General features: G+C 44.5%; 1 protein-coding gene and 1 pseudogene across 2 annotated transcripts; one reads left to right on the forward strand and one right to left on the reverse strand.

Moving 5' to 3' along the window:
* The first annotated feature begins 37,910 nt into the window (after nucleotides 1–37,910).
* CCR6 (C-C motif chemokine receptor 6) lies at nucleotides 37,911–183,636 on the forward strand. Of its 2 annotated transcripts, XM_078646881.1 has the most exons (3): nucleotides 37,911–38,015; nucleotides 132,521–132,649; nucleotides 179,473–183,636. In XM_078646881.1, exon 3 carries the CDS (start codon nucleotides 179,482–179,484, stop codon nucleotides 180,619–180,621), a length of 1,140 nt encoding a protein of 379 aa, XP_078503007.1. In that variant the 5' UTR covers nucleotides 37,911–38,015; nucleotides 132,521–132,649; nucleotides 179,473–179,481; the 3' UTR covers nucleotides 180,622–183,636. The 2 variants fall into 2 exon arrangements, with proteins under 2 accessions (XP_078503007.1, XP_078503008.1); XM_078646882.1 differs by lacking the exon at nucleotides 37,911–38,015 and having other exon boundaries at nucleotides 132,520–132,649.
* Nucleotides 71,529–72,787, reverse strand: LOC144761590 (large ribosomal subunit protein mL41-like; annotated as a pseudogene).
* Nucleotides 183,637–288,358: the final 104,722 nt, after the last annotated feature.

Raw genomic sequence — 288,358 nt, forward strand, 5'->3', positions numbered from 1 at the left:
ATTTGAACTGTTATAAATCTCACATATAGCGTGGATTAAAAACGACAGAAAACCCCCCTGAAATTATCTCCTAGGCACTGTCCTGGAGCTCAGCCTTCCCCTCCCACTCTTGGGCTTGGGGGGGGGGGGGCTCAGAGCAAGAAAGTTTGAAGACCTTGGCATTGAAGAGACTTTCTGACTTTAAAGATGATGCATTGCAGGGTTCTGCAAGTTATGGTTATTAATATGCAATAAAGATGACATGTTCGCTGTATAACCAGTTATGAACAGAATATGTTACATTGAAATGCAAGATAAGCAAGAGCTGAGCATGCTAATGATTGATGCTATTGTGATATCTTATGTACCAGCTTATAATGTGAATAAACTGCAGCCATTCTACACCACAATGGTCTTGGCGTCCATAATTGATGAGAAAGGAAGGAACAACTGGGGGTGGTTTCTTCATTTGCTTTCCCTAAAGAAGTAGTGTGCTTCTGACTTGAGATGGGCGTGTCAGGACTCCCGTATGAACACCTCATGATTTTTGTAAGTTGGTGCAGTCCTGATGATGCTGGGATCAATATAAAAGGCCTTCTAAACTAAGGCTCAAATGTATGAACACCTTTTGCATTTCCTAATGATGCGATTCACTATTTCGGACCATTAGGAAATGCAAAATAGCCTTTTGGTATGTATGAAAGTCATATCCAGCTTTGCTAACTGCAATTTCTACCATGTTGAAATTGCATTTTGAAATAGCAAATTTGGAAATCGCAAATGGCGATTTCCCAAATGCGAATCACAAACCGCATCAATATATAACTGATTTCCTACCTGCAACTAGTCACAAAATGGCCATTTAGGAAATGCAATTACCATTGAGACGGATCAGGTGATAACCAGGTGCAAACTATAAAAAGGCACCCAAAATGCATCAGGCTCTTCCACAATGGCAGCCCTGTATGTTTTGGCAATGAGGATGAGGATGAGGATTTTAGCGGTGAGGCAGAGTAGGAGGAGGAGACAAGAGGGAATGTTTAGGGTGTGGGTCACCCTGTTTGAATCAATCAATCAATCTGCCTTTCTAAAGCGCAACATTGTCACTCCTGGGGTATCTGAGCACTGTGTCTCTGTCAAAGAGCCAGTTCTTGAGTGTCTTTCTGAAGTCAGACAGTGAGGGCGCTGTATGGAGATGGAGGGGGATGTCGTTCCAGGTTTTGGCAGCGATGTAGGAGAAGGAGCGGCCACCGCTGCTGCTGTGATGGATGCGGGGGGTGCGAGGGCGAGTGGAGAGGAGCGCAGGTGACTAGCGAGATGGTGGATGTTCAGTCAATGGTTGAGGTAGGCAGGTCTTAGGTTGTGAAGGGTTTTGTAGGTGTGCGTGAGGATCTTGAACTGGCATATCTTCTGGATGGGGAGCCAGTGGAGGTCTCTCAGGTTTGGGCCAATCTGGGTTGATTTGGAGAGGTCTGGGATAAGTCTGACTGCTGTGTTCTGTATGGTTTGGAGTCTTCTGAGGAGCTGGGTGGAGATGCATATGTAGAGGACTTTGCCATAGTTGAGACGGCTGAAAGCGAGAGCCTGGGTGATGGTCTTTCTGGTGTTGGATGGTATCCATCTAAATATCTAAATATTCTGCAGAGCATGAGAAGTGTATGGAAGCATGAGGAGGCGACAGTATTGATTTGTTGCTTCATGGTCAGTTGGCTGTCGACGATGGTGCCGAGGTTGTATGCAATGTTGGTATGTGTGGGTCCAAGTTCTGCAGCCACCAGCTTTGATCCCATGCAGAGGTGTTCTTCCCGAAGAACAGTACTTCAGTTTTGTCAGAGTTGAGTTGGAGACAGTTGTTCTGCATGCCACGAGCTTTGGTCCCAAGCAGAGGTGTTCTTTCCGAAGATCAATATTTCAGTTTTGTCAGAGTTGAGTTGGAGGCAGTTGTCTCTCATCCATTTGGCTATGTTTTTCACCGCGTTGCAGAAGCTTGTTTTGGCATTGGAGGGGTCCTAGGTGAGCGAGAGGGATCAGTTGAGTGTAGTGTCTTCTGCATAGATTATGTTAAGTCCGTAGGGTTCTGACGACGTCAGCGCGGGAAGCAATGTAGATGTTGAACAGGGTGGGACTGACGGATGACCCTTGTGGTATTCCACATATGATGTCTTTGGGTAGAGAGGTGAAGGGAGGCAGCCAAATGCTCTGTGTGTGTCCTGTAAGGAAAGTGGCAATCCATTTGAGGGCATCTTGCTGTATGCCTATGTTGTAGAGTCTGTAAATGAGGGTGTTGATGGAGACTGTGTCAAACACCACAAAGAGGTCAAGGAGGATCTGAGCCACAGTTCATCCATGGTTGAGGAGTGTTCTGATGTCATCTGTGGCGGCAATCAGCTGGGTCTCAGTGTTGTGGTTGCCACAGAATCCTGATTGAGAGGCATTAAGTAGGTGGTTCACTTCCAGGACTTTAGAGAGCTGCTGGTTGATGGTTTTCTCGAGTACTTTGGCCAAGTAGGGTATCAGGGAGATTGGACAATAGATTTTGAGATTTAGGAGGGCCTCGCATCTGTGCGCTTCCACTTATCCGTGAAGTTTACTGCAGAGATGGAGGTGTTGAGGATGCTGGTAAGTTGTGTGCTGATAGGGTTTGTTATGAGAATAGACAGAGAAAGAGATCATTGATAGGTACAGATTGAGTAGTCAGTTAATTCTTGATTTAATAGCTGAGTTACAACTCAGTTACAGACCCCAACCCTCTGACGCAATGCAATACCACCACATGTGCAGGAATTGTGTTGCCTACACCTCTTAGCATCAGGCAGTTACAAGGAGTTCATAGTAGTGCTGGGGGGTTATCACGAAGTGTCTTTTCCAGGCTCTTTCACAGGTTCCTTGGCATCATGGTGATCAAGGTCAGCCAATATATCTCAATCCCCAATAGCCCTAATCATTGCAGAAAACCAAATTGATGTACTGCAGGGTAGCACAGTTCCCAAAAGTCATTGGCTGTGTAGACGGAACACATATTGCCATATGTCCCCCCATAGCAACTGAATACATATACAGGAACAACTCACACTCACTCAATGTACAGATAGTGCATGACGCCTCCTGTATCATAACAGACCTTGTGGCCACATTCACAGGCAGCACCCACAAATCTTTCATGTTCTGCCAGTGGAATACAAAACCAACTGGCACAGAGTGAATTTGGGAATAGTTTCTGAAAGGAATGGGTCTCTAGTTGGCAGTGGTTTGCACCCTCACTTTAGTCAGTGTAAGGGGATTATGCATCTAAGAAAACCCCTGCTCATTCCCACTCAAGTCAGCTGACTCTATGGCACAGAAAGGGGTTTGTCTAGGATCAAGCGGACACAAGCGAGGTTCCAGCACAGACAGTGGTAACCAGTTGTTCTGTCTGCAAAACTCAAGAAAGCACCCTGGTTAGAGAAACCAAACCACAATTGCTGGTTCTCCTCATATTCTACTAGAACTATTGCTGACCACTCCAAATTTAATAGCTCAGAACCACTAAGGGCTGATAAAAAAGAAAACAAAACAAAATGTACACTGATTAAGAAGGATAAATGCAGCGTGCCAGGCCGCGCCAAGGAGCAGAAGCTGCACACCGTTCTGCACTGACTTATAGTTTCACTGAATATCTGCAGGTGCCGTGCGGCCTTTGAAAGCTCTCCACTGCTTTGTAGCTGAGCCTGCTGTGGAAAGAGGCCAAGGACCTCCCAAGGATTCGCCAATGCCACCTGAACACCTGGTTACCCCTGGCCAGAGAGGTGGGCAGTCCTACTAGTGCCCCGTTCCTTCAGGGTGCTGCTGCTCTACTGCAGGCCCATGCTGCCCATAACCAGAGAGAAGAGCGCTGGGGAATCGTGGAGGGAAACATCAGGCCAGCAGCACTGCCAGGAGTCCAGTTCCTACTACAAACCGTCACAAACACCTACTTACTTCAGAGCTGGATGCTGGGCACTGAAAATAGTGAAATCAAAACAAGCCCGGTCTGAGTACACCATGTGGAGAAGCGTTTGGGTCATCAAAGATGAGAAACAAAAGTAAACAAGTATGCATTTCCGCCTTCTTTTGTTCTGTACCACATCTGTCCGCGCGGTGGCCATGGAGAGCAAGTTGCCATGGGTGGGAACAACACACCAAAAGGTGGGTCCAATGGAAACAATGAATCACAGCATTGAAAGGAATTTAGAAAGCCACACACAGAAACAAATGGAAAGGGATGGGTGTGGTGAAAGCCCACAGAGTAGATACAGCATGTCTTGTGTGAGAAAGCACATGCCTTGCCTAGGAGAGACCTAAAGAAAGAGATGCAGTTAAAATAAGGAAAGGACAAAAGCAAGGCGCAGCATACAAAAAGAGAAAGGACCTTGTTTCCAACAGGAGGAGAGAGTCGACACTGAAAGGGAAGATGGACTACAAAAAAATTAGGCGGGCCCTAGTGAGGCGAGAGAGGAAGAAGGAATCAGGAATCGAGGAGAAGAGCGCTGAATGCTAAGGAGCCCCGTCAGAAGGAGACCCAACCCAAAGACGACCACTATAATCAAAGTTCAGGAGACCTACCCTAATACCAGAGGGTCTCCTGAGGACGGATCCCTCTGGAGTGGGCCTCGGTCCCGCCATGCTCCCGGAGCAGTGTGGCTAGCCCAGGTGAGTGCACAGGTACGAGGGTGGTGGGCGAGGGCGAAGGCTGGGGGAACCAGGAGCACAGTCAGCATCAAATAATAAAGAAAGGGGGGGAGAACCCCACTCTAAAAAGCAAATTAACTAAAAAGAAAGAGAAAGGTCTGTAATGGACAAGAGCCTGAAGAAGGGAGTAAGGGTGTATAAAAAAGAAAGCCCTAAATGCAGCTAATTAAGCTTCTCATGCTCAATAATTTGTGTTTATTTTTTCAGTTTGTTTTGGTTCAATTTTTTTTCCTTTTCTTTACTCACCATATGTAGAATACGGCATTCAAAGAGAGAGGACAGAAAAAAGGATACATATAAACACCACTCGGAGAGGACAGAGAGGTATGGTGAACTCAGAAAGGCAGAGAAATGCAAGAATGAAGGAATACAGATAGTGATTAAAAGAAAAGACATTAACAACTTATCAGACATAGGAGAAGAGTAGAGAGTACAACTATAGATAGATTTTGATACAAAGCACTTAGCTGTGCTTCTTTTCTGAAAACAAAAATGCTCTGGGCTCCGCTATTGACCAGTATTTTTAATGTGGCAGCTAAGATCAGCCCTCCTAGCTCTTGGAAGCAGTCGGTTTCTGTCCCCATCTACAAAAAAGGAGATAGGGTAAACCAAAACACTACAGACATATCTCCTTAATTGATAGTACAGCTAAACAAATGGAAAGTATGCTCTTAAACAGGATAGAGTACCGGGCCCAAGAGAAAAATATATTAGCAGTATCCCAGTATTTTTTTAGGAAAGGAACGGGCACTGTTGATTAGTGCCTAAACCTAACCATTATTATTTCCAAATATACTCTAGCAAAGGATGGCCCATTATTCATGGCTTTTATGGATTTATCATCCACTTTTGATTGTGTATCTCACAATAAACTATGGGAAATAGTGGTAGATATGGGAGTGGACCCCCCATCCTTGCTTTTATTAGAGAGCTGTACACAGGAGCGACAGCATCTGTCTGGTATAGTAGCAGTGGAGAGCGAACAAAGGCCTTTAATATCGAGAGGGGGGGTAAGACAGGGTTGTGTGCTGACCCCACTCCTATTCTCTCTGTACACTAATGTGCTAGAGGCAACTTTTGGGTCGGTCCACGAAGGACATTCCTAATATAGAGTCATAGCCCTTACCCATCCTTTTATATGTGGATGATCCAGTGCTCCTGGGTAGAACCTCAATTGCACTACAGAAACTCATTCAGGACTACTCACGTTATATGGCTAGCCTAGACCTAAGTTTTAATGTCACGAAATCCTATATTTTAATTGCAGATCCCAGCGCTAAGAAACCTTTTAACTTTCACAAACAGGTTTGGAAACTGGAGGTGGTTGATTCATTTGCCTACCTGGGTGTAACATTTGAAAGCAAGTTATCCTAGAAAAAGATGTTACTAACCCCTTCCCCGCGGGGCTAATTCCCTCGCTGTGCTGGGGTGGAGGGGGGGCTTCACAGCGCGCGGTGCTCGTGACGAGCTCAGCTCGTCACGCAGCACGGTAGCGCTGTGCTCATGATGAGCTGAGCTTCTCATGACTACGCCCATTTCTATAGAACGCTCAGCACTGCAGTGGAATTAGCCTCGCGTGTGAGCGCCACGCGTGTCATGACGAGCTCAGCTCGTCATGAGCATAGTGCGACCGTTCCTCATGACGAACTGAGCTCGTCATGAGCACCGAAGAGGCTAAACAGAAAGGCCCTTTTGGAAAATGGGATTAGGTCTTTTGCTTACCTTTCAAAAAAACTTGGTTCTAAGCCCTTGTCAGAAATGTTACACATTTATTCACAGAAAATGCTGGCAAGTGCCACTTATGGGGCAGCGATCTGGGGAACGGTAGACCAAGCTCTGCTCCAAATTGGAGAGAATGTCTTTTGTAAAAACCTGCTCTCACTTCCCCGGTCTTGTGCAAATTACCTACCGCACTTAGAACTGGCTTTACCTTATCTCGAGGATGTGATTAGATTGGCTCCCCTGTTGTTATGGCTTTCTGTTTGGTCAAGATAATGCTTACAACTGAACCAGGCGATCCTAAGGGACTGCTTTAAACTGAATTATGCCCATAGGATCCCGTGGTTAAACTGTGTTAAGAACACCTTGACTGAGTTAGATCTCCAACATCTATACGAGTTCCCCCTGCAGTGTAACTCTTTTTCAAAGGTAAACCTAAAAAAGATCTTCTTGAAAAAAATGGCAAATGACAGATGGGAGAGAAACAAAGACAAGTTCACAATAATTGCATATAGCCTTCTTCCCACAGCTAACGCACGATTACATTCCTATCTCTCATTTGTACGGAACCCGCAGCATAGCTGCATCCTAAATAGATTTAGAATGAACTACATTCCGTTAATGTTTGGTTTCCCAGCTAACACCTACACAGTGGATGATCTGCCCCCATGCCTGTGCAACAGGAGAGCATCCCAATCAACGCTACATATCCTCTTTTTTGCACCCTCTATGTTCCCCAAAGGAAAGCTTTGTTAGTTCAACTTTACTCAATATAAACCTGCACTTCACTTTACATATCAGCTTTCAAGATGTGTCTACCTTTATAACTGTTTCCTTTTAATGGATTGTTTTGTCTAATATTGATGAAGTTATGAAATTATGGCTTTATCTTATATAGTGTAATGTCTTTTAGAGATTTTATTGATGCAATGTTATTTAAATTGTTTTTATATTTGTACTTTTCTTGCGTTGAAATAATGCAAAATAAAGTATGATTGACTGACATTAACAACTTATCAGACATAGGAGAAGAGTAGAGAGTACAACTATAGATAGATTTTGGTACAAAGTCCTTACCTGTGCTTCACATTTTTTCCTGAGGGACTCAGGGGAGTACTCTTCAACCTATAAAGGCAAAGCAGAGAAGGACAAAGAAGAAAAGTGGACACTAGCTTCAGCACATAATTTAAGACTGTTCTCAGATATCCTCAGGAAATAGGAGACTTAGATCCCTCCCGCTGTTACACCTGAGAGGAAAAGGAAATAATACTTAATAAACCACCACATAAATAATCACTTTAACTGGCTTTTCATGTATTTGACGACCCATGTAACCCTGTCGACACGTGGTTTCAGAAGTGTGTTTTGTATTGTCAATAAAAGATGGAGAAAAGTATTCATCAATTGGCAGAGGGCAGAAGAAATTAGAGTGGGCCCCAGAACACTACATTAAAACTGCAGAAACTGAGTGTAGCATCTTTCGAGATTCCCCGAAAAACCAGCTTGAAGAATTACATAAGGAGCCTGACGGGCAACTTCATTTGGCCACAGACATTGCACAAAGTAATGGGCTGGTACCCATAGGACCCACAGATTTCTTGTAAAAATGTACCCAAGGTGAAGATCCAGAGGCCTTCCTCCTCAATTTCAAAAGAGCAGCGCAAGTGAGTTTGTGGCCCACTGAGAGATGGTCACACCACTTGGCGCCATTATTAGTAGGAGCAGCTCAGGCCACTTATCAAGCTGCCAGTGCCAGCGGAAACATACCCTATGTGGACATTAAGAAAGTTATTCTCGATAGGCTCTGGATTGATGAAGAAACTCATTGAATATGACTTTGGAAGGAATGAGGTGTACCAAGGGATCTCCTTAGAGTCATATTCTTTAAAACGAAGGATGCTGCTGACCATTGGCTTTAACCCCAGAAAGCAACCAAAGAGGAGAGAATGTCTAATATTTACATAGAACAATACCCAGAAGCCATGCCAATATCAATTCAAAGGTGGTTAAGACAGCCTCCAGGTATGAGCCTGGAACAAGCCTTTGAAATTGCTACCACCTTTGCTCAGGGTCAACCACCGAACAGCTTTCCAGAGTACGTAAAAGAGACAAAACTTCTGCTTAGTACCCTTGGAACTATCCCAAAGATACATCTGAACTCTTGTCCAAAATTGGCTTATGTGCGACCAGTCAAAATAGAAACTCCACATCCTACCAGTTCACCATGCTATGAATCTGAAGAATGGCATCACATCATCCGGTTCTGTAGAAGTAAAACGTTGGAATAAGAACCTATGAAAATAAATTACTTACCTTTATATTCCCAGGAGATGGGACCAAGCTATTATGTAAGTTTACCGATTAATCAGAAATGGGTTACCGCCTTATTAGACTCCGGGTGCAGACAGTCCGTAATCAAATGTGATTTGGTTCTCCCTCACCAGAATATTCCTATCAAACAAGTATGCATCAGATGCGGTCATGGAGACCAAAAAATTTACCCAATAGTCAAGATCAGTGTGAGATCTTGAAGTCGGGTTCTCAGTAACCTCCCAGAATAAGTGATTTTAGGCACTGATAGCCCCCAATTCCTTACCCTCCTCAGTGAGACAATACGAGAAGAGCTGCTTGGTTGAAAACAAGCCTCTAACTCACACAAGAATATAAATAGCCCACAACCCTCCAAAGGTCCAAAATCAAAGAAACAGAGATGAGAATAAAAGAGAAGAGGGCCTTCCCAAAACGCCTTAGTAATACAAGAGTCCGAGAACTGGATCGAAACTTCCAGGCGGCCAAACTAAACAATCCTACCCTTCAGTATGCCAGGCAGAGAACTAGAGAAGACAAAAGAAAGCTTCCTCAGGTATATCCATTGTTCCAAAAAAGAACCGGACAGTTGTACTGCAGTATTAAAAAAGATTAGTTTCCCCAATTGCTAGTCCCAAATAGTTTTCGGGATCAGATATTATTCTTCTCTCAATCCCATCTCATGGCAGGGCATTTAGTGACAAAAAAGACATTACAGGCAATAGTATCTCAATTTTATTGGCCCGGAGTTTTAGCCCGTCCAGCAGTACTGTCAAGAATGTGCGATTTGTCAAAGAAAAAATCCATACCAATCCCTAAGGTTCCCTCACAGAAAATGTCTACCATTGGAAACATCCTTTGAAAGAGCTGGTTTAAACCTAGTGGGATCCCTGATTCATTCTGGCAAAAAAAAATATATATATTAGTCCTACTTGTATACGCCACCTGTTAACAGGAAGCTGTTCATCTTAGAGGAACTTCTACCAAGATTATAGCACAGGCCATAATTAATTTCTTCACTAGAATGGGTATCCTGAAGGAAATCTTGACAGACCAAGGCACTCCATTTGTATCTAAATTATATAGCCAAATCTGTAAACAATTGAACATTTAACACCTAAGGGTGTCAGTATACCCTAAAATTAACTTTAAAAAAAGCTTACAGGAGAGGGCAAAAAGTGGGACTAATTTCTTCTCTTATCTCTCTTCGTGGTACGAAATCAAACCCAGAGGAGCCTATGGTGTTCACCCTTCAAACTACTTTTTGAGTGCAAGCTTCGAACATTACTTGAAATCACTAGAGAGGCCTGAGAGAAACACTCAGAAGAAGAAAGGAATTTGTTGGTCTATACAATCCAAATGAAGGTTTGACTAGGGAAACTCAGAAAATCCACCTCACATAATCAAGAAAAAGTCAAAAAGAGACTAAATCATTTCTATAATAAGGACAAAAAGTGGAGAGAATTACAAGCTGGTGAGTGGGTATTAGTACTACTCCCCACCACCGAAAACAAAATGCAATCTGAGTGGCAAGGCCCATATCAATTTGTAGAGAAGATTGGCCTAGTTACCTAAAAGCTACAGCTTTCAGGATTATGTAGGGAAATGTAGTATATAAACTTGCTTAAAACATGGTTTGGACCCATTCCAAAATCAATTCAAATGGCAGCTCAGATTAACGGCAGTACCCTTGAAGATATTGCTGTGGGCGACGTTTTAACTATCATACAAAAGGAGTAGCTATACAAGTGTTTGTCGCCCTTTTCCCAAGTGTTCTCAGATCTCCCACGGAAAACCCATCTTACCACTCATGCCATTCATACTAATGAAGGGGCAGTTGTAAAACAGTGACCCAAATAAATATTAGAGGCACGATGGAAAGCCATCCAAGAAGAGGTAGAGCAGATGTTAGGACTTGCAGTAATTGAACCGTCTACCAGTGAATGGTGTTCCCCTATTGCTTTAGTTCCCAACCTGATGGAACCATCCAGTTCTGTATTGGCTTCCGTGCAGTAAATAAGATTTCTAAATTTGATATCTACCCCTTACCAAGAATAGAAGAATTAATTGAAAGATTGGGAAAGGCTCAGTACACATCTACTGTCGATCTCACTAAGCGATATTGGCAGATGCCCCTTCACTCAGCGACAAGGAGTAGGTAGTCTTTTCTACATATGCATTGTCCCAATGTACAGTTCTCCCCTCGTCTTTGGGTGGCATGGGACTCAGCACATCCGCTCATAATAAGCTCACATATTTAGGATATGTGCTTGGGAATGGACTGATTGAACCCCAGGAGGAGACAGTAAAAGCCATTACTGATATCCCTGTTTCCCCTGAACAAACTAATTAGGAGAGCTTTCCTGGGTCTCCTAGGTTACAATAGAAAATGCATTCCTCATTATTTGAAAATATCCTCTCTGTTAACTGATCGCCTTAAAAAAAAAACTAATAGAACCTTTGTACGTCCTTCTACCATAGCTCTAGTGCCCTTTGGCTAGTCAAAAAGAGTAATGTCCTCTAAGCCTGCCCTGCAGCCTCCAGACTTCACCAAACCATTTTAACCTCAAACAGATGCCTCTGAAATCGGTATTGGAGTTAAATGAAATTAGAGATGAAAAGCTCATTCTGTTTATCAATCGTAAACTGTAATCCATTCTCCTGTTATTGAAAAGGAATATTTGACCATCAAATGGACAGTGGGGAAACTGCAATATTATTTGGGGATACATCCTCGCATCCTCTACACTGACCATGTCCCTGTAAATTGGTTAAGCCAGAATAAGGGGTCTAATGCTTTGGTTCTCTGCTGGTTCCTATCCCTTCAACCCTTCCAATTTGAGGTTCGACATCATCATAACAAAAACCAGAGTAATGTAGATTTCCTCTCTAGGAATCCTCCTTTTCCCAATCTGGAACATCTAAGGGATGAGGTGTGGAGGGAGTAGGAGTGACAGAGCAGGCAGAGGGGTCAGAGGGAGACTTACCAGACTTACCAGAGACATTCCCTGGAAAGCAACACCGTCACCAACACCTAAGAACAAAAGAGATGCAGCTAATATAGGCAAAGGGCAAAAGCAAGGTGCAACAAACATAAAAACAAAGAAAGTACTTGGTTTCCAACAGGAGGAGAGGGTCAATATCGAAAGGGAAGAAGGACTACATCTAGAGGTGGGGAACCGAGTGAGGTGAGAGAGGAAGAAGGAACAATGAATCAAGGAGAGGAGCACTGTACAACAAGGAACACCGTCGGAAGGAGACACATCTCAGGGCAACCACCATAATCAAAGAACAGGAGACCTCTGTGAACACTGAAGGGCCCATCCCATCCAGAGTGACCCACTTCCCCCCTGTCCCGCCAAGCATCTGGTCGTGCGTGGTTAGCCCAGGTGAGTGCAAGGGTATGAGGGTGGTGGTTGAGGGCTGGGGAAACCAGCAGCACAGCCAGCATCAAATAAGAAGGACAGGGTAGAGGAAAGGAGAACTCCCCACTAAAAAGTAAACTAGTTAAACAGAAAGGGAAAGGTCTTTAATAGACAGGAGCCCGAAGAAGAGAGAAAGGGTGTATGATAAATATAGCACTAACACGGCTTACTAAGCTTCTCTGGCTCAATAATTTTGGTTTGTGTTTTTCAGATTCTTTTTGTTCTATTTATTTTCATTTTCTTTACTCACCATATATAGAATTAGGCAAAGAGCTAGGACATAAAGAAAGAAAGGATACATATAAACACTGCTAGTAGAGGACAGAGAGGTGTGGTGAACTCAGAAAGGGAACGAAATGCAAGACAGCAAGTAAAAGAAAATACACTAACAACTTATCAGACATAGGAGAAAAGTAGAGAGTACAATTATAGATAGCTTTGGTACAAAGTACTCATCTGTGCATCACATTATTTTTTCTGAGGGACTTCAGATGGATACCATCCAACCTATAAAGGAAAAGAAGAGAAGGAAAGTGAAGAAAAGTGGGCACTACCTTAAGCATGTGATTTAGACTATTCTCAGATTTCCTCAGGAAATAAGGAGATAAGAGACTTAGTTCCCCTCCTGTTGTTGCACCTGAGAGGAAAACTAAAATCACTTATTAAACCACCACGGAGAGCATCACTACAACTGGCTTTTCATGTTTTTTATTTGATGCCCCAGATAACCCTTCTGACAACATTATTAAACTTAAAATTATTAAACCTTTTTGAAAAAATATGTAATTAACATATTAATCAGTTAACAATAATTATTATGCACCTAACGTAACACTGCCCACCCAATCCCGAAAACACAACACATAACCATTTTTTTATTAATATATATATTTTTTTAAATGACCTGAAAATAAAAAAAGAAATCAAACCATTAAGCAATAAATGAAAACAATACAATACAAAATGACATTATCGAAATAATTTTTTGAACTTTGATATCATAGTAACAAACTACAAAAACATTAGTGAGAAGGACAGAGGGGTCAGCTTTAATATTCAAACTCCAGTCTAACAAACACTGGGGAGAGTGCGGACATTTGGGGGGGGTCTAGTATTAATATTCTTTCTCTGGTTCAGCAAACATTGGTGAAAGTGCTCTTATCTGGGGTGGGGCAGGCCTTTGTTACTATTCTAACACCTGTCCGACAATTTTTTGGGGGAAGGGGTTATATTTAATGCTCTAACTCTAGCCCATCAAACATTAGGAACATTACATTTATTTGAGTGAAGGATCAGGGATCAGAGTTACTATATTATCTCCAGTGCAACAAACTGGTCTACCATTTTAATTTCAGTCCAATAAAGATTGCGGAAAAATCATATATTTCAGGGGTGGGGCAGATGTATCATTCTAACTCCAATCAAACAAATATTGGGGAAAAGCACATGCATTTTGAGAGGGGGGTCCGACGTAATTTTGTGGTTCCTGTTCAACAAACATTTGGGAAAGTACATACCTTTGGGAGGTCAACTTTACGTTTCTAAAACCAATCCATCAAATATTTGGGGCAGTGCATATTTTGGGGGAGGGCATATCTAATATTCTAACTCCAGTTTTAGAAACATTGAGGAAAGTGCATATATATTTGGGGGGGGCAGATTTAACATGTTAACTTTAGTCCAACAAACATTCTAGAAAGTGCATGTATTTGGAAGGCAGGAGCCGGTTTACTATTGTAACTGCAGGCAACAAGCACTAGGGAAAATCCATATATTTAGGTGTCATAGTCAATAACTATAAACGTATGTATCATATAATTGTATTACAATGTTATTAAATCATTGAATAATATATTATAATTGTAAAAATAATTAGAAACTAATAAATACATCATTAGAAAAAAATACCCCATGCCCCCATAAAACAAACATGCAAACCTAATTAAACAGATCATATTAAAAAATATTTACACAATCCAAAAAATGACACTTTTAAAAAGGTATTTTTCTATTATCATTTATCAACTATCCTAAAATAATAAAAAAATTAGAACATAATATAATACATCAAAACAGTATAATGCAAAATGATAATATAGAAAACGTTTTTAACATCAACTTTAACACTAAAACTAAAAAACAATATACTTACCTTCAGTATTTATCTATGCAATATTTTTGCAGCAACAATATTTTGAAATTAAAATATATATATTTAACCGTTGCTTATGTATGTATGTAAATGTAGTGCGACTTATATAGCGCACGTATCACCCGAAGGCATCAAGGCGCTTGCCTTGGGAACCCGTCCTGGTTTTTCCCTGTGAGATAACCCCTACTGGGTATCCCCAGGGTGAAAGCCAGGCATCCCGCAGCAGGTGGGCCGCCGTAGTGGAGATTAAGCAACTATTGCCCAGCGTTGCAGCATGGGACCCCATGATTAGAATAGGCACCGAGGCGAGAATTATCGAGTCCGTGGACATTTTTTTTTTTGGGCTCAGGACCCTGCCGCGTCGGGAATTGAACCCTGGTCCCCGGCCAGACCTCTGCATCAGGGTCTGCCGCTCTAATCAGTGAGCCACACTCCTCCACTTATATGTTAGAGGGGACCTCTAGACAAATCCTGTGCTATTTATCACTAGGCCAATAACAGAGTCATAATTACATATTTCAGTTTAGTTTTGTGAGCTCTACAACATACCACAATATTGCAATTAGGGGATCTCTTTCTAAGACTCTTCCCACCACCAGGTATGGAGTACTAATCAACATATCGCAGACTGGATCAATCAGATGGCACAACCATGCCTAGTGGAAGAAGTCAGTCCAATGTTGCACACGATGAAAACAGCTTGCACCCAAAGATGAGTAAAAATAACCTCTTTAAATGAGCTAAGATGTAAAATATTATTATTCAGTTAAACAGGTATATTTTCCTGACAGCAGATGTGCCATTGCTGCTCAATGATCAAGTATCCCAGATCATGACCCCACCTTTCTCTAGTCAAGGGATGGATTGCATAACTTTGACTTTATGGCCTCAGCATATATGAATTAAACAACATGTTAATATAACCGTAGTGCAGTGGAAAGTGTGCCTCCTTTACCTTTAAAGTGATTTTTTAATAAGAACTGGCCAGGAAAAATAACTCTCTTAATGTCAGCATTTGTAGATTGAATAGCTGCTATCTGTGTCTTCCCACTGTTGAGTATCAGTAAAGGGTTGTTGCCCAAACGCAGGAGGCCAACCCGGTGCCCACACAAGAGGAGGTTGCTGCTAATTCAAACCAGACAAAGCAAGTATTTTTCTTTGTGTCTGTAGATGCCACTTGTGAAACCTTTTTTTAACATTTTATTTGCACTGCACCACAAATTGTGGGGAAATTGTGGGATATAGTGCATGTACGTGCGTGCTGATGGTGTAGGGGGCGGAAAACCAGTTTTAGATAAAGTGACCCAACAAACCCAATATTATAACCCAAATTCGGGGACTGAAATACATCCCTTCTTTGTGGGCAGCATAGCGTCCTATATTTTTATTAGGTTCATTAAGGATGCAATTTATATAAAATTGCATACCTTATTTAAAACAATATTCTCAATGCACATTATACATCAATCCCTTTGTCCTTTATTCAAAGTAATTTTAGTCCGAAAAAGTCCAAGAGTACAAATGAGTTAATATTCTTCTTCTTTATACATAGCAAAATTAAACACATTCACTCATATTGTTCATTGATAAATTGTGAAAATGATAGCAATTTTCCCATTCTCAGTTTTATTCTAGTTTATCTCCCCATTGATTGAATGTTGGTTAGTTTCTTAATTTCCAATATGCAGTGACTAATGACCGAGGAGGAAACATGCTTATAAGCACACATTTTGAGACAGCATATTCTAGGCATTCTTGGATATTTCTATCAATCCCCAGAACTGCTAGGTTAGATGAGGGGGGCAAAACCTTTGTGTAAGATATTAATTGTTAAAAGATGTAAATATCACTCCGATTTATAGCAAGTTGATTGTTCAAAACATGGGAAGCCATGTGCCCCAAAAAATATTTTTGCATCTCGAACAAAGATTAGAAGTGCGTCTTTTTCTTTTATTTAAATATTCAGGAGAATAATATATCTGTCTCATACTAAATAATTGCATTCTTCTCAAATTCTCCCTTTTATTACCGAAAAGATATAGGTAAAAAACGTTTGCCCTCCACTTGTGTGATTTCTATACCATTCTCTAGTTTCCGTTTTTGAAATATGCATTCTTTTGATTTTACACTACGTCTTTACTGTCAAGTATACCATCGATCCATTTTCTGTTTATCTATATTCAGGGCATATAAAGCTTGGGCCATTTCTTCTATAGCTTCTATTTCAGTGGTGAGTAATGTGCAAAAGGTTTTTTGATTTGTAAAGGGCCAATACAGCCCGGTCACTCTTAGTTGCTCTTGTGACAGAATCTTTTGAAAATCTTAACTTTTTTTCAACAACACAAAATTACATGCTCTGCTAAGAAATTGAGGGGCATATTATCAAGGACAGACGATACATTATCGCCGCTTTTATCGGCAGGAAACTGCCGATAAAGCGGCGATAATGGCCTTGATAATATGCTTTATGAATTCCAATCGAAGTCCATGTTAGATGTGTTCACATCTAACATGGACTTCGATTGGAATTCATAGAGCATATTATCAAGGCCATTATCGCCGCTTCATCGGCCGTTTCCTGCCGATAAAAGCGGCAATAATGTATCGCCTGTCCTTGATAATATGCCCCTGAGTGTCACAATAATGAACTGTTACATTATCATTTTACAATCCTAATTGCTTACAGTCATATGTAGTAGTTTGACACAGATGTTTGGGCTTTTTAGCAAGCAGATTAGTGCTGCTCGTTGCTTAGTTACATTAATCTAAGTTCTAAACTGGGCAAATTTAGGAGTTCTAGTAAACGTAATATATCAGGGAAGATTAGGGATTGACAGCTGCTGCAACATTGTTCCATGAGAGAGTTATCCATCCGATGAGACAATCTGCGATTCATGAACCTAAGAAAAGAGGCATATTAATATAAGCAAATCCCTGCAAAAGATAATGAGGCGGTTAGTTTTAAACAAGGTGCAGGATTAAATAGACGAGCAGGGCATCTTATTCCTACTGCAGGCTGGCTTTCGGGCATGTACCAGTACTATTGACCGGGTATTTTGATTCAACTTGCTATACTGGGAGACGTTGGTCCTGGACAAGGGCAGCTTGTATGCTGCCTTTGTGGACCTCAAGTCAGCTTTTGACCTCACCTCCCGTAGCAAATTATGAGTAGTACTGCAAGAGATGAGGATGTCCCCATAACTGTTATCCCTCATTGCTAGACTTCATGAGAGCAACTGTGCCCAAATTTGTTGGGGCTTGCAGGGTAATGTTACAAATCCCTTTCCCATAGAGAAATGTGTGAGCCAAGGTTGCGTAATGGGACCCACACTATTTTCTCTGTTTATCAACGGGATTGCAAAATTCTTGGAGTCTACTCCAACTGACGCCCCAGTTCTAGCTGTTGTTAAAATACCTATTTTAATGTTTGCGGATGACACATTAATTATCTCAAAAACGCCGAGCGGTCTTCAGCGAGCTCTGCTACTTTCTGAGGTGTTTTATCACATACGGAGCCTGGAAATTAATGTGTCTAAAACTAAACTTATGTCTTTTAACCTCATAGAGCATTTAGAGGAGGCATAGTGTTGAACAAGCAGCCCTTAGAACAAGTCACCAACTTTATATATTTGGGGATCATCATGCAGAGGGACATGAGGTGGACATGAGGTGGAACCAGCAGCTTGATATGGCTTCACTGAAGCACCGGCAGCTGGCTGGAACTTTGCAAACTGAGTTTAACACCTCTCTTACAAAACCAGTTAGTCCATGCTTCAAGTATATAACATGAAAATGGTCAACTTCGCCTTATACGGGGCCAAGCTTTGAGGGTATGAGAATCTCTCTAAGTTAACTGCAGCAGAAAATAGGTTCATGCTTAAGATCACTAACGTCCGGCAAAGCACCCCAGTGTGCCCACTGCTTTATGAACCAGGTAGAAAGGCAATGGCTGACATAGCAACACTGCGTCCTTTACTTTATTGGCGGAGAATCTGGTGCACACCAGAACTGGTAACCTACACTGCATGTCTTAAGAATCTAATGAGAGCAGACCGCTTTAACAAAATAAAATGGCTGCAGGAGGTTAGAGCCTCCCTAATAAGTATTGGTATGGCAGTACTATGGGAGAATCCAGCAAGTACCCCATTACCCCAAAGGCGACTCTAAAAGAAATGTACTGGGATTGGGTGACCCAAAATGCTTATAGGAATAGTGACACTTCTTCACTTACGGGAAGATTCCTAAAAGCAAAACCAATTCCAAGGTTGGATCAGTACTGGGATACCATAACTAATCCGCATGATTGGAAGTTATAATTCCAATTCAGGGTAGGCATATTACCAGTAAGATTGTTTACAGCAAGATGGGGTAATCTAGGTGACGAATCCTGTCCCATATGTCATGCCCAATTGGAGTCACTGGCCCCTCTACTGTTTGTCTGTCAAGCCTATGCTGCCCCCCGCCGAGGATGGCTGACACCAATTTGCAGATCATTAGGCACCAGAAGGAATGACGTTGCGCTAAGATTATTGCGCTCGGAAACCTTAAACCCCATCGTCATTGCATTTGCAAAGTTTCTGGGATGGACATGGGCCATTAGATCACAAGCACTTCCCGTTGGCTGATGGCCTGTATCTGTACTATTCTAGTGTACATGAATTTATGGAGCTTGCCACTCGCATGCTAGATGCAGTGGTACTGTTCTAGTATAATCAGGCATGTTAGTGATGTAATTATTTGTGACCCTGCATTATACAATACGATGAATTGTAAAGCGTCTAAGTGGTTTCATAGTATTAACATATTCCGTTGTTTTCAAACTGTTTTAATGTATTTTAAGCACTTTAGAGGACAGATTTTTTATTATTTTGTAAACAAAGGGGGTTTCAACTGTGTTTATATGTGCCTTAATAATTTTTTTCTGTATTATGCTTTGATGATACATCTGTTGAATAAAGCTTATTTGGATTGAATTGGATATAAGCAAATCTTCGGGGATGTCCATGCCTCCTTCTGCTACAGGTCTTTTTAGTGTCTGAATACCGAAAATAGGAACTCGGTTTGACCGGAGGAAGCTGCTCAGTTTACTTTTTGCATTAAAAAAAGGTGAAAGACAAAAAACAAGGAAAAGGAAAAAAAATACGAACCATGATAATACTCGGAATTTAACAAATGAAATCCTACCAATAATTAATAAGGGGGTATGGTTCCATTTGATGGGTTAAATATCTAGTCTGCGTTATCAATGGCATATCATTACATTTATATTTCTAAATATTATACGATAAATGAATTCCTTAATATCTTTTTGGAAGAGATTTACCTCTAAATCTGGGGAAAGAAATTCCCTTCAGATATTAAATAAAAATATTTCTTTTTTTTGCAGTTCACTTGATAGTCTCCAAATTGTTTATATGCTGTACTTTCATGTGTAAGTGTACAATTTGTGTTTCACGTTTCAAATCAAGAGCAACATCGTCAGCATATAATTTAATTTGAGACATATCTGGAATCAGTGGAGAAACCTTACTGGAATGTTGCCTTTATGCAGGATCGCCCCCACTTGTAGCCCACACTTTTTCCTAGATGTAGTGCTATTTTACGGACTGAACACTGGGGCATTGACACCCAGCACACAGTATATGTGCTCTGATCCCTAAAGTATATGTGCAATTTGCTAATATCTGATTGGCATGTTTAACTTTCCCAAAAGTCCCTACTAAATGGTACTCAGTGTACCCATACGATAAAAGGTGCTAGTGGACTGCAGCACTGATTGTGCCACCCCTATAGTGACATTGTGAAAACATAATTCTAGGCCTGCCAATGCAGCCTAGCATGAACGTTTTACAACTGCAAATTCAACCTGGCCAAACAAACCTTTTGTTAGGCCTAAACCTGCAATTTTAATACCTATACGTCACTCCTAATGTAGGCCCTAAATTCCTATATGGCTGGATGCATGGTATTTAAAAAGTAGGACATCTGTATTTAGGTTTTATATATTCTGGCAGTGAAAAATCGCCGAAGTCGTTATTCACTGTGGGAAGGCTGGTTCTTCCATAGATGATTACTGTTACATTATAACACTTTATAATGAATAACTTCCATTTTGGGATATATAAAACCATGGTTTAACCACTCAAATTAATAGTAATTTAAACACCACCATGAATGAGCTACATACTTTCTTTGACATTCCTCATCATACAACCAAGAATAGTGAGCTGCAGCAGTATTTCTGGATGCTGAATAACTTAACCAAATTAGTATGCAGTTCCTGAGTGAGGGGAAGTGGAGGTAAAGGGGAGGGAGAACACCAAGTCAGAGAAGGAACACGGATGGGGAAGGGGAGACCTCCAAGGAGTGGGACCTACCCACGTCCGGACTTGGGTAGGTCCCACTCCTTGGAGCACCTAATTGGAGGCTACAGCCTTCTGTCAATGCTGCGGTTGGTTTTGACGCACAGATTGAAGCCCTTCTTCCAGAGCTTAGAGGTTTGCGAGAAGGACGTTGTCTCACACCTCAGCATATTGTCCCCACTTTTGGATTATCTTGGAATCCATACCATAGGAATGGTACACCTCAGGAAAACACGTTGACTGTTTCCTCAATCATAGAGTAGATTCCCCTGGAACAAGTGGTTGCCAATGGCCATACATCGCGTACAATCACACTGGGGCGCGGAATAAGGCAGGGATGCCCCTTATCCCCGCTTCTGTTTGCACTCATATTGGAGCCACTAGCGGTGAAAATTCGCTTGGATCCTCTAATCCGGGGGATCACGTGGGGGACGGGATGGGAGGATCGCATCTCTCTCTACGCAGATGACGTATTGATCTATTTAATGTCCCCTACCTCGTCCCTGACAGTTTTGATGGCCATACTCAAGATCTACGGGGAGGTGTCGGGATATACCATTAACTGGGACAAATCGCTTCTATATGTCCTAAGAGGTCAAACGCCCATGCTGCCCCCTGACTGCACCCTACAAACGGTTGCCTGGGGGTTTCAAATGCCTGGGAATATACATCAAGCCACAGGAATCAACTTTTGTGGAAGAAAATCTGAAGAAACCTCTACAGAGGCTAAAATCAAATGTAACCCATTGGCGCTCTTTACCGCTCACACTGCTGGGGAGGGCTGCGCTATTTAAGATGCTATCACTCCCGAGGTTCCTCTATGCATTGCAAAACACACCCTTTCCGGTCCCTCTCACCTATTTTAACTCAATAGACGCAGAAATCTCCGCACTCTTATGGGACGGAAAACCGGCCCGCATTGCGCACTCCAAATTGATCCGCTCCTGGTATGACGGGGGGGATCGCCCTGCCCAGTTTAAAATGTACTACTGGGCTGCACAACTAACGGTAGTCAATCAATGGATCCATGCTCCACAACAGGATCCAGCCTTCCGCCTTGACAGGACTGTCCTACCCCTTGACCAGCTTATGAGGGCGCTATACACCAATAAATGACGCCACACATTCACAGGCCCAACAGCCCACACGGTTAAGATCTGGCACGCGGCGCAGAGGGCCCTGGGGTGGGAGGGAGTGCTCACACTAGCCACACCACTCTGGGACACACGTCGTTTGGGTACCCTGGAGAATACTAAGGGTTTCAGGCAGTGGGACCTTATTGGTATCTCCAAAATAGGTGACCTGTGGATGAGGGGTGAAGTCATCACATTCCCAGCCCTGCAAGAAAAATACGGTATGACAGACACTGAGCAATATCGCTATGCACAAATCAAACATGCTTTGCAAGGGGCCATTCCAACAGGTACAACACTGGAAGAATCCTCCCCCCTGGAGGACAGACTCCTCACTGACTGCCTAGATAAGAAAGCGATCTCACTCACATACCGCAAACTTATCAACAATCTCCCAGACCCCACGGTAGTTCTCCGCAGCAAGTGGGAGGTGGAGCTAGGAGACATAGAGGACGAAGATTGGTTATATGCACTAGCATCAGCTAGAGAGGCCTCCATACCATCATGCCTTAAACTAGTACAATTAAAAATATTGCACAGAATATACTTTTCCCGCACGCTCCTACACAAGCTAGGCCGCATCCATGAGCCTGATTGACTGCGAGGGTGTGGATCCCCGGGTACATTCTTTCACATAATATGGGAATGTCCCAGGATACAGTTATACTGGGACCAAGTTCTGTCCGAAATCTCAGAGGCGAGTGGGGTGGAACTGCAGAGAGAACCTAGATGTTGTTTGTTAAATATTTGGTCGCCTACAGATATGAATCGAGGGTTACAGACATGGACGACGCTGGGTCTGGCCCTTGCAAAGCGGAACATTGCCAGGAGGTGGGGTTCCGGAATGGTGCCCTCATGCACACAATGGGGGAACGACATGGACACAGCTATAGTGGCAGAAAAGGCGGTATATGTACATAGGGGCTGCCCCAAAAAAATGGTCCAGGATCTGGGGGAAATGGAACGAATACCGAGGACACTTATGCGACCCTCCACAGGAACTGTCTGACCCTGAAGATAGTCCGTGAGGGGGGAACATGGAATACTGATGTTACAATGACTGTATGGTTTTCTGGCTAGAGGGAAGAGGAAGACCCTTTATTATTATTGATATCGGTGATTATGGGGGGGAATGAGTGATGAACCGTAAGAAGCTGGGAGCATACTCAGAGGGGTAGAAACTTCCTGAGCACCCACTGCTCAACACTAGGAAAAACAAACTGTTGTACAGAAGATATGGCAGGCATTGCTCGATATATGATTTGAGATAATGTGTATTACATCGGAATAATTGTATGTATCCACGAATTGAAACCTAAATGACAATTGTGTTGTATAACCTGATGAAAAGCCCAATAAAATGTTATAATAAAAAAAAAAGTAAAAATAAATAAATCATAGAGTAGATTAGGTACCCACTTTAACCCGGTCCTGAAGAAACGCCACTCATCCGTTAGGAGAATATAGGCGTGAAAAATGTCGACCTTTTAACCACTGTCACTTCACACCACACATGCAGAGCTGTAGCAGGTTTAATTTTTCTTGCCAGCCTTTACTCTTTTAGTCCTTTTTTAGCCATAGCATCAGTGTCCAGCCATAAAAGTTACTCCCGGACACTCATAGTTATTTTTAATGCACCACCTACACGACTCTGCTCACTATACGACTGCCCCACTGCCTGATAACACAGGGCCTACCAGTTTACCAACCTAGAAGATCTCCAGCAAAGAGCCCCCCTGTGGGGCCCATTGGGCACTGCAGCACCGGCCCAACGAATAGCTGCCCTATGATGAAGCATGACACCCCTCGGGTGTGTGAGGGCCCTTGCTCCTTTTGGAGTTCTCCCCTTCCTCACCCGCGTTTCTTCTCCGACTTGGGGGCTTATTACGATGACAGAAAAATAGCCAACGCCGGGCCGGCAGTGGCGATCATTTCGCCATCGTCATGAGATTTACCCCCTGCCACATTATGATGGCGATGGGTATCTCGGCGGACGGAAAGTCCGTCTGCAGCTTTTACGCTGTCAGCAGCCACCGCCGCAATGTTAAAGGTGCGGAATCAGGCGGTGGCGGATCCATCATAATTGTATATGCGGGACCGCCGCACGCATGGCGGTTGGACCCAATCACCACTACGGTGGCAGGCGGACAAGTCCACTCACCATCGTAATGAGCCCCATGGTGTTCTCCCTCCCCTTTACCTCCCTTCCCCCCACTCAGGAACTGCATACTAATTTGGTTCAGCTGTACGTTGCAGGGCATGTATGCTGGACCTAGATTATAAAAGCCCTTGTCCCTTATTGGTTTATACTGGATGCTGAATAGGCCAGTAACGGAAACCTTTAATAGTTGCGCTAGTTTCTTCTAATAAGATTTGTTTAGACAATGTCAATATAAAGCAGTCATCAATCCAAGCCCAAAATGCCCAAGGATTTGATACATCTGGGCATTTCATATCACCAATTCGATTAACACAGATCAGAATAATAGTTCACAAAGGTTACTGAAATGACGGCATCCTCCACCAGAGGCCACTGGACAGGTACTACTTACATGTACAATGCTTGACAAGCCATGCTAATGCATTAACAGGCCTTTCCTTATCTGTGCAGCTTTTTGGCCCTTCCATCTGTTCTGAGAAACTTGACCTCTGTTTAAGCAAAATCCTTCAAAGGAAATGTAGTCTGTATTTTAGCCATTATCTTGTTGTCCCTGGGGAAATTTGTAGTTAGCTTCTAGTTGCATCAATGTGACTTGCCAATGGTTTAAACACTGCCTAATTTATTTCAGGTTTCGTGCATCTTTGGACATGCATACTCCTCCAATATATACCTGGACGTTTTCCCAGTCAGTGCTGAACTTGGAGATTGAGCTAGTGATGTTATTTAAAAAAAGATTCTGTCATGGTCTCTCTAATCGCTGAGATGTAAATTAATTCTTGCAGCAATCAGAGCAGGACTTTCATGTAGGGCTTCGTGGTCTATGCGCTGGAACTCTCAATGTTAATGCCATTGGTCAGTGAACTGGTAACATCCTTGGAAGTATGTATGAAGTCTGTCTGAAGTAAGAATTAGCCTAGAAATTCACTAGAAAATAAGTCAGAGGTCAATTGATAAGAAATCATCATGAATCATTGAGAGGAATGTGAACTGTAAGTTCACACTGATGATGGTGACACCAGATATCAATCAGGTCCAACATTTCTAGATTTTGCTAAATGACCTTGGCTGAAGAAGAGCGGGCTGGGTAGGAATGACTGGATCTATCTAACGCAAGGTCTAATATAGTGGACACATAAGAGCTTGCCAATAACGTATTGCAAATATGTAAAACAAAAGAGAGTAAAACAAAACAGGGTCCTAACTGTTAAGAAGCACTAGAATATTTTGAACATTCCCCACCAGAATTAGAAATCGGTTCCCCGAGTCATCCTCAGTGTCAAGGAGTCTGTAGCTACAGTTTCTGCGAATTAATGTGATTACCACTCTGGAATGGGAATCATGGTATTCAAAATACGTCTTACACCTGGCTGCAAAGGAACAATAAACAATCCATGAGAAATCAGGCTCCTGAAAAATTTCAATATCTCCTTTGTGCTGCTCCTAATTCTGCAAAACCCTTATTGAAAATTCAATACACATACATTTTAACGGAGCAGTCTCAGTCCAGCAATCATTTTCTTATCTCCTATTATTATAGACAAGAGAACATCATGTACTTTGACTTTACATTCATACAACCATTCATTGCCTAATGGAAAATGCCTATTGCCCCCAATGCAACAGCACTGTAACAATAAATCCCAAAATACGAGTTTTTTCTTACTTTATGGTGTAGCCAGATCCATCCTAGATATTTCATACAGCGAAGTCAGCCATCCTGCATGTGTTGGAGCGGCAGAGTCTACCCAGAACTTACAGACTTGTCTTCTGGCTATTTGTCCACAGTCATGTGGGGAGAGTCATTTCTTATTGTGTGCACTGCAGCCTGAATGGCCTCCAGCATTTGACCTTTGCATTGGCCCCGACTATATAACCTTTGTTCTTTTGTATTATGTCATTTATGATCTTATACTCCTAAGCTTAGGTTCTATTATTAGTCTGTATTTTTAGAATAGCGTGTCTATGTTATCATGTATGTACTATATACAGAGTGTTGTTATTTATAATGATATATAATACTGCCTTTCTTATTGCAAGTACTGCAAAACAAATGGGATAGGTTAGTAAGCCCTATAAATGAGCACGCTTTCACCTAAAAAAGCTACTGTTCTCACACATTTCAAGAGGATGACAATACCTTCTTTTGCACTTTTTAGGTCTCGGCCTGCCTAGGCTGCGCTTGTGCAGTCTCGCCGGAGAGATCTTATGTTTTAGAGTATGGGGCTTGAACCCTCCCCTCTTCTCCATTGGCTGGCTTCCTAAACGAAGGCCAGCCATTGGAGAAGAGGGGCGTCTGTCCGTTTAAGCCCCGTCTTTTTGGGATTCGGGGGCGTGTTTTTTCATATTCTTTCTCTCCTCTTCCCATTGGCTGGAATTTTACATTCCAGCTAATGGGAGGAGGAGAGAAAGAAAACATGCCCCCGAATCCGAAAATGACGCTGCGTTTCTCTGAGGCATTTCTGTTTCACCTCGGAGAAACATGGTGGTGTTCGACTGCCCTCCTGACGGCTTGTTTACTTTTCTCTATCACGCTCCGCTGGTTGCCTTGCTTGCTCTGCCCTTTTTCCCCTCTCATCGTGCCAACCATTCGTCTCCCTCGTTTACAGCACAGAGCCACTTATTTAGCTCTTAGCTGCTCCCTGAGGCCAGCACTTTCTTCTATTCAAAATATACACTTTCCTGCACGCAGCCTGGGCCATCATCGCCGGCGATAAGAGTACCGTCCCGTCTGGTGTTGATGATGTTTTAACAGCGCGCGATGCATCCTGCAGTCGCGTGCGGCGTCGTTCTCTGCAGTATTTTGTCAATCTCCGGCCCTCGTTCTTTCTGTGTGACAGCCACTGCCGGTTGAGAACAGACAACGGCCGATGCCAGGGACATGGGAACGGTGGATTACGAGAGCTTGCCGCTGCCAGTGACTCAGACGATCTTCCAGGCCCACTCCCACTGACGCGCCCAGACTCTCTAGCTACAGGCGCCCATGGATTCCCTCCTGATGAGAGACTGCCGCAAGCCGCCCGTCCTTCAGCTCCCTCGGGTACTTGCCAGGGAAGCTGCTAATGGTAAGGAGCAAAATGGTGTGGGAAGATATGACCTTGTCTGCCCATCATGTGTACCCACCCACGCAGGCCCTCAGTAGTTAGACGTGGAAGGAAGCTTACATATATCGGATCCTTGGAGGAAAATGCTAAATGGCGAGATAGAAGTAAAGAGTACACCAATGTGGCGGTTTGCGAGGCACAAGGAACAGGGCCAAGGGCAGGAGCAAAGAGCACGTTTAAAGACATAAAGTCAGAGGTTAAGGTGAACTATTCGAAAGGGTTACAATGACACGGGTAAATGTAAATACGAAGGGGACAGAGGACAGATATGGTGCCTCCCATTAAGGCTAAGAGTAAGCAATATATCTCAAGCCTGTGATTGCTGTGACAAGGAGGATGCACCTGGGCAGAGAGCAACGGCCTGGAGAAGTGTGATAAAAGTTGTGCGAATACAGTGTGACCTGCTTTCATTATTTAGCTAACATTCCGGGAGCGTGGGAAGGTATATACGCCACGGGCTTTCTTGCTGAGTGCTAGCATGAACATGACACTTTGCCCTGGGTGCGATTGACCTGGAGGTACCTTCCTGCTTTTCACACCCCCTGTCATCTCAACTAATCCAGTGATCTAATACTCAGGCGATGAGCCAGGTGAAGCCGCCATTCAGCCATCCATTTCTGTTCTCCACTTACAAACCTGGCCCCGTGGAGCTGCCCCTTTACAGCAGGATCAGGGAATGTCGGGATCTCGATGATGGTTGAGCACACTTAGAGTTTATCTCAAAGGTTCCTTGTTCCATAATTCGAAATTTGGCTATATTTCAGTTTTGTGCGTAAACACCTTTACAATAATCTTTGTCCATTAGGTAGTAAAGACGATGAAGTTGATCTCGTTAGCCTATTTATTGCTCATATATCTGTTACCATAGTACAGTAACACCAGTCAAAGGGGCTCCTGGGGCTGGATAAAAATAATTTTTGTAGTGGAGTTTGACAGTGCCATAACCTAGTTAAAAATAAGTGACGTTTTGATTGTTTTTCTGCCCTCTGTTCCCTCATTGTAATTGTTTTTCTGCCCTCTGTTTCCTCGTTGTGATCGTTTTTTCTGCCCTCTGTTCCCTCGTTGTGGTAGTTTTTTCTGCCCTCTGTTTCCTCGTTGTGATTGTTTTTTCAGCCCTCTGTTCCCTTTGAGTGGCTCTCTCTGTGTGTGGCTCTCTCTGTGTGTGTTTGTGTGTGTGGCTCTCTGTGTGTGTGTGTGTCTATGTGGGTGTGTATGGCACTCTGTGTGTGTGTGTCTGTGTGTGTGTGTGTGTGAGTGGCTCTGTGTGTGTGTGGCTCTCTGTGTGTGTGTGGCTCTCTCTGTGTGGGTGTGCGTGTGTGTGGCTGTGTGTGTGTGTGTGTGTGTGGCTCTGTGTGTGTGTGGGGGGGGCTTTCTGTGTGTGTGGGGGGCTCTGTGTGTGTGGGGGGCTCTGTGTGTGTGTGGGGCTCTGCGTGTGGGGCTCTGAGTGTGTGTGTGGGGCTCTGTGTGTGTGTGGCTGCGTGTGGCTGTAAGTGGCTGTGTGTGGCTCTGTCTGTGTGTGTGTGGCTCTGTGTGTGTGTCTCTGTCTGTGTGTGTGGCTCTGTGTGTGTGTGTGTGTGTGTGTGTGTGGCTCTGTCTGTTTGTGTGTGTCTCTGTCTGTGTATGTGTGTGGCTCTGTCTGTGTGTGGCTATGTCTGTGTGTGTGTGTGTGTGTGTGTGTGTGTGTGTGTGGCTCTGTGTGTGTGCGTGTGTGTGTGTGTGACTCTGTCTGTGTGTGTGTGGCTCTGTCTGTGTGTGTGTGTGTTGGGCTCTGTGTGTGTATTGGGCTCTGTGTGGGTAGCTTTTTTTGTAGGTGGGTCTGTGTGAGGGTGGCTCTGTGTGTGTGTGTGTGTGTGTGTGTGTAGGTGGGTCTGTGTGAGGGTGGTTCTGTGTGTGTGTAGGTGGCTCTGTGTGTGTGTGTGGGTGGCTCTATGTGATGACTCTGTGTGGGTGGCTCTGTGTGGGTGGCTCTGTGTGTGTGGGGGTGGCTCTATGTGAATGACTCTGTGTGGGTGGCTCTGTGTGGGTGGCTCTGTATGTGTGTGTGGGTGGCTTTGTGTGTGTGGCTCTGTGTGTGGGTGCAAATGCAATAGGTCTCGCATTTGCGAGAGATTAAGCTATTGGCATTGTAAATGACAATGCCATTTATTTATATGTTTTAAAAACAAAAACATAAATAAAAATAATGTCATGAGCAATGCCAATAGCTCTAACTTTAACAATGCCGAGACCATTGCATTGTAAATGCTTGTTTTTCATTCAGTGAAAATTGAAGCAAAAGGGAACAAAGATCTGTCTACTAGCAGAGAGAATCGAACCATTCAGGGAGCTGCGTCCCCTGTGATATCTGGCTTTGTCTCCAGACATAGCCTAGGACAATCTGTTGGCTGTGCAAATACAGGCTGTAATCTACCATGGCTCAGCTATGGAGCTTTGATTAGGATATGTAGGAAATGTATACAAACAAATATAACATTTAGGGCCTTATTCTGATGTGGTTTGGAGAGCTTCTCTACCGAATGGGATTGGGAATGGTTTCCAACGGAATCGGATCAAGAGAGTCCAACTGACCGAGTATGATGCATCGGATGCTTCCAGATACAATTTGGTTGGACTCCCATTGACTTAAATGGGAGCCTTTGTTCAGACCGCATGCATAGGTTTCCATTAAAGAAATAGGTGACTGAGGAACATTTGGCACCCTATGGCGGGCACCCCCTGGTGCCTGCCACACTGTGCATGGCTGGTAAGAGAAGACCCATGGGTAACCCCAGGGGCACGATTGGGAAGGCTCCAGGTGCAGGGGGGCCCACTATAGCCCCCAAAGGCTAATTACGACTGCGGATTCGAGTCAGACGGCACAATTTGGAAAGGTTGTCAAAATCCAGCATTGTACTCCGTCGTTTGGAAACGCAGCCCGTAGAGAAGTACAAATCTGCTCCGTACGGCTCGGTCATTCCAAATGCCGTTAGGTTTGGATTGGGATATTACTAATGCCTAACTCGCATCATACTCGGTCAGTTGGAAACCTTTTCGAGTCGGTTGGAAAGACACATTCCCGATCAGATTTGGACAGAGCAAATGCCTTTAGGAGGCCTTCCTAACCACATCAGAATAAGGCCCTTAGTCTTTTGTACTACTTGCTTTCTTTATGTTCACTCTTGGCAATAGTCTCATGTTTTTGTCATGTCATTGCTAAGCTGACTCCTGGAGGGAGAAGAGAATGGGTGCCACAGATGGTTGCAAACACAAAATGATAAGCAGAATATAGCATCAGCAGTGAGGTTACGATGACATGTTTTGCTGTTGATGGGAGTGTCTGGACTTCATCTAGCGAAGTATGCCAGTAACTCATCAGAATCAGCAATGAACTGTAAATACTGCTACCAATTCAAAGCAAGTGTAAGACCAGGAAAGGCAATGTAAATAAATGCTGCTAACTAAGCAACATCTCACTTCATGGTTCACGAGTGGGCCCATTATTACTTTATTTACACAACATTCCTACTCCATACGTGTTCATTCTCCACTTCTCCAGTTTAATATTTTGTTTTTTTATTTCCATCTCTCTCTATGGTCTCGGCTATGCAGGTTGTTTTTTTTTTTTATTTCAAAATTTTTTATTGAATTGAATAAATTTCACATGTACATTGTATACAGTTGTCTTTCTTGGGCTGCTTTACATGTATGTTGCTCAGTGGTAGCAAAGAGAAGGAGAAAGAAGGAAGAAAAGAGAGGGGGGGGGTGTTATTGCGACAGATACTCGTCTAGGGCTGCCCACATGTCTTCTTTGGCTGTGTGGTTCGCCGCCTTGTGTCTGGCGGTGATGTTGTCTGCCCCTCGAAGGAATGTTACCCAGTTAAACCAGCGCTTGAAAGTGGCTTTGCTGGAGTTCTTCCAGTACCCCAGAATATTTTTAACAGCTGCCGCCAGGAGCATGTCTACTAAGTCTCGTATTTCTTTGGATTGGAGTTGTGGCTCTAGGAATCCGGTGATTATCCCTGCTAGCCCTCGTTGTATCTGGCAGCCCGTTATCGAGTCTATTAGGTTGTATACTTTGCTCCAGAACGCTTTGACTTTGGGGCAGTCGTATAACATGTGGGCTAGGTCTCCAATTGCTTTGTGGCAGTTCCAGCACTCGCTGTTGTCGGTAGCCCCAACTCTCTCTAGTTTCGCCGGTGTCCAGTGTAGTCTGTGTAGTATCCAGTATTTTGTTTGTGCTAACTGTGGTGTGATCTTGTTTTTGGACGCTGATGTCCATAGTCTGGCCTTCTCTTCTTCACTTAGTGGTCTGTGGATGGTCTCTTCCCAGAAGGCTATTGTTTTGTCATTAAGTGTGGTGGTGCGTGGTATGATTATTTTGTAGATCTGCGCTGTTTGGTGACCTGTCGTGTTTAGGTTCTGTGCGTACTGTATGATGGTTGGTTTGTGTTTGGAGAGGTTCGCTTTGGTGATGGCTGCTTTGATTCTTAGGAACTCGTAGAATTCCTTGTCTGGTAGGCCAGTTGTTTGTTGGATCATCTTGTAGGTGAGTGGGTTGTTCCCTACCTCTAGTTGTGCCGGTGTAGTTATACCTCTGCTGAGCCATTCTTTGCTGTCTAGCGTTTTCCCTTTGTATGTGATTTTGGAGTTGTACCATAATGACTCCCATTTGGTGCCTCTGATGCTTACTTCTAGCTCTTTATCTAATTTCATTAGTGCTGTTTTTGTGTTCCGTATTATTGAGTTTTTGGCTTCTGGGTGTCTGTTTGCCGTGAGGGCCATGATTGGATCTGCTCCTCCTAAAATGCTCCTTTCTAGCTCCAGCCATACTGGCATATATTCTGGTGTTGGTGCTAACCAGTGTAGCCCTTGTTTGGCAAGGCATGCCGTCTGGAAGGCCTTATAGTTTGTGAGGTTCAGTCCCCCTTGCTCTTTTTTCAGCCTGAGCTTTGCTAGACTTATTCTAGGTTTTTTACCTCCCCATAGGAACACGTTAATGGCTTTGTCGATTTGTTTGTGGAAGTCTGTCGTTAGTGATAGCGGTAGCATGGACAGCAAGTAGTTGAGCATTGGGGTGATCATCATCTTAACTGTCTCTACTCTGCCCCACCAGCTGACGAATTTGGGTCCCCATGTGTCTAGCTTAGTTTTGATCTTTTTCAGCATTGCTTCCTCGTTGTGCTCTAGTGTTGATCTGAGGTCCTTCCCAAAGAGGAGTCCCAGATATTTTAGGGGTTTCGTTTGCCACGCCAGGCCTGACTTGCCTAGTACTGCTCTGGTAGTGTGGCAGTTCATTGGTTTGCATTCTGATTTGTCCCTGTTGAGTTTATACCCTGAGACGTGTGCATATTCCTCTATTGTTTGTACCAGTGCCTCGATTGACTCCCGTGGGTTGCTTGTGGTGATCAGGATGTCATCCGCATAGGCCGCGAGTTTGAAGGCTTGACCCTCCACTTTCACACCTGCGATCTGCGTGTTTGTTCTGATCATGTGGAGAAGGGGTTCTATTGCCAGCAGGAATAATCCTGGCGACAGGGGGCAGCCTTGCCTTGTCCCTCTACTTAGGGTGAAGGTTTCTGATGTTGCTGCGTTCACTACCACTCGAGCTCGGGGGGTTTTGTATAGGGACATTATCATTCCTCTGTATTTATCTCCAAATCCGAATTTGCGCATGCATTCGTTTAGGAATGGCCATGAGACTCTGTCGAAGGCTTTTTCTGCGTCTAGTGCAATCATTACTGCCTTCTCTGTGCTGTTTGCCGTGCGGTTTATTAGGTGGCAGAGCAGTCTTGTGTTATCCTGTGAGAGCCTGTTTCTCAGGTATCCCACTTGTGTTTTGTGTATGAGGGTGGGTAGGTATGTGTTTATTCTAGCTGCCATTACTTTAGCGTAGATTTTACAGTCTACGTTTATTAAGGATATCGGCCTATAGTTTTGTGGGAATTGTGGGTCCTTCCCTTCTTTGGGGATGACAATAATGTTTGCCTCTGCCATTGAGTCTGTCATGCTTCCTTTCTCTGCACACGTCTGGAATACTCTCACTAATATGTCCTTAAGCTGCGTTTGGAACTTTTTGTAAAAGGTCACTGTAAATCCGTCCGGCCCCGGGGCTTTGTTGGGTTTGAGTGTGTCTATGGCCCTCCCTACCTCTGCTTTTGTTATGTTTTGGTCTAGCGCCTCACTTTGTTCGCGGCTTAGTTTGGGTAGGTCAAGTTTCTCGAGAAGGTTCGCCCCTCCATCCGCCTTTAGTGCTGTGTCTGCGGTGTATAGGTCTTTGTAAAACCTCCTGAAAGTTTCGAGGATTTGTTTGTTCCCTGTGTGCGTTTTGTTGTCTGTGTCGGTGATCGCTGCGACTGAGTGTTGTCTCTCTTTGGCTTTTAGGTACCCTGCAAGTGCCCTACCTGCTTTGTTGGCTGAGCATAAGTTTATGGATTTGTATTTGTTTATTCATGTCGTTGCTCTCTCGCTTAATAGTCTGTTGAGTTCATACTTTTTCTTTGTTAGTGCCGTGAGTGTGTTCCTGTCTAGTATGTTTGCGATGTGGTTGTTCTCTAGTTCCTTTATCTGTTCTTCCAATTCTTTAATGTGTTTGTTCCTTTTTTTGTTCATTCTTGCCTTAATACTTATAAGTTTCCCCCTTATTGTGGCTTTGAGCGCGTCCCACAGTGTCTCCTCCTCTGTATCTTTTGTGTCGTTAAATAAGAGATATTCTTTGATCGCCTCCTCAATCTCCCCGGTGTTGGCTGGATCCTCAAGTATATCGCTATTGAGACGCCACCCCCTGCTCGGTAGCTCATTGTGTTTCCCACTAATGGAGAGGGAGATGTGGGCATGGTCTGAGACTGTTATCGGTCCTATTTCCGTTCTGTCCGTCAAGTGTGTGTGTGAGCTTGACATGAGGATATAGTCTATTCTGCTATATGAGTTGTGTGGTGCTGAATAGAATGAGTACTCCCTGGCACTGGGGTGTTGTAGTCTCCATGGGTCCGCTAGTGCGAGCTTGGTGCAGAGGTTTTTGAGTGTGTTCTGTTCTTGTGTGTCATGGCTTGGCCTGTGTGGGTGCCTGTCTGTGGCATTATCCATCGCCTCGTTCATGTCCCCTGCCATTATCACTAGTTCTCCCAGTGGGATCCTACTGAGCTCGCTCTCTACCTCCTCCCAGAACTTTTTTTTTGAGGCATTCGGCCCATAGATGTTAGCTATGTGCATTACTTCCTCTCCTCTTTTGATGCTTGTGACTAGTCTCCTGCCTTCCATGTCCGCTGTACTGCCCAGAGTCTTGAATTTCCCTTTCTTGCTTATAATGGTTATCACCCCTCCTTTTTTGTTGATTGCTGGTGAGCAAGCTATGTCGCTTATCCAGTTTGCCTTAAGTTTGTTAGCATCCTCTATGGTTACTCTAGTCTCTTGAGCACGTACACGTCGGCTTTGAGCCTATTCAGGTAGTCTAGTGTTTTCCGTCGCTTGACGGGGTGGTTGAGGCCTTTGACGTTTAGTGACACAATCTTGATGTCAGATGTAATCTGTGCTAGGCCTTGAGTGTTGTGAGTAGTCATGGTATACCTATAGGATAGCTGCTCTCTGGGTTGTGACCTTTGTATGATCTCTGCCTCCGGTGTGGACTCACCTCTCTCCACCCGTCTTTGGGCCCCCCCCGGGGTCTGGGTTGGGATAGGGAAGTATGTATAAGTAGGTGAAAGGGAAGTAAGAAAGAAGAAAAGAGTTGATAGCCCCACCAATCAAGGATTGTCCGCGCTGCATGCCCCACCCCCTGCCTCCACCCTCTCTCCCTCCCCCCCTCCCCCCTCCCCCCTGTCAAAGTACTGTAAACGAGGCTATGCAGGTTCTCATCTTTGAAGCTGCTGCTATAACACTTAAAGACACAAAAAGAAAAACACTGTATTTGAATGTAATATGGTCCTACATTTCCATATTAAATGTGTCCCATTTTTCTTCCAAGACACAACATTAACATTAGCTGCATGTTTTCCACAACTATCGGTTTTATTCATTGAACTTAACTATTGACTTGGGATCTATTCAAAGCAGGTTGTCATGTAGGTTTACAAAGGCTTTTGCCCACATTTTACAGAAATGTGTGTTTTCTTTGCACACATATTAAGACCACTTTAATTGAAGAAGGTGTCAATCAGAAATGCTATTATCCTATTTGTTGCAACATCACCCATGTCCTTTACTACAGTCTACTCAGAATGAAGATTAATTAAGACTGCTACATACATGTCCTAATTTCCCACAGCAAATACAGGACCAGTAAAATGTAAGGCCAACTTTCCCCCAAGATTTCATTGGTAACTGCATTGGAAGACAGAGGTGGCTGGCATACACCTTTAAACGTATCACAATCAGTATAAGCACACGTATTTTACTCTTTCTACTCTCTCCCTGTCTAGACCACGCCACCAGAATGACTGTCTTGTCTCGTTCTTCTTTTCATCATATTTCACACATCAGTTTTATCATCTCATCCCTTATTTCTGTCAGTGGTACGATTTAGTGTCTTCTCAACACTTCTCTTTCCTTTATGTTCAATTCACAGTTTATGTAGGTAAAGTAGTTTTCTTCTGAACCCTGATCTCCTCTACAATTTCATTCCTTCATCAGTTGTTCTTTCACCAGATGTATCCTGCTGTGTGGCTTCATCCTATTCTTCAGTCTTCAAAACAAGCTCATCTCCCTCCACCATCTCAACCTCAAACTCCTTTTTATTACCACTAATCCACATCTGCTACTACATGCGTTGACCCATTCACATACAGCACTTCAGAATCATATTTCATTAAGCCTAACAAGCATCATGAGATACCTCACATAAAATTGCAGCCAGTGCCCCTACTGCATTTGAAGACATAAATGAGGTGTTATGATCTGCCTCCATTTTTACTGAAATCCCCCACACGAAGACCAGAAATGTTTGACAGCCCAATAGCAGGCTTACGCCTCTTGGTCTCAAACAGAATGCTGCAACTCAGCGCCCCTCAATCTTCTTGACACAATGGCAGCTCTCCCAACCCTCTCTTGGATTCGACTTGGAGCATTGGAACACCACCTTGATGAGTTAGCGTTGCCCATGTTCTTTGCAACAAGTCACTGGCTGCCCCTTCCGTCCAAATGGAACTCAAGAGAGCTTTGGGAGAGGTGATGGAAGGTGGAGTTAGTGGGGGTGGAGCATCGACCCTTCCATGGTAAGTACTCTTTATAAAATGTACTTGTTGCAGAAAGCATACCCCTATACTTTCCCCTCTCCGGGCCCACTTCACAAAGGTAAAGTTAGATGAAAGTCTAACTTTACGACTTTCGGTATTCAAAAAGGGCATTTACGAGTAGTAAATGCCCTTTGTGAATAATCGAAGGTCGTAAAGATAGTCTTTCATCTAACTACTTTGTGAATCAGTCCCTCCCTCCATGTTCATCCTCGTCCTTTTTTTTTTTTTGATACTTTTTTTTGTTTGACATTTTTTATTGAGCGTAAAAAAAAACCATAGCAGACATGTTTATCGAGGTACATAAAGCAGACAAGTTTGCACACTTTCCAATCTCATATTATAAATAGACAATAAGTAGAACAAATGTCATAATCCATTTGTACATGATAAATATGATACACAAGATATACAGAAAAAGAAAGATAAAACCTATAGAATATTGAGTCTCATATTTAAAACGTACACTAATAAAAAGAGCAAATTAATATCCTATTTTACATAGTATGCGATACCAGCATTCTAAATAGCACCTCAGTGATAACATGTGACCCCCTCCCTTAATGACCTATATGATTACAGTCTTTCCTTTGAGAAGTGGTACTTCATAATTAGTTTGATTCTGGATCCTGAGCTCCCTCCTGGGGTCTACACTCCTTTTAACTGTTACAGTACCATAAAGAGGTTGATAATCGCTGATGTTAAATTTATACAAAAAAACATAACTAAATTACATAGTACCATTTGTATACGTGGTTACAGTATAGCCCTCCCAGATCATCCCAAATCTCTGCACCGCCCCATCCTCCTCCTCGCGTAGGCCTCAAATGTGTAGGTCCTTTCCAGCCTACCCCTATATATCCCCTCTCCGGGCTCGATTCACAAAGGTAAAGTTAAACGAATGTCTAACTTAACGACTTTGGGTATTCACAAAGAGCATTTACGCGTAGTAAATGCCCTGATTGAATACCGAAGGTCGTAAAGATAGACTTTCTTCTAACTTTACTTTGTGAATCGGGCCCTCCATGTTCATCCTTGTCCTTGAGCATGACTCAGTGGCTTAACCCGTCCTACTGTGTGAGCCTGCAGACAGGCGAGACCATGTGGCAAAGCTCGGCTATTGCATTCCATCCCTGTATTTTATTATTTAAAAGTGTGTATTAAATAAAATAAGATGCGATATTGGAAACCAAATGTAAAGCAGATTTGCAAGCAGATGCCTGTTAAAAAACAGGAGTCGATCCCGTCACAGCTCTAAACTATAAGTTAGGGGGATTTCAAACATCAGTTCACTTTTATAGCAAGTCGCCCTAAACTCCATATTTAACTTCTCACAATTTTCCGTTGGCAATCGTTGGGCGTTTGGTTTCTTTTTGAGCCGATTTGACAATTAGCTGAAAGTGACCTTTTTGAGAAAAACAAAGAAACGATCATTTTCCACCTCAGAACCCGAGGCGCACGTGACGGCAGCAGGATGGCGGACTTGTGGTGAGGAGCCGCAAAACCTGAGTGCAAATAACATAGATTTAAACGTGAAGATAACATCTTTTTCGGGGAACTACTGTAAGGCATTGTGCAGTAAAGGTGTAGAAACTGGCTGATTGTGCATAATCTTTTGCATGAAATCTTTTTTTTAAAGGCTGCGCGCGCGCTCACACTTGCAGGAGTTTTACGCATTTGGAGGGCAAACCGCTAGCTAACACAGCCTTCTTGTAGGAACATTTGAGTATTGTAGGAGTGTGAAACGCGTGCTGATTTTCGGTCAGGTAAGCCAGTTAATATTTCATTATGTTAATTATGCATATCAGCCTTTTAAATGATGTAGGCAGAGGGAACATGCGCAATGCGTGCTGTATTTTTTTCCGGGTTTGTGACTGGCGTGGGTAAATGGAGATAAGAAAAAAAATAGCTAAACAAATACATTTTAAAAAACGGACTTTAGCTTGGATAAACTAGCTTAATTAACAAAAAATGTCAATACAGCTTATATCATTTGTGTGAATTGTAGCTGACCAATTTTCAAACGGTTTAAACTAGATCCAGTTTTAGCACACTGGGTTTTGGACAGTTGCCTGTATGGCCATTGACCAGCAGAACACACTCGTTTTAAAATTAAAATGTAGGCACAAACTGGAAATTTAGATTATTTTGATAGAACAAAGCATATATATCTGTAATCTCCGTTAGCAATCATATTTTGAACGAGCCTAATAGGATTTTTTTCCCTTTTCTGTTCTGACAGTTAATGCAATTTTTGGATAGGCCTTTTCTCTTTTTGCAGCTGTATGAACATATTTCCGTATTTCTTATTTATTTTTTATTTTGCCATTTTTTGTTGGTATGTAATAGTGATTTTTTTTTACAGTGCTCTGCTTTCGACTACATTTGATGGGGCACATTTCCATGCAATAATGTGTACGATTGTTCCTTTTACGTGGAAAACAAATGCGCTGAGTAAAATAACTCCCTTTCAAAACATAAATAATTCGTTCTTGTAAGAGTAACATTTTTCTAAAGATCATGTAAACTGCTAGCTAAAATCATTAAAAAAAAACTTTTGATCTACTTTGCGCTGGCCCTTACTGATACTTTTGTGAAATCATGCCTTTTTACAACTAAGTGAGTTATGTTTAACCATGTACACAATTTCATTGTGCTCCTTTGCCCTATGATGAGAGCACAGCACGTTTTTAACATCATTTAACAAAATTTGTTTATTTGTTATCAATGTATTGCATTTTAGCACTTTAGGAAGAGCAAATATCTTCCCTGCCTCTAAGAAAAATACCTAAAGTTAATTAATTCATGAAAACTTCTACTCTTATGCAATTCCCCACGATTCTCTTATGTGAAGTGGACGTAATGCAGCATAACTGCAAATCTTCCACAGTGCTATGGTGACTGTTGCTTCTAACGGTTTTTTTCTGTTGTTCAGGTGATTTGTGGCTGACGGACACAGGAATTATGTTACATATTTAGAGGTATACTTTAGCAACAATAAGGTGTGTTTGCAGCATAAAGCCTGGGTCCATGGTGTTCCAGAGAGGTGTGTGTGGACAGAACCTGCTGTCTTGGTCCATATCCAGAAAGATGTCACTGTGCAGAGCACCTGGTGCTGAAGTCCGCCTGGTTTTTTTGGTCTGGCAGTAGATCTACTTGATAGGCTCCTCCAGGGGCAGTGTTTTTGTTGCCCCATGGGATCCTGACTATGAGAGGTGCTCCCATTTGCAGACCAGTAAAACCAGGCGGACTTCAGCACCAGGTGCTCTGCACAGTGAAACCTTTCTGGATATGGACCAAGACAATAGGTTCTGTCAACACACACCTCTCTGGAACACCATGGACCCAGGCTTTATGCTGCAAACACACCATATTGTTGCTAAAGTATACCTCGAAATATGTAGGACATATACACATAATTCCTGTGTCCGTCAGCCACAAATCACCTAAAGAACAGAAAAAAAGTCTTAAGAAGCAACAGTCACCATAGCACTGTGGACGTTTTGCAGTTATGCTGCATTACGTCCACCTCACAGAAGAGGATCGTGGGGAATTGAAAACGTATTCTGCCTATAGACTTGACAGACACTGGATAGCTCGCAAATTATTTATTTACGAGCAGCTTCTGTCTACCACAAAAAAATCTGCCTCGGGCAGTTTGACATTGGCTCCCACAAGAGCCAATATCTCACGAGGCCCCGCCTCTTTCTGTGAACTTCGTGTGAACAGTGGGGGGAAAAGGGAAATGTCCTTCGGCAGAGTAAATATATCTGGCAACATTGAAACCCAAGGGGAGAAAGTGGAGCCCAGCGCGCCAGCTTAGGGTGATTGTTCTCACTTTAAAGCACTTTATTTTCACTTTTAGAGCTGGAGACCTGGTAACGCGGCACACTATGCATGCAAACACAGATGCCAGCTATTGGGTGAGAACCTTTTCTCTGGCGGAAACATTTCTCCCTTTGTTAAGCAACATGAGTTAATCTTTTTAGCAAATGTTTTCCACCTCCCGCTCTCTAAGCGCCAGCGTCGGTGAGAATTGGGCCCGAAGTGCGGATTCCATTTGGGCACAAGGCGATGAGAGATGGGGACAGAAACTGCATTCAATGGGGCTCGGATATTTTGTGCGACTTTCTGCTACAAACCCCTGTCAGCTGAATGAATACTGGAGGCATGTGTTCAATGGAAACAGCCTGGTTGGTTGCGACAAGGTGCTAAATGTATGTAGAAACCTCAATGGAAAAAAAAACTATTTTATGAAAAACAGCTTCAAATCTGCTGGTGTGTTTTTATAGGTACAATTTCCACCCAGCCCATGTCACATGAAGCACCCTAAGTTGGCAACTCCTGCATCAACAATAACAAGTAACAAGCGGGGCAGTGCGGCAACTGTGAACGCGCTAATTGGTAACTGATGCGCACTGCAAACAATTTAAGGAATGCAGCGGGCTGCTGCTCGCTCCCAAGAAGGCTAGGCCAGGGCACAGAGAAGGTGGGTCATGCACCCGCCTTGGACCAATTGCGTGCTGTCTTTCTTAGAAAGATGCATGCAAAGGCCAATTCCGGGTGCTAAAAAAAAGCACACGCACGAGAGTGTGTTTAGCGTAGAAAAGCCCTTAATAAAAGCCTCACAGAGCAACGCATGCGCGCTGGCTCAGTTGAGACCTAAAAAGTGCCCCCCCCCCATTAGAGAACCAGATAGCCTAAAAGGTGCCCCACATTTGCAAATCCGAGCAGTGTTGAACGTTGTAAAGGCATACTGTATGGATACTTTACAAGGTATGGGCGAGGACTTGCATTTGTTTTTGATGCAGGCAATGCTTGTGTTAGTATTAGTGAAATCAACAGGAAAAAAATAACACACCAGGGCCATAAACAAGGCCACAAATGAATAAAATACTGTTCTTATGAATCATCCTCCAGGAGCAGGAAAGAGTTCCCTGACAAATAACACAGGAATGGAGAGGATGTGGTGCAGTGGCCAGAGCTGCTGACTCGAGAGCTGGGGATCTCGGTTCGAATCTACTTGGCAGCAACATCCTGTGATTCTATGCAAATCAATTAATCTCCCGGGAGACATTGCTAAATACATATGCTGCAAGAGTAAAAAGCAAAAAGAGGCAAAACTGTATGAAAAAAAAAGTTCCACCAAAGCGGATGTTAACAGTATTTCAGCAACGGGAAACTGATAAGAGAAGTAGACAAGAAACAAGCATTGGTTAATGCAGGAAAATATGCTATAACCCATAGAAATGGAGGAAAAGTAAGTAGCAAGCACAGGAACCAATGAGAAGTCAAGAAAGAGAGGAGGCGGGATCGAAGTCCCTTTTAAGTTTTTATTAAAAACAATAGATTTCTCAAGCACAGCGCTAGCGCTGTGAAGGCGAAACTATAAAAATGGCCCACTCTGATATTTGAGACCAGCCCATTGGGCACTGCCTCTTTTTTCTGTAGGCCTGTCCAACCCTGCCCTTCCTTCCTAAATCTCTGTGGATCTTGTGGCCTGATGCCAAACTTAAGAACTTCAACCAACCAGGAACACAATTGCTTTGTGTTCTGAGAATCTTCTGGCACCGGCCAGTCAAAAATATTGGAAATACGGCCACTCCCTAAGCAGGTCCAAATCCCAGTGCAATTTACAAGGTATCTGCGCTTCTACTATGAACAGACTGTCAATTCCCAGATGAAATTCAAATTACCTTATAAATAGGTACTACGCATCATGCTAATGATCTTGTGTATTGGGCATTGTGGGCATGGGGATACATAGTGCTGTACCCTGTGGACGTCCATTTTAGGTGGTTAAACATGTCACACTGTAATTATTGTAATTTTCCTTATTTAGGAGCCTGCGTTGATATAAGAACAAAGCAAATTGCTCTGCATCTTTTGTGTTTTTGTTAAATCCATTGTTGTTTCAAAAATGGGCGGAATTTGCGTAATCGTGCTCCGCAAAGCTTCGGGAATGGTAAAAAATCCCTGCGAGCATGCAAAAGTTCTGTTGGTTCCGCCCGTTCGCAATGCTTTTTTCCTATTCGCGAACGTTGTATGCGTGCTCTGGGAGAAATATCTCGCAAACACGCATTTTGAAAGCGCAAACATGCAAAAAATTCTGCGAAGCCGCGGATCATGGAAATTTTGGCAATTCTGCATTTTCCGTGGAACGCGAAAGTACTCAAATTCCGCGAGAGGAACGGAATTTACCGCCCAGGCCTAGTCTTAAGGAATGCAAAAAGAGTCCTTATGTTGTTAGACTTGTCATTAAATGAATCATGATTTATATGTGATTTTCATTTTTTGATTTTAGGTACGAAGTATACAAATATATAAAGTAAATTTTTTAAAATCTTATGGACATGGATAAACTGCAGAATGAAACAGTGTAATAAACAAGCATTGGCTAAGGCAATAGTTCTGTGTATGTGCTGCTGACCCATGCAGAATTAGCATATTAGAGTAAAACATGAAAGAGAGAGCCAGCCTAGAGTTAGTAGAGAGAGAGACAGTGTTGTAAAGTAGTCCTTTATGCCCTTCAGTGCAAGCTCTCAGGTGGAGACTGAAGAAAACAGAGAGAAGTGCTAGATGAGAGATGAATATTCCTTTGGATTGAACGAAGACATGACTGACAAAGTATTGAGCCAATGGCACAAAGAGGCTGGTCCACGACAGCCAGCGGTTGAAAGGGGTTGAACCAAAGCACAAACTATTTATATTGTTAGCAGTAGTGCGGTCAAAATCCTGGCCTAACAAATCCCAGCTAGTACTGGAGAGGGAACTGGACTAATTTGAAGAATCATGAGACCTTTAAGGGGAGTACGCTAAAGATTAAATTATTGTAGCAAACAGGCAGAGCTCAAATGGAGAGTATGAGACTCAAAAAGTTAGGTGGGTAGCAAGGATTCCGGACATGATGAGCTGGAGGGAACTTCCGGTAGACAGTGAAGAATACGAGGTGGGATCCTTTTCACCCATTTGCCTGCTCTGGACGCTGCTGTACCATGATTCCCTTCTTAGATATCCCCGAGTCTGCCCCGGAAGAAGAAGGAAAGTGTAAATCTTCCGAGGCAGAGGCCAGGCACTTAGAGATTTTCAGGTTTTGAGCTTGGAATTTCTCATACAAGGTTGCATCAGAAGGGAAGCAGAGGAGGAAGACCGGCAGGTAGGTATTTTCTAATTTTACATTTCAAGAACTCTGGAGCAGCACCATACATACATTCTAGTATGAAATAAAGCATTGTGAAGGAAATTCTTCTCTGGACTGGAAGCCCGTGTAACTAAGTAGAGAAAGCACTGGAAGAAGAGAAAACGGATACAACCGGTAGCTAGTAAGGCTTCCTGGTTTTGTATGATTTGGAGTTTTTGCACTATGTATTTTTACATACCCTAATACAAAGAATTACAGTTTTCCAGTCTGACCCAGATCAATGCAGAAATAACAATTTCCCTAATATCCATGGTGAGCAAAGGCATGATGGGACATAGTTTCCGTAACTAATAGGTACAACACGAGTACAGATGCATCCTCCTTAGGCATAGTCAGGGCCTCTGGAATCATGTGATTGTGCAGCCCTTGTGTTTTCGCACAAATATATATTTTGTGCATTTATTACATTATCCATCATTTGCTGCATAATTTGCACCCAAAAAAATGGTTTCTTTTTCAAACGGTTCAAAAGTTGCTAAAAACGCAGTGACACGTGTTGCAGAAAGGTATAAAGCTCTTTGCAAAGCCTGACTGGTCACCTTTCTGTTGCTTATTGCTATATAAGGGTGTAAAACTGCTACTAATGAGGCGCAACCAATGCCCAGGCAGTGTTAACAGGTGTAAACATGACAAAATAATAAAGTAGTACTGTAATAAAACACGCCGCATAATTTGCCTTTTCTTGCTGCATAATGTACTCAACCCTTGCACATAATTTGGCCCTCCCCGCTGCATAATTACAAAGGCACTGGGCATAGTCACTTTTGAGTCTTGGATCATCCTCAGACTTTTTACATCTAATTTTATTGCAGGAAAGGTACCGAATGTATCAGGCCATGGGGTGGGGGACCACAGCCAAGGATTATTGCATGTTTTATTAATATTAATCATGAGCCAATTATAATTCGTCCACTGTTTAATGCCACATTAAAAGTGAAAAACCGTGGCAGAAGTAGCTTAATCACCTGTAAACTGAAAAGTCTTTTCTTAGAAACTGCTTAAGTGTATAGCCCACATCCATCAGATCTATAAACTTCAGCTTTACACAATTAGGGGCAGATGTATCAAGATACCATTTTGCGAATCTCAAATAGCGATTCATAAGGAATCGCTATTTGAGAAGTGCAAAATGGTATGTATGTAGAAATTTGCTATTATTTAGAGATTTCTTAACATTCCTTAATTGCGATTAACAAATTGCTAATCGCAATTAAGGAATAATTTCCCATTCCTTTCTATGGGCCAGGAGGCCCATAGGAATGAATGTGAAATTATTCTCAATTTGCGATTAGCAATTTGCTAATTGCAATTTGAGAATAATTTCAAGGGTGCAAGGGTGTCTTAAGGACACCCTGCTGCACCCCTGAATTTGACATGTGTGCGCATATGGCACACATACATGCCCTAAGGGCATGTATGAGCGTCATATGGCACCTTTAGAATTTTAAAAAAGTGCATTTTGAAAAGAATTCGCCAATTACCACCAGCTACAAGTTGGTGGTAATTTGCGAATTCTTAGTCAAATATCGCAACACTGAAATGCTTAATACATTTCAAATAAGAAATCGCTATTTGCCATTTCTTAAAAGCCTCGCAATATTAAGGATTAGCAAAATTTGCGATTCCTTAATATTGCGAGGCTTTTTGCATGATACATTCCAAATCCCATTTTTTTTGTCGCAAACGATGCTATTTTGCGAATCGCAGCGTTTGCGACAAAAAAAACGGATGATACATCTGGCCCTTAGTATCGTAGGGGGTGACAATTTTTATATAAGTCAAGGTGCTGTGAATAATGAATTAAACACGGACATACAGGACAACCTCTGTTGGTACTGACTCTATCGGGCCGTTTGAGGGGTGTAACTATTGCAGACATTGATTAGTCTCCGCCATTGTTACACCAAAGGTCCACCCACATTTACGTCGGCAGGAGTGGGCAGACCATTATGTTGGTGGAAAAGGTTCTCCGTCACCATTGCAATGTAGTACTTTTTCCACCAACATAGAAATTGGGCCCTTATTTCCTCTACGTACTTCTTTCTACAGCTGAACCACAAACATAACTAGAATCAAAGATTTGTAATGATTTTATCAATTGCATTAGTGTAAACATAACTAGAATGTACAATTTTGAATGATTTATCAATTACATTAGTGCCTACACCTTTATTTAACATCCCATATTATGTAGACGTATTTAATTTGTAATTTAATTTCATGTTCTGCAACTTTTTCTCTGAATTGTGCAATTTTACTAACGACGAAAGCCACATTTATCTCCCACTTTTTGTCAGAACCATTTATCTTTCTAACATAACCTTACAAATCTTTGCTGTTAGGTAATTTGGTGGGAATAGGAAATGTCTCTGATTCAGTGTTTCCTGTGCTAGGTTGGCGGCAGACTCGCCACACTCAGTTTAGTTAGAGTCTGTCATCTTCTGTTTCCACTTTGTGGTCATTCTGTCTGTCGGTTTGTCTATGTCTCATATTTTTTTATGGTTTCTTTTGAGTGTTTATGTACTATTTGTCCTAGTTATGAATGGTGTTTTCGATGTACATAGGGGGTCCATGGAGCAAGGGGAGGCTGCTGCCTCTTTCTCCACAATTATTGGAGGGGGTGGGAGACTCACAAATGGCATGCGTTGGGCCTCCAGAAGGCTCTCATTGGCGAAAGGCTTCAATGTGTACATATTGCAGTGATGACAAGGGTGCCCAGCCCAGGGACATTATATTTATCTTACCCTGCTCGTTGCATGGAGAATCATGGATTTCAGATTGACTGGGGAATAGAAAATGGAGTGGGCAGTGGTGCCCCCTTTCATAATTGCATGGCAAAGCTCACATGGAAGTTCAGAGCTGTATTCCCTTTTGGCTACCTTTCAAAACTTTTTCAGAACTGCAATCAACAGTAAGGTGGGGTCTGGCAATGTTCTATCATACCTAGATGGCTTCCTTCCAGTAAACCGGGAGGAGGTGTGGGTGGAAACGAAGATTTTATGCACTACATTAAGCCTTTGCATAGGATTTTGAAGGGAAGGTGGTACAGCTGTAATATGTGGGCATTTTTCTAAAATGATCCGTAGTAGCCTTTGGGTAAAGCTATGATTTTGTAGGCACTGACAGGGGACCAATGGGAGCCTTGGCGTGAAGATGACGGATGTAAAATAATTGTAGTATGCCCAAACTTTGCCTGTAATAACACTGCAGAGATCATTTGCTTGGAACTCTGCACTTTCCAAGATAGTGGCATATCTTAGGGCATGAGAGGGTGACGTGTGTTTTTTACTAGTCTTTAAGGGAGGGGCTGGGGGAGCGTGGCTTCACAGCTTTGGCGATGGCCACTCTCTAGAGGAGCTACATGGCGGCTTTGGAGGAGTGTCGGCCTATCGGTGGATTGAACACCGCACTTCACTTTGCAGTGGAGTCCTTCGGGATGTGAAGGACTCCAGATTTCAGGAATGTGGCATTTGGAGCGCTGGTAAGTACTGCTGTGCAGCTATTTTTCCTTTACTCAGCGGGCGTGTTTTTCCTCATGTGACATGCTTTAAATCTTTTTCTCCTGCTCGTTTGTTTTTATTATATATTTTGGGTTTTGGCTGTCTCTGTGTCACTCATTCTTCATGTTTCTTCTTTTTGTTAGGTGCGGTCTCCGTATCTGATCATCATGATTCCCAATCTGTTTGGGTGGCGTTTCCCTTCCTCCCGAGTCACCTTTGACTGTCTGGTTGTCTTCCTTATGTGGCTTCACCACCCTCGTTCTTTCTATGTCACATTTGGTATGTTAGCTTGTCCTTTCTCTGTATGGTTCTTGTTTTTTCTTTTTGTATACCCTCTTCTTTTCCTTTTTTCTTTCTTCTGTCCTTTTTCTGATAATCTATCTTCTTTAATCTATATGTTCCCCTCGTTTCATACTTTCTATACACTTTGTACATATATCTAGCTTTATATTTGCTTTCCACTTTCTTTTCATACTCTTCATTTATGATTGTATATTTCTTTTTATGTACTAAATTATTAATCTTTCTGGTACATTTATGCTTGTTCCTTGATATCTTCTATTACTTATAGGATTCTGCTATATCTTAACTGCGGTGTCAAAGTTTTACACTATTTATTGCATAATACATTGCGTTAAGAATTGTCTCTTGGAATGTTAACGGTTTAGGTTCTCCTATAAATTGGCAGAGAGTACAAACATATATTTCTAATTTAAACTGTGATATTGCTTCATTGCTAGAAATTCATATTGTGGACAAAGAAATCTCCAAACCTAAATGACAATGGGTTAGCCATGTTTTTGCTTCTCCTGGCACTGGAAACCTAATGGTGTAGCCATTTTATGTAACAAATGTTTATATAGAAGTTCTCACACAAGATACTGATAGGATGGGTAGATGGGTTTCTGTTTCTTTGTTGGTTGATAAAATTCCTATGACTCTTTTTAACCTTTATGCTCACACCTCTCCAGATAATTCCTTTTGGCCGGAATCCTTTCTAAATTGATGACTTACAAAGATGATTATTTATTAGTAGGGGTGATTGTAACATGGTTTTGGGCCACATTATTATTATTTTGCTTTTTTATTATTTTTATTTTATCATAGATAAGAGGCATAGTAATAAAATAGCAGAATTGGATAATTTTACAATCAGTAAGTTGGTCCTATCGGTAGGCAAGGATTTCTTTCACAACATTGCACTATTACTCATGCACTACAACAGTGTGGGTTCATCACAGGACATCGCAATTAACAATTCCTTTAGATTACTTCTTGATCTTGGAGTATTGTTGATAAGGTACATATCCCTCCTCCGTAGGTGTTCCATCCCTTCCAAAGTCGTATCCATTTTCTCATACATCCCCTACGTACGTACAGTCTTTTCTGCCACCATAGCCATGTCCATATCTTTGCACCACTCTTTGAGTGTGAGAGCGACGGCAGCCCCCCAATGCTTAGCGATATTTCTTTTAGCTAACGTCATTCCCAGGGTTGCCCACGGTTGCCTTGTGGAGTTAAGGTCTGTGGCCTCCCATATGTTTAATAAGCAGCGTTTGGGCTCTGGCGGGACTGGGCTTCTGCTCATTCTTGTGATTGTGTCCATTAGTGATGTCCAGTATACTGTTATTGCAGGGCAGGCCCAGATAGTGTGAAAGAAAGTACCAGTTGTCCCACACCCCCTCAGACAAAGTCGGTTGTCAGTTTTTCCTATTTTGTAAAGAGTTGGCCTTGTGTAATAAATTCTATGCAATATTTTGAGCTGTACCAGGCGGAGTCTGGATGGCATCGCCACCTCTCTAGGTGAAGCCAGTGCGTCCTGCCAGTCAGTATCATATAACTCTCCCAGCTCCTCGCTTCATTTGTATCGGAGTTTTTGCATGGGGTCACTCATGTTATTAATAATTTTTCGATACGTCATTGAGATTGCTTTCTTGTCCATATGCTCTGTGAGAAATCTGTCCTCTTAATGGGAGGCTTCAGGAAGGTTAGTGCCGGGGGGCGGGGATTTCTGTCTCTAAGGCGTGTTTTATTTGGTGTTATCTAAATTGTTCTGTCGGTGCCATCTCATATTGCGTTTGGAGTTGCGCAAATGAAAGCGCCTTCCCCATACCAAGAGATCCCCGACCTTGGATATACCTATAGCATCCCAACGCAGAAATCCCTTACTGTTGCCCAGTCTATCTGCGACCCAGAGCGGCATTGCTTGTGTAATTGGTTTGTGCCATCCCAGTTTTCTACGTGCTGTATACCATATCTGGAGCGTGTGATTTGTTGGACCAAGCAGGGTCTGCGGTTTGTTGTATAGTGCACGGTATGGGCCCCCATCTCCTAGTTCCACCCTGTCCAGACTGTAGACCTCTGGATCATGCATGATGTGGATTCCTAAGTACTTAAAATGATCCTTCACTATTGTCACGTTGGACCCATCTGGCAATTGTGGCGGAGGTCCCTGCAGGATATATAGCACAGATTTTGTCCAATTTATCGTGTACCCTGAGTATCTCCCGTAGGACCCACAGATGTTCAAGAGACAAGACAGAGAACGTCTAGGAGAGGCCAGGTATAAGGATATTGTCTGCGCACAGAGATATACGGTCCTCACAATCGGCAGTCCAGCAGAGCTCGCAAATGACCAGGTCTTGTTGCACCCAGGCTGCCAGGGGCTCTAACATTAGCGCAAAGAGCAATGGGGATAACGGGCACCCTTGTTGCGTGCCCCGATGCAGCGGAAATTCCCTGGAGATGTATCCATTTGCCACTACATGCGCCAGGGGATTAGTATAGAGCAATCTTATCCAGGAGCAAAACGTTGGCCCAAAGCCCAGTCTCTTGAGAACAGCAAACAGGAAGGGCCACTCGACCGTATCTAAGGCCATTCTCGCATCTAAGGAGAGCACGATGGCGTCCTCTTGTATATTGTGCTTGCGCCCTAGGACATTATGGAGGTGTCACAAATGTAGGGCTGTATTTCTCCCTGGCATAAATCCTGATTGGTCTGGGTGTATTAATTTGGCTATGTAAGGCGTAAGTCTATTGGCCAGGGTCTTGGCCAGGATTTTGGCTTCCACGTTTATAAGCGAGATGGGCCTATAGGAGGCACACTCCCTTGCTTGCTTACCAGGTTTGTGGATGGCCACTATGGTTGCCGTTCTTTGGTCCCGCAGTAGCTCTCCTGCCTATAAACTGGCCTCAAACATTGCTACAAGATAGGGCGCGAGTGCTGTCGCACTGCGTTTAAACCATTCTATGGGGATCCATTTAGGGGCGAAGGCTTTTCCTGACTGAATTTTATTGATTGCCATTGCTAACTCCTCCGTCGAGAGTTCCGCTTCTAGAAGCCGTGATTCAGTGTCCGGTGTTATCGCGTGTGTGGAGGTTTAAACCTTTTCTTAGTGGTTCGCTAGGAGGTCCACTATATCTTGGGGATTCTGCGTGGTATCACCTATAGGGAGTCGAAGTTCTGCTACCCATCTATCCACTTTTTCCTGTTTATCGAGCCAGACCAACAGTTTACCCGCCTTGTCACCCACTTCATATATCGTGTGTTGTGTTACAGAGAGCCGTGCCTTAGATTCCTCCCAAATGTGATCTTTGTATTCCTGTTTTTTTAAGAACAGTAGATGTGTGGTGGCATTAGAGCAGTCCTGTCCCTGGTTTTTTCTAGGTTATCTATCTCCTGTTCAAGAGTTTCCACCATCCAGACTTTGTCAGTTTTATGATTTGTTATCAGTGAAATTTCCTGCCCACGGAATTCTGTTTTATATGCTTCCCATAAAGTGAGTGGGGAGGAGACCGAAGGTGCGTTTTCACTGAAGTTGTATGTGGTGGTGTCTGATAACCACTTCCATATTTCTTGGATTTTTTAAGTACTGCAGATGAGTGGAGATGTACGCTGCACTGTCTGAGTAGTTATGTAGCCAAATATGGGTTGCTGGCATGAGTCTACAGTGTGCCCTAGAACTTAAAGAGATAAAGAAACAACTTAAACCAAAACTTTCCCAATTCACCCTGGGACCACCCCCCCTCCCTGCTACTCTGCAAGACGGTTTAAGAACTTCCCACCAGCCCAACTTTTCAGAGGGCCTAATTCCCATTACCCGGTACCTTTGTAGGGGAGAGGATAGCTCTCATGGTACCCCTTTTGGCCGCCTCATGGAGATAATGTCCCTCTCAGCCTCTGATAGCGAGCTTGTATTAAGGTGTCCAACGTCCCCAGCTCACCCATATCTAGAAATAGAGGCCCAGCAGTGGCCAGTCCCAAATGTCTTCCATGCTCTGATGCATTGTCGCGAGAGCCTGAAATCCATTCTTTGCGCCCGTTAGGATTGTCGCTGTCTGAGTCCCTTCTCCTAGTCGCAGCCTGGTTGAAGCGTTGGTTGTATAGCAGACACTCCCCTCGGCGAGGGTCATGATCTCAAGTTTAGTTCAATCTTTGTGGTATGGCCACCTGTCTCTGTCGTTCCTCCCGATCGTTCTTGGGAGTGAGTTCCTGCCGCTGTTCGGCTGTTGTTGCATCCGGGTCCATTACCGTTGGGAACCTCGCCAACCCTCAAGTCACTCCTGCGCTTCTTCCGGTGTGATGAAAAGCCAGGTTTTTCCGTCTGTCTCTACTCTTAATTTTGCAGGAAACATCATCGAGTATTTGAGTTCTCGGCGTTGAAGTTATTGCTTTATGGTAACGAAGTTTTGGAGTTACTTGGCCACAGCCGCTGTGTAGTCCGGAAAGAAGGAGAACATGCTTTGCTGATAACGTAGCGGGTGGGGGCCGCCCTCGCCGTCTGAAGGATGAGGTCACTGTCATGAGAGTTGAATATACGTGCAAGTATAGGCCTAGGGGGGGGCACCCGGCCGAGGTCTGCCCCCGAGAACGCGGTGGGCCCGTTCCACAGAGAAGTAGTTAGAAAGACCTTTTGGCTGTAGATGTAAATGTAAATGTAAATGTACAGGAATTTATATAGCGCAAATCACCAAGCGGTTTCTAAGCGCTTGCTTAGGGAACCCGTCCTGGTATTCCCCTGTGAGATAACCCCGGCAGGGTATCCGCAAGGTGAAAGCCAGGCATCCCGCCGCGAGGGGCCGTTGTGGAAATTAAGCAAGCTATTGCCCAGAGTCGCAGAGTGTGAACCCGTGAATCGAGTAGGCACCGGAGCGAGAATTGTCGAGTCCATGGACATTTTAGGACTCAAGACCCCGCCGAGCCGGGAATTGAACCCTGGTCCCGGGCTGCCCTCTGCTTCCAGGTCTGCCTCCTCTAACCAGTGAGCCACACTTCTCCACTGGTTCTTGATTAGGTCCTCCACAAAGAGGTCCACCGCAGGGCCTCCTGTTCCTTCCGGTACGCCTATTTTTCCGATGTTGTTGCGGCGGGAGCGGCCTTCGTAGTCGTCCAGTTTTGCCACCATTTGCTTGTTGTCTGATTCTAATTGTTTCACTTGTTTCTTAAGTACGATCGTGTCTGTGCACAGCTCGGTTGTTGTCGTTTCTATCTCCACCACTCGAGAGCTAAGGTCCCTAAAGTCCACCTGTATGAGGGAGAGTTCCATGGTAACTGTTGATATGGGACTCCAGTGACATGTGGACCTTATTGAGTGTAGCCATTATGTCTTGCAATGTGATTTCTTTGGCTGGTGTGGGCCCCTGGTTGTCACCTCCTCAGCGCCAGCATATTCTGGATTGGGGTCAGGCTTGGAGTATGCATATTTCTCCAGTCTATTCTGCTGGGTACCGCTTTGGCCGCGGCCCCCCATGGTGTCTGGACCAGCCGTAGCGGTCGCCAGCCGCCGATCGCCAGCCAGTGGTACTCACTGCCACCTGCCTGCGCTTCTCCGAGGTGAGCGCAGCCTGTCGGGTTTCCCACCAACTGGGTGGTGTTGTGGCGTCTTCGCTCAGGGGGTATGATGATGTGCTGCACGCTGGCTCTATTGGCTTTATCTTTCTGGGCATCTCAGAACACTTGGCCACTGAGGCCCCCGCCGCAGCCGGGGACCTGGGCGCCCAGCGGGCCGACAGCAGTCTCAGCGGCGCAGCAGGGAGCCCGGGTAAGATGTACAAGGGGCTCCCTTAATGGGTCAAGGACACAGTCATTGCATCGCCGCAGGTTCTGCCAATTAGAACTGCATCGTTCCCCTGCTGGTGATCGTAGGGGTCGTGAGGAGCGGGAGCTAGTCTGTTTTGTGCACTATGGGCCGCGCGGCGGGCCATAACACTCCCTCGCTTCATCTCCACCACTGCTTCAGTGCCCCTCACACAGGATCTGTTGTCGGATGGGCCCCTGCACCTCGGCCCTGTACGCGCACCCTTTCCGGCGCAGGCGTCCATTAGGCCGCCGCCCGACCTTTATTACTTCACGCCGCGAACTTGCCTGAATTTGCCGCATGTGTTGTACTGCTGCCAAGGTGCTTTCTTCCTGCGTTCATTGCGGAGCCTAGCGGGGGGAATCACAGATTTAGGAGGGGGGTCGACGCACAGCGCTCCCCTCTGTCTATTGCCATTGTGCCGCAGCCACCGGGCGCGCCCGCTGGGCAAGCATGCACTCGAGGCCCCGGTCTGTCGTGTGGTTATAGGCCCCGCGTCTTTCTCGCGTCAGAGACATCACGGGTCATCGATCCCCGGCACCGCAGTCCATTCATCAGGCGCCGCTGGGGTTCCGACGTCTCTGCTAGCACTTTTCGCTGAGTTGCGGGCACGGATGATTGCTCGGATGATGATAACAGCATCCGGGGGTCCGGAGCTCACCTAAGTTGCAGCCATCTTGATTGGCTGCTAACCACCCCCTCCCTTTGACCCCATTATTAATCGTAATTCTAACGTTAAATTCCTTCCTTCCCATATGCACTCTCAGTTTACATCTACTGTTCAACAAAGGTCTCTAGTGGACGCTTGGAGATTATGTAATCCCACACTTTTAGAATATACAGTTTTTTTTACTCCTGCACAGTCTTCCAAAACTCACTTAGATTATTTGTTCCTTTCTAAATCACTTGCACAGCATCTTACACATTCTAATATAGGTTCTATATTCATTTCAGACCATGCCCCTGTCACTTTGGATTTGGATCTTTTCCCACCTACTCAAGGCACTAGAAGGTGGAGATTCAATAACTCCCTTCTTCTGGTACCTAGTTTTAATCAAAGTTTTGAATCTTGTACCACTACCTTTTCTTATTGAAAATAAGAGCCCAAACACCTCTCCCCAGATCATACGGTACACATTTAAAGTTGCCACTAGAGATTTCATTATTAACTTTGTATCTCATAAAAAGAAACTTTCATTAAATACATTGAAGGTACTCACAGCTTGTATTAAACAATTAGAACATACTTTTTATCATACAAACGCTAAAACTGGCTTAGAGGATCTAATTAAATCCACATTTGCCTTTAAAAAGCTACCCACAGAGAATGGCACTTAATTTTTACTTACCGCCTCTGCCAAATACTATGGTGGTCAAAATAAAGTTGGGAATTTCTGGCAAATGATCTTAAAGTTAAAAATGAATGCACTAAGAAAGACTCTATCCTCACATCTACCAATCGTATGGTTTATAAAAATGAAATTATATTGTCAGAATTTACACATTTCTTTCAGAATCTCTGTACTTCTGAATCTCCCACCCTTCAATTGTTTATGTATATATTTTTTATTTTTTATATTTCATGTATTAGCCATCAGCAATCGACACAAATGACCCCTTGTTGAATTCCAAATGTCTTCAGAAATATAGAGCTTTCCAGGTTCACCCATGGGTTTCAATTTGGTAGAGTATGTAGCGTAAGGGTGTGTTATGCTACTATTGAGCATTGTGGTGCTGGTGATACTGCATTGTGCTGATTGTGCTCTAGGTGTGAGTCCATAACTGTCTTATGGTAATGACCTTATGTATTGAGGTGTGTACTTAGTGTGAGCAATATGGGGTGATTAACTTGTATTGAACATGGGAGAGCGGTGTAAACTGGGGGTGCGCTGTGTAGGGGTACAGAAGTGATTGGTAAAGATGATGGAGCAGGGCATGGGGTTCAGAATTAGCATATGAGGGTCCGGTTGTAGCTTGTGCATCTGGTGTCTGAGTCATAATAGAGGTTATGCAGGCCAGTTTTCTGGTCGGGCTAGATCTGTGGTTCTGGTGGGAGAAGGTATTGAGCTCAATTGTGGGGAAGGGGAGACATAAGTGCTGGCTGGTTCTTGACATACGTGTGATGATGGCGAGGGAGTTGTGGTGCTCGTGGTAATTTGTTTGAAATCGTGAAGGAGTACCGTCCACTGCATGGAGATGTGTCGCTCGCGTATTCCTCTGGCCTCTTCATATCGGAGTGTGTCTTCTTTGGATGCTTCCCATTTGCTGACCGACTTTGTCCAGGTCGCCAGCAGGGGTCGGGCTGGTGCACGCCAGTGCATCACGATCCCGCATTTTGCCAGAAGTGGGGCTAGTGATGAGAATCTCATCTGGACTTTGTGGTGTTTGCTGCGCTGGGTTATACCCAGGGCACAAGCTTCCCATGTATTTATATTGGTGAGCCCTGCTGTTTCGCGGATTGTGTTGTGGATCGTGCCCCAGTATGATTGTAGCTTGAGGCAACCACAAAACATGTGGTAGATTGTCGCACGGGGGTATGACATTGGGGCAGGCAAACTGTATTTGGGTAGTAACGTTGAAGGCGTTCGGTGTTAGATAAGCGCAATGTAATATATAAAATTGTATGTTTTTAAATCGGGTGTTGCAGGAAACCCTCTTTGGGAACTACAACGCTTGCTTCCATTCCCTGTCATGCAGTGGCCTCTGGTATTCTTCTTCCTATTGGTGGCATAGGGGATTAAGAGATGTAGCTGTCAGCTTGCGTTTGGCTTTATATATCCAAGTGATTATACGTTGTCCGGACCCCATTTGTAATATGGCATGGATGACAGGTGTGTCGCTTGTTCGCTTACGGCTCTTTGCCAAGTGTGGCGACAGTCTGAGATTAATTGCCTGTGCAGGGGGAATTGCCCATGGGGGAGTTCGTACTCCTCTGCGAGGTCAGCAAAGGAGATCAGCTGTCCATCCGCAAAGAGGGATCCCGCCTCAATAAATGAGTGGTCTGTCCAGATCTTGAGAGTGCATGAGGTGTAGTATTTGCAGCCTTTGGGTAGGCACGTGAGGGGTAGCAAGGGGGTGTAGGGTGGGGTTTCTGGGGATAATCGATGGATTTGGGACATACAGGACCATGCCATTCTCACTTGCAGGGGATGGGTCATGGTTGGACGGGTACCCAGTAGCAGCATGTGTCAGATCATTGCCATGGGTAACAGTCCTGTGTCTATAGCTGTTTCCTCTAGCGTGCACCCTGCTGTCCAACGTGACAACCACTGGAGCTGGACTCCCAAGAAAAATGCTTCAAATGACGAGGCTCCTAGTCCGCCCTGATCTTTTGGCAACTGCATTTTGGCCAGGGGAACTCGTTGGTGCCCTTTTCCCCATATGAGTGTGCATAACTGTGCATTTATCTTCCTGAAAGAATGAGTGGGTGATGACTGGGAGGTTTGCAAAATAGTATAAGAGGTGCGGGACTTTGACCATTTTGGCCAATGCGAATTTCCCCAGGGAGTATAGAGGGAGAATGCGCCAGAACCCAAAGGAGGTGCGAATGCCTGCCAGTGCTTTGCGGTGGTTGCCATCGTATATGTCCTGTGCGGTGTGATAAAGTCGTACACCTAGATAGCGGGGGGCTTGCACTTTCCAGGTAAGACTGACATCACCCATACGTGTCGTTTGTGTGGGGAGGTCAGCACTAAGGGTATAGATAGAGGAGTTTGTCCAGTTAACTTTGAAGCCTGCCATTGTGCCAAAATCTGCTAGGGTGGCAAGAATGGGTGTAAGGTCCATTGTGTTGTCTCGTACATAGAGTAGTAGATCGTTGGCATATAGGGACACGCTGTGAGTGTCACCTGATAGCGGAATACCCCAATCCCTGCCCTCCCTTCAAAGACGAATTGCTAACGCTCAGTTGCCAGGGCGAAGAGGAGGGGGGATAGTGGGCAGACCTGTTGAGTTCTCCTGGATACCTTGAAGGAGGGTGGGATGTGACTCCGTAGTCAGACCCTGGATGTTGGGTTTGTATATAATCTTGTGTACGCTTGTATGGTTGGGCCAACACCCATGCACCTGAGTACAGCAAAAAGATATGACCAGGATAGAGTATCAAAAGCCTTTTCTAGGTCCAGGATCAGGCACGCGGCATGAGGAAATTGGCCTTGCACCCGATCCTGAACGTGAAACAGTCGGCAAATGTTTTGGGATGTATTTCTGCCCGGGACAAATCCAGATTAGAGTGTATTAATGCTGGGAGGACTGTGGCATAACGGTTGGCTAATATCTTACAAAAGATTTTGTAGGCTGCTGTAAGCAGTGCGATCGGTCAGTAGGACCCCAGGAGTCGTGGGCCACACTCCGGTTTCAGAAAGGAGACTATTAAGGATTCGCCGAGCGATCCTGGGAGCACCCCACCCTCTAGTGCTGCCTTGTACATGTCTGCCAGTCTAGGTGCCAGGTGCGCAAAAAAGGTATGGTAATACTCTACTGGCAGACCATCAAGGCTCGGGGCCCGGGGCCCGGGGCTTTGTTTCCAACCAGGGCTCAAATTGCCTGTGTCACATCTGTGGCCATGATAGCGGCATCGTGAATGGTTCTGTCAGCTGGGGAGATGCGCGGCAGCGTGAGCGTGGCAAGGAATTGCTGTGCTAACATAAGGTCTACTTGTGTGGGGGCCCTGTATACATCCTTGTAGTAGTTGCAAAACACTTGGGTGATATCTGCTTGGAAACGGAATGTCATTCCTGCTGGGGTAATTATTTCGGTTATCGGGGACGTGTCAGTGTTTGCCCATATGGCCATGCCAGTAGCATTCCTGCTATGTCGCCCTCCATTTGTACTCGGGCTCATGTGCCATGAAGTTGTATCACCCGAGGTCAGCCAGAGCAGCTGTGTACGTGCTCTTGGCCTCTCCTACTTGTGTCAGCAGCTCTCTGCCCATATCTGCTGCCTGAGTTAGGGCTGCTAGCTTGCGCTCTTCCTCTTGTACACGTCTGTCTAATAATCTTCATATCCCTGATATTTGCTGTATGCATGCACCTCTGGTGACTTCTTTGAATGCATCCCATTCGAGCATTCTTGTAGTGGAGGTTTTGGAGTTTTCTGTGAAATAGTCGGTAATAGTTTTTTCCTGTTCGTGCCGGAATACTTGATCTTCTAAACATTCGCGTGGCAACCGCCAGGTGGGGATTGGGGGTGGGGGAAGGGGGCGTTGTATTGCAATGCTCATCCTGTGTGCATCGGAAAGGGTCCATCTTATGAAGCATGTGTCCCGAATCCTGGGATCAGTGGTGGGCGAGCATAGAAATCGGTCTAAGCGTCCCCGGAGGTTGTGAGATACGGAGTGTAAGAAGTAGATATTTTCAGTTTAGTGGCAGCTGTGCCAGGCATCAATGGTGTGTCCATGTGTTAAATCACTTTGTTTTTGCAGTGGCTAAGGAGTTTGGGTGTGGTATGTGATGTGTCTAAGGCAAGGTCCATAATGCAATTATAGTCCTCTCCCAATATCCATGGTGTTGCAGTGAATTGGGCCAGTGCATTAGATAGGGTGTCCCAAAATTTCCCTTGCTTGGTATTTGGGGCATAGATACTACCTAGAAGGACTGGACGGCCATCCAAGAGCCCCTCTAATAAGGCATATTGTCCCTCTGGGTCAGCCACTCTGCACGTTTCCTGAAAAGGGACTCCTGGACAGAGCCATATCAATGGCCCCCATGCGTATGCCAAGTATGTAGTTGCACAAAAGGTACCTCACCAACGTTAGCATAATTTGTCTAATTCCCTTGTGGTTAAGTGCGTTTCTTGCAGCACTGCTATCTGGGCTTGTTGCCATACAATGTGTGTATACATTTATGATTGGCTAGAGTTCAAATATGCGTGTCAGCAGTTTGCAGTTTCACTACAGGTGGAGTCATTGAACCTGCTTGAGAGGTGTTTGAGTCGCTGCCCTGCTCTTCTAAGGTGAATATGTTCAGACCTCTCTCGTTCTCTGTGTCCACTGAGGGTGGATGTTATCCGTCGCTGCCTGCAGGGCCTTTCTGCGTTCTGCGTAATTTGCTTTTCTTACAGGGACAATGCCGGCGTTTGCGTTCTTCTGACAGATATGTACATTTTGGAGTTGATGGTAAGAAGTCACGGTGATGTTGCTCTAGCCAGTTGCTGGCATCTGAAGGATTGGTGAAAAACATTGTAGTTCCATTGTGTATTAAATTGAGACGTGCTGTGAATAGTAGTGAGTATTGGACACCGTGTTGGCAACCTTTGATCTCCAGGAATGATAATCGCTGGCGCTTCACGGCTTCTGAGTTGTCGGGGAAGAGCATAACATGTTTATCTTCAATTCTTATGGGCCCCTATTTTGGCCACGCAGACACTGCATCTCTGTCGCGGAAGTGGAGGAGCTTCATGAATAATGGGCAGGGAGATCCCGATACTGGATATTGGGCTGGCACCCTGTGCACTCGTTCCACTGAGAAGTAGGTGGTGAGCTCCGAGCTGGGTGTGAACGAAAGCAGCCAGGTTTCTAATTAGCTGATAGGGCTGTGCCTCCGATTCCTTGAGACAGACCTAAGACGTAAATGTTACTTCTTTGGGAGTTCCCTTCAAGGTCATCTGTTCGCTTGTTCAGAGTCTTCACCCATTCCTGTAGTTCAGTTAGCATTTCCTGCTGCGATTTGGCCAGGGGCTGCAGGGTGGTGAGTGTCTTTTCCCGGTCTGCAACTTTGTCCGCTAGTTTACGGTGATCATCTCATAGGAGGTTGACATCTGTAGCTAGAGCTCCAAATCTGTCTTCCCTGGTGATTCAGGAGTGTTCAATGGCTGTTAATATTTTGTCCAATGTATTGCACATGGAGAGTGTTGATGAAGGTTCTGATTCCTCTTCTTGGGGTTGAGTGGCTGAGGTGTGACTCTGCATTAGGGCAGATCCTTGCACTCCTGCGTTCAATCGCAATTTTCCCATGATTTCGCTTGGGTGGACTTGTCTGGTTCTGCTATGCCGTTGATGTTGCAGCTGTTCAGTGAGGCATACGATCTGGCGCGTTTCTCCCTGGCGGAATTAAGGATGTCTTTTATACACCGCTGTGGGCTCAGGTGATATTTGTTTCCATATACTCCTGGTCTCTAGTAAGGTGTCTGGGCGCATTCACCACGTCCAGGAGTGCTTCTTCACAACTGGGCTAGAGGCCACATGCACAGATTTTCTCCCCTGGGCGTAGGTTCCCACCCTGTCATCGCTGATCCGCCTCTTTTCTTTGGTGTCCTTTGCTGCCTGCTATAAGTTGTGGCTTGGCTTCGTTATGGCGGTGGTTATCCTGATGCCGCTCTGCTTCAGATTACTGGAAATACTATGAGTTTCTGCTCTATAAATGCTGGCGTTTGTTTTGCTCTGTTCTGCTGGTATGGTGCTCAGTTCAACTTTTGCCGGGCAGCCGGGGGTGAGCTATCTGGTGGTCAGTGCCACCTGTTGATGTCGTCCTGGTGCGGGGGGAGGTTGGGGAGTAGAGTTCCCAGGTAATGGTGGCTTGCTAAGAGCTGGTGATGGCTAGGTGCTAGGTGATCAGCTGGGCGGTGGCGCCATCCGTGCCAGGTCGCCCCTGCCCTATATGGGTGTCGAGATTGTGGTACACTGCTCACCCGGGGCCTTCTACTGTGCTTTGCCCTGGTTCGTGAGTGTGTCCTGTCCTTCGCTCTCTGCTCCGTGGCTTGGAGTGCCTCCCCTGCGATCGGCGGCACTCACTGGTGTTGCCATGGCTGGTGGGTCTTCTCCCTCAGCTGGCACTTGTTCCTGCTGCTGAGGTTGCGGTTCCCACACCAGCAGGCTGGTTGTAAAGTAGCTGGGCTGCTGTTTGTGGTTGCTAGCGCTGTTGGTTGCCTTTCGTCCATGGTCTGTCCTTCCCCAGGTAGCACGCCCTGTAGGGCAACGTTATGTCGACATTATGGTGGCCACCGGTCAGGCGTCCAGTGGCCCTCCTCACCTGCAAAGATCTCCACCGTCTATCAGAGCCCGCACTGGATCGGTTCCTCCAGGGTCCAGCTCTCCACTGCGAGTGTCCGCCGCTTACTCCGGTTCCACTCATCGTGGGACCACCAGGCACTGCTTAGGGCTCCCACCAAAAAGGATTACCGACAATGAGCCGGCCAGGTTGCGAAGCTGTCCGCGAACACGTCCACCATCTTGGCTGACTTGGCCATGCCCCCGTCCCCCACCCTTCAAGTTGACATCCACCAATATTTATCATCCATTACTCCACCTTCTCATCTTAATATATATTTTTCAGTCTTGGAGGATGATATTCGACCTCAGGATATTTCTAATGCTGTACGTACTATTAAACATGGTAAAGCACAAGGTCCTGATGGCTTTACTATTGAATTTTATTCTCATTTCTTTAAACTTCTTATCCCCAAACTGCATCAACTATTTCTCTTTTGCATATCTTCCCAAAAATCTAGTGGTTCTTTTCAGGATGCTTTAATATGTCTTCTTCTCAAGGATAATAAGGATCATACATTTTGAAAAAACTATAGACCCATCTCTTTAATTACTGTTGACTATAAAATATTTGTGAAAAATGTATTTAGCTCTTCGTTTAGAATCCTTCTTACCTTATTTGAGTGGGCAGGAACAATGTGGTTTTATTAAAGGTGGACATATTTCAGATAATACTCGACTGTTCTTTAACTCCTTAACTGCAGCGGGAATTCCACTGCGGTGCGGGAGTTTAATTGAGAGGGCATGGCCGCTTTGGCCAACGGATGTGCACAGCACTACCGAGTAGTGCTCACGACGGCAGTTGGAAGACGCCCCCGCAAGGGCTTAATGTCCTCAGCAAATCCAAATCTTATAAACTCTCTTTAGCATCTATCTCTTTAGACGCTGAAAAGGTGCTTGATCATGTTAGCTGGCCTTTTATCTTCTCTTCTCGTCTCTGTCCTGGTTTGGTTTTAGTTCTACTTTTATTAATTATGTCTATTTGTTGTGTTCCTCTCCTACATCCTTTATTTTAGTTAACAGTCTCCTCTTTTCATCGTTTTCTTGATATCACAGAGTTTCTCCTCTTCTGTTTCTTCTTGCCCTCGAACCCTTTTTGATAAAAATGTGTCTAACCCACCCAGATCACTGGCTTTCAATATGGTGATAATCATTTAAAAGATGTCAGTTTATGCTGATGGCATTTAACTTTTTATCTCACATCCACAAACTTTGTTGCCTGCCTTTCAATTAGAGGTTAATTTGTTTGCCTCTGTGTCAGGGTATAAATCAAATAGTGACAAATGTGAAATTCTTCCGTTAAATAAATTATGTTTTCATGTAGATTTTTCATTTTCTAATTTTAGTTGGAATTTGGATAAAATCAAATATCTTGGCCTATGGTTTAAATATTCTATCAAAGAAACTGTGTTACTTAAGTGTAAAGACTTACAAGCGACACTGAAATCTCTTACATCCAGATGGAATCCTTTATTTTTATTTTGGTGGGGCTGCCTAGATACACAGATGATGCTAGTCCCTATAATACTTTTTATCTATCTAATATTCCTTTAAATATTCCTAACTCTCAATATCAGATCATTTAATCTATTTTATCTAAATTCTTAAGGAATAAAAAAAAATCTTGTATGTCTCATCATAAACTCAAAAGACCTAAACCTTTGGGTGGGGAGTTAACTTTCCGGACTTTAATTCCTCCCTTACAGCATTTTCCCTCAAACAACCTTCTTCGTTATTACAAGAGGGAGATGCATTCAACTGACCCTTATGGACTAAGTTTGAAAAATCCTTTATTCAACCATTTTCTTATAAAGAATTTGTATCTCTATCACATAGACCTTTGTCGTTATCCCTTCTTATTTTTACTAATACATGTAAAATTCTCCAACCCATTTTTATTCTTTATCGAAATGCTAAGAATCAATTTATGCAGTCCTCAATTTGGTAGGACAAATATCTTAAAATGAATAACAAAACAATATTTTAGAAGGAACCGCATGCTAAAGGACTTTGTTGGACTTATCAACTCTTTCATGATGATCTCTCTAAAGCTTTTGTAATTGCTCAAACATGTTTTTCCTTACCCTGCTCTTATGAATCCAAGTATATATATTTAACTTAGTTGATTCAATCAACTTTTAATCAACTTTTACATATTCCTCTTCCTACTTCTTCTCATTCTATTTTACTTTCGGTTTTAGCTACTTCTTCTGCTTTTCACATATATAAACATTTAACATTTCAGACACTCAAAATAAAATAGAGGTGGAGCGGAGCTTTCTTGGGAGTCTGATTTCCAAACTTCCTTTTTTATTCCTGTTTGGAATAAGATTTGTACTAAAACAAGGAAATCTTCTAGTGCAGCTAATACTATTCAAACGTTATTTTTCATTTACAATAGGCCTATGTATATTCCTTACATAAAATGAACCCTACTCTTTCTACTTCTTGTTGATCATCTAATGCAAACTCAGCAGATCTCAACCATATGCTATTTGAATGTCCTCATATTTATAAAGTTTGGATACAAGTTTGACTGCAGATCGATTACATTTTTCGCACACAAATCCCCTTTACTTTTGCTAATATCTTTCTAGGTAGTGTTTCTGAAGATTGTCTTTCTCACTCTAGTAATTTCCACATAATAGATTTACTTCTCTCAGTTGTTTTTCAACAGATACTAGGGCTTGGAAGGATTGCACTAATGTGTCTTACCAAGCCTGGTGGTATGGTATCTGTTATAATCACAGATTGTACAGGGCTTTTGTTTCTCCACTTTCTCTTGTTACCAAGCGAGATTCTCTATGGTTACCCATAACTAATTTTTTAGATAGGTCTGCAAATAAAAAAGGTTTTCATAATCCCTGAATTGAATAAGTACCTTAACCCAGATGAATACTTTTTGTTTTCTATTTATTGTAATGATTAATAATTTTTTATTTTTCCTACTCTCTGCTTTAGAATAATCAGTATACAATGGTTATGTTTATCATAGATTGCTACGATTGTTGTTTTTGATTTTCTTTATCACATTTAAATCCTTCTTATATTGCTTATCTAGTGTGTGAATATTTTTGCACAGATGACTTTTCTCTTGTATTTTATTTTTCAAGTTGTGCTTTTCTATTTCTAAATAAAATCTTTCCTTCAAACTAAAAAAAAAGAATGAAGGGAGGGTCTCTGTGAATGGCAGAGGATCAAATATATTGCAGGTGTAAATAGTTTTGGATGTGTCTGGCACACTTGGCGTCAATTGATTCTAGAAAGGCAAGCAATATGTGGAGATTTGACCACTGAAATGATTGGACAGAGTGCACAACATTGCAGCCCTTAAGCATGTTCCGGCAATGGTGGCAGTGTCTCTACAGGGGAGGATCTCACAAACAGAAGGGTATTGATTCATGTGGACAACTAACCTGTAGCATTCCTTGTCAATAGTCAGACAACAACGAACGTCTGAGTTTTCTGGGGGAGTTGCTGTGAACATCAAGCCCATGGCATAATCAGTGATTCATTTGTAAAAGAATGAGTCCCAGTGACAAAAGCTCTTGCCAGAAGTGAGAGGCTAGTGTTGTTAAATGTCCACGCTCTGAATACCTTGGCTATATAGTCTTGAATCCATCTCTTTATTTCACTACCCAACACTCCTTGCCTCGTTATTTCACTCGTTCAGGTTCTTGGTTTCTTCCTTTGTGAAGTTGTTCTTCCTTTCTCTTCTTTAGTCTTTCCACATTGTGTTTTTTTCCTTACTCTTGATCTTGGCAAATGTCTTATGAGAAAAAATAAATATTGACCCCACTAGCAACCACCTGTTGTTATCTTGTAATCCTTGCCATACCCGTTTAGGGGGGGTTGCAATCATTCTTTTCCTTGTGCTAGTCCCCATTGAAAGGGTACAATTTGTAATGTGTTATTTGGCCTTAATTATTTAATTTAACCAGGTGCATTAAATAGCCAGGCACCATCTCGGGTATTCATCAATCAATCAATCAATCAGAGAATATATAAAGCGCACTACACACCCGCGAGGGTCTCAAGGCGCTGGGGGGGAGGGTGGCTGCAGCTAGTGTTCGAAGAGCCAGGTCTTGAGTAGTCTCCTGAAGGTCTGTGGGTCTTCTGTCTGATGTAGGAGGAGGGGGAGGCAGTTCCATGTCTTGGCAGCGCGGTGGGAGAAGGACCTGCCCCGGGAAGTGGCTCTGTGGATGTGTGGGACGGCGGCCAGTGAGAGGTCGGCGGAACAATAAAGGTTTAGTTAGAAGCTGAAGAGATCCACAGGACAGAGAAGTGGCCTGGTGGCTAGATTTGCCAACTTATTAGGGTCCAATCCCAATTTTGACAAATGACTTAACATTATGTGACTCTGGGCAAATCACTTAATCTCCCTGTGTCTAAACTGTGAAATGCAATGTGTGAATTGTATTTGTGTAATTCCAATTTGATGTACACAATTTTGTAGATCATCTCCCATTCCACAAATTAATGTACTGCACGTTGTTGCTTCCTAGCTAGCTTTTTGCTATATACATACCAATGCATCTATACATGGAGTTGAAGGGAAAGAGGTGGTCTCCCTGAACATTAGTAGGAGGAGGGAGAGGTTTGGGGTGGACATAAAAAAAAAAAAGAATTCTTAAAGGTCTGTATGTTGGCCATATGGCTGTGAAACAGTTACACAGAGTTCTGAGGTCTGAAAAGGTTTTCTCCTTAAGTTAATTTCCTAATACCTCAATGCGACCTTGGGAGAAATGGACTGTTGGTTGATTGGGGTGTCAGCCTGGTCAAGCAACAGCCACAGTCCCTTACAGAGTAAACCACAAAAAGTCGCAAAATTAAAGTATTTATTCAGCTTACAAACAGTTGTAAAGTAAAAACACAACACAAGAAAAATCCCACACTAATTGTGCAAAATAGAGTAAATTGTAATGAATTATTCAACACCAAACCAACAAAAATCCAATCAGCAGAACCGGAGTTATGAATTTTTAAAGATTTTATTGAAAATAACGCCAAAAAGTACACCGGTCAAAGTAAAAGGTTCAGGCTGAACACGATGGAGCGCAGGGCAGCTACAGTCACCAGATTATTTCTGCTGAAAGTTTACCTTCTCAAATCAATGCCAAGAGTTCTGTTCGCGAGGGAGATGGGGGGGGGGGGGTGGAGAGCGTCGCAGGAGGGTACTGGAGTAGCGCAAAGAGCAGGTTAGGCGTCATGGTAGGGCATTGCTGGAGCTTTGCTTTGGTTTGGTGGCCCCGGTAAATGGTCACTGCTGTAGCATGATGAGGCAGCTGTCGGAGCTTCACGTTGAATGGTGACAAGGTCTTCGAGAAGAGCCCAGCAACTATAATAGAGCTCTCTGAGGCCACACAAAGGGCCACACAAATGATCCAGGACCTGAGGGGCACCACTTCAGGGTTAGGAACTCACTTCAGCTGGGTCCAGATGCTGATGCAGGATGTTGGGTAGCCTTTTCGGGTTCAAGTTCAAGTTGCAGGTCCAGTTCTCCTCTCTCATGCAAGAATAAAGCAAGGCAGCAGTCCAGCAGCACAGAAGTACACACAGTTATGTGACCAAAGACATGCTACAGGCACCAAAGGGCTAAGGGTAGAGAAATGCCAACTTTCTAAAACTAAAAACAACAAAGTGATGGGTGGAATGCTTGAATTAATCTCAGCAACTGGCAGTCACTCAGGCTGCATCCCAATTCATTGTTTTTTCCTACCATTCCACCTCAGTTTGTACCCAGTCATATGCAAATCTGTTTTTACCCTACTCCTCATGGAAACAGTCCAGCCTGAACTGCCAAGCCGGATCTGCCCTGTACTGGGAACACAAGTATCCTAGGACCAGTTTTGCCCTAGGTAGGGCTCTTTAGCCAGGTATGGCTTCATTCCAGTGGCACAGTGAGCCCGAGACCCACGTGCGAAAACAACAAGGTTATGGATGGAATGCTTGACTTAATCTCACTCACTGACAATTGCTCTGGCCGCATCCCAATCCATAATTTTTCGCTCACCACGCCACCTCAGTTTGGACCCAGCCATAAGCAAATCAGTGTTGACCCTGTTGCACATGGGAACAGTCCAGCCCGAATTGCCAGACCGGATCATCCCTGAACCGGAACACAAGCAACCTAGAAGTGGTTGTGCCCTAGTCAGGGTTCTTCAGCCAGGTATAGCTTGGTTCCAGTGGTATAGTGAGCCCGGGACCCACGTCTGGGCATACTCGGTGCACCTAGGGCGGCAAATGCAAAAACAACAATGTTTCCAAAAGTGGCATTTTCTAAATTGCAATTAAAAAACCTGACTTTACCATTAAATAGCGTGTTCATTACAAATCCCAGGACACAGAGCATGAAATAGCTAACTTCTGCCAAATGGAAATTACAGCTTATTAAATGTAATAAGGAAACCCAATGTTATCCTATGGGAGGGTTAGGCCTCACAGTAGTGAAAAACTAATTTAGGAGGACAAGTACATGTCCAACCTTTGAATTATACAGAACCCTGACATATGGACTACCTAGGTCCTACCTTAGGAGATAACATATATGTAATAAAAGGGGACTTTAAGGCTTGGCAAGAGGGCTTTAGTGCCAAGTACATGGCAGTTTAAAACTGCATTCAGGCTGCAGTGGGAGACCTGGATCATGTTGCTACTTGAGTGGGTGGCACAATAAGTGCTGCAGGCCCACTGGGAGCATTTAATGTACAGGCAATGGGTGTATGCTATACCACTCTACAATGGCCTTATGGGTAAATTAAACATGCCACTTGGGTATAAGGCAACATAACTGTGTTGTAGGGGAGCACAAGCACTTTAGCACTGGTTAGCAGTGGTAAAGTGCACAGAGTCCTAAGGCCAACAAAAACAAATTCAGAAAAAAGTGAACGATAAAAGGCAAAACATTTGGTGGTGACCTCTTCTTGGCTGGCAAAGCATATAACAGGATTCTAAAGCTGACTATTTTTCATATACATAATCTTCCTTGCTAGATAGGTGAGGGTGTAGATATTAGTTTCTTGATACAATACTAGCATGTACCAAATGGCTTCAGACACTGAGTATTGTGTTCTATAGTCCTTTCCAGCATATAGACTTTATATGTCTCTCACACAGTAGAATTGGAGACATGATGAAATAACAAAATTGGAAATAATTCATTTTTTTAAGCATATTCAAGTATAAAAAATAATATTTTAATACATTATACAATAGCAAAGTAATTAATGTAGAGTTATGCTTGGAGACACAACCAAAGTTCTGTCTTTCAGTTTCTTTTATTAGTGGTGCGAAGCAGTAGAATAGACAAAGCTTGTGCCTCCTACATCGGTGAGTGGATACAGATGAAGAAAAAAGTGACAGAAACCCAACTATGGAAACATCACTCACAACACACTTCACCACATAAGATCCCTCTCTGAGGCTATGTTGCCTACAATGCCAAAATTCCACCCAAGTGGTCCCTGTGGCATGGCTTATGCAGAAATAATGGACTTAAAAGCTTGGGTATGTCCTGTTGTGCATTATTCATATGTAGACATGACAAGAAAGGTATATGTCCTGACAACATTGCCTTTGATTCACATGGGTTTACTGCCACCTCTCAGTGTGCCTGTTGTTAGGCTTTTGTTAGGGGTCAATATTACCAAGCATACTGGGAACTTGGTGTGTTGGAAAGTTGGGCTCACTAAGCTTCTATGACTACATAGACACAAGGGTGAGCAGTCAAGGCCTAACTCAAGGAAGGTGGTATAGAACAGTAGTTCTTAACCTTTTGACTTCTGTGGATCCCGACTTAATCATAATTGGAACTCAGGGACCCATACAGAATCATTATTGGAATCCAAGGACCCACTCTGAGTCATTACTGGAAGCTGGAGACCCCTGCCTAAGCAATTTAGATGATTTTGACGATTTGAACAACAAAAAAATACACAACAAATACAGACACAGGCATTCAACAAATACAGAATGGCATTCAAACAAATACACAAATGAGGGAACATTTTATTTAATTTGCAAACAAATATTAAAAAAACACAATTTGAATGATAATAGAACATTTGGAGCGTTTCTAAATTCAATTTAGGCCACCCATTGTCTATACTATAGTCTGTTTGTAGCACTTGCAGTCCTCCCACGAACCAACTTGAGGCTATAATTTAGGTTTTAGCCTCCAATTTAAAATTTCTTCACATTTACAGAATGCTTTAAAATGTTATATTGTATTTTTTTGCATCTATTTGCTTTATCAATCTGTTAATAGCATTTAATTTTCTAGGCAGTCACGGACCCCTTGAGTAGGCTTGGAGGTTCTTCATGGGTCACCTGACCACAGGCCAAGAACCACTGGTGTAGAAGAGCAATTCCATGGACAGTACAACACACTTATTTCAAAAAACATGTAATTGTTCTAGCAAACTTGAAATTGCACAACACTTTATTTAACAACTAAAGGACATGTAAATAGTTTTACATTAATAATGGGTACGTTAAATCATGGAACATACACAAGACACTACACAATACACAATGAAATTATTATATGAATATATCATTATAGTAGTAGAACCAGGAATCCTGGCTATGGCCAAATAATGTTCACAATCACTACATGATAATGAAAATTGGCACAAAATCTAAGTGTTGATCATTATTCAAAAACAATACAATAATCACATTGAATAGCTGATAAGTACACTGCACAGTAGTGGATTTGGAATCCTTCTGCGAAAATGGAGTTAATTTGTTTCTAGTTCGTAACGACTACTGTTCGCCACCCTAGTGTTCCTATGTGCCCAATACAGTAAAGAACAAAGCAACAAATATGGAAAGAGTTGATAGTTTACCCGTCAACCTACAAAGGAAAGACACACTGTCTTGAAGTTCATATAGTCAGTTTACAGGCTTCAGGAAATAAGACTATCTCCTTGATTTATTGCTAGTGTTGCGGATCTTCCAAAATAAGTTGCACCCACTATGGAGACTCCAGGTCAGTGGCTTCAGACTTAGGTGAGACCCAGCCTCAAAGGTCCGATGTCAGACTACTCTCTGACCCACAGAAATGAATGCCAATTGCAAGGCAGAAAGGCTTTTCAATGGCCATATAGGCCTTTTACAATCTGCTTAGCTGGCAATACCAGCACATGCTGGACTACTTCAACATGAAGTGTCATTGAAGAACAAAGAAAATAAGAAAAGCCTGGAGCAAAGAGGCTATATGCTCACCAGACAGATGTGTCATTCAGCTCACCTCAACTTGTAACAGGTTATTGGGGTATCCCGTCCTGTTCTGTCTCTAGTGCAAGGTCGAGAAAGCTTCAAAGAGTTGTGTGAATGTTTTGGAACTCCTTGCATTTCACATGACTTCCACCTAGGAAAGGCATCAGGGCAGCCCAGAAGAGCTTCAACTGGATCTTTAAACCTACTAAAAGCCTAAAAGAAATTGGCACCATTTAGCTCCACATTCTGGATGTGCCAAAGGCATCTTGGTCTTCTCAGACCAAGGTCCAAATTATGCAGCAAGCTGGGGGAATGTTCCAGCTATGTCAAAGATGAAGCAGCTGGGCAAGTCCCACTGCCAATTAGAATACGGGCCTTGTCCTGATTCAAGGGCTCCAGCCAATATGTCTGTGAGGCAGGTTTTCTCCTTAGACCGGAGTCTGGGAAAGTCCTCTCCACAAAATGCAAAGCAATAGTCAATATCTATGTGCAGATAAACAGGTAAATCTTGCAAGGGGCTGCTCTAGAAGTAAAGCTTGTGTATTCCATCCAGACAGCTCTGGAAACAAAGAACAACAGAAGCGGAAGTATGGAAAATGGGGTAAGGTAACCCGAAGGACAGGTGCAATGGTGAGGTATGCACACATTCTGAAGATCACAATTACCATGGCAAAGGTTATGCTCATAAAGCATGCCAACTCATAACATATTTTTGTGATAGAGGTAACAGGCCTCCACATGTGATGGTAGAAACCAATCAAAAGCAGACCATGTAATATTGTGGTCAAGATCACCAGACTCTCATGTGGAAATGAAAATTCAGTTTTATAATGTCTCAGATGGTGTAATACAACATAGCTGTATTCAAGACTGGTGCCGAAATGATCATTTACTAGGTGAACATCAAAACAGTCATTAAATATTTGAGGACAACAGATGATAAGGGTGAGAATGCATCTTTTATTTTGGAAGTTTTAAAAACAGCATTACCATTCATGGGCTAGAAGTGCTGTTTTTAGATGGTTGTCTCATCTCTTCAACTAACACTGGGAGAGCAGTGCAAATTCCAGATGGAGCCTACCGAGATCTTAATATTAATTAATTGGAAGAAGTCTTGGAAATATTGTATATGTATTTGGTTTATCTTATTGTTACATAAAGTTAAATTGCAATTTGTTTTTTTAAATGGCAACAAGAAACTAGGGCGCACCATCCTTAATTCTCATATGCAATCAATATTTCAAATTAATTTAAAGACATTCACATATATGAAAGATGATGTTTTGGAAATATCTTTACTGTGCATAATTCTTTGGATAGAGCTGAAAGAGTGTGTCTTCTTGCATGGGTTCAAAGCCATACTTCTCCAAGTTTTTCATATCAAATGTTCTATCTTTTCCATCCTTTTCAATCTGTGAAGTGACGGTCTCCATAAAAAGTTAGTTGGTAGTTAGAGGCTCCTCTGTACCACGGGAAGCCTTGTATTAAACATGGGGTTTCAGTTTCAATCCAGTGAGATCAGGAACCACAAATTCTGGGACCATTTCCTTGATTTTCATAAATGTGTTGCTGACAGTGGGAACTCCTGTAATCCTGGCTCCTCTCTCTTTTTTTAAAGTTCTAGGCCCCCGCTTGCTCATCATTTCCGACATTCTGGGGCCGATTCCGATTCGGGAAAAACCACTCCGAATAGCCGTACTGAGCGTTTTTCCCGTATGAATCGTACCCTGCAGCCTCCCCCGTACGTACGATGAAGTACGATTCGTACCAGGAGCAGGACTCCGTACGATTCGTACAAAGACCGTACGACTCTAATCTCCGTACGATTCTCCCTCGGAACCCGCTGTACGCGATATCTGAACGGTTCGAAGCAGGTTTTCCCGACCCAGCAAGTACGATTCGTGTAGGATACGCACCGTACAACGCTTTTTTTACAGGAGCCCAAAACGTCCGGAGAAGCAGAGTATGCCTCGAAACAGGTACGGAACGGTCCCCCGGGTACAGTGCGTACACCCCATGTCTGCAGGGGTACGGTTCGTACCTCTGCAATCATGGGGTGTACGCACTGTACCCCATGATCGCAGGGTGTACGGTGCGTACACCCTGTGATCATGGGGTACAGTGCGTACACCCCATGATCGCAGGGGTACGCACCGTACCCCTGTGATCATGGGGTGTACGCACCATACGGTGTGTATGTGATTGTGTGGTTGTCCGTACGAATCGCCCTTACCTGACGTGGACCGTACGAATCGCGTCCTCATACCCCGGTCCGGATCGTACTCGTCGGGTCGTACTTCATGTTTCCGAATCGTACGGTTCACTGTGAGGGTCCGTGTCGTACGGTTTCAGCCTTGCAATTTGTACGGTTCGCGACGATTCGGACGGATTGACGAGATACGGATCGTACTACGCGATTCGGATGGACCTGTATGATTCGTACGGAGAGGGCTCCGGATACGAATCGGACGGACGATTTTTTTCCCGAATCGGAATCGGCCCCTCTGTTTGCACCACGCACCAAACCTTGCACCAGATTAGTTAGCAACCCCATCGCAAGTACCTCGGCCTTTCTTAGGGCTCCAAAGTGCTTCAAAAACGTGAAGGCTTCTCTATTGCGTGAGTATGACAAGCCAGGCAGCAGTGCCAGAGACAGGGCAATGTGAAAGTGCTCATTCGGTTGGTATCAGAACATCAACTGCTAAATATCGTACTACAAGAATATTGTAGCAAAAATATCATCAACCAGAATTTTGTGGATGTATATATATATTGGTATGCATGGATATACTATTATAAACTCCACATATATGTACCCTGATAGTGTACATATCTTTAAGCTATGTAGATATGGAGATAACAATAATACATTTATACTTACCTATGCATACTTCGCGCTACAATATTCTTCTGGTTGTTAACATGTTGCTATGCATTCCTGAAGCAGATATTTTTATTTTTTTAAAAGGCCTTTATTGTACACTTCAAACTTATCACAGCTGATGGCCTACAACCCCACGGGCCGGTCGCGTTCTTTTCGTCATATGAGCAGTGTCGCCTGAATTAACACAGCCATTTAGCCGACAACCCGGGGGTCCGGCGGAGTGCGCAATTAGAGTGTACATAGTTCAAGCAGACCTCGTGTCGGAGAATCTCAAGGCCCATGAGTTTTCATTTTTGTTGTGTTTTCCATACATTCTTTAAACCCGTAAACCAACATATACGTTAACATATTGCACGACAATGATTCCACAAAATATATAATCACATCATAATCCGAGACCACAACTCACAATTATTGACATTAGTGTGGAGTTTCCCCGTAAGTTAAAAGTTAGGCAGTAGGGCAGCACGTTCAGTCTCCGTCCCCTTTTCAATCTTCTTCAGAGCTGGCATCGTCATCCTCCGGTAATGAATCGCACAGGTCTCCCCTATATTTATTCCAGGGCGACCAAATCTTATTCCATTTACGCGGGCAAGCTCTATTGACATATACTGCCCGTTCTGTAAACATTATCATGTCCATGTTCCTTCCCCATTGCGCCAACGTAGGTAGGTCAGGTGCGCCCCATTTTTGTACTATATCCCGTTTCGCCACCATCATTGCCAATGTACCCCAAAGCTGACCATATCTAGTTAGGTCATTTGAATTCCAAATGTTCAGTAGACATTTACGCGGTTCAGGGGTCAGTGATACTTGCAATGTTTGTGACATTGTGCGCATCACCTGTCGCCAGAAGGGGGCGATCAGGGGGCAGTCCCAGAGGGTGTGGAATAACGTACCCTCCTCCCCACAGCCTCGAAGACAGTAGGGATGCGGAGCTCTCTGTAATTTATGAAGTGTGGTTCTTGTGTAGTATATACGGTGTAGAATTTTCAATTGCACCAGTCTAAGCTTTGCTGAAATGCCCACCTCCCGCTGCGACGCCAGCGCCTCGTTCCAAGCAGTCTCATCCATGTCTCCTATGTCTTCCACCCATTTTTCGCGCAGTTTCAGTTTAGGATCTGGCTGATTGTTCAACAATTTTTTGTAGGTAAGAGAAGTGGCACTACACTGCATGTAGTCCGTGAGTAGCCTATCCTCCAGCGGTGAGGAGTCTGGGACTTCAGTGTCGGGGGGTATCGCTTGCAGCAGTGCATGTCGTATCTGTACATATCTATAGGTTTCGTTGTGTCCTAATTCGTATTGGAGCCGAAGGCTTGAGAACGGCAGTACAGTTCCCTTGTCCCACGGGTCTCCCACCGTAGATATGCCTATGGTGTCCCACTGCATGAATCCCTTACAACTTCTCAGTTGTCCTAGTGCCTTAGTGTCCCATAGCGGGGTAAGCTTGGTGATCACACCCTTCCACCCCAGTTTGGCCTGTGCTGTGTGCCACAACAGTGCCGTGTGTTTCGAGGGACCTAGCAGTCGCGCCGCCTGACCCCTATTGTAGAGTACTGAAAGCATACTGTCCGTGCCTAGTTGTGTCCTGTCTGCTCTATACGCGGGGTCATCTCGGGGCGCGTGTATCCAGTAGTTGATAATTTTAAGTTGGGCAGCCCAGTAGTATAATTGCAGGTTTGGCAACACAATCCCTCCCTCGAACCAACTTTTATTCAGTTTGACATGGGCAATACGCGCTGGATTGTTGTTCCATAATAGGTTGGACACCAGCGTTGTGACCTGTCGAAAATATCTCGGCGGGACCGGATAGGGTGAATTTTCTAAGGCATAAAGGAATCTCGGGAGAGCCATCATTTTATAAAGCGCTGCTCACCCGAGGAGTGTCAACGGCAACAAGGCCCAATGTTTGATGTCCGTACGGAGTCGGGACAGGGGGGGGACAAGGTTTTTAGTAAAAAAGCCCGACTGGTTGTTTGTTACGTGAACACCCAGATATTTAAATGAGGATGTAGTCATCTGCAGCTGACAGTCCACGCCGAGTTGGGGTGGGGGTCCGTTTAGGACATAGAGGACCGACTTTGACCAATTAAGAGTGTACCCCGATGTCGTCCCGTAGTCATCGCACAGTGTTAGCAGGGCTGGTACACTTCTGTCCGGGTCTGTCAAGTATACCAACATGTCGTCAGCATATAGGGACACTCGGTCCTCCCATCCTTCTTTCCAACCAATGCCCTTTAGCAACGGAGGGGTTCGAAGCAATGCCGCCAGAGGTTCCAAGACCATGGCAAACAGTAGGGGTGACAGGGGGCAACCCTGTCGCGTCCCTCTCGTCGGTTGGAATGAACGGCTGCCACATGTGCCACTGGGTTTGTATATAACAGCCGCACCCAAGCAATGAAATTGGGGCCAAAACCCATACGTGTCAGGACTGCAAAGAGGTGACCCAATTCCACCATGTCGAACGCCATTTTGGCGTCTAAGGAAAGGATCACCGCTGGTTCAGTTAAGGACGAGGCCCGTGCTATCACACTATGCACCCGCCTGAGATTGAGTGTCGTACTCCTGTGTGGCATGAGGCCAGACTGATCGGGGTGTATCAGCAATAGGAGGTGAGCCATCAATCTTGTGGCCAATAACTTCGCAAGGATTTTAACTTCGGCATTAAGGAGAGAGATTGGACGATATGATGTGCAGGCTGATGATGGCTTACCAGGTTTCGGGATCGCCACTATTGTGGCCGTTCACTGATCTAGTGGGAGTTCCATCTTCTCCCGACTCTCCGTGTACATGGCCAACAAAGGCCGGCTGAGTGTATCTGACATCAGTTTGTACCATTCTATCGGGATCCCTTTCGGGTCTACCGCTTTCCCTGATTGTATGGCCTGGATCGCGAGCTGAATTTCATCAACGGAGAGGTCGGCCTCTAGGTCTTGGACCGCGTCTTGTGAGAGAGTTTGTAGTTCTATGTGGGTCAGAGAGTCTAAGGCTACATTTTTGGAGATTTTCCGATCTGGGGTATATACCCTTTGGAATTGATCCGCTAGAGTGTTGACAATCTCTTCTGGGTGTGTCTGCAGATGGCCTATATTAGAGTGTAGCTGTGGAATGCCTCTATGACTCCCTCCCTTCTTTTCTAACCATGCCAGCATCTTTCCGGCTTTGTCTCCTACCTCGTAAATTTTATGGGCAGTAGCTGACATGTTGTTTAGTGCCTGTAGTCTGAGATGTTGCTTGTGTCTCTGTTGGCAGAGCTGTAAAGTGTGGGCTGTGTCTATTGTGGGATCTACTGCATGGGCCTCATTGGCGACCTGCACTGACCGCTCCAGCTCCAAGAGTTCCTGTGTCTGTGTTTTCTTGTGTCCCGCAATGGAGGCTATAGCCTGGCCACGGAGGACTGTCTTGTACGCCTCCCATAGGGTCGACGGGGAGCGTACGGATGCTGCGTTTTCGACAAAGTAGAACTTGGTCGCTGTCTTTAGGGCCTTCCTGATGCCCGGAATTTTTAGAAAGTTAGGATATATGGGGTATATCCTCCTACGAGTTTTTGCCCGGCTGTGTAATGTCAAGACTACAGGAGAATGATCTGATATGCCCCTGGGTTGTATGTCTATGGTGTCTATGCCCTGTATACTATCTCCCAGTCCTAAGAGGTAGTCTATGCGAGAAAGGCTGTTGTGTACTGTTGAGTGATAGGTGTATTGCTTCGTGGTTGGGTGCCTGTGTCACCAGATATCTATCAGGCCCATGGCCTCTAGGAAGCCATGGAAGCCAGTGGGGTTGGGTGTATGTGTCCTCACCGGGAATTTATCTAGCGGTGGATCCACCACTGCATTGAAATCACCCCCTTTGAAAGTATCTCCCACCGGGAGGTTCAGTAAAAATTCTCCCAATGCTGGTAGCGCCACTGCTTGGAGCGCCGGCGGAATATAAACTGAGACAATGTTTAGTGGGCGGCCTTCCCATTGACCATGTATTGATGCGAATCTACCCTGATCGTCTACTTTGTGATGTAGTAAAATGAAGGGGGAGGTTTTCTTCAACAGTATACCCGTCCCCCTGGACCCAGAGGAAAACTCTGAATGTGCAACCATCTTATAGCCCCTGCGGTCTAGTGCCCGACTTGCTCCTCCTGTGAGGTGGGTCTCCTGCAGCAAAACCAAGTGTGGGCTCTGGCGCTTAAGCGCCTGTATCACCAGTCCTCTCTTGATTTTGTCTCCCAGACCCTGCACATTCCAGGTCATAATCTTTAGAGGCGGGACCGCTGTGTGCTGCAGTGTGCCGCTATATGTCGTATCTTGTGAGTGTTGTGACATTGTGAGGTAGTGTAGTGGGGAACCTCAGCGAAGTCCCCGAGGCTACTGTGAACCACACGGTCCTGCGCGAGGTATGTGTGGTCTCTTCATCGTGTCGTGTTGTTACGTGCAAAACTTGAACAAAAATTAACAATGTTTCTTTCCCCTCCCCTGTCCCCGCCCCCCTGCTGCACGGACATAGAACCGTCCATCTCCCCAACTTAGCAGCCTCTCCCTTCCCTGCTACACGGACATAAAACCGCCCGCCTCCCCAACTTAGCAGAGTGCATATCCCTGTCCCAACCCATTGTACTTGCTTGTGGGGTAAGTAGTTCCTTGGTGTTAGCGACCCCATCTGCCCTCTTCCGCTGCATCCTGATTGGAGTCCAAGGGCAACACGTCCACCATGTTAGACTTCTGTTGCCAGTGCCATATCAATCATGTCTGTGGAGAGCACACCTACTGTTCATCTTCCCCAAGATCTGTTTCTGAGACATTGTCCTGATAAGGTCCAGTGGATGTTTGCGAGTTCGCCCGGCTCTCCGTCCGTTGGTTTCGTTGACCTCTGCCCGTGCGTCGAGGTGCTTCCACTCGCTGCCATCCATCTAGCCACTCTCGCGCAGCCTCAGGTGTGTCGAAGAACCACGCTTTGTGATTATCCACCACTTGCAGTTTTGCCGGGAAGAGCATAGAGTAGGGCAGCTCCCTTGCCCGCAGTGCCTTTTTGACGTCTAAGACGGTTTTTTGACGCCGGGCCACCTCGGCCGTGTAATCTGGGAAGAAGGCAACTGTGGAGTTCTGTATTTTAATGGGCGGTGAATTCCGTGCAGCCTGTAGTATGAAATCCCTGTCGCGGAAGTTGAAGAGTCTAGCCAGTACTGGCCGCGGCGCCGCCCCCGGCTTCGGTACTCCACCGGGGACCCTGTGAGCCCTTTCGACGGAAAAGAAGTGGGAAAGACCCTTTGGTTGTAGTTTGGTCTTGAGCAGGTCCTCGATATACAGGTCCATTGCTCGCTTACCTTCCGATTCTGGTAGTCCCAGGATTCGTATATTGTTCTGTCTCGAGCGTCCTTCTTGGTCATCCAGCCGCTCCTGGAGTTTCTTGGTTGTCGCTTCCATACGTTCCATTGCCACTTGCAATTCCGAGGTGTCTACCACCAGTGATTTTGTGACTACTTCCACCTGCGCCACTCGTTCCGACATTTTTTGCAAGTCAGCTCTTATTAAGCTCACGTCCGTTGAGATGGAGCCTACCGTCATCTGCACATTTGATAGAGTGTTCATTAAGTCTTCCATTGTTACCTTCTTGGCGCCGTCACCCTCCGGGCCCTTTCCTACGGAGGTACGGCCCTCCGGGTGCTGCGCGGCGTTCTTATCGTAGGCATATTTTTCCAATCTTGTCTGCGCCGTGTTATGTTTTGCGCCTCTTTCCGCCATGACTCTCACCTCCACCACGTCGCTATGTACAGCTCGCCCTGCAGCAGTACGCGGTTTAGCACAAAGGGTCCAACGCCCAGTGTAACTTGGACAGTGTCTTGATATACAATGAGGGGCCCGTCCGGGTGTATGAAGCAAGATGGCGTCGTGTCTCAGCGCTGTCGCTCCCTCTCGGGCCGCGTCGCCTCAGTGGTGTGTGGTGAGGTCTATCACACCCCTCCTATCCAGGCTTCTCTATAGTGTCACCATCACTGCCCCGGAGGCGGCCTGTCCACCAATGATCAGGCGCTTTGCGGATCGCAAGGAGTTGCGACCCCTTTTCACACCTGCACGAAGACCCAGATCAGTTCGCAGTATTACCGGTGCACAGTGCTGCCTTCAAAAGGGTTCCCTTCAGCTCCCCAGTGAGCCGGCATTTCAATCCTGTGTCACTCTGCGCTGCCTCCATGAGCAGTGGGTCTAATGGTCCGGTGTGGCCACCGAATGTCCGCTGCCCCCCGCAGCCTCTTATTTCAATGTCTGTTCTCCTAAATTCCGCCGCGCCTCGTTGTGTAGGCGCTCCAGGGGGGTCCGGGGGGGGGGGGGGCGGAAACGAGCGCAGGGCCGGCAAGCGCACCAAGGCGGCGTATCTTTCGCCTCACCTCGGGTTCTTAAAACGTGCTATGGCGCTTCTGATGTCCGGGCCCCCTCCCACGCTCTCCTGCCGATGATCACGTCCGCGGGGGCAAATGCCAGGATCGCCGCCTGCGTGGCACAGAGTTTTCTGTTTCTTTTTCCCACTTGCGCCGCCGCCTCACCGCGAGTGCCCAGGATCGCTCTCCACTGTGGCGACTTCCGGTGTGTGTCTCCGATTTGCCGGCACTTCCGGCTGGGTGCAGCAAGACGCGAGCCCGGTGTAGCCAAAGCCTGAGAAGGCCCGCACCGGATACTTCGCTCTAGGGTCGGCTCTCTTCGTCGGATCCGCACCGGAGTGGTGGCGGATGGTGCTTCTCGCTCTCCTCCCTCGGAATCAGCTTCTAGAGGTAGTAATATGTCGGATCAGTAGACGGATTTGGTTGACGGAGCCGCTTCGGTCACGGAGCTCTTATGCTACGCAGCCATCAAGGTCGGCTGCTAGCCACGCCCCCCCAGAGCAGATATTTTTGCACTCATTATTCTTACACTCAACCACCCACCCTCTGAGTGACACCTCAAAATCTTAAACAACAAACGTATATTATGGCACCTCCAGCCAGCATTTACCAATACAGTAATATGTTTAGCCCAAAAATTGTGTCTTTCACATTTGGTTCTCAGTTACTATGGAATAAGAAACACATTACGTTCTAAACTATTTATTCATATGGGGTTTTATGTAGCACATTAAACCGCGATGCCCAAAGACAATTTAGCTGCTATCGTTTTTTGCAATGCCTAGGAAAACTGAAATGGCGTCTATGCAATAAATAACGCTGATTAGAAATGATGCCCAATATGCAGCAAGGACGCCACTAGTGATATGCACATTTTTACAACAATCAAGATTCAAGAGAGCAATTATTATTGAAATGAATAAAGAACTATGTTAATTCAATTTAAATAAAGAATTATGCATCTGTGCTTGTCACTCTGTAAATTCAGACTGGACTACATGGACTTACATGCTACTGTGAACCTCCTGTGAACCTGGGGCTAGAATCTACTACCAATGCCATCTGTAAATCTATAGCCTGGTATGAAAGGACAGACGTCACCTAGGACTTTGGGAATACACAGCCATATTTATGAAAACATTTGGACCACCTTCATTGAACTTCCAGATTTCCCACTGGGAGAAAAATATAGGACAAGCCAGAAAAAAAAGTTGAGCACCGTCAGACTGACCATGTACAGCCATGCAAGGACATTTCTTCCAAAACGTATCCAATCAAGAAATTTCCCTTTGAATCTAGTAGATTTGATTAATTAGATAGCTAGATGACCACTTTTGAACTTGTTGATTACTGGTGATTTCTTGAAATTATAATTCTTAAGGCTATAGTGGCAACAATTACCAGAGACATAGTTTGATTTGTCGGTCAATGTTCTGCTTAGTATGAATTGTGTTTTACAGTAGGTCTTATTCCTGGAGAGTCTGAAATACAAAAAACAGAAATACCTATTCATTGTCAATCCTAATTCTCGCCAAACTTTCTTTTCTTTAATATTGATGGGGGTAAGCATGGTGTTGCAGAAGAATTCTAAAAGACAAAAAGGAGAACAAAAATGTGTTTCACTTTCTATATGTGTGTCACAATTGAAATGTATGAAAACTGCAAATTCTATGGAAAAAGAGGGTTGCTTGGTAAAGCATGATGGCATTATGATCAGTAAACACATCTTTTTAAAATAAAACATTTATTGAAATAGAAATGTAACAGAGCATATAAAGTCAATTAAAGCATGAATGCAATGATTACCAAATGAATTAACTAGTAATACAATAAAAATCAGGGAAATCGAAAGGGTTGCATATATGGGAGAGGTTACAACAAATCTAAAGAGAGAGCGAGAGACAAAAGGTGGAATAATGTTGCAATAATATAATGCTAATAATAAAGGAGCAGGGGAGTACAATACATATTCAAATTATCAGTATTGTAAGAAGTAATATCTGTATTATGGAATTTTAGAAAAGAAAAATAGATATAAAAGGAAATATATAAAATAATTCATGGTAGTTTGGGAACTTTTTCCACCAAAGGGCGATGGAGGGTAAACTTTCAAACAGAAGCTTCGAAGAAAATAGTTATAGGAAGCCACATGCATTCTCTTTTAATACGTAAAGATAGAGGAGAGATTTATTCACGATCAAGTTGGTGATTATAGCAGACACTGCACCACCAAGCTTGAAAAGAAAGTTGTGTGGATTGTTTCCAGTTTTTTGTTATTTGCTGGGGAGCAACTGCAATTAGTACATCTACAATGGAAGTGTTAGATGTAAAGGATTGCCAGAAGTCAGAGAGTGTACCTAGAAATATATTCAAAAGAGAAAATGGAAATTGGGTGCGAAAAATAATATTAATTTGAGACCAACAACCTTCAACCAGAACTGATGAGTATAGGGACATGAAAAAACATATGAAATAAATCAGCATTTAAAGCATTACATGACCAACAATTTGGGGTGACTGTAGACTTAAATTTATGCACGAAATTGGAGTAATCATAAGTCAATTGTATAGAAAGAAAAGGGTTTGAGTCATACTAGCCAATCTTGAAGTCTTACGAATTTTTAACCACAACTTATTCCAAATCTCAGAGGGCCACACGGTATGGAAATCTTATTCTTATTGTAATTCAATCTTAGTCTTATTTCTTTGATTTGGAAGTTTATTGAGGAACTTCGATTGGTCACTTAATAAAGGAAGAATATTGTTCTGAGATAATAAAGACTGAGAAATGGAAGATAATGAAGACAAAGAAGAGGATATGCTTTGAAGTAAGATCCTACATTTATTAGAGTATGATTTGGATAACTTATAAAGTAATTGTGCTTCAGAAAAGGTAAGAAATTTACCATTTGAATAAAATTAATTAACCCAGAGCAAACCTTTATCCCACCAAGTTTTCCAGTAAACGGGTTTATGGTTGATTTTTATTAGATGACTATGCAAGATTGAGGAGTTAAGAAATCAGTCGCTGTCTGAAAAGTGTGAGATAAGTCTTGAGTGAAAGAGTTTGTGAGTAGTTTTATGTATAAGTGAGGATAGGTAGTGTGTCTTTTGAGTGAAAGAAAGAGATTCTTGGAATGAAAAAGGAGAGAGAAAAGAAAGTTCAATTTCCTTCCAGAGTGGAGAGAGGTCCAAAACTTGATGTAAACATTTAGAAAGTTGTTTAAGGAGAAAGGCATTATGATAAGATTGAAAATCTGGAAAATGTACTCCCCCATTTGATTTTTTACGTTTAAGCCTGACTAGGGATATACGTGGTTTATTTTTATTCCATAAAAAGGAAGATAAGATAGAAAAAATACTTTTGAAGAAATATGAGGGAATAGTGAGAGGAATGGTAGAAATAGTATAAAAGACAAGAGGGGCAAGCATAATTTTAATAGTGTCAAGTCTACCCCACCAAGATAGATATAGAGGGTGCCATTTAGAAATGGAGTTAGATAGTATGGATAGAACTTGAGTCATATTTAAAGATAGAGTATGTTTTATAGATGGAGCAAACCAAAGTCCTAAGTATTTAACTTTCTGGGAATTCCTTGTAAAATTGGTCATGTTTAAATCAGAGAACATTTAAAGGAAGGATCTCCCATTTATCATGATTCAATTTATAACCACAAATTAAGGAAAAAGTATTAACTTTTGTGGTGAATGCTGGGAGAGAAGATTCTGGATTAGATAGGTATAATAGGATATCATCTGCAAAGACACGCAATTTTATATGAATTTTGCCATGCTGAAAGCAGTGAATATGTGAATTTTGTTTAGCTTTAGCAAGAAAAGGTTCTAATGCAAGAATGAAAATAAGTGGAGAGAGAGGACAAACTCCTCTTTGGAAGGGGAAAAGAGTTGCAATAGAACCATTAGCAAAAATAAAAGCTTTGGGTGACGTGTATAACAAAGATATATAAGAGATAAACTTAGGACTGAAGCCAAACCAAGAAAGTGTATTAAAAATAAAAGACCAGTCCATATGGTCAAAAGCTTTTCCTGCATCAAGAGAAATAGCTACAAGTGATTGGGGATATTTGTTAGATTTATGTAATATATTAATGAAAACTCGGGTATTGTCAGAAATAGTTCTGCCTTTAATAAAACCGGATTGTTCCTTGCAAATAATCAAAGGTAGAAATGGTTCTAATCGAAGTGCAAGAATTTTAGCAAGGACTTTGTAGTCGGAGTTAACTAAAGATATTGGTCTATCACTTTTATAATAATGAAGGTCTCTTCCCTCTTTAGGAATTAGACAGATAAGAGCTTCTTGGAAAGTACCACTTGAACCCATTGTCCATCTTTGACCTCCCGGCCACTGCTCCTCTCCTATGTAGTTTTGTGCCATAATAAAGCAAGGTGAAGGTAATTTATAACCATTACTTGTGTTTTGCAGAGCAAAGGTGATCAATATCTGACTTTAGTTTAAAAAGTAAGCCCAGGTCTGGTTTTCAATTGCAGACATTCACAACCAGGTAATAAAGACTGACACTTCAAAAGTAAACTGTTGTTTAACCAAATGTTTGAAGAGCCCTTAAGGCCATTGGGCTGTTAATTCCCCAGGATATCTCATGTTTGGTTTCCTGCTTTATGTAGGACGTTTCAAGATATACCTTACAGAGACTTTTAAAACCACTAAAGGAACATCCTCTAAGTGGACCCTATTCAGTCTTATTAGTAAATATGCTCCTGCATGTTATTTATGCCAATAACTGGAAGCCTTTACAATACTAGACATCTGTATTTTTTTCATTTGCCTTATACAGAAGACCAGGGTATGTTCCCTTTCAAGTAGGATATTGTGCACCTCCTTGAGTATCCAGGTGCCAGGTGGACAGTCTCTATAGTACATGGTAATGAAAAGCTAACAGACATAGCATGTTGTAAGAGTACATATATATGGTTATTTAAACCATTAGTGGGGGTGTGTGTCCAGGCACTTTTAGCATGGAATCACATTCTTGTCACTTTCACCTCCTAGCTTTGAAGCTTCTTCACCACTGGCACTATGGGGTAATTTATCCTATTAATTGTCCTTTACTATCCTTAAAGGTGATGGACTCCCAAATACGAAGCAACAGCTATATGTTATAATATCTGTTGTATATTGTGATGTTCGAAGGGAAGGCATATGTATGTTCTTTATATTTACAGATATTGCCTGTATCTGCTGTGGCTTTTCATGAAGAAGGCATTTTTATGTCGAAACGCACGTAGGAAACTATCTGAAATTACAGCCACTCAGTGACACAGGCACACATCTAGGAGTTAAAAGCCTGTGTCCATGGCCTACTCATAGAAAATGTTTAAATAATATATTATAATAGCAATATATATTCCTTGGTTATGTATAAAATGTTTTGAATGAAAACTATTTCCGGTGTTCACTTTGCCTGTAATGTATGTATTATGACTACTTAATATGATACGGATGTGGTGTGTTTGTGAATTGTTTTAGACTCATTTATGAATATTTATTTTATGTAGAATTCTCAATAAAGAACAATTTTTTGTACTTTTCAATATATACATTTTGTCCTTGTCTCTCCTTGGAATAGAAATGTTAGAGTTGTATCAATTTTGAGTTGCCATAAGAATTTACACTGTGTATAATTTCCCTGCCTAGAGAAACTCCGTATTAGTAGCAGGGGTCCTTTATATTTACGCTTCTTTAACCAAACAGCCTACATCGTTACAAACCAACATAACCCAGATTACAATTCTCAGCCACAGCACTGAACATGTGGGGTAACATTCAAAGTTAAATAGAACTGATGCTCAGACGCTGCTATCTTTGCAGCAAGCATGTGAAAACCTCTGATTTGACACTTTAGTAATCGTACACAGGTCATCTCAAATTGAAAATGTCCTGATGACGTATACTATATACATTTCAAAAAGGCAATCTGGTGGCACAGGGTTTTCCCTCCGGAAAAATTAGAGACAAATCTCAAAGAACCAAGTCTGCACCTGTCCAAGCCTAGACCAAGCCCAAGCCCAAGCCCAATGCCAAAAGCCCTGGTTCTTTCACCCCGTGCAGCTTCACCACCACAGACCTCCGAGCCCTGAATCCCGGATGCATTGATAACAACTGCTGCAGCACATCTCCTCACACCACCAAGGGACTGGTCTCCTGCCAGCACTGCCACTTCACCTGCAACACCATAGCAACCAACAACGCCAGAGACACTGCAATTACATCTGCGTCAACCACATCAAGACTGCCACGGCACAACTCCAGTGCATTATACTCAATGCACGATTGCTGGGCAAACACGCCACTGAGATCTGGGACACAATCTCATCCCAAAACCTGGACGTCATCTTCCTCACAGAGGCCTGGCTGAACCCCGCCTACACGCCGGACATCGCCATCACCACTCCTGAAGGCTACACGATAACACATTGGGACCGAACCAACAAACACAGAGCTGGAATTGCCGTAATCTACAAGGACACAATCCACTGCATGACCTACTCAGACAACTCAACCCCAATAGTGAAGCATCTCAACTTCCAACTCCACAAAGACGAAAAAGACCCATCAGAGGCACCCTATCCTATAGACCACCAGAACCATGCCACAGCTTTAGCAACCCCATCCCTGACCTCATCGCCCTGATCGAGAACTACATCTTCCTAGATGATCTTAACTTCCACCTCAATGACCCCAGTGACACCAATAAAACCAACCTCCTGGAAAGCATGAGCAATATTGGCCTCAAGCAACTTGTCACCAACGCTACCCACATTGCAGGACACACGTTCATCCCCATTTTCACATCCAGTGACAGAGACATGTACAACCACATCTCCCAGCTCACTTGGACTAAACACCACACACCCACTTCACTATCACAGGACCTATCAATACTAGCATGATGACTCCCAGATTCACACACAGAAACTGGAAATAGATATCAGAAAACCATTCGAACAATGCTCTCAACTCCCATCTCCCAGACACAATATCCAACCCAGAACAGACTGGGAAGAACTCCTAGTGGATCACAGAATGTGCCGACACAATCGCTCATACCAAGCCAGCCAAATCTAAAGGATCTGCCAGAAGAGCCAGCTGGCTCACTGTGGAGCTGAAATCTAAATGCAAATGCTGGCAACTAGAACAACTAGAAAGGAAATGGTGCACTAACAAAGAGACAGGAGACCATGCCACATTCAAGACATCACTCAACCAGTACCACCACCTCCTGAAAGAAACAAAGAAGAAAGGCCCAAGCAGACCACATAAAAGCCAGCACAAATTGCAGTACGGAGCTCTTCACCATTGTGAGGAGTTCCCCAACCCCATGGCTGCCAAGAACAACATCACCTCCTCCCAAGAATTGTGTGACACCCTACCATGCCTGAATTCTTCCACGACAAGATCTCAGTCATCTACGAAAACTTCAAACCTCAACCTCCCACCGCTGACAGCATCAGCCTGCTCACACCCACAAACACAAACTCCAAACATCTGCTCATCCATTGGCACCCTTTCACAACTCAAGCCACAATCTCCATAATGAATTCCATGCACTCAGAAGCATCCACGGACCCCTGTCCCCACCATGTCTTCAACCTCTGAAGCAAGACAATTGGCGACACACTCAACAAAGTCCTTAGCACCTCCATTACCTCAGCCTACTTCTCTGAGGACTGAAAACAGGCTGAAGTGAGGTCCCTTGTCCAACATCATCAGATCGCACAGACTCAACATCATCTCCTATGCCCACAACACACAGTTCATCCTCTCACTATCAGAAGACCCCTCTACTTCTGGAGATGTATAATGAACGTGCCTACTAGATGAAGGACAGCTGTCTCAAGCTCAACACGGACAAGACAGAAATCCTCATCTCTGGAAACAACAACTCGCCATGGAACAACGCTTGATGGCCTGCTGAACTCAGCCCTTTCCCACGCCAACAGACCATGCCTGCAACCTCGCCATCATCTTGGACAGCAAGCTATCTATGAAGAAACTGAAAAACGAAGTCTCATCCACCTCCTTTCACACCCAACGCATGCTCTGCAAGATTTTCAGATGGCTTCTGGTCAACACCAGAAAGATCGCCATGCAGGCCCTCATCACCAGCAGGCTGGACTGTGGGAACACACTATGTAGGATTCACTGCACGCCTCTTGAAGAGACTACAGATAATACAAACTCAGCGGCAAGACTCATTCTCGACCTCCAAAGACAGACCCACATCACACCCCACCTCAAGAGGCTACACTGGCTCCTGATCCAGTAGAAATGCCAGTTCAAGATGTTGACCCCTGAATACAAAGCCCTGCACAAAGAAAACCAGCACATATCAACAAACACATCACCTTCCACCAACCCACCAGACACTTACTACCACCTCCCTCTTGTTGCAGAGCCTCCCCCGATCCGCTTAGGCAACAATGGAGGATGCTGTTTCTCACATCTGAAGGCCAAAGCTTAGAACAACCTTCTCCTGCTCCTCAGGACCCCCTCATCACTCCAGCAATTTAGGAAAGGACTCAAGAGATGGCTGTTCGAATGAACAGATCACCACGAAGCAGTTAGCAACACCAGAGGCTTGAGACCCTCAAGGGTGATTTGCGGCACTATATAAATCCTTGATTTATTGAATGATTGAAAGAACTGCAATCTCACCACCTAATAAAAAACGTCAGGAAAGTAGCTACAACATTCAAGAAATTCAATGGCTTCTTGGCAATGCATGTTTATCAGTCAATGTCCTTTACCTTTTTAGCACTATTCTTAGTGCAAATTTCGGGGTCCATAATGTGCTATCTGATGAATTGAAGTTTACAACTGAGGCTGGTCAACGAGCCAATACATTCAATAAATGTGAAGCACATTAGGCTCCACAAGAAAGGCAAAGACAGTTTTAGTTTCAAACCATGGAGCTTTATTAAATGTTAAAGGTTTGCAGAAGGCAAAATCATGAAATTATTGTCAATCAATCATCATTATATGAATGTGCCAATTAATATGAAGTTCAAATCAATTTAGTCACATAAGTAAGAGGATGACCTAGCATAGTCGCCTCACAAAGAAGAGTTAAGGAAGGCCAGTATTCCCATACAGAGAATACCCTAACTCTGCTCTAATCTGCATCGAAAAGCAGACTGACTCTAAACTTTATTGTACAAACTTGATATCACACAATACTCACATTTGCTACACCTACACACAGTTCTCATGAAGCAATCCAATCAGGTTAAAGAGAGGTGTTGCAATTTTTTGGGGGGAGTTTTATATAGCGCAAACTCAACCCGAAGGTATCGGAGCGCTTTACATAAGCACCAGTTGAGTTACAGACAGACACATTAATTTTGTTAGGCAGAGGAGATTAAGTGATTTGCCCAGAATCACAGAATGTTGAGAATCCCTGCCGAAACTCACAGCCGGTTTCCCAGCTTTGAGGCCGACCTCTTTTGCCGTTAGGCCACATCCTCACCCTAGTTCTCATTAGCTTCTCAGGACCTTCACAATACACCTTCTCTCAGTGTCCTTCAAACTTACATTATCTGTAACAAGTTGAGTTACAGGGACCAGCCTGTACTCTGCAGATGTCTCTGTGAGTATGCTAATAATTATAACATTAATTGATAATCACAGTGAAAAGAAAAACATTTCGCATGGGAAAGAAAGCGAAAGAGTATTGCATTTATTAATTAGGACTTCAGCTTCATCTAGAAATTATAGTTCAAGGGTCACAATTCAAGTTGGCAAACAATGGAAGCCTTTTTACAATGCAGGCCTATATTAGCCCCGGTCAATCTAAAGGTGAAAAATACACTGTCAATAAAATGTGCCCGTTGACATGTTAATGTCGCTCTATTGCAAAAACATTTAATATTAAAAAACCTTTCACCTTAAACTGGCCTCCTAACAATATTTGTATTTCTGGTGTTGCACACCCAGGACACAATTGTCATTGAGCTAAGCTGGAATGCAAAGAACACCAACAATGCAATGAACATTGATGCATTTGTAGATGTTATATAGAATTTACAATCAATTTGAATTTTAGATGACATGCAGTATCACAGTCTACGTGCAATATACACATGTATTTCACATTTCACCAGAGAGAGAGTTGTGGATACTTTTTATAAGATATTGCACAGACCAGAAGAAAAGGATAATGAGGCTTCCTAGTCTGTAGAGGCCGTGTTCCTCACCTAAACCTGGCCAGCAAGGAAATAAAATTCATAAATATGTATAACCAGTTCAATTGAAAAATCATACTTCCTCCTTTTAAAGTAGCGAGTAAAACTAAAGTTGGTGTGTTTCTACCCAGACACAGTACCCTAGCTATGGAGCATGGGGGGAAGTGGAGCAGGCCGGTGGAGCACAGATACATCATCATCGCAGAAATGGCTGCAGGGCAATTTCTCCCAAGTGTGTGGTTTTGACCTGACCTTGATCAGATGTAGGGGTACGCAGAAGCTCTCTTTCTTCCTCCGCCTCCAGCACACCTCATAGCTTTGTCCTTGGTGTCCGCACAAGGAGTCACTTCCCGATGATCCAGCCCAGTTCTTAAATAAGATTGCCACTTTTCCCACAGAAAATAGCAGCTATTTGTTAATATTGTACACTGGAAGTTTTACTGAAATAGAACTGTATATAAAATCGTAGGTATTCATTATTAAGACAGCTTTGCTCTGTTTGTGTAGATCGAGTAGCTATCATGGGTTATTATAGCGGCTCCAGAGCACATTTTAAAGTGCTTTCTTCTTATATTTTTTAAGTATGCTGTAATAGGAGGTAAAAATACAGCTTTAGGTGATTTCCTAAGTTGTGCACCAGCTGGAACATTAAAATACTGGTCATGCCGTAAAAAACTGTCCAGTTGGCATACCTATTATTGGAGCAGTATACCTAGCACTTAATGGAACTGAGTACTACATTCACAGGATCACTAACACAATATTGAAAACAACAATTGCATGAAACAAAAATACAGTGTCAAAATATCATTGAAAAAATATTGTGTTCCTATACTTATGCTGGTAAATACAAAAATATCGGGAAAAATCGGTTCACACTAATATCATTATAAAACATACAAAAACATAGTCTCTCATTATGACAGGCCGTTTTGGAGGTCTGCCCGCTGTTAGAAGCGGCTGTCTCTAGTTGGCAGAGGTATACACTTCTGACAAATAGGGACACACCTTTTCTAGTCAGGGCAAGGGGATCACACACTTAGATAACCACTGCTCACCCCCTTGGTAGCTTGGCAAAGCAGACAGGCTTATCTCAGAGGCAGTGCGTTAAGCATTGATGACCACATACAGTAATAAAGTGAATACACTACAAATGGACACAACACAGTAGTATTATAAAAATAAGGATTTTTATATAGGGCTTAGCACAAGACCAAATAACGACAAAAATATACCACAATCTTAATAAATATTCTTGGAAGGAAAAATAATAGTTCAAGCGTAGTTTCTTCTTAGCACACAGTCTTTAGTATCAAAAGCAACTCTTCTTCTTTAAAACACAGTTCTTGGCAACAATGTAACCCACACGGGAGTCACACGACGTTGAGGCAAAGTTAATCCAAAGGTTCGGCGTCGACCGCGAGGAGCGCTACGTCGAGCCCGGAGTCGCACAGACCCCAACAACACAGTACCTTGGAAAAGTGAAGCACTCGATGATCAGCGGCGTCGAGATGTCCGGCGTCGCGTCTTCGGCGTTGATCGGGCCTCGGAGTCGGGGCGATCTGCAGCGGCGTCGACCGAAGTCAGGCAGGAGCAGCGCTCACGAGGCGAAGCAGGATACGGCGTCGTCGATGTCGATGTTGCAAGAGTGAGCAGCGCTCACGGCGTCGAGAGGGCTCGATGTTGATGCGATCAGCAGCGGCGTCGACACAGGGTCACTTGGGGCTGGAGCCGAACTCGCTACTCACTGGCGTCGCTACTGGCGTCGATCGGGCCCGGCGGCCGGCGTCGAAGGTGCGGGACACTGGAGCCGTTACTCACGATGTCGAGCTGGATTCGGCGGCGTCCGTCGGCGTCGAGATTGCTGGATTCTTCAGAGGTGCTGGATTTCAGGTTCCAGCAACAAGCACTTTTAGCAAATAGATGAAGTCCTTTAGCCCTGTGACTTCAACAGGAGACTGGCACTTCTTCCAGCCCTTGGAAATTTTCTTGAGCAAAGTTTGAGAGTACACACTCAGTTCCTCTCTCCTGGTTCCTTGGCAAAAATAAAGAAGCAACTGCAGGATTCCCCCAACAAACAGCACTCTGGCAGAAGGGGTAGGCAGTCCTTAGATCAGCAGGCTTCTTGTCCTTGGTTCAGGTTTCCTTGTCAGAAGTGATCTAAATTCTTGGTTCAGGGGCCCTTCTCTTATACCCCTTTTTGGCTTTGATCCCTTTGTCCATGCAGGGGAATTTCCCCCCATCTTGGGTTTGTTGTGGGTGTTGCCAGGCCGAAGCACCTGGCCTATTCACTGTGCAGGGCAGAGTCTTCAGCCGCCCAGCAGGAGCGGAGCCAGCATTGTCACTGGCAGGGGCAGGGCCATCCGTTGCCCGGCAGGAGGTGGGCCAGGAAAGTCCCAGGCAGGCACAGAGTCATCAGCCGCCCGGCAGGGGGGCGGAGCCAGCATTGTATCAGGCAGGGCAGGCTATCAGGAGCTACTCTTCCCCTACTCTCAATGCAAATGTCCCACTCACCCCACACTGACTCATTCAGACCTCTGGAGCCACCCAGCTCCTGTCACAAGCACACCAGAACCAGCAGAGACCGGTAGACAGTTAGACAAGAAAATAGCTACTTTCTAAAAGTGCTATTTTCAAACACAGAGTCCAAAAACTATCCACCCAAACGGATGCGTTATTAAACCCTGAGTTCAGGGATACCAAACTCGACATTGCACCATGCTCCCCGAGCCCGCTAGGATTATAGCATTAATAATCCTGGCAGCCCATTCTAACTGATTCAGAGCAGGTTACCTTACAATAGTGAAAAACGAATATGGCTGTAATTCACTATTAGGACATGCCAACCTTGTCAGGCTTGTCCTACCTTATGCTTACAATGCACCCTGCCCTTGGGCCTACCATAGGGGTGACTAACATGAAGTTAATGGAAGGTTTAGGGACTGGCAAGTAGGTGTACTTGCACAGTCTGCGTGACAGTACCAGACTGCACGTGGTCTAGCAATGGTAGACCTTCAGACATACTTTTACTAGGCCGCTCTTGTGGGTGGCACAACACGTGCTGCAGGCCCACTAGCATCATTTGTATTTACAAGCCCTGGCACTCCTGGTGCACTCTACTAGGGACTGACAGTAAACCAAATAAGCCAAACATGGAATTCAATCAATACAGCAATTTCACATAGGGAGCACTTGCACTGTGGCACTGATCAGCAGTGGCACAGTGCCCAAAGCATTTACCAGCAAAAACATCGTAAACAGAGGAGGCAAACAGAAAAAAATGAAGGAGAGACTCATGCCAATGATGCCAGGTCTAACACGTGTCCCCTCCAGCTGAAATGTGGGGAGAACTACCCTTACCCTAGGGAGATCTCATCACTAAGGCGGAAAAATCTGGACAGACCATCAGCATTGGCGTGATCTGTGCCAGGGCGGTGTTCCACCGTGAAGTCCATCCCCTGTAGGGAAATGGACCACCTCAACAGCTTTGGATTCTCACCCCTCATCTGCATCAACCATCTGAGGGACCTGTGGTCTGTCTGAACCCGGAAGTGAGTCCCAAACAGGTAGGGTCTTAGCTTCTTCAGCGCCCAGACCACAGCAAATGCTTCTCTCTCTATCGCACTCCACCTCTGTTCCCTGGGAAGTAACCTCCTACTGATGAAGGCTACAGGTAAGTCTCGGCCCTCTTCATTCACCTGAGCTAGAACAGCCCCCACGCCATGCTCTGAAGCGTCCGTCTGGACAACAAATTCTTTAGAAAAGTCGGGTGCCTGGAGTATGGGTGCTGTGCACATTGCAGTTTTCAGGGTGTCAAAGGCCGTCTGACAGGCGTCAGTCCAGATCACAAGTCGTGGCTGCTTCCTGGAAGTCAGCGAAGTCAAGGGGTGCACAATGTTACCATAATCCTTGACGAACCTCCTGTAATAACCCGTGAGACCCAAGAAGGCTCTCACCTGAGTCTGGGTTTTGGGCGGTGCCCATGCCAGGATGGTATCAATCTTGGGTTGCAGGGGGGCCACCTTGCCACTCCCTACTTGGTGCCCCAAGTACACCACTGAACCCTGCCCAATCTGGCACTTACTGGCTTTGATTGTGAGGCCTGCTCTGCGCAGGGCCAACAACACTTCCTGGAGGTGGCGCAAGTGTTCCTCCCAGCTGGCGCTGAACACTGCGATGTCGTCCAGGTAGGCGGCACTGAAATCCTCCAGTCCAGCCAAGACCTGGTTGACCAACCTCTGGAAGGTGGCAGGGGCATTCTTCATCCCAAAGGGCATAACCCGGAACTGGTAGTGCCCATCTGGTGTGGAGAATGCTGACCTCTCTTTTGCCCCATCAGTCAAGGCGATCTGCCAGTACCCAGACGTTAGATCAAACGTACTAAGGTACCGGGCAGCCCCCAACCGATCTATGAGCTCATCAGCTCTGGGGATGGGGTGCGCGTCAGTCTTGGTGACTGAATTGAGTCCTCGGTAATCCACACAGAACCAAAGTTCCGGTGAAGCACCAGGCGCTGCAGCCTTTGGGACCAAGACCACTGGGCTGGCCCAAGGACTGGTAGAGGACTCAACCACCCCTAAGGCAAACATTTTGGAGACCTCCTCCTTGATGTATGCTCTGACCTTGTCAGTCACTCTGTAAGCCTTGTGCTTCACAGGAGTGCTGTCCCCGGTGTCCACATCATGGACACACCACTGAGTGACACCAGGAATCAAGGAAAACAGATCAGGGAATTGTCCCAACAATTGGCGACAATCCTGCTGCTGTTCAGGGGTCAGTGTGTCAGAGAGGACAACACCATCCACTGACCCATCTTGCTCTTTTGCAGACAGGAGGTCAGGAAGAGGCTCACTCTCCTCCTCCATTGCAGCATCTGTAGCTAGGAGCATGCCCACTTCGGACCTTTCTAAGTGGGGCTTCAAACGGTTGACATGCAGGACCCGCAAGGGGTTCCTGGGAGACTTCAAGTCCACCATGTAGGTGACATCGCTCTTTTTCTCCACAACCTCAAATGGTCCAGTCCACCTGTCCTTGAGCGCACAAGGTTCCACAGGGGACATAACCCAAACTTTCTGTCCAGGCTGAAGCTCTACCAGAGTGGCCTTCTGGTCGTACCACCGCTTCATCTCCTCCTGGCTGGCCTCCAGATTTGCCTGAGCAAGATCTCTGAAGCGCCTAGTCTGGTTCCTAAAGGCCAGCATGTAACTGTATACATCCTGGGGAGGTTTCCTGGGAGATTGCTCCCAGCCTTCTTTGACCAGACTCAAAGGTCCTCTTACCGGGTGACCATACAAGAGCTCAAAGGGGCTGAACCCTAGAGACTTTTGTGGCACCTCACGGTAAGCAAACAACAGGCATGGCAAGAGGACGTCCCATTTACGCCTCATTGGTTCTTCAAGACCCATAATCATGCCTTTAAGGGTACGGTTGAATCTTTCAACCAACCCATTACCTTGAGGGTGGTAAGGAGTGGTGAACTTGTAAGTTACCCCACACTCCTTCCACAAAGACTTCATATAGTTGGAAATGAAGTTGGTGCCCGGTCTGACACCACCTCTCTGGGGAACCCCATTCTGGAGAAAACACCCATCAGTGCCCGTCCCACCACGGGGGCCGTCACCATTCTGAGAGGGATGGCTTCCGGGTACCGTGTGGCATGGTCCACCAAGACCAGGATGAACCTGTTGCCTAGGGCTGTCTTGGGGTCCAGGGGCCCAACAATGTCAATCCACACCCGGTCAAAGGGGGTACTGACCACGGGAAAAGGTTGGAGGGGAGCCTTCTGCTTCCGCCCGCTTTTCCCACTTGCCTGGCAAGTTTGACAGGTCTTGCAATGGATATCGGTATCCCTTCTCATCTGAGGCCAATAAAAATGGGTGACAAGCCTGTCATAGGTCTTGTCCTGCCCCAGATGTCCAGCTAAAGGAACGTCATGAGCCAAACCCAGTAGGAAGGCTCTGAAGCGCTGGGGTACCACCAGCACACGGGCTGACCCAGGCTCAGCAGCCTTAGGCTCGCTATACAGGAGGTCGTTCTCCCAGTAAACAAAATGTGACCCTGACTGATCACCTGAGGTTTGGGCTGAGGCCTGCTGCCTCATACCCACAAGAGAAGGGCACACTTTCTGTTCTGCACAGAATTCTTCCCTGGAGGGACCACCATCCTGCTGCCAGTGGGTCAGCTCGGGCAGGTCTCCCAGTTCAGCAACTTGTTCACCTGTGGGTTCCAGGGCATACCCCTCAAGGTCTGCCTCCTTCTGGACCATGGGAACTACGGGGGACGGTTTCCCGCGCCCCCTGCCTCTTCTCTTCACAGCTGGGTCCTGGGCCACACTTTCAGGCTCCAGAACCCCATCAACACCCTTACTTGCTGTCATGGATCGAGTGGTTGCACACACCCACTCTGGCACACCCAACATTTTCAAATGTGTCTCCCTCTCCACCTTAGCCCAAGGGGAGTCTTCCAAATCATTGCCCAGGAGACAATCAACAGGCATGGCGGGCCTTACAGCAACTTGAAGAGTACCTGAAACTCCCCCCCCCCATTCAAAGGAAACTTGAGCTACCTCACACTCTCTCTGGGAGTTGTCAGCAGCTATCACAGGGTAGAATGCGTGGGGAACAACCTGCTCTCTGGACACCAAGTGACACTTGACAGCTGTCACACTCGCTCCGGTGTCTCTGAGAGCTTCCACTCTATGGCCATTAATGGTCACCCACTGCCTATATTTCTTAGTGTTACTAGGCAGAGGGGGTGGAGGGACCAATTCCATGTCTCCTAGAGAGACCAGGGACATCTCTGCGGGACCCTCCCCACCATGGGCAACCATCTCCTCCCCTCCCAGGGCTACACTCGCCAACTGACGGGGAGCTGCACGTGGTGGGGCAGTAGAGTTCTTCAAGGGACACTGAGGATCATAAAAACGGTGTCCCACCTGCTTACAAGCGAAGCAGGTCATTGGGCCCCTACGAACAGGTTTACCTGTCGGGGCCTCTGATTTCTTATCTGGGGGAGGCTGGGAACCCTTCCCTTGGTTCCCTTGGGGATTACTTTGGGGCCCTTTCTGGAACTCCTTCTGTTTACCCTTGTCCCCCCCACTCCTCTGCTGGGGACCCTGCCCACCTTTGGCTGAGTCTCCCACTGGACCCTTGTGGACCCTGGTACTGACCCAGCGGTCCGCCTCCTCAGCAAGTTTTCTAGGGTTAGATATCTTGCTATCAATAAGGTGCTGGCGCAGCTCTGGAAAACAGTTATTAGACAAGTGCTCCCAAGCAAACAAATCATAAAGAGCATCATAACTTTCCACTTTGCTGCCCTTTACCCAACCATCCATGGCTCTGCAAAAATATGACACATATTCCACCCACGTCGTACCAGGAAACTTCTTACATTCTCTAAAGGCCTGTCTGTACTTTTCTGAGGTTAGGCCATACCTTAACATTAAAGCATCTTTCATATGAGCATAAGACATCCTATCCTCAAATAGGATGTCTAACAGGGTATCTCTTCCCTCATTCACAAAGCGACCCCACAACGCCGCTCCCCAATCCTTCTCAGGGACCCGGTGGGCCAACAATGCTAACTCATATGCTTTAAACCATTGACCAATATCTTCATTCTTCTGAAAATCTTTGATCACATCTTTAGGAAAATAAAACCTACTTTCTGCAGGCACAGATGGGATGCTGCCACCAGAGGGATTCAATTCTAACTCTTTAGCTTTGAGCTCCAACTCCCTCAACTTGGTATCATACTCCAAAGCTAACTTTTCCCTTTCAAACGCCAACCTTTTGATCTCCAGATCAGCTTCTCTCCTGCCTCTTGCATTCTCTATCTCCAACTGCCCATTTATCTTAAGTTTTGCCATTTCCATGTTGTATGCTCGCTCCTTCGCCCTTTCTTCTCTTTCTTCAGGAGAAAGACCTTTGGAGGAAACACTGCTGCCAGGAGGGGAGGGGGGCCCATTCACTGGCACCTCCTCTTCCCCTTCCCCTGTCGGTACCACCACCGGATCAGAGGAATCTCTGGCCTCTAACCAGGCCTGCAATGCTTTAAGATAATCTTCCTTAACTTTGAGGCCTGTTGTAGGAACTTTAAATTGCTTGCAAAAGGATTTCAGCTGCTGTGACTTGTAATCCTTTATCTTACTCCTATCAAACTCCTCCACAACAACAGGGGCAGTGACTCCGGCATCACTCATGGTAAAAACTGGCAGTTTCAAAAATCAAGTTCCAGGAAAGCGGAGAACAAAAATAGGATATCCAACCAAAACAGATTGTGGCTGCGCTATGGTCTGCTTTCACTATGTAGCGCACACTGCACATGGGTCATAAATGCAAAGTTCAAATCCTCACCGCTGACCCACCAATGTTAGAAGCGGCTGTCTCTAGTTGGCAGAGGTATACACTTCTGACAAATAGGGACACACCTTTTCTAGTCAGGGCAAGGGGATCACACACTTAGATAACCCCTACTCACCCCCTTGGTAGCTTGGCAAAGCAGACAGGCTTATCTCAGAGGCAGTGCGTTAAGCATTGATGACCACATACAGTAATAAAGTGAATACACTACAAATGGACACAACACAGTAGTATTATAAAAATAAGGATTTTTATATAGGGCTTAGCACAAGACCAAATAACGACAAAAATATACCACAATCTTAATAAATACTCTTGGAAGGAAAAATAATAGTTCAAGCGTAGTTTCTTCTTAGCACACAGTCTTTAGTATCAAAAGCAACTCTTCTTCTTTAAAACACAGTTCTTGGCAACAATGTAACCCACACGGGAGTCACACGACGTTGAGGCAAAGTTAATCCAAAGGTTCGGCGTCGACCGCGAGGAGCGCTACGTCGAGCCCGGAGTCGCACAGACCCCAACAACACAGTACCTTGGAAAAGTGAAGCACTCGATGATCAGCGGCGTCGAGATGTCCGGCGTCGCGTCTTCGGCGTTGATCGGGCCTCGGAGTCGGGGCGATCTGCAGCGGCGTCGACCGAAGTCAGGCAGGAGCAGCGCTCACGAGGTGAAGCAGGATACGGCGTCGTCGATGTCGATGTTGCAAGAGTGAGCAGCGCTCACGGCGTCGAGAGGGCTCGATGTTGATGCGATCAGCAGCGGCGTCGACACAGGGTCACTTGGAGCTGGAGCCGAACTCGCTACTCACTGGCGTCGCTACTGGCGTCGATCGGGCCCGGCGGCCGGCATCGAAGGTGCGGGACACTGGAGCCGTTACTCACGATGTCGAGCTGGATTCGGCGGCGTCCGTCGGCGTCGAGATTGCTGGATTCTTCAGAGGTGCTGGATTTCAGGTTCCAGCAACAAGCACTTTTAGCAAATAGATGAAGTCCTTTAGCCCTGTGACTTCAACAGGAGACTGGCACTTCTTCCAGCCCTTGGAGATTTTCTTGAGCAAAGTTTGAGAGTACACACTCAGTTCCTCTCTCCTGGTTCCTTGGCAAAAATAAAGAAGCAACTGCAGGATTCCCTCAACAAACAGCACTCTGGCAGAAGGGGTAGGCAGTCCTTAGATCAGCAGGCTTCTTGTCCTTGGTTCAAGTTTCCTTGTCAGAAGTGATCTAAATTCTTGGTTCAGGGGCCCTTCTCTTATACCCCTTTTTGGCTTTGATCCCTTTGTCCATGCAGGGGAATTTCCCCCCATCTTGGGTTTGTTGTGGGTGTTGCCAGGCCGAAGCACCTGGCCTATTCACTGTGCAGGGCAGAGTCTTCAGCCGCCCAGCAGGAGCGGAGCCAGCATTGTCACTGGCAGGGGCAGGGCCATCCGTTGCCCGGCAGGAGGTGGGCCAGGAAAGTCCCAGGCAGGCACAGAGTCATCAGCCGCCCGGCAGGGGGGCGGAGCCAGCATTGTATCAGGCAGGGCAGGCTATCAGGAGCTACTCTTCCCCTACTCTCAATGCAAATGTCCCACTCACCCCACACTGACTCATTCAGACCTCTGGAGCCACCCAGCTCCTGTCACACGCACACCAGAACCAGCAGAGACCGGTAGACAGTTAGACAAGAAAATAGCTACTTTCTAAAAGTGCTATTTTCAAACACAGAGTCCAAAAACCATCCACCCAAACGGATGCGTTATTAAACCCTGAGTTCAGGGATACCAAACTCGACATTGCACCATGCTCCCCGAGCCCGCTAGCATTATAGCATTAATAATCCTGGCAGCCCATTCTAACTGATTGAGAGCAGGTTACCTTACAATAGTGAAAAACGAATATGGCTGTAATTCACTATTAGGACATGCCAACCTTGTCAGGCTTGTCCTACCTTATGCTTACAATGCACCCTGCCCTTGGGCCTACCATAGGGGTGACTAACATGAAGTTAAGGGAAGGTTTAGGGACTGGCAAGTAGGTGTACTTGCACAGTCTGCGTGACAGTACCAGACTGCACGTGGTCTAGCAATGGTAGACCTTCAGACATACTTTTACTAGGCCGCTCTTGTGGGTGGCACAACACGTGCTGCAGGCCCACTAGCAGCATTTGTATTTACAAGCCCTGGCACTCTTGGTGCACTCTACTAGGGACTGACAGTAAACCAAATAAGCCAAACATGGAATTCAATCAATACAGCAATTTCACATAGGGAGCACTTGCACTGTGGCACTGATCAGCAGTGGCACAGTGCCCAAAGCATTTACCAGCAAAAACATTGTAAACAGAGGAGGCAAACAGAAAAAAATGGAGGAGAGACTCATGCCAATGATGCCAGGTCTAACACCCGCCATCTAGGGCATCGGTATAACAGCTGCATTACAATGCAGCCGGTCATACAACAGAGGTGGGGGGTAGATCTGCCACAGCCGAAAGGATCACCGATCTCGTCGGGACGGCAGTCACAGTCCTAATCCCCACAATCGGGGTGGTGCCTGCCTGGGCACTGCTGTAGGGATTAGGATATCCCTTTCTGACTGACCGCCATTAACTGGCAGCTGGAAAGGGACTTTAGGGGCCCCTAGCAGGTCTCCCTTTCCCTCTCGGCCGCCGCTATGGGGCCTGGGGGCACCTGGGGTGCCCCCCAAACATCCATACACATGGTGCTTGCATGTTTAAAAACATGCCTTTTCCAATTGCTGCTTGGGCTGCGGCACTTTTCCGGGCCTCAGCACAAGCCGCAATTGAAATAGACAAGTTTCCGACCACCTTCACGGCCGTCCGATCATGATATGGTGGGTGGAGCCGCCGCCTACCTGTTTTTCTCTATTTCTGTCTCTCACTCTCTCTCACATCGTTTCTCTTTTAAAGTTATGGACTCTGCTGTCCACTCTACCGTGTAGAACGAAAGCTGAGTTCGAGTTGTGAATTCTGCTGGTCACAGTGTTTACACAAGGTAAGCAGAGCGGCCTAGATATACAATGCCTCTGATTAAATGCATTAGAAATAAAAGAGCTTATTTGCAAGCCCCTTGCGCCACTTTTGCGTCACTTTCAACATGGGAAAAGTAACACACAAGTGGCGCAAGAGTCTTGTAAAAAAGCCCTAAAGAATATTGTCCTGCATAATGACTAGATCTCTCACCTAATTCTGTCTCATCTCTGAGTCATTTTCATTGATTTATATAGTACGCACTTCCATACAGACACCTCTTGAACACGGGGCAATAAGACAAGTGAAATGTATCAGGCATACTGCAGACGTAAAAATAAGGAAATATCGCCAAGTATTACTTAACTTCTAATGTTTGACCTCATTTAGTCACATCGATCTAATTTTGAACACTTATTTTCATTTTTCTTTTGCAGATTACCTACCCTACTTCCATTGGAGTCCATATCTCATTTTGTTTAATTGTTTTTTTAAATTTATGTTTCTAGTTATTTATTACATTGTTATCTTTAAGTTACGTTTCCAGTTATTTATTGTTGTTTTAATAAAAGTTAATTTAAAAAAAGTATATACGACTTTTTCTGACATTTCACTATTATTAGTGTGATAATAATGCAGTTAGAAAACATTTAAAAATAGAAATTATATTTATAACTTGAAGTATAATACTGAGGCTACCTCTTTACCAGCTCATTACCAGAGTCTATAGCTACGACTAAAGGTTCCTATGGAAAACATTTAAAACTCCAGCACAGTAACTGTTTCGATTAGCAACATAGTGTGGTGAACTTCTAACCTCTGTGCTCACTTAAGTGTTCCATGAACTGTTACTATGGTAACAGGAAGTAAGCAGTTTGGGGGTAGGGTTGAAAGGTACTGGCTGTACAGAAACCGTTACAGTTACCCAGGATCCTCTACATGACAGAAAGGAAAGCAAAGTAAAACAGAACACTGTGTACCAGATTTACAACCCCCTTGCGCCACGTTCGTGTCTAAGGACCCCCCCTGCAAAATTAGAAGTGTGGGGGCCTCAACGACCCCCTCAAGCCCCCTGAACCTCTACCCCCGGGGATTTGTGTATTGTGGGAGGCAGACTGCGAGGCCCTCCGCCTGGACCCCTCAAGGGCCCTGGGGACCGCCACACCCCAGGGCCGGCTCCTGCAGTGTCCCGGGGTACCTACCCCCGGGACACTGCTGTTTGCTATGAGAGGGCGGGAGTCTCACGCCTTCCGCCCTCCCATAGCAAACTTAGTTTGGATTTTGAAAGACACAGTAGTGAAATCTGTTCTCACTTTCAAAATCCAAACCAGATTGCTTTTCCACATGCAAGTTAGCATCTCCCCATGCGGAAAGCAATGCCGGCTCCCGAAGAACGTGGAAAGCCAGCGAAACCATGGGGCATTGGGGATCCCCCACGGTCCCCAACATTTGTTATAAGACACGGGGCATAGCGTCCCCGATGATATTAGAAATTACTGATAGGGGCTATTTTTTTAACTGTAAAATTAAAAGTCGCGCACCCAGCTCAGTGCGGTCCCCTAGTGTGCACGCGCTGTATACACAACTCATAATCTGTAAGGTGTGCGACTACATTGCCTTTGGTGCACAACTTCTATGCGTTTGGGAGCCAGCATTGCTTTTCCACATGGGGAGCTAACATGCAGCTCCCCATATGGAAAAGCAATCTCATTTAGATTTTGAAAGAGAGAACAGATTTCCTTGCTATGGGAGGACGGGATGGACAACCCGGGACACTGCAGGAGCCGGCCTTCACACAATACATAAAGCCCCGGGGAGTGGTGGTCCTCGGGGCTTTTGATACCTTGCAGCCCCCAACCATTTGTTGTTGTAGCCCCGGGTGGTAACGGGGCCCTCAAATGCTGCAGAACGGAGGCCACGCAGTCCCCCTCCCACAATACATAAAGACCCGGGGGGTGGTGGTCCCCACAGCTTTGGGGACTTTGGACTCCTCCCGCCACTAGACCCCTCCCCCCACCATTTATTTATTTTTAGCCCCGGGGAATGATGATCACCGGGGCTAGGGGGCCCCTCTGGGCCCCCTATAAAATGTAATAATTTTGCCTCCGGTATTTACCCTCCCCCGGGGACTAATTATAAAAAGCTCTGTTTTATTTTATTTATTTTACGGCAGAGTCCGCTCATCCTACACGCACCTGACGGGTTTAAAAAGGGTACAATTATTTCTACCCTGCCCCCTTTCTCCGTTTTGTAGAAATATTCCACTGACTTCCTCAGCCTAGCTTCTACCGAGGCACAAAAAGGCTGCCAACAGTTCCTGGTTTCGAATGTTTACAGCCGCTTGACAGGCAATTAGCATTCAGCGCGTGATCGGAAGGGTGCGCTTATTGTACGATGACGATCCTCGCACACTCCGCGGATCCACCTTGCCCATAGATATATAAATGACTTTAACTGTATTTTTCTCAGGAACTACTGAACAGATTGACACCATTTAAGCAAAAGGCAGAAGTCTGAACTGAGGACTACCTCTTTGCCAAATTTGGTGTAATTCCGTTCAGCCGTTCGGGCTGTAGCTGTGGCTAAAGGTCCTATGGGAAATTGCATGGGGAAATCACGTTTTGGGACCCCTCCTTTTTCCTTGGCCCCCACTTGACGAATCACCCCCAAACTTTCAGGGAAGGAGCGGAACTGAGCTGGCCAAAAGTTTGGAAAAGTTTGAAAAAGACTCATCAATCGGCGCCAAAGTTATTGGGAATAGAATGTTGCGGATTTCCTATGCATAATAGGTCTTAACTATAACTACCTACTGGCGACCGCCAGTAGGTAAATATATATTTATATAGTTTAAATGAGTAAATCTATGCTATTTTTATATATATAAATAAAAATTATGAAAATAAACAAATAGTAATAGATATATTTCAACATTATTAGGAATGGTATTAAAGTCTGGAAATAATAGATATACTTTTCCCACTCCAGTTTATGGAACAGTAGTGAAACATTGGCTTTCAGAGGGGTTACATTAAGTATTCCCACTCCAGACTGGTCTACAGTATGGAAAGTATTGGACTTAGGAGGGGTAAAATGTACTACTGCACCTCTAGTCTGTGCAACAGTAGGAAATGTGTTGTACTTTGGAGGGATTACATTTACTAGTGCCACTCCAATCTGTGCAGCAGTAGGGAAATAATTGGACTTCAGAGGGGTTCCATTTACTATTTCCACTCCAGTCTAAGCAACAGCAGCAAAAGTATTTCACTTAAAAAATATTACATATTTGAATAACCCTATTAATTTAGAACAAATAAATAAACTCTTAATATGAACATTAATAATGACCCAAAAACAAATATTCACATATATGAAAAATAAAAAAACAAAATACATGATTATGAAACAATGTAATATTTATCAATTAAAAAGTATTTATTAATAACTTAATTAATTTCCCACATTTTACCCCTCCAAAACTAGAAGCCCAAAATTAAAATATAACTAAAATAAATAGGTATAACAGTACTTATATAATTGATAACCAATTAAATAATTAGTTAATAATTCATTATTTGTTAACTAATTGTTAAAAAATGTCCCACTCCATACCCCTACAAACCTAGAAACACACAACTAAAATATCACTAAAATAAATCACCATCACATAATATACATATTTAATAATTAAATAATGAATGAATAAATAAATGTTAATTATTACTTAATTAACTTCCCTTCCTATATCCCTACAAAGCCAACAGGCCACACCTAAAATATTACTAAAGTGTAAAGTTAATACACAATTTACATAATTAACAATCGATTAGATATTTAAAAATAAATTAATAAATAATTGTTAATTAATACCTAATTAACTTCCCACCCTAAAATCCTGCAAAACCAGCAGCCTGCACCTGAAATACAACATAAAAATATAATTATTACACAATTTACATATTCATCATAGCAATAATTAATAATACATAAATAATTATTTGTTAATTAATATATAATTATCATCCCAGCCTATACCCCTATAACCACAGCACCCTCCCCTAAAATATATTAAAAAATATAATTAGCACACAATTTACATTATAAAAAATACATTAAATGATATATCACTTAAAATTTCAAACTATATTTAAAAATATTATTAACAATTATACAAACAGTAACACATAAAATGAATGAATGAGCTAAAACACATTAGGATAATTAAAAAAACTAAATTATTTACAACAGTATTGATGGAAATACTATTAACAACAATATTTTTAACAACGATATTACTTACCTGAGAAAAACGATATTCTTGAAAACAATATTTGTGCACCACAATATTTTTGCAACATGATATTTTTTTCCATTATTCCTGTCTCCCGATATTTACAGCTCAATATTTTGTCCAAATACTACATTCACGTTATGTGCCACTGGTGTCATTTTAGATAAACAATGCTTACCAAAACTTATTTAAATCTCCCCTACAATTGGCAATGGCATGGCATGGGGCCTGCCAAGGGTTCTGCTTATGAGTGAACCGGTAGTAGTAGAAAGGGGCTGCTCAATGCTCTGAAGAATAAAGGAGTGGCTGTTAACATTGGTGGTCTAGCAGTGTAGTGCTATGAATAGTAAATGCATACCCTGCCATCCAATAGTATGGGAGCTGATGGGGTTCTCCGAGTTAGTGCCTTACTACTCAAACTCTCCCTTCAGGTGGACCCCTTTGCGTGTGGTGTGTATAAATATGTATTTGGGCATTTTACATTTTTTTCTTTTTATCCGTCCTCATAGCTAATATTTTTTCATGTGAAAAAAGTCCTAACTTAAACCTTTGCTTTAAAACTCAACTTGCATTTACTTCATTAATTATTACAACTAAAGTTAGGTTTCCAAATTTCACATGAAAAGTGATTGGGAATGTCTGTGAATACACAAAATTACAACTTTGTGGGTGTTCACTACATTCCCAGTGATACCCACCAACCCCGGAGCCTCTTTGGGACCCCAATGTTAACCCACCAAGCCATTTAATAATGACTGCAGAAAATCTGTAGTGCTTAATGGAGATTTTTCTGAGATGGTAAATGAGATTTTGAGATTTGGAAATTCTGATCCTAAATCAAAATAATGGTGGTTGTGTTTATGACCACAAAAGAATTTGTGAATAAGGCCCTGTTGGAAAGATGATTATTGGTTGAATGGGGTGAAACCCTACTCAAGCAGCAACCACAATCTCTGTAAGGGTGTTTCACCCCCAAAGTAACCTGTGCTTACCCCTCTGGTAGCTTGGCACAAACCAGTTAGGTTTAATTTAGAGGCAACATCTAAACTATTTATGCAGCACTTCAAACAGTAACAAAAGTGAAATCACAAAACAAGAAAAATTCCACACCAATTTGGAAAACCAGAGCAAAATGTAATACATTATTTGAGATCAAAACAGCAAAAATTCAATCAGTGGAACCAAAGATATGCAATTTCAAAATCTTAAGTAAAAATAGTATCTATAAGTGTCAAGCGCCAACTATCGTTATCTAGTTGCACTCCGCCAGGACAAAGTCGCAAGTTCAGGCTGACCGCAATGGAGGGCGGTACGGATAGAAGGACCAAGTTTGGCCCTCTGAACAAGAGTACCTTAAATCCTGGTTGGGAAGTATTGCAAGATCTCGCGTCGAGGATGAGTTGTGCAGCGGCGCGTCAGGTAGGGTAAGGCTGGTAAGGTAAGGCTGTGATGCAAGGACCTGCATCATTGTTGAGGATGCCGTTGATGAGGGACTTGCGATGTTAAGTCCTGTGTCGAAGATACGTTGTTACATGGCTGCGATGCAGAGTCTTGCGTCATCTTCGAGGATGCTGTTGACGGGGGGCTTGCAATGCGAAGGCCTGAAGGCGTTGCACAGCGTGGTTCAGAGAAGACTGCGGGCTGAGATGCGAAGTTCAGTGTCAGGTCCTGCTGCAGTGGTTCTGATGAGGCTGCGAGGTGTTGCATCAGTGTTCTGCTTAAAGGATCATAGCTTGACTGGTAGAGCACATTCAGTCCCACTTCCAAGGGTCCAGGACTGGGGTATCATCACTTGGGAATAGGACTCACAGTAGACGGAGTCAAATGGGTTCAAGGTGATTGGAGCCTTTTCTATCCCTGAGGCTCTGATCAGGCAGCCAGCCAACTAGCCCTTTGAGTCACTCTGGTGGTCCTGGGTTCAAGATGCAGGTCCAGTCCTTTCACTCTGGGAGTAGGGCAGTATGCAGCAGGGCAACAGAGTAGCAGTCCTTCTCACAGAGTGGCACAGCAGTCTTTCAGAGTCTTCCACAGATCCAGAGGTGTACTGAAGAGTGGGGTTTGAAGGTCAAATATTTATACCTGGTGCCAGCTTTGAAGTAGGAGAAGGTTCTGATGGTTTCCACTCCCAGAAGTGTTTGGAATTTCCTGCCTCCCTGTTTTGGCCCCAGCTTGTGTGGGGTCTCAAAAGACAAGTGCCAAACTCTGTGTGAGTGTGCTCAGGCACAGCCTTTGTGATGTGCAATTGTGGAAGTTGACAGCTCCTCCCCCTCATCAAGTTAGAGATGGCGTATTATGCCAACACCTATATTCCCTTTGTCTCACTGTCTGGGATCAATACACAAAGACCACTGCCAGCTACATCTAGTCGTGTGATTCTGGAAACAGGCTGCAGGCACCACATACCTGGGACAAGAAAATGCCCACTCTCTGAAAGTGGCATTTTCAGAATTATGACATCAAATCCAATTTTACCATTAAAGAGGTTTCAAATTACAATTCTTTAGACATCAAATGTGCCAGGTCCCCAAACCAGCTTCCCCCTTTGTGCCCAATCTGAAGGTCTCCTTATTACTTTAGCTATGTTTAGCAGTGGTAAGGTGCAGATAGTCCTAAGGCCAACAAAAACGAGATCTGCAAAAAAAGGGGGAGTAAGGCAAAATGTTTGGGGTAAGACAACCCTAAAGGTGACAGGTCTAACATGTCCATAAGTCTGACTTATGAAAATCTATATGTTTGGCTGCTTCCTTACAGGCCAGGGGTAGTTGATTGCTCTACTGATCAGCGTCTTTTTTGAAGTACAAAAATCTCTGTGCATGACAAACATTTTTCTTATATGGCAAGGCGACATTGTTGTGAATTCTTTGCCTTTTAATCATCCATCAAGTTCTCTCTAATGATTTTTCAATGGGCTTAAAACTCGCTCTCTTGTCTATCAGCACACCTCTCAATACCATGGAAGGGATCTGAAACCCAATATCACATCACCCACAACGATGCTTACAAACCTCCTCAGGGGCTAGACGTGGAGTCCTGAGAACTCAAAAAACCTCTTCACTTCACTCTGTGAACCCCAGCTATTCATCTCACTGCTAGCCGAAAGTACCATACCACATACCGGTCACTCACTGATAGGACTCTTCAATGACTTTCAGCCACACAACGTAGGTCATGCCTCCAATGGGTATCGATCACCACATCCACCTTGTCAATGACTTTGGAATATTGGACTGGCCCAGTTGTTCCTGTTCTGATGTTGGTTCTCAATCCTTCTCCCCCTGTGCCATTTCATCATAAGTTCCTTCGTACACTGGAACCACACTCGCCCATGTAAACTACCCTACTCCCATGGAACATTTGCGCACGCTTCACAGAAAAGATTTTACCTAACAAACACGTCCTGTTATGAGCCTATCTACCACTAAACTACACTCCCTCAATGCCAGATGCCTCAACTCACTGAGTAAAAGATGCCAGATTTGGTGCTATCTTATCAAGCTCGATACTGACATTATCTTCCTGCAAGAAACTCACCTCTCCAAGAGGATCAGAGACGTATGTGCCTTGCACACTATCCTGATCAATATTGGGCCTCTCTGCCCTTGAAAACAACAGGCGTAGCAATTGTCTGCAAGTGCCACCAGGACAGAAGCCACTACATACTACCTAGGACCCACAGGGTCGATATCTAAAACTAGTGCTATCAGAAGGGACACAATCCCTGACCATACTGTACGTTTACGCCCGAACACTGCACAAGACCAATTCCTGTTGCATACTCTAGTCACTCAGCTTCAGGATGCAAGTGGGCATATTGTGGTAGGATGAGACTTTAATTTAGGATGGGACCCGGAATGTGACAGAAAAGGTAATAAATACCAAGGTACATGAGCAATGTCAGGCCTTTTGAAAAAAACGAATAGCTTGGACTAATAGATGCTTGGCTGAATTTGCACCCAGATGACAATGATCACTCAGATTTCCCATGTTTATGCATCCTACTCCCCATTGACTATGTTTTAAGTATTCAATCTCTCATACCTACTCTTGAATTAGCCACAATGTCAGACACATCAATCTCTGAGCATGCACATCTTGCGCTTACGAGGAAAGATGCTCATCCTGCTAGTAAACAAATAAATCGATGGCACCTCAACCCTCAAATACTAAGAGATCCGGTAAACATGCAGACCATATCACTGCTATTTCAGACTATTATACTCACAACACAGAGCAGGCCGAATCTAAACATAGACTCTGGGATGCCTTCAAATCAACGATAGGGGAAACTTTCATCACAATTGAGATAGATAGAGCAAGGGAAGCATGACTCGAGGAACAAAAAGTTACAGCTGAGATACAAGCGTTAGAACGCTTTTACACCACAAAAGCTAAACAACGTAAACTAGCAAAGCAGAGAAGCCAAATAAAAGTGATGGCACAAATAGATATTGGCAAGGTGCACAGCGTATTGTTCAAAATAAAGGTTGAGTTGTTTGGTACTTTAGTAAAAGTTTGGGTGCTCCTACAGGTGACGTATCTGGCTCTTTATGTCCTCAACTATAGAAACAAACTGTGCGCACATATAGTATGAGCGCATCCCTGTAGATTAGGCACACCTTTAGGTTCTTCTAAGAAGACTCATATCAACCATGGGGTGATTATTTAAACAATTTATTGATTGACTTGATTAATGTTCATCAATGTTTTAGTTGAAGTAATTCTTTTTCATATCAACATAAAGATTTCATTTCTTCCACATTGTATTCAATTACACTATTAGTATTGTGATAGAACAATGCTCCAATGCATTTCGGGCTCATGCGCCCTTTATCAAGGAGCTCTGTGAACAAAAAAGAAAAAAAAAATATATGTAAAAATGATATAGCCCATCATGTCAAAAGTTCAAAAAACACTGGTCTTTTCATGTGACATACATAGTTAACATATAAATACATTCATAGGTGTGTAATGGTGGAACTGGCATGCATAAGTGTACCCAGTGTGAACGGTATCGTGACAACGTGCCAAAATGAGGATCATGTTCGTAAAAAGACGTTCGTAAAAAAACGCTCATGGGAAAGCTTACGTGTAAACGGCTTCGCTGAGGCTGAATCACTGTCTGCAAAAAAATCGGAGAAAACATAAGGGTTGGGGTCATCTCTCCTAAGAGAGATGCAAGTTGTACAACTTACGCGTTGTCAGCGTGTGGAAGCGCCGACTTACCAGCGTATGAATTGCGTCTTCCCGATCTTGTGTGGCGGTTCGTGCTGGTCAAGTTTCCTTGCCGAGGTGGTAGAACACACCCGTAACGCGGTGTGTGAAGGATAAACGGGAAGTGAACCCGATGTGTATTTAAAGATAACTCGGAAGTGAGAGGGTCAAGCCCTGATTGGTTCGCGATGCGATCACGTGACCGCAAGTGACAGAAACAACAGACTAACTGATATGTGTATACCAAAAAAAAAAGTCGGTGGCCATGTTGGAAGGGTAAAAACGGTAAAGCTTACATGTCTTACAGCACTATGAACATAATTATCACAACTGTGTATGAGTGATTACAGGTGGCGCAAAAGTGTAATACACTAGGGAATCACACATCGGTGATTACAAGAAGCAACTCAGTTCAGTTCGGTCGTTAAGCCCGAATGGCTTAAGAGTTTGTAATCGATATATCCAAGCTGTTTCTCGTTGGAGTAATGTCTTGTGATTGTCTCTGCCTTCTTTTTTCTCAATAATTTCAAGTAACAGAAATTTCAGTTGTGCTATTCTGTGTTTTTGGTCAAAGAAGTGCATTGCAATGCTGGATGTTTTGTTTTTCGTACGAATGTTTGATTTATGTTCATTAAGGCGTACGTTTATTTTCCTTTCAGTTTTTCCGATATATGTTTTGCCTCATGGGCATTTTAACAGATAGATGAGGTTGCTTGAATCGCAGGTAGCATTGACATTTAGTTTGATTTTGTTGCCCCTCTTAGGGTGGGGTATGTAGTCTCCTTTAATCACGTTGTTGCAACTGTTGCAATTGAGGCATGGACGTGTTCCTTTGGTTTCAATTCTTATTGTGGGGTTTCTAGAGAGGATTTCCTTAAAGTTGTTATTTCTGGTGTATGCAAAGATGGATGGAGATTTAAATAAATCCTTAAATTCAGGTTCAGAATCTAGAATTCGCCAATGATTTAAAATGATTTTTTTGTACGCCGCGCTTTGTGTGGAGTATTTGGATAACACTACTATCCTGTTGTCTTTGGGTTTGGTAACCCTTGTTAATGCTTGTTTTCTGGATATTTCTTCTACCCGTTCTTCTGCTTGTTTGATAACTTCCATCGGGTATCCTCTTTGAAGAAATCTAGATCCCATTTCTTTGATGCGTTTCTCAAAGGTTTCAGGTTGTGATATAATCTGTTTGATACGTAACATTTGGGAGAATGGTAGGTGACGTTCTAGTGAACCCTGATGGTAGCTTGAGTAATGCAGTGTGTTATTACGATCAGTGTCTTTGCGAAACAAGTCGGTTATCAATCCTGTGTTGGTTTTAATGATGTTTACATCAAGGAATGTGATGGTTTCCTCATCTATTTGCCATGTGAGTTGTATTCTGTTATCTTTAGTGTTTAATTCTGTGAGGGCTTGTTCCAAACTTTCCTTGGTGTCCTGCCAGATGAAAAATAAGTCGTCAATGTATCTGACAAACTTTCTCAATTTTTTTTTCCAAATGGGGTGGTCAAAGATGTAATTTGACTCAAATTCTTGCATGTAGATATTAGCGTAGGTGGGCGCTGCACAATTCCCCATCGACATGCCTGATAACTGCAAATACCACTCGTTGTTGTGGGTGAAATAGCGGTGGTACAAGTTGTAGATCATTAATTCCATGAGAAAAGCTTTCATTGTGTCTTCTATGTTGCTATTCAGTAGGGTTTTTTCAATAGCTTCTATTCCACCTGCATGGGGGATGGATGCATATAGGCTTTTGACATCTGCCGTACAGAGTACTAATTTATCTCCTTCTAGTGTCTTGATGTCAGAGAGTTTTATTAAAAACTCCGTTGTGTCCTTAACGTAACTCTTCATTTGTTTAACAAGCGGCTGTAAGTATCTGTCCAGAAACTTCCCCACTGGTTCATGTATAGAGCCTCTAGTGGACACTATCGGTCTAAATGGAGGGTCATCTAGACTTTTGGGAATCTTAGGTGACATTGTGATTACTGGGCTTCTAGGATGTTCAATCAGCAAAAATGTTTTTGTTCTTTCATCAATCACGTTAGAGTCGTAAGCTTTAGTCACTATTTCAGTCAGAATCATTCGAATCGGTTGGTTGGGTTGGATTCAAGACGCATATATGTATCCTGGTCTGAAATATGTTCGTTGATTTTACTTGCATACATGCTTGTGTTGACTATAACCAATGCCCCTCCTTTGTCTGCTTTGATACATTTTATCTCCTTGTTATTGTTACTGAGTAGAAGATGCCAGATTTGGTGCTATCTTATCAAGCTCGATACTGACATTATCTTCCTGCAAGAAACTCACCTCCCCAAGAGGATCAGAGACGTATGTGCCTTGCACACTATCCTGATCAATATTGGGCCTCTCTGCCCTTGAAAACAACAGGCGTAGCAATTGTCTGCAAGTGCCACCTGGACAGAAGCCACTACATACTACCTAAGACCCACAGGGTCGATATCTAAAACTAGTGCTATCAGAAGGGACACAATCCCTGACCATACTGTACGTTTACGCCAGAACACTGCACAAGACCAATTCCTGTTGCATACTCTAGTCACTCAGCTTCAGGATGCAAGTGGGCATATTGTGGGAGGATGAGACTTTAATTTAGGATGGGACCCGGAATGTGACAGAAAAGGTAATAAATACCAGGGTACATGAGCAATGTCATGCCTTTTGAAAAAAACGAATAGCTTGGACTAATAGATGCTTGGCTGAATTTGCACCCAGATGACAATGATCACTCATATTTCCCATGTTTATGCATCCCACTCCCCATTGACTATGTTTTAAGTATTCAATCTCTCATACCTACTCTTGAATTAGCCACAATGTCAGACACATCAATCTCTGAGCATGCACATCTTGCGCTTACGAGGAAAGATGCTCATCCTGCTAGTAAACAAATAAATCGATGGCACCTCAACCCTCAAATACTAAGAGATCCGGTAAACATGCAGACCATATCACTGCTATTTCAGACTATTATACTCACAACACAGAGCAGGCCGAATCTAAACATAGACTCTGGGATGCCTTCAAAACAACTATAGGGGAAACTTTCATCACAATTGAGATGGATAGAGCAAGGGAAGCATGACTCGAGGAACAAAAAGTTACAGCTGAGATACAAGCGTTAGAACGCTTTTACACCACAAAAGCTAAACAACGTAAACTAGCAAAGCAGAGAAGCCAAATAAAAGCACACCGTAGAGTACAAAGAGCCCTCTTGGTGATGGTGCAGCACTTTCTTGAGAAAGGTGACATTATGGGCTCTCTACATTTGCCAGTGCGTCCTCACTGAGTGTATTCAATTTGCAAAAAGATAACCTCTCTTCAGTGCAGGAGCTAACTCATGGAGTAAGTGGGCAGTATGAAAATAAAGTAGTGGTTTAAACCTTCACTCTGTGATGCTCTACAGGAGGCTCATTCAAGTCAAACACATCTTTGTCATTTACATTTGTAGGTCTGTCTATAGTGTGTCTGATGTAATGTCAGGTTGATTTATTATGTAAAGAAGGGGGCTTTGATCAGGCATTCAGCCACTGGCTTGTTTGGCTGAGCCCCGTTGAGGCATTGGCTCTGCTGTCCCCTATCTTTGATTCACCCACTGTATTTTGAGGATCTTTACATTTCCTAACGTTCCATTTTGTGGTGGGGAGAAAGACATTAGTATGCTTTTATTTTCATTTTGAATGGACTTGTGGCTCCACTTGGTGAAATAATTGTATGAGGACAGTCAGACGACATACATTAGGTCGATAAAACATGTTTGGCATTGAATGCATAGGTACTATAGCTTATTGACTTTAACAGCAATTGAACAATTATTTGGGACAAAGGAATTGAGGAAGGACTGAGGAAAAGATTATACATATCATCATCACTGCACTCTCCATCACAGATTTATCAGGTTTGTTGTAGTGTGCGATAGGTAATGTAATACATATTTTAATCAAGGATGTAGAACACAATTGCCGGCATCTAACTTTGTCTATGTTGGTTCCCGTGCATGAACCTGAAATCTCTTCCCCATTTTAATGAATAAGAAGGACAGCTCAGAGGCTGGCCAGTTAATACCATCTATTCTCTGAGTATGTACTGATAAGGCATGTGATACATTTCATCCCATTGCATTTCTATTTTGGGCCTCTAACATATTGTCCAGACAAACTAATGAGCAAATCTGTTGTCTTGCTTTCCCTGCACTGAGTGGTCAAAAAGGCCTAACAAAACACCGATGGGACGAGTGTGAGAGCACCCAGTCACCCCTTTAGTTGCAGTCCACCTGGATTCCTAAGGTGGGCTCAATACTGGCTCTACTTCCACACAATATGTAAAAATGCAGAATCTATGGCTGAACACTTAGGTATGTTCCTGGGCTTCAGCCAAAGATCTTAAGCAGCTTATGTGGGATTCAATATGTTTCACGTAAGTAATTAAATTGCTCTAATTGGAATCCTGCATTTATAGATACATCCACCACATATGAAGTAATCTTATTCCATTTAATTTAATCAAAATCTCTATTATAATTCAGGGCCCACTTGTCCCTAATCCATCAATAACAACTATCAACCCCATATATATTGTTGACTTTATCTTATCCATTTTTCACAATAGCCCATTAGCCCTAGTTAGCTTGTCGTAGGATAAACAGGGACCTTATGGTATGGGACAATCCTTCCGAAATTCTGCAGAAGTGTTATGAAACCAAAACTGTACATATCTCCCACCATTTGGAACCATAAATGGCTCATATCCCCCTGTCTATTAGTAAGGCCACCACAATGGGAAGACTGGAGAATAATGCAATACTTCCCTACTGCTATTCCAGTGAAAGTGCACTATATCTGTAGTGGAAGAGGTGTAGCGTGTATTTTATACATTTTACACAGGAGTGTCCCCCATTTTGTATACGGCTTCACATTTGCAATTAAATACTCAAAATCCGGTGAAGGTTCCTTGCCTTACCATCCAGCATGTCCGCCAAGCTCGTAATCAGGCCCTAAGTCATGTAGTTCATAGTTAAGTGCTGCCAGAACTCAATTTTTAGCAAGAGCCAGACTTTATCTAGACTTTTATGTGGCTGCCATTGTTTACATCAATCTAGTTAAAATGTTGCTAATTTAAATAATAAGGTTGTGGGTAACATCACAAGCCTGTAGCTATTTCCATCTTAGAGCAATCTGACCGATAGTCGTTAAGAGGAAACTTTGGTAGAATATTATAGAACTCTTACTAACATCCATTGTCCTACCTGCATTACCTGAAATCATGTCTGATTTAACATATGTGCCCCTAAATATTTTAAAGTGTTACCTGCCCATATCTAAGGAGCTGGGTTTATTGTATCTAACACCACACATGCAGTGTGATGTACGGGAGAAACCCAGGATATGTCCCAACTCTTAGCCCTGACACTTAACCAAAATCGTTCAGCAGAAACAACAGTGGAAAGTCTCCTGATCGAGGACTGATACTGTAAAATATAATATACATGTAGAGATATTGTATGTAACATTTCTGATAAGCATATAGCACTATCGATTTCCCCACCTCCTAACATAGCATGTCAGGTGATCCATAGCCAAGGCAAACTGGACTGGAGTCTTGTTCCCCTGTCTATATTGTAGCCCTCGAAGTAGACACATCCTGACTGTACTCTAGGTGCAGGGTAGATATACTTCACACTAATCCAGGAACATACTTTGCAGTCCTAAATCCATATTTTCTAACAGAAAAAATATTCTTGTGACCTAAGGATTCACACACCTTTTTTTATCCAAGGATGCAACCCAAGGGATCTGATCTGGTCCCACATAAGATGCCATCAGGAGAAACAAGTACTTTACTGCATTTTGGGACAAACCCATTCTGGCCAGGGTGAACTAATATTAGCAACACTCTCAAAGCTCTAATATCTCACCTACTCATTGCCTCACTTAAAATGTTATAGTCTAGGTTGGGCACTGCCAGTAAACAATAAGGGGGCATATTACCAACGTTAAGCGATATTTATCGCTAACGATGCTTAGCAACAAATTTTTTACCGCTAAGCATCGTCAGAAATTATCGCAGATAAACCTTGCTATTATCAAGGTTTATCGCAAATGCGATAAAAAACGGCCGCAATGCATGAATATCGCGGAAAAGTCAGCGATATTCATGCATTACCGAGCTAATGCTCTTAGCCATGTTATCCACCTCCCATTGGATAACATGGCTAAGAACTGCTCAGGGCAGGTGTTAGTTTTTGGAGATATTCGCGCTTAGCGCGAATATCTCCAAAAGTTGGTAATAGGAGATATCGATGTTAGCGACTGTTTCCAGTCGCTAACATCTTGGCACGCCCACTTTGCATGTCATTAGTGATAAATATCACTGACATGCAAAGTGGGGCCCAAGATGGTCGCTATCTCCTACTAGCGGTCGCTAACTGGTGTTAGCGACAGCTAGGTAATAGGGAGATCATTTTATCTCCGCTTTCTTGGCTTTTAAAGCCAAAAAAGCGGAGATAAACCCCCTTGATAATATGCCCCAAGATCCTTTCTCATCTGTCCTTTACAGGTTTGGGAAGCACAACTATTACTTTCTCTTTTGTGGCATGTGGGAGTAAACTGGAGTTTCTTGACGTAGTGTAAAGGTTCAACAATGTATGGTACAATTGAGACTTGTAGTACAATAAAACGTAATCAATATGCCATCAGATCCCAAAGTCCTCTTCCTTCTCAGAACATCTATAGCTTCCCTAATCTCATGTACCATAATAGGACGTTTTAAATGCTTAGTTTGAACCCTGGAAAGCAAATCTAACCTGATTCAATTAAATCAGGTATTAATAACACATAAGATCTGTTGTTAAGCAGTGACTATTCCCCTCCCTTTTCAATGTTATAAAAGAATACAGTGTAGTCAATGCCATGTTTCGACTCTGCAATTTCTAACAGTAGTAGTTATCTGTGCCCTACAATTCGACCTCTGCCTTGAGCATTTCGACAATTTCCGGAGTTATCGCCCCTTCAGACACTCTGTAGTAAAAAGTAACATGCGCCTATGTCTTTCTTACATATGCAAATATTAATAAACTATCCACCTGGCACTGCGCAGTCTGCTGTTGTACCCGATACGATTGCGATAGGCTATTATAATATACTAACGCTTTCTGTACAAGTATCTCCCAGCCTTCCCACAGGATTATGACTGTGAAAGGGATCCATGACTGCCTCTGCTTCATAGCGCCATATGTACTACTCTCCATGTTTTGTTAGATTTGCACTACAATGCCATTGTCACATACTGCCATTTGTGTGGCTACCTTTTGTCCATATTGTTTTTCTATGATGAAGAGGGGGAAAAAGAAAGTTTTTTAAAAAACGATCCACCTGGTATCTGGTTTTAAACTACCTAACCCAACTACAAACCTCTCTGGAACACAACTATTAAACTAATAATAGTCAGAGGTAAGATTCCAGAAAACTTTAAATGCATTCAAAATAAAGTTTCACTCGCAGGAAGCTTAGCTACCCCCCTACCAGCAAGGTACCCCACCACAGACCTATTTAGCGGACGCAAACGGCTCAATTTCTAAACTCATTGTCCTCCATTTTATGTGTTAAACCTCATCAACCAAAAGAAGATAAGGCTCATCACATGTTCTTTTTTCAGCATTAGAGGGCGTTTGAAATGGTTCTCAGGGTTTGTGGCTTCCCATTGACCTATTTTCGTAAGATGACAAATATGTGCTTTTTGTGCTGTCTGTTTTTTGTAAATGCCATCAGCGACATTTTCTACATCAAATGCTTCCAACAGCTTCTGCAGACTAGTATGTGGAATTCAAATACATTTATCTAAAAATATCATCAGTTGGGCGTTTTGTGTGCAATATTCTTCAAATGTATGGCAAAGGGTGTTGTATTCCTTGCAGTACATGGTCAAACCATCATTATTCCCTCAAATCTCTTCTTATCAGAGAACTTTTTTTGGTTACGGATATGTAGAATACGTTAGAGATCTGTGCTGAGAAAATAAACACGCCAATTTGCAGCTTCTATCTGGTTCCAAAATATAGTGTTAGCAGCTTAAAAACTTATAGCCAGATGTACAAAGCTTTTTTGAGGTCGCTACAGGTCCAGTTTTGATTGGCAGAATCAGGCCGTTTTGACTTCAAAAAAGCTATTTGGTATGTACAAACATCAAATTGCGATTCTGTAACACATTACCGAGCTACCAAATATGTAGAAAGCAATTTTGAGGTTGAAAGCGGCCAATTCACACAATCGGGATGTTTCGACCTCAATAATGCTTTTTTAATGTACAAATCTCAAATTACATCTCAGTAACAAATTACCGAATTGGAATTTGCAAACCAATACGAATTCGGTGTTTGGAAAGGGCATGTTTTGGGTGTCCCTTCCAAACACCAAATGGTAGTGCAAAGTATTAATGTTTTGTAACAGAATTCCGGTCGCAAAAAACAGTAATAATGTACCACCAATTCAAAATTGGTGGTACCCCATTCTCAAAGTGGACACCATCCACTTTGAAAATGTTAAACAAAATATTTTTTAGGAACAGGCAGTAATCCCAAGGACCATTGCCTACATTTAAAAAATGAAACTTAAACATTTCTTTTTTTAACCTCTTTGCATTTCCCTTTAAGAAAAATGGGCCGCATTTTAAAACAAAAGGATTGCTTTATTAAAAAGCAATCACAAAAAGAGTGGTCTGCTGACCCCAACAGGCCACCGTCCCTGCGATGGCTGCAATTCGATGCCATTGCTACAAGGTTGAAGGCCTGTTTGTAGTCTCCTGTCTTTATTGAATCACCGTTGTAAAGATTGTGAGAAGTTAGCCTGGCATATGTTGTCCACTAATTAAACTGGGCACCCTGCACCAGTCCACACAACCCTTATGATGTATGATGTCAAATATAACCTTTAGAGAACTATCCTACGGGTAGCTGTGGAGCGCAGCCTTTAGGCATAATCTTGAAGGAATGTAAAGCAGCTTGGTTTACCAGAATATCACCTCTTGCATTAATTAAATGAAAGGAGAACCACACAGTAGTTATATAAAAATATGTATTTATTAATATTACACTCTCTAGTATCCTCTACCCGAGGATAGAACACAAAGCACACAGTAAGAGATCAATAGAACAGTTGTAAGTAGCACCATACACAGTGAGCTCCAGGGGGAGACCAAACCATATACTAAAATAGTGGTATAACAACCACGACCCGGGTCAAGACAAGGTCTGGAGCACGTAGAATTGTTGAGACCCCAAGGAACCACCCACGGTGAGTAGCTAGGGACCCCAAGGAGGACGGGTGCAGTGTGCTAACAAGAGTGCAGGGCCCGTACAATTCTATGGGGAGGTTGCGGTTGCAATTTTACAGTTTTAGGACCCTTCTAGGAGGACTTCGAGAAAACACTTCTGAACTTAAGAGGTTGGAGAGCTACCCCACATGTGGATACCAAAGTACCAGAGTTACCTATCCCAGAGGAGCCGGGTGCATAGGGTTGAAGTGGCATCGGAAACCGCCGTCGTTCTCTATGGAAAGCTTCGAAGAAGTGCTGCTGCCGTGAATATGAAAAGGGTCTGGTGGAATCCAAGGATGGATTCGTGAAGAAAGGAACCTGAGGGGGCAGAATCTGGGTCACTTCAGAGTGACCAGGGGCTCGGTAGACGAATGACCACCGATGTCGGCTGCTTCAGGTGTGAAGGGGGGATGCTTGACTCTGCAGCCACGAGGACCAGGAGACGTCGACGACAACCAGGAGCCAGATGAGAGCTATCCCACAAAGGATGTCGAGTAGGGAGGGGTTGGTGTCTGACTGGAGCACCAACATGCCTTTGCACAGGGACACCAAATGTGCCCCAGGTGCAGACTTTCAGGCACTCTCACAGTGCACCCACCCAGCCCCAAAACACTAAATCCTGTCTGGGAGGTGGTCACACCTCCCTGTGACAGGATGCCTATTGGGTTGCCTTCCTTTGCTCGAGCTTGGCTCAGCAGCAGGAGGGCAGAAATGTGTCTCTGGTCGGCAGCATCCATTTTGTGCTGACCGGGTCGAAAAGGTTGGCTCCGGATAGACCAGTGACCCCACGAAGCTTGCTTCAGAAGAGTGGAATCATACCTCTCACTCCGGTTACCGGTGTGGAGGTATGATTCCAAGGTGTTTGATACCAAACACAACATGTTTTGTTTCAGCCGTTTTCAAGATAGCATTTACCTCGAGGTTATAATACACCTCTACCTATATGTCTGGCTAAGTCACAGACAACCCAGGAGAATGGTGTTGGAAGGCTGCAGAAAGGCTCTGCTCATTGGTAAGGGCTGCTATAGGGTTGACTTACAAGTTTTAAGTGTAGTGACCTATAGATATAATGAAGCAGTATCTAAAGTAAGTGGTGCAAGCACCAGCTTACACAGGTTGTAGTAGCAGATCTGTAGTTCCATTTTGCATGGCCTCTCATGGGTGGCATAATACATGCTTCAGCCCATGGGTGGCCTCTGGGGTACCTATGCCCTAGGTACATGGGTACCATATATTAGGCGCTTATAAGGGCACCCCATAATCCAATCTGGAATGTACCAAAGTACATGCATAACAATTTTAAAGGAGAAAGCAGATAGACTGGGGCCCCCGATTAGCAGGATCCCAGTCAGACGAGTCAAAAACCAGCAAAACACCAGGAAAAAAAGTGGGCATACTATGCAGTCAGATCCTACCTTCCTACAATTATTACTTGCCTCTGCTTTGCGGTCGTTGCCAATACCTTAGAGGATCCTGAAGATGTTGACAACTAATGCTGGACTACCCTGACCCAGGGCGAATCATCTGTACATTATGACCTGCTGAATGATCTGCATTCTACAACATGAGCCATGACCCCAAGGTGTCACTATGGTGGGCTGTTTGGAGGAGTCAAAGGGTTAGGCAGAGTAAATGGAGATGCTGATAATGGGTCTGGATGTGAAGGTGTCGGTGCTGGAGACCTCAGTTTTCTTGAAGAGAAATGATATGCGCCACTTCGAGTGTTTCATACTTCACTCAATCACTTGGGTGGCCCACTTGCAGCAGCTGAGTTTAGGTTGCTGGCTGAATAGTGAGGATGCTAAACACATGTACTTCACTTGTTGACAAATGATTTTTGGCTAGTCAATTAGAGGTTCACAAGGTGTCCAGGATCCATGTTAGGGGAATGAATAAAAAAAATCACAGGCCTTGAAATTATCTGGGATGAGCACTGTAGATCTACAGGAACCACTGCAAGAGAGGTGGTGCCATGAGCTGCAGCCAGGATGAAGGACTTGTACTTGTCCTTGGATTGATCCACATTTTTCCAGAATTGAGTTGTTCAATTCAGAGGAGAGAGAAGTTGCAGATTACTAAGGAAGAGATGAATGCAGCAACACTGGAGGTTTCCCGTTAGTTTCCTGCTACACTTTATATGGTTTCTGGGGGGAAAACACATATTCTAAAAGGGCGCAATTGATGCAAGAGTTTGCGGACTGCAATAAACCTGGATGAGGTGGAGGTGACTCTGGAAGTTCCGCGACATGAGGATTTATTTAGTAAGATGGGCTGTTCTATTGTGAACTGCTTATAGTCTGGTATTTGGAGACGTGTCTTTCTTGGGTTTGAAGGGTTTTTCTAGTTGGGTTTCTCTCTCTTTTCTTCTGCTCCCTTCTCACAATTCTTTCTGCATTTTAATATGGAGTACGGTTTTCAATTACATAATTGGGGTGTCAAGAAAGTGATATGTTTAGTTTGATCAACTGAGTACTTGTATGCATTCGTATGATCATTGTCTTATGCTGTTGTATGGAGCACTCAATAAACAGATTTTCCCCAAAAATGTGTAGACTGGGAGAATATCAGTGCCCCAGGAGTATATTGTACCAGAGAACAATGATGCAAACGTGGAATGCTGCAAGATAATTATGTTACATGTGTGGGACAGTGCATATAAAAATAATGCCCATCTATATTATTATGCTAAGGAATATTGGTGTCCACTCTAGGATATTATGTAGCATAATAATACAAATCCATCGTTTATGTAGAATAATGTTGTCTCTTCACTGATACATCATGAGAGAGAACACTACTGCTCATCTGGTATATTGTGCAGAATATCCGGGCTCATATGAAATATCATTCGAAAGAATAAATGCATTTAGCAGAAGTCCTGTCACAGAGAATAATGGGAATGGTGTGACTAAAAATGTTAGCAGCTCATCTGAAATATTGATTCTTCAAAATCTGCACTCCAGAAATATTGTGCAGAGCGAGAGTTTCATTCTGGTGCTTTGTGCAAATAATCACAACCTTCAGTGGTGACGTGCAATCAAGTACTGTAATCTACAAAATTGCAGAGATAAATAAGCCCATCGAGGATAGTGTACATAACAATGCTACTCATTAGGAAAAATATGAAGAATAATAATTAATGAAAATCTAAAATATTCTGCAGAATCATGGTGCACACAAGAGGGTTTGTGGAGAATATTGGTGCCCAGCATGACTGCTGGCCAGATAAATTCCCAACAGGACTGCCGTGCAAGAGAATGGTTTTCAGCAGTAATTGTTGGCAGAATAATGTTACAATACAAAGTACATCAAATTGGTACCCACAAGGAGTGCTCTGTGGAATTCATGTATTAGCTAAGGTGTCCTCGAAGGAACGGGTCCCCAAATAACTTACTTATGATGTACCTACATCACTTCAATGATAGGTGTGCATGCATCCTACCCTGCATTATATTAATTAAGCAGAATCTCTCACAGTATTACAAATGAGTGAATCAAGCGGCCTACCTTGACACAAAAAGGAGTGTAAAAATCTACAATACTTATATGTCCAATGTCATTATATTTTAATGTAATCATCCACAAATGACACATATATGTAGATGTCCGCTATCCTTAGATCTGTGTCCTTTACAATTCTCCACTTGAATTTCCTTCAAGATAAGGTGCTCAGATTCAAAAGAATAAGCCGACGTTTCGATCTTGAATCAGCAGCATTACAAAAGACCATCAGCAGGACATATTCGCATTTAGCACAGTGGGGAGAGGAGTTGGCCCAATGGCTAGGGCGGTTGACTTCGATTCTGGGGATCAGAGTTTGAGTCTCAGCAAGGACGTGTAACATCCTTTTTCTCTATCTTTTTTTATTTTTTTTATTATTTTTATTTGAATCAGGGATCAGCAAAAGACATTATAAGAGAACCAAAAATTAAAAGTGACACAAAATAATAGCACAGATAAAATCAAGAAAAGAGAAATCACAAAAGAAAAACAAAAGGATCATGGAGCAATCATTAAGGGTACAGCATAATTACTTCCGAGACACTAAACATTAATTGAGGCATTACAATACAGTTTCATCCAATAAGATTATAGCAATTATAAATGTATTAACTAGCATCAGACCTCCCGACCGCAGGAGTTAAGCCTACTTTCCAGTTGGTAATCGGCAACCAAATTGCATCCCCCCGCTTCTTTGATTTATATCCTCTAGTATCATTGATGGCCACTTCATAACTATGAACCGCTAAAAAGCGGGCTAGCCACATCTGAAAGCTGGGGGGGTCGGGCTCTTTCCAGCGAGCAGAGAGAATTCATTTTAATACAGCTATGCTAATAAATAGCAGTCTTTCTTCGGTTTTTGATAGTTTTAGAGAGGTATCAAGTCCCAATAAAAAGAGGGTATCTGACTCAGGTAATCTATGGCCAAATAGCTCTTCCCAAAAGGCTGGGATCATACTTTTAATTAGGATCAGCTCGGGACAATTGCTAAACATGTGTATAAGGGTCGCGGGTCCTTGTGAACATCTGGGACACAGGTCATTCTCTCTTTTGCCCCAAGCGAACAATTTGTCCGGGGTGTAATAAAGGTCAAACAGGGTTTTAAAAAACTGTGCTTTTAGATTACTAGCCATGAAAAGATTGTGGCTCAGCTCCAATACTCTATCTACATCAACATTAGGATCATTTAATGTAGCTGCCCATTTTGTTTCAGTTTTTTCGAGGTCATCATGAGTTTTACTCAAAAGAATATTGTAGAATGTTCCTATTCTAGTATTTACTCTAAACATTACATCAATAATTTCAATTCTTGACAAACAAATTATAGACTCTTTAGCTTTAAGTTTAGCAAATATTTGCGCAAATTTGATAAAATCTCCATTAGGCAAATCAAACTTAAATTGCAAATCAGAAAAGGTTGTATCAAAATCAATCAACAACAAATCATTAACAGTTCTAATCCCAGCCTTTCCCACTTCCTCGCAATAAGATCGAACTCAAGGCCATGTGTTACATTTGAATGCCACAGAGGTGTGTACCGATTAATTTTCCCGATGTGCATGTGCTTAGTAACTTTACCCCATATTTTCCAGGCACTAATTATAATTTCTCCCTTAAATTTCTTGTAATTCTTTGTCTTAGTTTGTTTTAGAAATAAACCTTTAGCTTCTTGGCCAAGTAGAGCTCATAAATTGAGGGTATTAAAGCCATGCCCGTCACAGTTTCTTCAGTTGGGACATTGATTAAAGGAGTAAGTTGTTTAAGAAATACTGCCCAATGATAGAAGATAATGTTGGGTATTGTGAGCCCACCTCTGTAAATTGAAAGCGACATGAGGCTATGGGATCTCCGGATCGTACCATGCTGCCAGACAAATTTGGACTTGAGAGAATTAATTAATATTAACATTTATTGGTCGACAGCTAAAGGAATCACACGAAATAAGTATAGACATCTAGGTAGCACATTCATCTTTAAAAAATTTGCCCTGCCTATAATCGAAAGATGAAGACTATTTATCCTGTCTAGATCACTCTTTATCTTAACAATGAGAGGATCAAAATTAAGCTTCACTAATTGTTTAGTATTAGAACAAATTGTTACACCAAGATAGGTAGCCTTCTCGGCTCTCCTTTGATCCAAACATGCAATGTTATCGGTACACAAAATCACTGTCTTTTCTCGATTTAGGGAGTATCCTGAGCAATTGCCGTATTCTATTGTCAACTTCTCAATTTCACGGATGGCCTCAATCTGGTCCGATGTAATGACCGCAATATCATCGGCATAGGCCAATATTTTGGTCTCAAATTAACCACTAAGCACTGGTTTAATCACATTGCTCTCTAAAAATTTCAAAATTAGCGGATTGATGTACAGGGCAAAAAGCAGGGGTGAACATGGACACCCCTGCCTGGTGCCTCTCGCAATGTTGATGTATCCAGATTCTAGTCCTATCATTTGGATTTTAGCTTTGGGGCGTACATACATAGACTTAATTGATTTCACAAATTTGGGGCCGAAATTGTTACGTGACATGGCTGTCCACAAAAAGTTCCATGAAACGCGATCAAAGGCTTTTTCAGCGTCCAGTAGGATCATTGACATTCGACCCCCCGCGACAGACATGGCATCGAACAGGGCTATAGCCCGGCATGTGTGGTCAGTAGTCCCCGTACCCGGGATGAAACCATGCTGCCACGGAGAGACAAGGTGTTCAATGACCCTACTGAGCCTGAGAGCCATCACATTCGCATACAATTTAGAGTCCGAATTGATTAAAGAAATAGGGCGGTACGAGGTTAATTGCTCAGGGGGTTTCCCTTTCTTAAGAAAAACACATATATTAGCCTCATCCCAAGACTCTGGGGAAACTCCATTCCACTGTACCCCTAGAAATAAATCGTGAAGAAGAGGACATAGTTGATGACCTAAAATTTTATAGAGGTCAATTGGAAGTTTATCTGGACCTGCCGCTTTGCCAGGCGCAAGTGAGGATAATGCAGCTACCACCTCAGCAAGTGTAACTTCGCTTTCTAGCTCTTCCCTGATAATATCATCTAGTTGCCTCACAGCCTCGGGATTATTAAGAAGATGATCAAGATATCCTTTCATATCATTCTCAGTTGCAGTCGTTTCCTCAGAGTACAGTTTTTGGTAGAATTGTTGAAACCGATAAATAATGTCTGCTGCTTGAGTATAAGTCTGCCCGCTATCTGTTATTGAGGAGATGTTGTTTATTACATTTTTCTGACGGGTTCGGAGTGCAAGCTGCCTGCCAATCTTTTCACCACTCTCATAAACGTTTTTCCTGTGGGCTCTATACGTTTGGGTGGCTTTTTGACTAAGACTGGAACTTAATTCCGACTTCAATACTGCTACTTGATACATCAAGCGGTTAGCATCTTGTCCCTGCGAGATCATTAGGGTGTGCTCTTCCTCAGCTTTAGCCAGGGCAGAAACCTTTAGCTCATATTCTTTTCTTAATTGCTTCCCGGCTTTCTTTTGAAAACTGATTGTTTCCCCCCTAAGTGCGATTTAAAACAATCCCACACGATATTTCTAGGGGCGCTAAACCGGTTAATATTAAAAAATTCTTCCGTCCATTTTTTGATAAAAGTAATGTACTCATTATTGGACAGAAGCTTCCGATCAAACGACCAAGACCGGTGTTGTGTAAAAGAGGCGCCAAATGTGATCAAAAGAACAAGTGCGTTATGGTCTGAAATTATTTTCGGAGGTTTATTTATTAAAGATTGCGGTGCTAGGTCGCTGGAAACAAAGATATAATCAATCCGGACATGTTTTTGGTGTGGATGTGAAAAGTATGTATAACCTGGGTCCTGAGGATTACTGTGCAACCACACATCAATTAAACCGAAACTATCTACCAATTTTTTAACCGCTTGATATACCTTTGGTTTACGCCCCACATATTTCTGTTTCAATGCAGAGTTACAGAGCAAAGGTTGGAGTGATATGTTAAAATCGCCACATAAAATTAGTGGGCCCTGCCAAGTGGCGAGTTCGGTTTCTAGCAACTCAAATAATGCAGGATCGTCATAATTAGAAGCGTAGATGGTACAAATAGTAATACCAATTGTTAATTTAACAATAGCCCATCTACCATGGGGTCTGAAAGATGACGCACTCCCAAATCAAGACGTGTTTTTGCTAGGATTGCTACACCCCTTATATTCGATGATTGGGAAGATGTTATCAACAAATTATACCCATTGAGGCTCAGTAAGGATCTCTTGGCCCAAGGCAAATGTGTCTCTTGGAGACAAAGTATGTCTACAGGGTGCAGCTTTATTAGTTCGCCCAATCGACGTCGTTTATCGCCGGACAAAAGACCCCCTACATTCCATGTTTGAACACTTAACCTACCCATTGCTGACAGGAACAGTTAGCTGGAATACTTTCATCATGTATTGCTTAGCACGTTGCTCCATCTCCTTTCTAACTACTTTTAATTTAATTAGATAAATGCTGCAAAATTGACAACATTGACAATAAATCGTAGACAAAAAGTCTCTTGCTAGTAAACCTGATTCTTTTTTAATTTTCTCTGCACCCCCCTTACCACCCCCCCTCACAACCCACCCCCGACACCCCCCCAAGGGCACCCTCGCCCCCCCCCCAACAATAGGCATTCAGACTCAACCAGAGTCTGGGTGATGAAGTTGCAGCACGACATCTGAGCTACCACCCCCTAATATGTACAATATGTAAAAAAAGAAGGGAAAAAAATTAACACAGCCAGAGAGAAAAAAAGAAAAAGAGAAAAAAAAATCTAACAGAGTACTACCTAATATCAACCCAAAATCAGAGTCGAATAAGACATATCCAGTACAAAAATGTGAGAAATTGAACAGCTAGTTAACAGATCACTATACTGTAGACTTTTCAAAACCCAGGTGTTACTGTACAGTATACTGAAATCATCTATCTAATCAATCATTTTTTTTTTATTTCCCCCCCCCCTCTTTTTAGGTCAGTTCGTCAAGATAGGCCTTTGCTTTAATCTCAGACTGGAAAAATTTAGTCTCACCACCTCGCACAATTTTCAGCCTAGCCGGGTTGTTTAAATAAGCTTGGGCCCCTTTGTCTTGGAAAGGCTTTATCATTGATCGCAACCGCCAACGTCTTTCGACCGTTGCGTGGCAGAAATCAGGTCTTGTAAAATATGAAAGGTCATTGTACACCAGCTTATGATCCGGTCTCGCTTTCCCAGCCACCGTCTGCCTTAACAAAAAGTTTCCAAAGTACACTAAGATTGCTCGAGGATATACCCCGGGTTTGGGAGGCATGTTAAACGGCATCCGGTGAGCACGCTGGATTTCGGCATCCCAGTTCCAGTTCTTTACTTCGGGCATAGACTCCTTGAAAAGTTTTATTACGAATGCCCGTGCATTTTCACCCTCCATCTTCTCAGGAATCCCTAAAATGCGAAGGTTATTTCGACGCTGTCGATTTTCAAAATCTTCCAGCTTCCATTTTATGTCAATTAATTCTGCTGCTTGAGATTTTATTTTTTCAGAGTTCGAGGTCGCCTCATTTTCATTCGAGAGAACCCTGGCCTCCATCTCAGTAACTCTCTCCCCCACGAGGTTGCAGGTTTTTGAAAGCTTCTTGACCACCCCTTGCATGTTACGAAGTGCAGCTCGGGCTATCTCTTCCCTATGAGCAGCAATAGCCTGTAAAATGGTCTCAACAGCTGTTTGCGAAATCTCAGGAGTACCAGAGTTGTCAGGGCCGTGACTCCTATACAACGTTGGCCTGGATATAGGGTGGCCCTCAGCTGGGCATCGCTGCTTGACTCTGGATATCGGCTTTATTTTGGCCCTAACAGTATTAGCATTCAAACTCTCTTCGCCATAGCTGTCCTCGGAAGTACTAGACAGGAAAGCAGATTCATTATCATTCCCCGAACCCCCTGTGGACCTGCAATCCTCTGACCATTCCTCTACAATCTCAACACCAGTCTCGTCGGAGAAAGAATAGAACTCGCTTAGCTCCTTATCCTTATCCCCCTCAGTGGGTAGGTTGACCTTTGAGGCTGAGGTTGAGGGAGTTACCCCAAGTGTAGGATCATGTAGAGGGTCATGTGTATCACTGATCACAGTAGCAAAGTTATTGACCTCTGGGGAGTTAACGGTAGAAGCAATGTGGGTAATATCCTGGCTAACCACCGCCGGCCCGGCAGTTGTTTCAACTTGTACCCCCAATACATTTTCGCCATCTCCTGAGATTGACACATGCGCTGCCCTTCCAAACCCTGCTCCTCATTAATAAGTAAATCAACAGTCCCAACAACAGTTCCATCGGGGAAAGTACGCTGCTCGGACTCACCCATGATGAAGGTACTTACAGATTTTTCCCCCTCTGAGGTAAGCTGACAGCTGGTAGAGCTGGTTGTCCTAAGTAAAGTCTCAGCCACGGGGCTGGTAGGGGTGTTCGGTTGTTGTCCCAAGGGCGCCGGTAGTTTCACACTGCATCCAGGACTGCTTGAATTAACAGCGGTTGGAAAGTTATTAGGTACTTCCTCGGGTACTGATTTTACTGAGTCCAGCTGCAGATTATTCTGCACTCCTTTCTTTTTCAGGAGCAGATCCATCACTGAGGCCCCCGTAGAATTCAGCTTTCTTCTGGAATCTAGTGCATCCTGTCTCGGAGAACGCCTTGGAGAGTGCTGTTTGGGCGTTTGCTGATTCCTGGTTTTAGATTTCCCCTTATTAAAAAAGGTGCTGCCTTCGTCCAGCGTAGCATCTAGCTGGTGTCGTTCTGCTTCCTTGCGGAGGACTCTGGCAGCTTTCGCGACTCTGACTCGTGAAGCAGCAGCTGAGGCTGCCGAGGCAGTCTTCGGGGGCATAGTTAGAAGCTCTGTCAAGTGAATCCGAAAAAGTAAAAGTAATCTTATAACACAGCGCCTCTGTGGTGAAGTCTGGAATTGTTGTGAAGCTGCTGCACTGTAGCGGCGGCTTAGGTACTGGGCGGGGAAACCAGAAGCACTTTCCCGGTGCAATTCTGCGGGAAGAGGTGCTGCCAGAAGCTGTCTGTGGTAGCTCGGCGGGCACAGGTAAGTGAAACGTTAGAGGTCCTCCTAGTCGCTCCAAAACCATCCCGCCTCGATATGAGTGGAGAAGAACGGCAATTTACCCGCACCTAGGTGGATGCGTTTCCCTCGAGAAAATGCAAAAAACGGTATTTCCCTTCTCCTTCTCCTTCCCGCATCGGCCGGTGAGTGAGCAGTATGGAAGCGGGGTGGAGCTCTCCCTCCAGCGCCGGTGGAGCTCAGGCGTAGTGCTGCATTACGGTCTTACGGCCAGACCGCCATCTTGCCTTCCAAGCCAGTCTCAAGGACGTGTAACATCCTATGATTCTGGGCAAATCACTTAATCTCCCCATGCCTAACAAAAAAAATTAAAGTGTCCTTATGTAATGCAACTGGTGCTCGTGTAAAGCACTCTGATACCCGATACCTTTAGGTCAAGTTTGCGCTACATAAAACTGTACAAAAATAAAAGTGTACCCCAACACTGTGAATGAATAAAACATACAAAACAGTACAAAGAGACAGAAAAACAATTGTAAATCGCTATGTAATCTTTCTCTCTCTCTCTATAAATAAATAAATATATATATATATAGATATATAGATAGATATATATCACAACTAATTCCTAGTGTCATCAGTAGATTTCCAAACCTTATCATTTTCAATTCCATCACTCCTGCCAGTATATGTGGCACAAATTATTTACTAAATCCCTACTCAGGAGAGTTGTGTCAGTCAAAATATAAAATTGCACACTAATAAATGACAGCTACTCATAAATAAAAATGCTAACAATAATCAGATAATGAGAACATGTATGTATAGCATTTATTTAACAACAAGCACCAAAACGACCAATTTTTTTATAGTGTAGGTAATACTATATACAACCAAGCACCTCTTTTTACAATCAATACATCTAGTACACATCAAATTTCATTTAATATATCCCATTATTACAGCAGACCGTGCCTGTCCTAGAGTGTGTAGTCAGAAGAAAATATCAGTTTAACAGAAGTGTGTGAAAAACCACAACAAACTCCTGAAGTAACACATTTTTAATCAGCAAAGAGATAAGACAGAGAGTTCAAAATACCAAACAATTTGACACAGCAACATTTACTTACTTGAAAATTGATAAAACATTGTTTTATGGCAAAATTAACAAATGGCGGACTCACAAATCAGCAGCATGATGAAATTTACCACATTACAACGTGAAATTATGCCAAGAAATATTGATACTTCCTGGATAGACTCGATTGAGCGCTACACTCAATCCGAAAATAGTTTGTATCAGAAAAAAGTATTTCTTCTTATGTGCAAGAAACATAGACTAATGAGCAGTAAACTCAACTAACAAAGATTCTAGTAGATAACATTCAAGTTCTAGAAGAAACCCGTTAAGATGAACACACTTACTTACCAATGATTGCACTCAAAGAGCCACACATCAACAGAAGCCAACACTGGTCCTCATATCTCAGCTCTGCTTCTGCTCATCACTGCTCATGGAACATGTCCCCACTCAGGCCTGTCCCAGCTCTGAACTATTCTTCTTCCTGCTTCCGGTTCATAGTCAATAGGATACCGATGCTCTTGTGTTACACCACGTATTGCTGATTGCGTGTAGGATACAGGCAATCTTTTAGCCAGTCATTCCTCTTCTGTTGTAGTGTCTCTGCAATGCAGAATCTCTTCTTCAAATGGCATATTTTGTAAGGCATGGATAGGAGTGCAAACATTTGCTGGATTGCAGTGTTTGCAAAGATAAACCTCCATGTATGACTCTCTTGTGTCCAGCCATCTCCTTTACACTGAATGATAGGCCTGCTACAGTGCGTGGGCCTAGTCAGAATGTATGAGTGTGTTATGATATGCCATTCTCTTCGCCAAGGATATGGCGGATTGGACAAGGAAGCCTTCACGGGGCGGCAACCTGCCGGACAAGGTCGCATTGGAGGCCAGTACCGCGATTAATCCTAGTAAGGTGGGGAGGAGAGGAGAATTGATCCAATTGCTGTATGTTTGTGACAACATTTAATAAAAATTTGTTATAAAAAAAAATGATGTGCCATTCTCTTATTTTCAGCAGAGATTACCTCAGCTCTCAAATGGTGTTTTCTCAACTGGATCACATTCAACATTTAAGGAGGGCACAGTCAAAGCTTCAGATACACCAAGACCAGCTGCCCACTGTGTAAGGAGCTCCACATCAGAAAAAGTAAGTAGCGCTCTCTAATTCATAATCAACAAAGTGAATACATGCAGTTGCATACATACATGCTGATTTAATAGATATTGGTATTATAAGAAGCTACTTTGTGGGCCCACCTTGGTGTCCTACACTTGACCAGAGTAGGCATGATGAAGGCGGGGCAGGAGCGGGCAACAAAGGTAGCCTGCTTAAAAACTAAATATTGAGAAAGGTGATAAGTTTCTCCAACAATAACATCATTCACTATCCAGGTGGTGAGGTAAACTAGTGTGTGAATGTTTATCAGGATGGATGACGATGATGCAACACCCAAGTAAGTCAGGTCCCTAAGGATCACAAAAGGAACATAGGCGGCATCACTACTAAATGATGTGAGGTACGCCTAGATTTATGTTTGCTAATGATTGATTTTATGTATATTGGGATATCAACTCCAAGCCTATCAGAATGCAATCCGACTATAACAGTGTATCTATATGTGTTTGAAGGCTAGTAACCCCAAAATGTAATTCTACAGCTAAATTAGTTAAAATAGCCTAAGTTTCTCTATGGAAATCTGTCCCTGCAGGGCTCCTCATCTACCATCTCATTTTATTTGTGATCCTTTTTAAGGAATGGTATTCTGCTTATTTCTCCCTCCAGAAGGTTTTCCAAGGCTTTCCTGAAAGAGTTCTGTATGGTTTCCCCATTCTTACTTTAGCTCAGATCTCTATACCAAACTCCATTGTTACATCTCTTGCTGAGAGAACTGCGCCTTCATTTTGCTACGACTGACCGGTTTATGGTGGCGAGTGCAAAAGCACACTCAAGGATTACAACATCACAAAATGACTATGGCATGTTCTCGTGTTCTAAATCGAAAACAATCCACAGTCCAAGCTGCAGTTTTCAGCCAAACCTAAGTCACAGCATTTGCTCACTGTTATACACTAACATGTAAAGTAAAACAGTCATCCTTTATCTCGTGCATTCAGTGTAAAAGACAAACGTAATATAGGTTAAAGTTAAATAAGTTTGCTTTATGTTTATTATTTTATAATCCCCTTAATCAAGCGTGTGCATTTAAAGCACACTGACCAGGAAGTTCCTTTGGCTTCCTTTCCTTTTATCACTTTTCTAGCTTTTTCCTCTGCACTTGCTTTGTAGCCAAAGCCTATAGCTATTGACAACCCCCTACGAAATTAGGGGCCAGATGTACAACAGTTTTTTGTGGTGGCATCAAGAGAGTTCAGAATCCATTCATTGTACTCCTTGTTGGCTAGAAGAGGTTCCTTATTAAATGGAGGTGTAGAGGCCATAAGATTATTGGTCCACTGTTCCCCTGGGAGTCTGGACCAGTTCCTCGATTTCCGTAGAGTGGGAATTAAAGAGGATGATTTGTATATGGACCAAGTAAGAGGGAACAACAAATGGTCAGTCCATGGGAGGCCGATAGTCGAGCCTACCTTAAGCTCAGTGCAATTGCTAAGAACAGGGTCCAAAAGATGACCCTTAATGTGGGTAGAGGATACAACCAGTTGTTCCAGTTGTAATGCAGCCAGACTGCCTGCCAGCTCCACGGCAGTGCGGTCAGAGGCAGTGTCTAAATGCATGTTGAGATCGCCCAGCAACGTGAAGTTGGCGGGAGTGGTGACCAAATCGGCGACAATAGCTGGTAAGGCCTTATGAAACTGCTTTAGAGGGCCTGGGGGGCGATATATAAGAGTGCCCGAGAAACAATTATTCGGAGAAAAATCAATACAAAAAAACATGCTTTCACAATCTGGGATAGAATCAAAGGTACATCGGCATTAGTACTGTTCTTTAAAAATGATTGCCACGCCCCCTCCTTTCCCAAGGGCGCGATCTTTCCACATAATCTGATAACCCGGCAGTAATGCTTGTACTACATCGGGTTCAGAATCTGGCGTCAACCAGGTTTCCGTTAGAAAACTGCGTCTGGCATATATTCATCCAGCAGGAGTGCAATTTCTAGACTATGTTTAAGTAGAGACCTACAATTTAAAAGCAGCATATTGATATCCAGCTTTTCATCCTGGTACTGTGTGGCATTCAGCTTATGTTTACAGTAAGAACAAGTCGCAGGCAAATCTAGAGGGTAATAAAGGTGCGCGCAGCTGGCTTCCCCAGTAGGCCTCATGCTAAGAAGAAGATCAGAGCTATAATACCTTTTTTGTCCAGCAAATGATGCAGGGATTGTGGCCCCTAGCCCCGGCTGGCCGTGGACGGGCGCAGACGGGCTTAGGGTACTCATGATATAAAGAAAAAGAGGGAGGGCCGAACAGCTAGTGCGGCAACCGGGTCTACCCCCAATATGGCGGCGTCTTTTTCCCGGTCCCAGCGCCTAATCGGGGGAATCTGCGGGTGACGAATAAGGAGAGGTAGGTCTGCGTGCTTTAAAATCTCAGCAAAATACAAAGGAAATGCAAAATAATAATGACAGTTTTTTTAGAAGTATGACAACCTAATTCTCCCGGCTTCCGCCTCAGGAGACAGCACCTAGTTTTAATGGAGCGTCAAAGTTCAAAAACTGCTGCCTCCATCAATTCTCACCATTAGACGTGATTTACTAATATAATATTAACAAAATGTGCCAAATAAAATGATGCTGAATACTTGAGATCTCATACTGCACCGTAGAAGCATGCAGAAATGTTTTGAAAACGTAATTTTAAAAAAATATGAATAAAGAATGAAAGGAAATAGTTATATGCTCATGAAATGTAGAAACGTGTTTAGGTAATAAAACGTGGTTAACTTAGAATTATACTGCTGATTACCTAATGTGCCATAATGAAAATAAATGCTTAAATAGTAAAACATGATGAATATGATTAAATGTTTAGCCTGAAGATGCTTGACAGTAAAGGTTTTGCTGCATTTTATTACAAAAATATATGTATATTCCAAATGGGAATAACAAAGATACATTTATATCAAACTTGCTGGGAAAATAAAAATATGTGAAGTATTTCTTTAGTAGCAGTACCTAATATTAACATGTAAACTTTGAAGAAAAGAATAATAAGTGAATATACTAAGAGACACTGAATTATTCATGATAATGTGTTTTATATTAATCTTAACGTGCTAATGATTTTAGTGAGTTTACATGTAAGCCTCAGGTGCTTCTTTTTCCTAATTCAGAAAGGCAGGATCTAGTTGAAGTCATCATTTTAGATGCTATGAGAACTTTTCTGAAAGTTTTTTTCTATGATTGTGAACAATAGGCCCTATTCCCATTCAGCAACACTTTTGACAGAAAAGTAACAAAACAATTGCAAACCCGGAGAAAGCGTCTGGGAATGAACAGACAGTGAGTAAATGGAATTTTCTTTCTTCCGAGGAGAGGATGCAAATTATAAAATTGTTGAAACTGATGACTCAAGAAAAGGATTACTTAACGTTTCCGGATTTTCCTAGTGAGGTATTGATCACACCATGAGCAGCCCACTGTGGACAACCAATGAAAACCATAACATACGACTGAAATGAAACTTTGTGGGCGTAAACTGAGAACCTTTGGAAGTATAGTTGCCCCCATTGGAGGAGTCCGGGCTGCTGGCTATCATTTCCCTGCCTGGCAAGTTGTCGGACTGAACTTTGGTTTCCTATGCCTATCCCATATTGAACTGAACTTTCAAACTGACTCAACCTGGACTTTACAGGCTGGTAAAGTGTGCAGGTATAACTCTTCGCTGGAAAGTTATGAACATAATCTGTGACTTCTCACCTGTTATCTTCACTGCAAAAATTGGTTTGTATAAACTGAATGTTAACTCAATTTTTGGCATGCTCTCTCTCTTTCCTATTCCTTAGGAAATCAACAAATCTTTATTCATTTGCATTGGTTGATGTTGTGTGATTACTTGTACTAAATGATTTCATTATCTAAAAGACAAATTGTGGTATGTGTTTATTGAGTATTCAAATGGGGGCATAGATAAATGATATACTTGAGCAATAATATTGTTTGAGTCATTTCTTGGTGCGAATTATTTTCTAACAAATTGCCCATGTGGATTCAAAGATATAAATTGTTTATGTTTTCTGCATGAAGATTGGCATTTCTTATTCCAGGTCCTCAGAATTTGCCCCATGTTCTCTTAATATCCAAGTCCATGTTAGCTCACATAAAAGATTCATCGGAGGATCTAATGGATTGTATGAATGTTTAGTAATGGGCCCAGAGAGGAAATAGGATGAATGAAGTAATTAAAATAGATGCTTATGTATACAAATTTGGCACGCTTCACTCTGGATCACTGGTATAAGACACATGGTTTCTAAATGGGCCATGTGATTGGCTGTACACCAATAATGCTGCTTTATAACCATCAGATTGGAAACTCTTGCTAAAAAATGTATTAAAGACATAATATTGATGCCTACAAACTCCATCACTTTCACTCGCATGCCCACCAAATATGACAGCGCTATACTGGGCATTCGACTAATGCCAGCCCTCAGCAATCCCAAGTCTCTACCAATACATGTTTTTTGTACGGCAGGTACACTGCACTACTTTGCGTGACAATGCATGTGAAATGAATAAATGATTTATTATAATGGCAATGCTTTTAATGAAGTACTACATTCAGAAGAGCCTCTAATTTGAAGCTTAGTGCCACGATACATTTAGGTATCATTCGAAGAGAGCATGTGCATTCTATAGCCTGTGCTTATGTAAATAAGCAACTGATGGATGAATGGGTGGCTAAATGGCAGGATGGAGGAGATGTAATAAATTCATGCCCAAATCAGAATAAGCAGCAGTCACTCTTCTGCTAACTTACTTACCAAGAGAATGATGGATTAAACCCAGATCCTTGTGAGTGGGGGTGAATGTTTGCATTGTCTAGCATTCCGTCCATCAATTGTTTATTTTGCATATGTTACTTAAAAAAGCAGGGAGAGGAGGCGGCGGGTATGCTCAGTGGGCTGGGGGAGTAGGAGGGGGAGAGGGAATGTGATTTGGAGGGTTGCTGTTAGTGCAAGTGATAGCACCTCTAAAATGGCAACACGTATCTGATCAGCAGCCTGAAGTACTATACAGTCCATATCTGTCCAAGGAGACCTAGTACCACTTCGGTGAAAAACGAAGTACGCTGAGGAACGACTCTGCCAAGGGATGGAAGACCGATGCAGAGGAATACCAAATATATCTTATCTCATCTTGCTCAGATCATGCACTACTGGTGGGGGTCAGGGGAACATGGGGAGGCTCTGAGGGAACAGGGGGAGGCTCTGAGGCTTTCAGAAAAACAATGCTGATCGCAAATTAGAGGAACCATTCTGGGAAAGAAGAAAATGTCGCAGAGCAGAGAGTGGGAGGAGGGCTGGAGTGCAAGTGGCATGCTTGCTGATAATTAAAATAAGAAAGAAACTCTAAGCAGATGAAAAGGAGTACTTCCGCCATCGGACACTGATAAGATGAACACATGAAGAACAAGCACAGTGCAAGCGCTGTGCAGGCAAATCCTAACAACGGGAAATGGTATGCTACAAACAATAGGAACGGAGGCAAAGTAAGTGGCAAGCACACGATAGAATGAAAAGTAAGGCCGGGATGTAAGCTCCTTTTAAGATTCATATTAAATACATATAGATTTCAGGAGCACAGAGCAAGCGATGTAGAGGCAAAACCAAAAAAGGAAAGGGGTGGCGACTGCTGTTCAGCTGCATTCTAAATCAGTTGGCCACATGCCTTGAAGTCTTTGTGTTTCTTATTGTATTGTAGATGAAAAAGCTAAGCTTGTGAATGTGTTGCTGTATACATGTAAACGTTGTTGACCTCTCTAAGTTGCAGGTTAGTCAACACGTCAGTTGTTGTGTTCTGTTTATTGTGAACTCATGGCAGGCAGCCTCCAGCACATGGTGCAATTAAACTACAGAAAGACACACATCAATCAAAGAAAATCAGGAGATTTAGCCCTAAGGCATGTCAAAGTGTATGAAACAACAAATATTCACAAAGCCAATAGGTCTATTTTTGTTGATTGGCGGGTTTGTGTGCACAATCCCCTGAATAGAGGTAGGATAGCAACAAATTAACAAGTAGAGCCAAGCCACAGTTTAGCCAGAGTCTAGCTTGACTGTAGGAGCCCATGCACGAGCTGATTCCTGAAACTGCTGCAAACATCATGTAAAATCGTTTCAAAGTCAAAAAAATGTAGTTCTTTAACATGTGGAAGCGTTTTACTTTAAAAAATCAGATTATAAGAGTACATTGATAGGCATTTATTATCACATGAATTTAGAAACGTTAATGTCTCCGCTGCCCGGACTACAAATCCATTAGTGAACTAGGAGGTAAGTGAGTTTTCACAAGCACTCTGTGTGTGGCCTAGGCTCTCGTTATACATGGAGCAACATTATAGAATTTTAAATCAAAACATGAGAGGATTTGGTAAAGCACGGGTCCTGAACTTGCATGTTTCAAGGTGCTTTCCTATGCAATAATGAAGAAGAAGAAGGTGTGGTCACATAAATATTTCCCTAGGATCACACAATTTTTATCACAGTTTTTATGGTTTCACATTAGGAAATTCAGCCACTAGTGGGGTATCTCTTCCTCTTGTTTTACAACAGGGGTTAATGTTTGTCTTTAATTCTTCTGACATGAGGACAGAAAGTGGGTGGAAGGCAAAAATCCCTTAAAAGCTCATCTGCTTTTGGGCTTGTGGGTCGAAGAGGAACTCAAGCTGAGCCAGAGCCAAGCATCTGGCCTGTGGATGGTTTGAGCCTTTAGTGGCTCGCCCCCTGTATCTGTGGATGGCTGAGTGGTGTAATGTAAAAATGGGCCTATCACTGACTGTATCGCGGAGTGACTGGATGCATGAATGAATGCATTGACAGAGCAATTAGATTTTGAAAAATTAACACAGGGATGATGCTGTAGATGCAGGACTGCACTTGCCAGAAACTATGGGGACATAATTACAACACTCACTAACACTGAAGAAGGTCTACAATAACTGAGCCTGGTACAGTGCTGTACACTCTTCACTTGTGATCTGTACAAATGCAATAGCCCACTGCCATATGAGCACACTGCACCGTCAAAGCAGCAGTACGATTGGACTTGTTTACAGTAAGGAAGTGTGTACATCACAGAATTTATTCCTCTGCGGGTAGGTCACCCCTGGGACCTTTTACCCCATTGGTTAGGGAGTGGCCACGAATTTCCCCAACCCACAGGCTGGCACTGGGCATACATGTGGTACCCTCCGAACCCACTTCAGAACACTGCTGTACCTGTGCAGATCAAAAAAGTCACTATCATGCTGTCTGAAAGAAGACTGGAACTCCCTGCAACCTCTTTTCGCTTGAACCCAGGACCCCAGAAGTTTCTTTAAGGGTCAGTTGGTTGACCTCCTGTTTGAGCTACAGGGACACAACAAGCTTGTCCCTACAACTGTCCAGCTGACAGTACCACCTGGATCTGGACTAGACCCTGCTGATGTCCTCTGTTGGAGTGACTCCTAATCCCAATTGGTGCCCAAGTCCTGGAGTCTTGGCTGGTGTTAGAGTGTGCTCCTCCTGCCCAAACTGTAAAAGCTGGGACTTAGAAACCTTTTCTAACTTTTCTTCCAAAGAACCAGTGGGAGGCCGAGACCACCATCGAGCAGAAGTGGTGGAATTGCGGGTCAGATTCAACTTGCTGGTTTGCCCTGCTGAAGGAGATCTCATTTCTAGAAAAGTTATTAAGTTCGAAAGTATAGGGCTTATTTGGGACCAAAGCTGTGCAGCAACCGTCAACATCAAGGCCTACCTGGGCGAAAACTTTGGACTTCGCCCACTCTGAGCTTTCCTGCTGTTGTTGATGACCACACTGGGACCCCACTCTTCAGCAACCCAGCATCATGGAGCCCTGCCCTGGATCCAGCTTTCAGCTTGCCCTGCCAGCCAGTGGTCAACAACCTCTTTTTCTCCACAAACGTTTCTAAGTCAGAAGGCCGACTTTCCACCAGGATGAACCTATTCCTCGTATCTGGATAGCACTCTATTGCATTCTTCCTTAACCTTTGACCCAGTGTAGCACGACCAGATAACCGCGGTGGCTCTTTGAACTTTTTGGCACTATTATTAATTGAAACTTCGAAAATCTATATCTGGTTCTACTGATTGTTTTATTGTCATTTTATGTCATTTTATGGATTAAAATGTAATCTATTTTTCTAAATTGCGTGGTTTGGTATTTTTCTTACGTAGTGGTTTCACTTTATTTGTGTACTGCGTACATCCTTTACAAATTACCTCTAAAGTAAGCCTGCCTGCTTTGTGCCACGCTACCAGAGGGTTAAGACAGGATTACTTAATGTCTTTTGTGGCTCACCCGGACAGAGATTGTGATTATTATTGGAGGTGGGTTCTCACTTCCCCAGGTATAATAATACTTGTATGACAACTCTGGTGGTTATTGCACTTGCTATAGAAATTTGTGTTTTGTCTAGTCTATGTTTTTGCTCATGAGATAATATAGATGGTTAATATGCTTGCTACTAAGCACATTGTGTAGCATGCAGATCACAGATTTGTGTTTTATGTAGATAGGTAAATGGTTTACTGCTTTTGGCACAGAGATCCTTATGTTACTTACAATTCATAAGTTGCAATACTTCTAATATAGCACAGTGATGCATAAAAAGCATCAAGGAATTGCATGCCAAATACAAATCATGAATTTAGAATAATATTGTTTATTTTTCTCACAAGGTTGCTGAAAAGGGTTCGTTTTGGTAGTAATAAAGTCTTACTAGTACAGCCAAACCCAACCACTGCATTACATTTTAAATTTTGACTTTGTGTTTTCTCCAACCACAAGCTCTTAACATAGGATGTCTGCCGGTAAGGACGATATGTAGCTTCTAAACCTTGCAACCCTCATTGTCTTATGTAACATTTCCTATATATGATTTATTGTCTTTGTATAATGTTTGTGTGGGATGTAAAATTCTCTGACACCCTACATTGGAATGAGTAGCGCTCCAAAAAATAAAAATGCCTTTAAAATTATTTGTGTTATTACTCATACAGCGAGATACATCTGACATTCTTACAGTGTATGCATATTTTTAATATACAAAGATTGAACAAAGTCAAAAACCTGTTTCTAGATCATAGTTTCTCTTAAGTACGTTGTAGTATCCTGATGTTATGTTATTACGTTCCCTTTCACCTTGTTCCTAGCTGCTCAGCCAGTGTGAGTGTTCTGTGTGCAATGTTGGTGTGATTGACATGAGTGGAATGCTTGGGTGCCTGGTGTGAGTGTTGTCAGCTGGAAGATGGGCTGAGCAGCCAGCAGGATGCTTCTGGTGGGGCTGTCACCATACATCTTATGGACTTAATAAACTAATTGAAACACAGCTCGGCTACGTCTACTATGTCTACTCAACACGTGGTACCCGCCCACTACATACTTGTAAAGTGATAACAAGCTGTGTGTTTTGTTTCCTCCATTGTATTTCCATCTAGGTGTTAAGTACCAGATAGCTCGCAGCTACGATGATACTGAACATAAGGAGGGCTGATGGTCTTTTAAATCAGACCTTTGTACTGGGCCCATCTGGAAGTGAGAATGAGAAAGATGCTTTAGGGCATGCAGATGGCTGCTCAGAACAGGAAACATGCAAAGTGCAGGCACTGCTAAATGTGTCCTGTGTAGTGGGAAACATTCAGAATATATGACAGGGGCCAGACCTGATCCCAGATCCGGTTCAATAATAGCTGTCAGATCACAGATCTGGCTGGATGCCCCTCATTTATTGCCCTGGTTATACTGCTTCCAGTTGGCAGGCTGTGGGACGTACATGGGATGTGCAGGTGTTTAGACGGTCCTTCATGGAAGGGACAGGGGTGGGGTATGCTGCTGAGACTGCAGGGAGCACGGTCAATTAATAGGGAGCATTGCACAAACAAATGTACTGTCTGCTCTCCTAGGGGTGGAGACTGCGTCCAGGATGCTAGAGGGGTGTGGGACATTAATAAGGCCAGATGTGGACAGACACATTGCTTCTTTCAGGCAGGTGAATGGAAAGGAGAGGATGGATGGTTTTTTGGCAAGAGCAAACTCCCAAGTAACTGAAAGCGTCCTTTCTGCAGGCTGGAGACTTTACAGATTTGCTTCCTGGAGCTTCTACATGTGCATTGGATGCAGATGTTAGGCGGGTCCTTCTTGCAGGCCAGCAAGTGCACCATATATAAAGGTGTCCAGAAGCTAGGCAACAGTCCTTCTGCATGGACGCCCCGAATTTCCACACACTAGGCCACTCAGGCTCATGCACAATGGGAATCTATGACATAATATCGACAGACAGAATATCTACATACAAAAATATCGACACAAAAATATCGAAGTCAAAAATATCGGAGTTATATCTTCATAAAGGTAAGTACAAAAATATCAAAAAATTAATATCGTAGTACAAAAATATAGAAAATAAAAATATCGTTTTTTAAATGTATTAATAATAATGTAAAAATAATTTAAAATACATATAATTTTACAAATATACAATAAAAACTTTTAAACATATTAAAAAAATTATAACTAATACATAAATATTTTAAATGAATTAAAAACTCTACATATAAATTAATATATATACGTACTCCACATATTGCAACAGTAGGAAAATCGTTGGATAGCGTAGGGGTAAAAATTACTATTCCCACTCCAGAGGGTGCAACAGTAGGGAAAGCGTTGGATAGCGTAGGGGTTTAAATTACTATTCCCACTCCAGAGGGTGCAACAGTAGGGAAAGCGTTGGATAGCGTAGGGGTAAAAATTACTATTCCCACTCCAGAGGGTGCAACAGTAGGGAAAGCGTTGGATAGCGTAGGGGTTTAAATTACTATTCCCACTCCAGAGGGTGCAACAGTAGGGAAAGCGTTGGATAGCGTAGGGGTAAAAATTACTATTCCCACTCCAGAGGGTGCAACAGTAGGGAAAGAGTTGGATAGCATAGGGGTAAAAATTGGTATTCCCACTCCAGAGGGTGCAACAGTAGGGAAAGCGTTGGATAGCATAGGGGTAAAAATTACTATTCCCACTCCAGAGGGTGCAACAGTAGGGAAAGCGTTGGATAGCGTAGGGGTAAAATTTACTATTCCCACTCCAGAGAGTGCAACAGTAGGGAAAGCGTTGGATTGCGTATGGGTAAAAATTACTATTCCCACTCCAGAGGGTGCAACAGTAGGGAAAGCGTTGGATAGCGTAGGGGTAAAAATTACTATTCCCACTCCAGAGGGTGCAACAGTAGGGAAAGCGTTGGATAGCGTAGGGGTAAAAATGACTATTCCCACTCCTAAGGGTGCAACAGTAGGAAAAGTGTTGGATAGCGTAGCAGTAAAAATTACTATTCCCACTCCAGCGGGTGCAACAGTTGGGAAAGCGTTGGATAGCGTAGGGGTAAAAATTACTATTCCCACTCCAAAGGGTGCAACAGTAGGGAAAGCGTTGGATAGCGTAGGGGTAAAGATTACTATTCCCACTCCAATGGGTGCAACAGTAGGGAAAGCGTTGGATAGCGTAGGGGTAAAATTTACTATTCCCACTCCAGAGAGTGCAACAGTAGGGAAAGCGTAGGATAGCGTAGGGGTTTAAATTACTATTCCCACTCCAGAGGGTGCAACAGTAGGGAAAGCGTTTGATAGCATGGGGGTAAAAATTACTTCCCACACTACTCCCCCTTTAACACACAACACACTACACATACAAAAAAACACAATTAATATAAATTTCTATTAATCAATTAATAACGATTAATATTATTAAATTGATGTAATTATAAATGAACTAATTAACACATATTAATTACTAATTAATTAACAATAAATACCAACACATAAATGCAATCTCTTTAATTAATTACATTTAATTATATCACACCCTATCCCCCTATAAACACACAACCCACTACCAATAAATAAATCACATCATTTAATCACTTAATAATTATTAATTACCAATTAATTATTAATTAACAATAACAAAAACATTAAATATATTAGCACATTAACTCTAATTAATTAAATAAAATAATTAATATTATTTAATTACCAATTAATTATCAATTAACAATAACAAAAAATTAAATATATTAGCACATTAACTCTAATTAATTTAATTTACTAATTAATATTATTTAATTACCAAATAATTAATTAACAATAAAAAAAAGTATATATATTAAAACATTAACTCTAATTATTGTAATTAACTAATTAATATTAATTAATTATCAATTAATTATTAATTAAAAATATTTACAAAAATATATTAATGAATTAACTAATTAATATTAATTAAATACCAATTAATTACTAATTAAAAATATTTACAAAAATATATTAATTAATTAATTATTATTAAATTACTTCCCACCCTATTCCCCTATAAACCCACAACCCACTCTGATACTAAAACGCAAAATGTAAACAAATTTACTCATTTTCAAACATACATTACAAAACATATTTAACAAACATATAAACAACATAATAAAATACATAACACTAAACAAAATTTCGATATTAGTAAATTTCGATATTAGTAACATACATACCTTAAAAAAACGATATTCTGTCTTTCGATATTTTGGACATCGATATTCTATACCATCGAAATTAAAACATCGATATTATTGTATATCGATATTTTAATTTCGATATTTTGTCTCACTACCGCACAATGGGGCTGTGCAGGCTGAATTGCTTCAGCTTCTGTTGACTCTGCTGTCTGGGAATGATAAATGACAGTAGTGGTCGAGCCAGTAAACTAATAGGCAGAGCCAAGCCATAACCAAGCCAATGGTCTGGCTTGGCTCTGTAGAAGTGTTTTCCTGATTAGAGTTATATGTGCATACTAGTATGAGTCTGTGGCAATTTAAGTGATAATTCTGAAATGTACAGAAATATGTTTTTCGACTGATGCTCAACTAGGCCCCAACAAGGCTTCAACTCTATTTAAAATAATATGGGTGCAGCCTCACAATATTCATTGTGTGTTTATATTTCTCATTTGGCACGTCATGCTGCAAAATGTCCACTGTTTATTTTGTAATAACATCCTGTTCTATGGAGGAAGCCTTTAGATACTTCTCAAGGTTCTTCCTGCTCACAGTGTGTATTGTATTCACTCACAAGTCTTTCCATTGTTTATGTAACTGGTTTGTTCAGACACCTCCAATGACATTGGGTCAAGTAAAGCTTAACAATATTCAAACTAGGGAATAGTGCTAACCTGGTCGGCACTATAAAGTTTTATAATGTTCGTATAAAATCGAGTTATAAGTTGAGAAGGGAGGAAGCCCCAATCAAATATTAAACACAATCCCTGTCAGGGTCAACCCCAACAGTCACTAAATTAACCTGTGCTTAACCCACTGGAAGCTTAGCAAACAAGATTAACTTAGAGGCATTGTATTAAGTATGTATGCAGCACACAAACAGTAATAAAGTGAAAGCACAACTCAAGAAAAATACTAAGCCATTTAGGAAAGTCAGAGTGAATTTTTATAAATAAAATGACACCAAATAAATAAAGTCCAGTCAGAAGAACAGGAGATATACAGGAGATATACATTTTTTATGTTTTAGCTAAACATTGCGCCAAGAAGCAGAAAGCGCCACTCACCCTTATTTCCTTGCTCTAGACCGGGGGAAGTCTCAAGTTCAGGTAGACTTCGATGAATCATGGGTTGGATACAGGGACCAGATTAGTCCCACTAAAAAGTTATCCTCTCGAGTACGGCGAGAAGTCTTCTGTTCAAGGGGGCAGTGAAGATGAGGCTTTTGGCACAAAGAACTGACAGTCGTTGCTGTAGCACGAAGAGCCGGTCATCATAGAGCTTCGCGTTGGTTGATTGCTGCTGACGGTCTCTGTCGGCAAAAAGTGCAGGTCTCAGGTTTGTCACAGATGGCCACTGTTGGTGCCAAGAACAGGTCCCGCTGGAGCTTTGCGTTGGTGGTCTCCGCTGGTGGTCGATTCTCAGTGTGAAGAACTCACTTTGTGGTTACGAGGTCTCCCAAAAATATTTTTCCTCACCTTCTCTTCAGGAGAAGCTCTATCACTGATGCCAGCCAAGGGCCCAGGACCTGAGGGGCTCCTTCTGCGGATCAGGATGTACTCCTGCTGAGCGTAGCAGTGTAGCTTAGGCAGGTCCAGTTGATGCTGGTCACCTGGGCAGTTGAAGGGAGGCCTCTGTAAGCTTGTTCTGTCCCTGTAGATAATACAATAGATCAGCCAACTGACCCTTATAGTAACTCTAGATAACCTGGGATCAAGGCAAGCTGGTTAAATCTTCCTCTTCAGACAGCATGGCATGCCTTCCAGCAAACAGGGCATCCCTTCTGGCAGGAGGGCAGTCCTTCTTCTGAATCTTCCAATAGCCCAGGAGTATTTTAATGAGAGATTATGAAGGTCCCATTTGTATACCTGGTACCAGCCTTTGTATGGGTGAATTCCCTGACCTACCCCCAAAACTGATTCTGGTCAGTTCTTCCTCTTCCCCTGGCTCCAAACTGTGTATGGTGACAAAGACAAGAGCAGGCCTGGTGTCAGGTTCCTTTGTGTGTACTGCAGGTAGCGCCCATTGAAATGTAATCAAGGCAAGGTAAAGCTCCTCTCCATATCTCACTATCTGGAAGCAATGCACAACCCACCACAGCAGAGCCATTCACAGTCATGTGATCCAGGACACTGGCAAGAAGGCATAATTGGTTTGGGGCAGAAAAATATCAACTTTTTGAAAATGGCATTTTAAACATTGTAACTTAAATCTGACTTCACCACACAAGAAGATTTCAAATTACAATTAATTTGAGTGTAAACATAAGTTCTCTATCTGCTCACAGTCTGAAGTTAGCACACACTAAGAGTAATAAGGCAATCCAGTGTTAATCCATGGGAGAGATAGGCCTTACATCAGTGAAAAACGACTTTAGGAGTTTTGAATGTCAGGACATGTGGAACTTAAACACGCATGTTCTATTTTTAAATACCATGCATCCTGCTCCATGACTCTTTAAGGTCTGCCATAGGGTTGACTTAAAAGTATTAAAAAGGAAGGTTTAGAACTGACAAAATGTTTATTTTACTAGCTCGAAATAGCAGTTTAAAACTGCACTACAGGTTGCAGAGGTAGGCTTGAAATAAACCTCAGTCAAAGACACTACCCAAAACGGAATGTTGCTCACACTATGAAACGGGCCAGAAACAACAATCGTTTGGCCTAACTAGAGATAAGACAGAAAGATTTGTCATATAGCTACTCTATATCTTTATAATGCGTTAAGTTAGCATAGGCTCATTACATGTTTAAACGCCATTTTTCCTTTTGCTGCTTCTGCACACGACACTTAATTGTTGATTAGCTTTCAACCTAGTAGTTCGTTGTGGTTTACATGAGAATAATATGGTATTACTCTGATATCAGCTTTGCTTAATAAACTATGTCTGTACAGAGAGTGCTGAAGCTTCAGGAACAACACGATACTGAATTGTTATGAGGTCTGATCTTCGTGCCTTCATAGACATAACATAAGTGCAGCTTCTGCCAACTTTGGGCTTTAGGCGGGTTTTATATTGCTTTGCTTGAAGCACACAAACACACTTGATGCTGTTCGCATGCAGAGAGAGCTGGTGTATGCTGATGTGATCTCTTCATTCTAGGATCCTGAGGTATGGGCCCGCCCTGCTAAAACCCAAAGAGACCTTCTTAGCTATTAATATAATATGTGTGTTAGGGAGGGTGAGAAATAAGTGTTGTTAACCCTTATTCATTACAGCATGTTAACATGCTGTCACCATTTGATTTCTATGGACTAGTAACTATGCTGATAATTTTGCTTCTGGTAATATGTTTACTTGTATTATCTAAGATACTGCGCCTGAGAAGACGGCATTAGTAAATAAATATTTCAAATGTGCACGTGTCCTCATTTACTCCACGTTCTGGTTTGAAATGATTGTATAACGAAAGAGTGCTCATGTGTTCCACGTAACCTGAGGTATTGTAAGCTCATGTTCTGGTTTGTCTAAACATTGGGAGTTTGTTATGACCAATGAGACACTGTAGCTAGCTCGGTAAGGGGTTTGTTGGGTACTAAGGTGAGTTTTGGGTCACCCTAATTCGCTGAGGTTCCAATCCTCTGTGCACAGTTCTGTGGGAGAACAGAAACCCTGCTACATGGCGCCCATACGTTGGTGGACTTATATCATGACACTCGAGTAGTATGTTGTTCAAACCTTAACCCCTTCACTGTCGTTTCCGGAAAACGGTGGTGTCGGTGAAACCTACCTATTTTTTGAAATAGGTCTTTTCAAGCTTGATTCTATCTAAAACGGTTTCTTTGAATTACTACCCAGTTGTGCTACAAAGTTTCCTTTGTTTTTTCAGTAGTTCCGGTGCAATCATGGCGCAGGCTGTGGCCATCCCGCAGCATAGTCGCATTGCGGTGCGCAACCATTTACAGGCTTTCCAAGTCCCGTTAGATGGCTTGGCTGTGATTTTGCTGGTGTGTGCAGATCCGGCGTACCCTTTCGAACTGTTTTATTCGTGGGTAACGTTTCCGGGAGTAGACGCAAATTCTGGTGTGTTCCACACCTACACACCCTCACCTGTACCGGCTGAATATACACCGTACAGGGCACTGGAAATACCTATTGATCATTGGCAGCACCCTTTGTCCGCTGCGAGGTTGGGTCCATTCCAGGCACAAATTGGCCTGCATTGGGTGGATTCACCCCGCACCCGAATCACGGCGCTTGTCCCTTAGCGGATATTCGCAGACTACATGTTGTCTCGATTGCCGTGATTCGTGCATTAGTGCAATACATTGGTCGTCATCTCCCGGGAGGTCCCTCGGGGGGTCCGGCCGTTCAAACGGAACATGGCGGTTTGAGACTCAATCCCGTTATGGTCAATTCGGTTTTTGGTAAGCGACCCGATGATAAAGATGATTTCCCTTTCTGGCTTGCCGAGAAGTTTGACCAACTGGAGGCTGTGTTTCCGAATTCTACTCCTGCTGATAAACATAGAATGTTGACGATTACTTTGCCTAAGGATTTAACTCCTGAACTCGTTGACTGTGAAAGTTGGGGGAAAACTTTTGCGGCCGTTTATACGAGGTGTTTCGGCACCCCGTCTATGTCCGTACTGCCTATGATCGTTAAACGTGTTCAGGATGATCACGGACCGGAAGCAGCAGTTGAATTGGGTATGCGCTTGTGTGGTTCTTTTGAGATTGTTAGCGATCTCATCCTCTCCAATATAAAGGGAGATGCGGTGAACTTTCAGGTGTCGAATGCTTTGGCTGCTCTACCCGATGCCGAAAAACCCCGACAGTTAGCGAAGATTGTTGTGGCCGCATATAAAACTATAGGTCGCACAAGTAAAGGTCTGAAATATTTTCCTATCAAGGAGAAGAAACAACCACAAGGGCAGCCTGCTACTGCAGAAGTCCAGCCCAAGTCCAAAAAACAAAATTGGCCTCAAAAACAGAAACAGGGGAAGCAACAACAGCAGACTCAGGATTCTTATCCTGTGCAACAAGTTCCTGCGCCGACAGAGAGAGTTTATGATTTGCGCGATCGCGCGATGATTAAATCACCTGATCGATTTCAGGTTTCTGATCAACGCTCTCCTCGTTCCTTTCAGGACTCATCGGCCCCGAAGACCGGTGGAGGAGGAGGCGGTAGGGGACGTGGTGGCCAACAAGGACGTGGCCAGTCCCGCCAGACAGACGGCGCGGCGAAGCAGGAGGATTCTACGCCAAAGAGACCGCATTTTGCGAAAAAGAAAGTCGCAGCCTTAACAGCGCATCGATATGCCACAGATAGTGAGAACGCGGCTTCGGAATCTGACGTGGGCTCTGACCTTGCTGGACAGCGCGGCGGAGATTACCATAGTGAGAGAGGCGCTGCGTCCACTACTGAGGGTGACAGCGACTGATGTCTACGTTGTAATAGAAACAGCCGATACGAGACTTGCTCCCCCTGAAAGACTTTATGAAATTGTCCTGTTAATTGAAGGTGACATACAGCGTACCGTCAAAGGGGTATTTTGGGAAAATCTTTCTTCTACATATGATATTTTGCTTTCGGAGGCTGACTGGCCCCCTCCTTTTGTGCTCGCGGCACCGCGAGGGGAGGAGGTAATCCTCCCCAGTTTCGCGAACACAGTCTCGAAAGAGCATGCGCAGCATTTTGCAGAAGAGTGGGCTCGGGCTCTCGCACCGGCTCTGTACCGTAACCAGTGTGGTTGGGATAAATTGTCCCCTAGCCATGAGATTCCCTTGCGGTCTCAGCCGCAGCCTCAACCTCAATATCCCATTCGGCGTGAGGCAAAAGCTTCCGTCGCGGAAATCCTTGAACAATTAGAATATCAGGGAGTAATTGAAACGTGTGTGTCACCGATGAATAATCCCCTTTTTACTGTGACCAAGCCTGACGGATCATATCGTTTGGTATTGGATTACCGGCATTTGAACTCGCATTGCCGTAACTGTGCAGTACAGAATACTCACGGCTCTGCCCTAGTGGATAGTCTAGTGCGTAAGCGTTTTAAAACAACGCTTGACATATCCAACGGTTTCTATGCCCACAGATTGGACAGCTTTAGCTCCCAATGGACCAGTTTTACTTGCGCTGGGGTCCAAAAACAATTCCGGCGTCTCCCAATGGGCTATAAGAATAGTCCTGGTATATTTACCGCTCGCATTGTCTCTCTTTTGGAGAGGATCGACCCAGATGCTTGTTCGTATGTGGATGACATATATCTCACTGACGACGAAATTTGGGAGCATCTGTGTCGTGTAAATTCGATCATTTGTAACTTTGCAGACATGGGTTACAAATTTAACTTTGCAAAATCGCACATTGCCGAGTACACAGTGTTGTTCCTGGGCTATGAGCTCAACAATGAAGGTAGAGGTTTGGCACCTCACTTCTTGGAGAAATGTGCACAGTTGCGCGCTCCTACAACACTGAAAAAATTACAGTCTTTACTGGGTTTTCTGAATTTCGGGAGGACATACATTCCGGAATATGCCCAGCGTATCAAGCCTTTGTATGCTTTGATACAACCAACTTTTTCCAAATCATTCTGGCTGCCTGAGCATTCAGCCATCTTGCAGTCCTTGCAGGCTGATCTGCTCGCTTCTAAGTTCTTACTTACTCGTGATAACCATACCAACCTGGTGATAAGAATAATACCGGGGACAGTGGCTTTCACGTACCTCACTTTTAATGAAGGAGACACAGTACCTATTGCTTACAAGTCACACTTGTACACTTCAGCTGAGATGCGGTTTCCCACTGTGGAAAAGGTTTTAACAGCTGTACAGATGGCTATTCTTAAAGAACAGGCTCTGTCACAGGGGAAACACATGTTGGTTGTAACACCCTGTCCTCATTTGGAGGCAGTCACGAAAGCCAGTGTACCGAATTCAAAAGCTTTGCACCCTCGGTGGATTTAGTGGGCTGCGTCCTTGACGTCCACGGATGTCACGTTTATTTTTGACGCCTCGTTGCGGTCGCAAGAGTACTTGCAGTATGAGTTTGTTCATCCTGCTCCTCTAGCTATGCAACCTTTGAAGGACTTCCATTGCATCATTTACACTGATGGTTCGGCGCAGGTTGCGCATGGCTCTAAACATGCCTACGTTTCCGCATGCACCATTGTGGTCGGTGCTATGTTGAACGATGAGTTCATATCCAGGGAAGTGCACACGCTGCCACTGGGAGATTGCACCGCACAATTGGCAGAGCTTCGTGCTCTCTCTAGCGTTGGAGTACGCAGATCCTAGTGTTACTACTCTTATTGTAAGTGATTCTTTCTACTGTGTCCAGTCTTACAATGAAAACTTGTTCTTTTGGATTCAGAATGACTTTCGTGATTCCAAGGGTAGCACAATAAAACATAAGATGATCTGGGTTCGAGTGGCGGAGCTTAAGGCTAAGTTGCCGCTCGTTTTTGTAATTCATACTCTTGGCCACCACCGTGTTGGAGTCCACGCTGTCGGTAACTCGCTTGCTGATGAAGCAGCAAAATCAGCGGTGTCTACATACTTAGTTGCAGCAGTTACACGGTCCAAAAGTACGATTGATAGTGACATCTTGGCGGCTGTTGCTGCCACTGAGAAGGGAGGTAAACATCCTTCGGGGTTCCCTTCGAAGTACACATACCACTTAAGTCCCGAACAGGTTCCTTTTGTGAAAATTCCTGATGTTGGGGAACGTTTGATTCCCAACTCGGATCGCAGGGCTGACTTGATTACAGCGGCTCATGAAGGTGTGGCGTCTGCGCATGCGGGCGTCTCGGCCACTGTAACTCAATTACAACAAGGTTTTTGGTGGCGGGGACTGTACAAACAGACACGTGATTATGTCCTTCTTTGTGACATTTGTCAGCAGATTAAACCTTCGACTGCTGCGCGTCCGCCACAGACACAGTTGTACATTTCTAATACACCGCTAGGTTGTGTTTATTTAGATCACTGCGGTCCTTTTTCCTCTGATACTGCGTATAAGTACATCTTAGTAGCAGTTGATTCATGCACACGCTTTGTGTGGGTCTGGCCCCATCGCAGCGCTGATTCACGGACTGTCATTAGAGATTTGCGCATCTTTGTAGGGATTTTTGCCTGTGGTACCTTCCATTCGGATCAGGGTCCGGCTTTCGCCTCTAAGGCGTATAAGGATGCCATGACTTCGATGGGGGTCCAAGTCGAGTTTTCGTCTCCCTACAGACCTGAGGGTAATAGTGTAGTGGAGCGAATGAACCGTGATTTAAAGCAATCTTTGACAGCTCGAGTTATAGGCACTGGCAGAAACTGGCTAGCCCACCTCTATGGCGTGCAGCGTGCTCTTAATAATCTCCCTAGAAGGTCTTTGGGTGGGCGGACCCCATACAAAATGCTCTTTGGCATCAAGATGTACGTCCCTGACCTTGACGGTCTAGACTGCGTGGCTCGCGCCACAACCTTTGACGTAGATGAACATTGTACTGTTTTACAGGATCTACAAAAGACCAGAGACAGTCTTGCAAAGGAACATTTGCCCTCCACGTCGGATGTTGCGTTGCAGATCCCGGTGGTCGGCTGGCTACCCCAAGTTGGAGAACTGGTTCGGGAGAAGATCGATAACAAGAAAGAGTTTGGTCCTTCCTATCGAGCTCCGGTTCCAGTACTTGGAGTGAAGGGCACAAGAACAGTCATTTTACCACCACTTCCTGGTCGTAAGGAAAACAGGTTTATCTCAATTGACAATGTCAAGATACACAGAGTGGCCGATTCTTCTTAGCATGACACCGGCTGTTTCCTGTCCTTCCATTGTGAGAAATTCAGTTTTGCCCACTGCTTCTAATCATGAAACTGAAGTGGCAATCAAGTTGCCTGCTATTTCCAGTCCTTTATTGAGTACTTTGCCCGGTACAGACCTTGCTGAAATAGACTATACTTACCCCACTGACTTGTCCATGCCTGACCTGCAAGCCCGTTTGGCCACAGAATCCAGATTTTCATTTGACACTGTTTCCAATGCCTCAGAGAAACCCTCACGTTTTGCAGTTTATGCCAGCTTATTTAAAAAACATTTTTTAATTCCCCCTTGGACATATATTTGGCTGGTGCTTTTTTCAATTTACCTCTTTATGTCAATTGGGTTTGTGTTTTATTTTTTCCGACTTATGAATGGACACTATGTCGAAGAGAGAACATGCATTCGACATGTGAATGGAACTTTGGCCCCCCTTTCCTCATCGCATTCTGCACACAGGTTGAAAAGAGACTTGACATTTGTTAACATCACTGCTTGGCCTGTCCTTGATGGGATAGTGTGGGATGCCGTCAGGTTTCAAATTCATGGCCCTACCGAGGTTGTTAATGTCCCCAATGTGCTTAGGGTTAACATGGGGGATGTTGTGAAACAAAACATTTGTTCTGATGATTGGGATGTTCAGGCCGTAGAGTCTTTGTTTTCTGATTTGAAATACTATGCTGCCTTTGATGCTGAGGATTTGTACTTAGAATCTGCTAATTATGGTGATTTGTTTTGCTTTCAACATTTTGGCAATCACTTCTTACATAAAACAGCATCCAGAAGGAATACTGTAAATTATACACAATGGGAGCATTGCCCAAGCCCTAAACAAGGCAGTTCGAGTACTTTTTTGAAAAAGTATACTTATTTTACTGACTTCAATCAGTCTAATCCCGAGTCCTTTTACTTCAAAATGACACAGAAGCCTATGTCCAAGGTTAGACTTACCGATACCAAATTGTTGTATTCGAAGTTCTTTCTTGTTCAGCTGGCTATTGGCGGCTATGAATTATGGAAGGAAACTATTGACTTAAAATCTGTTTGGGGTTCTAAAAGTTGGCAGGTACAAGGCACTGAGGCTTTGCACCGTGCTTGTCTCATCCCGAATCAAATGTTGTTTTTTGAATTCCTCTATTTCACAAACGACGTGCTTTGGATTGGCTACTTCTAAAAAATTGAATTCTCCGACCATCCCAGAGTTAGAAGAATATTCAGGCTGGAGTAATTATACTCAGTTTTCAAGTAGGGACTTGCAAACCCTATTGCTGAATTCATCCTTTAACATATCCAGTATGGATCCGAAAGGTTGGCTGATGTGGCACAGAAGTGCTGATTCATGCCAGCACCGTTTTCTAGGTTTATCTGATGGCTTTACACAGGTCAGACCTGATCCACGTTTTGCAACCAAGCATTCTGTCACAACTTACTCTATGGGCAAATTATGTCAAAATTGGCTGAAACATTCAACATTGTCTGCGGTTAAATTACATCTTGCAAAGCTGAATGATGATGTCGATTTGAATGATTTCATTAAGGGCCCGGCTAGTGGTAGATCAAAGAGATGGATATATGCTGTTTACAATGAAATCTGGAAGACATCACAGATTGAGGCTGCGACACGCCTTAGAGCTATAGATCAAGCCAATCTAGAAAAAGTGCTTGCTGTGGTAGATAATAGTATTAACATGCTTTCTTCCCGCATTTACACTTTAGATAATATTGTGTCTTCTGTAGTGGATATTGTGCATGATGAAGTATCTGTGTTGTACCATGGTCAGACTCAATTACGTTCTATCATGCAATTTGCATGGACCCTTCAAACGTTGAAAGCTGGCAAGGTGCCATGGACGTACATGAATGTTTCCTCTCTCTTTGCCCCCTTTAATTTGACTGACAAGCAGCGCTTGCTTTCCATTCGAGATGCTTCATTTTCTATGTTACATATTGAGAGATTGGAGTCCTTGCCTTTTTCTGTGGCAGAGGCCAACGCTGCAACGTGGCTTGTCCACGGTTTAATAACTTTACCTTTTGCTTTGTATAAATTTACAAATTGTATGAGATATGTTGCCATAGGTCGCTATGAGCCCTTAGGTAGTGCATTTCTCCATGAAGTCTGGTCCCTTCCTTTCACTTATAGATGTTTGAAAGACGGACAGGAGGTGTATCTGAATGGGGAGGAGTGTACAGAAACGCCAGACCATTCGCTAATGTGTAGGCATATACAATTGCACGGTTCTTGTAACCAAGACCATCCGAACTTAGCCTGTGTTTTAAAAGGGACTCCAGTTCCTGCAATCACCCCGACTTTTACCTTGCTGGGAAACGGAAGTTATTTGCTTTTAAATAATGAAGATTGTTGCGTGTTAATTAGAGGTGTTGCTTATGTGGTAACCGTAACTGAGCGTGTAGTATGCTGCAGAAATGTTCTGTACCCACCACACATGAAAATAGGGATGTTTCCATCTGGCCACGCATCCCAACCTTGAAAGCAGAATTCAGCGGCATGAGCAGAATAAGGGCTCTATTGTCCCAGAAAGAAGTGGCCTTGAGTTTGGCTAGGGAAACTTTCGTTCTTCACATAGCTAATACCCGTACTGAGGTTCAGGCTCTTTTAAATACTGATTTACCGTTGCATTTCAGCGAGATGGTACATTCTATCTTTAACGCGTCCTCCACAACTGGGCTGGTGCATTTTTTAAAATCTGTTAGCAGTGGTCTTGTAACTTCATTTGAAAAAATCTTTGGAGTCATCCCTGCTTTCTTCCTTTCCATTTTTTCAAGTTTGTTTGGTGGATTCCCGGTTATACTGGCACTAGCGGCAGCCGTTCTGGTGGTTGTTTGCTTCCTTAAATATGGATGCCCCACATGTGGAAGGAGTCGCCCAGCCCCTCCTGGCGCTGTTTCGCAACCGGATGCTTGAATATTACGGCACGCTGCCGCTTGCGATTTTAAGCACGGCATATGGATTATCGTTTCGATTTTCCTACTTCACCTGTGCCCAGCCTGTGTTTCATTGCCTAAGCTGTGATTTTGACTGGGCCATTGATTTGTGTCTCTGCGGACCGGTTTCTCCTGAAGTCGACTTTAATCAGCTGATGAGTCCCATCGTTACTCACGAGTTGGTTTGTACTGGCGACAGGATTATGGCCTTGGCAGCGATGCATGGACTAATGGGTCCTTGGAACATTATTACAGCAGCGCAAGATTTCTTGGCACTGAGCTTTCTTGAAAACCCACCGAGTTGTCCTCTGATAGTAATAGAGGCTCCAGTATTGGGAGAACACGTTTGTTCTTTTCAACTTTTGAATTGGATGGCTGAACTGTTTTCGGATGAAGACGGTGATTTCCTGTTGGAGGCTGTTGCTGCATATTTTGCATATTCGGTCTTGCCTTGATGAACCTTATTGGTTTATGATGATGCATTTTTTCACCTCCCAGTCCTATTGGCTTGAGTGCTGTTGAATTCTGAAATTGACATTTTTTATATTTTGATTTGATTACTGTAGTTTTTTATAAATATAAGGTTGTTCATAGTTCTTGAACTCTGCTTTCATGAAGTTGCCCTTATCTTATCTTATCTTATCTGTCCTCGGATCATGGGGGGGTGTCATATAGCTACTCTATATCTTTATAATGCGTTAAGTTAGCATAGGCTCATTACATGTTTAAACGCCATTTTTCCTTTTGCTGCTTCTGCACACAACACTTAATTGTTGATTAGCTTTCAACCTAGTAGTTCGTTGTGGTTTACATGAGAATAATATGTTATTACTCTGATATCAGCTTTGCTTAATAAACTATGTCTGTACAGAGAGTGCTGAAGCTTCAGGAACAACACGATACTGAATTGTTATGAGGTCTGATCTTTGCGCCTTCATAGACATAACATAAGTGCAGCTTCTGCCAACTTTGGGCTTTAGGCGGGTTTTATATTGCTTTGCTTGAAGCACACAAACACACTTGATGCTGTTCGCATGCAGAGAGAGCTGGTGTATGCTGATGTGATCTCTTCATTCTAGGATCCTGAGGTATGGGCCCGCCCTGCTAAAACCCAAAGAGACCTTCTTAGCTATTAATATAATATGTGTGTTAGGGAGGGTGAGAAATAAGTGTTGTTAACCCTTATTCATTACAGCATGTTAACATGCTGTCACCATTTGCTTTCTATGGACTAGTAACTATGCTGATAATTTTGCTTCTGGTAATATGTTTCCTTGTATTATCTAAGATACTGCGCCTGAGAAGACGGCATTAGTAAATAAATATTTCAAATGTGCACGTGTCCTCATTTACTCCACGTTCTGGTTTGAAATGATTGTATAACGAAAGAGTGCTCATGTGTTCCACGTAACCTGAGGTATTGTAAGCTCATGTTCTGGTTTGTCTAAACATTGGGAGCTCGGTAAGGGGTTTGTTGGGTACTAAGGTGAGTTCTGGGTCACCCTAATTCGCTGAGGTTCCAATCCTCTGTGCACAGTTCTGTGGGAGAACAGAAACCCTGCTACAGATTCATGTGACACGCTCACCTGAGTCACCATTTACAGCCCAAATTCCAACAGGATAAAGAAAATCATCAGGAAACATTGGGGTATCCTCTTTACGGGCACACTCAGTTTGCCTACTCCCAGGTTCGCATTTAAATGTACCAATAATCTCAAAGATTTCCTTGCACATAAAAGGCCTAGGGTGCAGAGCATCAACCCACAAAGACCCCTTTGGGATCTACCACCGGTAACAGGACATCACCGTGTGGTTCCTGCACAGTGTGCCCTTTCACAGAACCTACTAAAGAAATAGAATTTTCTGACACCTTCAAATGGCAGTTAAGAAGGCACACCAATTGTAATACTGTCTGTATATATATGATCACCTGTGCATGCGGCCTTTGCTACATCGGCATGACTACTAGAACAATTAAGACACGCCTTACTGAGCAAAGGAGCAATATAAGGTGCCATGGAATCAACACTAAGATGTGTACACATTTTGAATCAGTAATCAGTTCCACCTGATTCAGCTGGAAAAACTTTAGTAAGCTCCCTAGTCCTATCCTCTCTGGATTATTGTAACGGTCTATTTGTAAATGCCCAGATTCGTGTGACTTATAAAATGCAAACTATACAGAATGCAGCGGCCAGACTCCTCTCAAGAACACCTAAATTTAAATCCATCTCAGATACAATAAGGAACTATCACTGGCTGACAATCCGTAATCGGATTAAGTTCAAGACGCTTTGTATAGTTTACAAAGCAATCCACAAGCAGGGACCGCAGTTTCTTAAGGATCAATTGATTCCTTATACTCCTTCCAGACAACTCCGTTCCACCACCTTGAATCAACTAGTGGTGCCCCGCACAAAAACAGTTTCTTGGGGCGATCGTCGCTTTTTGGTTTCTGCTCCTAAGTTATGGAACACATTGCCACAGTCAATAAGGACAAGTCCTACACTTTTGCTTTTTCGCAAACAGCTAAAGACTTGGCTCTTTAACCAATAATACCACTCACGTAGTTGGTTTTTAGCGCCGAGACGCCTACAGGTATTTGTTCGCGCTTAATAAATAGCAATAATAAATAAATAATAATAAAATAAACATCCACCAGACGCCCTGCGCTGGGTCGTTTTGGAGGCACACCCCAAAATATACCACGGAGCACTGTTCAGGATTAAACAAAGATGTGTGCACCAACTGGCTACAGATAAGGAGGAACTCAATGAGGACATCTCATGGAGTACATTAAACAGATAGGGACTTTCCTATTTGGTGTCATAGTCACCATTTATGACGCCCCAGCGTCTGGCTTTGTCCCATTTACACCCAGTGAAGTCCTCACACTGCATGACATACTACCGTTAGGGAGGGGGCTTGCTCATACCTTCGTACTCCCTGCATTACTCCACTGAATCCCTGTGAGGGCTTGCCAAGTCCCCCTTCATGATGACCAGTACATAGAAGATTGTACAATTCACCCTCTGTATATGTTTTTCAACACCGTTGGACTCTTCGTACCACAATCTCCGAGTGGTTGTCGAAAATTAGTCATTTTGTAATGTCCTTCCCACTTGCAGCTCACGGATGAGTGCATCAGTGAACACCCTTCCCCTAGTAACCTTGCACCTTGACATCAGCACCAGTTCCCACCCACTTAGTGGTTGGGCAGCCCACTATCTTGTGACCTTATCCGACTAAACCCAACACCTCTTTATGTCTAACCCATTGGCACAATATATGCCTGAAAGGACCTAACTCAAAATGAACAGCAAGCCTCAACTTACAGACACTCGAGGGGTCTACAATATTTTCCTAAGACTTCACCCCCCCTCCCCCCGCAGGGACGGTTCACTGCCGCTAGTCCAAGTGTCTATACGTTCGATTTGCTTGCTGGTTGGTACACACTAGCACACCCACTTATCATCATTGGTTGCTTTCTCCCAGTAAAAGAAAGGTGTGTTCCAACGTGAATTTCTCAAAAGTGAAAGAAGGAAAGAAACAGTGAAAGAACAAATATGTATGCACTGTAAGCGCTAGTGTCACTAAAGTGCCCACTGGTCCCTGTGAGAAAATAAATTAAATGCAATTCCCAGCATTAATAATGAGGTACTTTCACTGGCTGGACATTAACTTTATTCATTACTGTGAGTGTCCTCAATTAAAAAATGGTTCAACTCAGACTATTATTAAATCCAAAAAGCCAACATGTTTCGTTGCCACCAGTTTGCACAACTTCATCAGGGCTACAGGGGAGACCAGTCTTCACTTCACCTGGAATTAACACCAAATCTGTAGTTGTATGACAATAAAAAACAAAGAACGTGCCAGGGGTAAATACCACCTTATTCTCTCATGTACTCGATAATTGTTTACTGGATGCTCTGTTAAAATTTATAGTTACCGAGTGGTTGCGAGTGTCCCTTGTACCTGCAACCAACTCGTCAAAGACCACGCGCCAGACGGTCACGTGTCCTCAGGGTAAACGCACACATTTACGTCACCTGCAAATATACACATGTTACAATGCATACAATACCAGGGCCAGACTGGGAACAGAAACCCGCCCTGCCAAACTGCTCAGCCTGCCCCCTTGGGGTGAGGGGGAGTGCAGCTGAGCAGTTTGCGAGGGCCAGTTCCGGCCGATTTTGTTACAGGGGGCGATATTGCAGAATCCCGGTAACAAAAATGGCCCCCCAGGGGCCCAAACGGCCCCCGCCGTAGCGGCCAACCGGGGAAACACCCAGTGCCAGCTATGGTCAGTCCGGCCCTGTACAATATACATCAACTCATCACCTCACATGCTCGTTGAGCACCCTTTCAAAAAAACTTTTTCTCCATGTATGCTGTGCCTGATAATCACACCGCTATGAATATCAATTCTCTCCCCTCATCAGCGTGTACACCACTCCAAACCTCACTTCCAACCTTCTCATTCTTTATTTGCCAAAAAGGACCCCTCACGTTTCCTGTGACTGTCTCTGAATTCGCTCTCTGTTACATTATCGTTCCTTCCACCAGGGTAGATGTGGTATGAATGTTTTTTCCAGTCCCCCTGCCTAATACCTGTTTTCTTGTTGTTCCTTTTGTGTACAGTTCTCCCACGAGGGATCTTATCTGAAGTTGGACTCTTCTCTATACCCAAGTTAGTTTGGAAGACCCCTCTGAGACCGCAGCGTTTATTATTTTATCCACTTCCCTTTTTACCCGGAGTGCTTCCTTGCGCAGTAGTGTTTGTAGTCCTTTGCGTGGGGTTGCGCCCAGGGGAGGAGGGGGTCTCTCTATGCGCCTTCATCGCCACTGGCAGACCTCTGAGGTTAGTGGCTTTCTTGTTTTTATGCTACTGACATCACGACGCATAGGTGCTGAATTCCCTGCATCATCACCATTTGAGACAAGATTGGAGGTCGCAGCGCTGGCGAGCACAGAGACAAGATGGCGGCCACCCTATGATTGCCGTGGAGAACTCACTGTGAGGGGCTGACTGAGAGCCCACCCACTGCGGCAGTGCTCATCCGACCGTGCAGACGGCATGGGGGCATAGTAGTAGCAGAGGGGTGCCTGAGTATTGACGACTGCCCGACTGCAGAATGGTACGCTTGACCGGAAGAGCGCAACAGCAAAATGGTGCCCTAGTGTGGTTTCCCTGCTGGCTGGGAGACACTTGGCACCAGAGTGTACCTGACCCTTCGTGAGGCCTAGAACACTGCAGGTAACAGTGGTAGGCTGGTGGTGCCTGCACAGCAATGGGGCAGCATAAGTAGGCTCATCTGCCCCTTGTAATTGCTGACGAGTGATACCTGTGAGGAGCAGCAAGGGTATGCCGGTCCGGGGGAGGTCTCGGCGATACTGAAGCAGACCATTGGAGGCTGGGCACTGCTTGCAGGTGGAGGCCGCTTTGCTACTGTGTGGAGACTGTGCGCTGAACCTCCGCATAACAATGCGGTTGGATGTAGCTGGATCCCGCTAGCTGTGCGGAAATCCCCCCCGATCAGGTGATCTGGCAGCGAGCAGTGCCCGCGTGATTGGGAGGCTGGTAGAGACAAGGAAGAGACACCGGCGGTTCCTGGCTGTGCAGTAGTCCACGCACCGAACAGAGCCCTGGGATCCCGCCACCGTGGGTGAGTGCAGAGAGAGAATCTTCTTCTCCCTACAAGAGCCCTACATTCCCCCGGCGGCTCCCCGTACGCCCTAGCCCCATAGGAGGCCTTGACCCAGAAGGCTAGACAGGGCGGACCCCCGCATCACAGAAGGCCCAACATTATGACATCCAGTTTGCTTGGCACTAGCTGAGAGGTGTCTGGTACTTGGGACGACGCAGGGTGCTCCTAACAGCATGCTGATGGCCTGACCCCCTCCGGACCCCTTGGCAAGACGTTAGTTGAGCACTTGGGAAGGCGCCGGGTGGAGGCAGAAGCCATCCACAGACGTAGGCCCGCAAATTGCAGCGGGGCTCATCAGCAGCCGTATCATATCCATCACCGCATGAGAGGGCTGGTCGTTTGGCAGACTCACGCAGAACCAGGGAAATTTGGTGGCGGTGAGAGCGTCAGTTCCCCGCCAGTGGGGTGAGAATCCAGAACCAGGTGCAGCAGTGGGGCCAGGCCCGGCATAAACCCCAAAACCAGGGGCTCCTCCAAGACTTATAGTGGCCCGCCTGTTGCACTTTCGGGACAGGGATCATAGCTTGCAGAGAGCTTGCCAAAAACAAGATCTGCAAATCAATAACAACGCCATAATGCTCTTCCCAGACTTTACAAGGGAGGTCCAGTGGAGCACAGCGTCCTTCACAGCTGTCAAAGCAAAGTTACACCACCTGCACTTGCCCTACGCAATGTTATTCACTGCACGTCTACGGGTGGCGGACTCTGCGGGAATCCGCTTTTTCCACACATCACAAGAGGCATGGGATTGGCTCGAAACGTGCAGTTCGGCGCCCCATCGTGCCTCCGCTCCGAACACTGCGCAGCTGAACCCTCGCACCATTAAAGCTGGATCCAATGCCCCATCTCCCAGAGCTTAGCCTGGAACGCCGCAAAGCACTGCAGGCCGTGGCGACACATAGCCAAAAAAGCTCCCATTCCCTCTTTGAGCAGGAGTGCCCATCGCACAGGAAGATCGGAAACCTCTCCACACCACAGCAACAATGAGAACTTAGGAACAGATTTACCTCAGGTTACTGCAGATGATCTCATGTGATGACAGTACCACAGCAGAAGAAGATCCCAGTGGCAAGAAAAATCACTGACTCTGGTGGAATCCACGTAGGCCCGTTTATATTCCACTCTGTGCTACTGGCCTTGGCCAGCAGGTCTGGGGGTTACTGTCTTGTAGTGTCCAATTTATGTGATGGGGGAGCGGTGGAGCGGGGAACCTAGCACCGAGACTGTAGGTTGTCCACCCCTGCAACTGTCATCAGATGATAGTATGTTTTAGCTCTGTTTCGATGGGGGCTAGTTCTCCGGTACCTGTTCTGGGGAGGGGGAGTTGGGGACGTTCTTTAAGTTGGGAAATGTTAAAGAGAACCAGGCGTGTCACGGGGCGTATTTTTTAATGAGTACAGACACATACCACGACAATGGGATCCCCCACTAGGTTTGAAATGCATCTCGTGGAATGTGAGGGGAATGCACTCAATGATCCGCCATCACAAAATACACTCCTATTTGGTCCATAGAGGTATTCAGATAGCATTACTTCAGGAAACCCATATATTGGCAAAGGAAGGATCAGCGTTGCAGCGCCGCTGGAGGGGCCAAGCATTTTACACTTCTTACTCCGCATTGCGGGGGTGTTAATATGGATAAGGGTGGGTATCCTGTTCCAATGCACACATCAGATTATTGACCCAGAGGGCAGGTATGTGGTAGTGACCGAGAAATTGGATAGCAGGGACCTCACGCTAGGGAGTGTATACGCGCCCAATTCGGACCAACCAGCCTTTTTCTCCCATCTGACTAGGAAGCTGGTGACTGTCCTCATGGGCTCGGTCTTACTGGAGGGCGACTTCAATGCACATCAGATGTCACTCTTGATCGTTCCCACCCCTGCTCCCTGATGCACCTGCACACAAGCTAGCAGAAGCGCTCTGTCATTGGCAACAGAAATGGGACTTGATAGACTCCTGGAGGGCGCAACACCCTGAGACCTGGGATTACTCCTTTTTCTCAGCTCTGCATGAACTACATGTCCGATTAGACACCATATGGTGCTCCCCTGATGTCCATGAGGGGATTTGCAGCAGCGAATACCTCCCTCAGACATTATCTGACCATAATCCTGCACTAGTAAGATTACAATGGTCCCGCACGCGACCCAAGATCCCCCCCCTGCACCGAGGCTTTAGAAGACCAAGCTTTCCAGGCAGTAATAGGGTCAGCTATAACTAACTACTTCCAAGATAACGTTGGCACTGCCACATCCTCTTTAGTGGAATGGGACGCATGTAAAGTAGCAATTAGGGGGAGATGCATATCAGAGATGATGGGAGTCATGAAAGCGATCCTTCAGGACATAGAGTGGGATGACCAGTGGCTGCGAGACCTGGAAAAAGATAGGCCAGAGAACCCGGACAGACAGAAGGAGCTATTAGAAGCCAGAGAGGCAGTAGCAATGCAAGTAGAGCGGCTACGCTGCTTCGATTACAAAAAATACATAACGCGTGCACACTCGGAAAGGGATAAGTCGGGAGACCTACTGGCTTGGTTAGCCAACTCAGCCAGAAGAGGCTCAGTGATCTTGGAGCTTAGGGACCAACATGGGGTAGCAAGATATGATAAGCAGGGAATCAATGATCTGTTCCTAGCCTATTATACTGACTTCTACCGAAGCCAGTTGACTCCAGGACTTACATGAGTTCACATGGGATGTAGAACTACAAGCTCTAGATGAAGACACAGCAGAATCGCTAGGGTGGGCAATCGAGATAGGAGAGGTAAGGTAAGGTAATATTTATTTTTGATTGATTAATTAAAATCTTTGCAAATACATAACAAAAAGATTCCCTTATAGACAAATTAATTAAACTTAAAAACAATGTTAAAAAGATCAACAATAAAATATTCCCAGTTTGTACAATTCGCTGTTCTGCAAGACAATGCAAATACATTGTTATACTTCAGAGAGAGCTGAGCTAACAATGACTTCCATTGATTTACATGCCGCATGACAGCATAACTAAGTACGTTGTTTTAACCTGTGCTCACCTCTGGTAGCCTCCCACAGAGCAGTCAGGCTTAAATTAAGAGGCAATGTGTACAGTATTTGTGCAACACTTAATACAGTAAAACAGTGAAAAAAAACACACAAAAATATTCCGCATTTTAAAGAATATTTTGAAATATAGTGCTTAGAGCCATAAAGCGCCAACCAGGGCTATCTGGTCGTGCTAGATGGGGTCAAATCTGAAAAGTCAAGTCGGCCATGATAGAGTGCAGGTCAGATACATAAGCCACGCAGGCCCCACTGAAACAGTACCTTCACAGAGAAAAGCGTGGACATCAAATTGCACCCGCGAGGAGCGGAAGAGGTGATGCGGCACCGCCGATCTGAAAGATTGTAGGCGAAGCGTCGACTCTGAGCCGCGCAGTTGGGTCCCACATCGTCGTTGAGTTGCGGGTCGATGAAGGCAATGTGTCATCATCGGGTTGCACAGTCGGATTCTGCGTAGTTGTCGAGCAGCACTGTCGACACTGAGGAATCCTTGAAGTGGCGGTGCGTCGGTGGCGAATGCATCATTTTTGACTGCTGCAAAGCAGCCAGGAAACCCACCTCCAAGGGCCCAGGACTGAATTGGTACCACTTGTCATGGCAGAACTCACAGTTGGCAGAGTCCAGAAGCTGTAGCAGTGTTGAATTAAGTCTTTGGTGTCCTTGAGACTTCAGAATAGGAGGCAAACCAGCAAGCCCTTAGAATCCCTAGGTTCTGGGGATGTACAGATTTAGGTCCAGTACTTCTCAACACCAGGCAAGGGGCAGCGAGCAGCAGGCAGCAGGGCAGGCACAACAGAGCAGGAGCAAATCCAGCAGAGTCCAACATAGTGTCAGTCCTTTCAGCAGCACAGCAGTCCTTCTTCCTGACAGAGTGTCCTCAATTCTAGAGTGTACTGAGTTGGTGGTGTCAGGGGTCCAGAACTTATACCCAGATGTACCTTTGCAATAGGAGAAACATCAAAGAGAGGCCTTTGAGGTGCACAAGGTCCCTGCCCTTCCTGCCCTGGCTGCAGACTCACTAAAAGGGGATATGGAGTTATTTGTGTGAGTGGACAGGCACAGCCCTAGGTACAAGTGTAAGCTCCTCCCTTCTATCGAGGCTAGGAAGGCCCAGCAGCATGGTAATGGGCCATCAGGATGTGAATGTCACACCTCAGCTCCCTTTGTATGTGAATGTCTAGAGGGAATGCACAAAGCCCAGGTGTCACCCACCCCACACATATATTCAGGGACATTCCCAGAGAGGCACAGAATGGTAAAAGTAAGGAAATGCCAACTTTCTAAAAGTGGAAAAGGATGAGGGTTTGGGCAAGTAATACTGTCTGCAAGGCTAGGCCACTGAAAACATACATATGCCAGTACTAACAATACTTTCACAAGATCATTATTTACCTTCGTGATCTCGCAAGTGAATTACTGTGATCACCATTTATTTTCATCTTAGTCGGCAAAACACTTATTCATTTTCTGAAAATAGTCGTAGACTGTGGACCTACAAACATACATAACATACAATACATCAACCTTTTTGGTTATGATCACCCTCATGACATTTACCATAGCATAACAATATCACGTAAGGTTCTCAAAAAACAACAGAAAATGATATATCAACAACAACAACAGGTGTACCCCAGTTCTGAAATTGAACACCCAATGGGGGTGTACATAACTTCACCATTACTAACAGCTCCTGCCTATTGGGCCATAAGCAGACGGTGCAAACACAATTTGTATGAGGCCTGGCTGCTAACAGGGATTTGCCAATTATGCCATTGGATCAACTCATTCTCTGTATGTCAGTAATGTTTCTTAAAAGCACTCCCTGGTTCTAAACACTGTTGATGCGCTTTGAATCCTACACCAATATCAGGGTTCTCCTCAGGACTCAGAACTGCTGGACACTAAAAGAAAAACATAAGGGACACATTTAGTGCTTTTGGCTACTCACATGAGAGCCTTGAACCGAGTCAGATCCATGCATTTGTATAGTAAAACCTAGGGAAGAGTAATTTATACTTTACCGTAAGGAGATCTTCGCAGTGGGGTGAAGATCTCCCCATTGTAAAGTATAGGGAAAAGTTCCCTACACTTTACCATAGGGATATCACCCCGGTGACAAAACAATTTCTCATGGTAAAGTATAGGGAAAGTTAAAAAGTGTAATAAAGTTGAAAAAAGTTTGTCAAAATATTCTAATGTTACATATTAATGTAAATTAATGTTACATATTCATTTTAAATGCAGACCTAAATAAAAAATGCTAGAACCTTCACTACATTTTTAAATAAAGTTTTAACTAATGTAAATATATTAAACTACATAACATTCTTTTTCTCAAGTTTAAATTAAAAAATAAATTCCCAAATATAAAGAAACACAATCTTTATTATCCATTAATAATTAAAAGTGACGTATAAATTACCTTGAATTAATTCAAAGTAATTTGTGTATTTTAATCAAATGCATTGTTACATTCATTTAAAATCAAAAAAAGGTTATTAAAATATTTTATAATTAAATACAACTACTTTTATATATTTGTTTAAAATTAAATCATAATTATTTATATTTTTAACTATTCTAAAGCATTTAATATACATTAACATATTTCCTATGGGGTTTCCATGTAAGTCCCTGCCTCTATTGTTTTCTATTGGAGGGTGTTGCATTGCTAGATGTTGGCCATGTGCAATGCTAGACTTACTGCTGATTTTTCAGTAGTAACTTAAAGTAAGTCAGGCTCCTTAGCCTTTTTCAGTGGGTAGAGATTTGTGAGTCTCAGTGGTGGCCGGTAATTTTAGCAGGGATGGTGACAGACGGGGCACACAAGCACATATACACACTGACTCACACCAATGTATCCCACATGCGTGCACACACACACACTTATTCATAACACTCACTCTCAAACATTCATAGATACAAACAGGTATACATGCACCAACATTGAAAACATTACACTTACCTGCTGCAGCTCTTGGTGAGGGAAGCATCAAAGGTCACAGGAGGGTTGGGACTGGCATCTTCTCTCATTGGCCAATGAGAAAAGGCAGCAGTCCCTACTTCATCACAGAGTGGGATGGGGTCAGTGAAAGTTGCTGCCCCCACACTCTGTGACACAGTGTCAGTGATAGACACTAACCACTGTGCACTTCAGGGCTTAAAACTGAAGTGCCTAAAATCGAGGTTATCAATGACGCTCCTGTAGGCATGAGAGGGAGGGCCTGGTGGTACTTTGCTAGACTGAAGAGGTCACACCCACAGGAGCTTTGACATCTTCAGCTCAGACAGCCGAGAGCCTGCACATTTGGGGCATGTCTATCTCCTGGCTGCCTGATCTGAACAAGAAGAGTGTCAGTCAGGGTGACCTTTGTTCAGCCGACAGACACTCTTCTTGCTGGGAAAATGGTGTGTGGGAGAGGGTTGAGTGGCCTCGCCTCTAATAAGAACGGGCCGGTGGCCAAGATGGTGGCATGGTAGGATGCAGACATCGGAGCTTGTAGTAAATAATTGATTAGTCAATTATTGATTCTTTTATGGAGTTTATTCCGATAAGTAAACTCCACCCAGCAACGGAGCGTCTGGTCAGCGGCAAGCCTCAGGTTACAATGGCTAACCGTAGATTCAACGACGTGCGTGGATGGTAGGTAATTCATACAATAACATGTTTATCCACGAGCCTTAGCTCGCTAACTATTTATAATATCGTCACACGCCGCGTGGAGTATCACGCGGCGCATGACGTGACTCTGTACATTACATCACCTTCCTCCTTACAACAGCAAATGAGGACGAAATAAGAAGATGTTTAAAACTTTACAAATTCATTGTATCTTTCTGGGGCTTTGATACGCCTGCCAAAAGAAGAAAAATTTTGGTTACTTGTATTGTTTTGAATATCTAAATCATGTCTGATAGGAAGTGGATCATTAGATTGATTTGGGGTAATTGAATCATTCGATATGTGTGTTCCATCAATCCAAAAAGACCAGTCTAAAATATCAGAATCACCATTGTACATTCTATTTCTAATAATTTCAGCTTGACGTTCTGTAACTTTTACTAGTTGGCGCTTATTCCACCAACCTCTTTTATTAATGAAAGCGGACCCTTTGCTAATTTTCAGTACTTGGACAGGTGTACCAAATTTTGAACGACCTTTTGTAATTTTTCCAGGACTCTTGATTAATACCCAATCACCAACTACAATATTTACAGGATTACTATTTACACCTCTGTCAAAATGCAATTTCATCTGATTTTGTTTACCTTGTACCACATTTTTAATGGAATGTAACTCAGGAGGATTTTTTGTAGTATCTTTTTGTAGCCAGGATGGAAATAAAACTGAACGATTTTCTCTCCCCCTCAAAAGAGAAAACGGAGATACTCCAGTTACACAATGTGGGGATGTATTGTAATGCCAGACTTTTTGTGTAATGAACTCCCCCACTTTGTAACCACAAGACATAGCAGACTGAACCCCCTCCTTAATTATTCTATTCCCTCTTTCAACAAGACCGTTTGAAGATGGGGAATATAAAGCTACTTTCAGTTGTTTAATATCCAACTCCTTCAAAAATTAACACATTTTATCTGACACAAAGTGTGTTCCGTTATCTGTAACTATACATTTTGGAGGCCCTTCTAAATCAAAAATCTTTCTCAGGAAAGTAATAGTGGAATTCGAATCTGGTGATTTAACAAAATCAAAATATAACCATTTTGAAAAATAATCGACTAAAAGAATTACATATTTATTTTCCTGTTGTAGAATGGAATATGTTCCTGAAAAATCTACTCCAACTTTTTCCCAAGGTGAATCTGGAAATTCTGTGGGGTGTAAAGGTACTTTCATGGTGCGCCAATGTTTGTCTGATAATAAACACTCGGGGCAAGAATCAATTAAACGCCTGACTTGAGCATCTAAGGACGGCCACCAATAATTTTGTTTAATTCTCATGGCAGTTTTCGTCATTCCTAAATGCCCTTGATGAGCAAAACTAACTATGGATTCTCTTAGTTTAAAAGGTGGTACAAATTTCTCACCTCTGCGAACAATGTCGTTTTCAACAAAAAGTTCATCTGCAACTTGAGCGAAACTTCGTAGATCTCCGCTCAGATTTCTAGGTTCAGGCCAATGGTGTGTAGAAAAGTCTATAACTTTCAACAAGACGTTATCAGCTTTAGTAGCATTTTTCCAATCTCCTTCTGAAATGATAGAACTGACTTCATTTATGGCATCTATTAATGTGACACACTCTACATCTTCTACTAAAGTGTCTTCTTCATCATCTTTAATCATAGCCATTCTGGATAAACAATCAGCGCGAAAATTCTTGCCTCCCATTATGTGTTTAATTGTAAAATTAAATTCTTGTAATTTTGATACTAATCTCATCAGCCGAGCTGACAAAGAAGTAGTGTTAGACTTATTAAAAATATAAATTAGTGGTTTGTGGTCGGTAACCAACTCGAACTTCCTCCCCCAAATGTACATTTTAAATTTATGGACAGCCCAAGAACAAGCTAAAGCTTCCCTTTCGATTGTACTGTATCTTTGCTCAAAATCTTTTAGAGTCCTAGAAGCGAAAGCGACTGTTTGTTCTTGTCCGTTCACTCTTTGTGTGAGGACTGCCCCTAAACCAGAAATACTTGCGTCTACTGTAATAATTGAGATTGCATCCTCTCTAAATGCATGAATAGCTTTTGCAGAAATTATCATTTTTTTAACTTCACAAAAAACTTTGTCTAAATCCTCGGTCCAATTGAAATTGGACCCTTTTCTTAAAAGTTGTCTTAATGGCTCAACCAGCTGAGAATAAGATTGTACAAACCTGGCATAGTATTCTGCCAGACCTAGGAAAGACCTTAAAGCGTCTTTATCTGGGGGAGGTATTGCATCTTCAATAGCTCTAATGACAGAAAATTTTGGAGTGATACCTTTGTCTGAAATCGTATGGCCTAAATAGTCAATTCTATTTACTGCAAACTTGCATTTTTCTTTGTTAACTGTCATATTCGCAGCCATCAAAATTGACAGGACCTTCTCAAGAATTTTATTATGTTTGTCTAAGGTTTCAGCGAAAATTAAAATGTCGTCCAGGTATGCTTGTACACCTGTAATTCCCTGCAATAATTCATCCATCAATTTCTGGAAAACACTACCAGCGGACGCCAACCCAAAAGGAAGTCGCAGGAATTTGAAAGCCCCGAAGGGGGTAATGAAAGCTGTAAGTTCTTGCGACTCTTTAGATAATGTAACTTGATGATACGCTGACCTTAAATCTATTAATGAAAACCATTTTGCTTGACCAATGTTTGCTAGTAGTTCATGAATTCTTGGGAGGGGATGACAGTCAATAATAATGTTCTTATTTAAAGAGCGTAAATCCACACACAACCTAATTTTTCCAGTCTTTTTTCGAATAACTACAATAGGTGCGACCCATTGAGAAGAATTGATGGGAGAAATGATACCTTGTTTGCATAAATCGTTTAACATTTCTTTTAATTCTGATCTTACGCTCAATGGGACCGATCTGACTTTGTGTGCTATAGGTTGAGCTCCTGGAATTAGCCTTATTTTATGTTCGAATCCTTTCACGCTCCCAACCATTTCTTCAAAAACAGGTTTAAATTTTGAAAAAATGTCATGAATATCTACATTAGAATTGTCTATGCTAGCCACAGAAAGTCCATTAGATACCGTTTTAAACTTAGGTAAATCCCCAACTTTGATGGGATTATCGTCACCAGGAACTAGATAAAGTCCCATCAAAGCTAAGTCTTTCCATCCCACAATGTTTTTACCTTTTTCGGCTACATACATTTTTGTAATTGTTTCTCTTCCTAGACACTGAACCAAACCTTCAAAATAACCCAACATATTAATATCTTTCTCTCCAAATGCTTTTGGGTTGACGTCAATCAAAATTGCATGTGATAGCAAGAACTCTAAGAGCAGCAATGTATTCTTCTACTTTCTCTTCTTCTTTCTGTTTCCTGGAATAAAAATTGTGTCTCTCAAGCATGATGTTAGGTTCATCACAAAATTGTTTTTTAAGTCTAGCGATGGCTTCAATATATATATTCCAAGGATTATCTCCGCTTTCGTCTTGTGAAATGGGAGGGGCTATAGGAACAATGCTTTTAAAGATTCGTTGACCAGCTTGACCTAAACAACCAAAAAGTAAAGCAAATTTTCGCTGTGCTGAATAGCCAGTAGCATCAATGGCAATTAAATGATTCTCGAATAACTCAAACCACTCTGACCATATAATATTAGGAGTACCTGGTTTACTCAAGAAGGGAGGTGGCTGTGTTATTTGATGCCACTGGTTATCAGACACGATAAGCAATAAATGAGGTACAAAGGATGAATGATTTTATAAACTGTATGAAAAATTAATTTTGTTTTGAACTAAAATTAACTTTAAATTGACTTCCAAATAGTAAAGTAATAATCTAATCTGAATAAATAATGAAATAGTACTTAATGGTGTTGTGATAAAATGGTAAAGCGTGCGTATCGCAGTATTGACACGCAGAGACAGTTGCTTCAGAGTTTTAAAGCGTGCGTATCGCAGTAATGACACGCAGAGGCAGTTGTTCCAGGCTATTAAAGCCTGCGCATCGCTGAAGAAAATACGATTAATTAATAGAGCGTGCGTACTGTTGGAAATGTCAAAATTAAACTAATGTGACCTGGGAGTAGCGTGCGTATCGCTGAAACAATACGCGTATGAATCTTGACATAGGGTTGTGCCGTTTTGCATAAAATTATATATTTTTAAAATTGATGTCAAATAGTACCTTGATTCGACGGGTGAAACGTTTACCTCTCTGTTTTCCGTCGTCGATGGAGAAACGCTTACTTTTCTGTTTCTTGTCGTTGGAAATACAGGTAGAGCGCAACCCAATGGTAATGCGCGTTTCAAACCGTTGGTTGTAACCATCCAATGGGTGATATTCGGTTATGGCAAATTGGTGTTTTGTTGGCCAATAAGCGAACACTTCTTAATTTCTGGTTACCCTATTGGAGGTCATGACCTGCTGAGCTCCTATGTTCCGTAATCAGGAAATGTGACGAGACGAAGGAAGCAAGACGAGTCGTCGGCATCCAAAATCTAACAAGTAAGTAAATAATTCTTGTTTGCGTGGGAAAGGGTGGAGTTTGTTTCCCAGCGTCGCCAAATGTAGTAAATAATTGATTAGTCAATTATTGATTCTTTTATGGAGTTTATTCTGATAAGTAAACTCCACCCAGCAACGGAGCGTCTGGTCAGCGGCAAGCCTCAGGTTACAATGGCTAACCGTAGATTCAACGACCGTGCGTGGATGGTAGGTAATTCATACAATAACATGTTTCTCTACGAGCCTTAGCTCGCTAACTATTTATAATATCGTCACACGCCGCGTGGAGTATCACGCGGCGCATGACGTGACTCTGTACATTACAGAGCTCCAGCCCGCCGTCTTCCGTAATCAGCTTCGACTAGCCTGCCAGAGGTCCGAAGACAGCGGAATTCGGTGGCGGAGGGCCCCCCGACTCCGTTCCTGTCCTCGGTGGCTGCGGCAGTCAGCCGCAGACACGTTTTTGCAGCATCGAACGGGCGGCCTGTCCGCAACACCCGCAGCAGAGTGGGGGCCTCGAGATGGGGGCGGCCCCAGTCGGGGTCTGCCGAGGCCAGCATCCAGATGACCAGCCTCTGCTCGGCAACGGAAAGGAGACAGGAGAGCCCTCCTGTCACACGTAGAGCCGGCGCTCACAGTCTCCCTCTTCCCTGGAGCTGTTTTCCTGACAGAAGATCGCCGCCGCGCGGGCCCTGGGCCGCGCAGCGAGACATCCGGGCCCCACTGTTGCTGAGCTGCAGTGGGCGGAGACCTAGACGAGGCACTTCTCTCTCCCGCCTCGCCCACAGCTCCTACACCTCCAGAGACGCTGCGGCCTGCCTGCCCAACCAGCCCTGCCTCTGCCGACAAGGCGTTGGAGCCTGCCTGACCGGAGCTACCAGCGGTTGGGCCGGAGCTCCAGCACAGGCACAGGCCTACCATCGAGCGACTCCTCCCGGGCTCTGCCTTGACCCACTGCACTGTGGGTCTGCCTTTCTTGGCGGGGTGGCGCCTACGGGATTCCCCATGCTGGATCTGGGCCTGACGCCCTGCAGTTGAGCGACGAGGTCCCCGAACGGTGGCGGAGCACTGACCTACAGAGTTGCCACGCACATAGGAGACCGGCGAAATCAGCGAGTTGCGGACCAGCGGAGGAGGTAGGCCCCTACTGAGTGTGACTGTGAGGGCCCTCGCCTGCGGAATACTGAGGTGCCTCTGGAGGCAGCACCGTTGACTTTGAACACCGGGGACCCTGCATCTTGGCCCCCTCCCTCTCCAGCATCCTATTGGGGTGACTCTTGCTGCCTGTTGCGAGTGACTGGACCACACATTGGGAGCCCTCGACACCCTGCAGTGGTGTATGCAGCTGTAAGGCAACTGTGCCTTGTGTGGACAACGGACTGAGGTGGCTGACTGTGGCGGAGGCTCACTGGACAAACTGATTGGGGAGCGCGCTTGCTGGTGTGGTTGCCTCCGATTTGCCACGCTGCCCACTCCCTGGAGAAGCACACGTTCGGCTGGTCCCCCCCACCAGTCGGGTGGACTTCCCGCTAGTTGTGGTAACCCCTGAGGCGGTGAGGCTGCGCACCCCTGAGTTGCTGGGAGCACTCCCTCTCTGAGAACACATGCGGACACCCGGGGCACCAGGGGACAGAGGCTGCAAGAACCAACCCATTACGCAGCCGGCAGCAGTACCTGGAGCTTTCCTTTAGAGTCCCCACGACTATGTCCTCGGCTCAGACGAGGAAGCAGAAAATGTTGCAGGACATCTTTGGAAGGGCCCGGTCCATCTCTGATATCACAACAGCATCCCCTTCAATGGCGACCACGAGGCCCAACCCTAGCACCGGAGACGAGCATATCACTAAGGCATTCCTGGAATCGCTCTTCAGTACTCTTAGGGCTGACATACAAATGGTGAAGACAGAGCTGACGGCCGAGATGCGGGAGATGTGAACAAAGTGGGGGAACTGGTCGCAACGCTGGAGAATAAAAGCGACACTACCCCGACGCAGGTGGCCATGCTTCAGCTGGAGATTATATGGCTCCAAGACCAGCAACTGGATGTCCAGACACACTTGGAAGACCTCGAGAATAGATCATGTCGGCATAACATCCGAATCCGGGGGGTGAAGACGACGGAGGACACCAAGGATCTTTTCACCTTCGTGCAGGGCCGCTTCCGCCACATCTTGGCAGCCGCACCTGACACTGAAATCACCCTAGACCAGAGGTCTTCAAACTGGGGGGCGGGCCCCCCTAGGGGGGTCTCGAGTGATCCCAGGGGGGGCGCCAGGCTCTGGCCAAAAGAAACATTATGCTTTGTTTTCAGCCTAAAAAAATGAGCAGCAGTTAGCACGTCTGTAATGGGCCATCATTCACATCCTTTGTCATTTAAATCCTGGCTGGGAGAAGGTGTCAAAAGGGAAGGGACTTCAAATTTTCTCCAAGATCCACACTGCCATTACGAATAACCACACTGGATCCTTTGCACATTAGTAAGGCCTGCCTCACCGGAATAGTATGTTTGGAAATCATGTATTTGTTTTAATTTCTAAAACAGTGACAGAACTTAGCTGCAATGTTTAAATAAGTCTAGACATATTTAAACATTGCCAGTTAAATAAAATAATTGTGAAGTATTTTGAGGGGGGGGCCGACAGGTGCCCTACATGAAACAACTGGTTGAGCCCGACCAGGCCGGTTTTATTACACAAAGGCAGACTAGTGAAAACACTAAGCGTATATTACATCTGATAGAGAAGGAATCCCGCACCCAGGGCGAGTATATGCTCCTGGCCATCGACGCAGAGAAGGCTTTCGATAGGGTGCACTGGTCTTATCTGGAGATGGTTTTGAAGGCCGCTGGCTTTGGCGAGAAGCTCCGCACCCGGATCCTGATCTGCTATCGATCCCCCATGGCGACGGTGCGCGTCAATGGCCACACGTCTTCTCGGTTTCCTATTGGGAGGGGTGCCCCCTGTCGCCCCTCCTTTTTGCACTCTACATGGAGCCCCTAGCACTCAGAGTTTGTCGACATCCTCTAATAGCTGGGATTAAGTTTGGCGGGGATACCCACACCATAAGCCTTTATGCTGACTACATCCTGCTATCCCTCTCGGACCCGATCACATCAGTGCGCTCCCTTTTCATTGAACTGCACAACTTTGCTCAGGGGTCGGGCTTAAAAATTAATATGGATAAATCATTAGCCCTTAATCTCTCCCTCTCTCAACATACTCTCACTCACCTCTAAGAGGAACATCTGATACAGTGGTCGACAGCAGCGATCCCGTACCTAGGAATCCAGCTCGCTCCCACCATCCAAGCCACTTCTGACCTTAACTACTCCAATCTCCGCACTCGCATTAGAAAGGAATAAAACAGGTGGAAACACTGCACAATATCCTGGCTGGGTAGGATAGCAGCTACTAAAATGACTATACTCCCTCAAATTTTATATATCTTCCAGACTCTTCCCCACCGACCCCCGCTAGGTTGGATCCAACAGACTCAGGCGGACCTATTGTGCTTCATCTGGCCGGCCGTAAGCCGCACTTCCACCACCAGGTGGCAGTACTTCCGCCGGAGGAGGGAGGTGCGGGGGGCCCAATCTTCAGTCATACTTTCATGCTGCTCAGCTTAGGTATCTCGTGGAATGGCAGCGTCTGGAATCAGAGAAGCACTGGCTGTTTCAGGACCAGGCAGTAGCGGACAGACCACTACAGGGAGTTCCCTTTCTCCACAAAAATCACCGACTAATCTCTATGCTTCACCCATCACGGGCACCATTATGGAATCTTGGGATCGCACCAGTACTCATGCACAACTGACCACCTTTCCATCGCCCCTCACACCATTGTTAGACAATCCAGAGTTTCAGCCTGGTACAGAGGCCCGAGCCTTTCAAGCATGGCGCTCTTCCCCCTGCAAGTCTCTGGGAAATCTCTTCGATTTAGATGGTATTATCCCATTTCCACAGCTTAGGGAACTCTACGGTCTCCCAGAAACAGAACGTCTGCCATACCTCCAGGTTCGACACTGAGCATTACACTCACAAATTAAACCGCAGGCACAACGTCTACTATCTGCTTATGAAAAATGGCTGATAACACGCACCTCTGAAAAAAGAATCATCTCTGACCTATATTAGATGCTACTAGGCCCTACCGCCCACACATATAATGCAGGTCGCGCTCGCTGGGAGATAGATCTGGGGAGACCCCTAAGCCACGAGGAATGGGAGGGCATTTACCATAGGGCAGAACACTCGGCATACCATATGGCCTCACAGAGACCTTGACCAAGATCGCTACCTATTGGTACTAATCACTGGAGTGCCTACATCGCTTTGATCCAAGGCAAAGTGACCTATGCTGGAGGGAGTGTGGGGAGAGGGGTACACTGGAACACGTCCTCTGGAGCTGCACCCGCATACAGCCATATTGGTCCCAAGTCCTTGACGAAATAGACCTACACTTAGAAACCCAGCTCCCTCGTTTCCCCTCCTACACCCTTTTGGGCTTACCTAACCCTTTAACGTAACCACTTAAGTCCTGAAGGGGTCGGTTGATAGCAATTTCCCTAGGAGCGGCCTTACAGAACATCTTGATCCATTGGCGATCTACCCAACTCCCCACGCACTCTGGCTGGCTTCAAAGACTCTGGACGGTGTTGGGTATGGAGAAGCTCACGCTCACACTGGCTGGAAGGGGGTCGGAGTTCCCTGAGTTGTGGCGGACCTTTTTGACTCTCCTGGTGTCCGAGTTTCGAGAGTTTACATGCCTCAGATACCTCCAACTACTTTGTCTTCCAGATAAGCGGATACCAATCGACAGCTCCAGGAAATGTCGCAAACGACGCTACTGATCAGTGTGTTGTTTTTCCCTTATTCCCCTCCTTTCCAGTTTTTGTTTTAAGGTGGACGAGGGATGGGCGGGGCGGGTGGGGCTTAAGGGCGGGGGGTTAGTTTGGGAAGTTCTTTATTTGTGTTATCTTCTGTTGACTCTGCCGACCCGCTTCATGCTTATTGCCTGAGGTAATGTTGTCCACGGCGACCTTGTTGTCTCTCTTGCATTCTGATAGCGGATCAGAGGGTCTTGTCCTTTACATTGTATGAAAATTAATAAAAGATTTAAACCATAATAAGAACGGGCCATGGCTGATAAGTCTATATTGAGTAATTTTACACTCGGATTTTATGAATAGCCAAAGTAGTAAAGTTACTCAGAAATGTAAGACTAAAGTTACACATGTAAATTACTCACAAGTGTAACTTACCTTTGTGAATAGCCTTGAGTGTCTGAAATCTCAGAATAATCATTTTCACTATTTTAATTGCCTTTTTTCGCATTTTTTACAATAAGACATTAGTCCTGATGACCACTGCTTGATCACATAAACATCACTTCTGATCTACGTCATATGTCAATTGAAAACCATTTAGAACACAGCATGTTGTGAAAGTTTGATATAATATAGGCCAAACTAGAGAGTTAGAGTTATTTAAATTATAAAAGCTTTGAATCAGTTTTAAGATGTATTTTTTATCTTTTTCATTTGTATTATACATAGGAAAAGTTCAACAAGCACAAGTAGTGGATCTTAGGTGTACTGCTTTGTACAACATGCAAGTAGACTGGGGGTAACGTTGCACAGTATAACTCACTGTTATTTTCCTTTTCAGGACGCCAAGATGAGCTTTCCGCCTGCAACGTACCATGAAACATCAAGTTCTGGCAGGCATATTACATCACCTGAATATTCAGAATCATATGAACTATATCCAACCTACGATTATGATTCTAATTCGATGCCGTGTAACAAAGAGGAAATCAGGGCATTTTCAAAACTATTACTGCCCGTTGTATATTCTTTAATCTGCATCGTTGGGTTTGTGGGTAATATTTTCGTGGTGCTGACTTTCACATTTTATAAGAGAACCAAGTCAATGACAGACATATACCTTTTAAACATGGCCGTCGCAGACATACTTTTTGTCCTGACTATCCCGTTCTGGACAGTGTATCGCGCCAAAGAATGGATCTTTGGTGATTTTATGTGCAAACTTGTCCAAAGTGTCTACAAAATCAACTTTAACTGCAGCATGCTACTATTGGCATGCATAGGCATTGATAGATATATTGCTATTGTGCAGGCCACACGGTCATTCCGGTGTCGAGCAATAATGTTGACATACAAGCGAATCATATGCGTGTTTGTCTGGATATTCTCAGTCCTACTCACCAGTGTAACATATATCTTCAATACAGTCTACCCACACAACAACATCAATGGAATCAAATGGGTCTGTGAACCCCAATACAAGATAGAGGCAGCCGGGACATGGAAAATACTGAGCTTAAGTACTCAAGTACTTTTGGGGTTTTTACTTCCTTTTCTAATCATGGTTTTTTGCTACTCCTTGATTGTCAAAACCCTACTGCAAGCGCACAATTCTCAAAGGCACAAGGCCATACGTGTTGTCATTGCAGTTGTGGTTGTATTCCTGGTTTGTCAGATACCCTACAATATCGTGATCATAGTAAAAGCAGCAAAACTCTCCAATGAGTGCGCCGATCAAAAACTACTGGCGTATGCTCAATTGATCACTGAAGCATTGGCCTTTCTCCACTGTTGCTTAAATCCCGCGCTCTATGCTTTCGTGGGGGTGGAGTTTAGAAATTACTTTCTGAAGATCATGCGAGACATCTGGTGCTCTAGCAAGAAGTATATGACAGGGAGAAGCTCTTTAAGGTTATCTTCTGATGTATATCTTTCTCGGGGCACCAGTGAGGTCTATGATGATAGACACATCTCATCTTTTACCATGTAAATCCTATGCAGTCACAGCAATGCTTCATTTGCCAGCGAAACCAAGAAGTTTTGATCTGAATGAAAACTACAGTAGTTAGCTTTGTTTACTACTGATAATCCAGTACTAATCTGTTCAGTACTCACTAGGAAATATTAAAGACACAAAGCACAATTGTTTCTGAAAACTTAGAATCCCTGTGGGTTATGCGTACAAGTTATGGATGACATTTAAGCAACCAGTGAATGACAGAGCACTGATTTTGTTTTACTTTCGCTTTGTCTGTTCCCCCCATGACGGAGGCATCATGACACCCATTTGCACAGAATCACAAGTACAGCTGGAATACGTGACCCCTGCTCTATGCGCTCTGTCAAGAGGCCAAGGATTGGATGGCCATGTGTTCTGACAAACTGACAGCACTGTGAGAAACTTGCTGTGCCTTCAGTAACAGCTCCATAGCTCTCAATCATGGCCAGTTAAAAACACCTGGTACAGCTCAGTCCAACGTATGCAATATACAAGAGTATTGTGCTACATAAAATAATTTCAGAAGCAGCATCCCGGAAATAGCTAACACTCTTAGTGAATGCCGTCATTAACTAAAAGACATACAATATAAACAGAAACTAAGTTGCTGACCTTAATGTTTTAAAGTTACAATTATATGTTAACAATGGTAACATGTACTTACTTCAATTGCCTCCAGTGCATCCTTAAACACAGTGATCACCTTCTTGCCCATTACTTTACTGGTTCTGCAAAGACTATGTATGCCCTTCAGAAACCTGAAGAACTGACGGGGAGGACCAGAGGACCTTATAGCTTTATAGAAGACATCCCACCCCGCCTCGCTGCTCCAGACCAGGAAGTGAGACCATGGCCCCGAGTGCAGAGTCCCAGAGTAGAGCCAACTAACCTAACCAATACAGGAGTTGCTTTCCTGCTGTTCATAATAGTAATCAGCATGACAATAGTGCCAGGGTCGGTTTCAAAATGCTAACTCTTCTGTCCTATTGAGACTGGGGGCCTGTGTCTGCATGCCATCCGGCTATCTAACAAAGTTTGGGTTGGACAGGTCTGAAGTTTGTATGGCGGCTGGCCGTTGCAAGACAGCAAGCAATTCCAGCATGCACCCTTTAAACTTAAGGCCAATTTGTCCTGCTGCCGGTCAGTAGGAATGGTCCCACCCCTTTCCTCACACTTGGGCTGTACCAGCACCCTTGTGTACTTCTCCCCTCTTGTGATCCGTGTTGCTCTCTCCCTCATGTGCTTCTAGCCCGACCCTCTGTTGTTGCCTTCTTGTGTGCTTCTCCCTTCACCCTGTGTTGTTCTGTCCTAGTTGGACTTCTCCCCCGCACTCCTCTGCTCTTTCTCTCATTCGCTCCTCCCCTTGCCCCTCCTTGTTCTTCCCCTCTTATGCTTCTCCCTCCATCCTCCAAGTTATTTTCCCCTTCATGTGCTTGTCCCCGCCCAGCACTCCCTGTTGTTACTCATACTTGTACTTCCTCATAGGTGCAACTAGAGCCACATTTCGGGGGGGCTACTAAAAATTTCGGGAGGGGGCTAATTTGTCTAGTAATAGACAGAGTGGAGACATGCAGGGGCTCTAAGAGGGGTGAGAAAACAACAAAGACTCGTTAGCGAGTAAATGGTCTTTTAAACACCTGTGAAGTACATAAGTGTGGCTGCAATAAGACTGACGCCAGACCAGCCAACCTACAGTAGCTCACAAACTGTTTGTGTGTGTGCCCGGGAAGCTGTCTCAACCCGGGTTGACATACACATTGAGGGGGGCTGAAGCCCTTTGAGTCCTCTGGGCGTTGCATGCCTGTGCTTCATCATATGCTTTTCCCCGTTGCTTTCTCACATCCTGTGTTGCACTCTCCCCTGAGTGCTGCTTTCTCCTTCATCTTCCACCCGCACCACCACTCCTACTCTTTTTTTGTACCCTCCCACCCCTAGTTGTACTTTGTTTAACTTCACCTTTTGCACAAAATAATCTTTACTCATTCTGTATCTGTCTGAGCACTTGGAGCCAAAACTAACCATGCCACCAAAGAAAGTATCTGAACGCTCAGTGCCTATAGTGCTCAAAGAATCAGAGCTGTGATGATGCTTCTCTGGAGCGGAACTGCAGAGTCTGAACTTTCCCTACAAATTATCTGACCCAGTTCAGATATATATATTTATCAAATAGATTTATTTTATGTATTTGTATGTGTTACATCAATTTTTGAAATTTCTAAATCAATCATGCAGTAATCTTAGGTTCTATTTGTCAGTGAATTGCAAATACAGCCGGTACAGCACATACAAATAACGTCTCAACAGTTTAGATAAAATCCCAGTCATACATATGAGCAAGCAGTGAATCCTGGGATTATAGAGATTTGGTGCTAAAGTGTTAATCTGCACAACAGTATTCTGCTTTCGGGGTGGGGGGTGTCTTAGTTGTATCTGCCACATGCTTGTCGATTTCATAAGTCTTGACCACATGTAACCTATCGTTGCCCCTTCATGGCGGGCGTTCATCTGGAGGGAATCTTAGCACCCTGAGTCATACTTCCCGATCGTCCACTAGTTTGGGGTCAGTCCTGACTAGCCTTGTTTAAGCTCCCTTGGCTACGCCCCATTTTTCCTTTTTTTTCTTTTGGCCAATATGCAAAGTATCAGGAAAAATGCTTTTGTCAATGCTGTAGATCATCGCCAAAAGGCATTAGCAAAGCCAGTAGGTTGCAATGGCAAGACCTTTTGGCTTATCTTATTTCACATGACTGTCTCCAACTGATAAACCCAACAAAAGAAAACATTAAAAACCTTTCATTCATTTTTATTTTCCATGCGCATCCCACTTCTGCCCCTTTACTTGTGTCTTACAAAGAAGCTTTTCAGAGCAGGTACTTGTGCTCCTCAATTCTATGTTCTGTTCCAGATGGCTCTAAATTCTTTTCTTGGGGGGTTTGTCAGTTGATGCAGAGCTAATGAATAAAAGTATTGTGGTCTACGTGTGTCAATAAAGCTAAAATAACATTTGATGACTGCATTCTGGATATTTTGCTTCTTTTACTAGTTCTCCACAATTTCTATCTTCTATAGCGTCACAAGTCAATATCCTGTACCATATTTCTAGGACCATGATTAGAACCATGACAAAATATGTTGCTAAACTAAGCTTAAACTATTCACAGAATTAGGTCGCTCCTTTTTCTCTTTGTTTTTTTTCAACCTTTCTAACATGAGCAAGGTTTCAAGTAGATCAATGGCTTGGAGCAAACAAACATTTATTTTCAGAAAACACGAAATAAGTATACTTTCCAATCCAAGATGAGAAGGGTGGATGTATCACTATAGTGACACTATAAATAGAAAACCATGACCATGGTGAGGTAACTTTTTCTTCTACCGCATTGGATATTCTATAGTCACTATTAGTATTTTACAAGTAATGACAGCAGCAACTGGGAGAGAGCAATATTCAGAAGCGAGTGATCCTATCATTTCTCTTGGAAGGGGAGCTACAACCTATGGGGTTAAAAAGAGGCTCCCTCATTGGATCATATAATTTATAGGGGATCATATTTACATTTCTTATGTCTTCCATATTAGACACATTGTAATACATTCTAAAGGTATAAAAAACTTTGGGCCTGATTTAGATCTCGGTGGATGGGTTACTCCGTCACAACGGTGACGTATATCCTGTCCACCAAAATATAAATCCCATCAGATATAATGGGATTTATATTTCGCTGGACAGGATATCCATCATAGTAGTGACAGAGTAACCCGTCCACCGAGATCTAAATCAGGCCCTTCGTTCCCAAATTGTAAATTCAAACACTGATATACAGAGTATCAATGATACAGATTAAGCAATCTTAACATATTTTGGAAATGTGTGGTTAAATCATTTATGCTTCTATATAAGACCTATGATTGTCTACATTGTTAACAAGGAGTCTGGTTCAGTGTCCTTGCTTTTTCTTCTATCATGTATTGGATTAAACAGGTCAAGACAAATGCTGTAATCAGTCTGCTATGGTCTATAACTGTAGGAAAGTTGCCCTTTCCGCAGGGTCACCCTGGATTTTTAACCATTTGATGAACTGAATATGTTTGCTAGCTGTAGAACTCTGTGCTCTTTATCCTCCTGCTAACCAGTGATAAAGTGCCTGTTCTCCCTCTTTCAACATGGTGAAATTGGCATACCCCAAATTGGCACTTTTAACTTCCCTATAAGTCCATAATAAAAGATACAAAGTGTATCTGGTGCCTCTAATATAAATGACACTACTGGACTGAAGCACCCCTTGTGCAACCCACTACAGTGGTAGTGTAAACATAACTGCATAACTTCTATTTCTAACTCACCTGTTATGGTTTAAAACTGAAAATTCGACCTGTCAAAATAACCCATTTAGGCAGGTCATAACCTACCTTTTTCATATTAGACCATACTGCCCATAAGGCAGGGTGCATGGCATTTAAAGGTAGGACCAGTAGGTATTTACTGTTAAATACGTCCTTGCAGTGAAAACACCCAAAAGCTATTTTTTAGTGAATCTAGGCTGCCTGTTCCGTAGAAAAATACTGGGTTAAATTATTAAATTTTATACATATAATTTCTGTTAGGAAAAAGCTAGAACATTAATTATGTGGTACAAAAGATAATGTCACAGTGGAAAACATTCACATCACAAAGAAAAAACAACAAATGATCTATGTTTACAGTACAAAGTACGACAATACCAATAAACTCATTCCACCAATGGTTGGGATTTTAATACATCACAGGTATTTAAATGAATCAAATTGTAAGGTACAATGTATTTCTCATTTAAATATTTTGAACGACAGGTGCCCACAAAGTGAGGTGACTAGTGCATATGAGGGATAAGTGAAAGGGATGTGCAAAGGGAAGGTAGTGCGCATATATACATCAACAATCAGTAATGACAACCTATCCTTCCAGATATCTGGCCTATGCATAACTGACAAATCATAACACAATGAAATAGATGCAGATATACACTCTCTGTCATCTATATTTGACATTCATAATCAACAGGGGAAAGGATCACTAGTCCTGCGTAAACCAAGGTCTGCAGGTAGGTAAGTAGGTGTCTCCCAATAAAAAGACCCTCATACACGCGTTTTTTATGATTTCTCGTAGAGGTATATGATGTGTCCCCGCTCTTTTTAACACGTGAGTGCGTAATCCTTGGGTCAATTCTTTTGTGTGCACCCTCCGCCAGGAGGCTTTACCTTTGGTTAGGGCAGTAGTGATCGTGGAAAAGTGAGTGGTGAGGTGGTGACATGTTAAAAATGCCCGGACAGCCAGAAATTGAACTTTAATGAGTCTGGATTCGGACAATTATAAAATTAATTTGTGCAGCTATGGAATTGGTTATGAATTCTGGCGCACTTAGATAGTGTGATAAAAAACGGTCGACATGTTTCAGCCTTTGTCGCCAATTGGTCAGTAGGCTTTCTTCAGGACCAGTAAGTGGTGAAGTGAATGAAAGTAAAAGAATAGGTAAAATTATAACCTGATTCTTCGGGTAGTAGAAGGTCGCATTGTACCTGTAAAGAAAAAGGGGACGTACACACAACAACAAAGGGGGGAAGGGGTAGGGGAAAACACATAATTATGTACAATTGTACATTCTCAAAATCACTAGATTTTGAAAAGAAACTAAAAAATGGCAATACTTTGCGCAGAATCACGGTCATTTCAGGCGTCAACTCTCCCATTCTCATGCTACAGCGAAGGAAAGTGATTTTGCTATACTAGAGTGCGGTGCTCTTAGCTTTAATTATCTCCGTGTCATAATAACCTCGTGAATACTGATACATTGTGCGATGACATGCTTATTCACGAAAAAACAAGTGATAATCATGTGCTCATTTGGAGGTGGTCATTATGTTAGCCCTGTATTGGTTCTATAGTATCTCTGCAATAGTCTTGGTGATGTGCTAACCGTATAGACTGACCGTGATGACATATTGTTCATGTTCCTGTGATATGTTTAGTATACGGCGTGCTTAATTTATGCATGTATTTCTCATTTTATTCCCGGAAAGTGACACGTGTTTATGCGGGCATGCTTGAAGGGAATCGCGCTCGATGTCTGGTGCTCCCTTCTTGTTCGTGTTGTTGTAAGACTCTCATGTTGTTTAGAGAGTTACGGTAGTTACGCTGGGTGCTTGGTCACATGTTGACTTGTAAATTAACTGTATGGTAAATATTAGAGCATACCTCTACGGATTACAGGCTTTGCTTCTTCAGGGAAGTGGCATACAGAGGGAGGTTGTACTGTTGGAGGTGAAGGAGTAAACCATTAGTTAAGGTGGAATATACTTGCGATTTGGCCTCAAAATGTCGGGCAGTCCTACATAATACCTCAGACCTTCGCCTCCGTTCTTGCAGCATGTGCTGTCTCTGCCACTCTTCACCGGGAAATGGTCACGGGTGTGGATCCGATATGTTTATAATGCCGATTCATAGAGATAGACGAAATATGTTCGTCGTGACTATAAATGCGATGAATTGTCGCGTTATGCAAAAGGTGTACTAATTAATGTTCCGAAATCAATTTGGGTTGACATAAAGTAATTTGGACTCGGAAGCATTATTTCGTCGAAGTGTATGGGTCAAATTCATGGAAAGTGTGGAGTTACTACATGCCTTACACTCCTTGTCGGATATATGTATAGGGATTGGTTGGCATCTGTAACTGTTAAAGTTAATTTATTGTCATAATGATTTCAAGAGTATTTATTAAAATACTAATAATGAAGGGCTTCATTCTGTGTGACCTGGAGGACATCGTTGACATTGTGAATGTTCACGTTTTTTTGGGCATTAAGTTTGCACTCATATGGTTAGTAGCACACTGTGTAGGGAGGTTTCAATACTTTGTATTGAGGCTCTTTTGTTGTTTTGGGGGCGAAGAAGTCATTCTTCGCCCCCCTCCAAGGTTTTCCCATTGGCAATGAGAAAACCTTGGATTTTCTGGATATAACCATCTTTGCAGAAAACAATACTTTACAAACCCAGACGTTCTTCAAGCCTACGGCCAAAAACAGCTTACTATCATTCCAAAGCTTTCACCCACGGCCACTACGGGAGAACCTCCCGTACAGCCAGTTCCTCCGCTTGAGGAGGAACTGTAGCTTAGTATGTGATTATAAGAACCAAGCCAAAGATCTGTGTGAAAAGCTCACGGTCCGCCAGTACCCCAAAAAAGTGATCAACTCTTGTAAGAAACGGGCTCGCAATCAACCAAGAGAAGCTCTACTGGAAACACACCCCAAGATACAGGATGAAAGGACCACATGCGTCACCACTTACAGCCCAGTCACAAATCAGGTGAAAAAGATAATCAACAGAAATTGGAAAATTGTAACATCAAACAACTTGAACTGGCCGAAACCACGATTTGTGAATAAAAGAAGTCGACACCTCAAGGACCTATTGGTCCATACCAGACCACCAGACCACCGCCTAAGAAAAGGAAAGAACAACCAAGAATATGGAACACCGCTCCGGTAACAGGACATTACCCGTGCGGCACTTGCTTAGCCTGTGACACCACAAAACCTACGAAGGAATTGCAGTTACTCCCTAATTTTAATTGGAAGTTAAAACGACACACTAACTACAACACAAGCCATGTTATCTACATGGTCACCTGCCCATGCCAGATGAGGTACTTCGGCATGACTTGCCGAAAAGCAAAACAACGACTATATGAGCACCGCAGCAATGTGAACTGCAAAAGAACTACCACCAAGATGTCCACCCATTACAAAGAATTAGGTCACACTGTTATTGACCTACAGTGGGTCATCCTTGAAACCTTGGACACAATAGACAGAAATGCAGCTAAAATCTTGTTCGAAAAGGAGCAGCGTTGGGTGCACAGGCTTAAGACAGACATTACCGGTCTTAACGATTCCATTCCATGGTTATCCCTTAACAAATGATCCAAACCATGCAAATTCATCTGTGTCACACCTAATGACTTCTTCGCCCCCACAACAACAAAAGAGCCTCAATACAAAGTATTGAAACCTCCCTACACAGTGTGCTACTAACCATATGAGTGCAAACTTAATGCCCAAAAAAAGTGAACATTCACAATGTCAACGATGTCCTCCAGGTCACACAGAATGAAGCCCTTCATTATTCGTATTTTAATAAATACTCTTGAAATCATTATGACAATAAATTAACTTTAACAGTTACAGATGCCAACCAATCCCTATACATATATCCGACAAGGAGTGTAAGGCACGTAGTGACACCACACTTTCCATGAATTTGACCCATACACTTCGACGAAATAATGCTTCCGAGTCCAAATTACTTTATGTCAACCCAAATTGATTTCGGAACATTAATTAGTACACCTTTTGCATAACGCGACAATTCATCGCATTTATAGTCACGACGAACATATTTTGTCTATCTCTATAAATCGGCATTATAAACATACTGGATCCACACCCGTGACCATTTCCGGGTGAAGAGTGGCAGAGACAGCACATGCTGCAAGAATGGAGGCGAACGTCTGAGGTATTATGTAGGACTGCCCGACATTTTGAGGCCAAATCGCAAGTATATTCCACCTTAACTAATGGTTTACTCCTTCACCTCCAACAGTACAACCTCCTTCTGTACGCCACTTCCCTGAAGAAGCAAAGCCTGTAATCCGTAGAGGTATGCTCTAATATTTACCATACAGTTAATTTACAAGTCAACACGTGACTAAGCACCCAGCGTAACTACCGTAACTCTCTAAACAACATGAGAGTCTTACAGCAACACGAACACGAAGGGAGCACCAGACATCGAGCGCGATTCCCATCAAGCACGCCCGCATAGACACGTGTCACTTTCCGGGAATAAAATGAGAAATACATGCATAAATTAAGCACGCCGTATACTAAACATATCACAGGAACATGACCAATATGTCATTGCGGTCAGTCTATACGGTTAGCACATAACCAAGACTATTGCAGAGATACTATCGAACCAATACAGGGCTAACATAATGACCACCTCCAAATGAGCACATGATTATCACTTGTTTTTTCGTGAATAAGCATGTCATCGCACAATGTATCAGTATTCACGAGGTTATTATGACACGGAGATAATTAAAGCTAAGGGATCCGCACTCCAGTATAGCAAAATCACTTTCCTTCGCTGTAGCATGAGAATGGGAGAGTTGACGCCTGAAATGACCGTGATTCTGCGCAAAGTATTGCCATTTTTTAGTTTCTTTTCAAAATCTAGTGATTTTGAGAATCTACAATTGTACATAATTATGTGTTCTCCCCTACCCCTTCCCCCCTTTGTTGTTGTGTGTACGTCCCCTTTTTCTTTACAGGTACAATGCGACCTTCTACTACCCGAAGAATCAGGTTATAATTTTACCTATTCTTTCACTTTCATTCACTTCACCACTTACTGGTCCTGAAGAAAGCCTACTGACCAATTGACGACAAAGGCTGAAACATGTCGACCGTTTTTTATCACACTATCTAAGTGCGCCAGAATTCATAACCAATTCCATAGCTGCACAAATTAATTTTATAATTGTCCGAATCCAGACTCATTAAAGTTCAATTTCTGGCTGTCCGGGCATTTTTAACATGTCACCACCTCACCACTCACTTTTCCACGATCACTACTGCCCTAACCAAAGGTAAAGCCTCCTGGCGGAGGGTGCACACAAAAGAATTGACCCAAGGATTACGCACTCACGTGTTAAAAAGAGCGGGGACACATCATATACCGCTACGAGAAATCATAAAAAACGCGTGTATGAGGGTCTTTTTATTGGGAGACACCTACTTACCTACCTGCAGACCTTGGTTTACGCAGGACTAGTGATCCTTTCCCCTGTTGATTATGAATAACTAAATGGAGACTGAAAGGATCCGATCTCTCTCTCCCTCCTCCAATTGATTATACATTTATATTTGACAAACAAATAAAACACTGTTGACGTTTCGACGCGGATATAGACCAGCAAACTTCGCGCCTTGAAAGTGGGGTCTTCATCAGGACTGAGGTTTGGGGAGGCAGTGGGCACCTATGGACAATAGGATGGAGTTAATGCGGTGGTGTGTCAGTTGTGAACGTATTTAATAGTAATACTATTAAGGATAAATTACCGTTACAGCCAGAAAACTTCAGGATGAGAATTTGTAAGGTGGGCTGTGTAGGCTCCTGCAGGGGAAAGGGAGGCATAAGAGGAAAGAACGACTAGGATCAATACTTCAGCTAGTGTGTTTGAGGAGTATAAAAACAGAACAGAAATTATCAAAAACGTACTCAGAGTTAGCGCAGGAAATCGTGGTAAGTAGGCCAAGGTTGATCAGTGACCTATGGCAAAAAAAAAAATTAAGTGCCATGTCAGAATAAACGACACCATTGCTACAGCGAGTTAAAACAAAAGGAGATGAAAGTGGTGACTTAAATTATAACTGCGCAAAAGCAAACATGCAGGATTTACCTTGTATGCCACATATGGAGGAATATTCCACCTTACTGGTAAAATAGCCATACGCGCATTTACGTTTCAAGAGGACATGATAAAGCGGTGGTTGCTGTGATTGCAAGGCAGGGGATTACATGAGACACATTTCTATGGGAGAAGCACTTTTAAAAAAAAACTTGAAAAAGACCATTAGGTTGGGAACTGAGTAAATAGCTACATTGTAGTCAGCAAGAGGAACAAACGCGCATCTGAAATAAACTGACAGTGCGTATGAAATCCTTCCTATACTGAAAAGCTACATTGTTACCAACATGAAAAACAAGCATTGGCATAGCCAATAGGTCACGCCTTTGGGACCTTATGTGTTTAGACAGAACTTTTGGCTATGTTGTAGAGCATTGTGACTGCTGTGCATTATGTTGAAAACTTTTAATAAAAAGTGTTAAGCATTTTTGTTACCTTTATACAAACAAAGGCAACATTATATGCAACTGAAAAACCTGATTAAAAAAAGATTTTAACATAAAAATTGTCTTCTACTTTTTATGTGCTTGCACTGCTGGCAACTACTTCCTGCCTGTTCTCATGCTGGTTTGTTATAATTTTTTTGTTATGGGGGAGCGGGACATAAATAACAGGGGAGTGGATGTTTGAAAACAGTAATTTAATTAGAACACGAGCAGCGGACAGACACTAGGGGAAATCAACAGATGCCATATTCCAAGGGCAGACTGGCGTGATGCTTAGGTGGTGCGCTGATGCAAAATGGTGGTGGCGAATGATGTTTGGTGCTCAGATGGTGACACTATATGGTGTGGATTGGAGGTACGTTGTGTGTTGTGGAGTTTTGGAGTTGAAATATGTTGTTTGGTGTGTAATTATGAAGTGTGTATTGGAAATGTGTGGAGTTGAATTGTGTGGCCTGGAACTGTGGTGTTCTGTGAAATTATGCTTAGTGAAATTGTGTCATGGTGTGGCGTGCATTTTGCATTAAGTGCAGTGTAATTGTGTAGCATATAATTATGTGGCACTGAGTGGTATTGTGTGGAGTGTGTGTTGTATTCAGTAGAGTGTAATTATGTGGCGTGTAATTATGTGGCTCTGAGTGCTATTTGGAGTGTATATTGCATTTAGTGCAGTGTAATTATGTAGCATATAATTATGTGGCACTGAGTGGTATTGTTTGAAGTGTATGTTGCATTGAGTGCAGTGTAATTATGTAACATATAATTAAGTGGCACTGAGTGGTATTGTGTGGAGTGTGTGTTGCATTCAGTAGAGTGTAATTATGTGGCGTGTAATTTTGTGGCACTGAGTGATATTGGAGCGTATGTTGCGTTGAGTGCAGTGTAATTATGTGGCGTGTAATTATGTGGCACTGAGTGGTATATGGAGTGTATGTTGCGTTGAGTGCAGTGTAATTATGTGGCGTGTAATTATGTGGCACTAAGTGGTATTTGGAGTGTATGTTGCATTGAGTGCAGTGTAATTATGTGGCACTGAGTGGTATTTGGAGTGTATGTTGCATTGAGTGCAGGGTCATTATGTGGCGTGTAGTTGTGTGGCACTGAGTGGTATTTGGAGTGTATGTTGCGTTGAGCGCAGTGTAAATATGTAGCACAGAATTTTACATTTAAAAAAATGTATGCAACACTGCCTAGTGAAAAGTCCTCACTAATGTAAAGCAGAAGAAACAACTGAAACGATGGGGGGGGGAGAAGATGTAGGGTTGCAGAAAGAAAGCCTGTAATACCTGTTCCGAGCAAAGAATGACACTGACAATTATCTTCTTACCAATCAGACTGAAGAGACACTAGTTTTGATGGAAAGGGACTATAAAGGAGCTGGGTTTCTAATGACCTGATAAACAACCTAAGATGATGTAAATACGGAAACTAAAATTGACTGTAAACATGCTTTTGTATAAATATAAACATGTAAATATTTTTAAGGCTACAAACCTGTTGATTGGGTACATTTTATTTACCTAACGTATTTTATTATGTGCCTTGCTGAAGCAGCAATCTGAAATAAAGCATTACAATCTGGATTTTAATGACGTGCATATTTTTATTAAACGTTTTGCTGCCGTTGGAGCACCGCGACATAAAAAAATAGTAATAATTCGGAAGTCAAAAGGATACAGACTCTGATCTGCCACCAGGACATAAGAAATGCAACAAAGGATTACTTCGCCACAGACTGAGCAACGCCTAGAGCCAGGTTGCAGAAGTGTCATGTGATGAAAGCCCTTGTAAAAGCCCCGGGCCTTAAAATAGCTCCAGATTAACACTGTGCATTGTCTGACTAGGGCCACTGAATAAAGTAATATTTAGACCTAAAGCACCTGTAACCTATGAGAATACAGGCAGCGCTTTCAGGTTTCAAATGAACAATCCTGACCTGGGAACCTGGACATGTAGTTAGATACTGCCTAGCAGACGACCTCCGTACTCTAAATTTAATGATACAAATAAAAAAGAGGCAAACTCTCACTCACCAACCTAGGTGGGATTTCATGTCTGGCGGAACATGTCCGCAATAGATTAAGCATGTATGTAAATGTAAATGTATAGGCATTTATATAGCGCACTACTTACCCGTAGGGTCCCAAGGCGCTTCGACCGCTGCGAAACCCTTCCTGGCTTCCCTGAGAGATGGTCCCTTAATGGGTATCTCCAGGGTGAGACCAGGCATCCCCGGCGGTCTGGTGGGGCCGTTAGTGAAGATGAGGCAAGCTAATGCCCAGAGTTGCCGAGTGTGAACGCTGATCAGAGTGGGCACCGAGGCGAGAGAATTATCGAGTCCGCTGACCCTGGCAGCAAGGTTAGTGAGTGATGGTTTACATCCTTGAAAAAATAAATCTACAATGCGAATGTTGTCTGCCATCAGCAAGGCGGTATGGAACTACAGGTCCAGGTTTCAAAGTCCCATTTGTTCGTGTGATATGTGTACAGTTATGTATGGGCGGATACAAGTGTCTGACAGCCCAGCCTCTCTTTCACCCACGTGATACTGCGTCTCAAGCACTCCTAGGTTTGCCGGGTCAGTGCTTGAGTATTAAATGTGGTCCAAGGATGGTTTTTATAGGCATTCTGGTATTTGTAGTCCTGTTTAAAAAAGTAGGTGCACATCAGAATTCAAACTAATAAATAACAAGGATATTGTGCTGCATACCTAAATACTTATAAGGTCCCAAAGGTGAGACCTATTGGCTATGCCAATGCTTGTTTTTGCCAGTAGTTGCATCACTGTACGTGAACACCAAAAACTTGCTTACTTAAACAAGAGCCCGATCGTAACATTCTTGCTAATGAGCACACACAGTAACCGTGTGCCAGCCACGCGTGAAAATTAGGCTCTCAGTGGTGTTCGCCAGGAGACGGGCAGATGGCGTAATAAGGAACTACTCTAAATGTAGCGTTGTTAAATTCTACTTTTGTTCCTGCGCATTACATGATAGCTAAAAACCGATATATGGGGTAATTTATGTCCGCCCTTTCCTGCTTTCCTATTGCCAACGCAGTTTTAGCACACTGCGGGGCCTGTTTTAAAGTGACACTAAGCAGGACGAGCATTGCGAGGAATGCGCAGGGCGGTAAAAAATGTTGGCACCCTCCTTCCTTTTGCTCCTCCCCCTTTTCCATGGCAGGGCTGCAAGCCTGAAAGTGACGAAGGCAGGTATTGGGCTGGAGCACTGGCTGCAACCTGGGCTGAGGTAGCGCCATGTGTGCTGAGGCAGAGGTTGTGATAGCTGCCCCAATATAGGAAAATAACGCAAACACTATAAAGCGGACACTGCATCGGTGGAAATGAAACAAGGCATACGAAGGGCATTGATGGAGGGGGAGGGAGGGGGAACAATGGTGCCCACAGATTTCTTATACGTGAGGAGTACGTGCAGCGTAATTATGCTAAGCCAGTTGCAGCACATTCTAATTTCACTTAGCCAAACACCTGTCACCTTAAGTGAACTCCACGCCTAACCAACATTTAGTTAACTCTCTCCAACCGTCAGTTAATTTAGCTGAAATCTGCGTTTCCTTTTCAAAACTCCTGGTGTGTTTCAGCTTTAGCTGTGGGTGTTTGTACTGGACGCGTTATCCTTGGTAACTAGGTGTACGGCTCAGGGTAGCAAGTAAAGGGGATGCTCGTAATGATGATAAACAAGGTCCACTACACATATTTAAAGATATTACTGAAGAGTGGGCAATGCAAATAACCGTCAAACCACTAGGCGGCAGCCTTTACCAACCTATTTTGAGAGGAGAGCATCTATGGCTGAAAAATTCGAGTCTCCAAGGATATGCCGATTCCATACTTTCCTTAATCTCGGGATGTTGAAAGAGGATGGGGGCGGGGAGGGGAGGGTTGTTGTGAGGAAGCATGCAAATGATTTCACTCCTAGAGTGGCAAGTCACCGCATGATAACGGGGAGGAAGCGAGGAAAAACCGGGAAGCGAGGGAGTGCCTGGAGGAAAGTGATAGGGGAGAAAAGGCTAAACAAGTGGTAAAAACAAATGGTGAGCATTTTCGCGGCCGCTTTGATGTTCTCAGTGGCCGCGCGGCTCACTGAGAACATCAAAGCATCCGCGAAAGTGATCACGCAGGCTAACAAATGGTTTGTGTGCCCGGCGCACAAGCACTGTACCCAATCCGCCTGCAGCCTTTGGGAGCACTTTTAAAAGCCCCACTAAATATCTCGCATAGCATCGCTTACGCATTAGCTAGGCTTGACCTAAAAAACAAGCATTCCAGCATACTGTCAGAAGCTGTCTTCCTTTTCCGTGGGAAGAGATCTTATCTTGACGGTGAATGGGACTTAAACAGTGTGAACAGCTTTAGTAGACGTATCGTAAAGCATACAGCCAGAGGAAGTTAACAACAACAAAAAAGTTCAACACAAAAGCGAATGAACACAGTAATTAGGTTTTGGGAACTGATAAGAACCCCCTTTTAAGTTATATTAAATACAAGAGATTTTACAAGCACAGTGCAAGCGCTGTGGAGGCGAAACTTAAAAAGCAGAAAGAGGCAAAACATTATGAAATAATAGGCTAACCAAAGCGGATGTTAACAGTATTTCGGCTATGGGAAACTGATAAGAGATGCAGGGGACAAGCATTGGTAAATGCAGAAAAATAGGCTACAGCCAATAGAAATGGAGGATAAGTAAGTGGCAAGCACAGGAACCAATGAAAAGCGAGGAAAACGAGGCAGGCGGGATGACGTAGCGTTAATGAAGTATATCTTCATCTGAAAAAAATGTACATAGTTCCTCTTCAAGGAATAGTGTGGATGTTAGCAAAAATTGTAATAACCGAAATGTGTTTCAACCAATAGCGGCCCTTCCTCTAGGATGTGTGAAAAGCTTTAACTCTCAGGAGCTGTTTCTTAATTGAGTCTGGTCCTAGTCTGGAGTATGCGTCAAAAAGAATAACAGTTGAAAACGGATGCTGGCAGCAGTAATGCAAATAAAATAAAAAATTAGACTCCTGCTGCCAATTAAACAGGAAGTGCTGCAACAACCCATAAAAAACACACACATCTGGTAATGTAACCGGCCAGGCCTGTAAAATGTTTCATTGGACTCGTTTGAAAGGCTCACCCAGCCTCACGAGAGCCAGATCTGACAGGAACTGGGCAAAGTGGCTTGGAAATAGTGACCCTGCTCAAAGAAACTGACAGCTGATTGGTCAGGGAAAACCACGCCCCGCAATAAAAGCACGTTCTTATTTATAACACTGCCCAGTTTCCTCAGCTGAACCGTCCAAGGATACGCCTGCCAGAAGACTGAACATGACGATTTCACCAGCTGCTGTGCATCGCCCTAGTGGGCCGTGGTTGTAACTAATTTTTGCATAGCTCCAACCACAACCTGAATGGACTCTGGGCGCTGTGATAATATGCTTGCTAAATGTTCCCGTTAATGAAACTGATTTCATCAACGTCAGAAGGATGAAAAGCTACATGGGCTCTGCCAGGGTCCCAACCTTTAGCTCCAGGTTTTTACATGTTCACTCTGAGCTACCCTACAGGCTTCTGTTCAGTGGGTTAATGCACCTGGTTCAGAGAGCCATGAACAACCTGAAACATATAGTGTCAAATCCCAATGAAAACATGTTCTATCATAAGAGGAGTACATTCAGTTGTAGTAGCAGTAATAGTGACACCTACCATGTGAAAAGCATGAAAAAAAAGCCCGAGAAGCAAAAAACATAAATAGAAAGTATTGTTCTGTTGATTGAGAAGCTAGCGAGAAAGATGTGTGGGTTAATACAGGATCTAATCAAAATAAAACACAAACATCGATGTGCATGTGTGTAACTGAATGAATGAGTAAATATGTGCTCTTTAGGTATTACTACTAAGTGTAACTGAATGAATTGAATGCTAAAAATGTGCTCTTTAGATAATACGTGCAACGCTTCACAAACCTGCTAATAAAATTAGGTAGCTGCCTTGTGGCACTATAATCAGGCCAGAGCGAGCGAACTCTTATAGAGACAAATATAACTGGTTTGCCAGGGGAAGGAAAAACAAAATGTAATTTCAATTAGAGAACGATGCACTGACCATGTGTGTAGTCTGACCCAGGCTGTGTACTACACATGCAAGGGCCTAACTCGGATTTTGACCCCATTTGAGGCACCTAAGAGCTAGAGCAGCCGACTTTAAAGCTGGGGAGCCAGGTTGGAGTCTGGCGGGAGTCTCAAACATCCTGTGATTCTTGGCACATCACTTAATCTCCCCGTGTCTATAAATGAATGTGTCCGTTAGTAATGCAACTGGTGCTCATGTAAAGTGCTCGGAAGTGGCCTTCATTTGCAATGCGCAATACTAACTTCCACATTCCTAGCCAGAAGTAAATAAGTAAAGATTTGCCCCCCCTATTATGGCAGTCGGCGCAACCCTTAAACCAAATATTTTCAAATCATAATCCAAACCTTTTATGGCACTCCATTTGTCTCCCAGAGAAGGATTGCAGGCTGAGTTGGACTCCCCGGGATTCAAAATCATGCCTTTCGGGTGACAGGATGTAATGAAGTTAGCAGTCCAGTAGCTGGGGTGGGCGGAGCTAGGTGGGCAGAGGGGAAGAGGAGGGGACAGAACAGGAAGGGAGCAGTCAGAGTAGGGACAGGGACGAGAGTGGTTGTAAGAGAATAAAGGTCTAGTGATAATACTACATAGCGTCTGTGGTCATTGTAGCAGGATGCTACAGCTGGCGACGAGGGTGGGATCAGCTTAAACCCAACCCACAGAACATTGCAAGAGAGCCCTGTCCCCCGGCAGCGTCGAGGAGAAGAAGACGCTGGCCAGAAAGACGAAACCACGACCGGCCACGAGAGGCCAGCAACCGGTGACCCTGTCCCCCCCCCAGCAGTTGAGAGGGACCCAGGAGGGAGCCGAAGCGCCGAGCGTTTGGACGCTCAAGGTAAAGGAGACCCTTCGCGCCAAAACGCGACTTGCGCAAGAAGTGTGCAGTGACCAGCCAGCGCTGCAGGAACAGAAGCCAGGAGCCTACCCTGACTCTGCCAGACCCTAGCAGGGAAGAGAAAGTGCCCCAACGCGGAGGACGGCGCCCCACGGAGACCGCCTGCCGAGCGGTGCTGAATGTGCGCTGTTCGCGCCAAAAACGGAAGAAAACTCACCCCCGATGCGTGAGCATTCGCCTGCAAGCCCCGCAGTGAACCGGAGTCTGCCCGGATCGCGTCTGAACTGCTCCGGTGCCTGAGGAGCGTCTGAAGAGGTGCGGAGGGTGAGCTGCCTGAAGAAGCCGGCTGCCGGTGAGTGCCGAGTAGAGAATGGAGGCTTGAATGAGATCTCGTGTGACACGAGATTCCCCTAGCGGCGGCCATCTTTAAGTCAGGCGATTCCTGGGACACCCTTCCTGAGCAAAATAGAGGCGGCCATCTTGGAGTCAGGCATCCAGAAAAGAGGGTGGAAAAGAGACAAACAAGCATTGCTAGCTGTAAGGGACAAACAAGCACTGCTATTCACAAGGGAACAGGCTTTGGCCAAAGAAAAGAAAGTGGAAAAGAGACAAACAAGCACTGCTAGCCACAAGAGAACAGACCGTGGAAACGCACGCCAGTCGCTGACGCAAGAAGTGGACGAGGACACCAAAACACACCGACAAGATGTCTAACCCTCCCACACAGAAAGACGTCAAAGGGGGCACCCACCTGCGAGCCCCGGAGCCATTGTCAGTCACAACAGGAAGCAGCATGGGATTAAAGTGGCAAGAATGGCTAGAGGACTTTGAGGATTATATTGAAGGGTCCAAAATTGAACCAGACAAAGACAAGATCATAGCACTTCGCAATTTGGGGGGACGTGAAATAAGCAAAATTGTACGAGAGATCCCAGCCACAGATGGTGACACCTATGACAAAGTAAGAACTGTTCTAAATAACCGTTTCCTGCATAAGAGAAACGTTGACTATGAGAGACACAAATTCCACCAGCAGCGCCAGGGAAAAGAAGAACCACTGAGTTCTTTCATACATCGGCTGCGGCGGCAGTCCCAGCATTGCGATTTTACCAATTTCTCGCCGGATGCAGCCATCAAATCTCAAATAATCACGGGGTGTCACTCGGAGTCGCTGAGACGGCGACTGCTGAGGAAACCACAGGAACTAGCGGAGATTGAAGAAAACTCCCGACTGTACGACCAAGCCGAGGAAAATGCGGCAGAAATTGAAACAGGACCTAGTACCAGCCACGAACACGCCAACCGCATCGTTGAGAGGCGGCCGGGACGTCAGGATCGGCGCGACAGTGGAAGACGTCACCCGCGAGACAGATCGCGGCGCTCCAAGTATTCGCCCAGGCGACGCCCGGACTACAGAAGGAAGATATCCGGGAGGAGAGATCGCAGACCTGAACGCACGAGGCGCTGTTTTAGGTGCGGGTATGACTACCCTCACATCGACTCTTGCCCTGCCATGGGCCAACGGTGCAGAAAATGTGGACGATCCAACCACTTTGAGGCCATGTGTGGGGATTACCACAAAGAAAAACGCAATGATGGTGACAGGCGGGATGAGTCGCAGCGGCCCTCACGAGTAGAGACCAAGCGTCATCACATCAGATCAGTTCAGCAAGAGCCTCCCAGATCTCCCACGTCCTCCCACTCCAGTCACGACTCTCGGCGCTCCCGATGGGACCGTCGTTCCCCCTCAAGGGATTCCAGATCGTCCTCATCCAGGCACTCATCCTACACCACCGAATATGTCAACTTTGCTGACCATGATCAGTTCAAACGTTATCCACGCCTCGACATCAAAGTGGGCAACCATGCCGCCAAGTTCATGATGGACAGCGGAGCATCGCTCAACTACATTTCTGTTGCCGAACACGACCGCATGGACCCCAAACCACGTTTACATTTCGCGCCTGTCCGCGTCTACACCTGGATGGCGAAGAAACCTCTCCAGTGCTTGGGCAAATTTGACACCACCCTCACGCATGGCAATCTCTCCATCCCGGCAGTTATCCACGTTATTAAGGGGCCTGAGGCTGACTGTCTGCTGAGCCTCCCCACGGCGGAACGTCTTCAGTTGGTGCACATCCTTTTCAACGTCCATGACATCTCGGACTGCGCTGGGAAATTCCCTTCCCTCTTCCGAGGTTTAGGGAAACTGAAGGGCCGTCAAATCCACCTGCATATCAACGAGCAAGTCAAGCCAGTGGCTCAACACCCGCGTAGAGTGCCTTTTCACTTGCAATCCGCGGTTGAATGTGAACTACAGGAACTTCTGGACGCCGACATCATTGAGCGCACTGCGGGACCCACTCCATGGGTGTCCCCGGTGGTCATCGTCCCCAAGAAAGGATCCCAGAACAAAGTCCGTCTCTGCGTGGACATGCGTCTGCCGAATACAGCTATCGAGAGGGAGAGACACCCAGGCCCACTCCTGAGCGACATGATCACAGCCCTCAATGGGGCGACTGTGTTCTCCAAACTGGACCTGAACAAGGGCTACCACCAGCTCGAGTTAGACGCCAGCTCTCGCCCCATCACGACGTTTGCCACCCATCTTGGCCTCTTCCGCTACAAACGTCTCAGTTTTGGCGTCTCATCAGCCGCCGAGATCTTCCAGGAGGCCATACGTCTTGTCATCCACCACATACCTAACGCCCTTAATTACAGCGATGATATCCTGGTCTACGGTTCGGACACGCAAGAGCATGACACCGCCCTTGATCGTGTCTGCCTCGCTCTGATGGACGCTGGGTTGACCCTCAACAGGGACAAATGTGAATTTCATCAGTCGACCCTGAAATTTTTCGGGCACATCTTCTCAGCGAGTGGCATGAAACCAGACCCGGACAAAATCGCCACGCTCAACAACACCAAGAGCCCGGCTGATGTCAACGACCTGCGTTCCTTTCTTGGGATGGCAAGCTACTGCGCCCGCTACATTCGTGACTACGCCACCGTAAGTCACCCTCTGCGGCTCCTCACGAAAGCTGGCGCGCAATTTGTGTGGACTCCGGAGTGTGAGCGTGCCTTCAAAGACATTAAACACGCCGTGGAATCAGCCAAGTGCCTCTCCTATTTCAATCCCAAGAGGAAAACGGAAATCACCGTGGACGCAAGCCCCGTGGGCTTAGGGGCCATCCTGGCACAATACGACCATGAGTCGGATCAAAGGAGAATCATCGCTTATGCCAGTCGGAGCCTAACGGACCCTGAGAAACGATATTCCCAACCGGAGAAGGAGAGCCTGGCTGTCGTGTGGGCGTGCGAGCACTTCCACATCTTCATATTCGGGAAACACTTCACGCTCATAACCGACCATCAGGCACTTGTCACGATCTATGGGAATCCCAAGTGCAAGATGCCCCCCAGGATCGAGAGATGGGGCTTGCGGCTGCAAGAGTACACGTTCTCGATTATTCACAAACCGGGGAAGGATGAGAATCCAGCTGATTATATGTCTCGCCACCCCCGAGACTCATCAGAGACTGCACCCTCCATTGCGGAGGAATACATTCACTTCGTGACCAATCATGCTCGTCCACCAGCCATCCCCATGCATGCCATTCGGGAAGCGACCAACCAAGACAGCATCCTACAAGAAGTGATAAAGCGCACCCGAACCAACAGATGGAGATACCACCCGCAGGAGGAAGAGGAAAACCCTGCTGTCAAGAAAGAACTACAAGCCTTCCGGCATGTCTCCGACGAACTCTCTGTAACCAGTGACGACCTCCTCCTCAGAGATCACAGACTAGTTATACCAGCGACACTGAGACAAGGAGTGATCGATTTGGCCCACGAAGGTCATCGAGGAGTCGTCTCCACCAAAAGAGCACTGAGAGAACGTGTCTGGTTCCCAGCCCTCGACCAGATGGTCGAGGACACATTGAAAGACTGCCACCCATGTCAACTGACCAGCCACAGTAATCCACCTGCTCCTCTACAGATGACCCCGTTGCCTGATGGGGTATGGCAAGAAGTTGCCATGGACTTTTATGGCCCCTTGCAGTCCGGGAAGTATGTAGTCGTCATCCTGGATGAATACTCCAGGTTCCCCGTGGCCCAGTTCATATCATCCACCAGTGCCGCCTGCACCCTCAAGGTGCTTGAGGAAGTCTTCGCTACTTGGGGTGTCCCCAGGGTCATCAAGACGGACAACGGGCCCCCATTCAATAGTCATGAGTTCAGCGACTTTGCGAAACACATGGACTTCCAACATCGCAAAGTCACGCCCCTCTGGCCTCAGGCCAACGGCACTGTGGAAAGATTCATGTCCACCATTAAGAGAACATTCCAGCAAGCCACGGCCGAAAAGAAAGATCTTCAGTCAGCACTGAACGAGGTCCTTAGTGCCTACAGGACCACCCCTCACTCTACGACGGGCCAATGCCCTGCGACTCTCATGCTTGGGAGGACAATGAGGAATTGGATCCCCACATGGGACGGAGCCCTGGAAAATCCTCCGTCGAATCAACAACACAGAGACATGGCCATCACAGATCGGCACCGCAAGGACAAGATGAAAGAGTATGCGGACCGCAAGCGAAGGGCCCGGTCCCCTTCCTTGAAAGAAGGCGACAGAGTCGTTGTCAAGCAGGAACAACGCCAAAAGACTGATTGTCGTTTCAAAGATGAGCCCCTGACGATCACCCAACAAAAGGGCACCATGGTGACAGCAGAATCAGAGACACGAAGAGTCACCCACAACGCCTCTCACTTTAAGAAGTGCTCTCCTGAAGTCCATGCAAGTGCACCCATGGTCCCCACACCTGTGTGCCAGGACAGCCCTGAGACTGTTGCACCCGACATCGGACTCTCAACTACAGAAGAGCCCTCACCTGAAGATGTCGTGTCCATACCGGCGAGACCCCGCCGTCAAGTGCGGCCTCCTAAGAGACTGATCACGGAGATGGACTGATCTCCATTTCGTTCAGTTGTTACTTTCTTAAGAAAGGGGGAGATGTAATGAAGTTAGCAGTCCAGTAGCTGGGGTGGGCGGAGCTAGGTGGGCAGAGGGGAAGAGGAGGGGACAGAACAGGAAGGGAGCAGTCAGAGTAGGGACAGGGACGAGAGTGGTTGTAAGAGAATAAAGGTCTAGTGATAATACTACATAGCGTCTGTGGTCATTGTAGCAGGATGCTACACAGCTGATGCCAGTGGCGAGAGTTCTAATTACCGAGCGATCTTACAAACACCAATTAGAGAGCACAGCTTGACTTCAGCGTAGGTCTGCACCCCTTGACTATGGAATATGAGTGAACGTCAGCCAACTGGAAGCGGCAGTTCTCGTGATGTTTCTCTACTTTCACTTTAACAAGAATCTCGGTAAATTACAATCCCAGAAAGCATAATCTTTACGTCCACTTGCTGAGGCACACTGTCTGCTGTGTTTATTGTGACTATTCAGAAAAGGAGGTGGTGATGAACAGAGTGTCTGAATTAAGCAGACCACTCTTACCCAGTCCAAAGATCAGGGCTCGATCCATCACCGTTATTTAGCTCACTGCCCCATCCCAGCTCAGAACCTGGCTATATGCAAATTAGTCTGTCCCTGGCCCAGTGCATCATGGGAACAGGGCAGACCAAACTACCAAGCCAATTCTTCACCAGAAAGGATACAAGCTACCGGGGACCGGTTTCTGGCATTCCAGCCTCGTCGGCCCGGCTTGCTTGAATCCTGATGGAGCAGTGAGCAAGGGACTCATGTCTGAGTATACCCTGCCACACCTATAGTGGCCAAAAACGATTCAGAAAAGTAGGTGGTGATGAACAGAGTGTCTGAATTAAGCAAACCACTCTTACCCAGTCCAAAGATCAGGGCTTGATCCATCACCGTTATTTAGCTCACTGCCCCATCCCAGCTCAGAACCTGGCTATATGCAAATTAGTCTGTCCCTGGCCCAGTGCATCATGGGGTGTTTATTGTGACTGTCTGTACTTTGTGAATGTCACTAAATATTTCTTATTTATATATATTTAAAGTGCAGCAGAGAATTTTAAAGTGGCCAGGTGGCAAAATAGTGATATATAAATCATCTAAGCAAACAGACAAAACACACCAAGGCCTTTGTAGTGTCCTAGTGGCCACAGAGGACACGGACTAGGGAGTGAGGTTCACCTTTCCTTTATTATACTTCTGCCCTGGCTCGCCTCCTCGTTACAACTGCCCATCCCCGGGCGTGACTCCTCCTCTTCCCTTATCCCGCCCTCATCCCGTCTCCTCCACCGCGGAGGTCCTACTGCCCAACATTTTAATACTGCATTACATCTCCCCCTTTCTTAACAAAATAAGCTAGTTTAATCACCCTTCAACTTATAACCCAAAAAATGTGTCACATAGTTACAGTTCTTCAATCAGACGACTCGCTCTTTTAATGGTTCGGCGGGGACGTATATGGACGTCTTGACAGTCAAGTTCTCTTCCATCGGGGATCACCCTTGATGGCTGGTCACTGGTTTCCGTCCCACCAGGTCTCGTTTCTCCATTGACAGGACCAGTTAGCAGTTCTTTAACTTTAGGGCTGCACTTTTGAAAGTGCGCCACATTCCTGGTGATTCTCTTATCATCCGATTCAGCAGTGATCATGGTTCCCTTTTGTCTGGTGACTACCAGCGTAGTTTCATGATAACGACAGTCTGTTTTCTTTTGCTGTTCTTGTTTAACTAGCACCATATCGCCTTCTTGAATCAAGAAGGGTGCAGCTCTTCGACGATAATCCGCATACGTCTTTATTTTCTCCTTCTTGAGTTGGTCAGTGACAGCTATATCATCATGTTCAGAGTCTTGAGATCCTGATCCATCGTTCCAGTCAATCATGGGTATTCTGGTGTGCACTGGCCGGCCCAAGATCAGAGACGCGGGGCACTTACCAGTGGTAGAATGAGGCGTGTTTCTATAAGCTCGCAAGACTTCATTCAGAGCCATTTGAGTGTCTTTCCGAGACAGGTCAGCTTGTTGAATGGCTTTCTTTAATGTAGACATAAATCTTATCACCATTCCATTGGCCTGTGGCCATAATGGTGTGATTTTGTGATGCTTGAAGTTGAGATGCTTGGGGAATTCCGTGAAGTCTTGACAGCTGAATGGAGGCCCATTATCAGTTTTCACTATTTTAGGAATGCCCCAGGCAGCGAACACTTCATCCAAAACGGGTATGGTGCTGGACGCTTTCGTTGACGCAATGAGTTGTGCGAGAGGAAAACGTGAGTACTCATCCATGATGACCAGGATATATTGTCCAAATTTAAATGGCACAAAGAAGTCTACAGCAACATGCTGCCAGACACCCGCCGGCAGTTGGGACATTTGCAGTGGTGCAGGAGGATCAGGTCGACTGACCAGTTGGCATTGGGGACAGTCCTTCAGCGTGAGCTCTACCATTTGGTCTAGCAATGGAAACCAGACCCGCTCCCTTGGTGGCCACAATGCCTCGATGGCGTTCATGCGCCAGATTGATGATGCCTTGCCGTAAGTGTTTTGGGATAACTATTCGATTGTCTCGTAAGAGCAGGCCATTGGTGGCTACCGACAGTTCCTCCTTCACGTGCCTGAAAGCGGCAAGTTCATGTCTGTCGATCAGGCTATTTGGATTGTTATCATCTAGGTGTCTCCAGTCATTGTTTTGTATACAACGCTTTATGTCTTGCAGAGTAACATCTTCATGAGTGGCATCCCAGATGGCTTCTAGCGGGACTGCCGGCGGTCTAGCCTGATCTACCACAAAGCATACCTATTCGTCGGCCACTGACGTTCTGCACTTGGTTGTCTCTTTGGGGTGCCTTGACATGTAATCAGCAGGGTTTGCTGCTTTTCCTGGCTTGTGCAAAATTGTATAAGTGTATTCTTGGAGGCGAAGACCCCAGCGTTCTATTCTCGGTGGCATCTTAGCTCGAGGATTGCCAAAGATGGTGATGAGGGCCTGATGATCGGTGATTAGTGTGAAATGTTTTCCGTATATGAAGATATGGAAATGTTCACAGGCCCAGACGACAGCCAAGCTTTCTTTCTCAGGCTGTGAATATGCTTTCTCGGTATCAGTCAGGCTCCTGCTGGCATATTCAATTATGTATCGTTGGTCACTTTCGGTGTCATATTGAGCTAGAATGGCTCCCAGCCCCACGGGACTGGCGTCAATGGTAATTTCCGTATTTTTCTTCGGATCAAAGTAAGCCATGTTGTCTGCTGATTCCACAGCTGCTTTAATTTCTTTGAATGCTTGTTCACATCCTGCAGACCACTGGAAAGAGTGACCTTGTTTTGTGAGTTGTCTCAGGGTATAGCTGATGGTTGCATAGTCCTGGATATACCGGGCACAGTAGCTGGCCATCCCTAAAAAGGAGCGAACATCTCCTGCGTCACGAGGGCTGGGAGTGTCATTCAGGGCTGCCACTTTGTCTGGATCTGGTCTCATTCCCGCCTGGGAGAAGATATGGCCAAAGAACTTCAATGTGGACTTATGGAACTCACACTTTGCTTTATTTAACGTGAGGTTGGCTTTCATGAGTGCATGACAGACCCGTTCTAAGGCGGTGTCGTGTTCTTGTGTCGTAGACCCATAAACCAGGATGTCATCACTGTAGTTTAGAGCATTGGGGATGTGATGAATAGTTTTCCTAATGGCTTCTTGAAAGATTTCAGCAGCAGAAGACACACCAAAACTGAGTCTCTTATACCTAAAGAGACCTATGTGAGTTGAGAAAGTTGTAATGTAACGTGACTGATCGTGTAGTTCTAGTTGGTGGTAGCCTTTATTGAGATCCAATTTGGAAAATATCTTTGCTCCGTTGAGTGATGCAATCATGTCGCTTTCTTCGGCACGACTACTAGCGCCAAGACAACTACGGGTATACGTGCGCTCTACAAATTTTAATAACATAATATAACATAACATAACATTACATACTACTGGAGAGACCCAGGGTGTAGGTCCATCTGTCCTTTCTATTATGCCAGCTTTGAGCAGATCATGTAATTCATGTTCTACTGCTTGTTGGAGGTGAAAGGGGATTCATCGGTGGTGTTGAGCTACTGGAGTTATTTGTTCGTTGATGTGTAGCGAATCTGACAATGAGCCATCTTTCCCAGGCCCGCGAATAACTTCGGAATTTCTGAACCACATCAAATTCGTCATCAACCTTGTACAAAATGTCCACTAGTCTCAGCCGCTCAGCAGTCGGAAGACTCAGAAAGCAGTCAGCCTCTGGCCCTTTAATGACATGGATGTAGACAGGTATTGTACGATCTTGGTACGTGAGGTGAGTTGAGAATTTTCCCAAATGAGGGAGTGGCTTTTTGGACATCCAGGTGTAGACTCTCACATGAGCGGGACTTGGTTGAGGTGGTGACTTCATCCTCTGATATTCCGCCACTGGTATATAGTTGAGAGAGGCTCCACTGTCCATCACAAATTTAGTCCAGTGCGTGCCGATTTGGATGCTGAGCCGAGGATATTTCTTCAGTCGGGGTCAGCGACCATACATACATATTCATCACTGTCCTGCTGTTGTGTTTCTATCTAGGACCCTAATTCGATATTCCCGATTTATGCTCTTATGTGGTTATAATAAATAATATCCTTATAAAGGCATAAGAATCATATCCATATTTAGTAATAGCCCATGCAGTCCAAATACGGCAAGGCTACTCCCTTAGACTCCTAGAAAGCACAACGTGTTCTTTAAACAAACCAAGCCTCCAGCAGCCCGGGAATTCCCCCTGATTTTGTTTTGATTTGCACAAGAACTCCTGGAGTCCAGAAAGAACTGTTAGTTCTTAGTGACGTCTTATGTCCAACCTTACGTCAAACCCGGCACCTTCCAGGTATAAATATACCAATGTTGCCTTAAGCAAACACACAGTGGTTTGGAGCAGACTTGCCCGACGCCCAGCTGATGCGAGAGCCGAAGGAAGCCGACCCTCCCTTGACGCACTGAGAGAGACGCTGTCTTTTTCTCCTGCCGAGAAAATCCAGCTCCGGTGTTTCCAGTCACCCTTGCGGGTTGCTGGGATATCGAGTCCTGAGAGAGAGATACAAGACCTCCTACATTCTATTACCAAGGTACGGAGCTGACTAAACTCTTAAGAGAATTCTTGATTCAGATTCCTTGGCAAAAAACCAACTTAACTTAAACTGCATCTTACTTACTCCTTCACCCGTATTAGGCTTAGGTCAGGTACACCGGGGTAGGCGTATCTTAGAAGCACCAGTTGAGTACGTTAGTCAATGTTTTTATGTATGTATATATTTTATCCATTTTAAAGTATCATATGGCTAAGAAACCATATCAATGCTTTTACAGTATTATTTTATAATACTCCTTTTACTGTACGCACTTTAATTCATGATAAGTATTGCAATTGTGGCAATTCATTTCTCTTGCATGAGAAAGAAGACTGCTCAATAAATAACACCTTTTATTGAAAACGCCAGTCTCTCTATTTCTCTGCACTCTGGTGAAACTAAGTATGCACGATTGACTGAGTGAAATAACTGTCTATTGTTTTCACACGACTCTAGATATACACTCGTTATTCTCAGGGAGCAAAGTTGTCATGTTTATGCGGTTGTCAGAAGCTAATCCCTTCTTGTCTAAATCAGGAGAGTTAACTCTTTCCTGAACATTCGAGAAAGTTTCTAGTGACCTCTGAGCTAGCTGGCAAAACTAATTAGGTCTAATATAGTCAGTAGAGACCTAGTTGACCTCAGTCCTACGTCTACACTTCTGTTTATATTATTCCAATGCGCAGAGCCTATTGGGAATATAGGAACTACACTACATGGCGCCCAACGTTTGGTAAGGCGATAATCTAACGCAAGACATTAGAGTAACTCAGTCGTGCTTTTTCGCACAGACCCTTTTCCCGTAAAAACTCCAATAGACGTCTGGAGTGGGTAAAAGGTTAAAATCCGCCGGAACTTAGTAGGAAGAGATTCCTATGTATTAGTTTTTGGTTTAGTCAACGTTGAAGGATACAGGGTTCCAAAATATTGTGCACCTAATCTTTGTTTCCCTTGAAACTTGATCTGCAACAAAACTTTCAGTCAGCAAATGGCAGAAAGTGACGATGAAAGGGAGAAAGCTAGAATAGCAGCTCAACTCATAGCGGATGACACAAGTTTTCAAGATGAAGACCCGAATGCTATAATCATTCCGGTAAATGTAAGAAGAACTATAACTAAAAAACTTATAGAAAATGGAGTATCATCACGAGGTGGTACAGTAATATTCGTAGTAGAGGCCCATGAATATCGGCAGACAGAGGTATTCTATTCATGGATACATTTTCCAGCAGTACACGCTGTGTCACACAAATTCCACTATTACAAAATAGGGGAACCTCCAGAGGAATACGCTCCTTTCGAGGACGTTGAAATCCCACTAACTTACCAAGAGCACCTGCTCTAGTTTAATGGCACCCTAAAACATCAATATCACATCACCAGGCTCGGTCCACTAGGTAGACCAGGAGCCACGTGCCCGGTTCTAGCCAGCTGCACACCACATCCTGACATTGAAAAAATGTCAAGTGAAGAACTTTTAGTTAAACTAAAAGAATTAACAAAGGCATACAGAGAATTAGTTCAATTGGCAATGGACGATATAACATACCTTCAGAAATTGAAAGAAACAGATATAGCAGAACAACCTTTTGAACTTGCCAGAATCATAGAAAAATCTTATGAAGAACTAGGTAGAGATAGTTTGGGTGGTAAACCAGTAAAACCCCAACTAACTGAAAATCCTGAAAAAACATTTATTAAAAATAATCTGAACACTCCAAAAAAGAGTTGGGATAGAAATAAACAATCCTCTCCCAAGGAAAAATGATTCTAGTCCAGAGGAAGGTCTCCTCAACGGAGAGATAGATCTCCAGAACGAGGTGGCAAGTCTCCCCAGAGGGAGCCCTCTGAGAAAAGATACAACCTTAGAGATAGGGAAAAATTAAGAAAACCTGACAGATACACGTCCCTCTCGATCTTTTCAGACTTCCTCACAGAAATTGGAAAGAAGAGGACGGTCAGAACACAAGGAAGAGCTTAGTCAAGTCCAAAGACAAGGAACCTGCTCATCAAAGTAAAAAATTACAATATCCAAGAAAGAAGGTAGCCAGTATTAAAATAAAACATGCCGAGGATACTGAGGACGCAACTGAAAAACGGAGAGTGGGCCCAGACAATGCTAGACAGCGCAGCAGAAGTAACCATAGCTCGCAAGATCTTGATGAATCTTCTGGAGACAGTGGACACGAATGAGTACATTCAAGTGGAAACTTCACACACCAGAGTTAGCAAACCCCATAAATTAAACGAAATAACATTACGTATAGAGGGGGACAAGACTAGGAAAGTAAGGGGTCTCTTTTGGGATAACCTTTCAAAAGGCTGTGACATCCTGTTAGCTGAGAAAGACTGGCCACCAGAGTTTGTCAGGGAGTGCCCTCATGGCGAAGAAATGATTATGCCTGCCTTCTCAAATCATATTCCAATTCATAAAAAATACACATTTGCAAGAAAATGGGCAGTGGCCCAAGCTCCTGCATTATATAAAAATCATGTAGGATGGCGATGAGGATTCTCCTCCTCACAAAATCCAGTTGAAAAATCAACCCACTGCACAGAGGCAGCACCCTGTTAAACAAGAAGCTAAAAAACAAGTCAGGGAGATTTTAGATCAACTGAATATCAGGGGGTGATTGAAACATGCACCTCGCAAATGAACAATCCTTTGTTTCCTGTCTCCAAGCCATACGATTCATATCGTCTAGTTTTGCACTACAGACACCTAAATTCCTGCTGCAAAACATTTGCAGTACAAAACTCACACTGTGCACTAATGAATAACATTGTGCGCAAACAATATATAACAACATTAGATATCTGAAATGGATTCTTTTGTCAAAACATTGCACCTGAAAGCAGGTATTTGACCGCTTTCTCAATAATGGGGTCGCAAAAACAATTCTGTCGACTCCAACAGGGGTTCAAGAATAGCCCAGGATTATTCTCAGCAAGGGTAACAGAGTTACTACAAATATATGATGATGAGGCATTATCTTATGTCGAGGACATCTATCTCACAGATGATGACCTGGAGACTCACTTGAAAAGAGTGAACACCATAATACTTGGGTTCGCAGCTCAGGGTTACAAATTCAACTTTAAAAAGTCAAGAATTGCCCATCTAACTGTCCTGTTTTTAGGATATGAATTATCAAGTGAAGGCAAAAGCCTAGCAGACAACTTCTTAGAGAAGTGTGCAGTACTCCAAGCTCCAAAAACGCAGAAGAACTTACAATCGATACTAGGCTTCCTGAATTTCGGAAGAACATACATTCTAAATTATGCAGAGAGGGTTAAACCTCTCTATGAATTAATAAAACCTGATTTCAAACCAATCAATTGGACTCAGAAACACACAGAAATTTTAAGATCATTACAAGCAGACATGTTAACTAAAACAAAATTGCAAACACGCGAAAACATAAGCAACCTTGTAATCCGAGTCATCCCAGGAAGATGCGGGTTCACGTACCTGACCTCTAATGAGGGAGAAATGGTACCAATGGCTTACAAATCACATTTGTACACACAAGCTGAAATGAAATTCAGTTCTACTGAAAAACTTCTAATAGCGGTTCAAACTGCTGTAGCAAAAGAAAGAACCCAAGCCCAAGGCAGGAGGATATCTGTTTTAACAGCAGAATCAGCCTTTGAGGCATTAACAAGCCCACGCAATCTAAATGCAGTGGCATTAGATCCAAAATGGATACAATGGGAAAATTCTCTTGCTGCAGAAGACGTGAATCACTATTTTGACCCGAAAATGAAAAAACTGGAAGATCTAGAATATGAAGAAGAATATCCTCTGCCAATCAAAATTCTGCCTCTCGAACAGTACACATGTGTAATCTACATGGACAGATTTGCACAACACTATGATGTAGAGGAAAAATCCTACAACGCAGCGTGCGCGATTGTTAAAGGTCGCTGGTGCTTAGGTAAATTCAGACCGATAATCACCAAAACTGAATCACTCAGAAACTGTACAGCTCAGCGAGCTGAAATAAGATCTTTAAAGATGGCGCTTGAAAATGTCGATCGCGAATTCCCCACACTAATAGTGTGCGATTCGCATTTCTGCGTCAAATCTTACAATAATGACATGCAGACATGGATCAAAAACGGTTACAAAGATGACACAGGTGCCACAATAAAGCATAAAAAGCTCTGGGAACAAGTAGTTTTTTTGCAGAAACAACTACGAAAGACTCATGCGATACATACACTGAGTCATCAACGTGATGGTGTTCACGTTGGAGGGAATTCATTGGCTAACAGAGCCACAGGGGAAGCGGTTCAACCGGCTTCCGTAGCCACAAAAAAGCTTTCTAAAAAACATATAGACGGAGAAACGATGCAAGCGGTAAAAGCCTTATTAAAAGGCGACTATGCAGAATTACCTCTCGGCTATCCACTCAGTAAAACATACATAATTGATGCAAACTCCGTTCCTTTTGCTCAAATCTCTGGAGTGGGGGATAGAGTAATTCCAAACACAAACCGGAGAGTCTTCTTGATTGAAGCAGCACACATGGGATTAGGTTTAAGGCACCAAGAGATCGTGAAATCTCTAAAAGAATTACAATCAGAATACTGGTGGCCGGGGATGAGCCTGCAACATTACAAATTTGCAAAGGATTGTCCAGACTGCAACTGAGATCGCAGTCGTGAACCGGACCAGACTACTGCCAGGACACCTCTATTAGAAAGCATAAGGCAACTATATGCAAACATCCAGCAGGAGAAACGCGATCCCATAAATATTAAGGGGTCCATTAGGATGACGGGCGGACTTTGTCCGCCCGTCATCCTACTGGTGAATGGGACCACCCGCCATAAGGGCGGGGGTCCCGTTGTACATATTAGGATGCGCTAGCCACAGTGGCGGGCGCTTCCCGCATTTGTAACATTGCGGCGCAATGCTAAAAATGCAAGTTGTGCATTTCAATGCACAACATGACAGGCACCGCAAGGTGCCTGTTATGTTGTGCATTGAAATGCAGGGGGTTACCATAGGTAACCCCCATGTGCACCCCCCACCCCCACAGAGTCCCTGGGGGCCCGCAACTGGCCCCTGCAGGGGGACTCAGATGCCGCCACGGAAAGGCGTGCCAGAATGCACATTGTAATATGGCTGACGGTGTCTAACAGACACTGCCACCATATTAAACATATTCCGCCCCGGCCGCAAGGCCACCGGGGCGGAAAAGAGGCGGGCGGTGATTTTCACCGCTGCGGTCCCCCCCGCCATCCTAATATGGCGGGGGGAATTTGGCAATGGATGTCGGGCGGATTGCCTCCGCCAGGCCGGCGGTGGCTACCGCCAGCCTGGCGGAGGCAATCCGCCCGACATCATAATGGACCCCTAAGACTAGATTCACTTAAAATGCAGACACCAGCGCTCGGCTGATGCCAGAACTGTTATAAAAGATTTGCGAGTCTTTATCGGCACATACGCAATTGGCATGCTACATTCTGACCAGGGTCCTGCGTTTAGCTCTCGAGCTTACTAAGAGGCCATGGCCAGCATGGGTATTGCATTGCAGTACTCTTCTCCCTTCCATCCTGAGGGAAATGCGGTAGTGGAAAGAAAAAAACGTGACATAAAGCAATCTATAACGGCGAGGGTATTAGGTTCGGGCGATGGGTGGGTCAAACATTTAACAAGTGTCCAACGTAGTCTTAACAATCTGCCAAGAAATTCTCTAAAAGGTTTCACTCCTTACAAACTATTGTTCGGCACTAGAATGCATATTCAGGACTTAGATAGTCACACTTCAGTGGTAGAAGAAAAAGCCTTTGATATCAAAGACCGTTTGGCTGTTTTACAGGACTTAAATGAAACAAGAAGAAGTCTGAGTAATACAAAGTTAAAGCCAACGTCCACTGAAGAAAAACCACCTGTCCCAGCAAGACCTGTCTGGATTCCAAAGATTGGGGATCTAGTCAGAGAAAAGATCGTGGTGAAGAAGGAATTTGGGCCTTCTCACAGAAAAGCAGTACCTATCTTAGCTGTCAGCGGAACAAGATCAGTTGTACTACCGCCCCTTGCTGGTAAAAAGGAGAACCGAGTTGTATCCATCAACCTGGTAAAACCACAATCATGTGGCCAATAATAAGTAGTAGGCCCAGTGGACTCCCAAGAAATAGCAGAAGACCAAATCTTGCTACAATCCAAGAGGTTCAAACTGAGAGACTAATCACATTTGATAAACCTGCAGTGAACAAAAAAGGACTATGCAACAAAGCCATGGAACTTGTGCCTCTTGAAACCCATATTGCAACAGTTCGTCAAGAAACACCAGTCTACAACGATGTAGCCTCAGACTATGCTAATGAAACAAAGAAAAATCCAAAGGCAAATGAAAATCCGGAAGCAATTCCAACAATTGACAGAACTGCATCTGGCTACTTCATCAATTTCGATGACTTTTTCTGAAGATCCAAGCGAGCATGAAGAAACGCCAGCAACAAAAACCTTCAAAGAAAAAATGACTGAACTTTTTGACCAACTAAAAGAAACTTATCTGATTTCACCATGGATTGAATTTTGGATTGTGTTAGGTGTACTTTTCCTCCTGCTTTGGCTCATCATGGTTCTATGTTTGGGAAAATTCATTGATGGAACACATAGTACAATGGACACAGCAAGTCAGAACATCAACTTGGTCCTAAAGCCTCACACATCCTCTCACATCGAGAAAAGAGAACTGTCACCAGTGAACATCACAGCCAATCCAATACCCGGTGGGGTAGCATGGGACAAAACGGATTATGAAATCTATGGCCCGATTGAGCTCTTGAAATATCCACACCAATTAAAGGTTTACTTAAGTGACTTTGTGACACCGAGTACTTTCTCTGATGATTGGGACTTTGAAAATATTAATAATATGATGTCAGATTTAGTAATGTCAGCAAAATCTACAGAACATGATTATTTGCAGGGTTCATCAAATTATGAAGAGCTATATTGTTATAACCATTTTGGCGATCACTATTTGCATAAATCTGCTCAACCTAGAAATGTTTTAAATTATAATCACTGGGAACATTGTCCAACACCCCCAAAAGGCAGTTCAAAAACATTTTATGAGAAATTCACATACTTCTCAGGGTTTAACAACAGTGATCCAGAAACGTTTTATTTTAAAATGTTAAATAAGACAGGAATGAAAACACTGTTGACAAATACTAAATTGATTTATTGTGAAAAGTGTTATGAGAAAATGTCTACATTTGGTTTGGAATTTTAGAAAAACAAAATTGAAACAAAAACCATCTGGGGTACTAAAGACTGGCAGGTACAAGGTTTAGAAGCATTAATTAGAGCCTGCATGATCCCAGAACAAATAATATTCCTGAATGACACCATTCAACAGACAACTTGTCTTGGCCTGGCCAAGATAAAAGATTTAAACAAACCGTCTATTCCGAATCCCATGCCTGATAGTAATAGCACTACAGATGTGGAGATAGACATATCCCATATTTTACACCAAAACAGAACAAATCCTGATTGGAAAAAATGGTTGATCTGGCCCACAGACACAAATAACTGTCAAGATAGATTCCTGAACAAAACACAGGGGTTTAAACAGACCAGGCCAGACCCTAGATACTCCCAGAGACAACATCCAGGGATAGTTACAACATACAGTGTAGGGAAACTATGCCTCGAATGGCTACAGAAATCCACACTGGTTGAAATTAAGCAACACTTAACTTTACTTAAAGCTGGTGCTGACTTGCGTGATTTCATACTGGGACCACGCAGACAGCGCCAAAAACGTTTCATATACGCTGGTATATACACTGCTTACAACGAAGCTTGGAAAGTAACACAAATTGAAACAGCTGAAAAAATACGAGAAATTGATCGTATAAATTTGGAAAAATCACTTTCTGTAGTAGACAATGGGTTAACGACTCTGTCCTCCGGAATATATTCACTGGACAGCATTGTATCATCTGCTATTGATATAATAGAGCAGGACTTACTAATGTTACAACATGGTCAGTCCCAATTACGTTTTATTGTACAGCTTGGATGGACGTTGCAAAATCTGCGTTCAGGCTACGTGCCATGGCGTTTAATCAACATAACGTCATTATTCTCTATCTTTAACCTTACTGATAAACAAATCAGTTTGGCACAAAAAGGAGCAGACTATACGATTCTGAGCATTGAAAAACTTGACAGGTTACCATTGACAATGTAAGAGAGACCTGTCATTGAATGGATAATACATGGAACGATTACAATCCCAATAACAACTTTCCAGTTTAAGTATTGCCAAAAATATATACCAGCAGGCCTGTATGAAAGGTTGGGTAAATGATACATCAAATCAACCTGGGATTTACCTTATACACACAAATGTTATAGTGAAGGGAAAAAAGAGGTATTCCTTAGTGGTAACAATTGTAAAACATCACTAAGCGGTACACTCCTGTGTCAAGGTATTAACTTGCATGGAGCCTGCGAAGGGTCTTCAAATAACCTTTCATGTCACCTGCATGGCACTCCTGCAAAACAGATAGAGCCATTTTTCAGACAGCTTTCCAACGGCAGTTATGTTCTAATAAGGGACCACAGCTGTTGTGGCATGGTGCCAGGAAAAGCCTATCTCGTAACCGTTACTTCCAGGGTCATTTGCTGTATGCAAGTATTGTATCCAAACAGCAATCCAGACATGGAGGCTGCGTTATGGCCTTCTTTGAATATCTCTTCTAATTGAATTGATACTTTAAGCAGAATGAAACCCATTCTTTTACAGACAACTGTGCCTTTAACCTCGTCCAAAGAGACGTATGATCTGCAAGTTGCAAGGACAGCGGCAGAGATACATTCCCTATTATCAACAAATTGCCCGTACATTTCGTAGAAATGTTAAGCCAAATTTTAAACATGTCTTATACCAGTGACATCGCACATGTATTTAAGACAATTTTTTCGGGACTGTTAACACCCTTTGAAACAGTTCTGGGCATTTTTCCGAATTTTGTCCATTCTGTATTCGGCGGCCTGCCTCTTCTTTTCGGACTTGTAGCAGGAATTTTATTTTTGATCCTTCTGCTCCGATATGGCAAGCCAAGCCACAGACAGAACTCCAGCTACAATGGAAGAAACGATCTTAGCAATACGCTACCGAGACAGCATCACTAAAGTGCTCGGACTAGCCCGGCTAAGAGATCTAAGTGCAACATGGTTTCTTTCATTCAGACCTATCTGGCAAGATTGCATCTTACCTGTGCTTCGATGTCTGCTATGCGGAGAAGGATGCGTGTTGGACGGCTGTCTTACACTACCATCAGCAGTACCAATGGATATAGATACCTTGCTAGGTCCGGTAACGACTCTGTCCCCAGCGGTTACCTATTCTGATGACGGCATTCGTTGAGACTTCACCATTACGAGTAGGTGGCGGTGAAGTACGAGAGGAAAGCAGCACCAAACAGGTACAACCTTCTGTGAGCATTGCTGATCCTGACATCGACGATAGCAATCATTCTCACATATGCACAATTTCAGCATTTTCGAACTTGGTCGAACTTTCACCTGATGTTCTAGACCAATTTTTTGCAAGTCTGTCTGATATGATGTTCTCCCCTGAACAAAAAGAATAACTTTTAAAACAACGAGCACACAGTGTTCCCTGAACTCTGAATTCTGCATTCAGTTTTTGATAAACACAGCTACTGAAAAACATTTGGAACTATTTTTCCCCTGAAAGCGAAATTATTTTTTTCCACTTCCAAAATATTTACCTTTTTTTTTGGCACATGGTACTTTGCTTAAAGTAGAACTATTCTTAGAGAACAGAGCTTCTATTTTTAGGACAACTAGAGACAATATTTTACCTCAGCCTCTAGCACATGTACAGCATTTGTATAAATATGTGATGGAATCGTCTCGACCTTCTTTTCTGTATTTAGAGCCATTTCATGTGTAATTTTCACAATTCATTCAGCTGAGATATATATGCATTTCACTGAATGATACCACTGCTTAAAAAACGTACAGTACCAATACTCATTTTCGTGTCTATACCATACACCATTTCAAATGCAATTTATGTATTTTGGGGTGGGTTGGAAAACACATGCATTGTTATATGTTTACTATTGCTTAGTATTTTAGTAATGATTGACATAATACGTGGAGTGGGTGTTGTGTTTCTATCTAGGACCCTAATTCGATATTCCCGATTTATGCCCTTATGTGGTATTAATAAATAATATCCTTATAAAGGCATAAAAATCATATCCATATTTAGTAATAGCCCATGCAGTCCAAATACGGCAAGGCTACTCCCATAGACTCCTAGAAAGCACAAGTATCAATTTACAACGTGTTCTTTAAACAAACCAAGCCTCCAGCAGCCCGGGAATTCCTCCAGCTTTTGTTTTGATTTGCACAAGAACTCCTGGAGTCCAGAAAGAACTGTTAGTTCTTAGTGACGTCTTAGTCCAACCTTACGTCAAACCCGGCACCTTCCAGGTATAAATATACCAATGTTGCCTTAAGCAAACACACGGTGGTTTGGAGCAGAGCGGCTATCTACTTGCCCGACGCCCAGCTGATGCGAGAGCCGAAGGAAGCCGACCCTCCCTTGACGCACTGAGAGAGACGCTGTCTTTTTCTCCTGCCGAGAAAATCCAGCTCCGGTGTTTCCAGTCACCCTTGCGGGTTGCTGGGATATCGAGTCCTGAGAGAGAGATACAAGACCTCCTACATTCTATCACCAAGGTACGGAGCTGACTAAACCCTTAAGAGAATTCTTGATTCAGATTCCTTGGCAAAAAACCAACTTAACTTAAACTGCAACTTACTTACTCCTTCCCACGTATAAGGCTTAGGTCAGGTACACCGGGGTAGGCGTATCTTAGAAGCACCAGTTGAGTACGTTAGTCAATGTTTTTATGTATGTATATATTTTATCCATTTTAAAGTATCATATGGCGAAGAAACCATATCAATGCTTTTACAGTATTATTTTATAATACTCCTTTTACTACACGCACTTTACTTCATGATAAGTATTGCAATTGTGGCAATTCATTTCTCTTGCATGAGAAAGAAGACTGCTCAATAAATAACACCTTTTATTGAAAACGCCCGTCTTTCTATTTCTCTGCACTCTGATGAAACTAAGTATGCACGATTGACTGAGTGAAATAACTGTCTATTGTTTTCACACGACTCTAGAGATACACTCTTTATTCTGAGGGAGCAAAGTTGTCATGTTTATGCGATTGTCAGAAGCTAATACCTTCTTGTCTAAATCAGGAGAGTTAACTCTTTCCTGAACATTCGAGAACGTTTCTAGTGACCTCTGAGCTAGCTGGCAAAACTAATTAAGTCTAATATAGTCAGTAGAGACCTAGTTGACCTCAGTCCTACGTCTACACTGCTGTTTATATTATTCCAATGCGCAGAGCCTATTGGGAATATAGGAACTACACTACACTGCGAGATGGGTGACAGTGACCTTGATTCTTGTGAAGACGAGCTTTGGAATCAGTAACTCCGGCGAGACTGGAAGCTGGAGAGGGACGATCCCGTCGATGAGTCTCTGTGATCACGTACTGCTTGGGCGTGATGACGCGTGCTCGGCGGTCGAGATGGCCTTTCTTGATCTCCCTGTTTATCTTTTCTGGAGGTTCCACATACTTTCTCGAAGTGATGCTCCCCCCAACACTTCCTGCATTTTTGACCCAGAGCGGGGCACCCTTCGTGTGGGGAAAGTCATAGCCACAACGATAACATTTAAGATGACGTTCACGCCGTCTGTTATTTCGACAGGAGTTCTGCGACGTCGTCGGCTTGCAGGTTGCTGTTGCATTTTAGACCGGGATGACCTTGGCTTCGCCGGAGAATATCTGCGTGTGTTACGAGATTGAAGCCTGAATGCTTGTCCACACTTTTCACTTCTTCCTGCTTCCATCTTTTTGGCATGTTCTTCAGCCTGATCATGCACCCGTGTCATTTCTTTGATTTCGTCCAGCGAGTAACTTTTCTTTAACAGCTTCCGCCGCAGTGATTCGGACTGACAGCCTTCGATAACTCTCAGTCGAAGAGCATCTTCTGTCAAGAAAGAGTCAAACTCGCAATAACGAGCCAATCGTCTAAGGCGTGTGATGAAAACGCACATGGGCTCTTCTTTTTCTTGAGCCGCCAGGTTAAACGTGTATCTCTCATAATCAATGTTCCTTTCGTGCAGAAATGTCCGGTTCAGTGCTTCACACACATCAGCGTAAGATGACACATCTGCTGCAGGTAATTCCTTTATGATTTGTCCAACGTCTTTTCCTATCAAATTACGTAACGCTATCAGCTGTTGTCCTGCTTCCGTCACATGCGACCCCTTCATGAAGCCTTCAAGCCACTCCTTCCATCGAAGACCCATACCTCCTCCTGTTTCAAGGACCAAAGGTTCGGGTGGACGCAGGAACGATACTCCAAGCACCCCCATCTGGATTGGCATTGGCTTGCGCCGGGCCCGCTTGAGGTGGTGGTGTATTAGACATGGGGGTGAGGCAGACTTCTTCCAAGTATGACCACTGACCGAGTCGACAGCCCACAACCAGCCGCCACACTGTAACACGCCGGAGCAACAGGCACTGGACCGAGCACAGAACCGCTCCTAGATGTCACTCGATGTGCTCACACTTCTCAGTGTCATGTGTACAGACAGACATAAAATGAACTAGTTGACACCCACCCTGGTGGTCTGGACGAAACACACTCCAAATCAATGCTGGACATATAGGAATTGAATTTGCCAAGGTCTGATTTATCCAAAGCACACGAAAACACACTCCAAACTGCCTTTGGAAACTTTTCAAATTGAATTTGCCAATGCTTGACGTATTTCAGGCACTATGCCTGACTTCAAAATGGCCGCCGGGACTTCCTCGCAGGGGATTGGTGCAGGCGCCTGACTTGAAGATGGCTGCTACGAACTCTCGCGCCCCGTGAGACTTGGCCCTCCTCACACCTGCAGAAGCTCTTCTAGAACCGGGACCTCTCCAGCAGCCGGTTAATAGACGGAGCACTCACCCGCAGGTAACGAGGATTCGACAATATGCGACTGGGGTGGGCACCCAGATCGCATCGACGAGTAGCAAAACGCGGGTCCTCCACGTGCTCCAATGTCGGGGGGGCTCTCAGATTCCCTGCACTTCTTCGGCAAGACAGACGCGGCCGGGGTAGGCACCCGGACCGCGATATGCCGAGACGAACGCGGTCCGGGTAGGCTCCCGAACCGTGATATGCAAATCCACCTCCGGCGCTCCATGCGCTCACACGGCAGCTCCGGTCAGTAGTGCTTACAGGGTGCACAGACACATCACATGGGTCGTGGCCACCTTCATCGCCAGTCGTAGTGTCCTAGGGGCCACAGAGGACACGGACTAGGGAGTGAGGTTCACCTTTCCTTTATTATACTTCTGCCCTGGCTCGCCTCCTTGTTACAACTGCGTGACTCCTCCTCTTCCCTTATCCCGCCCTCATCCCGTCTCCTCCACCGCGGAGGTCCTACTGCCCAACATTTTAATACTGCATTACATCCTTAAATGTACTATTTAAATTAAATAGTTCCAAGAAGTGTCACATATAAATTGTAGAGTCACATTGGCGCAGGCAACAGGCCATCTTGCTACTGTTTTCTGGAAAGTTTTCACAGTTATAGTAAGGCATTGGCTGGCTTCAGGTGGAGAAAGAAAGTATTAGGGAGTGATAGAAAGAAACTAGGAGGGCCGGCCCTGCGCTTAACACAATCGCTCTTGTTCTGTCTTCTCCCTGGCTGACCTGAAATTCCAAGGGGACTCGGGGAGGTGGGGGAGGGGTGTATGCAACAGGAGGGTGGAGGGCTGGGACAATGGCGGACTTGGAAACAAGATTGACGGGAGGGCCTGGGAGTGAATTGCCTGAGCAGTCACGTCCCATCGCTTGAGTCGTTACCCAACTAATTGTAGACAAAAATCAGCTCCTGTAATTTCATATCACGATGGCTCCACCCCCTAAGTATACCCGGGACTAATGGGAAATCGAGATATTTTGCAAGAGATTGGCGGTGCCAGCAAAACCACTTGGAAGGCTCGGGATGAATGGTCCGAGACTACATCTCCCAGAATGCTTTAGGCCAGCAAGGGAAAACGTGGAGTGGAGTTACCTGGCAACTCTCAACAGCAAGGTATCTCTTACGTGTGTCGGGAAAACATTTTTTCATAGAGGAAGGTAATATTTGAAAGTTGACTGATCAGCCAGATCTAGCCTCCTGTCTGCATGCACCAAATACAAACAAATGTGCTCCCTCAAAGGAGGCAGGCACCACGGACAAGTGGTGCAGCCTCAATGTTAATACCTTGCTTCCACGCAACAGAGCTGTAAAATCGCTGTTGGTGTTGTTTGCTACTTATGTGAGTATCCCAATGCAAGCTAACTCACGGCCATTGAAGAAAAGTAAAACCAGAAACATTGAAACTTGAATATTTCAAGCATCCCTGATGGGTGGGCAGAGGGTGGACGGTGTGATCTGGGAATGGTGCTCGGCCACTGCGCTATTTGGAAGCTGAGGCGCGCGGTCTCTGTGGCCCAGCCGAGGGACGGCAGAGCCTTGATCTGGATGTAATTAAAGACCACACTGGAGATGGTGCGGTCCACCTCCTCCTCACCTGAGTATGCGGTTATGCGGTGGTGGCCTTGATGGGGAGGAACTAAGATTGGTGCTGTGGCTGGGAGGCAGGAGCCCAAGCCTTCCATTGCAGCTGCTGTGGGAACATACCGGAGATGCGCAGCCGGAGAGGTGCAACTCGGGCCAGAGGGAGGGGGAGTGAGACAGTCCCTGCGCCTCAAAGACAAGAGGGATGCCCTGCTCCGCTGGTTTCGGCTGCGCGCCCGGCCCTGATCTCTGCCAGATATGTTAGTGGGTACACGGACGCTGCAACAGATGGACGCACACAAAGACGACAATAGACCCCTCTTTCAAACAAAACAAAGTTTGGCTGGAAGGTCTGTGGTCCATTCAGCTTTCACCGCCGGCGCATCATCACATCTCGCAGCGCTAGCCTGAGCAGGGGGGAGGGATTCAATCGCGGGAACAATAATTGCGTCCAGATGGGCCGCGCGCTCCCGCGAGTGGATCTCCTGACGTGCACGCGTTGCCATTGAAGGCAATGGAACGCGTGCACGTGCTTGGCTGAAAAGCCTCAGCGCTCAGAGAGGTAGTTTTCCTTTGCAGCGCATGCGCTGCGAAGGCTCGACCTAAAAACGCGTGTCTCAAATGACAGCGCATCTGAAATTGTTCCTGACAAGTGGCTGATATGGGCAAAGTTAATCTTAAAATAGCCCAACTAGTCATGTCCGGCGGCCAGAACGTACCTGAGGGTTGCATGAAGACTTTCTAACAACAACTAACGCCGTGGCTGGATCACAGAAGGTGCTTAAGTACCGGGAATCAGCGTGCACGCTGGGCACGCTCGTGGTAAAGTGTTTATGTTTTACGACCTATTCATTCATTCATTCAAAAATCTTTATTTCGTTTTTTTCAACCATAAAACATACATAGAACACATATAACACAGTACAGATAGTCTAAAAATGAATCCATGATGGCCATTTGTGCAAAATATAAGGAAACAATGGAATGGGGTACCTATGACCCTGTAGCCCCCATTTAAAACATAAATAACAATATAAATATGTTAAAACGGCAACAATATTATAAAAATAGGATAACACACTGCATTCAAACTTATATTCCTTTTCCAAATTATGATATTCCTTTGTTATTAAAAATAAAGATCAATTAATATCTAAGTAGTTACAAATACATGGTATACTACCAATACATACATTCTGTTAGATAGTAACAACAGCATTAAATAAATGACTTGGGAAAAAGCAGGAATTGAAACATACACTAAAGCTTTAGACCTGATTTTGCTCTTAGAAAACGGACTGCTAGCAGAAATCTACTAAAACGAAAAACAATAACTTCAGTTTCAGTTTTTAAAATTCTTTCAGCCTCTTTACACGATCTTGTTCCTAGATTAGAACAGATCGATTTGATCCATTTTTTCCTAGCCTTGGCATATAGTGGACAAAAGAACTAAATATGCAACTCATTGCCCTTTGCTTTATCTGGGCATAAGGTACACAATTCATCAGTACTCTCAGTGTGATTGCGGGCCCAACTTGCTGCAGTTGCGTTAATGTTCATTACACCATATCTGAATTTCATGTACAGTGTTTTAGCAAGTTGAGGACGTATCTCGTCCAAAAAAGATTCAAAGTATGCCACGTCTTTAAACGAAAAAAACCTTATGGTTAAAACTCCACATGTTGAATCATGAAATACACTGTTTTGGATATAAGGCCAAAAGGTAGATTTTAATACATTTTTCGAGGCTTGGGTCAAAGAAGACGGGTCATCCCAAAACTGGGATAAACCAATCCTTTTTAACCATAGGCAGACATGTCTGATCCAAGCTATTTTTTCATTCTGATCCAGATCCATGATTTCTACTAAACCGCCATTATAGTCTAACAACTTCGGAGTTGTCCACAATCTTACCCAGAATGTAAGAGGCCTTAAGATTGCATAATGATCAGTTCGTTTTATATTTAGGTCAAGTTAGGTCAAAGGCAATTGGTATTAAAAGTGTAAGTACTGGGAGCTTTAACAATGCTCTGTAAAATTTGTTTTCTTCCAACTCCCCAAAAAGTTTTCTGGATGGTCCCCAAATTTCAGCCCCATATAGGTCAGCAGATTGGGCCTTATATCTGAACACCTCCATTGCCGGAGAAACAGCCTTAGAAAAGCTATTCCCATGTCTTTTCATGATTGGCAACGTATTTTGAGATAAAGTTAACCTGCTTTTTTCTAATTGGGTCTTCCACGACAGTTTACTATCCAAAGAAACACCCAAATTACTAAAGCTAGTTACGTATTCCAATTTTTGTTTATTCAGAACTATGTTTTCTCGAAAAGTTTCATAGGGATTTATAGCCATGTATTTGGTCTTAATAATGTCAATTTGAAGGCCTTTAGCATTGCAGTAAATCCGGAAGGAATTTATTAAACATTGCAGCCCCCTCGGTGTCTGCGATATTAATATCGTGTCGTCAGCGAATAAAAGAGCTGGCACCAACTCACCCCTTAATTTTGGTGCATCATTTTTACAGTTAGTCAAAAAAATTAGAATATCGTTGACGTATAAAGAAAATAGTGTGGGTGCCAACACACATCCTTGGCGAACCCCCCTGTTTATTGGGATTGATTCTGTTAACTCGCCCCTTGGGCCCCATCTAACCTTGGCGTAATTGTTCTCATGTAGTCTCATAATCTGGTTAAATAGGTTGGATGGTAACCCTTGCGATCTTAGTGACTTCCATAGCAAATCACGGGGAATGAGGTCAAATGCAGCCTTTAAATCTATAAAGGCCACATAAAGATGGCCCTTTCTTAAGGTTACATACTTCCAGCATAAACAACAAAATCTAAAGACCTGGTCTATTGTACTAATTTTTAATCTAAAACCAGCCTGAAATTTAGAAAGAATTGTGTTTTCCTCGATCCATATATTTATACGATTTAAAATGTGCCTTGCAAACATTTTCTGTAAGATATCAATTAAACTAATAGTGCGATAATTTACCGGGTCAGTGCGATTGCCCTTTTTAAAAATTGTAAACATTTCCGCCCCCTTCCAAGTTTCAGGAATTTCTGCACCCGCTGCTATAGCATTACATACATGGTTAATATAGGGGCCCCAGATACTAATTTTGTGCTTAACTATATCTCCCGGAATTTTGTCTGGTCCAGGGGTTTGCCCTGATTTAACTAAATTAATGGCCAAGATAGTTTCTTCTAAATCAAATATGAACATGTCTTCATTGAGACTTGGTGGGAGCCCAACATTTGGTGCAACCATACCGCTATCTGGTGCTGCATACAATCTTTTAAAATGATCAACTCAAGTGGCTGCATCGAGGTAAATGTCCTTAGCTTCCTTCCCTGTTTTGTTCCCTTTGGCCACCAACCTCCAGAAACACAATTGCTCCTTGTATTTGGCTGCTATAAGCAAATCGGACTAATTATCATCATCCCAAGTATTTTTTGGTTTCTCCATGGTTTTCTTATATTACGACCTAGCATCCTTTATTTCAAACTTAGTACCATTTTTTAAAGCCAACGTTAGTTCCGACTTGGAATTGCGACAATCCTTCTTGTACCAGGGATTGGATTTACCATTGGAATTTTTTCCCTTTTCACCTTTCCTTATCCTAGTCACTAACGGAACTAGTAAGGACAAAAATTGTTTGTGTAAATCCAAAAATGAATCTTTCCCTTCTAATAGAGTCGATTCTAAGCAAAAATTTCAAAAGGTTTCGTCAAACGTTTCATAGATTTTTGCCAATACCTCCCTATCCCCTAGTATGTGTGCCCATTTTAATGAACGACGATTGTTACTAACTATAATGTCGTCAAGGCTCACATCCAAACTTTCATTGCTCCGCAAATCAGAGGGAAAAAGCTCCTCACAGATCGACATTTGGAGCGGTCGATGGTCACTCTCTATTCTTGGAACAATTTTTAAATCAATTGCATAGGGCCAAACATCGAATGATAACATTATATAGTCTAATTTGCTTCTAGAGTTACCCCTGGAAAAAGTATAGGCCTTTGAAATATCTGAAGGGAAATGGCCATTACATGCTCTCAAGCCATGCCCAGCCACCAATCTCATAATTTGAACTGCTGCAACAGTACACGGTACTGGATTAATATTATCCAATACAGGGATATTATTAGCACAATCTTCTTCTTCGAATATATTGCCTAGCCCTACCATAGGTTCATAATTACAATTAAAATCCCCACCTATTATTATCCCTGATTTTACATCCGATGAATTTAGAATAGAGTCCAATTGTTCTATTATAAGTGACTCTTTTGAAGCTCGTCCGGGTCTGTTATAGACATTAAATAGATGCAGTAACCTTCCATCCGTAGTTATTATTTTTACCCCAAGTATGTCACTAGATTTTATATACTGTTGGGTAATTTCAATGTTAAGGGTTACTTTAACTCATATTACAAGGCCCCCTAAGGGCCTCCCTCTTACAGATGGAATGGCATCCACATTAAATGTCTTGCAACCTACTCTATGTGGGGATTCTAGGGCCCAAGTCTCCTGTAAGAGACAGATGTCACTCTGATCAACATATTCATTCCACTCTGGGTCCTTAACATTCTTACTAAGACCTGTTATATTCCACGAAATAAAACAGAGCTCTGCTGATTTACTAACTGTTGTAGTTAAATTAGATTCAACTGATCTATGGCAGGCTGTGTTATGCATAGCATTTGGCGTTACAACTTCATTTAGCGGCTCTAATACTGCGGGTTGGATAACGAGTGCAAGACCACCAATATCATGGTCTGTCTCTCCCTGTATCTCTTCCTGATTATCCCTATTTTCTAATGTATCTCGACCCTCAACATTTAGAACAATAACTTCCTTTCCTGGTTCAATCTCTTCCATGTTTTCGAATCCTACTCCACTTGGGATTCCTGTGGTTTGCAGTCAATCGATCGCCTCCAAGGGTGATAATTCCCCATATCTATTTGAAATAGGTAGGGTAAGCAAAACATCCTGCTCAGATCCAATCTTCCCACAGGATGGCCTATAGAAATATCCGAGGGGTAGTGCGTGGATGCAAGTATTCAATGCCAAAGGCTCCTCGTGCATTTTTAATAGACTGCGAACCATTTATGGGTGCCTATAATTCATAACAATACAATCTACTTGGATATCCTTCAGAGTAGCACCCACCCACCTGACCCTACGGACCATTGAAATATCATTCATTCTCTGGGGGTTGAATTTTTTTAACTTGGATAGCCAGTCAACAGTTTTGTTTCTAAGATTGTACCAGGATTCCTTTTGCTCCCTTTTCAGGGAGGGGACACCCGCTAGAATCAAAACATATGGACACACAGCAGGGGGTAGTTTTAAGATATCTGTATTGGGTTTTACGACCTATTCATTTGCCGGCTGCTGACAGTGAGAGGTCAGAGTCTGCCCTACTTGTTGCCCACACTATGACACATCCTGTCTGCCTGTTCCAGCGCACATTTTTCAGAAAGGACAGAACATGGTATTTGGCATATAATTATACACACATTTCTGGTTATCTGATCATGGGATTTAACATATAAATATATATACACACACATTTCTAGTTATAGAAATATGATGGAAAATGAATCATAGTTATGCTAGTGTTCAAAATGTGAAACCATAATACGGACAGAAAATATACAATTTTGGAATTACGGCGGAGGGATGGTCATGCCTGTGCATACATTAATGTTGCCATATTATACTATAACCAAGTAGGTGTCAAAATGATGCAACCATATTAACAACATGACAAACAACACATGGGATCTTTTCTGAGGGTGTGATTGAGCTACGGACGTATTGGACTCTTGTACACCGATCAGTCAAAAGCCCAAAGTATTGCCATATGTAAAGTGTAGTAACATGCTGTCCAGACCAAAAAACTGGTGCACAGTCTTAGTTTCTGTAAACTACATTCAATAATGTGCCAATAATGCTAGATGGCAAAAGATGTGTCCCCTAATTCTCATTCAGTATAGAGAGTTGGGCATAGGTAACATCCATTTCATTAAGGCCAAGATGGGCAGAATTGAAACAATACATCCATTTACCTTCCCGGATGTTCAATATGGAGCTCAAATCACCACACCTGATTCCTAATGCGATAGCTTCAATCACGAGCCATTTAATAGATTCGGGCAGGTGTGCCAAAGTTTGAAAGTGTTGGACTAGGGTTGCCCCTGTTGTTCTGCACCGTATCCTGCTGCAGTGTTGCAATATTCGGGCCTTGATCTTTTGGGTTGTTTGGCCTATGTAGACTTTGTTGCAGGGGCAGAGAATTGCGTAGATTACATTAGATGTGTTGCAGTTGGTGTGGGTTTTAAGATCCGTTGTGCAGTTGTTATGGTTAAACTGTTTTGTTTCAATTGCCAGATCGCAGGCCTTGCAGTTCCCACACTTGTAGTGTCCCACTACAGCCAAAAGTTGCCACATCGATTGGATGGTTGGTTGTGGTGGGGGCTCTAGGAAAGATCTGACCACATGATTGCAAACGCTTTTGCCTTTCTCAAATGAATGCATGGAGGGATGGGTAACTGCAAATCGTCTGCCACAATAGGCCAATGTTTGTTGACAATTTGCCTGATTTCGTTGCTCCTTGTATTGAAAGTTGTTACACAAATAAGCCTATCCATGTTCTCATTTGGATGTACTTTAGGTGTGAGTAATGAGTCCCTCTGGTTATGCCAAGCTCTTTTCCTGGCCCGCTTTACCATCCGTTTGGGGTATCCTCATTCTATCAGCCTGTTGATGAGGTCATCCGATTCCGTAAAGAAATCTTCTTTTTGTGGACAGTTCCTCCTCATCCTGAGGAATTGCCCAAAGGGCAAGTTGTCACATAGTGCCCTAGGATGGTGGCTGCCATATCGTAAAAGAGTGCTCCTTTCGGTGGGTTTCCAGTAGAGAGTGGTGTACAAACAGTGGTTAGCGGCCTTTATTGATATATCAAGAAAATTGATGGTCCATGTATCCATGTGAATGGTGAACTGGATGTCAATTGACCTTTCATTCAGCCAACCAAAGAAAGATAGGAGTTCAGAGTCACTGCCAGTCCAGATCATAAAGACATCATCTATATAATGTTTCCAGTATGTAACCTGGTGTTTAAATTTGTTCAGATCATTATAGATATATAGTTGCTCAAAATTATCCATATACAGGATTGGCAGATCAGGGGCGAAGCTGGCCCCCATGGCCACCCCTTTAGTCTGCACAAAATGATCGCCCTGGAAGTAGAAAAAGTTTTGTGTCATAGCTATTTCCAACAGTTGTATGATGAACTCCGTTGGGACTAATGCTGGTAGAGTCCTTTTGTCTAGGTATTTTTTAATTACCTCGAGGGCATGACATTGAGCGATACTCGTATATAACGAAACAATATCCATTGTGACAAGGATTTGGGAAACAGGTTCAAGATGCATGCCATCAACCATATTGATCACCTGCATGGTGTCGCGCAGGTAGGAAGCAATCTTTTCCGCTAATGGATTTAGGGAAAAAATCCTCATATTTGCAGAGAGTCTCAAGTATCGAGCCGCAGCTGGACACAATGGGCCAGACCGGTGGCTGTTCCAAGTTCTTATGTATCTTAGGCAAGGTATAAATAGTGGGCCAACGGGGCTGCTTTTGATTTAAGTATTGGAATTCAGAGTCCAATAAGAACCCAGCCTCCTTGCCACTTTAGGTAGTCCGTAGGATCTTGGTGCTAATCTTCTTTGTCGGATTGTGATTTAATCTTATGTAGCTGACCCCATCATTCAATTGGGAGTAGAGTTCTCTTTTGTAGGCTTCCACGTCTTGAACCACAATTGCCCCGCCCTTATCGGCAGGTTTGATTACAATGGGGTGGCTATTCTTCAAGCTTTCAAGTGCCTTGCGTCCCGCAGCTGTAACATTGTGTTTCACATATTTCTTGGTTGAGCATGTCTTAAGCGCCTCCCTTAGGACCATGCTCTAGTAAGTGAGGATTTGGTGAGACACCATCTGGGAAGTAGGGGTGAAAGTTGATTGAACCCGCAATCCTGTGTGGGACGTTGTAGTGAAGGAAGGTGAATGCCTGAACGGATCTTCCCGAAAAACCGATGGAGTTCAGTCTGGACATAAAATTTATTGGGTACGTTGTTGGCACGAAAGATAAACCTTTGATGAGGATCATATTTTCATCATTGGTCAACTCATGTGCAGATAGATTGATGATCGGATCCTTACGGTCGGTCACCATCGGTATACCCGTCGTCTGGTTTGAATCTCTCACTGCTGTTCCTGGGGGAACCTGAGCTGTTTCTGGGTCTGATTCTGACCCCGTTGTCTGCCTCCGTCCCAACCCTGGCCTTGTTGGGGCAGGGCCTCCCGTTGGGCCCCTGTTCCAGTTCTTGCTCCTGCCTCTCGGCGGTCGCCATTGGGCGTCCTCTAAAAAAGAGGGACCTGGTTGCGGGTAGTATCAATTGTACAGGTATTGATACCCGGAGCTGGTGCCTGGCTGGTCACCTTCACCCCCTGTGGATCCAGAAGATTCAGAGAAGGTTGTGAATCTTCGATTACCTCTGTATCCTCCTCGGCCCCTGTTTGTGAAAAGTCCCTGTTGGTTTTGTTTGAAATAGTCTTCCTGCAAGTATGGATACCTTTGTTTTTTATCATCAAAATGGATGTCTTTAGAGAGTTTGTCAAGTTTTTTGGCTTGTGTGTTTATATCGAATTCCTTAATGGTTTTCTCCAATCGCTCTAAAGCCTCCTTAGCATTGGTCAAAGCGTTGTCAGCTGAGATTTCCCGTTTCAAGTCAACAATCTCCTTTGTCAGATCAGAATACGCTTTATTCGATTTAAACATTTTTAAACCATAAAAGCACAAAACATAATAAAGGATAAAAACATACATTTCATGTATATATACAAAATAGAAATTCAAGCGATGTTTTAGCAAAAAATAGGACCCTCCATTGACAGCCGTTGTCTAACCAACCCTTTTAAATATTTAACAATGTGATCAGTCACGGATCTGTCATTCAGATATTGTAGTTTTAGAAAAGCGGGGCGACATTGTCTCAAGCCATAACTCATTAAAATTGGTAATATCCATTTTTTCCGTGGCATAGAATAAAACTTGCAGAAAAACATAACACGGATTGTCGACTGAACAGAGATATTGTCACACAGGCATAAACATAAGGTGCAGGACCAGTCGTTGATTTTTGGGAAGGTAACCCTAGTGTGAAAAATGCCAAGACGTAGGCGGGTCAATAACAATCTTTCATAGGCACCTGCAGTGTTCAGTAAATATGGTTGTATCCCTGGTTGAGTCAAGAGTAGGTGGTGTGTACTCACTGACGGTTTTACAATGTTACTGGATAGGTTAATGGACTCCAAGTAGTCCAGACATAATGATTTTAAATCATTTCTAGTAACATTGTGCAAACTTTCAGGATTAGCGAAGTATTCCGGATGTCCTAAAGTTTCTAAGAATTTTTTGACATAAGTCAACCAGGAAATACGATCAACCCCATCAAGGGACAAACAATCATTAATCAGGTCCCTGTTCAATCTTCTTTGTCAGTCTTTCGACTTGTTCCAAGGCAGTTTCTACACCCAGCACCATCCAGTAGCGCAAGCAGTTATTAGCCACGAAGCTGAAACCTTCATTGAACTTGGGTAGATCAACAAATATTGCCGGCTCATTCTTAACTTGGAGACCACCATGTATGATGTTAGCATGTAGGTGTTTGGTCAGAAAATGTCCATGTAATCTGGTGCTTTTAATACATTGTACCTTATAATTTGATTCATTTCAATACCTGTGATGTATTAAAATCACAACCATTGGTGGAATGAGTTTATTGGTGTTGTCGTACTTTGTACTGTTAACATAGATCATTTGTTGTTTTTTCTATGTGATATGAATGTTCTCCACTGTGACATTATCTTTCGTACCACATGCTACCCAGGTCCAGTGACCTATCGGGTTACCCCATTATTACGTAACTTTTTAGAAAAATAATTAAACCACTATTTTCAAATGTTATTACAATTCAATCCGAGGGTGAAGTCAGACTGTTGATAAACATTAAGGAAAGATGACTTTTAGAAAGTTACCTTTTCCCTGCCTAAACTCTCTGCAGGTCCATTTACATGCGCTCTCCCAATCTTGCCAATCAGTAATTAGCATTTAAATAGGTATCAAATGCCACCCAGGATCAAACAATGGCCTGACCTGAATGTACAGAGATGGCCTCTCTGAACTTAAGATAATATGTAGTGATGGGTTGTGAGTTTAAAAAACAAATTACAATGCAAAATCCTGCTTCAGTGTAAAATGCAAACAACAATAGGGCAGCCCAATATACCTCAAGGGACAGGGTATGATCAATACATCTATACAAATGTACCTTAAGGATTTATTCAACTAATCATTCAATTTTTCATGGAGCTATAAAAAATGGACACAGAAATGTATCACAACAGGGATGTATTAAAAAAAGTTGTATTCATAGATTGAATTTAAATCAAAATCAACTACTTAGCAACACTGAATGAAATGAAATGAAAAAAATATTTAATAAAGCGCACTGCGACCAAGTGGCTTCCTGGCGCTGGGGACCTGATCAGAGCTCACAGGGGGAAACCAGGAGAACTAAGAAGGGAATGCCTGAGAAAAAAGGAAAGTTTTGAGGGCCTTACGGAAGTGAGTGTAAATGGGAATGGAGCGAATAGAAAGTGGGAGGCTATTCCAGAACTGGGAGGCAAGGACCGAAAACCGGGTGCCTCCCGTTCTGGATTTGCGAAAGCGGGGGATGTGTAAGAGAGAGAGGGAGGAGGAACGAAGGGTGCGACTGGGGGCGTGAGAGGAGATGAGAGAGGTGATGAAGGAGGGGGCAGAGCGAGAATGAGCCCGAAAGGCTAAGCAATCCAGTTTAAAGAAGGATCTAAAACGAATAGGAAGCCAGTGAAGGGATTTGAGAGCGGAGGTGATATGGGAGGATTTAGGAAGGGACAAAATGAGGCGAGGAGCCTGATTTTGGATGGCCTGGAGCCGGCGAATTTCGTAGGCAGGTATGCCCACGTACAGGCCATTCCCATAGTCAAGGCGAGAGATGACTAAAGCCCTGACTATGGTTTTGAGTGCGTCGATGGAGAAAAATCGCGAGATTTTCCGGATGAGGCGGAGGGATAGAAAACAAGAAGACACGACGGAACTGATCTGACTATGCATGGATAAGTCATGGCTGACTTTAATGCCAAGGGTGCGAACAGAGGAAGCAGATGGGGGGGGGGGGGCAAAAGAAAGGGGCCAATGTGCAGGGGACCAAGGGTTAGAGGGACCACCAGTGAGGACAAGTTCCGTCTTGTCAGGGTTGAGCTTAAGATGGTTAGCACTCATCCACTCGGAAATGAAGGTTAAGGTGGAACGAAATTTAGAAAGAGAGTCCGGGGAAGAAAGATCGAAAATGAGCTGGAGGTCATCGGCGTAATTGTACACAGAGACCCCCAGCTCAAGAAGGGAAGAAATGAGGGGATGGATATAAAGATTGAAGAGAAGGGGGGAAAGGGAGGAACCTTGGGGTACACCACAGGTGACCGGGCGAGGAGGGGCAGAGAAACCAGAAAGGTGAACAGCCTGGGACCTATCCCGAAGAAAGGACGCGAGCCAAGATAGGGCCGCGCCCTGAATGCCCGCTGCGCCGACACGGTCGAGAAGAATGGAGTGGTCAACCATGTCAAACGCAGCGGACAAATCGAGAAGGACCAAGGCTTGAGGAAGGTTAGAGTCAGCTTTCCCCTTGAGTTCGTCCAAAACCGCGAGGACCACTGCCTCTGTGAAGTGGCCCGGGCGGAAGCCCGCCTGGTGGGACGCCAAGAGGCCGTTCTCCTCGATGTACGAGGAGAGGCAGGTGGTAACATGAGCCTCAAGGATCTTGCTGAGGTAGGGAAGAAGGGAAATAGGTCGGAAATTGGAGGGGAGAGAGGGATCCAAACCAGTTTTTTTTAGAATGGGAAGAACGATTGCAGATTTAAAAGATAAGGGAACAGAACCGAGAGCCAAAGAAGAATTGAGTAGGGCGAGAGGGGGAGCAGAACAGTTAGTGAAGAGGGTTTTGAGAATGCGTGCCGGTGCACAGTCCGCGGGAGAGCCCGACTTGACTTTGAGTAGATATTTAAAGAATAAATCAGGGGAAATAGGGGGGAAAAGAGCAAAGGAGGACAAGGGAGGGGTGAGGGGAAGGGTGGGGCTGGGTTGAGACACAGTGGGAATGTTAGCTTTAATCCTCACAATCTTGTCAATAAAAAAGTCATTGAGTGACAAACAGAGGGACTGAGAGGGAACCAAACTGGGGGAGGAACGATCGGAAGTGGCAAGATTGTGAACCAAAGCGAAGATTTCACGGGATTTGTTAGCGGAGAGAGCTACTCTCTCCGTGAAATAGGAGGTTTTGGCCGCTAAAATTGTTTTTTTGTATTCGATGAGAAGTTGTTTGTATTTGGCACGCAGAGAGGGGCAGTACTTCCGTCTCCAGAGACGTTCCGACCGACTAAGGTCGAGTTTTAGCGCTTTAAGCTCTGGAGAGAACCATTTGTGCGAATCATAGGGGCGAACGGCTTTGATCTTTCTGAGCGGGGCCACTAGGTCACACGAAGAAGATAGCCATGTGCTGATGGCATTGGCCTGAGATTCGAGGGGAAGATCAGTGAGGTCAGGGGCAGATGAAGCCAAAGAACATGAAAGAGCGTCAAAGTCAGTGTGATTCCAGTTGCGGGCTGAGATATTTTTAGGAAGGGAGGGCTTGTCGACCACACCCAGATGAATAGAAAAGGAAATGATAAAGTGATCCGACCAGATGCAGGGAGATATAGAAGGAGGTGAAACAAGAGGACAGGAAGACCAGATTTGATCTAGAATGTGACCTAGAACATGGGTGGGAACTGTAACATAGGATGTGAGATTCAAGCATTGGAGAGTGGCAGAAAAGTCTTTAGAGGGAAGATCTTCCCTAGGATCACCCGGCCAGAAGTTAAAGTCGCCGAGCAGTAGGACTGAGGAGTTATTGACCACCAAGGTGGCCAAAAGGTCCTGAAGGGAAGCTACAATAGAAGGCATAGATTGAGGGGGACGGTAGACAAGGACAACAGTAAGAGGGGCAGGAAGGTTGAGGGAGCGGGCCACCAGGTAGTCCACATTAGGTATAGGGGGATGAGAAAGAAGTTGGAATTTGAGAGTCGACCGGATGATCATAGCCACTCCTCCCCCAGCCTTGCCAGCCGGGCGGTCAGCTCGGAGGGCGTAGTAGGTATCGGGGAGGATGGCTTGAAGATCCGGGAGAGAGTCAGCAGTAAACCAGGTTTCAGTCAGAAAAAGAAAATCAGGGGAATCAGTAACCAAAAGATTGAAAAGTGCTGTCTGGTGTTTAACTGCGGAGCGAGTATTAAGTAAATAAGCAGAGGCAGCGGTAGGAGCAGGGGGAGGGCGGGAGACAAGGGAAGGTTTAACAGAAAGAGAGGTGGGGCTATGAGAGGCCCGTGACGGGTGTGACGGGGGAGAGGTAAGAATGCCAAGTGTGCAATAAAAAGGGTGAAGGTGAAGATGTGGCGGAGAGAGCAGTGAGTTGAGCGGGAGTGTAAACCAGTAAAGGAGCAGGTGTGTGGCCCCTGGTCCCGGCCCGTCGCGGACGGGCGCGGACGGGCTTAACTTAGGCGCAACTTCGGCGCGCCTTCGTCGCGCCTGCTGCGCCCGTCCGCTGTGCTGCCGGAAAAGAGGAGCGATAATATGGGGACACATGAGGGAAGGAAACTGGGGGCGTGGCAGGAGGGGAGGAGCCAAAGAGCAGCTGCAGCGAGCCCAGACCCGCCCAAGATGGTGGAGCCGCCCGTCCCATTCCGAGCGACCGGCAAGGAGGGGGCGATCAGCGGAGGCGGTCTGGGTAGCGTGCAGGAGAGGGGGCAGCCAGGGAGGATCTGAGCTCTGAGTCCGAAGCGCTTGAAGGCAGTGCAGGTAAGCAAAGCTTAAAAGTCAAGTGAGTAAAAGATCGTTGCTCCCGGAGAAGCCTCGGGAGATCTGGAAGCAGGTTTAGGCGAGCGAGCAGGTGAGTGCCTAAAGTACTTGCCAGGAGGGGAGGAGCCAAAGAGCAGCTGCAGCGAGCCCAGACCCGCCCACCCGTCACTACTTGCTCTATTTCATACCTTCCATAGTTCTGTGACACCCTTTTGTGAACATCACTTGATTCACAGTTCATATACAATTTTCATTCCAGAACTATTTGATAGTTTTTTTCTATACATATGTACAAAACAAAATGTCAGAATTTATTGACAAATGTATACACAAAACGGGGGTCAAAAAGTCGACGTTTCGGTCTTTAGTAGGTCATATAGATCCATCAGACCATCTTCAGGACACAGCGTTGCTTAGTATCCCACAACTCCTGTACAAAAATGAGAACAATACATACAACAATGATAACCCCCTGGGTTCTTCAAGTATCGTCTGCTCACACCGCAGTCCAACTTCAGTGACTGACCCACCAAACATGCCCTACGTAAGTGACAAGCCTCCAAATATTCCAATCACTATTCCACCACTCTATGTGTAAAAGGAAACCAATTACGAACCATAAAGACGTCAAATGTGCCCAAAATCCACATGCTTGTGAACGGCACCCCAGCACAAAGTCCTTACTCTATATATTGAATAGTTTTTTCATCCTGCTTTTTCAAAAGGATTTCTGAAGTAAAAACATAAAATATAGTCGCTGTTAAAATACCACCATGGAGAATCACATATCGTGTAACAAGCCAAGAGTACACCAACATCCAAGACAGCCGATACTCTTACCAATATTAATAACAAACACTTCGTAGCTGTGAGAAATGGTAGAAAATCAAAAGACTATAATCACTCCTTAATTCTTAAAAGTATAATCTATCTTGAATCCCAACATTTGTATTTTACTTACATTTAGTGGGTCACAAGAGAATCAATCTCCCCGGCGTAACGTCGCCGCCATCTTGGAGGTAATTATTCAGCTAGATAGCAATTCCAAGACTAAAACAGACAATTCAAAAGTGCACATATACATCTCCTCAACGGTTCCCATAAAGGTAAACATTCAGCACTCTGAAAACAGTGTAACTATCATCTAACATGCAAAAATGGTGTAATACTATCGCAATGGCATTACTTTCCAACCTGTTGATATTCTAGACCAAAATGGAGTTTTCAAACCGTAGCACGATTCATTATCCAAAATAAGGCACATTAATCATAAATCTGAGTTTTTAATCAAGTCAACTTCCTAAATCCAGACCAGATTCAGTGCCCTTATTTCAACACATCATCAGCAAATGACAAAGACCACTAACGATACATTGTTGCCCAAGTATGCCATTCCACAAATGAATTCAATCCTTTTTCCACAGTCTTAGCAGACCAGATCCATCTGTTTTCATTCAGTGTGAGCAGGCAATCAACATTCTGACAACGTCTAGAACCCTTGACTATCTATAATACAAACCATTGCATATCTGTTGGAGCATGCAACATTAATAAATAATTCTCTACAAGTGGTGCAGTTGTTATTTTACAACGTATTTTTGATTGGTGTTGCATTATACGCTTTTTCACCTCCTGTTTATTTTTTCCAATATAAATCCATGAGTAAGGGCATTGAATACAATAAATTACATTTTTTAGACAATCAGTTAGAATGTTGTTTCAACACCCATTCCTGATCGTTCACAATGCATGTTTTCACCACTTTAGTGGTAGCACAGGCGGCACAGTGCCCACATTGATAATGCCCCATCACTGGAATAAGGCCCCACTTATCCTGTAACGTGGTGGGTCTGGGTTCACTAAATGCCTTGACAAGATGGTCTCTCAGATTTCTCCCCCAGCATGGTCTCTGCCATTGTGAATCAACTTTGCTTATCAAATGCCAGTTCTTGAGAACAATCTTTCTGATATTGTTGGACTCTGTGCCATAGATTGTTACACATGTAATAGCATTATGATCAACATTCTGATGTTTTTATATCTGTAACAATGCTTCTCTATCATAATACAGGCCCGTTTCATTGATCTCTTTACAAGGCGATAAGGATTACCTCTTTTGATAAGTTTTGCTTGCCAGATTTTTGCTTCATGAGAACTGGTATATTTTAGAAGCGTATTTCTTGATGTTGGTTTAGTATACAGACTCATGGCTAACTGTCCTTCATTATTCCACACGTTGAGATATAAAAAATTCATAGTCTCTTGGTTAAATTCCATAGTGAAAGGGGGGGCGCTAGGTGGCGCACTGGTGAATGGACGCCTTCATGTGAGGCTCCCACCGCCTGGCGAAATTAATCCGTTCTTTATCCTTTAATCGGCCGATTCCTGGGCTGGCCTGACACCCATCTGCTCAGGAGATCTTCTGACAACTCCAGTCCAAGTTTGGACCGAATTGGTGGCTGCTAACGGGCTGGAGACGAGGCGTTGTCCCCAGCGGCTTTGACCGGCGGAGGTGGCGTCGCAGCTGGGCAGCCAGACGGACTACGGGAGGCCGGGGCTTGAGCTGCTGGGCCTAGGCTGCAGTGGCGCGAAAATTGCCGGGACCGTTTTGGCGGCTGAAAGTTGCACTGATCCTTATCCCAGCTGCCTCGGAGGCATACCCGGTGAGAGCTGACACTGACGGCTGCCCTGCTAGTGCTGTGGAGGATTGCTGTGAACGCTGGGGGAGATTACAGAGGACTGGCTGCTTTCGGCGTTTCAACTGCACGCATTGCCGGCGGCGCCCTGGGGTAGTGCCTACCGGGTGCTAACTATTGCTCGAGATCGGTGGGGCTTATTTAAACTGTGCAAGTACCCCGACGGGGAGGCCCAGGGGTGGAGACATTGCGGGATCCGGCCTGCCGGCACGCCGGGAGACAGCGACCTCTGCTGCGGCCTTGAACCGGGCCATTTGCGTGACATCCATTGCGGGGTACAACCGGCCAGGAAGGCTTCTGTGGCAGCGCAGCGGAGGTGATGGGGAGCGGGCCTACAGCGGTGGTGATTTAAACTTGTGGCCCAGAAGCTGCTTTGCGCCTAGTGAGAGTAACAGGCCTACAGCGGCCTGCACATTGGGACCTACTGACGAGCTCCCTTCTCTGAGCACCGGGTAGGGCCCAACTGAAGGGGACAGACGGCGGGAAAAAAAAAGAAAAAAAACGAGGCTCAAATAGCGGATGGTGGCAGTGATGAGAGGTTACTGACAGAGACCGTGGGGGTCAAATACACGAGCTGCAGGAGCGGGCCGATTGAGAGCACCCTTTGATATCCTACACTGCCCTGGGCCTTGGAGGTACAGAGTCTGAGGCCCTGGTGCGGGGCGGGCGGCCTGTCGGCCTTTGGATTGAGCCCTAGCTGTGCTTCTCAACATGTCGTGCAAGTGGACTCACTATGGCACCAGGTCTGTTGGGTGTGTGCTGACATGAAATAGAGTTGGTGGTGTGAAAGTCGAAGTGGACCTGTGCATAGCGAAGATTTTTGCAGTCCTTCACTCCTGTCTCTGTACTATCGTGCGGCTGTACACCGGCGCGGACTGTGCGCAGGACCTCGTGCTAATGCTCAGCTTGGGTGCAGTAGCCCGCATGCGGCCATAGGCTATACTGGTGATCGGAGAGGGTGCAAGCACGGAGGGAACATCATCGCTTGGCCCCGGTGACCGCTGGTTGGAGTTGCGATTGCTGGTACCTGGCTGGCTTGTGTATCTGTGATCATTGAAAGAGCGCTGGTGAGACGGTGCTCTGGAACAATAGCGGTCGGCCTTAACCGTGGTAAAGATGGGGAGGCCGGACGCAAGGCAGCCAAAGATCACGTTTGAATCCGCCAGAAAAACGACCCGGAATGGCTCGGGCAAGCAGCAGCCGGCAGGTGCTAGTGGAGATGCAGAGGGCCAGGCGGCTACCTCCCCGGATCTCAAGGAAGTCCTTCGGGAAATGCGCCAGGGTTTTGCGACCATCGCTGACAAAGTGGACAGGATGTCTTCACGGATGGATGCGGTAGTCCACAAATTGGACGTACATGAGGGAAGACTGAAGGAAGCGGAGCAACGTGTCTCGGATGTGGAGGATACCAAGACACAACATTCGTCGCAACTTTCGAGGATGGACAATCTGCTACGAGTTATAGCGGCCAAGAATGAGGATTTGGAGGCGAGAAGTCGGCGTAAGAACATACGCATCGTAGGTATTCAGGAGACAACAAATGTAGGAAGAATGGAGGAATATGTGGAGAAGCTATTGCTTGCGGCGGTTGGCCGGGAGGCCTTTTCGCCCCAATTAATAGTGGAGAGAGCGCACAGATCCTTGGGTCCCAGGCCTAAACCAGGTATGACTCTGAGACCTATCATCGCCCGCCTCCTCAACTACAGGGATAGGGATGTAGCTTTACGAGCAGCTCGTAACTCTAAAGCACTCTCATTTGACGGCAATAGCTTCACCATCTATCCTGATTTCACTCCGATGGTGCAGGAAGAGCGTCGTCAATTCCTCGATGTGAAAGCCAAGCTACGCAATCTACAAGTGGACTACGCACTGCTCTATTCGGCTCGCCTGCGAGTCACGTATCAAGGGCGCCAAAGGTTCTTTACAAAACCGCAGCAGGTGGAGGAGTTCATCAAACACTATAAACGTACGGCACAGCATGGAGGGGATGCGGAGGAGGCTCCTGACTTGCCACAAGAGAGGATGGACGAGGAAGAGCAGTGACCGTACTGACATTGAGAACTTATCACTAAGCTGAGTCCTGTATGTGCGTACTGATCCGAAGTAAAGTCCACATTTGTAAAGCGCACAATCACCCGTAAGGGTCTCTAGGCGCTGGGGGGCCGTCGGGAAGATTAAGCGAGCTATTGCCCAGAGTCACATGGTGCTGAGCTGACCTGCCGCCGGAGCCGGGGATCGAACCGTGGTCCCCAGATTCCAGCGTCAGTCGCCCTGGCCGCGGCGCCACACCTCTTCCTAGTGACTGGAGTTGCTGTTCCATTTGATATTCCTTTAATATTCATGCTAGGATGGGGTGGGATACAGCTCTTGTAAGGCCGATAAACATTGTGATCGCTAGGCACCCCCCTCTCCCACTGGCCGGTTTTCGCTCCTTGGAGCGGCACTGGCGGAGATGAGGGGTAAGCGTGTTGCCACCTGGAATGCTACCTAGCGGGAATTACCCACACTGTTTACAATGGTTTAGGGTGCGTTTTAGCCCTGGTTCTCTGGGAAATATGGGGTGGGATGGGGAGGGTGGAGAAACTGGCAGGTTGGGGTTGCTTCAGTGGGAGGGTGGGAGGGTGAGGGAGAATGCTTGGGGGTTGACTGTGTTGGGTGAGTGCGATATACACAAACGTGCTGTGAATTTCTTAGTGCTGTATGGGATGGTGGTGTGTTGGACATTTCTGCATAACACAGTGTCGATTAAGGCTTATGTTTGGGGCAGGCGATGTGATGGAACTTATGGCAAGGATTGTATTGTCACAACAAGATGCAGAAACTAAAAGTGCAATGGCAGATTTTAGGTGTTGTACAGGACAATGTTGATGGGTGCAGTAGATGTTAACAAATGTACCTTTTTATCGTGGAATGAGCGTGGACTAAAGGATGCGCGTAAATGCAGACAGCTACTGGCCTACTGGGACAGACATAAGGTACAGGTGGTTATGCTACAGGAAACACACATCCCCCCGCATACTACATCCACCTTTGGTAGGAGATGGGCGGGAGTCAGAGCTTTCTCGAATTATTCATCATATGCTAGGGGTACGGCTATCCTTATACATCGCACCACCCCGTTCACACTACTGGGTCAGCGAATAGACAAGGAGGGAAGATATGATGTACTGTGGGGGAGACTAGGTAGAGATACCATTACCCTTGCGAATTGTTATGCACCAAATGTGGATACACCTGATTTCTTTGCTGTGTTGTGGAGAATTGTGTCAGATGTTGGTTCACGTCATATAGTCTGGGGTGGGGATTTCAATGTTGCCGTAGTTCCGGGGTTGGATAGGGCAGATGGCCGCACAACTTATCATCCTAGGGCACGTGATATCATAAGGGGTATCGTGGAAGATGAAGGGCTTGTTGATGGCTGGAGACATATTCATCCTGACACCAGGGAAGGTACGCACTATACGTCATACACAGGTACTTGGGCGAGGATTGATTACTGTTTGGTGTCTCGAACCCTAGCGCCGCATATTATTGATGCAAAACACCTCCCCAGGACGCAATCGGATCACTGCCCAGTGTTGTTGACTATTGATATGCCTGGGTATAATAGACCTCACCCGCCTTGGCGATTACAGCCCAATACATTAGTGGATGCGGTCTTTCGTGAGGAACTAAGGGAAGATATAGAAGATTTTTTTTCCCGTAACAAAGACACAGTAGATAGTGTAGAGACTGTCTGGGAGGCCTTCAAGGTTACAGTTAGGGGGTGGTGTATCGCCAAAAGCTCGGGGGTATTGAGGGATATACAGCGCACTCTATGCAGATTAGAAAGGGACCTGCGAGCACTGGAGGAGAGCATGGCACGGGGGAGTGTAGGGAATGTACAGCAGGAATTCAGGACTAAACTGTCAGAGTATGAGGCAGAAGCGCAACGCGAGGTTCACTTCAGAGATAAGTATTGGAAGGCTCGGGAGCGGGTAGGGCATTGTCAGCAGCAGTCCGTACGGCTCGTGGTACTACCACCATCCTAGAATTGGTCACTACTGAGGGAGAGGTATGCAAGGATTCTGACAGCATATTGGCTACGCTCTAGGTGCACTATGAGCGCCTATACACATCGCAAACCTCTGGAAATATTGATCTGGATGGCTTCTTAGGGGAACTCGCGTTATGTTGGCTCAGCGATGCCCACAGACAGTTTCTGGGGGCGCCGTTCGAGTTGGATGAGATCCGCGATGCCATAATGTCTTTGAGTAATGGGAAAGCACCTGGCCTGGATGGGCTTCCGGAGGAATTTTATAAATGTTATATAAATATCATGGCACCGGTGCTGAAAGAGGTGTTTGAGGACTCCTTGGAGGTGGGTGTGTTGCCTGGATCCATGAGGGAGGTTGTCATCACATCTCTACTTAAGCTGGGTAAAGACGCAACACAATGTGATTCGTATCGTCCCTTATCGCTCCTGAACTGTGATGCCAAGATCCTCGCCAAGGTGCTGGCCACGAGACTCTCATTGCTTATGACCGAACTCATATTGCCTGATCAATCGGGTTTTGTGCCCTTGAGATCTACTTCTCACAACCTCCGGACAGTATTCTTGCTAGTTCAGACGGTAGCCCCTGATGTACCTCTAGCCGCTATATTCCTTGATGCGTCAAAAGCTTTTGACTCTGTGGAGTGGGGATATCTATTTACAGTGCTACGGAAGATGGGTTCCCCCGATATTTGTGGACTGGGTATGCCTGCTCTACACAGCTCCGAAAGCGTGAGTGCTGGTGAATGGGCGCTTAACAGAGGCCTTTGCAATTACAAGGGGCACTCCTCAGGGGTGTCCACTGTCCCCCCTGCTATTTGCCATAGCGATAGAGCCACTGGCTTGTCGTATTCGGCAGCTACACAAGGATAGTGCCTTTAATTGCTTTCAGAGACAAATTTCTATATCATTGTATGCAGATGATGTTACACTCTATGTTAGGGAACCTCAGACAACTCTGAACGCACTTTTGCGGGAGTTTGTGTTATTTGGTGGCCTGTCCGGGGTCTCGATTAATTGGGGGAAGTATCAATTGTTCCCGTTAACGTCTGCTGTCTCTGAGTTCCCATTGGATTATCCCTTGGAGTGGTGTCATGCGGATACAAATATCGAGAGATAAGGAAGAGACTTTACGTTTGAATTATGGCACAGCCATCACCAAACTAGCTGACTCGGTAACACGATGGGTCAACCTGTCACTATCCATGGCGGCTAGAGTCTCCCTTATTAAAAAGTGGTTGTCCTACCTCGTTTTCTTTATCTATTCCTTAACATCCCGTACTATCCAGGAGCCTTTTTTTTAAAAAAAACATTGAGGTCTGAACTCATACGACTGGTCTGGGGGGGCGACAGGCGCGTCTTAAATGGGCGGTTATGGCACAGACTTACGATATGGGTGGTTTTGATATACCCGACTTCGAGATCTATTACCTAAGTGCACAGGCACACTACCTGTATCATTGGATGAAACCTGTCAGCTTCATGCCGCAGATAGCGGCTGAAGACTGGATTGCTCATCCTCTGCCGTTGAATGGTGTGGTCCATGCCCCTTTATCGGTGCTGGATATGCAGGCTAACACAGTGACGTGTACCATGGACGCATGGCAAAGGATAGGGAGACGGTTACAGGTCACATTATTGTATACAGCCCGCATGCCACTGTCCTATTACCCACAGATGGCGATACTCCAGGAGGTGGGCTTCCGTAATATGTGTCGACGGTTGAATATTCATACGTGGGGCGATTTATTCCATGATGGTATGTTTCGCTCTGGGGACTTGTTCTTTGGAGAGCATGCACCTAATCCACTGGAGTTGTTTTATTTTCTACGGCTGAGAGAAGGATTGAAGGCCTTGCTACCTGACTATCCACAGGAACCCCCTAGCGTTGCTCCGCTCACGATAGTGATGACTAGCATGGATGGCGCGCACCTAGTCTCTAGCATTTATAAAAGCCTTCGCAGGGTCTTGCCAATAGTGGCGGGGTCGGCCAGAGGATATTGGGCACAGGACCTCGGCAGAGAAGGCACAGATGATCAGTGGGAATACTGCTGTGACCTTTCGGGCACACTGATGTCTAGCTGTCGCTTTAAAATGATACATTATAAGTTCCTAAACAGGTTATACTACACGCCAGTTAGGAAGGTTAGGTTCAAGCTAGCTGAGTCGGACAGATGTGAGCGGTGTGGTCAGGGAGGTGCAGACTTCCTCCATTTGGTGTCCACGAGTACACGAGTACTGGTCACAGATCTGTAGCGCGCTAGCACTTATGATAGGTGACACGTTAGAAATGGACCACCAGCTGTTCCTGCTGGGGTATACGGCGCAGATAGCAAGGAGCGTTCGGAAATTCACCAACGTAGTGCTACTGTTAGCAAAAAGGCGATTGGCAATACGGGATATTCTCAGAACTACAACCTGTGGCATCTAGGCCAGCTGATATATGGGGTCCACTTCAGGCATATCTTCTACAAACTGCAGCACGGGAGATAGTTGGTCCTGGGCTCGATGAGGTGGAGGATACGCCTCCCACGGCACTGTCAGAATAGGCTGTGACATACTTCTAGAGAAGCAATAGACGTTGGGCTTGTGATCGCTCCAGTGGGATTGGGATGGTATGTGGAATGAGTGCAACCTAGATTCGGGTTTTGCAGGATGACACGAGCATGGCCTTATGTCCGAGTCACAAGTCTGCAAAGGAAGCGCATAATCGGCTAAGGTGAAATTCCCCTTTTCTACTAGCGGACACACATAGCGATCATGTTGCCAAATGTACATAGGGGGAGCACGCTTTATGCTTCATGATGATCCCAGGGTCCATGTAATGCTTGCCTGACTACATACCACTACCTGTGCTGTCCTAAAGAGACTGTTTACATAGCACCTGATCACTTGGACAATGACCTGATGTATGACCTGTCCCGAATGAGCTGATTGTGCACTGCTGTGATATTTTATGCGTCCCTGCGGCAATGTTCTGTACTGTTTCTGTTGAAAGTGATTTGCTGCCGGCCGAGTCTGGTTGTAGGCACATAGCTGTGTATATGAGCACGTATGATAATAAAGGTTTTTGAAACTTAAAATTTTTTTTTAAGAATTCCATAGTGAATTTAAGATTGTCATTTTGTATGTTAAGCCATGGATAAAACTCCTGGAGAGTCGACAATGGACCTTTCCAAACTAGACAAACATCATCAATATATCTAAGATATTTCTTAATATATTGTTCATACGGATTATTGTTGTCTTCAAATGCAGCCACATACAGATTGGCTATATCAGGGGCAAAAATTGCTCCCATAGCCTCGCCCTTTATTTGACAAAAAAAATAATTGTTAAAGAATTAATCATTACATTCAAGGGCAATTCTGGCACAATTGACTATAAAGTCCATAGGTACCCTGTGTGTCCTCATTTCCAAAGTCTCTTCTATTATCGTTAAGGCCTCCCCTTGGGGAATGCTTGTATACAAGCTTTCTATATCCATTGATACAAGAATATCAGTTTGGACATCAAAAGGCAGGCCCCCCAATTGTGTGATTACATCCAGACTATCCCTTGTATATGAACGTGTTAAGGGAACAAATGATTTGATGAAAAAATCTGTGTATTCTGCTAGTGGTTGTAAAATTGATTGGCAACCTGCAACTATAGGTGTAACCAGTGGGTGTTTGTCATCTTTGTGAATCTTAGGTAGCGTACAACCATCCCAACGTTTGTCACAGCAAGAGCAACTCCAAACTTGAAAGCCCCACACACAGACCATGGAAGTGAATAGAGGATCACACCTAGATATAAGCCTCACTGATATAGGCCAATCAAAATGTTACTAAAGCTCCCTAGCCCTATTCCTTATGATTCCTTTGTCAGTGCCATCTCCTTTCTGAGATGTACTTAGGCCCCACTGGCCAGTGACCTTTACAGAATCAAAGTGCACTCAAGAGCCTGGCTTTCCCTTCCTCTAGAGTGTGTCCTACCACTCAGCTTTTAGGAATGCAGGCAATCTACAAGTCTGCCTGGAAAAGGCTCTTGCACCTCTACATACCTCTCTCAAGATGAACCACAATATGCTGCTCTCAAGACCCTGGGCTTCCAATATGGTACAAACAGGCATCCCTGTACCGTACCACAGATGGGCATACACACATCATAGCAGACACATGCTTTCTGCACAGCAATACATGCTAACCCCATGTAGGCGAAGGGTGAGTTAAGCACACTGCAGTGGAACTTTACATGAGTGGGCCAGTAGGCCTCACTCCAGTGACACAGGTAAAAAGGCCTGTTCATACTATTCATCATCATTACTAAAACATGGTATGCTGCCACCACTGCACTCACGCCGCCTAACTCTGTTTAAGGGCAGTAGCCTTTTAACATTATGAGGGTACCCTTTGTGTGTTCCTCCAGGTCTGACAAGAGCACAATATGTGAGACAGGCCTAAGTCATGGCACATATGCATATGTGGTCCACCATGATGAAAGAAATCAGTACTAAGTATTCAGATATTGCAGCAGCTGGGGTGCTCAGGGCAAGAGGGGGTGCACATGCCCATCCCAACAGACTTTATTACTGTTTTGGTACTGCATAAATACTTTATGCATTACTCTATGTTAAAACTGTATGCACTGTGCCATAGGTACCAGGGGGTTGACATCTGGTTAATTTGCCAGCTTTAAGGGTTCACCCTGACAACAATTGTGAATATTTCTTGGGGTGGGTAGTCAATTGCCCCAAATAATAATTCAATTTCTTACAAAATTACTTTTTATTTCCAAAAAATACAATCAACATGCTTCAACCTATATTGAGACTTTTTCAGCAATTTCAATGAAAAAATAAATAAACAGAAAACTGTCAGTGTGGGCATGTTGTGACACCCTATTTTAAAGTGCATGTGGAGTACTCTTAAGGATTGGTTACGTGCTTCAGTTTGGAAGTTTTGATGTCTACCTGAACTTTCACTGTCAATACATTTATTTCTCATAAAAAGTGCGCATTTTATGATTTCTTCATTTTATGAAATATCACTTATGATATAAAATCCACTGTTATACAAAGGTAAGAACATATAATTAGAAAGTGAGTTACTTAGGTTACCAAGTTTACAGAGAATACATATTGTATGGTGAGAGCTGACTTTCACCACTGGTTAAAATTCCATTTCGTAAACATTAATTCCATAGGTCAGGGAACTTGACGCTGTGTAGGAAAATATAGAATAGTATATCTTAGTCGAGCAAGCGTGAAATGGAGAAAAACTGGAGATAAATAGCTATCAAATTTCTTGCAATACAAAAGAAAGCGTAATGCATCAGTAAGCTGCATTATATCTGCACTGCTTGAGGGGATGGCCTGCAGCATTTGGAGCGTTACAGTTCTCCTCACATTTACACTCCGCCTGCTTCAGCCGTGCAGCACACACTGTTTATTTCTCTCCGGGACGCTGAAACAGCACATTTCGGGAGGCAGACCTTAGTCTGCGAGGAAGTACCCACGAAGCGGGTTCTACACATCTGTGACAGGGGCACCAGTCAGCAGATTGTGGAGATGAATCGACTACTTTAGGGGCCACTGCACCATACCTCATATCTTGTGCGAGTTTGAGTGCACGCCTACTCACCACAGTGTTGTTGGTTGGTTTCATATAGTTCCTTCAAGCTTCAGGGACGGGAGCTTAGCTCCAGTTGAGCCTGGTATCCGTGTACACAGAGTGTGAAGGGCACCGGGAACTTATCAAGTATCAGCACCTGTACGTCCAATATCATTGCCTGCTACCTGCAACCAGGCCTTTTAACCTAAAAATAACTGGTCTTGCTATAGGTATACACAAATAGGCACCACGCGCATCCCATTTTGGCAGGTATAAATATTTTTTATTGTCACCTGAGCTACCAAGGCAGATGTACACAGAGGTGAGACGGTGGAGGCAATCCTGGAGCAACAACTGTTTCTCCTCTTTGACAAGGCACTAGCAGATGCCATAGATTCATTATTACAGAAGGCAAATTAATCTGCCTCACAGCACGTGAAAAGGCAGATTGTCATGCTGAAGACAAAATGCAGTATTGCACCCCCAACTGAGGAGGATTGGGTACTATGTCAACCCGTGGGCACGCAACGGACCCAAAAGGGCAACAGCTAAGGCAACGCTAAGGCTAAAGTGACGTTAGCTTCACTACCTTCTGACTCCTCTGAGAGGCTCTGACAAACCTTCCAAAAAAGGCACTTAGATGCCCCAGAAAGTCCCATGGAAGAATTTCAACCTGGAGATGCCCCTGAAGACGAGATTTATTGCCTGCAAGGGAATGCATTAGATGCCAAGGAAGAGTCTGACAACCAGGACGAGGACTGTGGTGAAGAATCAGGTGCCAGCATACCATGGCCCTAAATGCCCCAGGGTGAAAGAGGTGAATATGGGTGAATTTTGCGAATCCGCTATTCGCGAAATTGCGTATTTACGGATTCGCAATCCGCAAAATTCACGAACTCTCGCGAATTTGCAGATTTTTTTTGTGTTCGCAAGGGTTTCTGCCAGTTCGCGAGGGTTTTTTACCAGTTCGCAAACGCGAACTTACTTGTCGGGTCGCAACGGTCGCGACCATGTTGTTTCTACGTCTGGTTCATCACAGCACCCTCTGTTTCACCACTGCCACCCTCTGTTTCACCACTGCGACCCTCTGGTTCACCCATGCCACCTCTGGTTCATCACTGTAGATTATGGGGGAAAAGCACACCTGCGCTGCCTCAACTGACATGAATTAATTTGGGGCTGATTAATGTGCCACTGAATTTGAGCTGGCACCTGCTTCCTTAGCTGTAAGTGCTTCCTGATTAATGATGCGCTTGAACTTTTGAACCTGCTAAGTGCTTTCAGTTTTGCAAAATTCGTTAGCACACCTGCCCTGCCTCAACTGACATGAATGAATTAGGGGCTGATTAATGTGTCACTAAATTTGAACTTCCAGTCTGGCACCTGATTCCTTATCTGTAATTGCTTTCTGTTGCAGTGTAATTGTTTTTTAACAGGACCTTTGTGGCATACTTGTAGCTATTCTCTGAGCCTGCTGTGAGGGTCAGAGCAGGGTCATAGAATAGTTGCAAGTAGGCAACTGAACTCTGGAGGGGCCCCTCAGGAAGCACTGCAGGGAATGGTTACTAATGATGAGCTTGAACTTTTGCACCTGCTGAGTGCTTTCAGTTTTGCAAAAATTGTTTTTCTGCAATTTCGCGCGATTCGCGGGGCGCGAATTCACGCGAGATCGAATTCGGAAGCCGCGAATTCGTGCGAATATATGATTTGTTTTTTTGCGGCGTGTTAATTCGCGTGATTTTTTGCGTTTTCGCAAGCCGCTTGTAGCGCAACGTTACGAAGTTACCCTAGCGGTCGTACATGGGCGCGGCCATCTTGTTTGCGTGACGTATTTCCGTTTCCGGGCGCTATGTGTAATCTCGCAAAGTGTGCGGCTCGCTAGTACAAGTTTGCGTGTGATCGTGGGGGAAATCTCGCGCGAACTTACCCACGCGGTCGTGAACGGGCGCGGCCATCTTGTTTTTCATTCATTGCTATGGTTCTGGGCATCCTTTCTGTATCCTCTATCAATCTCTGCCATCCTTTGCTTGTTTGAAGTTTTTTTTATCTATTTTACCTATTATCTATCCCTCTATTTTTCTAGCTCTATATTTTTGTGTTTTCTGCTACTTTTGGTTAATTTTAAACTACTTTTTTAAACTCTTTTCTTTTCTTCTTCCCTATTCTATTTCTTCTTTATTATTTACCTTACTTTCTGCCCAGACCATGGTAAAGGGAGCCGGGAAGCAGCCCGAGAAGGGGAAGGGTCCCGCAACCCGTGCCCGGATCCCGTGCGGGCGTTTGAGGGGGGAGCTAGTGATGCCACGGGAGATCTTTAGCGCGGAGGAGGTGGCCGCACTAGTGTTCTTTGTACAGCGCCGCCTCCCCAGGACCATCGCGGCAGGCGGCAAGATCGCAAGCGGCTCCGGGGGGGCGCCGGAAGCGGTGGGAGAAGGTGTGCCGGGCCATGTTTCAACACTCTCGGGTCCGGCGCACCTACAACCAGGCCACCCACCGTTGGACGGATCTCCTGGACCGGGAACGCGACTTGCTCGACCTGCTCGGTGTCGAGATCCCCGGGCTTGGTGAGTAGTAGTAGCTATTTCATCACTACTCTGTTTTCTCCTGCTCTGTGTGTTATTATATTGCAAATTTTTGTTTTTTATCAAGAGCAATAATGCTGCCGATTACATTGTAGGTAAATTATATTTCAAAATCTTCTGTGCATTTCAGGTGCACTGCTCTCCTTCCCAGTAGCATTGCTACTATGCTTATTTGTTTTTGATTTTGTGTTCATTTCATTGGCCTGAGAAATTATGTATGAGTGTAGTTTACAGAACTGCGTAGTGCTAGACACTAAGAGGCAGATTTGCAATTACCGGCGCATCCCTGCAAAGTAGCAGGGATGCGCCAGTAATTGTGCGCCACGTCACCACCACCCATGGTGCGCTGTATTTACAATGCGGCACACCATGGGCCCAAAACGTCACCGAAGCGTTACGCATCTGTGCCGTAAAGGCAGCGCATTGCTGTAGTTGTGTCGCAACGATGGCGCAGCTCCAGCAATGCTCTGGGGTGCCCTATCTCCCCAATTCTGCGTCAAGCCGTACGTCTGCTTCAAGCAGGCGCAGGATTTGAGTGATGCATCATTGTCCTAAAAGTGACTGATTGAAATCTTGTAGATTTCCCTCAGCCACTTTTAGGATGCGTTCCTGCGCAGGAACGCCCTCCCTTGCGCCGGAACGCCCTCTGATGGCGCAGGGCTTCACAACGTGATGCATCTCCCATATGCGTCACGTTGTTAATATACGCCGCACCATGGCGCCTCTTTTGTTCTGCCGCTGCGTCACAAAAGTCACCCAACAACGGAGTTAAAGAGCCGCAAGGGGCTTGTAAATCTGCCCCTACAGACTCAAGTCCAGTCCTTCCTTTGTACACCTGGCAATAAGAAGAAATAGTGGTGGTGGTTGATAGTTTGAGTATTTTAATGACTGGTTAATGTAGTAGGAAACTTTTAAGTGTTGTCACTGATCTGAAATCACGATGGAGTTTGTATGTCACTTCGCGTGCTGCGGACTGCTGCCTGCCAGTCCTAGGTGAACCTTTTTAGTACTTTGTTTAGTGAGTTACATAACTGTCCAAGTCGACGGTCCGCAAATCAAGCAATACTAATATCGTAGTAGACCACATGAGATAGGTCAATGTATCTCGTGGAATAGTTGTCTATTTGCTATTTCGCCAAAATATTTTGTTATTGTTCTTTTAAAATGTTTGATTTGGTTGACAACAATCATCCATGTTTTCGGGTCTTTCTTTCTTTCATGTTGTACATCAGCTCCCCCCAGGGGCAAGAGGACAGAGGAGGAGGTGGTTGCTGCTGCTGCTGTAGAAGGCCAGGATCGGCCAGGTGAGGGCTCCTTTGCTGGCCCCAGTAAGTTTTCATTTTAATATAGAGTACCTATTTTTTCCTAGCGTTCCTCATTCGATTTTTTCTAAATCGTCTTTGATCTTCTTGTAGACTGTATCTAAATTCTTATCCAGCCTCTACTATGACTCCCTGTGGTATTACTAGATTATTCTTATTAGTCTGTCTGTGTAGCTAACTAAGATTGCACAGTTGGCAAAAGGTGTCAAACGAAACTCCCATTCTAGTCATCAATAGCTCTATGAACTGAGTGCAGTCCTCTGGGATTGTCCATAATGTCTTTTCATGTCTTCAAAATGTTTATGCTTTGACAATTCCCAACAATAAAATGCGAATGACCACCAAGAAAGAATAAGATACTACTTTACTTTTGGTTTGGATAGGAGGACAATCCATACTACTACTGTTGCAGGGACAAATCTGCACAAACAGAACTATGGACACTAAATAGTGCATTGTTTATCAATTATAATAGGCGCAGGTAGACTTTCCACATACCTCAGTGATAACAGACTTTGAAGAACCCCCAATCTCCTTATTGACTAGATAGTGTGGCAGAGTCATTTAGCTCCCGAATTCATCGATGATTGAGCCCCAATGATGATTATCCAACGCAAGACAAGAGTACGGAGTCAGAGTCCAGAAGTGTCGGAGGCATGGACTCATGCTTGCAAATTGCAAAACCTTTTGCTCAGTCACTCTTGACCAAAAACCACAGAGTCTATTTAAGTTTTAAAGCTTTATTAAAAGTAAAAACATTTATTAAAAATCAAGTTTGTCATAAAACATAAACGGTTGATTAAAAATGGAAAAGTGCTTAGTGATTTATTTCACACATTTATTGTGGGCGAGCCGAGCCCTCACCTGGTTTGAACTTTAATTTTTCTTTTTGGTGCTGAATCGTTGGTCACTCCGTCCTAGTGATGATGATCTGATCTTGCTCTTGTTCTTAGAAGTGAAGCTTCTGTCTGTTATGAGAAAAATGGTGCGTGTTAAAAAGCAAGCATTCATCAGTTGTGCCAAAAAGTGAATCAAGACAACACCCTTCCCTGGAAAAAGGGACATTTTTACTTTAGAGTAGACAGTCACAAATTATTAGATTGGTTTCTGTATTCACATTTCTTCATTCCTTGACAAAATACTAGTGAGTGGTGTATGTCTATGACATCTAACATTCTTAAATGTACTTTGTAGGTGGAACATCTGGTGCCGGGGCCAGCGCGGAGGTGGAGGAGGACACTTCTGGGGAGGAGGCGGTGCAAGTGCCGGAGGAAACTGCTGTAAGGGTTGCCACGGTAGTGGCGGGCAGTGGTAAGCTCTTATATTCCTTACTTATTGAGATTGCAGACTGCAGAGTGTGCTCTCTGCACGGGTGTAGTATATATGTTGTACAGTTAAGTTACCATACTGTTAAGAAGACTTTCAAATTTAGAACAAAGTTTTTATCAACCAGGTAGTAGCCTCCTCTAAATGTACTTCAACTGAAACAGAAACTGTATGTGTGTGCAATATATCCTTTGGTTGAAATTCAAATGCAAGTCAAGCACCGATGTATGGCTTGCGGTTTCCCAAATAAAATGAAAAGGTTGTTTTCCCGTGAGAAAACGTAAGGTTTGTCCAGATGAGAGACATGAAGAAGAATGATTGACATATAGTTTGAATGGATGGATGCCTGGATCATGGTACTATCTGACTCTTAGATAGCATATGTGTATCTAGAGAGAGTAGACGGTCACTGGATGAACTAAGTGTTACTTTGAAGAGCATGTAACACCGCACCCGCACGTCCGTTCCAGTGTAGGAAAGGCAAGGAAAAGAAGTTTTAATTTTGTCGGAATACTACCATTAATAGTAGCAGTAGTTTGTATTGCAAGCACAGCATATATCCTGCTATTACGATGGCCACTCACTACCTCTGTTAATAAGTTTAGTAGAACTCGGTCATTCATGTGTGGATGTATCACTGTTCACTCAATAAAAAGCAAAGCACCTAAAGTTATCCCATATGCAAGCAAATACATACCATGTGCAGTGATAGATAATCAGATTATTTATCTTCTTCATTATCCTTTTCTAGTATTCATTGGCACTGTAGGGTGAAAGTTAAAGTAATTAAGCAGTAGCCCTTGTAACAGAGTATTCTCAGTGCCAACCATAATAGAAAAGTAAGAGCATCACCACCTGCATGTACTGGACCGGTACAGTAACGCAAGTCTGTCTCACTCATCATGGCGGGCGTCTGTTTTTCTCGGGTGCAAGTTGACTGCGCTGGCATTATGCCGGCTTGCAGAAGTTAACGTACCAATTTTGCTAAACAAGAGAGAAGAAGAAGAATAAGACTGGTGTACTGTCATAGTCGACTCTAATGGAGTGAGTCCATAGTGCTCGTAGAATTGATTCCTTAAACTCCCACTAATGTTAGAGCAAGGATGAAGAAGTGGGAGGTTAGATAGATACTGGCCACAATAGCTATGTATTGCGCTTGCAAGTTGCTAGTTCTACTGTGACACAACTTTCTGCTGAATCATTTTGTGTTAATCTTAAAGAGCATTGGTTACAGACTATGTCTTTCTTTCTTCATATAGATGCTCCTTCCAAACCAACACGGAAGGAGCTGGCTAAAAGGGCCCGGCAACGGAGGCTGGAGGCGACTGTCGCCGAATATCGGCGGCTGGTGGCCCAGGAGGAGGGGGACACGCAGTCGACCACAACATCGACCGGTACAGCTGCATCCTCCTCCGCGCTCCCTGGGTCAGCCAGTCAGCGCAGGTCTCCAGCGGTACGGAGCCGGGGTACCGCAGCCACCCGCCACCGCCGAGCAGCAAAAAAATCAGCTGCCCCCCACAGCAGTACCAAAAAAAGGTGCACCGCCTTTCACTGAGGGTGTCCTACCCAGAGCAGGAGCTGCTCAACACCAAAACCCTGCTCGAGACCCTCCGCAAGGAGCATGCCGACCTGGCCCGAAAAGTCAACAGCAGCCAGCAGTAGGAGGAGACTGTCCCTTGCCCCTTTTTTAAAGACTTCTGGGGGGTGAGAATTGGGAGTTGGGTTTTCTACTTTTTTGGACTTAGTTTTCACGGACATTCGTTGGGGTTCGGGAGGGGGGTGGGTTGGGTTCATGCAGGAGATTATTTATGTTAGGGATATAAATATACTTTAAACTTTATCTTAGCATACGTGTTTTTTACTGCTTTTAGGGCTGGTGGGTGGGGGTTTAACAGTAAGTTTGTTTTCCTGAAACTTAAGTGGCATCTTGAGTCAAGTTGTGTAAGTAATTGCCCAAATGTTTTCAAAACTAAGTGCCTCTCACAGAGTAAGTGAATTCAATAGTCCTAGAACTGTCAGTCTCTCGTCTCTCCTAATACTCCATTATACTGCCTCCCCCAAACGCTTATCTTACCTGTAATTTGTGTTTGGGAATAGGGCTAGGCACAGGGCTGGCTGCACGGGAAACGGCGATTAAGGTTGGCAATCCTGGGCGGATGAAATGTCATCATTGCGGTGGCACTAGTGGTGTTACACAGTGGCAGTTGCAGCATCTGAAAAAAAAGAAAATGAAACCTTGTTTGTCCTTACCGTAGCATTAGAACGGTACGATAGAGAATATAGCAGGTGACAGTACACTAGAACAGTGCCACAATGTAGCCTAACAAATGGTAAAGTATTGAAAGTATAACTACTACTTGCGTTGAATTTCTTTCACATTGGCTACTACTACAAGAAATAGTACTGAAGGTGAAGGACACAGCAGCGTAATCATTTGCCACGCCTAGGAGGAGGATGTTCTTGATGAGCAATCAAGTTGATGGCGCACATCAAAATCTGCTTTCATTTGCCAATAGTCATGGGTCTGTGTCAAGCTGAGTAAGATATATCCTCGGATTCCTTCACCAGCCTGTTGCTATGACCTTATCCTCCCCAGCAAGTGTGTGGAATTATTGCTGTCATTTAGTCACACATCAATCAAAACCACACAGCCCGGGGGAAGAGGGTAAGGGTTTGGAAAAATGGATGGGAATGGGGTTTTTGGGAAAGTGTTGTTGAGAGAAGAAAAAAAAAAGCACAGCATGGACAAACAATAATTGAAGATAAACAAATCTTTGGGTACAAAGCTATCCATAAATCATTTAAGTGACATAAAGGATGTCCATGCACTACTGCATGCATGGTTACTGAAAAGTAAGTAGTACTTTAGACAACCGTGAATGAAAGAATACGACAGTACAGGGCTGCAGTAATTATGCGTTTTCACTTGCCTATCTCTGCACTCAGAGTAACACTTCGTACATTAAATTAGGTTTGAAAAATAGCAGAAGTAAAACCTATACAATGGCTTTAGGGATGAATTTAGAAGCAGAGATCAAAGAAATGCAGAGTCACACTCATAGAAGTTCACAGCAATAACATTACTTAAAAGATAATTAGAAAAGAACGGATACTGTATCTGTATGTTGTTGTAGTTGTCCTGTTGAATTTGGGAAGTTGCATGCATCCAACCATTCCTCTTATTAGCGGGATTCCTCCATTCCATCTGACGCTCCGTCCATCAATGTTGGTGACCAGAAGACACCCTGTCCACTGCCTGCCTGGCGGATGCTGAATTGAGGCTCGCTAATGTGAAGCCTGACTTAATCCGTTTTTTCCCATTACACAGGCTGAAACCCGGCCTGTAATTATTGATGGAAAAACAGGAAGTGATATTAGAACACCACTGACAAATAAATATAAGGTATGTACGCTGTGTAGTGCAAAAAGTCACACTTTGAGTTTCCTAATAGACAGTACAATATTTTTGAAAGTGTGTACTCTGTCCGAGGCTCCTTTTGAAGGATAAATAAGTATGGGCGAATTAATTTAGCGGATCTTTCCCCTCAAGCTAGGTGTACTGTAAACTGTGTTTTAGAACAAAATTAGACCTTCCCAGCAGTGCTCCCAGACCCTTACTAAACCCAGTCTCAAAAATGTAGAAGACCCCCTATCAGATCTCAAAAACGTACGATACTGCTACCTGTCAGAGGCCTAGTAGAAAATGGTGACCAAACGTACTTTGAAAGTAAAGTAGGCCCAAATCCCCCCTTACCCACCATGGATTGTATTCAAACCACTTGCAAGCAAGCAAAAGTATCCATACCCAGCATTGCTCCAAGACTCGCAAACCCCCCACAAACACCAGGAACCCCCACAACAGCCCCCCGAAAACGGTAGAATGAGCGAAATCTCAGAAAATGCAAAAACTTTTTCCCCAGGGATTGTCTCCAATACACTTTCTTTCGGGTATTAGACCTTCCCAGCAATGGCCCCAGAACTGTCAACCCGGGCGAAAACAAGTTTAACACCCCCAACAAGCCAAAAGGCAAAACCTGGGAAAAGGCACACTTAGGAAACTTTGGGCCTACCTGGAATTCAGTCCAAATGCGCTCTGCATCTAGGCCCCAACTCCCCTTTTCCACCATGGATTTCCTGTAAAACAAATGCAATCAACATTAGAATGTGCCAGCAGTGCTCACAGACCACAAAACCCACCCCCAACAACATAAAAGCCCCCCAAAGACAGGCAAGTGATCAAAAGCGCAAAAACCTTTTCTGCTCCGATTTTCTCCAAACCACTTTTAGCCGGTATTACCCCTTCCAAGCAAGGCCCCCAGACCCGTGAACCCGGGCAAAAACAAGTTTCACCCCCCCAAAAGGCCGAAAAGCAAAACCAGGATAAGGCACACTTAGGAAACTTTGGGCCTACCTGGAATTCAGTCCAAATGCGCTCTGCAGCTAGGCCCCAACTCCCCTTTTCCACCATGGATTTCCTGTAAAACAAATGCAATCAACATTAGAATGTGCCAGCAGTGCTCACAGACCACAAAACCCACCCCCAACAACATAAAAGCCCCCCAAAGACAGGCAAGTGATCAAAAGCGCAAAAACCTTTTCTGCTCCGATTTTCTCCAAACCACTTTTAGCCGGTATTACCCCTTCCAAGCAAGGCCCCCAGACCCGTGAACCCGGGCAAAAACAAGTTTCACCCCCCCAAAAGGCCGAAAAGCAAAACCAGGATAAGGCACACTTAGGAAACTTTGGGCCTACCTGGAATTCAGTCCAAATGCGCTCTGCAGCTAGGCCCCAACTCCCCTTTTCCACCATGGATTTCCTGTAAAACAAATGCAATCAACATTAGAATGTGCCAGCAGTGCTCACACACCCCAAAACGCACCCCCAAAAACCTGGAAGCCACCCAAACAGCACCCCAAAGACAGGCAAGTGAGCAAAAACGCAATATACTTTTTCACCTCCGATGTTCTCCAAACCACTTTTATCCGGTATTAGACCTTGACAGCAATGCCCCAGACCCGTCAACTCACCCGCAAAGAAGTAGAACACCCCCACAAGTGCAGAGTCTTTCTTCACTGGGCGTAATCCAGCCATCTGCTTTGAGGGAAATAGGAGTCTGGAGGAGGAGGATAGAGGAGCATGTTCTTGTGAACTTGTGAACCTGAGGAATGCAGACTGTGGCACCTTCAAATCAATAAGCAAATAAGTGAAGAAAGTTCTGCTGATGGGCTTGTTTTTGTGATTAGGTGATTAAAGTTATTATAGATTTTGCAAAACAAAGAAAGACAGACACACAGGAATAAAAGTGAATACGGACGAAAAAGAAAGTTAGTGATTCATTGACTCATTTTCAGGGCTCGGTGTCAGGGAAGAAGAGCTCGTCCTCAAACTCTGAGCATTCAGACGGGAGTAGGTCAGTTAACAGAGAAGAACTTTCCTCATCTAAGTGGGTGTCCTCCTCGTCTTCTTCCTGCGTGCATTCTCGTATTTTGTAATCTGGTGGTATGAAGTGCTGATTCATCTTGATCATTGTTAACCTCTCCACATTTTTGGGCGAGAGGCGGGTCCTTTTGGAAGTTACAATGCCACCAGCAGCACTGAAAACAAGTTCAGAAGACACACTTGCGAGTGGGCAAGACAAGTAATTTATAGCCAGGTTGGTGATCTCTGGCCACACATTTCTTTTCCCATGCCAATACGCCAATGGGTCATGATGAACATAGACCTCTGTTGAGTCATTCAGATAGGCCTGCACCATCGACTCAAGGTTCTCCAGGGTTCCTCCACTTTGCTTACTTTCTTCTGGGACCTTTTGAGAAGCAAACCCAAGCTGAGTTAGCCAATCCTCTTTTTCACACAATATTACTGTTGTGTCTGGTGCAGATGATACGGTTGCTGGTGTCGTTAACGGCTGAGAGGGAAAATCACTCACTTCTGCCACAGCCACAGATGCAGAAGTGGATTTTTTTTACTCCGGATGGCCTGTTGATGCTGATGTACTGCCTTTTCCTTCAATTTCCTGCCGTTCTCTTTCAAACCGAGTGGCCAATGTTTGTACTTTGTAACATCTGCGTCATCAAAAGGAAAGAATACTCTGCCTGCCACTGCCTTTTTGTACCGTGGATCCAGAATAGTAGCAGAAATGTAATGCTGTTCTGTGTGGATCTTTTGAAGACGTTCATCACGAAGTAGGCGCTGTAATAACTTCTCCGCCAACTCAAATACTTTTTGCTTTCCATCTTTATGAAACGTAGAAGACACCGCCTTCAGTTTGTCCTCTTGCATGCGCAACAATGGAATAGCTTTTCCCAAATTACAGTCCTCCCTGCTGACTGCACGCGTGAAGACCTCAAAAGGACGAAGCATGTCTGTCAGGCTTTTAACTAGCTCCCATTGCTCCACCTGTATCCTCAGGTCTATCATAGGTGTACCCAGTTTAAAGAAATACTGATCGACTACCGCATACTGCTCATACAGATGCTCAAGCATGTAGAAGGTTGAGTTCCAACGTGTTACCACCTCCTGGATGAGTGCTTTCACTGGCACTTTACGTTCATGTTGCAGGCACCTCAGCTGCTTCCAGGCCTTAAAAGAATGGTTGAAATGTGTGCACATTCTTCGGCAGGTGGTCAGTAACTCGTAGACTGTACTTTCTTCATGCAAGAATTTTTTAACAACCAGGTTTATACAGTGCGCCAAACACGGCACTCTGAAATAGTTACCCATATCCATGGCCTTAACTACATTGGCGCCATTATCCGTGGAAACATAACCAATCATGCGTTTTCTTGGGGACAGCCATTGAAAGACCTTTGTGTTAAACTCATGCAAAATGTTTTCTCCTGTATGAGTTTTCTCCATGGCAAACATGGCTACTGTTGCATGTTTCCGAGCAGCTTTATAAACTTTGTCCGTGTCAACACCTGCGCTTAGCTTTGCTTTAACCCCTGAAAAAGAGACCCAGTGTGCAGTGATGCACATGTAATAAGTGGCTGCGCAACTGGTCCACATGTCTGTTTTCAGATGTATAGTGTGAACAGCACTCTTCTGCAAAGCTGCCCCAATCACCTCCAGCACATCTTCATGTAGTGCTGGAACCGCAACTCTGGCAAAATAGAACCGGCTAGGAACCTTCCATTTAGGGCAGAGCGTTGCCACCATTTCAAGAAAACCCACCCCTTCCCCAAAAGAAAAAGGGAGAAGGTCCAGCGCTAGCATTTTAGCCAGCTTAGTGTTATACAGACGCGCCGTTGGGTGGTTGCGTTCAAATGGTGCATCTGAAAACAACATGCTTCTAATGGTGGGCTGGACCATTTTACGGGATAATGATGACTTTTTCGACCCAGTTACGCTCAGTGATGATGATGAACTTTTTCGCATTGGTGTCTCACTCTCTCCCACACTCTTTGTGTGGCTCATATATCTTGCAGGGGGTGTGCTGCTGACAGGGGTACTGGGTGTAACTGAAGAAATGTTTGACGCTTCTTCCTCCTCGTCATCATCACATGAAACATCAACGGATACAATTCGTTGACTTGCAATTCGGGCTGCCTTGATCTCCCTTAGGTGCGCATGCCATTTGACAGTGTGCTGTCTTTCAAGATGACCTCTCTGGCCTCCGGTACCATAGTTGGTACCAAGCTTACCACGACTAACTCGAACCTTACAAATGGTACAAATGGCCATGTTTTCCCTTGTTGGGCTAACACTAAAGAAGTCCCAAACTGCGGACTTCAAATGTCTGTGGGGGGCGGAGGAGGTGGTACTGGGAATGCTAATGCCAGATGAAGTGGAGGATGTGTGTTGCCGAAATTTAGTACGTTGTGAACTTACAGCACCACTAATTGAGGAAATGGAGGTCGAGGTGGATGGAGGTCCCTTCTGGCGAGAAAATATGGAAGCTGTAGGTGGTGGTGTACTAGTTACCTGCATTGGTGGTGGTCCCATTGACACGTCGCCAACATCACGCTCAGCAGCATTTCGGGATAGGGTATAAATGTCTGTTTGCTGCATGCCTGCTGAGGCTGGAGTGATGTCTATGATGACTGCGTCGTCGTCGTGAGAGTCTTCATCAGCAGGAGTATATGCCACGTCTTGTTCAGCGTCATCATCACACTCCATAACTATGAGACTTTCGGGGACCTTCCTTTTACGCTTAGCTACCTTTGTCAGATCATGGTGTGCCTCACTCTCAGACAGGCCTGTTGGTTCCCAATTTTCATCCATATCATCAGAAGGAAGGGGGCTTGAAGATGAAGTAGACAGACACCGTCCTTGATCTTTTCCTTGCTAGGGATCTGGAAGACAATGAATCATCAGGAGGAGTGGCTTCCTCATATGATACCTCGGCTTGAATGTCGATTTCCTGATGTGCCCCTACTTCGGGAGGAACAACTATTGTGGGCACTTGTGCCGCTCCATGCACCTCTGCTTACGCCCCTCCTGGCGCCGCCTCTCCTTCCACATGTACTTAGGCTTGTACTTGCACATGTGGTTGTTGTTGTGGCTGTGGTTGTTGAACACTCGTCAGATGAGTTACAACAACCTGTGTTGATTGAGGGATGCTGCTACTTTCTTGCGATGAGCCAACATCACTGGTCGATGGTGATTGAACAACTATACTGGCTGCCTCTGCAGCACTCAAGGGCTTGGACCTAAGTTGGCGCGGTGGTGGTGGCACTGAGCCCAATGGAGCGGAGGTGCTGCTCCCAGCTTGGTCCCCAGCAGACCCCGCTGCTGCTGCAGGTGTACTTTTTTTTCCCCAAAAAATGTGGCGGTCATCACACCAGTCTCCTTGGTAAGTGGCGCCACTTGCTTCTTCTGCTCCTTACTGGCAACTTTCTTGCTAGAGGAGCTACGGGCAACTTTTTTTGGGGCCATCTTCTTCAGATGTCAGAACAGCAGGCCGCAGTTGCACAAGTTGCAGAGTTGCAGAGTTGTCTGTGGCCACACGTGATGTTGTGCTGCACACACCGCAGCAGGACTTCTTCCTGGCTCTGATGAGGAACGATGAGGCTGATGATTCGTCTTTCTGCACCTAAAAGCAAACAAAGCCAGAGGAACATCAGTTAAATAAATGTTGCATATGTAGCGCTTCAATTAGTAGTTTGCAAGTAAGCATTTTTATTATACCCACCCCCCAAAATGGAAAGACCAATAAAATGCACCACTGACAGAGTACCCCTGGGCATAATTGATGAAAGCATGGCAGACTGGGTGCAGGCCTATGACACAACAAAGCACACTGCCTGGCTTCAAAATGGCCCCTAGACCCCCACCCACATGGCCAGGCCCTGCCTGGACCAGGCCTGAAAATGGCCCCCACCCACATGGCCATGCCCCATCAACACCCCAAAAAATCAAAAAACACACAAAAATCACCACAATCCAATGCAATCCATGCCCTCAATGATATTTACATTCAAGACACCCCACAGAAAGACTAGGCCCATGCACCACTGAGTACCCCTGGGCAAAAGGCCCCAACAACAGCCCAAAAATCGAAAAACACATAACAATTACCACAATCCAATGCCATCCATGCCCTCAATGATGTTTACATTAAAGAGACCCCACAGAAAGACTAGGCCCATGCAACACTGCGTACCCCTGCGCATAATGGATGAAAGCAAGGCACATTGGATGCAGGCCTATGGCACAAAGCACACTGCCTGGATTCAAAATGGCCCCTTGACCCCTGCCTGTACCAGTCCTCAAAATGGCCCCCACCCACATGGCCATGCCCCATCAACACCCCAAAAAAATCTAAAAACACATACAAATCACCACAATCCAATGCCATCCATGCCCTCCATGATGTTTACATTCAAGACACCCCACAGAAAGACTAGGCCCATGCACCACTGAGTACCCCTGGGCAAAAGGCCCCAACAACAGCCCAAAAATCGAAAAACACATAAAAATCACCACAATCCAATGCCATCCATGCCCTCAATGATGTATACATTCAAGACACCCCACAGAAAGACTAGGCCCATGCACCACTGAGTACCCCTGGGCAAAAGGCCCCAACAACAGCCCAAAAATTGAAAAACACATAAAAATCACCACAATCCAATGCCATCCATGCCCTCAATGATGTTTACATTAAAGAGACCCCACAAAAAGACTAGGCCCATGCACCACTGAGTACCCCTGGGCATAATGGATTAAAGCAAGGCACATTGGATGCAGGCCTATAGTACAAAGCACACTGCCTGGATTCAAAATGGCCCCTTGACCCCTGCCTGTACCAGTCCTCAAAATGGCCCCCACCCACATGGCCATGCCCCATCAACACCCCAAAAAAATCTAAAAACACATACAAATCACCACAATCCAATGCCATCCATGCCCTCCATGATGTTTACATTCAAGACACCCCACAGAAAGACTAGGCCCATGCACCACTGAGTACCCCTGGGCAAAAGGCCACAACAACAGCCCAAAAATCGAAAAACACATAAAAATCACCACAATCCAATGCCATCCATGCCCTCAATTATGTTTACATTAAAGAGACCCCACAGAAAGACTAGGCCCATGCACCACTGAGTACCCCTGGGCATAATGGATGAAAGCAAGGCACATTGGATGCAGGCCTATAGCACAGAGCACACTGCCTGGATTCAAAATGGCCCCTTGACCCCTGCCTGTACCAGTCCTCAAAATGGCCCCCACCCACATGGCCATGCCCCATCAACACCCCAAAAAATCGAAATAAAACACACAAAAATCACCACAATCCAATGCCATCCATGCCCTCCATGATGTTTACATTCAAGACACCCCACAGAAAGACTAGGCCCATGCACCACTGAGTACCCCTGGGCAAAAGGCCCCAACAACAGCCAAAAAATCGAAAAACACATACAAATCACCACAATCCAATGCCATCCATGCCCTCCATGATGTTTACATTCAAGACACCCCACAGAAAGACTAGGCCCATGCACCACTGAGTACCCCTGGGCAAAAGGCCCCAACAACAGCCCAAAAATCGAAAAACACATACAAATAACCACAATCCAATGCCATCCATGCCCTCAATGATGTTTACATTAAAGAGACCCCACAGAAAGACTAGGCCCATGCACCACTGCGTACCCCTGGGCATAATGGATGAAAGCAAGGCACATTGGATGCAGGCCTATGGCACAAAGCACACTGCCTGGATTCAAAATGGCCCCTTGACCCCTGCCTGCACCAGTCCTCAAAATGGACCCACCCACATGGCCATGCCCCATCAACACCCCAAAAAAATCTAAAAACACATACAAATCACCACAATCCAATGCCATCCATGCCCTCCATGATGTTTACATTCAAGACACCCCACAGAAAGACTAGGCCCATGCACCACTGAGTACCCCTGGGCAAAAGGCCCCAACAACAGCCCAAAAATCGAAAAACACATAAAATTCACCACAATCCAATGCCATCCATGCCCTCAATGATGTATACATTCAAGACACCCCACAGAAAGACTAGGCCCATGCACCACTGAGTACCCCTGGGCAAAAGGCCCCAACAACAGCCCAAAAATCGAAAAACACATAAAAATCACCACAATCCAATGCCATCCATGCCCTCAATGATGTTTACATTAAAGAGACCCCACAGAAAGACTAGGCCCATGCACCACTGAGTACCCCTGGGCATAATGGATGAAAGCAAGGCACATTGGATGCAGGGCTATAGCACAGAGCACACTGCCTGGATTCAAAATGGCCCCTTGACCCCTGCCTGTACCAGTCCTCAAAATGCCCCCCACCCACATGGCCATGCCCCATCAATACCCCAAAAAATCGAAAAACACACAAAAATCACCACAATCCAATGCCATCCATGCCCTCCATGATGTTTACATTAAAGAGACCCATGCACCACTGAGTACCCCTGGGCAAAAGGCCCCAACAACAGCCAAAAAATCGAAAAACACACAAAAATCACCACAATCCAATGTCATCCATGCCCTAAATGATGTTGAAATTCAACAAAACAGTTGCATCATGCACCCATAACTAACCCTGATCCTACTGGATACTGTGGCTACCCACAATATATTTTATTTAATGTTCTGAAAAAGTTCCAAAATTGTAGTTGCAGCAACTGTAATGCCCCAAACAAACAACATCAACTTACTTGTGAAATTTCTAATCCAAAAGTGATCCAAAGAAAGTCAAAAAGGGCTCAAATCCAAATATCCTGCAGCAGCCACAAAAAGTAATCCTTCCAGGTCAAGATCCAAATCAAAGTGACCAGGACATGAACAAAGCACTGGGAGGAGCCTGCTGGACAGGAACAGGAAGTTGGAGACTGTGGGGCACTTCCTTCCTCCCCCCCCCCCCCAAAATGGACTCCTTGCAAAAAAAAGTGCAGACAAATGTCAACCTGAGGAGTTATTCTGATAAAATTCATCATTTTCAGAAGGTTTATGCTGCCTGCTGGTGGATTTCTTGTGCAGAATTGCAAATTTTGCAATTTCGCAAACGCGAGATTGTCGCTGCCCGCCGCATCTATGTGTTCGCAAGTGTTTACTCCCGCGATGCGTGATCATGGGCCTTTATGACGTACTCGCGTCGACAAACTCTCGCTGTGCAAGGTGGCAATCCGCGATGACGTAATCGCGGTCGACAAACTCCCGCGGGATCCCGCGGCAAGATCCAAAATGGCGCAGCACACGCAAACATGGAGAAAAACAACTCTTCAAATGCTGAATGACGGTAAGTGAACGCCGCGCTCCGCAATATTGTATTTGTCAAGCGCGACCCCAAGCAAAAAAATCCGCTTCGTGCAAATTTGCGAATTTTCGGCAATTTCGCGAGAGTTCGCAGATTGCGAATTTGCCGAAAATCCGCGAATTCCCCGAGCGGAACGGATTTTACGCCCATGCTTATGCTCAAGCCTGATAATATTTATCATCCGTGCTTCCCGGACTGGGCTCCTGCAGTAAATGTAGCCCAATACGTAGGCAGCCATATTAGAAAATCAATGGCGAGGTCCCGGGAAGATAATCGCAGAATACCAGAGACTATCCCCTGCAGAAAAAGTGACTGGGACCCCCAAAATAGATGGTAAAAAAGCTACATTTATTATACCATTTATTAAGGACCCAAATAAATCATGTAAACCCTGTCAGTATAAACAAGATTGGATATGGCTGAGGTGGCCAGGGAAACTGGCAGTCTCAGTTCCCCGATATCCTTTACGGATGGGCACAAAGAGCAGCCGGCTTTCTCATGATCGTGAAGTATTGGTTGTCTACAGACTGCATATGATGGCTACTGTTCAAGATCGATCCCAAACTAGGGAAATTAGGGATCAGGGAAGCAACGGTAATGGCTGAGGGCTGGTATCCTCAGGGACCCCCTTCATAAAGGAAATAAGTACATTTGTAATGATGTTCTCCCCCAATATAAGGCACAACAATCAATGCGAAAGGTCTTTGGCCAGAAGATTTATTGGGTAGAAGGGCGGTAGAGGCAGGGAGCACTGCACCCCACCTCCCTCAAATTCCAAACAAGGAGATCATTGCAATGGCAAGACCAGTGCAAGATCAGGGCTTTCTTCCCTACAAAAGACAATGGCACAGGTCACGGTAATAGGGGAGTCTTCTGAGTGGCCAGAAATGCACCAGGCAGCGTCACTGGTAAAAAAAAAAACCTTTCTTCCCAACAAGAAATGGGGTGGGTGTGGAGAGCTGAGATGGTATGCGGGGAATTGGTGGAGATAACAGGGGATACCTGGGAGCTTCAGAACATTATGGGCTTCCCCAGAGCTTGCAGGAACTCAACAGCAAAGAATTTGATCCTATGCCCGCTCTTTCTTACGGGCAGAGGTGGCAATAGTAGATCAAGTAATATAGGCCCTTCTGACAAAAGGGCCAATAGAGCCAGCATCTTTCCACCTGGGGGGTGGGGGGGAAGAGAGGGAGATTGTCTAAGAAAACTCTCCCTAGTGGAGATAAATGATAAGGGCCACTAGCTGGAAGCACATTTAAAAGACTACAACAGGAGACACCTCCTCACGTACAGGTCTACCAAATAATTGGTTGGTGAGACATGACCTGAAGGATGTATACCTCACCCTCCCAATTTCACAGCCACACAGGAGGTTTCTCCAAACAGTTTTAGTAAAAATGTTCTGCAAGTTTGCAGCATCCTACCAGCCCAGGTACTCGGCAATAACCACGCCGCACACAGAAAGTAGTTCTACACATCTTTATTCAGCTGTGTGGAAGTCCGAAGTCAATATTCTAAGCCTGCTTTCAACTCATTCCTCCAGTGCTTATGTCACAGGCCTACGGTGTTCAGTGGGAACCAAAAGAGTTTCAGCATGCTTTCATGTACAAAACATTACATCTCCTGCTTTGTTAAATAAAAAGTTACAACTTTTTCAAAATAGATAAATATTTGAACGAATACATGAATAAACATATGGATGATCATAGATATAAAGGCAATTATATTCCTTGAATGAATCATTGTGGCACCTGAATCATACATACTGATTGGGTCACTGAAAACAGGGAACTGGCAGCAGAAGTGCCAGTGATCTGCACAGTTGAGGTGGAATCATCAGCAGACACGGAGTCATCAACAGTCTGTCGGGACCAAGTCTCTACATTCACATCGATGTTTGGTGAGTGATGGGCCACATGTCGAAAACAAGAGGAATCTCTCGTAAGGGGCTTCCAAGGACACTGAGCAATCACCATGTGTCATTTGGTGTTAGTGATGGTAAATGTTTCAGCCTCAAAAGGAGCCCCAGACTTTCTTTTTTCTGGGTTGTCTGACCAGCACTAGATCTCCTGTTGTAAAGCTGACATTTTTCACATGGCGTCGTCTGTTAGCGTACATGTTAATTTTCTGTTTGCGACCAAAGTCCGTAGTATAAATGTTTTCCTCATTCTTGGATCTGAGGTTGGTCCATTGGGGCATCTTCGTCGTCATTGCTCTTCCAAACATAGAGTCGCAGGGTTTTCCCTGTCGTTGAGTGAGGAGTCAAATGGTAAGCTCGAAGAGTAGTATTTAAAACAACTTTGAGGTTGAGCTTCTCCAATGCAACACATTGAACAGCTTTATTTAGAGCATTTATGAACCGGTCTACCAGGCCATTGGCCTGAGGCCAAGGAGGAGTCCTTTTTTGATGCTGTATATTAAGGTGATTTAGAAACTTTTTGAATTCTTGACTATTAAAAGGTGGGTCGTTGTCAGGTTTTAAGATTGCAGGTACAGCCCATGTCGCAAAGATGTCATATAATCATTCATGTATAGTAGATGAAAGGTCTTCTACCAATGTAAAACAGGAGTATTCATCAACAGTGGCTAGAAGATGATGTCCATTCTCAAGAGGACCAACAAAATTAACAGCCATTCTCTCCCAAGCATGATGTTGCAATTTGGGCATGTTCAAAGGGTGCTGAATAACTTGAAATGAAAGACAGCTGCATAAATGACAAGCCTTTAATTCTTTTTTTACCCTTTTGTCGAGTTAAGGGAACCAGACTCGATCACGGAGAGCTCTCTTGATAGCATCTATTCCTCGATGTCCTTCATGGGCAACATCAATCACTTGTTGTCATAGACTTTTGGGAATAAAAATGTGTGTACCTCACAGAATGAGGCCTTCTTGAGTTACTGAAAGTTAATCTTTCACATTTTTGAACTTCAAATACTCACTTTCACTAGACAGAGGTCTAGAGGACTGGTTCCACGATTGAAGAGTAATAATGTCTTTTAACTTTAACATGTCACTATCTTGGCTAGTGGCAGAGACAAATCATTTTAAAGACGTGGCAGTTGGTGTGTTCGATTTCACAATAAAATGGATGTAGGCCTCTGCTGTCTTAGATGGAGTACCAGAGTGTGAGGGATCCCCGACCCAACCCAAGATGGCCACGGGGTTGGACCCAACCGGAAGTCGGGAGACCCAACCCAAGATGGCCGCGGGGTTGGACCCAACCGGAAGTCAGGTTGGCGTTCCAGTCGTCCACAACCAATCAAGCCCTGCAACATCCGCTTTATGGACACAAATGGCAGAGTCTACAGGACCAGAAGAAGAAGAGCCGGAGCGGGAGACGAACGACCGAGAGGAGACCTGTGGAGATGCCCCGAGCAGAAGAGGCCGAGGAGAAGACGCCGACAAGAGCGAGGAGAACCGCGAGGATGTCGCGAGAAAGAACGACCAAACCCAAGACGCTGAAAGAACCCCAGAGAATGCGAGCGAGATCGGCCCACTGAGGGAACCAGAGGCGGCGAGATCTCACGAGGCCACGGTCACCAGGGACCGTGGCAACAGGCAAGTGACGGGGGAGACCGGGTATTGGTTTAAAGGGTGGTGGTAGGGCCGCCTGAGCACCTCACTGCGTCGCTAGCACTAATACTCCCCCACCTAGGCACTCCACAGTTAGGGACCGGTATAAGGTGCACACACCCCCTTCCCTGAAAGTATAGAGAGAGGCCAGAGACCCTGACGCTTGTGTTTTCTTTCCTTTTCCTTTGTTCCCTCGTCTGGATTCTGGAGGCCGGTCCGCATCAACTCCGTGAAGCCAAGCTCCACCCGAAGAAGGGATCAAGAATCCAGATCTTGTTCAGAAGACCCGTTTCCTTTATCATTGACTTCCTTAGTTCGTTCATTGCTACTTCAGTGACTGTACAACTGAGTTTTTCAAGTGTGTATTGTTTTGTTCATGAGCCAGCCAGAGCACCCAAAACCAAGAAGAAGTAATAAAGCTGGTAAACCTTACCCCCAGTCTCGCTCATATCTCCGTTTACCTGATAGTCGGGACGGAAGTCCTGACACAGAGCACTGCAATTTGATGAAGAATTGTATAGTTGTATTCTTGTAACCTCAAACCTTAATGTTCAATTCGAGGAGGCATGTTGGCTTTTAGATTGCCAAATATTGTCAACAGTGCTTGATGATCAGTCACTACTGTGAAAGGATTTCCGTACAAGAACACATGGAAATATTCACAAGCCAAGACAACTGGCAAACGTTATTTCTCAGGTTGGAAGTAAGCGTGTTCTGTTTGTGACAGGCTTTTACTAGCATTTGCCATGATATGTCTCCAAAAGTGTTTAAAAGTGCCAACAAGGGATTTTATTCGTAAAAATAATTTCCAGAATTCCGACTTGAATCTAATTTACAAATAATAGTCTTTTCAATCAAATTGATATCTGATCTAGTTGCAATCAAACTGTCTACCGACAAAGTAGACAGAAAAGCCATTTAAATGAGATGAGAAAGATGAAAAACACAGGAAATCTTATTTTGAAAAAATATTTATTTATATATATTAATCATGAATTCAGAGGGTACATATCAACAATTCACGTTGATTACAATGCTTTCAAATGAAAAAGAAATTACTGAATTCTTCCTATAGTTCATCTGAACAAACAAGCCCAATCCAATAATAAAAACTGTATTAATCCTTTAGACCTTCTACAGGACAACACAATGAGCATGTGGTAGTGACCCTTTATAAGTGAATCCAGTTAAGACCTCAGTATCCAGTTTAGTCAGAGAGGACTCTCTGTAGCAATCCTGGTTATGATCTGATTTTAATCGTTTCCTAGACCGATCTGTAAGCGAAATTTCTTTTTCAGGGACCAGTCCTTATCCTTATTTCATTTTTGTTCATTCTTTCATTTCCAATTTGCGATAACATATTATCGACGTGAAATGAAAGACTGCTGAGACCTGCTGGATCGAAACGCGAAAGTCTCCAGAAGCCACGCGGTATATTGGGTTTCCCACCTTCTTTGATCTATGATATGTCTCCAGGCATTTGGCTGTCCATTGTGCTGTGCAAGTACAATGCCAAACCCAAAAGGACTAGCAGCAACTACAACATTTGGATGAAATTTGAGATCAAAGTAGGCCATTTCAGTGGCCCGCTCAATAGCTTGCTTGATTTTTTAAAAGCTCTTCTCACATTGACGTGACCACTGAAAAGTCACATTCTTTTTCGTCACTTCTCGTAATGATACAGTGACCACAGCAAAGTCTTGTATGTATCTAGAACAGTAACTGGACATTCCAAGAAATGATCGTAACATAGAAATGTGATGTGGGGGAATGGCAGTAGACAACGCTTGCACTTTAGCAGGATCAGGTTTCATACCCCCATCACAAAAAGACATAGCCAAAGAATTTCAAGCTTTTCTTGTAAAAGTTACATTTGTCAGCATTTGGAGTTAAGCCTGCATCATTCAGCAAACAAAATATTTGCATGAGAGTTTTGTCATGCTCTTTCTGTGTGGCTTTAAAAACCAACATGTCATCACAATAGTTAAATGCATTTACTAGAAGTTGTATAATACGTCCAATGACATCTTGGAACAGATCCGCAGCAGAGGAAACACCTAAACTCAATATCTTATAGCAAAACAGACCCATTTGTGTAGAAAAAGTTGTAATGTACCTGGATTTCTCTTCAAGTTCCAATTGGTGATAGCCTTTATTTATGTTGAGTCGAAAGAAGAACGTTGCACCATTTAACTGAGTTATAACAACAATGTCCGGATCTGGATGTTTCTCTTGCTCAAATGGCTTGTTGGCCTGAAACATGTCAACACATACGCGTATAGGTCCTTCACATTCTTTTGTAGGCACTACTACACTGAGAGAAAACCATGGTGTTGGACCAGTGAAGCATTCAATGAGGTCAGGCTTAACAAGTGAAACACAATTTGTCTGTGTCTTTGAGCAACAGGACGAACTTCATTTATATGTAACTTTACTTTCATTGTTTTGAATTTTCCTAACCCATGAAATAATTAAGATTTTTTTTTAAAGTTTTCAATAAACTTTATTAGTGGTTGAAAGTGTTAACACAGCTCGTCGCCTACAACCATATCATGGCCGGGAGCGCCTTATTATTGTCATCAGGCATCAAACAGCACTCAACATAGTCAGTGTAATTTAACACAACAATCCGCCTACAACCACTTCGGGCCGGCCGCGTCTCATTGATCAGCAATTCAACAAGTATCTTTATTGGTTGGCAGGAAACACAAACAACAAAAATCAATAAGGCGTGTGGTAAGTCATGTACTTGGAGAATGCGGTTCCCGCTCACTGTTCAGCACTGCACATTATGCCAGGCAGTGCATCACGGCATGTATGACTGCAGTGTGTCCTGGAAAAATAAAGAAACGTCAAAGAGCATATCCGGGACATTCCGCCCCGCGGAAATTTTCACATTCTCTGAAGACAATATCATTCAAACAGTGTCACCAATGCCATAAACCTTGTGTGTGCTAATAGATAATAGCAATACAGAGTGATTTACATATAGGCTTGCTAATGGTCATTCTCCTGGGGCCTTGTCAATAAGTAGGATGTTAGTGGCGACCATATATCTCTGGGCCTGGATGCACTAGGTAACAGCTCAGCATAAATGGCAGACTGTTCTTGACAGTATATCATATCGTTAAGCCAATCCTTAAATTTGGGCGCCCTCCCCCTGCTCCACCTACAGGCTACCCGTCTCTTAGCCTTCAATAATGCCAGGGCTGTATATCGGCGGTGTGCCAATGGTACATGTTTGACATAACTCAACAAAGCAAGCAGTGGTGTAGCTTCTCTATGCGCATTGGTCATCTGGCCCAGTGCTGTGAAAACGTGTCTCCAGTATTCATGTATTGCTGGGCAGCTCCAGGACAAGTGTAAGAAATCAGCTCGTGGTGCGTGACATCTATCGCACCTGTCTGTATCTCTGAGGTGGTGTCTATGCATACTAACCGGGGTGTGGTACAGTCTGTGTAGATATTTGTAGTGTATGATTCGTAGCCTGCTGCTGGCCGATATTTGCTCCGTTTGCGAGCAGCAGTATTCCCATTGTTCCTCCGTTAGTTCAACTCCTACCTCCTCCCCCCGCTTAGAGCGAGACGGCGAAGTCTCGACATTGTGCCGGGTGTGTATCGCTCGATAAATCAGGGATACTAAACGTCTAGGCGAAGGCTGCTGCAAAAGTGTCTGTAGTGGTGTAAGCGTCAGAGGCTCGTCTGGAAATTCAGCATGTATGGATCTAACTCCTTGCTTGAGGCGTATGTATAAAAAGATGTCTAGTGGAGTGCACTGTGTTCCCCGAAACATACTATGGGAATCACGAAATTGACTATTCTCTTATTTAGTCTCCCCTGCTTTTGATGGATGTGCGTTCCTGCAGTTTATGAAAAAGTGATTCTTGCAAGAGGGGCATGTGTGGATGATACACCAGTGGAAGCAGCGGTGAATAAAGTATGGGGTTCTCAAAGAGTTGTGCAATACGCTGCCATGCCGTAATCGTGGCATTGACAGTGGTCTGTGTGCGTTCCCGGGTATTCAATGTCATATATAAGGCACCCTCTATCGGTATTGGATGTACAAGCCAGTGTTCAGCTGCCAGCTGTGGCACGTATTTAGACTGCCGAATCCAAAAATATAAATAGGGTGCCTGAGCGCTGATGTAATAGAGTTCGAAGTCTGGGATACCAAACCCACCCGCCGAATAGGGCTTAGTGAGGACAGCCCATTTCAATCTGGCCTGTTTGCCCCCCCCCCCCGATACTAATCGAATCAGTTCAGATCTAAGGGATTTTACAAAATGCCAATCCGGAAAATATGGAATATTTAAAAACAAATAGAGCAGTTGGGGTAAGATCACCATCTTTATCAGTGATGCTCTACCTGCCATAGAGAGCGGGAGCGTTATTCAGCGGTTCACCTTGTCTGTTATGCGGGTCAGTGCCACCCCGTAGTTAAGCCTCATGAGTTCTTCCTTGTTCCTGGTAATGACAATTCCCAAGTATCGTAATTCATCCACGCACCACTCCAGAGGATAGTCCAGAGGAAAGCGCGCAACTGAGTCCGTCAATGGGAAGAGGCAAGATTTCCCCCAGTTTATCTGGACACCTGATAGGCGACCAAATACAATGAATTCCCTAAGAAGTGTGTTCAGATTATTCTGTGGATCTCGCACATAAAGGGTGATATCATCAGCATACATAGAGATCAAGATTTGTCTCATGTTGCATTGCAGGGCCATGGCATTGTGGTGCTGTCGCAGTCTCGCTGCCAGTGGTTCCGTCGCCAAGTCAAACAACAATGGGGATAGAGGGCACCCCTGCCCTAGTAATGGAGAATCTCTGGGACAGTTGTCCATTGATAAGCACCTTAGCTCCAGGGTGATGATACAAGAGACGTATCCAAGATAAAACAGCGATGGGAACCCCATGCGGAGCATTATCCCAAAAATGTAATTCCATTCAATATAATCGAAGGCCTTAGTGGCGTCTAGAAATATTGCTGCCAAAGGCAATTCAGCGGCAACGTTATTCAAAAGTGTAAAGAGAGTCCTCAAATTGTGGGAAGTGGCTCTGCCAGGGACAAACCTAGATTGGTCCGGGAGGATTTGGTGTTCCAGCAGAAGGCTTAGTCGATTAGCAATGATCTTCGCTAAGATTTTTGCGTCGCAGTTAATAAAGGAGAGCGGTCGATATGATCCGCAGAGGTGGGCTGGTTTGTCCGGTTTTAAAAGTGAAATAGTGAGGGCTTCTCTCATAGAAGGAGGAAGAGAGCCAACCTCTAAAGACTCTTCGTAGACTTCTCGAAGGATTGGGGCCATTAGATCTATATAAGTTTTATAGAATTCCACAGAAATGCCATCCATTCCAGTGGCCTTCCCGGATTGTAGGCCCATTATGGCATCTCGAACTTCATCCAGGTTGAACGGTGCACACAGGAATTTACGATGCACGTCGCTCAGCCAACCAAGGGCTACATCCCCCAGATAGGCATCTAAGTCTAAGTCTCGTTCACCGGAAGTGGTATACAGGGTTTCATAATGGCTAGTAAAGTCCTCAAGTATACTTGCAGTATCACAGCAGCGCGTTCCGTCCGGCCTTTCCAATTCCACCACATAGTTGGAATATCGCGGTTTCCGGATTGTATCTGCTAAAGTTTTGCCAGGGCGTAACCCCTCCCCATAGCGGCGAGCCTGCCAATGTTTTCCCTTAAAGTGTGTTTCTCTCTGCGCCTCCGCCATGTACTCAGTAGGTTTAGTCCTAAATTTCTCCTGCGTGTCACGATCTGGTGTATGCGTCAGTGTCGCCTCCAGTACCTTCAGTTCGCGCTCTAGTCTATAAAGCGTATTAGTAATGTCCTTGAGTACGCCCGACCCTTTAGATATGCAGAACCCCCTCAGTCTAACCTTGAAGGCCTCCCAGATGATCTCCACGCTCTGCACTGACCCTTTGTTGCGTGTGAAAAAGTCTTGCACCTCTTCACGTAATTCTTCATTGAAGACTGTGTCTAGTAGCATGCGTGTGTTAAGTCGCCAAGCGCTGCGCGGTAGGCTGAATCCCGCCGAAGAGAGTGCGAGTCTGACAGGTGCATGGTCGGAGTATGTCCTAGCCAAATGCTGCACTGCACAGATTGCAGGTCCAAGCCCCCAGGATATAATCCAATAGTCTAGTCGTGCCCAGGTGGCTGCATATGCCGTAAAATGTGTTCCTTCCCGTTTCAAGGGATGTATGTGCCTCCACGCATCTAACAAGTGATTATCAGTAATATTATCGTTGAGTAAACTGCTTGCTTTAGTGCGGTGATGCGGAGCGGGATGTGATCTGTCCAGGGCGGGAGCATAAGTAACATTAAAATCTCCACCCCAGGGGTGTGGCTTGGCCGGCGATCATGGCAGTCGTTTAGAGCTTGGGCTTCGACCAGCCTAACTTTATCCTGCTCTAATATCCTTGCCCTGGGCATCCATTAGGGCTCCCTGTCAGTGAATACTGCTGCTGGACCTGTGAGATACACTCGGCGGCGAGAACAGCCGGGTGGAGGCACTGGGGACAAAGTAACAACCCGGCGACGCCGCGGGTCCCGGAAGGTCCGGCGAGGCCTGCGAAGCCGGGGCCTCGATTTTGGTGCCGTCCGGATCGGGTGCGACTGTCAGCGGCGGCGGTGGGCGCGGCGGGGTGCCGGAGCTTGGCCGAGGGTCGGACTGATCAGTGGGCCCCCCGTGCCTCGCGGCGGACACGCCATTGCCCATCAGAGCGGCGCCCTGCTTGGAGCTGTGTGGGCAAACATCAGAGTGGACACCCCTGAGAGGCAGCCGCCATTTTGGACCGCCCTGTCTGCCGTGGAGCCGCTCGGCTGGGTGGCAGCAGCTGGCAGAGGAGGGCCCCTTGCGGGAGTGGTGTGAGCTTTCGGCTTGCCCCGATCATCGGGAGCCAGGTGGCGCCAGTTTGGGCCACACACGGCAGAGATCTCTAACGCGGAGCAGACGGACCTGGACTGCCGGACATCGGATAGGAGGCGCTGCGCAGCCCAGCGGAGTCATTGGGGCGGCGGTGAGTGGGGATTGCCCAGGGACCCTGTGCCTCGGGGGCTAGATCGGGCCCCGGTGGGGAGGACAAGTGGCACCCAGCACGGACAGGGATTACATGTGGAGGGGCCCTTGACGTGGCCTTAACATAGCCGTTTGCTGGCCCTCGGAGAGTGTGTGCCCTAGCATGTGGCCCAGCTTACCAGGAACCTTGTGGGATTAAGGACGGGTGCCGGTGGATTTGAGTGTGGCCCCAGAGGTTGGTGACCCGCCGTGGTCATTTATCGGCTATACCCCAGGTTTCCGCGCCTGGCCCTCGGAAGACCTTGGAGTGTGTCCCAGTGTTTCGGGTTCCACTGTCCGGGACGCCCTGTGACACCAATTCTGCCTGGGCTCTCCGCTGGAGCGGCGAGTGGGACACCGGCTGCACTATATAGCAGGAGAAGCACCGAGGGGTCGCAAAGGGATTCTGCCAGGTCCAGTGCTGTGAGAGACGAGCGGCAGTGACTGGTGGGACCGTCGGGACAGTGGTGAGTTTGACTGCCTGCTGCTGGGTGCTTCGGGGGTCGGGTCGGGCCCCGGTGGAAGGGAACTAGCGGCGCCCGGGTCCAGTGGAGGCGTTGTGCGCGGGGTCGTCTGGGGCTGCCTGGACATTGTCGGCCCCTGAAGATTGCGTTTGCTTGTGGCCCTGTGGCACGTTGGCCCTGCGGGACTGCAGGAGGGACTCTGTGGCGTGTGTGCGGGCCCCTAGGCCTACAATCTGCGTTGGACGACTGTCTGCTTTGCTTGTGGCCTACACAGCTAGCCCAGGATTGTGAGCTTGCCTACATAAGGAGTTCCCATTGCTTAGGACGCGGTGAGATGACGCGGGGTGGAGTCGGGGGTGGCCAGAGCAAGCAGGGGCCGATGGACAAGTTCACGGAGGCTGCGGGCCCTGGGGGATTCCAGACGCCGGCACCCGACAATGCGGCGCTGCTGGCGGCCATCACGCAGTCGAGGGATATGCTGGACGCCAAAATAGGTGCGGTAGGAGCCGATGTCACGCTTCTCCGCCAAGACCTGCGGAATGCAGTAGAGCGAATCACTGGTGCAGAGACTCGTAGCTCTGAAGTTGAAGACGATGTCTCCATCCTAAAGAAAAAAGTCGCGGCTATGGAAAAGATACAGAAGGGTCTGGCCACGAGGGTCGAGGACACTAAAGGGCACGCTCGGCGGAATAACCTCCGCTTTGTTGGCTTTCCGGAGGGCTGCGAGGGGGACAAGGTTAAAAGACTTCTTGGCGCAATGGTTGGAGGGCTGGATCCCGGCAGACACATTATCTCGCTGCTTCGTGGTGGAAAGGGCCCATCGGGCGCTCGTGAAGAAACCCCCTGTGGGAGCATGCCCACGGCCGATCATTGCCAAGTTCTTGAACTACTCAGATAGAGATACCATCCTGCGGCAAGCGAGACTCAGGGGCGCGATCACGCACGACAACGCGAATATCCTAATCTTTCCGGACTACACGAGGTTAGTGCAGCAGCAGCGCCAGTCGTTTCTTGCGGCCAAGGCCCGCCTTCGTGGCCTTAAGCTCCAGTACGCGTTGCTTTACCCAGCGCGATTGCGGGTGATTTACAAGTCCCGTACCTTGTTCTTCGACACTCCGGAGGAGTCTTCCACTGGACAGACAAAACGTGAAAGTCAGGGTCAACGCGGCCAGAGACGGGAAGTCGGACTCCTCTAGTGGAATTGCCCGGGAGGGCCTCAGAAGCCAGCGTCGGCACCGCAAAAGATCGCGCTCGAACAGGGGCTCACGCTCGGGCTCGGTCGCCCGCCGAGACAGCCCCACACAGGAACAGCAAACTGATGGAACTTGATTGTCATGGGCCATGAACGTGACTCAATGCTTATGGTGGGTGTGGTTGCTCAGGTACACTGTTGCTTTAGGCTGGGAGCCCATCCCGGTCTGAATGGGTGGGTGGGAGTGACAGCCTAGTCCCTATGGGCTGGCACAAGGGGATCCATTGGAGGACGTGGGTCTGGATCTCCCGGTGGGGACCAGGCCGCGATCCAACCGCGACAGGTGCTTCCAGGTTTGGGAGGTATGGGGAGGGAGGAGGGCGGGGGGGTTGGGGGTTGGGGTTTGGGGGGTGTTTCCGTATGCTTGGCTGCTCATTATTTGCCATGTACCGCACCAGCTGTGTCTTGGGGACGCTTGTCTCACATGTGATATACCAATCAAGTGTCTGCTGTCGGGGAGGGAGGGCGGGTAGGCCCTGGTTCACTGCGAATCTTGAGCTGGAACGTGCGGGGGATGCTGGACAAAGTTAAGCGGGGGGCGATCTTTCAGTGCGTCAAAAGAATGGGAGCAGACATACTGTTGTTACAAGAAACACATCTGCTAGGCACGAAGGCCCTATGTCTCCAGCGCTCAGGATTCACACATGCATACCACGCGGGTTTTTTGAGGGGCTCCAGGGGAGTGGCAGTCCTTATACACCGGAGAGTGCCATATATACACAAACGCTTATGGACAGATACACAGGGCAGGTACCTCTTTTTGCAGGGTGAAATTGGTGGAGATAGCGTGATTCTTGGTAGTGTATATGCCCCGCCGCCGCTACAGTGGTCCTTGGTGGAGAGGCTCTTGTCCCTTTGGGGTGCCATGCCGGATGCCCTGTCCATTGTAGGGGGGGATTGGAATGATGTCTTAGATAGGAGCTGGGATATAAGGCAGATTGAGGCGGAAGCCCTTGCACCGGAGGGGGAGGGGCCCACCACTAGGCTGCATGCATTGACCACAGGCCTTGACTGGATAGACACATGGAGGTATAAACATGGGGCTCGCAGGGACTACACGTACTTCTCCGCGGCGCGCAATTCCTTCTCCAGATTAGACTACATTTTCATCCCCAGAGCGCTGGCCCACAAGGTGCTGTCGGCGGAGATTCTGCTGCGGGCGCTTTCGGACCATTCGCCGGTAGTCATCACGCTTAATGTAGGCCCGGTCAGGCAGCTGTTTCGGTGGCGAATGTCGGCCTGGCACTTGACGCAGGACGAGTACAGGGTGCACATGACTGTCGAGTTAGACCGGTACCTGGCCACGAATTTGGGCTCGGTGGACTCCCCGACTGTCCTCTGGGAGGCGTGGATATATCCTGGTGCGCTGCGGCCCGGAGAGAGAAGCGTAAGGATCTAGTGTGGCGCGAGGCGGAGCTGGAGGCGTTGGAACGCAGGGGTCGGGCGGAGGATGGTGGCCCCGCCAGATGACAACTGGCTCTGGCGCAACAGCAATATGCCACGGTCCTCATGGACGAGGCGATGCAGGCCTGGCTGGCCACCCGCAGTCGGATCTATCAATGGGGTGACAAATCGTGTAAGATGCTACACCGCCTATGTCAGGGCATCATGCATGCTCAGCCGCTGCCGCGGATCGAGACCCCTGAGGGGGAACCCATACTTGAACCCGCAGTTTTGTTGTAAAGGTTGTTTACCTTGGTGATGTTATGTCAGGGTGCGATCTTAAATCATTTACGAACCTGCAGGAGGAATTTGGTATGCCCCACACCCAGTTCTTCCGCTATCTTCAGTTTCGCCACGCTTTGGCGCCCCATCTGGTAGGCCTGGAGCAGCTTCCTGAGTTTAGCCCTTTGGAAGCAAACATTTTTATGGGGGAGTTGCCGGACAAGAAACTGTTGCGCATATACCAGACGCTGGTGCGCCACTGCTCATCGGACCTGCTTGGCCTTAGGACTGTGTGGGAACGGGACGTTGGTGAGTTAGATGAGGAAGACTGGATTGAGGCCCTAGAAAGTCCCATGGGGGCGGGACGCGCCTGCGCCTGATTCAGTTCCGCTATTTACACCGCACATACTATACCCGGCAGCGTCTGTGGAGGGCAGGCATGGTTGCGTCCCCCCGAGTGTCTCCGCTGTGGTTTAGAGGCGGGTACCCTGCTGCATACAGTCTGGGAATGCAAGGCGCTGCGAAGATTCTGGGATGGGGTACATCGTTGCCTAGCGGAGGTTCTGGCCTGGGAGGTTCAGAGGGACCCCAAGTTAGCTCTATTGCATGTCATGGCTGCGGTTGGGGGCAACCGCTACAAGCGCCATTTATTGTTACTGGGTCTCACGCTGGCGAAGCGCGATATTGCTAGAGAATGGAAGGCACCTCGGGCCCCGTCACTTGCCGCCTGGAGGAATGGAATGGACTATTGTATGGGTCTGGAACAACCTGTGTTTGTAGCCAGGGGATGTCCTAGAAAGCACTACAAAAAAAGAGGTGGGCAGAATACCGGAGGCTGGACCTGGACCCGCCGCATGAAATGGCCACCCTCCCTACCCTCTGATACGTTGGACTATGAGATAACACTGTTGGTGTATGGTACATATGGCTAGCGATCTGTTATGGTAATATGGTTAAGTGGGGCGAGCAGCTACGCAAAGGGGGGGTGGGACTCTTGGGGGGAGGGGGGTGGCGACAAATCCTATTGTTTCCGATATTCCGAATGGGGGAGTTCTTATGTTCTTATTACACATTGTTGAAGATGATGCAGATTAACTGATGATGGCAGTAGACTCTGGATGACAGAGCTTTGCATACTAGGTGTGTTTCAACAATAAAATCTGTTTTCCCCAAAAAATCTCCACCCCAGATAATGTGATGTGATCCAATGTCTCTCACCGCTTCCCATAATGAAAAGAAAAAATCTGGGGCATCTATATTTGGTCCATAACAACACACTAACGTGACCGACTCCAAGCCCAGGCGTCCCCAGGCCATGCAGTACCTCCCCTGATCATCGCTGGATGATCCAACCAAATGGAAGGGCACCTGTTTCCTAATTAATATGGCTGTACCCCTAGCATTGCTGGAGTATGAGGAGAAAACACTGTGCATGGCCCATATAGATGCGAATGTGGTGACTGTTGTAATTAATTTCCTTAATGGTACGTTCCATCCACCCCTTTCTCTTTGACCCTGTTGGTATTACCGGCCCTAGAGCTTGCCATGGAATGTTGAGACACTCTCCAGGGAGGAGAGTGGATGATTAATAAACAGACCTGTTTTCACCTCTACCTGGTCTCTGGAAATTTACATTTTCTAACATATTTTTTACACTAGTGTTAGAAAATGTAAATCTCCAGAGACCAGGTAGAGGTGAAAACAGGTCTGTTTATTAATCATCCACTCTCCTCACTGGAGAGTGTCTCAACATTCCATGGCAAGCTCTAGGGCCGGTAATACCAACAGGGTCAAAGGGAAAGGGGTGGATGGAACGTACCATTAAGAAAATTAATTACAACACATCTCCTTTCCATAGGGTGACACAGAGAAAACAAGGACCCACCTAGGTGGGATAAATTTTACCATAGCATCCCAAAAGGGGAAAACAAATACTGAACATACTCATTCACATTTACAAATTTTGTCAAAGCTCCACCATTGGCCATTCTCAAGTTGAACCACATTTTTAAGTACTTTGGCAATTTTGCATGGCATGTAGTATTTACTCTGGGTGGCCCCCACTTTGATGTTCTTCCTGACTTGTACTCTGTCACCAACCTCCCACTTGGGTTCCTTCAAACCATGCTTAGTGTCATACCACAGCTTGTACCTGTCTTGGTGGAGTTGGACCTTCTCTCCCCTTGCTATCTGGTCCACTACCCTGGGCTCGCCCCCACTCAGCCAACTGGGATTGAACTTGGTGCAAGGTTCACGTCCCCGCAGTGCTACAAAGGGTGAGATGCCTGTGACTTTGTTAGGAGAGGTGTGGTAAGCCCACAGGCACTTCCTAAGGGACTCTTCTATCTCATGCCCATTGGTCGCTGCTAATTGGATGTGTTCCTTGATGATTCGGTTTGCTCGCTCAACCAACCCATTTGCTTTCGGGCAGTACAAAGCTGTGATTTCATGTTTAATGTCCAAACCCTTGAGAAATGTACGCATCTCTTCAGAGCAAAACTGCACCCCGTTATCTGTAACCAAAGTCACTGGAATGCCTTCCTCAACAAATACCCCATTCAAGAATTCTATCACTGTCCTCGTGGTGACCGAATGGAAAAACTTTTGCTTAATCCAATGGGTTGTGTAATCGATTAAAACCAGCATGAATCTCCTTCTCTCTCCTAATTCTTGCATGGGCCCGATAATGTCCATGGCCAGCTTGCTCCATGGTTTGATTGGCACTACAACTGGAGATAACGGTGCTTTCTGTACTGTCTTAGACTTGTCACTTTTTGCACATGCTCCACAATCCTTGACAGCTAGTTCGGCCATAGCATCCATCCTTGGGAACCAGAAACTGGATCTGACTCTAGCTTTAGTAAGGCTGCGCCCTAGGTGGCCTTCATGTGCCAAGTCAATGACCTTCTTCCTGAGGCCCTTGGGAGGAACCACTCTATTATTGCGAAAGATTCTGCCATTGATAAGGCATAGTTCATTTCTCACTTCCCAAAACTACGCTATGTTAGCCTCAAGTTCGCTCTTCCTGCTCGGCCATCCTTTCTCCATGTATTCTTTCAGGACATTTATCTCCTTGTCTTCCTTAGTCTCTGCTTCCCACTCCTCTTCTGTGATTGCAGGTTTCTCCGTCATAAGAACTGGACTGTCAAGAGCTTCTTCCTTTTCACCTACATCCGGTAACGGTGACCTTGAAAGGAAATCAGCGATTATATTCTCCTTACCCGGTACATACTCCACATTGAAATTATAGTGCTCCAGGCCCAAAACCCACCTGCTGATGCGAGGAGTACAATTCTCTAGTCCCTTCACAGAAAAGATGAAGGTGAGGGGTTTATGATCAGTCCGGATGGAGAACCTTAAACCCCATAAGAAAAACTTAAAATGTCTAACTGCCCAGTAACAGGCCAGGGCCTCCCTTTCAATTACGGAGTAGTTCCTTTCTGGGTTAGTGAGACTCCGGGAAGCGAACGCGATGATCTTCTCCTCATTACCATCTTTTTGAATCAGAGTTGCACCTAGGCCTTTGTTTGAAGCATCTGTAGCTAGGATGGTTTTCTTTGACGCTTCAAAAGTCCCTAATGCTGGGGAAGTTAATAATTCCTCTTTCAACGATTTTACCACGGCATCATGCTCTTTGTTCCATAGGAAATCTTTGTTTTTCTTCATTAATTCCTTCATTGGCTCAAATTTTGCAGCAAAGTTGTCCACCTATTTTGACATATACTCCAAAAGCCCTAAGAAAGACCTTAGTTCTTCCTTGCTCTTGGGGCTGGGTGCCTCCTTCGCTGCTTGGATTAAACTGCTCTTTGGTCTGAATCCATCTTCCGTAATCTTGAGGCCTAAATACTCAACCTCTTTCACTTTTATTTTGCATTTTTCCGTCTTTACAGTCAGGCCTGCCTCCATCAGTCTGCTGAACACCTGTCTCACGACTCCATCATGTTCTTCCTCAGTTTGGCCATATACTAGGATGTCGTCCTTGAAACACATGGTGTTCCCTACTCCTTCCAGTATCTTCTGCATCACCTTCTGGAATATAGCTGCTGCAGATGCCAGGCCAAACGGCATCCTTTTAAACATGTATGCACCTACTGGGGTGATGAACGCCGTGAGGGGCCTAGATTCTGGATGCAGTTCAATTTGGTGATATGCCATGGACAGGTCGATAACGCTGAAGTACTTTGCTGGACCCATGGTATTCAACATTTCGTTAATTATGGGCAAGGGATGCCTTTCCACCCATATATTGTCATTGAGGCTGCGCAAATCCACACAGAGACGAATACCCTCTCCATTGTCCTTGGCCGCGATAACAATCGGAGCCAACCACTCTGTGCAGGTTACAGGTTGTATAATATCTAACTCACAAAGTTTGCTCAATTCTTCTTCAAGGGGTCCCTTCAACTTGAGGGGTACAGGGCGTAGTTTATGTACAACTGGTCTTGCGTTATATTTCAACTTAATTCTGTGTTGGAACATGTGTAAACAACCTCATTCGTCTCTGAATAGTTGCCTAAATTCTTCACAAATATTTCCTCTCTCCTGGTACTTGTCGGTGAGCAAAACCTGTTCGGTACTATTTGGATCTAGGATGATACCCAGCTCTTTTTGGTGTACCCAACCCAGCAAATTTGACCCAGATTCCACTACATACACTGGACCAAATGTTTTCCTGTCCTTAAAGCGTAGTTGAACATTTTTCATGCCCACCAAAGGAATCTTCCCTTTGTTATACCCTGTAGGAGAAATATCAGGCATTTTCAATTGTTTCACATCACAATTTTCTGGGGTGAAAAGTGAGTTTCCTGCAGCATTGCTATATGTGTGTGGTGTCTGTCTAGATACGCTAACACCTGTCGTTTCTTTCTAGGGTTTCCTAGCCCCCTGACATTCCACGTGATAACATTCAATTGTGATCCCATGTCTATAGCCATAGAGGTAGGGTACAAAAGAATCGAGCCATGTCGTGCAGCGCCATAGCATCTCGTACCACGGGTAACACAATGTCAATCGCGGGATGCTCAGTGCTCCAATTATTCTCAAATAAAATATACATTCTTTGATCTCTAAGCTGCGAGTCCCTATCTTCCTCAAAACATCCAACTCCTGTTCGCCCCTCCAAACCACCCGCCCCTGCCACTAAAGCAACCCCAACATGCCAGAATTATATACCCACCCCACCCGCCCTAAACCTTTACCCAACCAAAAACAAAGTACAGCTCTTACCATAATTATGTGGCAAGATAGCCTGGGGGAATTCCCTCTGGGGTCATATCTAGGTGGCTACACAACAACCCCTCGCCCTCAGAACAGTCGCAGCCAGGGCTGCAGCTCCATCGGGCATGAAGGGGGGCCTGGCGAGCTAGCGTTTAGCACCCCGGGGTACATTAATCAATGGTTACATAAACTCTTTTTGGTACTGCTCCCCAGCATGTATGATACCCTCACAGGTACAAAAGTCTGTTTCAAAGTCTACAACAGCCAGAGGCATCTTCACTGGTCTTCTCCGTCCGCTCCTGCCAGTGGTTATCGTCGAGGATCTTCCTCTCCATTGCCAGGTCTGTTTGAGTGCTTAAGGTGCTTAAGGAAGTCTTCCACCTGTTGTGGCTTTGTGAAAAATCTTTGCCTTCCTTGATGCGTGACTCTCAAACGCGCCGAGTACAGGAGGGCATAGACAATTTGTGCCTTGCGCAACTTTGCCTTGACATCAAGAAACTTCCGTTGTTCCTCCTGGACCATAGGTGTGAAGTCAGGATATATAGAAAAGGAGTTACCATCATATGATAATGATTGTTTGCTATGTGCCGCTCTCAGTGCTACATCTTGGTCCCTGTAGTTTAGGAGTCTAGCAATGATGGGTCTCGGAGTGTCTCCTGGCTTGGGCCTAGGGCCCAGTGATCTGTGCGCCAGTTCGACAATAAATTGGTTAGAAAAGGCTTCCGACCCAATTGCCGCTAGTAACATCTTTTCAACATAGTCCTCCATTCGGCCTGTATTGGTCGTCTCCGGAATACCTAAAATGCGAATATTATTGCGCCTACTTCTCGCTTCCAAATACTCGTTCTTAGTTGCAATGATTCTCAACAGGTTATCAATTCGAGAGAGCTGTGACGTATGTCTGGCAGTCGCATCTTCCAAGTCGAATATACGCTGTTCCGTTTCTTTAATCCTCTCCTCATGCACATCCATTTTGTGGGCTATGGCATCCATCCGTGACGACATCCTGACCACTTTGTCCGCTATTGTGGCAAACTCCTGGCGAACTTCCCGTAGTATGTCCTGTACCTCTGTGGGGTGTTCTGATGGTTCTCCCAGTGACCCACTGCTGCCTGTTTGGTCCTGTGTCTCTTGTCCCGTGTGGGTATGTCTCTTGGCATCTTCAAAGTTGATTTTCGGCTGTCTCGTATCGGTCTTGCCCATGTTGGCTCCGGGCCTATCGGTGCAATCGTACCCTGGGTCGCTAGCTTTACACTGTGGTCCGTGTACGGACCCCCAGTGTGGTGGGGGACAGCGGGGCGTCTGATAATGGAGGTGGGCGACAGGGTTTGATAGACACCTTGTAGATCTGCCTCAATCCGATATTATGATGGATCCACTGGGTGCTGCGTCTCCTTGAGTATGCAGATGATGTACAGCGGTCTCACTTACAGTATAGGCCAACCACAATGCGCCTCTTTGGCTTCATGAGCCTCTCGTAGG

The sequence above is a fragment of the Lissotriton helveticus genome, chromosome 6, assembly GCF_964261635.1.
Source record: "Lissotriton helveticus chromosome 6, aLisHel1.1, whole genome shotgun sequence".
Lineage (NCBI taxonomy): Eukaryota > Metazoa > Chordata > Amphibia > Caudata > Salamandridae > Lissotriton > Lissotriton helveticus.

Excerpts from the sequence above, each read along its gene's own strand:
- CCR6 (XM_078646881.1), top strand. The coding sequence starts at position 179,482 with ATGAGCTTTCCGCCTGCAACGTACCATGAAACATCAAGTTCTGGCAGG.